Here is a 287,077-nt window from a genome sequence, read left to right as displayed (position 1 = left end):
AACTTATCTCTGGGGAAAAAAAATTAAGGAAGAGTTATTCAAGAAAGGAAGGAAAACAATCAAGCTATTCTATACTTCGTGAAAGTGAGGGTGAGCTGAGCCCTTCCAGGGGCTGACGCTGCGGACCCTTCCTTTACTTTGAAATGCTTCCTGACTTTCTCCTTCAACTGGTTTAACCAAATAAGAGAACCCTGTTAGGTTGCAGGCCTACCCCTAAATCAAGAGACGATTTGAACTCCTGAAGGTGAAGGAGCCCCTAAATCCCAGCTCCCCCATGCCGGCCAAGTGACCCAATACATGCATATATAGTCTCAGAAATAAGAATAGCTCATTTCAGAAGCTGGGGTAGGGTGAGGGGTTGGACAGAGGGTGAGCCAAAGGCTAGTCGGGGTGGAAGGTGAGAGGTAGGGGGAGACCCCAGAAAGAGCTGCTGAAGAATGCTGAAGATTTGTGCAGAGACTCTTGTGGGCTTGAGGAGGTCAGACAACAGGCTGCTCTGTTTGTCTTGTAGTGGGGGGCAGAAAGGCAAATAGAAGGAAAGAATCCAGAGCTGATCTGCCCCACCCTCTGAGTTCCATATTGAGCCTTTGTAATCCAATAGTAAGATTCTCCCTGAGGCAACAGACTCTACCTCTCCCCACTTTCACAGCTATAGGGATTTCATAGTTTAAACTCTGTGCATGGAGGGAAAATAACAGGAAGGACATGCGTGGTGAGCTCTGTGACCTTAGGTCTCTTGTCAGTCTCAGTGTCTCTGTGCTGTTTCCTTGCACTTGAACTGGGTGTCCTGGCTGCTTCCAACCTCAGAGCCAGCTCTTGCCTCAGCTCACAAGCTTCTCCTCCCCGCACCCCCTGACTGCACTTTCTCTTTTTGATCCCTGTGCTTACAACAGCCCAGGCAAGTCAGGAGTACCAAGGGGCCTGCCCAGGCCCTTCTTCTGGATCTGGAGCAGGAGGGAGGAAGAGGCAGCAGCCCAGCACGTGTGAGGGATGAAGCCACAGGAGGACGCCAGGAGCGCCCCCCGACTTGCTCTGGGAGGGCCTCTGACGGGTCTGAAGGGCTGCTCAGGAAAACATGCACCTGAGCCAGTGGCCCTGGGGCTGTCAGCCTGCCTGGGAGCTGGGAGCCACTGTAGTTTGGTTTTTGTGTGGGAGTTGCCTTTTATTTTTACCTGTGTATTTATTCACCTGATTATATAATAACTCTAAGAGGACAGGTCTAGTCTTCACCACTGATACGGTTTGGCTGTGTCCCCACCCAAATCTCATCTTGAATTGTAGCTTCCATAATCCCCACATGTTGTGAGAGGGAACTGGTGGGAGGTAATTGAATCATGGGAATGGTTACCCCCATGCTGCTGTTCTTGTGCTAGTGAGTTCTCGTGAGATCTGATGGTTTTTAAGGGTTTTTCCCTGCCTTTTGCTTGGCACTTCTTGCTGCTGCCATGTGAAGAAGGACATGTTTGCTTCCCTTTCTGCCATGATTGTAAGTTTCCGGAGGCCTCCCGAGCCCTGCTGAACTGTGAGTCAATTAAACCTCTTTTCTTTATAAATTACCCAGTCTTGGGTATGTCTTTATTAGCAGCATGAAAATGGACTAATACAACCACTATCAGCAAGAAGTGTCATAATGGCACTGCCAGGGGGAGGTGCCCAGTGAGGCTTTCTTCAAATAAAAAGAGAATATAAGCTTCAAGAGGGTGGGGTGCGGGGGGAGTGTTGCTGTTTTATTTATTGCTGTAACCTCTAGTCTGGGGGTGGGGATCCACTGTGCTATGTTAGAAGCATGATAAGGGGAAGAGAATCACAGTCTTTACTGTTCCTATAGGTGTAAAAACCACTTAAAGTTGTTTTGTCAGGAGTATTGGAGACCTATGTGCTTGTCACATAGTAGGTACTAAGTAAATATATATTTTTTATTGAATTAAGTAAGCCTTTACCCTGATCTAGGCTAGAAGTCTTTTTTTTTTTTGAGACGGAGTCTTGCTCTGTCGCCCAGGCTGGAGTGCAGTGGCCGGATCTCAGCTCACTGCAAGCTCCGCCTCCTGGGTTCACGCTATTCTCCTGCCTCAGCCTCCCGAGTAGCTGGGACTACAGGCGCCTGCCACCTCGCCCGGCTAACACGGTGAAACCCCATCTCTACTAAAAAATACAAAAAAATACAAAAAAACTAGAAGCCTTTTTAAAAGGTTATGATCTGGAGCGAGTCATGGCAAAATTTTTGCAGAGCCCGAATTCCAGATCACTCTATCCATTTAACATTTACTGAGTGCTGACTATGTGCTGGGCACAGTAATAGATGTTTGGGATACAAAAATGAATCAGATATGAACCTGTCTTCAAGAGGGCCACAGGAGATTTTTAAACTAAGGAAAGTGGTGAAAAAAAGCATTGTAGGAGTTGGGCAGAATCAGAGAGGTTGTTCAGAGAAGTGGATAAAAGCATGGGTCCTGGCCTCAGGCAGATGGAGTTTTAAATATTTATCTAAGCCTAAATTTTCTTATCTGTAATGAGGGATAATCATCATTTCTGTTTGTTGTAAAGGTTGTTGTGAGAATTAAATAAGCTAATGCATGAGGCTCATTTTGCACAAGGCATGGCTTACACTAAACACAGTAAACACAAAGGGTACTGGTATGGTTTGGCTCTGTTTCTCCACCAAAATCTCATCTCGAATTGTAATCTCCACGTGTTGAGGGAAGGACCTGTAATCCCCACGTGTCAAGGGAGGATGGTGATTGGATCTTGGGGGTGGTTCCCCCATGCTGTTTTTGTGATAGTGAGTTCTCACAAGTTCTGATGGTTTTATAAGCGTTTGGAAGTTCCTCCTTCACTCTTCTCTGTCCTACCACCTTGTGAAGAAGGTGACTGCTTCCCCTTCCACCATGATTGTAAGTTTCCTGAGGCCTCCCCAGCCATGTGGAACTGTGAGTCAATTAAACCTCTCCTTTATAAATTACCCAGTCTTGGCTGGGCGAGGTGGCTCACACCTATAATCCCAGCACTTTGGGAGGCCAAGGTGGGTTGATCACTTGAGGTCAGGAACAACATGGTGAAACCCTGTCTCTCCTAAAAATACAAAAATTAGCCAGGTGTGGTGGCTGATGCCTGTAATCCCAGCTAATTGGGAGGCCGAGGCAGGAGAATTGCTTGAACCCCGGAGGTGGAGGTTGCAGTGAGCCAAGATTGCACCATTGCAGTACAGCCTGGGCAACAAGAGCAAAACTCCATCTCAAGAAACAAACAAAAATTAGCCAGTCTTGGGCAGTTCTTTATAGCAGTGTGAGAACAGATTAATACAGGCCCCATAGAAAGAGCAGTGTGTTTCACGTGGGGAGGCAGTGGTCACAAAAGACTCCTCAGTAGAGGGACTCAAGCAGTCTTCAAGGATGAGTGGATGTTAGCCAAGTAGGCAGAGAGGAGGGTGTGTTAATTGGGACAATGTTGAGGAGAAAGATACATAGTTCTTCTAGGTCCAGCAGATGAAGGAGCCCCAGGAGGCCATTGGAGGAGTGCTCAGTGCAGAAGCTGCCATGACTACCCCCTACCTGACACCCAGCCTTTGGCAGTTTCCGCTCCTCTCCATGGGATCTCTGTAGTGTCACCTATGCATTTAGAGCACCCTGAGCCACCACACTGACCCCTAGGATGTGCTTTAGCTACATCCCCAAGCACACAGAAGATATGCACACAGCAATGGAGGGTGACCATTTGTGAGTTGTTAGTCTTCAGGAGGGTGGGGCCAAACACCACCTGAAACTGCCTTGGTGCCAGGCTTTGTTCTAAGCATTTTACCTATATTAACTCCTTTAACCCTCACAATGAGCCAATGAGGTAGGTACTATTATTTGTCCCATTTTATAATTGGGAAAACAAAGGCACAGAGAGGTTAAGCAATTTGCTTGAGGTCACACAGCTAGGAAATGGTGGAGGGAGGCTTAAAGACAAGGCAGTCTAGTCCAGAGATGGGGCTTCTAGCCACCATGCTACACTAACAGCATGATAAGGGGTAGAGAATCACAGTCTTTACTGTTCCTATGGGTTGCCTTTTGAGGAGAGTTGGAGACCTTTGCACACCAACTGAAAATCTAAAAACTATCTGCACACTCTTCCCAGAAAATACAAGGTTGCAAATGTAATTCTAGTGGGTTGTGGGGCCCTGATGCCTATCTGTGGATCCTGCAGGCCTGTGAACTTGAGGTTAATGGGTGTGAGATTTCCAGTGTGGCCTGGAGGTGGAGGTGGGGGAGGGAAGTGGGTTTGCTGGAGAGTGCCAAGCAGGGGGCAGACTGGTTCTGAGGCCAGGGCCAGGCCCAGCTGAGCGCAGATGATGTGCTGGCCAGGCTGGCTGTGACTGCGTGCTGCCCAGCTCACTGCTTAGTTCTTTGGAGATGAAAGTGCTCGCCTCAGACTCTGAATCATCCCTTGCTATTTCTTTACATATTTTTGCAAGAAAGAAGTCTTTATTTGGAATGATTCACCAACATCTTATAAATCAAGAGATACACAAAACAGACTTCAAGGAGCTATAGAAACCTACAGAGACACGGAAGCCATAAAAACAAACTGTTTCCAAGGGCCCTGTGCTGTGGCAAGGCATGTCTCACATGCAGAGAAAATAAAATTAAAATCAACCTTTTAAGAGATAGATTAGAAATCTAGCTAATATAATGCACAGCTATTTTCTTTTTTAATAAAGGGAATCAAGGTAATACATACACTGGATTAAAAAGTAAGAAATTTGACTGGATGCAGTGGCTCAGGTCTGTAATCGCAGCACTTTGGGAGGCTGAGGTGGGTGGATCACCCAACGTTAGGAGTTTGAGACCAGCCTGACCAACATGGAGAAGCCCTGTCTCTACTAAAAATACCAAAAATTAGCTGGGTGTGGTGGTGGGTGCCTGTAATCCCAACTACTTGGGAGGCTGAGGCAGGAGAATCGCTTGAACCCAGGAGGTGGAGGTTGCAGTGAGTTGAGATCGTGCCATTGCACTCCAGCCTGGGCAACAAGAGTGAAACTCCGTCTCAAAAAAAAAAAAAAAAAAAAGAAAGAAAGAAAAAGGTAAGAAATTTGGAAAGTCCAGCAATAAAATCCAACAGCTGCATCTCTCCCCAGCTGAAGTCCCAAACTCTAAAGGTAACTACTTTTACTTGTTCTGCTTTTACTGCTTCTGGGAGCTACCTCTTTACATCTAAATAATATGCTTACCTTCTGTTGTTCTGCTCTGATAGACTAGAATTTAGATGTGTCACCACCCTGTGACCCCTCCATTTCTTTGGAGCTAAATTCCCATTTTTTGCTCTATTGCACTGGTTAAGAATGTAACTTTGAAATGCAGTTGGCCCTCTGTACCTGGGTGTCCTGAATCCTTGGGCTCAATCAACCACAGATCAAAAACATTGAGAAAAAAAATGACATCTGTACTAAACATGTACAGACTTCTTGTCATTATCCCCTAAACAACAGAGTATAACAACTATTTACATAACATTTACATTGTATTAGGTATTATAAGTAACCTAGAGATGATTTATATGGGAGGATTTGTGATTTATAGTGGAGGATTGCATGGGTTATATGCAAATACTACACCATTTATATCAGGGACTTGAGTATCTGCAGATTTTGGTGTCTGTGGAGGGTCCTGGAACCAATCCCCCAGGGATACCGAAGAACAATTGTATATATACTTAAGTCTCTATCTCTCGTTCATTCCACTTTTGCGAATCTGTCTTGTTTCCCCACTGTACAGATGAGAAAAGGAGGTTTGGAAAGATCATCCCTTGCCCAAGGCCACACAGTTGGTAAATGGTAGAGCTGGATACAAGCCCAGGTCAGCCCCTACCATCCCCAGACTACAAGTACTGTGGTCCCTGAGACATTTTTGCCTGATACCTATCCCGGAAGGGGTCAGCTGCTATTTTTACACCTGTTACTATGCAGAAAGAGCAGTCTCCCCCAGGACTCAGTTCTGCTGTGGATATCACATTAGCAGGTGGAAGAGGGGGGTTTACAGAAGGGATTGCAGAGGACAGTGGTTCAGTCCTGGAAGTCTTGGGCCCATTTGAATTCCGTCATTCTCTTGTTGCCGGAAGCAGGATTAAGAGTTACTTCAGGTTATTTTAAAGCAATAGAGGTTGTCAGGTGGCAGCCTGCTCAGAGGTTCCCTGTTCAGCACTGTCACTTGATAGTAGCAAAAGACAACAAAGGTGTGGAAGTGAGTAGCTCTTTGTCTAGTGTCCTGCCCCAAGTCTGGGAAGACAGTAGAGGTCTCACTGGTGTCACTCTTAGTGGGAGTCTCCCTCCTCTGTGGAACGGTAGAGGACTGTTCTTATCACTCTTTGATCATTAAGATCCCAGATCAGACCTGGCTTCAGCTGATAACAATTGTTTCTCAAGCTTTTTCAGTTGATCTACTAGTATATCTGAATACAGAGCCCAACCTGTAATCCCAGCACTTTGGGAGGCTGAGGTGGATGGATCACTTGAGCCCAGGAGTTTGAGACCAGCCTGAGAAATGTGGCAAAACCCTGACTCCACTAAAAATACAAAAATTAGCTGGGCATGGTGGTGTGCACCTGTAGTCTCAGCTACTCAGGAGGCTGCGGCAGGAGGATCACCTGAATGTGGGAGGCCAAGGTTGTAGTGAGCTGTGATCCTGTCATTGCACTCCAGCCTGGGCGACAGAGTAAGAACTCATCTCAAAAAAGAATACAGAACTCAAGGCCCAAGGCAGCATCTATGCAGTGATGGGCTGGTACTTTTTTTTTTTTTTTTGAGACAGAGTCTCGCTCTTGTTGCCCAGGCTACAGTGCAATGGTGCAATCTCAGCTCACCACAACCTCTGCCTCTTGGATTCAAGTGATTCTACGGCCTTAGCCTCCCGTGTAGCTGGGATTACAGGCATGTGCCACCATGCCCGACTAATTTTGTATTTTTAGTAGAGGTGAGGTTTCTCCATGTTGGTCAGGCTGATGTCGAACTCCTGACCTCAGGTGATCCGCCCACCTTGGCCTCCCAAAGTGTTGGGATTACAGGTATGATCCACCGTGTGCAGCCTATGCTGATAAATTTTTAACAACTGGCTCTCCCTGAGGTGGGGGCTGATATGTAGCATTTACCAATTTTCATGGTGTAAATACTTCCACTATAGTTGATTTTGAGCTACCTACCTGAATTTACTGAACATGAAATTGGGAAGAAACACACAGTAACAATTCATTACAAAGTATTTCCATCATATAAATGTAATAGATATAATAACCCAGGAAGCATAATAGTAAAAGTATAGTAAAATAATTAGAAAGTGATGATTTTTGAGTATTCAATACTTTTAAAAATTTTTGGTCATATTTATAATTTGATCTTTAATAATGGCCGTGTTTTTTTTTTTTTTTGAGACGGAGTCTCGCTCTGTCACCCAGGCTGGAGTGCAGTGGCCAGATCTCAGCTCACTGCAAGCTCCGCCTCCCGGGTTCACGCCATTCTCCTGCCTCAGCCTCCGGAGTAGCTGGGACTACAGGTGCCCGCCACCTCGCCCGGCTAGTTTTTTTTGTATTTTTTAGTAGAGACGGGGTTTCACCATGTTAGCCAGGATGGTCTCGATCTCCTGACCTCGTGATCCGCCCGTCTCGGCCTCCCAAAGTGCTAGGATTACAGGCTTGAGCCACCGCGCCCGGCCAATGGCCGTGTTTAACAACTGGCTCACAAAATTCCTGAAAATTTAACAGCCAGCTGTTGAGAGCTGGTACAAACTGATGTCAGCATGCCACTGCTCTTGTGGACAGCTTAGGAATTTGCCACTGGAACTATGGCAACAAGTCAGGAAGCTGGTATCAATGAGAAGAGAGTGGCCAGCCTAGAAATCGTAAAATGCCCAGGAGAATGGGCTATGGTCACACTGAGAGAGCAGGCCAGGATAGGCTATATCTCTGAGAGATTTGAATACAGCTGGAATTGTATTCAGTGCACTTAGATGTGCAAAAAAGGACAGGCTTCTTTGTGATCGTTCTTATCTTCTTCTAAGGCTTCTATTTCCTCTGGTGGGGGCAGGGGAATGCCCCTGTCACTTGTCTATGAAAAGTAACTCAGGAGAACTAATTTTCTTTCCATTTGGAACAGTCTCTTCCAGATGATCTCGGCCCCTCTTGAATAATGGTCTAGTCTTTCCAATCTCTCCCCACCCCCTTGCTTGTTTAACAAAGCTGGTGTGTTAGTTTGCTAACGCTGCCGTAATAAAGTGCCATAGATGGAATGGTTTACACGATAGGAATTTATTGTCTCTCACTTCTGCAGGCTGGAAATCTGAGTTTAAGGTGTTGGCAGGGTTGGTTCCTTCTGAGGGAAGGATCTGTCTCAGGCCTTTGTCCTTGGCTTGTAGCTGGCTGTCTTCCTCCTGTGTCTGTTCACATGGTGTCTTTCCTGTGTGCATCTGTCGCTGACTTCCCCTTTTTATAAGGACACAAATCATGTTGGATCAGGGGCTCACCCTACTTCAGTATGACCTCATCTTAACAAATTATATCTGCAATCACTCTGTTTCCACATAAGGTCACCTTCTGAGGCACTAGGGTTAGGATTTCAACATAGGAATGGGACTTGGCACAGTTCAGCCTGTAGCAGATGGTATGTGGCTGCAGAAGCATCAGGATGGGAAGGCATGTGCTCATGTCCTCATGGGGTGGAGGCCCGGAGGCCGTCCACCATATCCCTTCCCTGTCTTCACAGTAGAGTGGCTGGGCTGGGCTGGGCCCCCACCATCCTGTGCCTGCCACATGCTTGCTCAAGTGAAGCTGGTCCCTCCTGGCCCTTTTAGCCCCTACATCTGTGCTTCCTCTGGTCATTTGGTTTTCACATTTTGTGGCCTCTCATTCTCCCCCAACCTTCTGGAATCCACTGGTTCTAAGGACTCAATGCCTTAGGGCTTTGGGCCCCCCAGCTGCCTCTACATTCACCTTGCAGGGCTCAGGGCTCTGTGAGGCCGTCCGGCAGCCCACCTTCAGCCCGGAGGGCCCATGTTGGACCCAGACCTTCCCTAAGACACTTGAGGTAAGAAAAAACAGCCCCACTGTTCTGGAGTTTCCTAAACTTATCCAATGGGAGTCTTCTAAACCTACGCAAGTGGGGAGTGGGACCTGCTCCCCCTCCCTGCCCCCACACACACTATTTGCCTTCTACCTTCTCTCTCCCCCAGCTTCCCACACTGGAAATACAGTCTATTTTCCCCAGATGAGTGAGTGCTTAAGTTATCTCTACCTAAGGCTCGTAGTAAAAGTCAACATAGAACTCTAAGCTATACTTTTGATAAAGTGAATTTTTTAGAATTTAGAAAAAAATTCTCTACTCAAAACCAAGTCTTGCTTTCAACAGTAGCGGCCTCAATTTTTTGATCATGCGTTCCTAACAACAACAAAAATTTGAGCACACACAAATATATTTGATATATTTGTGTATGCCATATATATTAATACATACACGGTTATATATGCATATATGGAAACAAGTATATCTGTATATGGTGGATATACACTTAATACTGTATTAATATATTACATACTTTATAACACATACATCCCGCAATAGACATTTTAAAAGATAAGGTAAAAAATGAAAATAACAATTCTAATATTTGCTTTCTGTCCCCATTGTGTTGTCTTGGGCATACCCCACTTTAGAAACAATTTTTCACTATTATTGCCTTGAAAGGGATTTAAAAAATGAATTTGGCAACCAACACTTAGCAGTGACCCGGTTGTTCCCAACAGTATCTCTCTTTCCCTGAAGCATGGAAACCTTTTGATTAAATGGGTAGAGAGCCACAGAGCATCATGATTTAAGTGGCAAGAAAAATATACCAGTTCAGTATATTCAAGAATATAAATTCCATTCCATGGAAACCAAATGCAATGGGTTGGCCCTGATTGCTGAGGCCTGAGAGCAAAACAGGCTTTCTTAGGAAGGAGAGGGGGAAGGAGGAGCCACCAGGAGGTGCACAGGGAACAGGGCAAAGAGTACTGAGTTCTGTGTATTGGGAATAAAAAAGGACATGCAGTCGGAATCAGGGCTTCACTGTGTTTCCCATGGGCTGAGCGAATTCCCCTTTTGAATAGTGTATGGCATTGCTAGTCCATGTGGAAGTCCCCATTTCTGAACACCAGTCCTGATTGTAGGTACTGTCATAGGACATCCTTGTAAGTATAGCATTTCCCACCTGGGAGCATTGAAGAACCCAGGAAGCCAGAGGAAAGAACTATAATTCTGTCCTTGCATTTCAATAAAGACGTTGGACAAAGACTGGGGGATTTCCAGCAACTAGTCACTCACCCTAGATTTGTTAGATTGGTTATGTTGCAGGGTGGTCAAGCAGAAAGAGCAGAAAGTTCTTGAATCTTGGCTACTGCTTGTAAGTTGACTGACTTTGGGCAAGTTGACTGTGCTAAGCCTTGGTTTTCTGTCCATAAAATGGCCCAATATTAAATAATATAATCTATACATAGTGTCTATCATGCCACGTGGCACACAGTAGACATTTAGCAATCCCCATTAAAGTTAGCCAACAGGCAAAGGACAGATTTAAAAGTTTCCCCTCAAATTTCCCAGCATCTCCTACCTGCCTGATGCCTGCCCCTCCAACCAAATCTTGGAGGGGTTAAAGTGGTCTGTTAAAAACAACAACAACAACAACAACAACAAAACCAAAAACAAACAAACAAACTTTTTAGGAATGTTTGATTTTTTAAATTACCTTTAAAATTAATATAATTTTCACATAAAAATGACTATCATTAGGAAAATTACCAATGAGTTTCTTTTTTGTGTTTTGTTTTGAGACGGAGTCTCACTCTGTCACCCAGGCTGGAGTGCAATGGCACAATCTCGGCTCACTGCAACCTCCACCTCCCAGGTTCAAGTGATTCTCTACTTCAGCCTCCAGAGTAGCTGGGATTACAGGCACCCACCACTATGCCCGGCTAATTTTTGTATTTTTGGTAGAGACGGGGGTTTCACCATGTTGACCAGGCTGGTCTCAAACTCCTGACCTCAAGCGATCTAACCTGCTCCGGCCTCCCAAAGTTCTGGGATTACAGACCTGAGCCACCGCGTCCAGCACCAATGGGTTTCTTACCATGTTTATCTTGAATCATCTCCCCTCCACTTCCATAGTATTTGTATCTGGGTTTGATGCGAACTCCCCAATCATGATACATTCACGTTTTTTGTAGGAAGTTCTTGAAAATCTGACCATTCTCAAAATCAAAAGGCGTGTATGAGGCCAGGTGTAGTGGCTCAGGCCTGTAATCCCAGCACTTCGGGAGGCCAGGGTGGGAGATGGCTTGAGTCCAGGAGCCTGAGCAACATAGACAGACCCTGTCTCCACAAAAAAACAGAAGCAAAAAAAAAAAAAAAAAAAAAAAAAAAAAAAAAAAAAAAAAAAAATTTTAACTTAAAAAGATGTGTGTCACCCATCTCCAAACCTGGGACTTCAGGCTGTGCGGCAGATGGTAGAAGTACTTATGTGAAGGTTGTGGGTGGGAGGAGACACTTCTCACTGTTGCTTGTAGCTGAACCTGCAGTAGTTGCCTCTGGAGGTGCAGGCACAAACCTGGCAAAGCCTCTACCGGGCCTGAAATGTCAGCAAACAGCCGCCACCTGTAGTTACTCGTGTGGGTACCAGCACTGTCCTCAGATGGCCTCTCTCACCGTTTCCCTGGAGGCGTGCTGGTTTCGGGGGGAATCACAGCTGAGAATGGCTGAGCTGAGCGGCTGGAGTTGGCTCACCAGATTTGCACAGAGCTGGCCTTCCACGAAATGGGGCAGCAAACTGGCAGGTGGGTGACGGGGGTGGCGGGACAGGCGGTTGAAGCTGGGGATGGGAAATAATCCTCCCGGAGGTGTTTCTAGAAGGACAGATCTGTGGTAAGCATCACAGTGAGGGGCTTGGGCAGCCAAGGGCAGCTGGTGATGCGCAGGGAAGGAGGCACCTGCTCCTATTTCTTCTAAAGCCTACTCTGTTTATTTTTACTAAATTGTTTTAAAAATAAAATGTATAAAAAGACGAAGTTTTAAAAATTACAACACAGGCAGGGTCTTTCTGCCCCCACAAGTTTGTCTTCACGTCTCTAGGGCGCTCTGTTGGAGGACCTCGTGGGCTCTGGCGGAGTGGGAAACACTGCCACCTGCTGGGCCTTTTGAGAATGTCAGTGAGCTCCGCCCGCCAAACCCAGTTCCACATCTTCCCCCTCAGCTGCAGGTTCCGAGATCTGTGGCAGCCTTTGCCACTGGCCCCAGGGAGGAGCTACTCAGCTGACCAGAATATGGAGATAATCAGCTAGACCTTGTTTTTTTTTTTTTTTTTTTTTTTTTTTACCTTGAAGAGAACTGTATTAAGTGAAAATTTCAATACTTGACTCCTGAAATAATTTGTTTTGCCCTACAATTTTATTGCCTCCATAGAAATGAATACAGCCAAATAGCACTAGATCAGATGAGCAGAACTGTCCTTTAATAGCTTCAGCCTTATCAGCTATGGGACATGGGGCAACCTTCAACTTAGTAGTTATATCTACCACACAGGATTATTTTAAGGATTCAAAAATCTTGGCACATAGTAAATGCTCAATAAATATTAATAGTAGCTCTTATTCTTTTTTATTTTTTGACAGGGTCTCATTCTGTTGCCCAGGCTGGAGTGCAGTGGCACAATTATAGCTCACTGGAGCCTTGAATTCCCAGGCTCAATTAATCCTCCCACTTTAGCCTCTTGAGTAACTGGGACTAAATCGTGCCTCGCTAATTTTTGTATTTTTTGTAAAGACGGGATGTCGCCATGTTGCCCAGACTGGTCTCAAACTCCTGGGCTCAAGCTATCATCTGCCTTGCCCTCCCAAAGTGCTGGGATTACAGACATGAGCCGTGGCACCTGGCTTTATTATTCTTAATTTGCTTCTAAAATACTATATAATCTAAGAAGATGGTAATATTAATCCATTATTAACCTAATGTTTGGTCAGAGTGTATTTTAGATAAGCCTCTTTGTTCTCTTCGGCTGGGGTTTGGTCCTAAGTGAGGCATAGATCATGGGAATATTCTATGATGATGGAAATGGGCTATGCCAGCCCTACCCACTCTGTTATACTAGGGTCACCCTGCTCTACCATTCTCATTTTCTCGAAAAACAAAAACAGAAACCAAAAAAGCACACACACATTGCAACATACACCAAGAATTCTGAACAGAATGTGCTGACCAGAAAAACTACAGCTGACACGCGGAGGAGAGGAGATAAAGGCTGTGAGGATTTCTTTTTTCTTGGACCTCTGAAGGCCAATGTATCTGCAGCAGGTCTACTTCTGGCCTTAGAATTTTAATGTAAGCCACTGATTAAAGTTCAGATGTGATTCACCATCACATTAAAACAAAACAAAACAAAACAAAACAAAACCCTAATATATTGAAACAAGTGAGACGAGGGTAGACAATGAGAAATTACTTAACGGGCACAATATACATTATTCTGGTGATGAATACATTGAGGCCCAGACTTCACCACTAACAAGATGCCCATGTAAGAAAATTGCATTTGTCACAGCCATAAAAAAGAACGAAGTCATTTCCTTTGCAGCAACATGGCTGCAGCTGGAGGCCATTATCCTAATGCATAGGAATTAATGCAGGAAGAGAAGAGCAAATACTGCATGTTCTCACTTACAAATCAGAGCTAAACATTTTGTTCTCATGGACATAGAGATGGCAAAAATAGACACTGGGGGCCAGGTGCGGTGGTTCATGCCTGTAATCCCAGCTACTTGGGAGGCTGAGGCGGGAGAATAGCTTGAACCCAGGAGACGAAGGTTGCAGTGAGCCAAGATCATGCCATTGCACTCCAGCCTGGGCGACAGAGCAAGATTCCGTCTCAAAACAACCAAAAAACAACCCCCACGCAATCAAAAAAAAAATAGACACTGCAAACTGCTAGTGTGGGGAGGGAGGGAGGGAGAAGGGCAAGGGTTGAGAAACTAACTATTGGGTACTACGCTTACTGCCTGGGTGACAGGATTGATCATATCCCGAACCTGAGCATCATGCAATGTGCCTGGGGAACAAACCTGCACATGTACCCCCTGCAACTACAATAAAACTTGAAATTATTTTTTAAAAGACAAAAGAAAATTGTGTTTGTGCCCCTTAAATTTATGCAAATAAAAAAGAAACATATTGAAACAAAGCAAAACAAAAATTCCAGAGGCCATCTAAGGGCAAAGGGTTGTGTGCTGGGGAGTGCAGGAGGTGGGGGAATGGAGGAGAAGATGTTACAGGAAAGGGGTCCCCATCTAGACTCCAAGAGAGGGTTCTTGGATCTCATGCAAGAAAGAATTCAGGGCAAGCCCATAGTGCAAAGCAAAAACAAATTTATTAAGAAAGTAAAGGAATAAAAAGATGACTACTCCATAGACAGAGCAGCCCTGAGGGCTGCTGGTTGCCCATTTTTATGGTTATTTCTTGATGATATGCTAAACAAGGGGTGGATTATTCATGCCTCCCCTTTTTAGACCATATAGGGTAACTTCCTGACGTTGCCATGGTATTTGTAAACTGTCATGGCACTAATGAGAGTGTAGCAGTGAGGATGACCAGAGGTCATTCTCATGGCCATCTTGGTTTTGGTGGGTTTTGGTCAGCTTTTTTACTGCAACCTGTTTTGTCAGCAAAGTCTTTATGACCTGTATTTTGTGCCGCCCTTTTACCTTATCCTGTCACTTAGAATGTCTTAACCGTCTGGGAATGCAGCCCAGTAGGTTTCAGCCTCATTTTACCCGGCTCCTGTTCAGAGTTGCTCTGGTTCACGTGACTCTGACAGGACCACAATAGGAAACTCACTTAGCTAAACATCTGCCAAGACAGTGAGAGAGAAAAGAGGAAGGGAGGGAGGAGGAAGGTAAGAGAAAGTGAGAAGGTTCTGTAGAGCCAGGAAACCACCCCCTGAGCAGCTCCCTCTCTCTGCAAGGCTTGCAGTGGGGGCCCTGAAGCATAACCAGATGCTTCCTCTGTGAGGAGACTCGGGGCCTAGGACTGCTCCTTGGCGTGCAAACTCTTGCAGGATTGTACCTGAGCCTCAGCCCTTGATAGTTTTCATCAGATACCCTCCTGGCCTGATGTGAGACCAGGCAGCACTCCATTCACACACAAGTTTCCCCTTTGTTCCAGGGGTGCAATCTACACAAAACGCGCAGTGAAAATGTGCATGTGTTTTTAGGGGGAGACATTGTGTTGGCATATCCCAACTTGGGAATCCATTCCCAACTTGGGAAGCACTGCAGGTGTGTACTTATATAAATTATGTCCTGTGAAAAATAGAAAACAAGAGCACATCTGATCACTGTAAAAGGAGTTAATTCGGGCCAGGCACAGTGGCTTATGCCTGTAATCCCAGCACTTTGGGAGGCTGAGGCGGGCGGCTTACAGCTCATGGGGTCAGAAGTTTGAGACCAGCCTGGCCAACACAGTGAACCCCCGTCTCTACTAAAAACACAAAAATTAGCTGGGCATGGTGGCGTGTGCCTGTAGTTCCAACTACTAGGGTGGCTGAGGCAGGAGAATCACCTGAACCCAGGAGGTGGAGGTTGCAGTGAGCTGAGTGCTTGAGCAACAGAGACTGCGTCTCAAGGAAAAAGAAAACAAAAAAAAAGCAATTAATTCTTTATTTTTGTTTTTTTTAAACAGGGTCTCACTGCAATCTCTGCCTCCTGGGTTCAAGTGATTCTCCTGCCTCAGCCTCCTGAGCAGCTTGGACTACAGGCACCAGCCACCATGCCTGGCTAATTTTTGTATTTTTTGCTAGAGTCAGGTTTTCACTATGTTGGCCAGGCTGAGATCATCTCAAACTCCTGACCTCAAGTGATTCGTCCACCTTGTCCTACCAAAGTGCTGGGATTACAGGCGTGAGCCACCGCACCTAGCCGTAAAAGCAGTTAATTCTATCTTGTAGTCTAACGAATGGGCATTGTTGACAGATGAAAGACCACTCTCAAATTCAACCAATCATAACTCAGCAATGCCCAATACCTGCCATTGGGGTTTAGTGACTGAACCATGCGCTTAGCTGCTTTGTTATAAGCAAATTAGATGAACTGAAAGAGTTGAATCATTTGTGCTTGGTAACAGCAATTAAACAAAACAAGAGATTGCAGTAAGAGAAAAAAATTGAATCAGGTCATTCACAAGGTAAAGAAGCTAGCTTTGGCAGGTTATAGCTTGTTTATGTGTGACTTCAGCCTTAGGTAATTGTAATATAATCAAGGAGTGGAGTAGGATAGGGAGTATAGCCTGCAAGTTCTTTAGGAAGTGTGTGACCTGCATTTTATTTCAATGTTAATCTAAAATCATAGAAACGTGAGCATAATTTGGTTCATTTTTATGTCCACTCTGAATTTATGACAGAATTCTACCATGTGACTTCAAAGTGATGCTTTGCATATATGTTTATGATCACCTTAGGGCCATATGATTATCCAAAGTGACAAAGTTTAAATTTTCCAAAATAGACTTTTTGTTTTTATTTTTTTTGAGACGGAGTCTTGCTCTGTCGCCTAGGCTGGAGTGCAGTGGTGCAATCTCGTCTCACCACAACCTCTGCCTCCCAGGTTCAAGTGATTCTCCTGCCTTACCCTCCCGAGTAGCTGGGATTACAGGCGTGCACCACGATGCCCGGCTAATTTTTCTATTTTTAGTAGAGATGGGGTTTCGCTATGTTGGCCAGACTAGTCTCGAACTCCTGACCTCATGATCTGCCTGCCTCGGCCTTCCAAAGTGCTGGGATTACAGGCGTGAGCCACCGTGCCTGGCCTTTTTTTTTCTTTTCTTTTTTTGCTACAGGCTCTCACTCTCTTACCCAGATTGGAGTGCAGTGGTGCAGTCTTGGCTCACTGTAGCCTCAAACTCCTAGGCTCAGGGGATTCTCCTTCCTTGGCCTCCCAAATAACTGAGACTACAGGTACACACCACCACACCTGGCTAATTTTTTATTTTTAATATGTAGAGTTGGGGTCTCTCTGTGTTGCCCAGGCTGTTCTCAAACTCCCACCTTGACCTCCCAAATTGCTGGGATTATAGGCGTGAGTCACCATGCCTGGGTGACTTCAGTTTTTAGAGCAGTTTTACATTCACAGTAAAATTGAGCAGAAGGTACATAGTGCACATATGCCTCCTCCCACGATGTGCACAGCCTCCACCACCACCCACATCCCACACCTGAGTGGTACTTCTGTTATAATCAATGAACCTATCTTACACATCACTACCACCCAAAGTCCATTGTTTGCATTTGGATTCACTCTTGCTGTTATACATTCTACAGGTTTTAGCAAATGTATAATGATGTGTGTCCACCATTATAGTATCATATGGAGTAGTTTCACTGCCCTAAAAATCCTCTGTGCTCTGCCTATTCATCCTTCTCCATCCCTTAGCCCCTCGCAACCACTGATCTTTTTATTGTCTCCATAGTTTTGCCTTTTTCAGAATGTCATATATTGGAGTCATACAGTATATAGCATTCTCTGATGGGCTTCTTTTGCTTAGTAATATGCACTTGAGTTTCCTCCATGTCTTCATGGCTTGACAGTTCATTTCTTCTTAGTGCTGAATCATATTCCATCATACGGATGTACCACAGTTTATAAGAGTTTAACTTTTAATGCAGTCTTTTTCAAATTAAAGTATTCTAAAGGTCTTCTCAAGTTATAAATTCGCTGAACACTTGGTTTAAGACCTGGAGAGCTTTTGTAATCCCAGCACTTTGGGAGCCGAGGCGGATGGATCACGAGGTCAGGAGATCAAGACTATCCTGGCTAACATGGTGAAACCCTGTCTCTACTAAAAGTACAAAACAAATTAGCTGAGTATGGTGGTGGACGCCTGTAGTCCCAGCTACTCGGAAGGCTGAGGCAGGAGATAGGCAGGTGTGAACCCGGGAGGTGGAGTGTGCAGTGAGCCGAGATCACGCCACTGCACTCCAGCCTGGGCGATTGAGCTAGACTCCGTTTCAAAAAGAAAAAAAAAAAAAAGACCTGGAGAGCTTTATAAAGCTTTGTGACTCCTTAAAGCATAATGATGTCAGAGGGTAAACCCATGGATGTTAAAATATCAACATAGAATGTAGAAGAATCTTCTATGTTCTCTGAAATTCCTTTCCTTTTCTTCCCAGGTACTCAGATAGACTCACTGTCCCAGCCTTCCTTGCATTTAGATGTAGTTAGTTCATTCTGGCTAATGAACTGTGAGTGGGAGTGGTCAAAATGGTTAAGAACTGAATATGTCAAGATCTCTAGATAGAAGGTCAGTATAGAAAAATGAATTGTATGTCTTTGGAAAGTGAAATTACAAAAATAGGTCCCTGTCAACATCAAAAAACACACCTAGGAATAAACAACAAAAGATGTGTAAGACTTCTAGACCAAAAACTATAAAAAAGGAGGCATATACTACTATGTCCATGGATTGAAAGGATATTATAAAGCTGTTAACTTCCCAAAATTTATTTATAGATTCAATTCAATTCCAATAAAAATCCCTGCAGACTTATATGTGTACATGTAAAAACTGATAAGCAAATTTTGAAATGCAAAGTGCTGAGTGTAGCAAAGACAATCTTGAGGAAGAAAAAAGATAGAAGATATAAAGTACTGATTTTTAAGCTACCATAACTAAAAGTACATGATAGCAGAGAGAGCATAAACAAATAGACCAATATAATAAAATAGAGTCCCCAAATGGACCCACACATAAATAGTCACCTAATTTGCAACGAAGTTCCCATTGCAATGAAGTGGGAGGAAGAATGGTGTTATTCAACCAGGAAGAAATGAACCTTGATCTCTACATCCTATCAAACACAAAAATAAATTACAGATAAATCATAGACCTACATGTGAAAGGCAAAATAATAAAGCTTCTAAAAGATAACATAGAATATCTTCATGACCTTGAGGTAGGCAGAGATTTCTTGAATGGTTCACAAAAGAATAGTAACCATAAAAGAAAAGATTGATATTTCATAATTTTGTTAACATTCAAAACTTCTGTTTATCAAGAATACCATGTAGAGAGTGAAAAGGAAAGCTACAGAGTGTGAGAGTATATCTGCAATGCATATACTTAACAAAGAATTCATATCCAGAATATATAAATAACTTCTTCAAACCAATAAGAAAAGAACAGACTTCCCAATAGAAAAGTAGGCCAAAGACTTGGACAGGAAATTCCCAAAAGAGAATATCAAAATGGCTAATGAACCTATTAAAAGAGTCCTCAGCCGGGCGCGGTGGCTCAAGCCTGTAATCCCAGCACTTTGGGAGGCCGAGACGGGCGGATCACGAGGTCAGGAGATCGAGACCATCCTGGCTAACACGGTGAAACCCCGTCTCTACTAAAAATACAAAAAACTAGCCGGGCGTGGTGGCGGGCGCCTGTAGTCCCAGCTACTCGGGAGGCTGAGGCAGGAGAATGGCGGGAACCCGGGAGATGGAGCTTGCAGTGAGCCGAGATTGCGCCACTGCACTCCAGCCTGGGCAACAGAGCGAGACTCCGTCTCAAAAAAAAAAAAAAAAAAAAAAAAAAAAAAAAAAAAAAAAAAAGTCCTCAATAACATTAGTCATTAGGAAAATTCAAATTAAAACCACAAGGAGACCTCACTGCAGCCACACCAGCATAGCTAAATGAAAAAGAGACAATACCAAGTGTCAGCAAGGAGGTGGAGCAACTACAAGTCTCATGCAATGCTGGTAAGCATGTCGATTTGTCTAATCACTTTGGAAAACTATTTGCCAACATATACCAAACCTTTGCATATGTATGCCCTATGACCCAGGAATTCTACTTCTAGGTACATGCCCAAAAGAAATGTACACATATGCGCACCAAAAGACACGTTCATAATAGCTTTATTGATAATAGCTTAAAATGGAAAACAACCTAATCCCCATTAGTAGTAGAATGAATGAATAAATCATGGTATGTTCATGCAATGGAATATTATACAGCAATGAAAGAGAATGAACTGTTGCTTCACATCACAGTATGGATGAATCTCCCAGACAAAGTGTTTTACGAAAGAAATAGGTGTACCTTCCTCATGCTGTCTTTCCTCATCCGCCAAATAAATGGCAAAGACTCCAAGGACCTAGAAGAGGATGGAGCCACAAAGTAGAGAGAACTTGGGGGACCCTAAATGATTATGTGGGAAGCTTACCTGGCCAGGAACAGTCACTTTGTATTGTGACATGAGTGAAAATAACTTTTATTGTGTTAATCCACTGAGAATTGGGATCACCTGTTACAGAAGCCAACATTCATTCTCCTAGGTGGTAAATAGGGCAAAACACAATTATGTGATAACAGGTGGTACCATCAGAATGTGCTGGAGAAGCTCATGAGAAGAGAGCCTACCAGGAGCTGGCATGGTCAGGAAAGGTCTCTTACCTTCAACAAGATAGAACTCAGATGGAGTATTGAGCTTAGATAAGTGACTAGAGAAAGCAAGATCCTGCTGTCAGAGGCATGTGAACGACAACAACTCCATCTTGAATAGGGGCTGGGTAAAATAAGGCTGAAACCTACTAGGCTACCTTCCCAGATGGTTAAGCAGTCTAAGTCACAGGATGAAATAGGAGGTTGGCACAAGACACAGGTCATAAAGACCTTGCTGATAATACAGGTTGCAGTCAAGAAGCCGGCTAAGTCCCACCAGAACCAAGATGGCCACGATAGTGACCTCTGGTCGTCCTCACTGCCACACTCCCACCAGCGCCACGATGGTTTACAAATGACATGGCAATGCCAGGAAGTTACCCTATATGGTCTAAAAAGGGAGGCATGAATAATCCACCCCTTGTTTAGCATATCGTCAAGAAATAACCATAAAAAGTGGGCAACCAGCAGCCCTCGGGGCTGCTCTGTCTATGGAGTAGCCATTCTTTTGTTCCCTTACTTTCCTAGTAAACTTGCTTCACTTTACTCTATGGACTTGCCCTGAATTCTTTCTTGTGTGAGATTCAAGAACCCTCCCTTGGGGTCTGGATTGGGTCCCCTTTCCTGTACCACTGCCAGGCGGGGGCAGAGGCACATGCTAAGGAGGACAGGTAGAGAGCACTCAGTTCCTGCACAGGGAAGACAGGGTAGGGCCAGCTTTGGCAGGGGCCCCTGTCATGCCCTGAAGGATCTTGGAAAAGAAGGGTCAAAGGCTGTTCTTTCCCTAGTAGAGCTGCCACCCACGATTTGAAATGACATATGTGCTCCGCCTACACATTCAGGGCAGTTTCATGGGAGACGTGCATAATTCCTTTAACCTGACAACATGCCCTAGTGTCTCCTCTTTATTTTATAATGATCTACGTTTAAAAGAATTTATGGAGTCTGACGAATAGCTTCACATTTTTTCCTTTGAACTCCCAGATGTTGACCATATTCCAAATTCCAGCTGAAGTTCCCAGCCCTTCACCAGAGCCGTCTGGTAATTTTCTAATACTCCCCAGGACATTCCTGTTCCCTGTGGAGAAAGAAGAAAACAACAGTGCTTCCCTGAGGGCGGTGTGCTTCAGCCCCCAGGACTGGAATCTCCATTTTAGGAAAAGTGTTTACAAGGGTATAAAACTCGGAGAGGAAACGGCCTGGGAGTCTCCTGGGAAACCATCTGCGACCCCATCCTAAGGATTTGCTGCAGAATTCTGTGGCATTCCTCAGCAGTGGGGCTGTCTAGGACGTTCACTCTGGTTTTAAAAATACACATTGAAGTGAAAGTGTGTGTGCCAGTGGGCGTCTGAAACAGCCCTGAGAAAATGACAGGCAAAGGTAAAAGAAGTGGGGGAGATAAAGAAAGAAGGAGAGAGGTGAAAGGCCTTTTTCTGCAAAAAGATCTCTTCTATGCACTTGAATATTTTTTAATGTATGGAAATATTCCAAGATACAAAAATAGAGAAGATAGTGAAATGAACCGCCATGTATTAAGTCATCTGGCTTCAACACATATCAACATTTTGTACATTTTTTTTTCACCTGTCTGCCCCCTCCTTTTTTTGCAGTAGAGCTGGGATTGGTAAATGACAATCTCAGGGGCCAAATCCAGCCTGCCTCCTGTTCTTGTAAATAAAGTTTTATTGCAACACGGCCATGCCATTCATTTATGTATTGTCTATAGCTACTTTAACATCACAATAGCAAGGCTGAGCAGTCATGACAGAGACCATATGGCCCTCAAAAGCTAAAATATTTGCTATCTGGTCCTTTACCAGTTTGCTGTCCCCTATGCTAGAGTCATTGCTGGGACTATAGGTGTGCACCACCACACATGGCTAATTTTTATTGTTATTATTTGTAGAGTTGGAGTCTTGCTATATTGCTCAGGCTTGTCTTCAATTCCTGGGCTCAAGTGATCCTCCCACCTCAGCCTCCCAAAGTGTCATGATTATAGGTGTGAGCCACTAGGCTTAGAGTCCTAAAGCAAATACTAGACATCATATTATTTCACCTGGCTTCAAGTTTCCATCTCTAGCAGATAACAATTTTATAACTACCATATCAATAATGAAATGACGGCCGGGCGTGGTGGCTCACGCCTGTAATCCCAGCACTTTGGGAGGCCAAGGCGGGCAGATCACAAGGTCAGACGATCGAGGCCATCCTGGCTAACACAGTGAAACCCCGTCTCTACTAAAAAAAATACAAAAAATTAGCCGGGCGCGGTGGCGGGCGCCTGTAGTCCCAGCTACTCGGGAGGCTGAGGCAGGAGAATGCCGTGAACCCGGGAGGCAGAGCTTGCAGTGAGCCGAGATCGTACACTGCACTCCAGCCTGGGCAACAGAGCCAGACTCTGTCTCAAAAAATAAAATAAAATAAAATAAAATAATAATAATAATAATGAAATGACCATGCCTAACAAAATTAGTGATTCTATCATCTCATCTCATTTATAATCTGTGTTGCAAATTACCCTAATATCTTGTGGTTTTTTTTTTTTTTTTAATACAGACAGGGTCTCACTATGTTGCCCAGGTTAGTCTTGGACTCCTAGGCTGAAGTGGTCCTCTCGTCTCGGTCTCTCAAAGTGCTGGGATTACAGGCATGAGCCACCACGCCTAGCGCCCCCCAATATCTTTAAAAATATCTTTTTACAGTTGGTTTTTTTACGCCCTGATCTAAATGAAGTTTTTGCATTGCATTTGGTTGATATAGCTCTTAAGTATTTCTTAATCCATTGTCATTTCTCCCTTACCCTCTTGCCTTCTTTTAATCACATTTATGTATTAAAGAAACCAGGTCTTTTGTCCTCTGCAATCCCCACATGCTGGATATGGCTGGTTGAATCCTCACTGCATGATTTATCTTGACCGCAGTGCATCTTTAAGTGTCTGGGCCACATGAGGTGACGTGGGAAAGGCCCCATTGCCCTTTCCAAGGGAGATGTGTGGAAAGATGTAGAATGAGAAGTCAGTTGAATCAGACTGAGCACTGCTCCTCCAGGATGTGGAGGACAGTATCAATTATAGCAACTTCTAAGGCTCTTGTAATATAAACTGGCCCAGAAAAAATAGAATGTTCTTTAATCTAACAAATGTCAGAGCTAATGGTGCATAAGGAGTGAGAATAAAATCATATTAATATGAGGAACATCAATAGAATGATACAGGTGAGAAACATACCGTCTAGAACACTACACCATTTATATGAATTAAAAGTACAAACAAAAAACCTCTACTTACTTGACAAGGACCTGCAGCAAACCCCGGAGTGGGTGCCTTTGGAAGGAGGCAGGGATGGGAGACGGGATTGATGAGGAAGGGAAAAGACCAAGCAAGAGAAGAGGAGGTAGGCCAGGCACGGTGGCTCACGCCTGTAATCCCAGCACTTTGGGAGGCCGAGGAGGGCAGATTGCCTGAGGTCAGGAGTTTGAGACCAGCCTGGCCAACATGGTAAAACCCTGGCTCTACTAAAAATACAAAAGATTAGGCGGGCATGGTAGTGCATGCCTGTAATCCCAGCACTTTGGGAGGCTGAGGTGGGAGCATCACCTGAGGTCAGGAGTTCAACACTAGCCTGGCCAACATGGCAAAACCCCATCTCTACTAAACAAAATACAAAAATTAGCTGGGCATGTTGGTGGGCACCTGTAATCTCAGTTACTCAGGAGGCTAAGGCAGGTGAATCGTTTGAACCCAGGAGGTGGAGGTTGCAGTGAGCCAAGATCCTGCCACTGCACTCCAGCCTGGGTGACAGAGTGAGACTCTGTCTCAAAACAAAAAAATAGGCTGGGTGCAGTGGCTCACGCCTGTAATCCCAGCACTTTGGGAGGCTGAGGTGGACGGATCACGAGGTCAGGAGATCAAGACCACCCTGGCCAACACGGTGAAACCCCGTCTCTACTAAAAATGCAAAAAATTAGCTGGGTGTGGTGGCGGGCGCCTGTAGTCCCAGCTACTTGGGAGGCTGAGGCAGGAGAATGGCGTGAACCCAGGAGGCGGAGCTTGCAGTGAGCTGAGATCGCACCACTGCACTCCAGCCTGGGCGACTGAGCGAGACTCCGTCTCAAAAAAAAAAAAAAAAAAAAAAATAGAAGAGGAGGTAGCGATGACCCTTGATGGAGATTCCCTTGAATTGGAGAGAATGATTAACTCAACTCTGCACCAAACAAAGAAGCCAACAGGCATTGAGACTGGTCAGTGCTTATCTTGGAATGATTCGTCACCTTTTTGGGAAAAGTGAACACATCTTCGCTCCTCCGGCTGGTGAGAAGACTGAACTGTATTGTGATCCCCGGCCATACAGTCTGATCTGCACTGCAGCACTGCGATGGCTCAGCACAGGGGCCACCACTGGTAGAAGAAAGAATCCCCCAAGAGACCTCCTGCTGTAGCCAAGGAGGAGCTAAGGAACCCTGGACCAGGGATATGGAAAAGTCAGTTGCCTGGAAAGAGGAAACTTTGGAGTACAAAAAGAGAAGTTAAAAGAGAAAGAGAGAAAGCAGCCTATAGCCCCACCACCTTATTTTGAAGGCTCAGGTCTGCAGTTCTTAGGGTTGAGTTGTGTGACTCTCATGATGTGACTCTATCTGGGGATAGGGTCTTTTTGTTTTGTTTTGTTTTGTTTTGTTTGTTTTTGGAGATAGGGTTAAACAAGTTAAAATGAGATCATTAGTGAATTCTAATCGACTATGACTGGTGTCCTTTTAAGAAGGGGAAATTGGCCGGGTGTGGTGACTGACACCTGTAATCCCCAGCACTTTGGGAGGCCGAGGCAGGTGGATCACTTGAGGTCAGGAGTTCGAGACCAGCCTGGCCAATATTGTGAAACACGTTCTTTACTAAAAATACAAAAATTAGCTGGACGTGGTGGTGGGCACCTGTAATCCCAGCTACTCAAGATGCTGAGGGAGAATCACTTGAACCTGGGAGGCAGAGGTTGCAGTGAGCCCAGATTGTGCCATTGCACTCCAGCCTGGGTGACAAGAGTGAAACTTCATATCAAAAAAAAGGGGGGGAGGCGGGGGGCAATTTGCACACAGAAACATGTCCACAGGAGAATACCACGTGCAGATTGGAGTGATGTTGCCACACACTAAGGAACTAGAGCCAAGGAAGAGAGGCCTGGAACAGATCCCTCCTGAGCACCTTCCGAGCGTGGCCCCGCTGGGACCTTGAGTGTGGACTTCCTGTCTCTAGAACTGTGAGACAGTAAATGTCTGTTGTCCTAAGCCACCCAGTTTTGTGGTACTTTGTTATTGCAGCCCTGGGCAGCTCATGCAGCAACTCTCTCCCCTTATATTGCTTTTGAGGCTATGACAGCATTGTGTAGTTGGAACTCCTGCTCCTCCCACGGCACCTGGCTCTTCGAAGAACCACCTGGCCATCCACAAAGGATGGCTGACATCTCCTCAGCTTCCTGGGGAAGATGGCAAGGCAGGTTCACACAGAGAACCCCATCAGGCATCCTAAAAGGACACTCGTGAAATGTCACAGCCCATGAGGATGGGTTAGTGTCTAGACCCTATGTCATCAGGGGTGATGGGAGCACAGGACTGATAGTTTGCAGCCAGCAGAGAAGATGCCCCTGGTCAGGAAAGAGCAACTCTCTGCTCACCTCAAAGGGACAAGGGATGAGGTGGGAAGGGGGAGGCTGCCATACCTGCTTTAAGTGAAACGATAACACCTGGGCTCCAGAGCACCCCGTCCTAAAATGACCACAGCTGATTGAGAAAGCTGAGGACTGGGCTGGAGGTTATGCATCTTCGCATGCTTTTTTAGTTCATTCTGTGGGAGCAACTTTTGGAGAACAGGAGCAGATCTGGGGGGAATTGGGGGAAGGTAACTCTGCGGGGAATGTTCAGGGGAATTTAGAAGAAAGATAACGCAGGTGCAGAAGTCAGTGCAGCCTGCCCCTTGAACTCGTCTCAGGAAGGGGTGCACTGGAGGAGTTGAAGAAGGTGCTGCGCTTGAGCCTGAGTCTGGGTACAGCAAGCTCCGCAGAGGCAGCAACCGCGTCCCTTGAATGGCTGGGACTGCTGGAGCCACTGCTGCCTAAGCAGGTCAGAAATGGGGGTGCAGCAGAAAGCTGTGTGTTTTATTGGGGTGTGTGTGTGTGTGTGTGTGTGTTTGTTTTGAGACAGGATCTTGCTCTGTTGCCCAGGCTGGAGTGCAGTGTCATGATCATAGCTCCACTGCAGCCTTGAACTCCTAGGCTCAGGTGATCCTCCTGCCTCAGCCTCCTGAGTCACTGGGACTGCAGTTGCACCACCACACCTGGCTAATTTTTTTTTTTTTATTTTTGTAGAGATGGGGTCTCATTAAGTTGCCCAATCTGGTCTCCAACTCCTGACCTCAAGCAATCCTCCCACCTTGGCCTCCTGAAGTGTTGGAATTACGGGCACGAGCCACTGCTCCTGGCCTGAAAGCTGTTGTTTTTATCCACCAGCCTCTCCCCCTCCCTTGCTAGCTACCCACCTTTGAGGGTTAGTACAGGCCTCCTTCCCTTGGGGAAGGTGATCCTGATGAGGCTGCCAATCACAGTCCCCTCTCTTCTCCCTCACTTCAGCCCAAGAGGCAGGCATGAGACCCAAGCCCAGCCAATCAGAGCTCTTTATTGGGAATTATGTCTTCTAAAGCAAGAAGTCCTCTCCCTCCTTAGGATGGCCAAACTGACATGATGTGAGCCTAGAGCTGCCTGTAACCATGTTGAACCTGGCCCAGTCACAAATTCTGGGTCGCTAAAGGCTAGTGAGAATCCTGATGACAACATATAAATCCTTTGATTCTATCCCTGCCCAACCTGTGGACACACGTCTGAGACCTCAGGAGAGAGATGGTTATGAGTAAAAAGTGAGATCTCAGTAAAATCTCTATAGACCTCCAGGGCAAGGGCAGTGCATTGGAGAGGAGAGAAGCATCTTGCTACCACTTCATCAGAGAGCAACTCCAGCTTTGGTCCAGCTTTGGTCCAGTGAGTTCTGCAAGGGCCGTGGCCCATAGGAGATTTTGGTGCTTGGCCAGGGGCACTAGTTCCAGTGGCAACACCATCTCCTAGCAGGAGATGGTGGTATCTTGAAAACCATAGGAAGTACTGGGTGAGAGAGCAAAACAGCACTCTGTGAGAACAGTCTTGTTCACACACACACACACACACACACACACGTGAGACTGGTCCCTCTTTTCATGATTCACAAACATACTTCTTATTTTTCTGTGGGGGTGGGGTGTGTGGGATGGTTGATTAACAGAAGATTGCAGGTATAGGTCTGGCTTCAGCAGGTAAGGCAAGAGCCAGTGAAATCTGAGTTTGGGGGTTTTGTATGAGACAGGGTCTCTCTCTGTCACCCAGGCTGGAGTGCAGTGGTGCAATCACTGCTCACCGCAGTCTTGACCTCCTGGGCTCAAGCCATCCTCCTGCCTCAGCCTCCTGAGTAGCTGGGATTACAGGTGTGTGCTACCACACCCAGTTCAGTTTTAATTTTTTTGTAGATATAGGGTTTTGCTCTGTTGCCTGGGCTGATCTTGAACTCCTGTGTTCAAGCAGTCTTCCTGCCTTAGCCTCCCGAAGTGCTGAGATTAAGGGCATGAGACATCGTGCCCAGCCACAGAATCTGAGTATTATTCTTGCTGTGTCCCCTTTTGTTCCCATAGGCTGAGGTGGCCTGGGAAACTCAGGTTATATTTGGGTAACCTCAATAAATTTGGCCAACTAATGGCCAGTGTTTTGCTTATCTACTGCTGTGTAACAAATTACTCCAAAACATGGAGATTTAAATAACAGTGAATATTTTTTATCTCTCACAGGTTGGGGATTTGGGAATGGCTTAGTTGAGTGGTTCTGACTCAGGGGTCTCATGAAGCCATAGCACAATGTTGATCAGGGCTGTAGGATCCACTTCTAAGTAGGCTCATTCACATTGCTGGCAAATTATGCTTGCTGTTGGCTGGAGAGTGAGGGTGGGAGCTCAGTTCTCCCCACAGGGACTTCTCCATGGGACTGCTTGAGTATCCTCACAACATGGCGGCTGACTTAGTAGAAAGCAAGTGATCCAATCGAGCAAGGTGGAAGCCACAATGCGGGTTACAGCATTGAAAGTTCAACTCTTTCTTTTCTGCAATATCCTATGATTACATAATTCATCCCAACTCAGTTGGGAGGGGAAGACACAAAAGCATGAACACCAGGAGGCAAGGCTCACTGAGGGCTTTCTCAGAAGCCGGCTGCTACAGCCAGTCTCAGCATGGCATCATATTCAAAAGAAGCACCAGTTTGACATCCAAAAGCACTGAAAAGTCATGGGAAGAAGGAAAGACATTGTAGAATGCCCAGTGGAAGTTCAAAAGTTCCTCTTCACTCTTCAGTTTTCCCACAATTTTCTCATCACAGCAATTCCTGAGGGTAGTTGGTTTAGGAAAGGATGAAATATGTCAGAAAAATCTACGTATATAAATAAAACCAAGAAGCTGTGTTCACATTAAGATCCAAATGGAAATCCAGCTGAAGTAGGAGCCATTGGATCTGCCCCACCAACCTGTTGTGAGAATGAGCTAGGTAAATATTTGGCGGATGCAAGGTCCATCACAGGTTAATAGCTCTGGTCATTACCAAGCCTGGTTATGCTGGAATTGCATGTAGTCTCAACTGGACACTCATGTTTAAGCACAATTTAAAAAATCACCAAGGGAAACCAGGAAGCAACACTTTCTATTTGGGAAGTCAACTAATGGAAAGTTTTCTAAAATAAGTAACAGCTTCAGCAATGGGATTTGTGACATCCCTCCCGTGTCACAGTTAATGTCTACCTTGTTTAGTACCAAATAGTACTTTTAGCCTTCAGAACTTTGAAACTGCATAACTACTGGAACAGTTTAAAAAGAATGAGAACATAATGATTTCATACAGCTTATACGTTTCCCAAATAAGTAAAGTTCGCACAACTGAAGCAAAGGAAAGCTGACTTACAGGAATGAGAGGCAGTGTGGTAACCCAGAGAAACTAGGCTGTCGCGGGATACATGGGTGTGAATTTCAGCTCTGCTACTTTCACGCTGTGTGTGTCTCCGCAGGACACTTGACCTCTTTGAGGCTTACTTTTCTCATCTGGAAATCAAGAGAGTTGCCCTAGATAATTCTAAGGACCGGCCCAGCCAGAGGTCTGTGAGTGCATGAGAAACGTGCTGTGGGTAAGGTTATGGTGTCAGCTTCCACGTGGTCCGTGTATACAGTGAAGCCCACGTGCCCTGCTCCATTTGGAGAGGCAGCTTGACCAACGTGTAGAATTGGAATCATCTGCATAGGAAGCTGCCTTTTGAAAGTGCTAGCGGCGTGCCCCAAGCGCTTGTTTTCTGGTGGAGCTGATCTGCCCTGCCCAAGCACTAACTGGGAAGCTCTTACCCTTATTTTCCCTTTGCCCCAATTCCTTTAACTCTTTATTTCTTTTTATGGTGTGTATTTTTTCTAAGCACCTCAAAAAGATTTCGTAAGATACGAAATAAAGTGAGCGTATAAAATCCTCCAAAGTGAGTTGTTTTTGTAGACTAATCACAGAACTACTGTGTGACCCGGCAATCCCACTTCTGGGTATATACCCAAGAGAACTGAAAGCAGGGACCTGAACAGATATTTGTGCACAATATTCATAGCAGCATTATTCACAGTAGCCAAAAGGCAGAAACAACCACCCAAATGTCCCTCAACAGATGAATGGATAAACAAAACGTGCTATATTCATACAATGAAATAGTATTCAGCCATAAAAAGAAATGAAATGTTGATATATGCTAAAACATGGATAGACCTTGAAAACATTATTATTGAAATAATAAAACAATGAAAACATTATTATTAGTGAAATAATCCGGACAAAGAAAAACAAATATTATATGATTCTCCTTATATCAGGTACCCAGAATAGGCCAATTCACCGAGGTAGAAAATAAGACAGAAGACCGGGTGCTGTGGCTTACACCTGTAATCCCAGCACTTTGGGAGGCCAAGGTGGGTGGATAACTTGAGATCAGGAGTTCCAGACAAGACTGGCCAATATGGTGAAACCCGATCTCTACAAAAAAATACAAAAAATTAGCTGTTCATGGTGGCGCGTGCCTGTAATCCCAGCTACTTGGGAGGCTGAGGCTGGAGAATCGCTTGAACCTGGGAGGTGGAGGTTGCAGTGAGCTGAGATTGTGCCATTGCACTCCAGCATGAGCAACAAGAGTGAAACCCCATTTCAAAAAAAAAAAAAAAAAAAAAAAAGTCAAGAAAAGAAAAAAGGAAAAGAAAAGAAGATAGAAAGTGGGTTGTGATGGCTCATCCCTGAATGATTACCTTGGGAGACCGAGGCAGGCAGATGGTTTGAGCCCAGGAGTTTGAGACCAGCCTGGGCAACATGGCGAAACCCTGTCTCTACAAAAATACAAAAAATCTGCCAGATGTGGTGGCGTCTGTTTGTAGAAGAAAAAAAAAAAAAAATGGAATAGAGGTTACCATGGGCTGGAGGGAGGGGCAAAAGAGAAATTATTTAATGGGTACAGAATTTTTGTGAAAATAATGAAAAAGGTAGGCCGGGCGTGGTGGCTCAAGCCTGTAATCCCAGCACGTTGGGAGGCCGAGACGGGCGGATCACAAGGTCAGGAGATCGAGACCACCCTGGCTAATACGGTGAAACCCCGTCTCTACTAAAGAATACAAAAAACTAGCCAGGCAACGAGGTGGGCGCCTGTAGTCCCAGCTACTCGGGAGGCTGAGGCAGGAGAATGGCATAAACCAGGGAGGCGGAGCTTGCAGTGAGCTGAGATCCGGCCACCGCACTCCAGCCTGGGCGACAGAGCCAGACTCCGTCTAAAAAAAAAAAAAAAAAAAAAAAAGAAAATAATGAAAAAGGTTTTGGTATACATAGTGGTGATGGTTATACAACCTTGTGAATGTATTTAATGCCATTGAATTGTGAATGTTAAAATGATAAATATTATGTATGTTACCACAATAAAACATTCAAGTAAGTTGCTTGTTTTCTGTGCTTCTGTGGAAAGCTTTTCTGTGTGTGTGTAATTTGGCTCTCTGTGATGTGAAAGAGAAAGGTGAGAAAATGAGCAGGGAAGTAGTTGCTTAATAATGAAATCTGACTGGAAATCATGAAGGGCAGATTGCACGTGTTTGCATGTGTGTGTCAGCAGTTGGGTGAGTTTGGAAAGACTCAAGGAGGCTTTGGATTTATGAAAGAGGCAGAGAGTGCCAGAAAGGCAAGAGGGAACCAAATACCAAATGCAGGGAGTAACTTTTCCCCTAACAGATTTTCTATCTCCAGGCTCCTGAAATTAATCAGAAACTCAGTTTGCTCCTGAGAGGCTGTGGCTCTATTTTTTTTTTTTTTTTTTTTTCTTGAGACAGAGTCTCACTCTGTCACCCAGGCTGGAACACAGAGGCTCCGTCTTGGCTCCTCCACTCGCGCCCCCCACACCCTACCCCGTACCCCCACCCCCCACACCCACTCCCGCACTCCCCTGTGCTCCCCTGTTCAAGCACCTCTCCTGTCTCAGCCTCCCGAGTAGCTGTGACTACAGGTGCCCGCCACCACAGCTGGCTAATTTTTCGATTTTTAGTAGAGACAGGATTTCACCATATTGGCCAGGCTGGTCTCGAACTCCTTATCTCAAGCGATCTGCCCACCTCAGCCTCCCAAAGTGCTGGGATTACAGGCGTGAGCCACCATGCCCAGCCCCGTGACTCTATTTCAATCCATGTCTTAATTCAAATCAGAAAAATAATTATTCTAATAATACATTTTAATTTAAAAATATTCACACAGTACAGAAGAGTGAAAGTTCGCCTGTAATCCTTCCCCCAGAGAAGTCCGGTGAATATTCTTCCAGGGCTTTCTGTTCTTATTGGTCAGGATAGTTTCCAAATGGGTACATTTCTTCCAGAATTAGATGACCTCCTCTCTCTTCTTACTGCTACCATTGTAACCTCTGTGACCTAGTCTCCCCATCTGTTTTACATAGGTCACACTCACTATTACCTTTGAATAGAATAATTCCTTAAATGTGCATGGTGCTTGATAGCTCAGAGAATACTCTGGTGGGCTGCCCCACCAGAACGTAGGCCTCGTGGGGGCAGGGATTCTTTTCTGTTTTGTCCTCTGCTGTATCCCCAGCATGAGGAACAGTGGTGCCACGCAGTAGACATACAATCTGTGTTAGCTGACTATATGGCTAGGTGTTGTCTCATGGAGTCCTTAGAGCCATTCTGCAAGGGATTTCTCTCCTTTTCTTTTAAATTTTTTGTAGAGACAGGGTCTGCTGCGTTGCCCAGCCTGATCTCAAATTCCAAGCCTCAAATGACTCTCCCACCTCAGCCTCCCAAAGCGCTGAGATTACAGGCATGAGCCACCATATCCTCCTTTTTCTTTTTCTTTTTTTTTCTTTTTTTTTTTGCAGACAAGGAAACTGAATCTCAGCAAGACTGATTAATTTACCCAGTTATCTAGAATTAAGATAGGCTATTTGGCTCCAAGTCCAGTGGAAAAGAAGTATATTGTACATAAACTTTTTCTCCTAATTAAAAAAAAATTTTTTTTAAACAGGATCTCACTCCATCACCCAGGCTGGAGTGGAGTGGCATGATCATGGCTGCATCACTGCAACCTCAATCTCCTGGGCTCAAGCAATCCTCCAGCCTCAGCCTCCTGAGTAGCTGGGACTATAGATGCACACCAGCACACCCAGATAATTTTTCAATTTTTGTAGAAACAGGGTCTCATTGTGTTACCCACACTGGTCAAATGACCCTCCCACCTCAGACTCTCAACATGCTGGGATTACAGGAATGAGCCTCTGCGCCCAGCTCACACTTCTTTTATAAACCCCTGTGAAGTAAATGAAGCAGAAACTTTGAGGTCTTTGGATGCTGCTAGTTTCTCCCATTATTCTCTCGTCCTCCAGCCCATTTTTCCTGCCTTCCCTGTTTTCCTCCTCCCTTTCATGTCAGCTGCCTTTTGTTCTTACCCTGCATCCACCTCCTTACTCTCCCACTTATTTGAGAATGCCCTGTGAGGTCCTACCCTCTTCTCCAGGTGGCTTGTTGAAGAATTCCTTCTAAGCACTCAGGTTCTCTCCCTGGGAGAAGTTCTGTCCTACTACGCTTCCAGTGACATTGTTACTCCTCTGTGGACCGGGCTTTGGCCACTGCTAGGTGGCCCATGGCTCATGGTGTATTATTAGAGGGTTTGTTGCACAGAATTCCCAGTTGTTGTTTTTTTCCCAATATATGATTCCAAGTCCTTTGTGAAAAGCCCCTCTGTGTCTACCAGCAAGAGACAAATCAATGTCGTGAGCTCCCTACTATGATGCACTGAAAAGAGCACAGCATCACTGCTGCGGTGTTCCTGCCAAAAATATATACATCGTGAGGAAGCAATCAGATGAATGCAAAGTGAGGGACATCCTGCGCTCTTCAAATGTCAAGGTCATGCAAGATAAGAAAAGTCTGAGGAACTGTTCTAGATTGAGGGAGACGAATGAGATGTGATAACTAAATCCAACCTGTGATCCTAGTCTGGATGCTAGACCCATAAAGTGGGGTCTGTGGATTCAATGGTATTATTGTATCAGCGTCAATTTCCTAATTGTTATGGTTGTGCTGTGGTTATAAGTAGGAACATGTGACACTCAAATATTAGATATATAAAAGTCCTGTGGGGCATGGGACAATTCTTGTGAAACTTTTCTGCCTATTGCAGGAGGACTTCTGGCCATTCTGGTCTCTCCCCACTAAAGCCAATAATGCCCTCTCCATCACCAAGACAACTAAAAGAAGCCCCTACAACCGGGCACGGTGGCTCAAGCCTGTAATCCCAGCACTTTGGGAGCCTGAGGCAGGCGGATCACGAGGTCAAGAGATCAAGACCATCCCGACCAACATGGTAAAACCCCATCTCTACTAAAAATACAAAAATTAGCTGGGTGTGGTGGTGCACGCCTGTAGTCCCAGCTACTCAGGAGGCTGAGGCAGGAGAATCACTTGAACCCGGGAGGTGGAGGTTGCAGTGAGCCGAGATCGCACCACTGTATTCCAGCCTGACGACAGAAGAAGACTCCATCTCAAGAAAAGAAAAGAAAAGAAAGAAAAAGAAAAAAGAAAGAAAGAAAAAGCTTCTACAAATTTCTAAAACACCTCCCAGAGGGCAGTAGTCTGTCTGGCGAGAACCACTGCTGTAATGGAGGAGAACAGCAAAATTCCAAAGATTCCTGTGGAGAAAACAGAAGGTCTGACGAATTTCTACGAATTAATTCATAGAAATGAATTAACCAATGACAAAATGATGTGTGCAAGGCAAAAAGCCCATGCTACCTGTAACAGGTAGGGTCGTTGTGTGTGGAGGAGAAAGGGGTTCTATCACCCCAGAGACCTCAGCTGAGGCCCTAGTTCCTCCAGGAATCCAGCACCTGTCAAGGTCAGTCAAAGGAGAGCCCTTTTTAACATGTCTGTAGTCATCCGCATCACGGGGCTGTCAGCTGCTAGGGTGTTTCCCACACCAAAGGTGACGCATAGAAGAAGGAACTTGAGTGCCCTATGATGTTCTCATTTTAATTATTGCACCCCAATAATTGGGCCTCTCCTTAGCGATGAAAGATAAATCTCAGGCTTTACTGGGGCTATTCAATAAAAACTAGAAACTTCAAGGTGCTCTCTCTCTCTCTTTTTTTTTTTTCTTTTTGTTTTTTTGAGACAGAGTCTCGCTCGGTCTTGCCCAGGCTGGAGTGCAGTGGCGCGATCTCAGCTCACTGCAGCTTCTGCCTCACAGGTTCAAGCAATTCTCCTGACTCAGCCTCCTGAGTTGCTGGGATTACAGGCACACATTGCCATGCCTGGCTAATTTTCTGTATTTGTAGTAGAGACAGGGTTTCGCCATGTTGGCCAAGATGGTCTTGATCTTCTGACGTCGTGATCCACCCACCTTGGCCTCCCAAAGTGCTGGAGTTGCAGGTGTGAGCCACCGTGCCCGGCTGCTCTCTCTCTCTCTCTCTTTTTTTTTTTTTTTTTTTAAAACAAAGCCTTATTCAGGAACCTGAATTTCAGACCCAATATATCTTTTATTATTATTATTATATTATTATTATTATTATTATTATTATTATTTTTGAGACAAAGTCTTGCCCTGTCACCCAGGCTGGAGTGCAGTGGTGCAATCTCAGCTCACTGCAACCTCTGCCTCCCAGGTTCAAGCAATTCTCCTGTCTCAGCCTTCTGAGTAGCTGGGATTACAGGCACATGCCACCATGCCTGGCTAATTTTTGTATTTTTAGTACAGATGGGGTTTCACCATATTTGTCAGGCTGCCTCAAACTCCTGACCTTAGGTGATCAACCCACCTCGGCCTTCCAAAGTGCTGGGATTACAACCGTGACCCACTGGGCCCAGCCTCGACCCACTATATCTTTTAAAGTCCTGCCCCTGGGCCTTTGCACCTGTCACCTGCCCTGTCTAGAATACCATCTCCACTGCTGGAAGCCTGTCTAAAGCCTGCCCATCCTCAGCCCCTCTTCCATCACAAAGCCTGGAGCACCCAGCCCAGCCCAAGGAGAATTCTCTTCTCCCCAACATAACTCTGTCCCTTATGCTGGGATACAGACCCTTGAGTGCTGCAGGTCTCACAGGCTACCTTTGTGCAAGATTCTTCTCCCTAGATGTTTTCTTCAGGGCAGGGATGGATGGGGCTGGATGCCTTTGTGTTTCTATGTACCTCCCGACAGTACCTAGCCCAGTTCTTTGATCAAAGTAGAAATACTTTAGATTAATTCAACAGGAATGAAACTTTACAAAATCTGCCATTTGAAATATGGCAGTTGTAACCTCCTGAGGTCAAACTGAACTTTCCCATCATTGGGAATTAATGACTAACATTTTCAGAGCTTCCCTCCTTCCCATGAGAGGCGGAACAATTAATTGCCACTTTAAACAATAGCACATTCTTTTTTTTTTTTTTTTTTTTTTTTTACACAGTAAACGCTGGGAGCTGCGAGGGAGGGAAGGCTATAAAGGTCTGAGTCAGGAAGACAAGAGAGCAGGTGCTGGAAGGCAGTCAATTCTCCCTGGCCTTAAAGAGGCGTGGCCCGGAATCCCTCTCAAGAAGGTGGAAGCCAGCCTGAGAGATTCTTCAATTATGGTCATGTGTCGCTTAACGATGGGAATACATTCTGAGAAAGGCGATTTTGTCCTTGTGTGAATATCATAGAGTGCACTTGCACAAACCTAGATGGCATAGCCTACTACACTCCTAGGCTGTATGGTGTAGCCTAGTGCTCCTAGGCTCCAAACCTGCATAGCATGTTACTGTACTAAATACTGTAGGCCAGTGTGACACATTGGTATTTGTATATCTAAAAAAAATCTAAACTGGCCTGGGCGCCATGGCTCACACCTGTAATCCCAGCACTTTGGTAGGCTGAGGCGGGCAGATCACCTGAGGTCAGGAGTTCAAGACCAGCCTGGCCAACACGGTGAAACCCCATCTCTACTAAAAATACAAAAATTAGCTGGGCGTAAGGGGCGCACCTGTAATTCCAGCTTCTAGGGAGGCTGAGGCAGGGGAATTGCTTGAACCTAGGAGGCAGAGGTTGCAGTGAGCTGAGATCATGTCACTGCACTCCAGCCTGGGCAACAGAGTGAGACTCCGTCTCAAAAAAAAAACAAAAAACAAAAAAAAACTAAACCTAGAAAAGGTACAAGAAAATACAGCATGAAAGATAAAAAATGGTACACCTATATAGGGCACTTACCATAAATGGAGCTTGCAGGACTGGAGTTGCTCTGGGTGAGTCAGTGGGTACATGGTGAGTGAATGTGAAGGCCCAGAACATTCCACTACTGTAGACTTTTAAACACTGTACACTTAGGCTATACTAAATTTATATTAAAAATTTATTTCTTCAATAATAAATTAACCTTAGCATTCTGTGACTTTTTTACTTTATAAACTTTTTAATTTTTAAAAACTTTTGACTCTTGTAAGAACAGCTTAAAATATGAACATATTGTACAGCTACTTTTTTCTTTATATCTTAATTATAAAAATAGCTTTTTTCTATTTTTATAATTTTATAAATTTTTTTTTACTTTAAAAATTTTTTGTTAAAAACAAAGACACACGCACACACATGAGCCTAGGCCTGCCTGGGGTCACCATCTTCCACCTCCACATGTTGTACCACTGGAAGGTCTTTAGGGGCAATAATATGCATGGAGCTGTCATCTCCCGTGATAACAGTGCCTTATTCTGGAATATCTCCTGAAAAACCCGCCTGAGGCTATTTCAAAGTTAACTTTTTTTTTTTTTTTTGGAGGCAGTGTTCGGAATATCTCCTGAAAAACCCGCCTGAGGCTATTTCAAAGTTAACTTTTTTTTTTTTTTTTGGAGACAGTGTCTCATTCTGTCGCCCAGGCTGGAGTGCAGTGGTGTGATCTCGGCTCACTGCAAACTCTGCCTCCCAGGTTCAAGCAATTCTCCTGCCTCAGCCAAGTAGCTGGGACTACAGGCGCCCGCCACCATGCCCGGCTAATTTTTGTATTTTTTTAGTAGAGATGGGGGTTTCACTATGTTGGCCAGGCTGGTCTTGAACTCCTGGTCTTGAACTCCTGATCTCATGATCTGCCCTCCTCGGCCTCCTAAAGTGCTGGGATTATAAGCATGAGCCACTGTGCCTGGCTAAATTTTTTTTTTTTTTAAGTAGGAGGTTTTCATTTTGTGATAATGGATATGCTTTGATATGCTCTAAAATAATGATAAAAAGTATGGAATAATAAATACATTAACCAGTACCATAGGGGTTCATCATTATCCAGTAGCACGTACTGTACATAATTGCATGTACTATACTTTCATATGACTGGCAATGCAATACGTTCATTTACACGAGCATTACCACAAACATGTGAGCAACGTGTTGCACTAAGATGTTGTCATGTCACTAGGCAACAGAAATTCTTTGACTCCATCATAATACTGTTGTGTATGCAGTCCGTTACCAAAATGTTGCTATTTGACCCGTGACTGTACTTAAAGAGAGTCATCCAAAATTATTACTGTACTCAAACTTTATGACCTACTCACATTTCCATGCCTAAATTGTCAATAAATTATTTCAAAGACCACCAGAGCCCCTGTATGTAGTTTCTCTGCCCATAAATGGTAAAAACTTTCAGAAATACACTAAATTACAAGTACTTCATTTTAGTTTATCAGAGTGTGTGTTTTTAATACCGCGGGGCCTGGATTCCATGTTTTCAGAGTATCTTTGCTCTTGTTCTGTGACCTTGTCCATACCCTCAGCAGACCCAGCAATTCCATAAGACCCAGCAATTCCACTCCTGGGTATATATCCAGGAGAACTGAAAGCACGTGTTCACTCAAAAACATGCACATGAATATTCATCTCAGCATTGCTCATAATAGCCCCCAAATGGAAACAACCCAAAGTGTCCATCAACTCATGAATGGATAAATCAAATGTTGTATATCCATACAATGGAATATTATTTGACAATAAAAAGGAATGAAGTACTGACACATACTACAACGTGGATGAACCTTGAAGACATTAAGTGAGATAAGCCAGACACTATAGGTCACTTATCGACCAGGTGCGGTGGCTCATGCCTGTAATCCCAGCACTTTGAGAGGCCGAAGCAGGTGGACCACCTGAGGTCAGGAGTTCGAGACCAGCCTGGCCAACATGGTGAAACCTCATCTCTACTAAAAATACAAAAATTAGTCAGGTATGGTGGCAGGTGCCTGTAATCCCAGCTACTCAGGAGGCTGACGCAGGAAAATCACTTGAACCCGGGAGGCAGAGATTGCAGTGAGCCGAGATTGTGCCAGTGCACTGCAGCCTGGGCGACACAGCCAGACTCCATCTCAAAAAAATAAAATAAAATAAAATAATAAAATAAAATAAAAATCACTTATCACATGATTCCATTTACATGAAATACTCAGAATAGGCAAACCCATAAAGACAGAACGTAGATTGATGTTTTACCAGAGACTAAGGGGAGGAGGTAATAGGGAGTAACTATAGTAGGTATGGAGTTTCATTTTGTGATAATGGATATGCTTTGATATTGGAGAGTGGGGATGTTTGCACAAGACAGTGAATATATTAAAACACATAGGCCAGGTGCAGTGGTTCATGCCTATAATCCCAGAACTTTGGGAGACCAAGACAGGATGGTCGCTTGAGCCCAGGTGTTGGAGACTAGCCTAAGTAACAAAAAGTACCAGTCTGTACAAAAAATTTAAAAAAAAAAATTAGCCAGGGGTGGTGGCATGCACCTATAGTCCCAGCTACTCAGGAGGCTGAAGTGGGAGAATCACCTGAGCCTGGGAATTTGAGGCTACAGTGAGCCGTGATCGCATCACTACGCTACAGCCTGGAAGACAGACTGAACCCTGTCTAAACACACACACACACACACACACGCACACACACGGAGAAAACATTAAATTTTAAACTTTAAAATGGTGACTTTTATGATATGTATATTATACCTCAATTTTTAAAACACTGCCTTAAAAATATATTTATCGAGTGAGTGATTCATCCCTGAAAAAGATATAAACTCAGGGAGCTCTGGATCAACTCTATAATTCTTCCTGGATGTTCCTGCTGGTTACAGTTCATGAAAAAAGATTGCATCTAAAGGTTGCAATGTTGGCACCCCGTGTGAGAAAAGGGTGTAGCTGTGATTTATCTGTGACTGGGTGTTGGTTGCCAGCACTCTGGCTGGATTGTGTCCATCATCTATTTTTATTAACTTCAAGAGAGGAAGTTGGCCGGGCGCGGTGGCTCAAGCCTGTAATCCCAGCACTTTGGGAGGCCGAGACGGGCGGATCACGAGGTCAGGAGATCGAGACCATCCTGGCTAACACGGTGAAACCCCGTCTCTACTAAAAATACAAAAAAAAACTAGCCGGGCGAAGTGGCGGGCGCCTGTAGTCCCAGCTACTCGGGAGGCTGAGGCAGGAGAATGGCGTAAACCCGGGAGGCGGAGCTTGCAGTGAGCTGAGATCCGGCCACTGCACTCCAGCCCCGGCGACAGAGTGAGACTCTGCCTCAAAAAAAAAAAAAAAAAAGAGAGGAAGTCTGTGTTAGTTCATTTGTGTTGGTATAAAGGAATACCTGGGACTGGGTTATTTATAAAGAAAAGAGGTAGCCGGGCACTGTGGCTCACACCTGTAATCCCAGCACTTTGGGAGGCCAAGGCAGGCAGATCACAAGATCAGGAGTTCGAGACCAGCCTGGTCAATATGGTGAAACCTGTTTCTACTAAAAAATACAAAAATTAGCTGGGCATGGTGGCAGGTGCCTGTAGTCCCAGCTACTCGGGAGGCTGAGGCAGAAGAATTGCTTGAACTGGGGAGGTGGAAGTTACAGAGAGCCGAAATTGCACCACTGCACTCCAGCCTGGCGACACAGCGAGACTCTGTCTCAAAATAAAAAGAAAAGAGGTTTCCTTTGGCTCATGGTTTTGCAGTCTGCACAGGAAGCATGATGCTGACATCTGCTTCTAGGGAGGGCCTCAAAAAGCTTACAGTCATGGATGAAAGGCAAAGGGGGAGCAGGCCTGTCACATGGTGAGAGGGGAAGCAAGGTGCCAGGGAGGTGCCACATTCTCTTAAACAATCACATATTCTACAAACTCATAGAGTGAGGACTCATTACCATGGGGAGGGCACCAAGCCATTCATAAGGGATCTGCCCCTGTGACCCAAACACCTCCCACTAGGCCCCATCTTCATCACTGGGATCACATTTCAATATAAAATTTGGAGGAGCCAAATATCCAAACCATATCCAAGCCAGAGAGGGAAATTGTGAACCTTTCCTGACAGGCTAACAGAAAAGTTCTGTATTTCAAGGCTAAGTACATCATCTTAATTATATGGTGATGGGGCAGATGGTGAATGCTTGGGTTAGAATTTTGATTTATTTTATCATAGGCTTTGGAAGTTTACATAAGAGGTGAAATAAAACTTGTTGGTGTTCTCTGGGACATGGTGTAGAACAGTCAAGAATCCCTCCCGCCAGAAAAGTGCTGTCTGTGGTTCACACCCTGCTGAGATGGGTGTAGAGCTGGGGCCAGACACTCCTCTTGTGGATATACTCAGGGGCCCTGTCAGTTCGGTTGGACCAGCAGCATTTTCAGGGTTTGTCCTTGCAATGTGTCTCTTTCATGGGTGAATGAGAAGGTGAGGACTGATATTTACCTCTTACGGAGAAGTAAAGAGATTCTGATAAAAACCTGTTTGGACTAGGGAGCAACAACTCTCCTGATTCTTCACTCCCATCCACAGGTCTGCACCAGGGCCTCTCAGAGGACAAGACTGACTCACAGTTACTTCCACTTTTTTGAGGTTTCTAGTATATTAAAATATGAAGAAATGCCAACCACCCCCCCAAAAGATGGTGAGAGTTGTGGGTTTTGTTGTTGTTGCTTGTTTGTTTGTTTGAGACAGTCTCACTCTGTCACCCAGGCTGGAGTGCAGTGGCGTGATCATGGTTCACTGAAGCCTCAACCTCCTGGGCTCAAGCAATCCTCCCACCTCAGCCTCCCAAGTAGCTGGAACCACAAGTGCATGCCACTGTGGTGTATTTTAAATGTTTACATTTGATAAATTAATACTTTCATCACAGAAAAAGATAGTAAAGGTAATGTGTTTTTTGCATGATAATTCCAGGGTGCATTTTAAATATTTTACAGTGCTCTACAGGCAGTGAGGGAACACGAGTTTAGAGTCTATCCTAAACATTGCTTCTTGCAGTCCTGTCATCTGGAGTTAATGTCAAAAGCCAGAATGTGGGGCCCTTTGTCAATTGTGAGACGAGAGCCCATGCCCCTCTATACCTTACTCTCACCCCTAAATAGGCCCACAGGCTCCCCTACACCTAACAGCTGCTGCTATTCTCTTGGGTTGGAGTGAGATGGTGAAGAATCAAAAGCTGTGTTTTAGTGCTGAAGCCAGTTCTTACTACAGCTTTTCTCTGCAGTTAATAAACAATTTGCTCTGAATATCTTAGCAGTCTTTCTGAACAATCCAATATGTTTGTTTGCTGCTGCCCAGCAATGTCTGCATGTTTTTATGGATTTTATTTTGTTTTTAAATTTTCTTCAAAAGCAGTAGCTTATTAAAAGAGCAAAGGCAGCGATTATTGACTCTCCAAATGCAGTCAATCCGAGTGTCAAGCAGGTCCTTGTTTCAGCCCTCATGGATCTTGCTTGTTGACCTTGCTCCTGCAAGGAGTGTCTATGAGCCTGCCTTGGCCCTGGTCCTAGGCCCCTCTCTTTTCCTGTAACCTCAAACCCAGAGGGCCATGACCCTTGGATGATGTGGTAGTGGCACCATGAGCCCAGGACCCACTAAAGGACTCATTTTGAGAAATTTGGCAAAATAAGTTTGGCTGTATTAGGACATCTGTAAACAAGAGTGAGGGGACATGTGGCATCCTGGATGACTGCCGAGGTCAAACTGGAGTTCTCTGGAGTGATTTGGGTGCTAAATCCTTGGGTGGGGTCCCGACTGTGAACTGTGTCTTTATTTTCCGATTGTAACAGTCTCTGAAGGTAAAACTAGCATCAGCAGTATTAATCGTAATAACAGTAGGAAATATTTCAGAATACCTATTATGTACCAAGTATTAGTCTAGTCTCATTTAATCTTCACCGTGACTCAGTGAGATACAAACTATTCTATTATACATACATATTTTTAGAGATGAGGTCTCACTATGTTGCCCAAGCTAGAATGCAGTGGCAATTCACAGGCATGATTGTAGTGCACTACAGCCTCGAACTCCTAGGCTCGAGTCATCTTCCTCCCTCAGCCTCTTGCCAAGTCGCGGAGAACCCAGGTGCATGCCACCACACCCAGCTTTGGGTACTCTTCTTATGTCCATTCCACAGATGAACAGACCAAGTTTAACATGGATAACTTGCCTCAAATCACGCAGCTATTGAGTAACAGAGCTAGGATTTAAAGCCTGGTTCATCTGACTCCAGAGTTCAGGAAGTCTTGTTTGGAGGTTTCTCGAAATAAGAAGACTTACTTGGGTTTCTGGAGAACTTTATTTTTCCAAATCAACTTTATTTTCCCCAGACCCTTTTTGTGAACAGAGTTTACCTTATACTCCATGCATCAGTGAAAAGAAGACTCCTACAGTGTGGCGTGAATGCCAGTGACGGGAACACCCAAAGCTCTGGACCTCAGGATCAGGGAGACCACAGCCTGCTCCCGGGATTGTCATGAGCCATTTGGCAGGCAGTGGATCTGCACAGTCAAGGAGACCAGACTCCTAAGCAGGTCACCTAAGGTTTCCCTGTAGCCTCTCCACAGGGCCTGGGGACTTCAGAATCTTGGCACAGGAGGAAGCGTGATGAGTATTCACCCTCTGATGTTGCAGACAAGGAAACTGAGGTTCAAGGAGATTAAGTAAAGTGCACCCTGTCTGCAGGTCCAACATGGGTCTCCTGGCTCTCACACCATTTAGAAATGAGCCATTTTCTCAATAACAAAGGCAAGGCCCTGAGAGATAGTGTAATTGAACAAGCTTCTTTGGAACAGGGATGTGGACTGGACTCCCTTAGGGTCCACCAAATGCCTTAGTAACAGTGGCTTGTGGATGGAAGGTGTTATTCAAGCCCTAGCTGGATGAATAAATCATATGCACCTGTTTCTCAAAGTTGCCCTAGTGAAAGAATCATTTGGGGCACGTGTTAAAGATGAAAGTTCTAGTCTGAATACTAGACTAGAATAAGTCTATTCAGGACCCTGATATAACAGTGTGTGTGTGTGTGTGTGTGTGTGTGTGTGTGTGTGTGTGTGTGTGTGTGTTTGCAAGCTGTATATATATATACACACACACTATATATAATCTCTATATATATCTATACAGTATATATCCAGGCAGGACCCTGATACACTGTTCTCACTCTTGATCCAGATAATCCCTAACCCATTATCACCTCCCTTTCATGAACTGAAAGTAGTTTCTTTTTAGGTTTAGCTCTATTGCAGGGTTAGATCTGTTGGGATTCTGAGCACTCATTTTAACCATGACCTTCCTTGCCTCCTCTAGGGGGCAGAAATGAGCCACTTGTTCATTCTTTGGGGCTGAGCTTTGAGACTTTCTCAGACTTTCATAAGAAAACAAATACCGGAGGAGATCAGAAAGAAAGTAGATCTTATACATGCTTTTCTTACTAGGTTGAAATGCAATTGCAAACTAGACTCCTCTAAGAGACAAAATACTGTTAGGCACTCTCGCATTGAATTCAAGCTGACCCAAGTTCAAATCCAGAATCAAACAAGGGTTTGAAGAATGGCTCCCATCTGTATGATCCTAGCAGGCTATTTAAATTAATGAAGCCTTAGTTTCCTGTTCTATAAAATTCTAATACAGTCAGCTTTCCATATCCACAGTTTCTGCATCTGTGGATTCAATCAACCACAGATAGAAAATATTGAAAAAACCCAACAATAAAAACAACAATACAACAAAAACAATACAGATAAAAACAATATAGTATAACAACGGCATTTACATTGTATTAATATTTGACATTATAAGTTATCTAGAGATGATTTAAGTATAGGGAAGATTGGCCAGGCACAGTGTCTCATATCTGTAATAATAGTACTTTGGGAGGCCAAGGCAGGAGCATCACTTGAGGCCCCAGGAGTTTGAGACCAGCCTCATAAACATTAGCGAGACCCTGTCTCTATGAAAACTTAAAAAAAAATTAGCCTGGTGCTGTGGTGCACCTGTAGTCTCAGCTACTCAGGAGGCTGAGGCAGGAGGATTGCTTTAGCACAGGAGTTTGAGGCTGCAGTGAGCTATGATCATGACACTGCTCTCCAGCCTGAGTGAAGCAGTAAGACTCTGTTACAAACAAACAAACAAACAAACAAACAAGTATATGGAAGGATGTGCCTAGGTTATATGCAAATACTACACCATTTTATTTCAGAAATTCAAGTATCCGTGGATTTTGGTATCCAAGGGGGTCCTGGAGCCAATCCAGAAAGATACTGAGTGATGACTGTAAATAATACCATCTTAACAGGATGGTTATGAATCTTATATTGCAACTGTTAAAAGAAAAAGTCAGCTGTTATCATTGCCTCAACTATTACTGCTGCTCCCTATAAAGGCATGTGATTATTAACTGTTAGGAAGGTAGACTCCACTTTTTAAAATAGTTGGCTAAAGCTCTCTAAAGAGACATTCAGTCCACGCTTTTCTGGGTTCTGTACTAGGATGACATTTCACATCCTGGGGGCCGACAATGTGATTAACACAGAGGCTACATTAGACAGAAGGAAGTGTGTTGTTTCCTTAATAAAATCGAACTCATATTTCCTGAGATTGGCTCTGGCTGGCAGGAGACTCTCCACATGGGAAAAGTGGTTCGATCTCTTGGTTGTGTTTTGCCCTGCAAGACTCACCTTTCCCTAGAGATTTCTCCCTTGTCTCACTGGTACCACCAAGGGGTAAGGAAAGCCACACGTCACTCCACCTCACCCTTGGGGGGACTTCCCCTTCACTACCGACATCAGGGAATTTGGCTTTGATTTGATTGAGGGTGGCAGTGAGTTTCTTTACCCAGAGACTTGGGGATTATCTTCTTTTTAGCTTCACCTGGAATAGCTTGCGATGTTGGGATCCTTGTTTCCTAAACTGAGATAATAAGAGTGATGAGGGCCGGGCGCGGTGGCTCAAGCCTGTAATCCCAGCACTTTGGGAGGCCGAGGCGGGCGGATCACGAGGTCAGGAGATCGAGACCATCCTGGCTAACACGGTGAAACCCCGTCTCTACTAAAAAAATACAAAAAACTAGCTAGGCGAGGTGGCGGGCGCCTGTAGTCCCAGCTACTCGGGAGGCTGAGGCAGGAGAATGGCGTAAACCCGGGAGGCGGAGTTTGCAGTGAGCTGAGATCTGGCCACTGCACTCCAGCCTGGGTGACAGAGTGAGACTCCTTCTCAGAAAAAAAAAAAAAAAAAAAAGAGTGATGAGGATAGCAGTGGTTTCCATTTGTTGAGCCCGTCTTCTGCTCATCGGCTTGCTCTCATTCCATCTGTACTACATCCCAGTGAATTTGTCCCCATGATGACTGTCATTGTAAAGGTGGGGAAACGGAAGCACGAGGAGGTTAGGTCACTTGCTCAAGGCCTCAGGGGTAGTCAGTGAAAGAATTTAGGACTAGAACCCAGCAGTCTGAACTCACTTGGCTCTGAATGGAGGTGGATAACCACAGACACCGCCTTCCCACCCCTCGAGACACAGGGAGAGCTTCAGTTCCCTGGGCGTGACCCTTTGCTAAGCCTCATGGTGGGTGAAGAAGGTGTGCACAGCTCCTTGAGGGCAGTCAGCTTGCAAATGTCTGGCATAGGTGAGAAGAGAGACACATTTAAGGTCCTCCCACATCAGACAGAGCCCTGCCCCTAAGCACAGGTGCCACTCCCTCTTGTCTTACCTTTTCACCTCCTTATTTCTTTACCACTGTGAGGGCAACACTCCACAGGGCATGTGAAGACACAAACACAGCCCCCTCCCTGGGGCCTCAGAATTTGTCACCATCACTGGGAGTTGAGGAAATTGCAGCGTTGAGGTTTCTTGCTTCTTCCTCACTGAGAGAGAAAAACCCCAACTGTCAACAAACCTCAAACCCATCGATCAAATGATGCCTGCGGGCGGGAGCTAGGCAGCAGGGTGTATCTGTGGCGAATGAGATCACGAGAGGGCCTGGGCACAGAGAACAAGGTGGCAGAAGATAGAGGATGAGAAGAGAGGAGGAAGATTGTGCAGAAGGGGAGGAGTGCTCGGAAGGGAGGGAGGCCCTTGTGTATGGATTCCCTGGGGAAGCAGGCTGCCAGGGGAGAGGGCCAACAGGCGAGGAGGAGAGGAGGGGGCTATAAGTGGGAAGGGATCTGAAGAAAGAGTTTCTGTGTCCTAAGGAGGGGAGGGTGGAAAAGAGAGAAATAACCCAAAGAAAGCAAGCATTGCAGAGAACCAATGAGATTAGAATGTCAACAATCCAGACCCAAGACCCCGGGGACTGTTGTCACACAAAGGTCTGGTGGTGGGGTTGGGGCAGCTGGGAAGGTTGCTGCTGGTTCCAGTTTTGTCCATTTAAAGCAATTCGCAGAGAAGGCTGAGTGGAGGAGAAGGAAGCTGAGGTAGTCAAGGAAATATGTTTAAAAGTTTAGCACAAGCTGCGGGGCACGGTGGCTCACACCTGTAATCCCAGCACTTTGGGAGGCCGAGATGGGCAGATCACGAGGTCAGGAGATCGAGACCATCCTGGCTAACACAGTGAAACCCTGTCCCCACTAAAAATACAAAAAATTAGCCGGGTGTGGTGGCAGGCACCTGTAGTCCTAGCTACTCAGGAGGCTGAGGCAGGAGAATGGTATGAACCCGGGAGGCGGAGCTTGCAGTGAGCTGAGATTGCACCACTGCACTCCAGCCTGGGCGACAGAGTGAGACTCTGTCTCCAAAAAAAAAAAAAAAAAAAAAAAAAAGTTTAGCACAAGCTGGGTGCGGTGGCTCACACCTGCAATCCTAGCATTTTGAGAGGCTGATGTGGGTGGATTTCTTGAGCCTAGGAGTTCAAGACCAGCCTGGGCAACATGACAAAACTCTGCCTCTATAAAAATACAGAATGTTAACTGGGTGTGGTGGTGCACGCCTGTGGTCCCAGCTACTTGGGAGGCTGAGGTGGGAGGATCACATGAACCTGGGAAGTCAAGGTTGCAGTGAGCTGAAATTGTGCCACTGCACTCCAGCCTGGGCAACAGGAGTGAGACCTTGTCTCAAAAAAAAGCTACATTTTACATGATTTTATTCCTATAAAATTCTGGAAAAGGCCAAATTACTGAGATGGACATCAGATCGGTGAGGGGGTAAGGGGAGCATGATTAACTACACAAGGGTATGAAGAACCTTTTCAGGGTGATGGAACTGTTCTTATCTTAACTGAGGTTATAGTTACACAACTGTACACATTTGCCAAAACTCATTTCAGACAGAGTTTCGCTCTTGTTGCCCAAGCTGGCGTGCAATGTTGCCATCTCAACTCACCGCAACCTCCGCCTCTCAGGTTTAAGCGATTCTCCTGCCTCAGCCCCCTGAGTGGCTGGAATTACAGGCATGTGCCACCACGCCCAGCTAATTTTGTGTTTTTAGTAGAGACAGGGTTTCTCCATGTTGGTCAGGCTAGTCTTGAACTCCTGATCTCAGGTGATCCACCCACCTCGGCCTCCCAAAATGCTGGGATTACAGGCATGAGTCACCATGCCCAGCTTGAAAGTTACATTTTAAGGGTGAATTTTACTGTATGTAAATTATATTTCACAAACCTGACTTAAACATAAAGATTCTGCCAGGCGTGGTGGCTCATAACTGTAATCCTAGTACCCAGGAGGCGGAGCTTACAGTGAGCTGAGATCCGGCCACTGCACTCCAGCCTGGGTGACAGAGGGGGCTCCGTCGCAAAGGCTGAAGTGGGTAGATCACAAGGTCAAGAGATCGAGACCATCCTGGCCAACATGGTGAAACCCTGTCTCTACTAAAAATACAAAAATTAGCTGGGCGTGGTGGCACGCACCTGTAATCCCAGCTACTCGGGAGGCTGAGGCAGGAGAATCGCTTGAACCTGGGAGGTGGAGGTTGCAGTGAGCCAAGATTACGCCACTGCACTCCAACCTGGTGACAGAGCAAGACTCCATCTCAAGCACAATAAAAATAAAAGAAATAAAATTCGACAGGTGTCAGAATTACATACTATAACTCAGCTATGTAAAAAAAGAGAAGAAGTGCCCCCTTATTCTCTAGAACTGAGATAAACTTCACAATTCTCATTCCCATTAATATTAGGTGGGAGAACTTATACTTGACAATTAAGGAAAACCAGGCTCTTCCACTGTAAATTAGTTTTATTAAGTTAGTTCAGCCTTGCTTGGATAAAATTTCAGCCAAATCCCTTCCTGGACTGTCACCTCCTCTCTGGGTGTGTCCCCTTCCTGCCTCTCCTGCTCCCAGCCCCACCCTGTGGATAACTCTGGGTGCGGGGGCCTGTGCTGCTCTCTTTACATCTGCTGACGTCCATAGTCAGGGTCTGGCTAGGGGGACCTGGTGGTTAACCTGGCTTGTGGGTCCTGTGCCAGCTCTGCTGGTCCTGTAGATACAAACCGGAGCCCCTCCCATGTCCCCAGTGCTTTCCATTTACCTCCTGGCTTCAGCCTGAGGCAGGTCCACAGGCTCTCAGCTCGCAATCGCCTGTGCATTCCCTAGGGCCTCCTAGGGACTTCTGGGTTTCTCCTGGCCGCACTCAAGCCAAGGGGAATTGAGGTGGGGCAGTGTGAAAGGGGTGGAACACCTAAGTTCCCTCTTTCAGATTCAACACACCATGAAGTTGTCTCTACTTTGCTGGAGCCACTCCAGGTAGACATAAGGACATGCTGGAAGCGGACTGACTGCTCCAGGGCTCCAATCAAAAAGTGGGCACGGGGCCAGGCATGGTGGCTCAAGCCTGTAATCCCAGCACTTTGGGAGGCCAAGACAGGCGGATCACGAGGTCAGGAGATCGAGACCATCCTGGCTAACACGGTGAAACCCCGTCTCTACTAAAAAATACAAAAACAAAAACTAGCCGGGCTAGGTGGCGGGCGCCTGTAGTCCCAGCTACTCTGGAGGCTGAGGCAGGAGAATGGTATAAACCCGGGAGGCGGAGCTTACAGTGAGCTGAGATCCGGCCACTGCACTCCAGCCTGGGTGACAGAGGGGGCTCCGTCTCAAAAAAAAAAAAAAAAAAAAAAAAGTGGGCATGGCTGGGTGCAGTGGCTCATGTCTGTAATCCCAGCACTTTGGGAGGCTGAGGTGGGTGGATCACTTGAGGCCAGGAGTTTGAGACCATCCTGGCCAACATGGTGAAACCCTGTCTCTACTAAAAATATAAAAAGTAGCTGGGGCGTGATGGCACACACTTGTAATCCCAGCTACTCAGGAGGCTGAGGCAGAATTGCTTGAACCTGGGAGGCAGAGGGTGCAGTGAGCCAAGATCATACCACTGCAGTTCAGCCGGGGTGACAGAGTGAGACTCTATCTCAAAAAAAAAAAAAAAAAAAAAAGTGGGGCACACGTTTTGTTTGTTTGTTTGTTGTTGTTATTGTTGTTGTTTGTTTGTTTGTTTTTTGGGAGGGACAGGGTCTCACTCTATTACCCAGTCTGGAGTGCAATGGCACAATCATGGCTCACCGCAGCCTCAACTTCCTGGGCTCAAGCAATCCTCCAGGCTCAGCCTCCCAAGTAGCTGAGACTTCAGGTATGAGCCACTACACCCAGCTAATTTTTTATTTCTAGTAGAGATGAGGTCTCACTATGTTGCCCAGACTAGTCTTGAACTCCTAGGCTTAAGTAATCCTCCTACCTTGGCCTCCCAAAGTGCTGGGATTACAGGCCTGAGCCACCACATCTAGTAACATGTCATTTTTGTCTCTGACATGCTCTTGACCTCTGTGGAGTTTTCCTACTGTTATACCTGCCACCAACAAGGTTTGACAAGGGTGAGAGAGCACTGGCAGCTGATCTCCATTCCCATCACCCCCTTCAAGCTCCAGAGGGTTCACACTTCCTCTTTCGTTTTTCAGAGACTTCCCTTCCATCATATTTTCCTTCTTCCCTGCCCTGTGGATTTTTCTAGATGGTGTCTACCTTTCTCCTTCCCTAGGACCACAAGCCCTGTGGTGCAATGAGAACATATGGCTTACTGATAATGAAAATGGTTTTGAAAGTGGTTCAAAACAATATCTCCATTACTGTAAGGTTTTCAGTATAAGATAGTCATATTTTTGTTTTGTCTTTTTTTTTCCTTGAGACAGGGTCTCGCTCTGTCGCCCAGGCTGGAATGCAATGGTGCAATCATGGCTCACTTAGCCTCAACCGCCTGGGCTCAGATAATCCTCCCACCTCAGCCTCCTGAGTAGCTGGGACTACAGGCATGTGCCACCATGCCAGGCTAATTTTTCTATTTTTTTGTAGAGATGGGGTTTCACCATGTTGCCCAGGCTGGTGTCCAACCCCTGGGCTCAAACAATCCTCCCACCTTGGACTCGTGAAGTGCTGGGATTACAGGTGTGATCCACCACACCTAGCCAAGGTAATCGTTTCTAAATGCCCTTTAAAATAATACAAGTTTTCTGAACTAGAGGAATTTCATCCATTCAGACATACAACACACATTTGATTATCTTTTCCTCCAAGCCTGTTCTTCCTTCTGGTTTCTAATCCACCCAGGCACCACTGTCAGAAATTGGGACCCCTTGTTTTATTTGACTTCTGCCCCCACTCTGTCACTGTACATTCTTTCTCTTTAAATGAGAACAATTTTTATATCTGCCTTCTCTCCCATGCCCGGTGCTGCTGCCTTAGTGGAGGCCCTCAGTCTTTCTGGCTTTTGGAATGATTTTCTGATTGACCCCAGAAGTTGCCACTGCTCATCCTTCTTGCCACTGGTGTGGTTTCCAAACCTGTCAGACTGCCGATCCTCTGCTTAAAATCCTCTGTAGGTCCCTGTGCTGGTGTTATGTGGCCCCTGCCTATCTCTGAAGACTCAACTCCTTCTCCTTTACATGCAGCCTCTGCCCCAGCCACACCACATGACTTGCAGGGGCCTTGTGTGCTGTGCTGGTCCACAGCTCTGTGCCTTTGTGCATGCTGTTCCTCCTGCGCCAATGTCCCTCATCATCTTCTTATCATTTGACATTCAGCACAAAGATCTCCTTCTCCCTGGGGCCTTTCTGATCTCTCCCAGCAAGAATGCTGTGCTTTGGGTCAGCATGGTCCCAGCTTGCCTCCATTAGGATGCTTGTCACGCGGAATTGTGTCACAGTGCTAGGCTGTGAGCTCCTTGGAGCCAGCAATAGGCACTAGTAACCTCAGTTTCCCCAGCATTTAGCACAATGCCTGACTCAAGCCAGCCCAGTGAATGAATAATGACAAGCACTAGCCCTGGAACTAGTCAAGATCTTGAAGGTCACTGGGTTCCAATTTTCCAGAGAGTCTCAGAGAAGTTAAGTGACTCACTCAACCTCACACAGCTAATTGGTGACAAAACTAGACCTGGGCTGGGCACAGTGGCTCACGCCTGTAACCCCAGCACTTTGGGAGGTCAAGGTGGGTAGATCACCAGAGTTCGGGAGTTTGAGACCAGCCTGGCCAACATGGTGAAACCCCATCTCTACTAAAAATACAAGAATTAGCCAGGCGTGGTGGCGGGTGCCTGTAGTCCCAGCTACTTGGGAGGCTGAGGCAGGAAAATCGCTTGAACCCTGGAAGTGGAGGTCGTAGTGGGCTGAGATTGCACCAGTGCTCTCCAGCCTGGGCAACAGAATGAGACTCTGTTTCAAAACAAACAGGCCAGGCACGGTGGCTCATGCCTGTAATCCCAGCACTTTGGGAGGCTGAGGTGGGTGGACCACCTGAGGTTGTAAGTTCGCGATCAGCTTGACCAACATGGAGAAACCCCGTCTCTACTAAAAATACAAAATTAGCCAGGCATGGTGGCGCATGCCTGTAATCCCAGCTACTCGGGAGACTGAGGCAGGAGAATCACTTGAACCCGGGAGGCGGAGTTCGTGGTGAGCCAAGATGGCGCCATTGCATGATCTGGAGCCTGGGCAACAAGAGCAAAACTCCGTCTCAAAAAAAACCAAAACAAACAAACATACACACACACACACACACACACACACACACACACACACACAAACTAGACCTGGTGCTTTGACTCGAAGTGCAGAGCTCTTTCTACCACTCTGACCTCTAGACACAAGAGAGGGATGAGGTAGGGAGGGGGAGTGGTGGGGACCCAGGCTGTGGGCAGGGGACGATGAGAAGAGACCAGAGGCAGAAACGTAACTCGGAGCTGATTGAACTTATTCTCAAGCTGGAAAATGGGTCAACTCCACAAAGGATTCTTTTTGTCAAATCCTGTTCCTCTCACCTGAGCCATTGGGATGATGTGCTCTATGTCAACAGGAGCAGCTGACACCTGAAGTTACAGTAACAATGGCGTGGAATCCATTTCAATAAAAGCCTCGCTTCTTTTCACTGCCGATTTGTTTGAGGCCCAGACAATTCATCTAGCCTGATTACACGAGCATTCTCACAGAGAATTCATTGCTTTGTTTCCTTTTCTTTTCTTTTCTCTTTTCTTTTCTTCTCTTTCTCTCTCTCTCTCTCTCTTTTTTTTTTTTTTTTTTTTGGATAGAGTCCCACTCTGTCACCCAGACTGGAGTGCAGTGATGCGATCTAGGCTGATCACAACCTCCACCTCCCAGGTTCAAGCAATTCTCCCGCCTCAGCCTCCTGAGCAGCCAGGACTACAGGCACATGCCACCATGCCTAGCTAATTTTTGTATTTTTAGTAGAGATGGGGTTTCGCTATGTTGGCCAGGCTGGTCTTGAACTCCTGACCTCAGGGGATCTACCCACCTTGGCCTCTAAAAGTGTTGGGATTACAGGCGTGAGCCGCCACACCCAGCCGCTTTGTTTCTTTAAAAACAAAATTTGTATGTTGTGACTTTAAAAGTAGCTGTGCTAAATAAATCCTCATCTGATTCCCTCCTGGAGACTCAGTGTGGGGTGGCTGAAAGAGCACTGGGGTCACGTGGACCCAGGGCTGAATCTTGGCTCTGCAACTGGCTAAGGGCACTTACGACTAGGGAGAGCAAGTCATTTAACTGCGCCGGGCCTGAGCTTTGCTTCTATAAGAATGGAGGTTGTGATACTCTTTCCGGCGGTGGTTCTGGGAATGAAGATGGGCCCTAGAGAAGCAGCCAGCAGAGCGGGGAAAGCCTGGTTCTGGAGCCAGAGCACCTGGGCACCTGGATTTGAATTCTTGTTTCACTCCTTGCCAGATATGTGACCTCAGACAGGTTACAAACCCTCTCTGTGTGGTAGCTTCCTTCACTTGTGTGTGTGGTACTTGGACAATGCCTGGCACATAGTCAACATCACCTTAGTGTAAGCTGGAGAAAACACGGAACATGGTGCCAGGCACTAAACACACACGAGTTCCTTTCTTCTTCCCCTCCCAGAGGAGCCCAATGCTGTGCCTCCCTCTGGTGGATACACAGGATCTTAGCCTAGGCTCTTCAGCCTAACCCTGTAGCAATTTATGATACATCTGAAGAAACCAAGTCCTCCCTTTTCTCTTTACAGCCAATGACAAGTAAACTCTTGCTTGTCACTGGAGTCACCACGTTTTCACCCTCTCTGGCTCCTTAAATGGAGCCATAGCCCTAGCAGGCCTGTGCTTATACCTCTAGCCCTCATGCTTATATCCCAGGAATCATGAGTGAAAGCCTAGCCCAGGCACAGGGCAGTGTGATCTCCTGCCCAGCTTGACTCACAGGGCTTTGTTCAGCTCTGTGGCCTGGGCCCTGGCTCCCGAAGCCTCCCTGGGGCCTGTTTGGACCTGTTCTTTCTCAGGTTCATTAGTCCCAGCTCACTAGCTAGACTCAACTCTGCATGCCAGCCCCGGTCACTTTCCCCATTCTGACACACCCCGTGCTCTCAGAGGCCCCAGCCCCCAGCCCCCAGCCCTGGAATTGGTAGAGGGAGGCAGCCTGAGACAGGGGCCAGACTCTGAATCTAGAAAAGGAGCCAGAGTCTTGTGATGCTGAAAACCAAGACAGCAAAGATCTGTGGGTCCTGCTTCTGTTTCTTGTAGAAACCCCTCTGGCTATAGCAGTTCCAGGCCCAGAATTTGGATCCCAGAAATAAATGAGACATTAGAACTCGTCTGGGCTGGCTCTTCCCTTATCTGAAGCAAAAGGCCACATTGTAGCATCCCAGGCAGGGTGTCCTCCAGGCCCTGAGTGAAGCGCCCTGCAATACAGAACTCACTGCCTTTCCAGCCCGCCCACACCATGGCTTTACCCGTGTCTAGAAATTCGGCTTCTGGAACGCTAACCCAGTGCTCCTAGCTGAGGCAGGAGGATTACTTGAGCCCAGGAGTTTGAGATCAGCATGGGCAACCCAGTGAAATCCTGTCTCTCTCTTGTTTTTTTTTGAGACAGGGTCTCACTCTGTCACCTGGCCTAGGGTGCAGTGGCCCAATCACTGCTCACTGCAGCCTCCCCTTCCTGGGCTCAAGTGGTCCTACTGCCTCAGTGCTTTTGAGCAGCTGGGACCACAGGCATGCACCACTATGTCCAGCTAATTTTTGTATTATTTAGTAGAGATGGGGTTTCATCATGTTGCCCAGGCTGATCTTGAAGTCCTGGGCTCAAGTGATCTGCCTGCCTTGGCCTCCCAACATGCTGGAATTACAGGTGTGAGCCTCCGTGCCTGGCCAGGAACTGGATTTTTTTATTTAAAAATTTGTAATTGAGTAACATGTAAATTTAAATTGCCACATGCGTAAAGTACTATCTTGAGTAGAAAAAAAGCCAGCACAGTGGCTCATGCCCGTAATCCCAGCACTTTGTGAGAGTGAGGCAGGAGGATCACTTCAGCTCAGGAGTTTGAGACAAGCCAGGGCAGCATAGTGAGACCCTGCATCCACCAAAAAATAGGAGAAATTAGTCGGGCATGGTGGCATGCGCCTGTAGTCCCAGCTATTCAGGAGGCTGAGGTGGGAGGATCGCTTAAGCTGGGGAAGTCGAGGCTGCAGTGGGCCGTGATCTCGCCTGGACTCCAGCCTGGATGACAGAGTGAGACTCTCAAAATAAATAAATAAATAAAAATAAATAATAAATTACTAAACGTGGCTAGTGGCTGCCATATTAGACACCACAGGTCTGGAAGGCAGGCGAGGCTCAAATGGACACGCCCTGTTGGCTCTGCTGACTTCATCCCAAGAGGAAGAGGGCGGCTCGGGGAGGATCAGAGTGGGGCTCCCAGGGCCTAAGGAAGATACTAGAGAGGGAAATGAGCTGGTCTCAGAAGGACATCGCCATATAAGGCTTTGTTCCTGGCGGGAGGAGCCCTCCAGATGTCTGAGGAGAGAGAAGCTGAGGGCCAGGGGCAGGGGGAGAGGGAATGATTTAAGGGCACCCCCAAACAAGTCCTTCTGAGATTTTTTTTTTGATACGGCATCTCGCTCTGTTGCCCAGGCTGGAGTGCAATGGCGCGACCTCCTGAGATTTTTACAGGGACCCGTTTCACATAAGAGGTCTGCTTTGGTAGTTCAGGCCTGCAAGGACTGTGGGTCTTGGCAGAGAGAGGAGGCCCTGTTATTTTTTCTTCTGAGGCCATGTGAACGGGGCAGGCCGTGTGCATAGTTTCCATGGCATAATCTGACTATAAAGCCCTGTGTGTCTGTGGGGGAGGGACAAGGAGGGGCCCTCAGCCCAGCCTCAGTCAGAGCTGGGCATGGGCCCAGGAGGCACATTCCCTCCCAATTCCTGCAAGGTCCCAAGCCGTGGGCAGGGCAGGGCTAGTGGGAGCTCTGGAAGCTCATTTGGTTGCTGACTGGGGTGAGGGTGTTGGCTCTTCTAGATGCCTGGACATGCGATAAAGGAAAGGTAATCTCCCAAGAACTGGGCCAGGCTGAGGCTCAGGCAGAGCACAGGATGTGAATTCACTGGGAGGCACAGCAAAGGCAGGTGAACGAAGGCCTTCTTGTCTGTATCTGGCTACTGCCTCCTACCTGCAAAACAGAAGCTACCGCCAGGCTGGCTGGCGCCCAGCCCTGAGGAAGAAACTGAATAGGATCATTCACCTAGAGTGATTGCCAGCGGGTTCACCAAACCCCTTTCTTTCTCTGCTGGAGAAAGGATGCCTCTCAAGAAAGGAGGCCACTCTGCTAGCCTCCCCAAAGCTGCGGCTTCTTGGACAAAAGTCAGGGATGAAGAGCATGGGCTAGTATTTATTAGGCAACTACTAGGTACCAGGCTCTGTGCTAAACATTTTGCTTTTCTAATTTATTTGGAACAATATAGATTGATAATCACTATGACAGCTAATATTTTCTTGAATGCCTACCAGGGATCAGACATCAATTCCTTCAATCCTCCCAAACCTCCGTATCTATGGGTTGAGAGAAACAAAGCAGAATTGCAGAATTCTGCTGTAAATCACCCAGCCAGTGAATGCCCCAGTGGGGATTTGAACTACACACCCTCTCCTCATAACCACTGATTTTCCTGACAAATCCTGGCTGTAGATTCTGTGACGCTCTATTCCAGGGTCTTTGAAAAGGTTCCACCGCTCCGAATTACCCAGTTTGTCTCAAAGCCCCCACCTCGGCCTGCTTCCTGTTTCTGCCCTGGCTCCTTGGGGCCTCTAAGGCTGGAGTCTCAAAGGGGCTGTGTCCCTGGAGGGTGGCTGTCCCTTCGATTGCTCTGGGTTTGTTGTGACGTACTGTTCGGCAGCCCCGGGCCGCAGAGGTTGCCCAAGACAATCATGCTTTTCTGAGAGGCAGGCTGTGCTGAGAGTCTCAGGCCGCAGCCGCACACACAATGCCCTCTGTCTCCGCTGGGGCAGAAAGGCGCATTATTGCAGGTCGGGTGACTCTGGCTCCACTGGCCGTGATGTTTGTGGTCTGCACATCTCCCATGAGGCACCTCCCCACGATGGCGGGCATGGCTAGGGGCTGGGCAGGGAGGGGGCATAGGGGCACTCAGGGCCTGGGTGTCCCTTCCCCTGGAGGTTCCTGCCTCACTTCCCCTATCAGACCTGTCCCTCACCCTCCATCCCCACCTTCCGCTGGGTCCCAGGTCTCCCTCTTGTGAGACTTTTGAATGCTAGAATTTATTTATTTATTTACTTGTGACAGGGTCTCACTCTATCGCCCAGGTTGGAGGGCAGTGGCATGATCTCAGCTCACTGCAACCACTGTCTCCTGGGTTCAAGCGATTCTTGTGTCTCAGCCTCCCCAGTAGCTGGGACTACAGGCATGTGCCACCACACTCAGCTAATTTTTGTATTTTTAGTAGAGACGGGTTTCACCATGTTGGCCAGGCTAGTCTCAAACTCCTGACCTCAAGTGATCCGCCTGCGTCGGCCTCCCAAAGTGCTTGGATTACAGGCATGAGCCACCGCGCCCAGCCTAGAATTTAAATTCCTCTGGGAAAGCACACAGCACCATGCCTGGCACAGTGTGCCCTCCACAACATGGCTTTCTCTTCTGTTTTCCTCTTCCGGTTTCTCATGTTTGGACTTTGTGCAGGTTGGAGATAACTGTGTCATCAGGAATTTTGACAGAGCCCCTGAAAACAGCTGTGTTCTTAATAACAATAACAACCACAGTTTACTAAGCCCTTAGCATGTGGCTGGCAGTGGGCCAAACCCATGGAATCCTCACAACAGGCCTGGGAGGGCGATGCTCTTCCCAGTCCCACTTTAAGAAACAGAGGCTCGGCTGGGCACGGTGGCTCAAGCCTGTAATCCCAGCACTTTGGGAGGCCGAGGCGGGCAGATCACGAGGTCAGGAGATCGAGACCATCCTGGCTAACACGGTGAAACCCCGTTTCTACTAAAAAATACAAAAAACTAGCTGGGCGAGGTGGCGGGTGCCTGTAGTCCCAGCTACTCCGGAGGCTGAGGCAGGAGAATGGCGTAAACCCGGGAGGCGGAGCTTGCAGTGAGCTGAGATCTGGCCATTGCACTCCAGCCTGGGCGGCAGAGCGAGACTCCGTCTCAAAAGAAAAAAAAAAAAAAAAAAAAGAAACAGAGGCTCCTGGAACTTAAGTGACTTACCCAGGGTGGCGACACTGGGTGGTGGAGCCGGATTCAGACTCAGTTCCACGTTCTTGACTGGCGTACTATCATGCCTGCGTTACTTTCTCAGGGATGTCCTAACAAGCCACCAACACTGGATGGCTTAGAACATTTACTGTCCCATAGTACGGGAGGCTTGAAGTCTGAGATCAAGGTGTTGGCAGGGTTAGTTCCTTCCGAGGGCTGTGAGGGAGAATCTGATCCAGGCTGCGGGGTGCACATTCACACATGTTTTATTTCACATAGCCACACACATACATGTTTATACACAGTCATACACATGTGCTCACACAACCACACATCCATGCTCTGCCCCAGTTTTGGGCACTTGGTGCCCATCTTTGCTGCTCCGTGGCTTGCAGATGCATCACCCCATATCTGCCCTTATCTTCATAAGGTGTCCTCCCCTTGTTTGTGTCTGTAAGTCTAAATGTCCCCCTAAAATTAGGACATCAATCGTACTGGATCAGGGCCCAACCTAACAACCCAATTTTAACTTGATCATTGGCAAAGACTGTGTTTTCAAATAAAGTCACACTCACAGGTACTGGGAGTTAGGACTTCAGTATCTTTTGGGGGGATATAATTCAACCCACAACAGGGCCCTTCCCTGCTTTGTACCTTTGTGGCTTGGGCTTTCTTAGGAGCATTAAGAGGAAGTGGTGCGGCTGGGCGCAGTGGCTAACGCTTGTAATCCCAGCACTTTGGGAGGCTGAGGAGGGTAGATCATGAGGTCAGGAGTTCGAGACCAGCCTGGCCAACACGGTGAAACCCCGTCTCCACTAAAAATACAAAAATTAGCTGGGGGTGGTGGCAGGCACCTGTAATCCCAGCTACTCAGGAGGTGGAGGCAGGAGAATTGCTTGAACCCGGGAGGCAGAGGTTGCAGTGAGCTGAGATGGAGCCACTGCACTCCAGCCTGGGCGAAAGAGCAAGACTCTATCTCAGAGAGAGAAAAAAAAGAAGGGCCGGGCGCGGTGGCTCAAGCCTGTAATCCCAGCACTTTGGGAGGCTGAGATGGGCAGATCACGAGGTCAGGAGATCGAGACCATCCTGGCTAATACGGTGAAACCCTGTCTCTACTTAAAAATACAAAAAACTAGCCAGGCGACGAGGCGGGCGCCTGTAGTCCCAGCTACTCGGGAGGCTGAGGCAGGAGAATGGCGTAAACCCGAGAGGCGGAGCTTGTAGTGAGCTGAGATCCGGCCACTGCACTCCAGCCTGGGTGGCAGAGCAAGACTCCGTCTCAAAAAAAAAAAAAAAAAAAAAAAAAAGAAGAAGTGGTGCTACCCTCAGCTCCAAGGGCAAGATAGACCCCTTTCCAGGACCCCTTACACTTGTTCACACAGTACACACACACACACACACACTCACATGCACTCACACACAGAGGTTCAGCAGCCTGGCAAGGACATCAATGCTCAGGACAGACACCGAACTGCCACATTAACGTCTGCATTCCACGGAGACAGTGGAACATCTGGCCATCGTGAGGCATGGAGGGTGCCAGGTGCTGCAGCAGGATGAAGAGGAAACTGCCAGCAGTGTAGACACTCACCTTCCCAGCACAGCAGTTTGCACAAGACCACACCAAACCCACCGTTAAAATATTCCCCATGTCCCCTCCAATCCCCATACCTTCCCTGGATGCCTGTCCACTCCACCATCCCTTCCCTAGGCCTGGGCCCTCCCAGCTTTCTGAGGTGGGAGAGGCTGGGGGCTGTGTCTCTGTAGCTCTAGCGTTTGCTCAGGAATGGAGCATGCAGCGAAGAGGGAAGCAGCTTGCCAGTGAGATGCAGACACGTCCAACTCCACCTCCAGCTGCACCGAGTCGGCTTCCATGGTTAATGACTGCTCCTGCTGGAGCTCACCGGACCAGCCCCTACTCTCTGATGTGGATGGGGCCAGGAAAAGCCTCCTCTGGGGGTAGCAGTGCCATTCCTGGGCTCTGGCCCTGGTGGGTACTGGCCCTGAGGACTTCAGACCCAGGCATGGTGGTGCTCTTCCAGCGACCAGCACCTTAGGCCTTCTCTCCAAGCTCCTGGCCTAGCTGCACCCCAGCCTCCTCTCCTCCCCTTGCTCCTGCTCCCATGGCTTTTTGTCTCCTCAGGGAGACACCTCTATGATTGGTTTCTTCCAGGCCAGGCCTCCCAGGCCTCAGGGGCACATGTGCACATGCTTTATTTCACATGGTCTCACACATACATGTTCACACACATTCATACACATGTGCCTTACACAACCACACATACATGTTCATACACACCCACACACACTTTTCACAGTCATACACACAGTGTTGACACACTCACACGTGTGCTTTACATAGTCACACTCATTCACACACATGCTCTATAGTCTGACACATGCATATTCACACACATGTGCGTTACACAGTCACACACAGTCACATGTTCACACACCTCACACAGGCCTGCATTATCACACATGTGCACACATGCACTTAGGTACTTACCTTATTTCTCTAAGTCTGCTTTCTTAGTTGGAACATGAGGATAATTTATTTTCCCATAGCCATTTCACAGAGTTGCTAAACTGAAAAAGAGATTTGAACGATATCGACTGGCATAAATGAGGCATTTGTTATTATTTATTTCAAAGTTCAATTTTATTTACATTTAAAAATACGGCTGAGTGTGGTGGCTCACGCCTGCAATCCCAGCAGTTTGGGTGGCTGAGGTGGGTGGATCACCTGAGGTCAGGAGTTTGAGACCAGCCTGGCCAACATGGTGAAAGCCCATCTCTACTAAAAATACAATCAGCTAGGCATGATGGTGCGCACCTGTATCGCAGCTACACGGGGGCTGAGACAGGAAAATCGCTTGAACTCGGGAGGCAGAGGTTGCAGTGAGCCGAGATCAGACCATTGCACTCCAGCTTGGGTGACAGAGTAAGACTCCATCTCAAAAACATAAAAAATCAATCAGTCAATCAATCACACAGTCACATGATTCAAAATTCAAAAGGTAGGGTCAGGCGTGGTGGCATGTGCCTGTAGTCCCAGCTACTCAGGAGGCTGAGGTGGGAGGATTACTTGAGCCCAGGAGTTTGAGGCTACAGTGAGCTATGACAGCAACACTGCACTCCAGCCTGGGTGGCAGAGCAAGACACCGTCTCAAAAAAAAAAAAAAAAAAGGTAGAAAAGTGAAGTTTCCCTACTACGTGTCTCCAAACCATGTGGTTTTCTTCCCCACAATTAGTGTTACCAACTTCTTCTATTTCTATCAGGAGAGAATTTTACATGTATAAATAACTACATATGTATGTACTCTTCTTCCTTTTTTTGTTTTTTCACAAATGTGCACAACATACTGTGTGTGCCTTACTTTTCTCACTTAACAGTACATCTTGGCTGGGCATGGTGGCTCATGCCTGTAATCCCAGCACTTTGGGATGCTGAGGCAGGCGGATCACTTGAGGCAAGGAGTTCGAGACCAGCCTGGTCAACATGGTGAAACCCCGTCTCTACTAAAAAATACAAAAATTAACTTGGCATGGTGGTACGTGCCTGTAATCCCAGCTACTCAGGTGGCTGAGGCATGAGAATCGCTTTAACCCAGAAAGTGGAAGTTGCAGTGGGCTGAGATCATGCCACTGCACTCCAGCCTGGGCAACAGAGCAAGACTCCATCTCAAAACACACACACACACACACACACACACACACACACACACACACACACAAAACAGTACATCTTGGAGAATGTTCTGTATCAACATATAAAGGGCTTCTGCATTGTTTTATAGCCACAGTGAATTCCATTATATGGAATTACCATCATTTATTTAACCCAGTTCTCAATAAATGGGACATTTAGGTTGTTTCCAACATTTTACTATTTCAAAGAAAGCTGGAGTGAAAACTCCTGGATAGACATCCTTTCTCACAGATGTGAGTGTATCTACTAATACTGTAAATATATAAAATGGACACCAAAAGCTGCTTTTCTTGGTGTCTGAGTCTCTCTTCCTCCTTAATAGGCACTCACTTGTACAACCCCGGACTGCAAGAAGTCTGGTGGGCGTTACTAGGTTGATGCCAAAGTAACTGTGGTTTTTGGCCTTAAAAAAAAAAAAAAAGGGCCGGGCGCGGTGGCTCAAGCCTGTAATCCCAGCACTTTGGGAGGCCGAGACGGGCGGATCACGAGGTCAGGAGATCGAGACCATCCTGGCTAATACGGTGAAACCCCGTCTCTACTAAAAAATACAAAAAACCAGCCGGGCGACGAGGCGGGCGCCTGTAGTCCCAGCTACTCGGGAGGCTGAGACAGGAGAATGGCGTCAACCCGGGAGGCGGAGCTTGCAGTGAGCTGAGAGCCGGCCACTGCACTCCAGCCTGGGCGGCAGAGCAAGACTCCGTCTCAAAAAAAAAAAAAAAAAAAAAAAGGACAAAAACCACAATTACTTTTGCACGAAACTAATAATACACTGGAGGGCCCTGGCTTGTCCTAGTTCCCTAAACCAACCCAAAGGCCCTTGCTTTGGCTGAAGAGACAATCCTTTCCTTTGATTCTCAGCACTTCAGCTGGATTTAGTCTATATGTGTTGAGCTAACGCTGCTTGCATGTGGAAGGACAGAGGTGAGTAAGTTACAGACCTGCCGAGGAGAAGGACATTTGCAAACCAAAAAGCATATCAATTCTGCATGTGCCTAGTGCTTCATTCAGTCACCTGCAGTCTTCCAGGCACTGTGCTAGGCATGAAGATGTAGTGGAGACAAGACAGGGCAGGTTCTGCCCTCATGGAGCCTGAAGTCGTATATATGGTAGAGACAGGCACAGAGCAGACAATCAACAAATGATACGAGCTATGATGAAAAAGCAGGAGAAAAAAGAACATTTCTCAGCTTAGGTCAACCCCAGTATTTGGAGGCAGAAGATGGCACCCCTCGGCCCTCTTTTCCGAAGCTCCTTCAGGTTTTCCCTAGAGCCTATGGCTCTTTCCCTAGGGTCTTTTGCCCTGGTTTTCTTTTGACCTCCTGACATCCTTTTCTCGATTGCTCTGGGCAGGTGGAAGCCTGCAGGGCTGTGTTGGGGAGGCGGCTGCTGCCAGCCCGGCACTTCTGGAGCTGCAGCGGCATCTCAGCCTTTAGCAGTGCTGCCAACATCAGCCTCCACACACCTTAGTCAGCAGTGAGAATGGGAGCTGGAAGCGAGGAAAGCTTCAGCTGCTACCCACTGCCCTTCCCAGTGGGGGCTGGCTGGCGACTGGGAAGTCAGGGAAGAGCTGCCTTCCCCTTCTGGCCATGCAGCAGCTCCACCTACTTGGCGTCCCGTGCTTATAGGAGCTGGCTCACCCTTCCTGACATACAGGAAGGCAGCAATCTGATAAAATGGGTTGCACCAAGTTGTCAGCCGCTTAATGTGTGGCCCTCCCAGGAAGATTTGTGGAGGGCTTTGCTTAACTGCAAAGGAGTGAATTACTGATTACAGAGGCAAGTCAGGCAGGTGGGAAGACTATTTGGGTGGATCACAGGAGACCTTCCCATATTGGCTACGATTGACTTCATTTAGGATGATAGTCTCCATAATCTGTGCCCTGATATTATTGTTGTTTTAACTGTGAAAAATTTGTAGAAATTAAACATTTGCATAAGTGTGGGAGATTCTGAGCCCTCGTATTCATCAAACACCTTTATAACCAGGTATTCCCCACAGTGATCAAAGGTCATCTCCCTTATGACAGTGGACCCATAGAGAGGGAAGTGCGGTGCTGTCACACTGAGTGAACAATATTGACAAAGTCATAATCATGTAAACATAGTGTATAGGTTTTCAACCTCTAGAATCAATCTATGGTAAAATAAGAAAGATTGAATTAAATGTTATCAACCACAATGATATAAATATAGAAGTAAAACTAACAGAAGTTGGCGATAGGAGGGGACATCTTGGTAGAAAGACAGGTAAGAGTTCAAGTTAACTTACTTTATAAGAGGAGACTGTTGAAATTTGACCCAACTGGAAATCAAGTGAGCTTTAAGTACATTGTTAAATGTTACAAAGATAACCAATAGAATAACTGAAAATTGTAAATTATTAAAAACAAGAGGATTAAAAAGAAAGGTAGAGGTTGGGTGACTGATCTAAAACCTCATTTTAGGCTAGGCACAGTGGCTCATGCCTGTAATCCCAACACTTTGGAGGCTGAGGTGGGTGGATTGCTTTAAGGCCAGGAGTTTGAGAACAGCCTGGGCAATATAGTGAGACCTTGTCTCTACAAAAAAAAATTTTTTTAAATTAACTGAGTGTGGTGGTGTATACCTGTAGTCTCAGCTAAACTTGAGAGGCCAAGGTGGGAGGATCACTTGAGCCCCAGGAGGTAGAGGTTACAATGAGCAGAAATAGCACCACTGTACTCTAGCCTGGGTGATGGAGTGAGAACCTATCTAACAAAAAATTACATTAAAAAAAGAACACCCTCATTTTTCTTAGGCAGGAGTTGTAGATATCTGAAGTTTACAGATAAAACTTTAGTCACAAATTACTTGGTGTTAGGGTAATGACCATCTAAAAGTAGAAAAATGTAAAACTCTCTGGAGAGAAGGCCCAGAGTAGGGCAGATAATTATGGCTTTTTTCTATTCTTATAATATCATGTTTAAATTATGGGCAGGTTTTATACTCACAAAACTTGCAGGCCGGGCGTGGTGGCTTACGCCTGTAATCCCAGCACTTTGGGAGGTTGAGGCCGGCGGATCACGAGGTCAGGAGTTTGAGACCAGCCTGGCCAACATGGTGTAACCCCGTCTCCACTAAAAATACCAAAAATTAGCTTGACATAGTGGCGGGTGCCTGTAATCCCAGCTACTCGGGAGGCTCAGGCAGGAGAATTGCTTGAACCCGGGAGAAGGAGGATGCAGTGAGCCAAGATTGCGCCACTGCACTCCAGCCTGGGCGACAGAGCAAGGCTCCGTCTCAAAAAAAAAAAAAAAAAAAAAGAAAAAGAAAAAAGCAACAAAGCAAAACAAACAAACAAACAAAACCAACTTGCAAGAAGTACTTTTCCAATTTTCCACGTTTTTCACAATGGGCATGTATGATAAGAGAATATATGAAAAGCTTGATGAATTTTTTTTTTTTTTTGAGACAGGGTCTCACTCTGTCATCCAGGCTGGAGTGCGGTGGTGCCATCAAGGCTCACTGCAGCCTCTGCCTCCCTGGCTCAAGCCATTCTCCCTCCTCAGCCTCCCGAGTAGCTGGGATTATGGGTGCGCACCACTACATCCAGCCCATTTTTGTATTCTTTGTACAGACAGGGTTTCACTGTGTTGCCCAGGTTGGATTTTTTGTTTAAAAAAACTTAAATTGTGATAAAACATAAAACTTACCATCTTATCAGTTTTTAAGTCTCTAGTTCAGTAGTGTTAACCATATGCACATTGTTATGTAATAGATTTCTGGAATTTTTTCATCTGGTAAAACTGAAACTCTGTATCCACTGAAGACTAACTCCCTGTTTCCCCTTCCTCTCAGCCTCTGTAAACCACCATTCTACTTTCTGTATCTATGAGTTTGACTACTTTAGATAGCTTATGTAGATGGAATACTGCAGTATTGTCTTTTGTGACTGGTTTATTTCGTGTAGCATATTGTCCTCAAGTTTCATCCATGTTGTAGCATTGACAGGATTTTTCTTCCTGAATAATGTTTCAGAAATATTTTTCTCAAATAATATTGCTGAATAATATTTCATTGTATACACATATTTTTTCTTTTAATTTTTTTTTTTTTTTTTTTTTTTTTTTTTGAGACGGAGTCTCGCTTTGTCGCCCGGGCTGGAGTGCAGTGGCCGGATCTCAGCTCACTGCAAGCTCCGCCTCCCGGGTTTACGCCATTCTCCTGCCTCAGCCTCCCGAGTAGCTGGGACTACAGGCGCCCGCCACCTCGCCCGGCTAGTTTTTTGTATTTTTTGGTAGAGACGGGGTTTCACCGTGTTAGCCAGGATGGTCTCGAACTCCTGACCTCGTGATCCGCCCGTCTCGGCCTCCCAAAGTGCTGGGATTACAGGCTTGAGCCACCGCGCCCGGCCTCTTTTAATTTTTAAATTAAAAAAATTTTTTTTCGAGACACAGTCTTGCTCTGTTGCCCAGGCTGGAGTGCAGTGGCGTGATCTTGGCTCACTGCAACCTCCACATCCCAGGTTCAAGTGATTCTCCTCCCTCAGCCTCCTTAGTAGCTGGGACTACAGGTGTGCACCACCACGCCCAACTAATTTTTGTATTTTTAGTAGAGACAGGGTTTTACCGTGTTGGCAGGCTGATCTCAAATTCCTGACCTCATGATCCACCCACCTCAGCCTCCCAAAGCGCTGGGATTACAGGTGTGAGTCACTGCACCTGGCCCATATTTTCTTTATCCATCAGACCATCCATGGACATTTGAGTTTTTCCCCATTATTGGCTATTGTGAATAATGCTGCAATGAATATGGGTGTGAAAGCTTAATTTATTTTTTAAAAAAGGACACCTCCAAATAGATGTGGAAGCTATGGTCAGAGAAAGCCCAGAACTTGTGTAAGTCTCTTCTGGGCCAGTGCAAGCCCGGGCATGAGTTCAGCTCCTGCCTTCACCCTCCTCACAGCTGGGAGGTGGTCAAGGTCCTACCTCTTGGGATGGTTGACCCTGTAAGCTGGAGGAAGAGTGAGACAGGGAGGGTGCACAGAAAGGAGTCAAGTTGGTTTCAGCCTGGCACATGGTCCTCTTTGTCATCCATCAGCCTCTGCAATATTTCCCACAGTTGGGTTCTCCCAGCCCTGTCCACACCAGCACAGTGCCCTGGTCTGGCTTCTGGTGGCTGTAAGCAGCTGGGGTCTGAGTTTAATGGAAGTAACCATCTTATTTTCTTATAAATTCACTGTGTTTTTAGTCTTTTTAGGACTAGTTTAGGACTCTCTTGGGTTAGCAGAACCCATTCATCTAGTCTCTGGCTGTCCTGATAGAGCAGGTCCCTTTCTAGGCTGGAGGCTGTGGGTGGAGCCCAGCGTCACTCCTACTATCTAGCTTGGATGCTTTCCCAGTGTGTTAGGTGACAGCTTGTTCCTGGACAGGAAATTATTTAAGTTCAGCTTTTCCTCTGATGATCTGGGAGGCACTCAGTTACCACACATGTAACTGAAATCCTGGAGGGACTTTTGATGGACAAGGACGTGTGACCTCAGGTCCTCAGGCACAGCGTGAGATACTTTCCATAGAGGAGGAAGAGTATGGATGTGGGGTCTCCAAAATCACGGGGGGAGATTTCCTGTGGGGTTATTGGAAGGTGTGGAAGGTATTTCCTTCCTCACTGGACCATGGTTTTGGGGCCACCTGGTAGCCTCCGATGACCTTTTTGAAGTCCTTTTCCGAAGCAGTGACTCTCAGAGCTGGATAACACTTGCCAGAGTTCAGGCAGCTGGTGTCCGTGTCTAGGAAGAAGGTTGACACTAGGGTCTCCCCTGTTTCCCATTCTACACCATCTGCTTTTCCTGGCTTGATCACCGATTGGGATGTTCTGTTCTAATTAATCCTATTTTTTTCCCTTCCAAGCCCTGGAGGTAGGTAAAGAAAGGATGTTCACTGAGGCTTAGTGTCTAACACATAGTCACTAGCTGTATTTGGCTATTGAATTTTTAAACCAGTTTCAATTAAATAGAATAAAAAATTCAGTTCCTCAGTTGCACTAGCCATGTTTCAAGTACTCAATAGCCTAATGTGGCAATGGACATTGCAGATGTAGAACATTTCACCATCGTGGAAAGTTCTGTAGGACATTGCTGCCCTGAACCTCTGCTCCCTTTTCTCCTCTATGATTCTGACCTGGAGAATTGGAAGCTGCTACTCCATTAGGCTGTGGGCCCCAGAACTCACTGGCTATTGAGAATTCAAAAGCAGAGAATGAGAAGAGTGGAAATGCCTTCAATATCCACTTAATATTCAGTCCAGTGCAGTGTTAGGCTCTGAAGTCTTCTGAGTGTGACATCTGCAGTCTGAAAGCTGCCCCCCAAGCCCTTTGAGTTCTGGCTTGCAGCAGGGATTCTGCTCTGCTTACCTGCTCATCACCAAATCCATCTAAGGCATTTTCTGGGCTGTGAGCATGTGCCAGTCTAACCTGGCCTTCTGATCTCAGTTCCTTTCCTAAAACACCACATGACCTTGGATGTTTATGCTGGTGCTACCCCTGCTGCAGGGCCTTGTGGTAGGCAGCTGCTGTCTGTACACAGGCTTTTCTGGCAATTCTTTTTACTCTGTGAAAAGATCCTGGCCACTGGGGTTGGGAGGAAGCAGGGACCTGTGTCTTTCTGGGGAGTCTGTAACAGGGATGAGGTTTTCCAGAACAAGATATCACAGCCTTGCTTTCTTCTCCAGACCAGCCAGAGGTTGTCCTTCTAGTCTTTTGGGTCCACCCCCATGGTACCATTTATTCCCCATGTGACAGCCAACTTCAGGCCTTCCCAGGGAATCTATTTTATCTGCTTTCTCCAGGATATCGAGAAGGAGCTAAGAAGAGAGGCCAGAGAGAAACTTCCTTTCTTCCTGCTGGGTTGCTAAGCTCAGAGACTGAGTGTAGGGTGGCCAGAAGCCATCCTCCTTACCTTACCAGGAGAGCCAGCCTGTGAAGTAGATCTCAGTGGAGTAGAAAAGGGGAGAGAAAAGGGAGCCCTGAAATATTATCAGGGCTCCTAGCACAAACTGTGTTGTAATACTTTGCAAATGAATAGACCTCCATGCCTGAACTTTGCAGTTATGAGACAATCAATGCCCTGTCTGCTTAAGTTAGTTTGAGTTGACTCTCTGTCATTTGCCATGAAAGTATTAGGGTCACCAGGCCACAAATTTGTGGGGAGGATGCCTCTGTCTGAAGGCCAAGTTCAGGTTGTGGCCAGACTGAAATTACAAGTGACCCGGAGGCCAATCTTGTTCACAGGTTTGCCTTCCCGAATCTCTTCTGCTCTGGATATTTCCTTCTCTTCAGCTCCTCAAATCCTCCCCATCAGTCAAGACCCTGGTTAGACTCCTCCCCTCCAAAGCCTTCTCTGACCACTTCAGCCTGCAGTGAACTCTCTACCTTTTGCCTTCTATTACAAATTATGATTATCAAAGAATTGTGAACAGTCTTATAGGATGTCTGCTTTCATTGTGTAGCATGGCACTTTAATAATTTTACTGTTTACAGTTTGCTACCTTCTCCCACCAGCTCAATGTCAGAGACAGGGTCTGATGCTTTTGTGTTCCTGGCAGGAGCCAGCATAATGTCTGGCATATAACAGACCTCATTGAATGTTTGGGGATTAAAAAATTTGTGGAAACATGATTTTAAGGTAGAAAACAGCTGGGATCTCATCATGTGAGAGCTATTGCAATGTGTATACAGCTCTTTTTAGTTGAGAGATAAGCACTTAAGCGCCCAGGATGACAGTAGGTTGCATTCCTCTATTAAGGCTATCTGGTCTCTTACCAGACAACTCTTTCATATCAGGGAGTGAGGCTGGAAGAAGGGGAAGAGTGGGAAGACGGGCAGGGTAGGAGTGGCTCTGAATCAGCTCCTCTTTGGAGCTCCAGAACTGGCTCAGGAGCCATGCTGGACAAACTGGAATCCTCATTCCACTGTCACTCTTCATTCTGGATCATTTCCACCAGATGTGGGTCTGAATGGCATTCTGCTATTTCCCATACATCCTGCTCCAACATTAAGAAGTCCAGGATTTTCCAGCATTGAAGCCATTAAAAATAATTTAAAGAATTTTTGAGTGACAAGAAGATCCTTGAGATAAGCCTATATCCTTGTTCTTTGAAAACAATACTATTTGAATATATGAATTCTGGGTCATTGTTAAAAAGGGAGAGAATCTCTCTCCTCCTTTCAGGTGTGATAATAGTCACACCTGAAAATGTGGCACAGTTAGGCCCTCAACTGTTCTCTAATTGTTTTCTGGCTCTTCTCTTTTTGATTTGGTTATAAATTTCCCTCCTGGGGAAATGCCATGTCTTATACTAAGTGTACATCTTCCAGCAACCAGGATGCTCAATAAGTGACTATTGGATGAATGCATATTTACCTAGACAAACAAACGACAAAACCCCCTAACATTTATTAAGCACTTACTATATCCAAGGCACACACTAAGTACCTTACTGCTATTATTTCATTCTTAGAGATGTATATGTGTGAAAATCACAAAGGGAAAAAATAATTATATAAGGGTGACTTCTAGGGCTTCTTTCAGCTATAAGATGCCCTGACTTGATGTGGCATTAAGGAAACTAGGCTATTGAGGTGGGGCTTGGGAACCTAATACTTAGAAGCAGAAATATAAATAATATTATTAGCAACCTCTTTCTGTGAGCTAGGAACTATGCCAAGTATCTTAAAAATATTTTCTCATTTATTCCCAAACAACAACACTATATGATAGGCACTACTGCTAACCTCATTTTTAGAAGAGGAGAGTGGGGCACGAGGAGATTAAGTGGCTAGTCTGAGAAGCAGTGCTAGCATCCAGGGGTATGGTGTCTTAACCACCATGCTCCCAAAGAGACACCAAAGCCCTCCATACCTGAGAAGGTGCCTTTCCATTGGGCCACAGGGGTGCAGGGGATGGGGAGGAGGGAGCGTTGCCATAGAAACAGCAGGATCCTCTATCAGGAGGGTTGGCACACAGGGCAGCTGGGGCTGAGGAACGCTCTGGAGATAATTCCAGGGCATCCAGCCTCTTTAGGTCTGCAGGAGTCTGTGAGCCCAGTAGGAAGCCAACTTCCCACCCCACTCAGCAGCACTTGGTAAACCTCAGCTTGGCTCTCCAGAAGGGTAGGACAGGATGTTCTTTGAGTTCTAGCAGCAGGACTATTAGGCAGCAGAGTTATGATTAGGGTGTAAAAATCTGTGGTTGCCAAGCACAAACCGTGCTTCACCTTTTATAGCCAGCTAGCTTGAGATGTCAAAAGTATTTAGAGACTTTTGTTTTTTTTCTCTACTCATCAACTTTATGACCCTAAACACATTCTTCCTTCTCTTTCTGTCACACATTTACCAGTCCCTGAACCAAGTTTGTAACTCGCTTGTGAGTCTAGAAGGCTTTCTGAAGTGCTTTAAGGTATTTCAAACCAGATTGGTTGAGCAGAGTAGAGTGGCGGCATTTCTTTCTTTCCTCTTTTTTTTTTTTTTTTTTTTTTTTTTTGAGACAGCGTCTTGCTCTGTTGTCCAGGCTGGAATGCAGTGGCGTGATCTCAGCTCACTGCAAGCTCCGCCTCCTGGGTTCAAGCAATTCTCTGCCTTAGCCTCTTGAGTAGCTGGGATTCCAGGCACCCGCCACCACACCCGGCTAATTTTTGTATTTTTAGTAGAGACAGGGTTTCACCTTCTTGGCCAGGCTGGTCTCGAACTCCTGACTTTGTGATCCCCTCAGCCTCCAAAGTGCTGGGATTACAGGCGTGAGCCATCACACCAGGTAGGGCTATTTCTTTATTGGGTTTATTTTGCTTCAGTTACTCCCAGCTTCTCTGCTCTGGCCTAGTGGCTGGCTCCTTGGGAGCTGGGGTGGGGTATTTTGGTGGTAGAATGGTGGCTAAGAGCATAGGTTTAGGCTGCAGAGGGTCCTGGGTCATGTCTTGACTCTACCATTAAAGACCACATGATTTGGGACCTGTGACTTGACCTCTTTGCGTCTCAATGTTCTCATCTGTAAAATGAGAGAGAATGAGCATCTGCCTCAAAGGATTGATTTGAAGATGGGGTGAGAATACTTATGAAGCCCTTAGCTCCGTTCCTGTCACCATATTCTATTCCCTAATTTTCTTAGCAGACCTAAGAAAGCCACAGGCCTGGGATAAGGGTATCTGAAGGAGAGGTTATGAAGCCAGGCTTTTCTCCCTAGATAAACTTGGAGGTCAAGGATAAAGAAACCTTGTTGTAGCAGAAAGATCCAGATTGAGGTTTCTTAAGATGGTAGAATCCAAGACTTGCAGGATTAGAAGAGATCCTGGAAATCCTGTAAGACTGAGAAGATGGCAGCTTTGTTGCAGGAAGGTGGAAAAGATAGTGGACCAGGATGACCTCCACAAAGAACCACTCAATTTGAGGCGTTGATGGGAGTGCCTGGAGGCCAAGAATAGAATGGGGCCACGTGGGGTCTTTGAGCTCAGTCACTGCTCAAGTGAAAGCACAAAGTTACCTTATCCTCCCCTGGACCAATTCCTCATTTTTCCAGGAGGAATTGCTGGTGACTTGGGAAACCCAATGGAATGGGTCCCAGTTGCCCTAATCTACTTATAACCAACCCATGTTTCCTGTATGGCCTGGCACAGAAACCAAAAGAAGGTTGTGCAGATCTGGGGATCACAGCTGTCCTGTCCTCCTTGAACAAGCTAGTGAAGTCTAAGAGGAAAACATCAACAACCAAAATCACAGTCAGGAAGAAGTGCCTCCACCTGCAAGTAACTGGGCAATTACCTGCTAATTAAGTTCTCAGTTTGTTTTCTAAGGCTTAAAGTGTAGTACTTGGTAGATGTGCCCTGCCCTGCTTGTCACCAAGGTGTTGAAGATGAAGCATTTCGCATGAATCAAGATGGAACTCTTCCATCTGATTAAATATAATAGCCTGATTTATTTCAACATCATGAGGTCTTAAAAGCAATGCCCTTTTATAGTTGGAGCACTGGGAGGGATTGCAGGGTTTTTGAGTCCTCTGTATCGGGGGTTGGGGGAAGAGAACGCACCAAGAGGGGAATAGACACGCAGAATACACAACAGTGTTTGTCAAAGTATGGACTGTGGATTTATCTCTTTTGCATCTGAATCGCCTGCCCATTATGAATGCAGATTGCTGGGTCCACATCAGTCCCAAGTAAGAAATTTTCCACATGATTCTTCAGAACATGCAGGTCTGAAAATCTCAGGTAGGGGTGGAAAGTCTTTTGGGGATATTAACATTGATCTATGAAGTCCACAGACCAATCAAAACACCATTTCAGCCAATAGTGTCTACACCTACCCCAGGAAATCTTTTGCTTTAGCATTAAACAGATGAATGATGGTTCAATGTTTATACCTCATCTCCCTATAGGTGGAGATGCAAATACAAAAGCAGCCTAACAGCCCGAAGGCAGTGAAGAAACAGCACGCCTGTGTAGAAATCAACCCCCAGATCATCAAAGGCAGGCGTCTGCGTGCCAGCTCCCTAGTCTCAGGTGTTGTAAATGCTGACTACTGCCAGTTTATCTACTGATAACGAAGGTGAACATAAGCAATCTCCAGAAATCATTCACATGGGGCTCCCAGGTTCTTGAAAAACCACAAGAGATTGACAAATGCTTCTATTATAGACACAAATGCAAACAAACAGCTCATTTCCTCAAGAGCTCCCCACTGCAGTGGCTGTAAACAATATAGGGAAGGAGGGGAGAAGCCTTTGTTCCCCTTCCCCCACAGCTTCTTCCCCTTTCTGATGCAGATTTTTCTGACATTAGGAAGTCCAGACTAGGGGAAAGAAGCTATTAATAAAAGAACTTCAGGATGGGGATCCTTTTCCCCCAGAGGCCAGGGCTCTTTCAAAGTTTGTTACAAACCCTCCTGTTTTTCTAGTTTCAGAGAGTCTGGGGCCCTAAAGCTTTGAATCCCCGAGTCTTCTGAGACATTGCGTTACAGTGCTTCTCAAACTTCATTCAGTGTGCTCTGGTGAAACACAGAGCTGGGTCCTGCCCACCAAAGATCCAAAGATTCCAGCAGATTCTAACAGATTGTGATTATAGGCAGCCACCCCTCACTCAGGAACAGGGGGTAGTAGCTCACATTACAAAAAAAAACAAAAACGAAAACAAAAAAATGCGGCCAGGAGCGGTGGTTCATGCCTGTAATCCCAGCACCTTGGGAGGCTGACGTGGGAGGATCACCTGAGGTCAGGAGTTCAAGACCAGCCTGGCCAATATGGTGAAACCCCATCTCTAGAAAAAAATACAAAAATTAGCCAGGCATGATGGCGTTGCCTGTAATCCCAGCTACTCGGGAGGCTGAGGCAGAAGAATTGCTTGAACCCGGGAGGCAGAGGTTGCAGTGAGCCAAGATCGTGCCACTGCACTCCAGCCTGGGCGACAAGAGTGAAACTCCGTCTCAAAAAAAAAAAAAAAAAAAAAAGTACTTTATTGAGATATATTTCACATACCATACAATCCTCCCATTTAAAGTTTTTTTTTTTTTTTTTTTTCTTGGAGATGAGGGAGTCTTGCTCTGTCGCCCAGGCTGGAATGCAATGGCGTGATCTTGGCTCACTGCAACCTCCACCTCCCTGGTTCAAGCAATTCTCCTGCCTCAGCCTCCTGAGTAGCTGGGATTACAGGCGCGTGCCACCACGTCCAGCTAAATTTTGTATTTTCAGTAGAGACGGGGTTTCACTATGTTAGTCATTTAAAGTTTTTTAGTATATTCAGAGTAGTGCAACCATCAGAATATTTTACAAGATTTGTATCACTCCTAAAAAGAACCCTGAACCTGCAAGCAGTCACTCCCTATTTCTTCCAACTTTCCTCAATCCCCACTCCAGCCCCAGGAAACCAGGAATCTATACTTTCTCCCCATATGGATTTGCCTATTCTGGATAGTTCATATAAATGAAAGTATACAATAGTTGGTCCTTTGTGACCAGCTTCTTTCACTTACTATAATGTTTTCAGGGTATATCCATGCATCAATACTTCATTCCTTTTTATGGCTGAATAATATTCCACTGTACAGATACACCACATTTTGTTTATTCATTCATCAGTTGATGAACATTTAGGTTGTTTTTCTTTTTTTTTTTTTGAAACAGAGTCTTGCCTTGTCATCCAGGCTAGAGTGCAGTGGCATGATCATAGCTCACTGCAGCCTTGACCTGGGCTCAAGCTATCCTGCTGCCTCAGCCTCCCAAGTAGCTGGGACTGCAGGAAGGCACCACAACACCCAACTAATTAAAAAAAAATTTTTTTTTCTTGTAGAGGTGGGGTGGGGTAATGCTATGTTGACTAGGCTGGTCTCCAACTCCTGGGCTCCAGTGATCATCCCATCTTGGCTTCCCAAAGTGATGGGATTACAGGTGTGAGCCACTACTCCTGGCCTGGTTGTTTCTACTTTTTGGTTTTTATGTATTATCCATGAATTAATATTGCCATGAACAGTGTGTACAACTTCTTATATGAACAGGTGTTTTCATTTCTCCTAGGTATATAGCTAGGAGTGAAATTGTGGAGTCAAACAGTAAATCCATGTTTAACTTTTTGAATTGTGCCACTGCACTCCAGTCGGAGTGACACAGTGAGGTCCTGTCTCAAACAAAAACAAAAAACTTTGAGAAACAGCCAGACTGTTTTCCAAAGCAGCTGCACCACTTTACATTTCTGCCAGCAGTGCAAGCGGGTTTCAATTTCTCCACATCCTGGCCAACATTTATTATTACCTGCCTTTGATTATCGGCATCCCAGTGGGTGTGAAATGGTATTTCACTATGTTTTTAATTTGCATTTTCCTTGGGCATCTTTTCTCATGCTTATTGGCCATTTGTATGGTTTCTTCGGAGAAATGTATATTCAGATCCTTTGTCCGTTTTTAAACTGGGTTATTTGCCTTTATTAAATTATAGGAGTTCTTTGTGTATTTCAGTAAGTTTCTTATCAGATATATGAATTGCAAAAATTTTCCCCCATTCTTTGGGTTGTCTTTTCACTTTCTTAATGTCCTTTGATGCATAAAAGTTTTAAATTTTTGGTGAGTCCAATTTATTTTTTTCCTTTGTTGCATGTGGCTCACATTTTTGAGAAATGCTGCTAAAATGCAAGTTCGAACTCTGGAAGCTTTGAGATCTCAGCTTGGTGGGGCTTTTCAGGTCACCTTTGAGGGGGATTTTCTCCATGTTTGAGGTTTCATTCCTCCATCCCAGCCAGGCATGGCTCCTCTGAGCCAGGAGCACAGAGCCCCAGGGAACCTTTACTGGGCTTATGTTCCCTCCCTCTCCTGAGGTCTGCCACAATAGAGCAGCTGAAATGACAGTCTGGAAATGTCCTTTATTATGAAAACTCAATGGCTTTTGTCTCTGGGATTTGAAATTTTCATGCAAGTATTGGCAGCCAAGAATTAGGAAGGAGGAGGGGAAGAGATGAGGGAGTAAACCCTGCCACTGATTTCCACAGTGAGTGATCTCCATTTTCTGTTGTCTTGGTTTTCTCACCCATACAGTGGGAGAATACCTCCATCTCCTCATCTCGGCTGGGGTACTGTGAAAGTGAATTCACCTGTATTTGTTAGAACATCCTGAGATCTTGGATTAAAGGCATTGCTGAGGGAGAAGGTACTATTATAATAATAAATGATTTAATAGCAGGGTGAGGCCATTGCAACAAGAAGTGGTAGGAAGGAAGAGGCTCTGAGCTGTGGAGGGGCTGCAGCCTGGAGTCCCTGGCCCTGGACACAGGGTTTTATTCTCCGAGGTGAGACTGTGCAATTTCTCACAAACTCTTTAGGTTGTTTCAGCTGAATTCAGCATTGTTTTACTGAGTGCTTCCTATATGACTTCCACCACAGGGAGATTACAATCTTTTTAGGAAGTAGGTGGTATAAATTAAAACAATTATTCATAGAAACAATATAAGATATTATAATCAAGTGAATTGGGTTATCAAAGTGGTCAGAAAGAAACTGGAAGCAGTGGTGGTTAAGAGAATTCCCTGTTATGACTTCCAGGTCTACCACTCACTAGCTGTGTGACTTTGCCTCAGTTTCCTTTTGTTACTGCAGTTGTTTTTGTAAAGCACTTAGAAGAACGGCTAATACATAGTAAGCACACTCATGGTGGACCCATCTAGGCACTTGCCCAACACTGCTTTTGCTGGTTATGTAATCTTTGCCAAGCTGCTCCTTGCCCCTAAGCCTCAGTGTTCTGTCTGTAAGATGGGGATTAGGACACCTCCTACCTCGCAAGGTGACTGTGAAGATCCAGGGACACAGTTTGTTAAGAGTGTAGCACAGGCCCTCAGCATGGTAAGCATTCACTAAAGGACAGTTATGACTGCCACTAATACTGTAACGTGTCCTGGCTAAGGAATGAAGGGTCGCTCACAAGTGGCTTAGTTAAGTCAGGGAGCTTCTTTGGAAGCTGGAATTTGAAGCGGACCGGAAAGCATTCGTAAGATTCAGGTAATCAGATAAGAAAGCAGAAACAAAAAAAGGTGAAAGCCTGAGGTTGGAAGGGGTGAGCACAAGTCCTGGAAGGCCAGAAGGGAGACTTGTCACTTTTCCCCTGGCCGGCGGGGGCTAGTCGGGCTCCAGCGTAAGTTGATCTATTTCCGAGCCCCTCTTCTGCAATCTCTGCTCTCACCTTCGCGGTCCACGAGTCTGGAGCTCTGCAAGCCTCCAACACACCCTCCCTCCCTAAGGAATGTGGGTCCGGCTTTCTGGGCCTGCCAGATCGAGCGCCTACCGCTTCCTCCGCAGTCAAGAGCCAGGACGCTGCCTTTACCCCACCCTCCGCCAGTATCCAGTTTCAAAGTCACCTGAAAGCCATTTCCTTCCGCGCCTGTCCCGCCTCTCCCCTCCCAGTAGATCACCTGGACCGTGCATTTGCCCAGAGCAGCATTTTGGGGCGGGCGCTTGTTTTGTTTTAAATGATACCTCTAGAAATCTTTTGCTGTACATCCCGATAACAAATATACCCCGTGGTTCTGATATCAGCGTCCCATTCCTCCTCCCAAGGAACTAGTGATAGCGTCTAAACAGTGGGCGTTGTTACTTTTCCGGGGCCCCACTCTGGGCTTCCCTCCTCCGGGCTTGTTGGGAACAGCATCGTTTCTTCAGGATCTTTATTGATGAATTATTATGGGTTTTTGGATTTATGCTGTTGCTCAAAATCCAACATGCCTGTATTGAATGTCTCTGTCCCACATCCTCACCCCTTGCCCCCCAGTTTCCAGGGTGTGTACCTTTCCATGCACACACGGTCATATACAGAGACATAAAGACAAACGGTTCTCTTTGTTTTATAAAAACGGGGTCCTCTATCACCCAGGCTTCTGTGTTTTATTTTTCCTATTTAACAGTTCCTTGTGGAGCTGCCTTCAAGTTATCTCCTTTATCTCTTTCCCGTCAGCTTCTCAGAGGTTTGGATTTACCACTGTAAAGCGTCACAGGGATCGAGTTATGGTGAGGAATTCAAGACATGCCTTTCTGACTTGGAAAAGCGGAGATGGCCAGCTCTGGTAGGATCAGGACCCCCAGATTCGATCCCAGCTGGTGACTCACTTGGGAAAGCCCCCAGCCCCCTTCGCAGGGCCCGGTGTTCCCTGTCCGTACAAGGGGTACGTTCTGGCCTGGACATGCGCTCTCGGGAGGCAGTGATAGCAGGTCTGTGACACCAGGGTGACACCAGGGTGACCCCACCACATGCGTCTTGGTATCCTAGAGCATCTAGGCTGGCCGGGAGGGGTAGGCGGCCGGCGGGACCGACCATCCCGTGGTGTGCGCTCATTACCCTGCGGGCGTTAATCGTTAACCGCGCCCAGGCCCCGCCGCCGCCTCAGTCTTAACCCGGCTCTGGCTCGCCGCGCCGCGAAGGTTCCCCCAGCCCCCGCAGAGCCGCCAATGGCTGGACCGCAGCCGCGGGCCGGAGTCTCCACCCACAGGAAAAATTCCTGGCCCGCCCCTCCCTCGCTCCCTCGCTCCCTCCTGCCCTCCCGCTGCAGCTCCGGCTCCGCTCCCCGACTTCCTGCCGGGCGCTGGGAAGCCGCGCGCTGCCTGGGGTCCCCGGGGGACGCGCTAGCAACTGGCCGCGTCCTGGCCGGCTGAGGAGCTGGCGGTGGGCGGGAGCTGCCGGCGGCCTCGGCCCCTTCCGAGAGCGACTTTCAAACTCGCGCCCGAGTCGCTGCAGCACCTGGGCAGCCCCGCACGCGGTGCGTGTCCCGAGCCCGCGGGGCGGCGACCGCTCGGTGAGTGTACCCTGATTCTCCTCTCTCCCCTCTGTCTGCCTGCCTTCGGCGGAGCGGCGGTGCCCGCAGTCACGCTGGGGCCCCAGTCCCTTCGCGGCCCCCGTGTCAGCCCTCTGCAGGGTGAGGACCGGGGCCACAGAGGACCCGGGCCACCCTGCCGCAGAGTGCGCGAGCGCAGGAGGGTCGTGTGGGGAGACTTTTTCTGTCCTTTTTTCCCTCCACTCCGGAAACAAAAGGGGCAAAATGCGCCGGGCGGCCCCAGAGAGGCTCAGTTTGAAATCCAGGAAGCCCGCGAGGCCGCGCGCGCCCGATGGCTGGTGTTTGACTGGAGCTGTGGGCCGGGCGGGCGGACCCTTCTGCACTACGACCCGGGCCTCGGCTCCTGCCAGCCCGGGAGGAGCCTGCAGCCTGTTCCGGGTTGATGCCGCACGGTGCTCGCTGTTGGGAATCTCCGCTACCTGTCTGGGAGGGAGGAGAGTGGGGGCCAGAAGCGGGGAGCGGTAAACCCAGAGGCCACCGGCTGCCTCGACCTCGTCCACTCCTGAAGTCGTTTTGGTTCTTCGCACCCCCACACCCAGCCCTTTGGTTGGGAAAGCCAGGATAAGGCGTGCAAGCTTAAATTTTTAAGGGTTATTTAAATAGCTACTGACTCTTTGGGGCGCCTTTGGAACACAAAAGGAAGAACAGCGGGGGAAATGGAATGGTTGGAGGCTGGAGAGGTGTGGCTTTTGGGGAGGGTGGTGGTGGCGGTCGCGAAAGAGTTTGATCCTTGAGGTCACTCGCTAATCAGTTGGCAGATGTAGGTGCCTGCCCCTTGCTCTGGGGCACCCAGCAGGAGACCCACACTGCATTTACCTTACAGGAAATCCTGGACTGGGGGTTCCCAGAGTCTCCCCAGCCGTGCCTCTGCACGCAGCCCAGTCACATGGCCCTTGCTCAAGAAATAATAAGCAGGGAGGGTAATGACAGTCCCGGGCTGGGGAGGGGCTCCCAACTGAGTACATCGGCAGCCTAGCCTTAAGCAATGTGGCTCTCCAGGCCCCCTTTGTTGGACAGGGATGGGATCCTGAGAGATTAAGCCCCAACTGTTCCCCAGGAGGAAACCTAGGGAGTGAGAACCAAAAGTGTACGTTTATCTCTGTGTTATTCATCTCTCCCCTGTGGTTCCAGGCTGATCCCCTGGATGCAATGACCTCCCCTCCCCTTTGTCCCCCACTCCTTCCCCACTCCCCTGCTCTCCCCCACTCCCTTCCTGGAAGATGGGGCAACCCATTGGCTCCCTGGGTAATCAGCCCTGGGGATGGGGCAGGGAGTTGGGGTAAGAGGTACCCCCAGGCCAAGTCCTAGCTGCTGAGGGAGTGATTTGTTGAAGAGCTGCTTTGGCGTCTTTTCTACTGCCTTCTATTAGAAGCGGCATGGCAGGGAAAGTGGAAAGAGCGCTGGCCTGGTAGTGGAAGATTGATAGAGTTGACTGGGAGTCACTTGGGCTGGAAGGCCCCTTGGATTAGCCTACTCCATTTACTGGTGAAGGCAGCAGAGCCCAGAGGGGTGAGGTGATTTCAGCCTGGGACCCTATTGGACAAGTAGAAACCAGAGCTCAGTTGTCCTCATCATCTGATCTGTGTTTTTTCCAACATGATCTGGCTAATTCACTTGTCTTTTCTGACTCAGTTTCCACATGAATAAAGTGGGATTACTTGCCTGCTCTTCCTCATAGGAGCTGTGGGGAGGATCAAAGGAAGCCTCTATTGTGGAAAGTGCTCCATAAACTCCTGTTAAAACTAAAGGGCTCACAGTGGCTGGGAAGGGAGTCTCCTAGGGGTTTTACAATTTGCTGGCTATGTCCCACGTGTGTGTCACAAGGAGCTGTTAGATACCAGGAGCCATTAGTGGATGTTTAAAACACCCTGGTCTTAATATCTCAGCTCCAGAGTAAACATTTGCCTTACCAAATCTGCAGCTATCCCAGGGTCACTGTTTACGCCGGAAGAGGCCAAAGGCCACGGCCAGCGGGATGACCAGGGCCGGAGGGGGAAGGCGCCTGTGTTGCAGAGGTATGCCTTGCCCCTTCTCTTCTCCCAGCTCCCAGAACCTTGTGAAGGCTCCAGCTGTAAGCCGGGGGTGCTGGCACAAGCACAGGCCGCCCTGGCGTTGGAGGGTTAAAAGTGAAGCCCTCTGGCTATTCTCTGTTGTGTTGGGGGTTGCAGGGACTCTGGAGGCTGTTGCTTTTGCAGCTGCACTGAGGGCTGTCTTCAGCTCCTCATCTGTGCCCCCTCCCCCATCTCAGGCCGCCCCTCTGGCCCAGGCCACTGCTCTGTCCCGCCTCTCTGGCCAGCTGCAAGTCCACAGGCCTTTGTTCTGTGGCTGTAAACCCGCCCTACTCCACCCTCCCTCCCCAGCAGAAGCCCTCCAGCTGGGGCCCTGGCAGCTGGAAATCACAACTGCCAGGGGGAAGGGGCTACTGGAGCCCCCAGTGGACCTGGCAGACCCTCATTTCCTCTTGTTAAGCTCATCTGGGCCCCCCAGCTCACCTCTGGCCAGATTCCCACACCATCTGTTCTCATCTCTCCTCTCTTCCTCTGAATGAACGGATCACCTTTTTTCCCCAATACTCATGACCCTTACTTCTATTTTAAAATACTCCATTCATTTAACAGTTAAGGAGTTAGCACCTGCTATGTATGAATGCTAGATGCAGAAGACACAGCAGTGAAGAAAATATGCAATAATTATTGACCTCATGGAGCTGACTTTAGCAAAAGTGACAATAAACAAGATTGAAATAGCAAGTGTGTTAGTGATAAACAGAAATAAAAAATATTATAGGGAAGGTAGGTGTGAATTGTCATGGAAGGGATGAGGTGACAGTTTAGATAGGGTGGCCAAGGAGGCTTCCAGGAGGAAGGTACTTTTGAGGTGATGCCTGAAGGAGGTATTTTCCTTAATCTCTGCCTTCTCTTCCTTGAAGGCCAGTTCATCCCACTGTGGCATCGAGGAACAGGGTTTGGAGTTGGACACACCTTGGTTTCAAATCCCTGACTTGACAGCTCACCAGCCCTGTGGCCTTTGATGTGGTGCTCAATTCCTTTGAGCTGTGTTTCTCACCTAACATGGAATTAGTCATCATGCTTACCACATGCGGCATCGTGGCAATGTACAGTGAGGTAGCATATGTTGACTGCTTAGTAAAGACTATAGAGAGAGGTTCAATAAATTATTTCTCCAACCAGATTCTTCAGGGGTAGCATGAGATGTTTAATGTCATTGCTAAGGATTGTAGGTGCAAAGCTTTTCATTTTAGGTATTGGGCAGGAGTGGGGAATTAGAGGGAGGGTAAAATAGAAAACCTTGGCAAAAACTTTCTAGTTAGGGAGCCTTTCCTGCCCTACCCTAGATTGTAGATGGCTGAGGACGTGGGACACCCAGGTATGTGTTATGCCCGCCCCCACCACTGCATCCTACAGATAGGATGACAGGGATAGCCCTGATCAACCCCCTCTTCCTCGGAATTCCCCCTGCTTCCAGCCAGACTCAATGAATCACACCTTCTCCCTGACCTCCCTATTCTGCCTCACTGCTGGGAAGGCTGTCCACCCCTCCCCCAGCCTCCAATAGGTAAATTATGCCTGGCAGTTGGATGCAGAGGGGGGCGGGGACAAGGGGTAGGGAAAGTGAGGGAGGGGGCAGATGGCAAGTAGAGCTGTCCTAGGAAAGCCCAGAAAGGTGGCAGGAGGATTCTGGTGGAGGCTCTGAGACGGCTTGGAAGACTTTCAATAAGGGTTTGCCATGGACCAGAATTTAAAGTAATAGAGTGACAGACACAGTGAGAGCTCAGGGTTGGCTGCCTAGCTCCCAGCCGCTTCTACACAACTGATCTGCTGAGTCTCCGCCCCCCTCTGCTGGAACCACGGGCCTACAAAGGGAGGGGTGTAATCTAAAGTACCGCTGTCAAAGTTTGTGGTGAGTGGCTTCCTGGGACCCTGCCCTAGTTCAGGAAGTGAGGGATGGGCAGTGGAGGGTGAGGCCTAGGGAAGTGGTCATGGCCAGTTCCACCCCCTGCCCCACCCCCAAGTGTGTTGCTGCACACTCGGCAGCCAGGCAGGCCCTGTGATGAAGGAACTTCCTGGGCCTGCCAATTGGTGCCTGGAGATGGGTAAAAGCTAGATGATCTGATATCAGAGGAAGTTGCAAAGAGGACCCTGAACAGCCCCAAGCATGTTAGTGTTGGGTGACCTGAAGTCAGGAGAAAGAAAACTGGACAACGTGGACTAAACTGATCAGCAGGTGGCCCATCTAGAGCCACTGGTAGCCCCTCTGTCAGCTGCCTGGGGATAAAGGTTGGCCATGCTAACTGGGTTGCTATCTGGGGGACAGAAACGGTGCTGGACTCATTTTTGTGCCCCGATAGCGTTGAGAATGGTACAAAGTGTGATCAACAGGGAGTGATGGGCTTGGGCTGGGGTCCCACCCTGATATTCTGGGCTTGTGGTCTCATCTGCTGCAGCTTTTGTTCCATGGGATTAGGGAGAAGAAAGTAGTGGTAGGGTCCAGTCCAGCCCTGGGTGGGCTGTTGCCATCTGGGAATGCAAGCGCTAGGGAGAATAAGACTTTATACCGTTCTCGCGTCTGGCCTTTGGGGAGGGAGCCCTATCCAAAGCTCAAGGAATGGATTTTTAAGGACTTGCACTGTCTTTCATGCTGAGCAGACTTGGGCTGAACACAACCTGAATAGGGTTCTTGTGGGCACAGCGGTAGCTGTGCATGCAGCCTTTTGTGAAACACAGTTTGAGGGTCCTAGAAGCTGATCTGATTAGTGCCAGAATCTGGGCTGGGACTGGAAGAGAAAGATGCAGGAGGAATGAGGTCTATTTTACCTTGGGAACAGGGTCCCAAGAGGAGAGATGGGTTCCACAGATGCCGGAAGCTCTTAAAAACTCAAATCCTTTACTTCCCAGGCTGTGAGACCCTGTGTGTGTGTGTGTGTGTGTGTGTGTGTGTGTGTGTGTAGTATTTATTGGAAAGGAACCAGTCTTCTCATGCAGCTTCTATTCCTCCAGTTCATTGCTACATCCCCAGTGCCTGTTGTACAGTAGGATTCCAATAAGTGTTTGTCTAATAAGTAAGTAAAACCCTACTGTGTGACAAGACCTTAGGAATTAAGGAAATGCTCACACTCTTTATGAATGTTCTGTTCCTGACAAAGAATGTCCATAAGATTCTAAGAAGTTAACCTGTAGTCAGCTGTTCTGACAGTGGGGCAGGAAACCCTGTATTCCTGCAGCATGTAAGAAGGAGACCTACAGTCATTGGGACCTGTCTTCAAAAGCTTGCTACACATTTTGCTTCCATGCAAGGTGGCCCCAAAGTGGACAGCTGGGTGTACTTATAGCGTTGGATATAGTTCTTCCCATAATATGTTCCACAGTATCCAATAACAACTCTCCTACCCTAAACTTTTATTTGCAACTCAGCCACCCAGCGCCCTTGCTTATTTGCATGTAGCCAAGAAGTCAAGGACTCAAGTTCCTACATTTTTATTCATACCAGCCTTCTCAGACCCTGTTTAACTTACACATTTAAGCTGTGTCATGCTATGTTCAAGCTTGGAAGAAGCAGCAAATGAAGCAGGATAAAGGCCAGGCGCGGTGGCTCATGCCTGTAATCTCAGCACTTTGAGAGGCCAAGGCCGGTGGATTACCTGAGTTTGGGAGTTTGAGACCAGCCTGGCCAGCATGGTGAAACCCCGTCTCTATTAAAAATACAAAAATTAGATGGGTGTGGTGGTGGGCACCCGTAATCCCAGCTACTCAGGAGGCTTGAACCCAGGATGTGGAGGTTGCAGTGAGCCGAGATTGCGCCATTGCACTTCAGCCTGGGCGGCAAGAGTGGAACTCCGTCTCAAAAAAAAAAAAAAAAAAAAAAAAAACGAAAGAGGATAAAGAAACCAGCATTGAGGGTGAAAAAAATGACTACAGTGCAAAGTTGGCAGTGAGAGCAGACTGAGATAAAAACTCCAGGAAAAGCAAGTGCTAGCAGAAGTGCCAGAGATCTTTTTTTTTTTTTGGAGGGAGAGGGTGTGGAGGGAATGATTTGGCACTCCTTGGGTCTCTGGGGATCATCAGTTTGATAATTTATGCTTTGCTGGTAATTGTGACCCAGAGTCATCAAGAAAAGGTTAAATTGTATTCCCTTGACTCTGTTTAGGAAGGCAGGGAAGTGTATAACATATTTTCAAAAGATTCTCAGTCAGGTTGGCAAAAATTTTAAGTGTTGTTACTTAGGTAATAATATCACTGATCCTTTCAACAAGGCCAAGTAGGTGGTTTACCCCCTTCCCCTACCCCCAAATGAGGAAACCGAGTCCCCACGAGTTGGGTAACTTGCTCAGGATCGCTCAGCTAATACTTGGCAGGGATGGGGTTTGAACTTTTGGAGCACGCTCTTAGCCCTAGCCCACACTGTTTTTTTTTTTTTTTTTTTTTGAGACGGAGTCTCGCTCTGTCGCCCAGGCTGGAGTGCAGTGGCCGGATCTCAGCTCACTGCAAGCTCCGCCTCCCGGGTTTACGCCATTCTCCTGCCTCAGCCTCCCAAGTAGCTGGGACTACAGGCACCCGCCAACTCGCCCGGCTAGTTTTTTGTATTTTTTAGTAGAGACGGGGTTTCGCCGTGTTAGCCAGGATGGTCTCGATCTCCTGACCTCGCGATCCACCCGTCTCGGCCTCCCAAAGTGCTGGGATTACAGGCTTGAGCCACCGCGCCCGGCCAGCCCACACTGTTTTGAAACTCTGCGCGCTCTTGCAAATGCTGCTTTTTGGATGCCCTCTCTCCACAGGGGTTCCAGCTGGCCAAGGTTTGCCTGTGTTACAGTAGAGCCTGAATGGGTCCAATCTTAATTCAGCTCCACCAAGTAGATTGCCAGTTATCCCAAAGGGTGTTTGCCTCAGTTAAAACAAGAGGGCTTTTAATGCATTTACATTGTAAGCACCTACCTGGGTGTCACACAGCACTTTCTGAAGCCAGAAAATGACAGGGAGGAGTTGCAATTTCAAGCATCCCAGGGCTCTTTCCATCTGGAGATTTGTTCCTTTGTTTGGGTCTGGATACTGGCAAACGATGCTGTGCTGTGCAGCCTTGGTGCCTGTTGTTCCAGCTGGTCTCCAGGGTGGCTGGGGCCCATGCCAGCATAGGAGCCCCTACCCCAACCCCATGTTCTCACCATCTAGATCTGGCAAGTATTGATTTTCTTTTTCTTTTTGTCGAGACAGGGTCTCATTGTCTCACCCAGGCTGGAGTACGGTGGCACGATCATGCGTCACTGCAGCCTAGACTTCCCATGCTCAAGCAATCCTCCCACCTCAGCCTCCTGAGTAGCTGGGAACATAGGCGCTGCCATCACACTCAGCTAATTTTTTTTTTTTTTTTTTTAATTTTGGTAGAGACAGGAGCTCACTATGTGGCCCAGCCTGGTCTTGAACTCCTGGGCTGAAGAGATCCTCCCGCCTAAACCTCCCAAAGTGGGATTCCAGGCATGAGCCACCACACCCGACCTTCTTCTAAAATTAACTTCTGCTTCCCACACGTACTTTTTAAATTCATCTGGAATGTATTTTTGTGTGTGTGACACTGGTTCATATACAACCCCGTGAGGAGCTTAACAAACATACTGCTCTCTGAGTCTCACCCCAGATTGGACCAATAAAATAAAACTATCTTGGGGGTAGAGGCCCAGGCATGGTTGTGAAATGCCCCAGGTGACTTTTCTGTATAGCCATGGTTGAAAACCACTCAACCTTGTAAGATGGAGCTGATTTTATTTTTTCCAGAGGAATAGCCAGTTTTTCCGGCACTGGTTATTTCATAGTCTGTACTATTTCCTACTGACTGGTTTCTTTTTATGATATTTATTATTTATTTATATATTTGTTTTTTAATTTATAGCTTTGTCGAGATGTATTTCACGTATTTTAAAATTTGCCCACGTAAGGTGTATAGTTCATTGGTTTTTAGTATATTCAGTGTTGTACAATTATCACCACTATCTAAGTTTAAAACATTTTTAGAAGTCCAGTGCGCTGTCCATTGTGCCACAGAGCCATACTAAGTTTATTTTTTTAATTTTTTTTTGAGACAGAGTCTCGCCCTGTCACCCAGCCTGGAGTGCAGTGGCGGGATCTCAGCTCACTGCAAGCTCCGCCTCTCGGGTTTACGCCATTCTCCTGCCGCAGCCTCCCTAGTATCCTGGACTACAGGCGCCCGCCACCTCGCCTGGCTAGTTTTTTTTTTTGTATTTTTTAATAGAGACAGGGTTTCACCGTGTTAGCCAGGATGGTCTCGATCTCCTGACCTCGTGATCCGCTCGTCTCGGCCTCCCAAAGTGCTGGGATTACAGGCTTGAGCCACCGCTCCCGGCCCATATTAAGTTTAAAACATTTTTATCACCCCCAAAAGAAACCCTGTGCCCGTTAGCAGTAATTTCCCATATTCCCCTTCCCCCAGTCCTAGGCAACCACTAATATGCTTTCTGGCTCCAAACTTGTCTACTCTGGACATTTCATATAAATGGAATCATACAATATGTAATCTTTTGTGACTTTTTTCGTTTAGCCTGATGTTTTCAAGGTTCACCCATTTGTAGCATGCATCAGTACTTCATTCTTTTTTCCTGCTGAATAATATTCCTTTGCATGGGTGTCATACATTTTGTTTATCTGTTCATCAGCTGATGTTCTGTTGAGTTGTTTCCACTCTTTGGCTATTATGAATACTGCTGATATGAACATTGATGTACAAGTTTTGTGTGGACATATGTTTTTGGTTCTCTAAGGTGTATATGTAGCATTAGAATTGCTGGGTGATAAGGTAACTCTATGTTTAACTTTTTTGAGGAACTGTTAAGTTGTTTTCCAAATAGGCTTAACTATTTTACATTCCCACCAGCAATGTACAACAGTTCTGATTTCTCCAGATCCTTACCGACACTTGTTATTGTCCATCATTTTGATTTCAGCCATCCTAGTGGGTATGAAGTAGTATTAATTATGGTTCCAGGGGCATTTCCCAAAGTCAGTGATGTTGAATACCTTTGCATGTGTTTATTGGGCATGTGTATAGTGCCTTTGGAGAAATATCTTCAGATCCCTTGCCCATTTTTAAATTGAATTCTCTTTTTATTATTGAGTTGTAAGGGTTCTTTATATATTCTGGATATAAGTTCATTGTCAAGTATACAATTTACAGATATTTTCTCACATTCTGTGATTTGTCTTTTCATTTTCTTGGTAGTATGCCTGTGAAACACAAAAGTTTAAAATTTTGATGATGAAGTACGATTTATTTTTTCTTTTGTTGCTAGTGCTTTTGGTGTTGTACCTAAGAAACCATTGCTCACTTAGGTTCATAAAGATTTACTCCTATCTTTTCTTCTAAGCGTTTCATAGTTTTAGCTCTTACATTTAGGTCTATGACCCATTTTGACTTTTTTGTATATGGTTTGAAATAGGTGTCCAGATTCATTCTTTTGCATGTGAGGATCCAGTTGTCCTGGCACCTTTTGTTGAAAAGACTATTCTTTCCCTATTGAATTGTCTTGGCACCCTTGTTGATCAATTGCCAATAAATGTGTTGTTTTGTTTCTGTAATCTCAATTCTCTTTCATTGATATATGTAACTGCCCTTATGCCAGTACCATATGATCTTGATAACTATAGCTTTGTAGTAAGTTTTGAAATCAGGATGTATGAGTCCCCCAACTTGGTTCTTTTTCAAGGTTGTTTTGGGTATTCTGGGTCCCTTGCTTTTCCATATGAATTTTGGGATCAGCTTGTCAATATCTGCAAAAAAAAAAAAAAAAAAAAAAAAAAAAAAAAAAAATCAACTCTATTTTGATAGAGATTGTGTTGCATCTTTAGATTGATTTGTTGAGTATTGCCATCTTAACAATGTTAAATATTCCATTCCATGAACGAGGAATGTCTTTTAGGTCTTCTTTAATTTCTTTCAACAGTGTTTTGTGGTTTTCAGCATGCAAGTCTTATACTTCTTTCGTTAAATATATTCCTAAGTATTTTATTCTTTTTGCTGCTATTATAAATGGGAGTCTTTTCTTTCTTTCTTTTTTTTGTAATTATCATCTCTTTTTTTTGTATTTATCATCTCTCTCGACTTTGGAGAGATGAACAGGCAGAAGACCCAGCATGGAAGCTTGGAGCGCAAACTTGGGATTCCAAAATGGGGTAGAGGCAATATATATTAGGATCTTGGCAGCAGCCAAAATGGACTATTCTGTGGCCAACGAAGTCATTTGCAGACACCTTGAGGTTGGGGTACAGGATGAGCTGGAATGAGGGGACTTGTTGACCCGTGTACACCAGGCTGATCGGGTGAGCAGCACGGGGCAATCTGGGTAGTGTGTCTGCATTTCTCGGGCTGACTCTGGTGGTAACCCCACCCTCTGGTACTGGCGGTTGTGGAGTTTCTTGTTTTTGATGAATATGCTTGCATTTGGCTTTCTTGAGTTTTGCTCTGTGATTCTTGAACCAGACCTGCAGTACTGTTGGGTATATGTCTATTTTCGAGGCCATTTCTTTCTGAAGGCTGGGGTTTGGGTATGGGTTCTCATTGAACAAGATGTTCAGATCTTCCAGTTGCTTCTTAGTGAACATGGTTCGTTTTCTGTGTGAATGCATCTGGTCCTTGCCTTTACAAAGATCCTCTGAGCCTGGCATGTTTCAATCCAGATGTGTGCCTGGGTTCAGGTCCAGGGATCGGGAGTCTTTTCTTAATTCCATTTTATGATTGTGCATTGCTAGTGTACAGGAATAAAATAGACTTTTGTGTGTTGATCTTGTATTCTGGTACATTGCTGAACACTTTTATTGGTTCTAATAGTTTTATAGTAGATTACTTAGGATTTTCCATATACAAGTTCATGTTATCTATGAATAGAGATTGTTTTATTTCTTCTTTTTCAACCCAGATCTCTTCTGTTTATTTATCTTGTCTAATTGCCCTGGCTAGAACTCCAATATCAAATATGGTGGCAAGACTGGATATCCTTGTCTTCTTACTAACCTCAGTGAAAAAGCATTGTCTTTCTCCATTAAGTATGATGTACCTGTGGGTTTTTCATGGATGCTCTATGTAAGATTGGGGATATTCGCTTCTCTTCCTAGATTGTTGAGTGTTTTTATCATAGAATAGTGTGGGGTTTTGTCAAAATTTTTTTCTGGGTGTATTGACGTGATCAGGTGATTTTTACACTTTATCCTGTTATCAACTTGAATTATTTTAATTAATTTTTAGATGTTAACCTAATCTTGCATCTCTGGGATAAATCCCACTTGGTCATAATGTATATTCCTTTTTATGGTTGCTAGATTCAATTTGTTAGTATTTTGTTGAGGATTTTTGTGTCTATAAGGAATGTGGGATTGTAGGTTTCTTTTTTCTGATACCTTGTCTGGTCTTGATAGCAGGATAATGTCTTCATAGAATGAGTTGGGAAATATTTCCTGCTGTTTTTTTGTGGGGTGAGAGTCTGTGAAGAACTGATGTGAATTATTCTTTGAATGTTTAGTAGACTTCACCAGGGAAGCCATCTAGTCCTGAGCTTTTCTTTATTGGAAGTTTTAAAGTTACAAATTTAATCTCTTGTTTAGACTTTTTATTTTTAAATCTGTCAGTGGTTTGTGCCCTTCTAGAAATTTGTCTGTTTCACCAAAGTTATCCAGTTCATTGGCATATAGTTCATGACATTTCTTTATCATCCTTTAAGATATTTTTGTCTTTGGTGTTCTGCATTTATACTATATACAAGTTATCCAATTCATTGGCTTATAGTTCATGACATTTCCTTATCATCCTTTAAGATATTTTTTGTCTTTGGTGTTCTGCATTTATACTATAAACAATATGTCTGAATGTGGGCTTATTTGAAGTTTAACTTGGTGTGTGCCTTCAATCTGAGGACTAAAGTCTATCCTTAGTTCTAGAAAGTTCATATACATTATCTCTTTGAAATTTGCACCTTCCCCCATTTCCTTTTTTTTTTCCTCTGTGGACCTCTAAGTCTATTAATGTTTATATTTCCTACCTTATTTCTTTGAATTAAATTCAGGATGATTTCTTTAGTTTATCTTTCACTTAACTAATTCTCTCTTTAGCTGTGTTTAATTTTCTATTTAACTATTGGGTTTTAAATTTCAATATTGAATATTTTATTTTCATGTATTGCTTTTTCTAATTGGCCTGTTCCTTACCCCCTTGTACTATCATCTTCTTTTATTAAGGTTTTTATCTCTTTTATATTTCCAGTCATTTAAACTATTCATCTCTAAACATCTTTTGTAGACCTATTCTTTAATTTCTAGTTCTTTGAGTGCCAGTTTGTTCCATTTTCTGACTTCCTTATGATGGTTTGTTTCCTTGTGTGGTTTGAAATTTCAGATGGGATACTTCAAGGTTTTGGAAGTGTGCACTTATTGGTGATGATGAGGTCTAGGGCATAGGAGACGTGTGAGTGGATGGCTATGGTGGGGTAGAGGAAAAGACTGTTGGAAGGCTCGTCCCCCAATGCCTCACATGTCTGGCTGCTTCTTGCAATACAGGTCTCTGCTCTAGAGTCACCTCTGTAATGCCTTCCCAGGCCTCCCTAGCTAGTGGAAATTCCCATCTCTCAATCACACTCTGTTTTCCCTCCTCTATTTTTTTCATAGCACTTAAACACTTTCCAAAAATGTGTTAGTTATTTGTCTACTTTTTTGTGGCCGTCTTCCTCACTGGAATGTAAGCTCCATGAGAATGAGGATTTGTCTTATTCACTGCTGTGTCCCTAGCATGTGGCACATGGTTTATACTGTCAATAAATGTGAGTGAATTTGAGTAGTCTTCTTTTCACACAGGAAGTCATCCCAACCGTGATTCTGAAGCTTTCTTCTGGGCTGGGTATGACCAGGCAGCAGAGAGGAGGTGAACAGCTTGGCCTTCCCTTCCCACACTTAATACCTGTGCTCCCATTGGGGATGCCTTTTTCTCCCAGCACAAAAGCCCCCCAAATACCATCCATCTTGTGTGCTTCCGCCTTCTTCTGGCATGTTTTTACACAGTGGCCAAAATGAGAAGTAGGGATTTGAGTGCCAGAGGACCCGGGGGAAAAAAGAGCACAAAACGCTGGAAGACCTGGTTCTTACCTTTAGGAGGTTGTTACTGAGTTGAGGCAACAGAACACTCAGAGAAAACAGCTTGGAATACTTGCTACTCACTGAGACCCCGTGCAGGTTGGTACCCCCACTGCAAGAGTGTGTGGGTAGAGAAGGAAGGCCTGTGTCTTGGGGTTGTCTACTGCTGGTTACATACCGTTTCTGGAGACATCTACAGGTGAGTTATGAATTCCCAGGCGAGTTCATTTTGGCTCCTTTCTGAGGTTGCCCCATACTCTAGGAACTTGTGAGCAAAAAGTGTTACTTATAAGCAAAAAGTGCGTGAGGGCATTCCTAGGAATGGTGAGAGATGGCCTTCTTTGCTCATCTCTTGGACCCTGTGGGAGGTTGTGGAGAGAATGGTGAAAGGCACAGGGACTGGATTCCAGCAAACCCTGGCTCCCACACTTCCCTGACTGTATGGCCCTGGGTACCGGAGTGTTATGAGGAGATTATGTAGAGAATGTGTTTTGCCTTATGTCTGGTATACTCGAATAAATGCTAGCTGGGGTTATTTCAGCCAGGTATTTGGACAGCCACTTGTGCCTCAGTTTCGTGACCTGTAAAATAGTGATGGCCACCTGTCCATCCTCTCTGCCCCTACTATTGTGAGGGCAGAAGGGTTAATTATCTTTCAGCCTCGAGGGCCTGGAGTGGGGGAGGTGCTGCATAAACAGAGCATTGTTGTGCCGCTGAATGATCTGGCTTTGTTCTGGAGTCTTCAGTATGTGACTTCCTGCAGTTAGTATCCCCTGTGCTTAATTGCTGGAGGTTTGTGCAGGTCCTCACCCCTGTGGCCCTCACCTCCCAGGGCTGTGGCCTGGGTCTTTACCCAGTGGCGACCTGCAGAATTGTGTCGGGAAGTTGTATTTCCTGGGCTAGGGCCCCCCAGCAATCAGGAATGAGAGAAATGCAGAAAGTATGACCCACACGCGGAACTGGTTCTGAATAGAACGTTTATTGACGAAGTTTTGCAGGAGGCGGCGGGCGCTTTAATTCCCGAGGCTGTTGGTGGCAGCTCACTGCTCACTCCAAGCCTGTTAACTGCTGGGCTGCCAGTGCTGGGGACAATGCGGCTGCCCGGCCCCTTGCCACCCTCGTGGTGCCCGGATGGGAGCCCTCCTGAGGAAAGCGGTAGGTACCCGGCTGGGACCACGCCAGGGGATGGGAATGGGGTGGGATGGGGACTCTTTCAACTCCAGGCCTCTAAGCCTTGCCTGACTTCCCCCAGGAAACCCAGCCAATCACAGGCTTTGGGGTAAAAGGCAGGTTTTTCCCTTTGGGTTAGACACTGAGGACCATAAAGGGAGCAGGTGTAGGTGAACTGCTTTTCTTAGTGAACTGTCATGTGGCTGGGTGACAGCAAGACAGTCCTTTTGGTTCTGCTGGGGGCTTCAGGGGGACTTCTCGTCTTGAACATTTGGAGTTGGGTGGTTAGAGAAGGTCATGTAGGACCCTACACACACACACACACACACACACAGACACACACGCGCACACACACACACACACAAGCAGAGTTAATCTCCCACTTCTTCCTGATGTTTCCTTTTCCCAGAATCCACAGAGGGTGGTTGTTTTGGATCAAACCAAGCGGCAGCTGGTAGAGCAGTTGAAAGGAGGTTATTCCCCTGCCCTGTCTCCTCCCCAGTAGGCAGCAGACCCCGATCCCGACCGTGGTACCCACCATGTCATAGCTCTGAGCAGCAGGTGCATGGATATCGGGGCAGATCGACCCCAAATCAAGGCCTCACTTTTCCACGAGTAGAGGCTGCTTCCTGGGCCGTGTCTCTACACGTGTGCACCCCAGAATTGGGATTGGGTAATGCTGCCCCACCGGTCTGAATTCTGGTCCATGTATCCTCCCAGCTGAGGCAGGAAGGTGCCCCTCCTCTACCCAGAAACTGGTTGGATGAGTTTCTTAGGCCTCTCTGGTGAGGTCCTTTAGAAGGGGAAGCGGGAAACACAGGGGAATGGGGGAAGGAGTTATGGGTGGAGAGGAGCCCCCTGGGCTCTGTAGGATAGGGGAAGTGTGTGAGGCCCTGCTGGCTGAAGGGCTGGCCGCCTTTGGGAATTTGCATATGTGTTTGTGTGTGTGTGTGTGTGTGTGTGTGTGAGTCCATAAAGTCTGCTTTGGAAAATCCACTTTCCTAACTTCTCTGGGTCAGGCACCAAGCCCAAGGTCAGAGCCCAGGGCAAAGAAAGGGGGTGTGTTGGAGCTCTTCTCTTGCTGTATCACCTTCAAAGAAGAGGCAAGGCCTGAGGGAGGGGGAAGGCCAGGTTGTCTACAGAACTTTCTGGGTCTGGAGGCTCATGCTTGGAATTGGGAGGGGAGTTGTGTTTTAGGGAATTGCCCTGGCAGCCTTGCCTCCAAGCCACCATTCTGATGTGCTTGGGAGGGGAAAGTGAGAATTGGGGGAAGGAAAAAACCCTTGGGTAGTAAGATGCACACAAGCTCCTCCCCAAGCCCAGTTGAGAGCTGCTAGCCTGAAATCCCACTGAGAGATTTCTTCCATTTAAGAACTGACATCTCAGTTTTCCGGAGTAGGTGTTCTCTTCCTGCTCCTACAGCAGTTAATTTAAATGTAGCTTCATCTCTTCACGTATATATTGGGTCTCATTTCTTCCCCCTTTACAAGGGTTGGAACGGGTCTCATTCTTCTTTCTAGCCAATGTTTCCCCAATCTCTTGCTCCTCCTTGAAGCTGTCTCTGAACAGCCAGCACCTTCCTGGCTTCTGCATTCTTCTCGAACACTCCTTGGCTCTGGGACACCTGCAGCCACAGCCCATATCATGGTTTGGACCTTTTTAGGGCACATTCTTACACCTCGTCTCATGGAGCCCCATTTCCACGTGTCTTGGTAGTTGTTCTTCCAGACCTGGCTTGGATCTGTCCTTTCCCACAAAGCCACGTGGATTCCTTCCATCTGTCCTTGGCCTGCCTTACAGCCTAGCCTCTTGTTGCCAGATGCCTGGGGTATGGGGGTGGTCTGGGTCCTCTCAGGACTCAGCTGCTCTCTTGGCAGCAAATGCACTCAGATCTCTTCACCTGGCAAAAGCCTACTCATCATTTATGACTCCGCTAAGATGTCACCTCCTCCTAGAAAGCTTCCTGGTCCCCCAAGTAGCACTAGCTACTCCTTCTTCTGTTAGCACAGTTATTTATTCATGCTTTTGTACTAGGACTCAAGGCATTGTTTTGTGAATACTCTGTTTATGTGGCCATTTTTCCTTCTGAAGTTCAAGTTCTTCAAAGACAGGGACAATGTATTTTTCATGTCATATCTCCAGGGCCTGGCATTCATGTTCAGGAGTGTTGAATAAGTTCCCAAACTGGAGACAGTCTTGAACTCCCATACTGCTCACAACTGGATTCTCTCCCTCCTTTTCCTACAGATGCCTTGTCTTGTTTTGCCTTGTCTTGTTTTGCCTTATAGCATATAAGCTCTGAAAAGTGGGGTCTGTGTGTGACTTGTCCTAACTGCAGGGCTGCCATGATGTCTTTGTGCACAGTAGGTGCTTGGTAAACAGCTTAGGTCGGAACATTACTAGGGTTATCTTCAAATCAGAGAGAGATTGAGTCACAAAGAGCCTGCTGACTTGCTCCTGATCATGCAGTGGCTAGGCAGAGCTAGGGTAGTTTGGAGGAATGCTGTCTGTAGTCCCCAGGCTCTTTCATACACATTCTTCTGCTTTTCCGTTTTTTGATATTCCTCGTGACTTAGGAATGGGTCTGCACTGGAGCCCTTCCCAGTACCTTGCTGTTTTGTCTTACGCCCTGGCCCTCCCAGATGTCTACCCTGCAGATGGGTTTAAAACCCAGGCACCAGTGTCAAGGATGGTTTTTGTTAATCACTTATTTGTGCTTTTGCTCTCTGAAGTTGCCTTAACTTCTGTTCTTGCTCAGGCGTGCGGTGCCCCCTGGCCCTGTTCCTCTCCAGCTCCCGGTAGTACATGCCGTCTCTCTGTGTGGATCCCTGAGGAATGCACCCTGTCTGCTATAGTGAGCGGCGGGATTTGGACTCACTTAATACTTCGTCTCTTGGCTTGACCTCCTGTTGGGTATGGGTTTCAGGCTACTTTTCCTTTCCAGCTGAACTGCTGTGTGTCTGCCCTTAGAAGATCATGGTCTGTATTGATGTTGAGATCATAGAAGATGGATGAACACATGGGTTGTCGGGGAAGGTTAGGTCATGCTGGTTCACCAAGTTTAACTTGTATCATTATTATTAATTTGAGATGTGGGTCAAACATTGTAGGTACAAGGCAGAAAAATCTCATTGTCTTGATGCTTGCAGAACAAATAAGTGATTTATCCGTTATCATCATCACCACCACCACCACCGTTCTCAGTGGGCTTACTGTGTGTCAGATGTATGGGTTACTTACTTATATCATCTCAACCCTGGAGACAACCCAGTCAGGTTGGCATTATTACTATGCCTATTTTCCTGATGAGGAACTTGAAGCTTGGTGAGGTGAAGTGACTTGCCCAAGGGCACATACATCCAGGAAAAGTGGAGGGCCTGGAGTTCAGACGGGGTCTGCCTGACTCCAGAGCCAGTGGATGAGTTTACTGCATTTGACCTCTGTGGGCACCACTGCATCTGTGCATATTCTCTTTTCTGCCGAGAAAGCAGAGGGACCCAATGGGGCCCCTCCACACCCACTTGGTTCCCAGTGAGATTCTCCAGTGCCTTTGAACCTGAGGCAGTAGTAAAATGCAGCTTCCTCCTACCCGCCCACCCGACTGCAGCCTAGAGGCCTCGAAACAAGCAGCCCCTGAAATGGGGATGAGGCTGGAAAGATGGCGAATTTGCAGGGCTGGGTTCTTGAACTTTGCTGGTAAGTAGCAGCGGTTCTGTGAGCCTTTTTGACCTCAAGATGAGAGAGGTGGGGCCTCTGGGAACTTTGGATCTGTCTGTGATTTCCAGGGGGGTAATTTCTAGTAACACCTTTTAGGGCTTTCTTTGGCTGTTCCATTTTTGGGGCACATTGCATAGTGACAAGTTGTGCTGGCACCCAAGTGACCTCTACCCTGGCTGTGAACAAGAGCAATTTATAATAAACAATAATTTCCCCATTTGGCTTTAGCAGATGTTTACATGAAACTTCCTGGGACATTTGCAGAGAGACCAGATCATCATAGCCCCTTTTCTAAACTTGGCCACTTTCCCCTTCCTCTCAGTCTCCTGTGGCTGGTCACCTAGTATGTAGTCCAGCGGGGCAGCTGTGCCATGCTCTAGCTCCCTGTCTGGGGCCAAGTAGGATGGGACTACCAGGGTGAATGAGCAGTCACCAATCCTGGCGCTTCTTGGTTGATCGGAAACTTGCTGGCAGTGACTAATGTGGAGACTCATTAGACTAGGAGGAACTGGCTTTGGTCTTGACCTCACCCACTGTTTACCTTTCTCTTGACTGTGTGAGTGGTGAGCTCATCCACGCACCATCTCACAGTCCTTCCAGCAGGCATTTATTGAACACCTGATGTGCCTTGCTCTCTGGGGCCGAAGGGAAGGTATGGGAAAGAAGGCCCAGCCCACTGGGTTTTACTGTATCGGCCAGAAGAGATGCATGTACATATCAAGCCCCAAGACCAATGCTTTAAGTGACACTCAGGGTGTTTCGAGTTTAGAGGAGTACATTACTTCCCTGTTGCCACTGTAACAAATTCTGCAATCTTAGTGGCTTAAATCAACACACATTTGTTGTCTTAAAGTTCTAGAGATGAGAAGTCAGACTGGGTTTGCATGGCCAGGTTCCTTCTGCAGGATCCAGGGCAGAATTTGTTTCCTTGCCCTTCCTAGCTTCCCAGGCTGCCTGTATCCTTGGCTTGTGGCCCCTTCCTCCACCTTCAAAGCCAGCAGTGTAGCATCTTCCAGTCTCCTTCTCTCTGGCCCTCTGCTTTTATTGTCAAACTTCTGTCTGACCCTGACTCCTGCCGAATTCCCCTTATGAGGACCCTTATGTTCACATCAGACCCACCCGGCCAATCCAGGATAATCTCCCATCTTAAGACCCTTGATTTGATCACATCTGCCTTCTATGTCCCTTTTGCCATATAAGGTGACATTCATAGGTTGAGGGTCAGGCTGTAGATATCCTTGGGTGGGGGCGTGATTCAGCTTACAGTAGTGTGTCTCTTGGGAAATGGGAAATGGTTGAGGAGGCCTTTCTGAAGGAGGTGATTGCTAAATGTGTATAGGCAGAGGGTCTGGGGACACATTCCAGGTTTGAGAGACAATATGGGCACATGTTGGGGAGGTGGGGATGGGGGGGTATGGATGAACAGCCCTCCCTCTGAGCAAGGTGCCTGGCTTTCCTTTCCTTCCAAGGCCAGGCCGAGGGAATTTTCTGGACTTCAGTTGCAGGCCTAGACTTTCTCCTGGAGTCCATGTGGGAGGGCTCCCCTGGCACCACACAGTCCTTTTCCTTCCTGGCAGCTGTGGTCCTGCTGCAGGGACCCAGCCAGACTGCATGGGCCCTGCTGCTCTTAGGTGGTGGGAAAATGCATTCCCGAGGGAAAATGAATTTGAGCCAGCTGGGCTGGGTTTGGGTGGCCCAGAAACCTTGGTCACACTGTTGGCACAGCCTCTGCAGGCAGTCACGTTGCTCACATGCACACAAAGTCACTCCCCGGGGAGCCTTCTCTCGAGCTTTATTAGGGTGCTCAGGGCTCCTGAATCTCCAGGAGGGAAGGGAGGGGTCAGAGTGAGGAAACTGCTGGGAAAAGGGGCAAGAGTCCCCTAGGAGGGGGTCCTCTTCTCCCCCAGGAGAGCCCCTAGGGTGCGGGGAGCAATGGGAACAGACAGGCAAGAGCTGGGCCTCTGGGGACAGTTTGGGAGCAGGGTGGCCCAGAGTGGTGCCAAGTTGCGGGTAAGAGCACAGCTGAGGGATTTCACCATCTTAGTTGAGATCTTAATTGAGAGAGATCTCTCTCTGAAAGTTCACATTGCTTCCACACTGTTTTTTCTGGAAAAGTTCTAGCTTTTCTCTATTGCTTCCTTCTGGCACCCTTTTTGAAAAGATTCCAAAAGTGCCGTCGTGGGGATTGTTTTGGGGAAGGACAAAAGCTGCTGGGCCACCCTGGCTTTGAGAGCCCTTGGAATGTTTAGCAGATGATGTAGTTGAGGGATGAAGGCCACACAGGAGGGCTGCGCCATCGCTGTCCCTCAGCGAGGACTTTCTTTCTTTGTTTTTGAGATGGAGTTTCACTCTTGTTGCCTAGGCTGGAGTGCAGTGGTGCGATCTCCCTGCAACCTCCCGAGTTGCTCCCTGCAACCTCCCGGGTTTGAGCAATTCTCTGGCCTCAGCCTCCTGAGTAGCTGGGATTATCGGTGCATGCCACCACACCCAGCTAAGTTTTGTATTTTTAGTAGAGATGGGATTTCCTCATATTGGTCAGGCTGCTCTCGAACTCCTGACCAAAGGTGATCCGCCCACCTCGGCCTCCCAAAGCGCTGGGATTACAGGCGTGAGCCATTGCGCCTGGCCATGAGGACTTTCCCTGTGTGCAGGTGTCGTGTGGATTCCTCCCGACTGGGGCCTTTGGAGCAGCTGCCCCTGGGGACCCCCCTCGCTCCTTTTCTGCCTGGCTCCAAAGCAGCTGTGGTGCGGTGTGGCTTCTGATTCTTGAGCGTGGGGTGAAGGACGGTGGACGAAACGATGACATCAGCCTCTCTGAACCAGAATGTTTTCTGTGGAGTCTCTCGTGTGCCCACCAGAGGGTTCACCCCCAAGTGTCCTCTTCTCCTCTCCTACCTTGTCCTCAGCTCACTGACCTGGGAGGGAGAGCCAGTGGGAGTGGGCTGACTCCTGGGCATTCCCCAGGACTAGAGACACAGAGTTCCAGAAGGCTGTGACCCTGTGGGATGGGGGAGGAGCAGGGTCCCATTGCCTCAGTGACAGGAGGCCTGAGGACAGAACACTGAGGCTGTTGCGGGTTATGAGGGTGTGCCTTTTTTCTCCTTGTTCGGTCAGAATGGGGCATGGTGCTGAGGCGTAGTGGGGAGGGGAAGGATGTGGCTTCAGTCTACTGTGCTGGGAATCCAGGGGCCTGCTGCAGCCTGCCTGCCTCTGCACCTGCAATATTCAGGGACGCTCCTTCAGAGGACAGGTGTGGGTGGAGGAAGGGTGTGGTTTAGGCTTAAATTTAAAGAAAAAAAAGAAACCTCTCTCTCTCCCCCTCGATCCTTAAAGGTGTATGTCTGAGCTGCTTCTTAGGCCCATCAAAAAGAAAGCTTGGCTGGGTATGGTGGCTCATACCTGTTAATCCCAGCACTTTAGGAGGCTGAGGCAGGAGGATCGCTTGAGGTCAAAGCTGCAATGAGCTGTGATTGCACCACTGCACTCCAGCCTGGGTGACAGAGGGAGACCCTGTTTCAAAAAAAGAGAAAAGTCTTTGAGGACCTGATCAAAGAAGGCTTCATAAGTATAGGACTTGAGAGAGTTTTCAGTTTTCACTTTTTTCTTTTTTTTTGAGATGGAGTCTTGTGCTGTCACCCAGGCTGGAGTAGAATGGTATGATCTCAGCTCACTGAAACATCTGCCTTCCAGGTTTAAGTGATTCTTCTGCCTTAGCCCCACCAAGTAGCTGGGATTACAGGTGCCTGCCACTATGCCTGGCTAAGTTTTGTATTTTTGGTAGAGACGGGATTTCACCATGTTGGCCTGGCCAGTCTCAAACTCCTGACCAAAGGTGATCCGCCCACCTCGGCCTCCCAAAGTGCTGGAATTATAGGCGTGAGCCACCATGCCCGGCTGAGAAAGCGAGTTTTCTAGAAGACTGATTCACTGATTGATGACTGACTGGATTGATTAATGTTGCAGGATGGAAGAGGTCATGGCTGGGGCATACTTAGGATAACTGGATGTGGTATATGGTAGGATGGGGTAGGTGTGGGTACCTGGTTTGAGGGTTTGGCTGCTGTCTGCCTCATCACCTTCTTCTCTGGCCTCCTACTTCCCTAGCAGACAGGGTCTTCCAGGATGTGTTTGAAGACCTGAGTTCTCATCCTGTCTTGGGGGAATCTTATTGTATGGAGTGATGCTCTTCAGGTAGGAAGGAAAGGCTGGCTCCCACCCAGGGAGGCACTTTAGCTGTCTCTGTGGGAGTCTGAGCTACACACACATAATGGTTCCAATCCAGTCTCTTAGGGCCAGAATGCACTCCAGCTAAATGCGATGCACTCAGAATGCACTCCAATTGAATGCGATGCCTCTTATCCGTCACCATCAAACGGTGCCTCCTGACAGTCTGCACTGGTGTCCTGCTTTGTACTCAGTGCCTCATTTGTTCTTCAGCCCTCCCTTTCTTGGGCTCTTGGTTCCTTTCCAGCAAGTCCTCCTGCCCAGGAGAGAGAGCCTGGTGATCGTGGGTTTCCTGATCACTACAGGGCTTCTCTCATCATCCAAGAAATTTATAGTCCAATCCTGGTGACCTTATGCTTTCTTCCTTTTCCTTTTTGCTTACCCATGACCTGCGATCCTTTGACTGGGGATCTGTATTTTACCATGTTGTTCCAGCCAGAGAGTGAATGGCCAAAGGTCACATAGTAGCAGGTCCAAAAACTGCCCTAAGGAATTTTGACTAAGTCCTTCCGAGTGTCGTGTCATAAGCCCCAATCCTTCAGGTCTTCATATGTCCCCTGCAGCTTATGCTGAAGCAAAGCCATGGCAGCCAGGGCTGTGACCAGTCCTTTGCTTGTGGCCCTGGCTGGTGTGTAGTCCGTTAGGGAGGCAGTGGGCAGGAGAGCATAAACTCTGGAGCTTCAGTGCCTGAGTTCAAGTCCAGGCTCTACCACTTACTACTTCTGTGGCCTCAGTGCCTGCATGTATAAAATGAGGGTAGTCATAGAACCCTCCGGAGTTGTTGCAAGGGGTTAGTCACTTTAATATGTACATAGCGCTTAGAGCATTTTAGCAGTTGGCTGTTATGCTTTGTTTTAGCCTTAGGAGGATTTGGGCCACAGGTACTATTTTCAGAATATGAGCTTAGTTTGCAGACAGGTAGCCTATGATCAATCAGAGAGAAAACTTCTCCAAGTAGAAAAGCCCTATTAGTTTCTGGGTTTGAAGTGTGCTTATGTTGCTATCCTCTTGTAGTGGAGTCCCCAAAGAGGGACCCTCAGAAGGTCCCTTTTGGAGACAGATCTCCCTAACTGTGTGTGTGTTGGGGTAGGGGTGGGACTGTGAGTAATCTTTTGCTTAAGGCTGTGAACCGGCTGGCTGTGAAATCCATTTGGGAGTGGGGCTGTTTCCATTTAGCTTCCCCAGAGAAGCTGACTGACCCCAGATGTGACCTGGGGCCGTAAATCCCTGCCCCTTTGTTCCCTGCGGGGATGGTGGTGGGTGGGTGGGTGGGGTGCCTGACTGCAGTGCGCTTTGAAGGACATCAGCGTGCCACAGGGCTGGGGGTTAAGGGCTGGGGCGGAGCTTGGGTTTTTGTCTGTCAGTGCTGGAATGATGTGGTGTTGCCCTGCCTGCTGGTTCTGTAAAAGGCATAGCTGAGGAATTGTAAAGGCCCTTTTGAGGAGGGAGGAAAAAGCAGCAGCCCTACAATTCCCAGGGGGCTCTCCTCTGAGCCGCTCAAAGAGCTTTACCAAAATGATCCTGCTAATTAGCTCTCCTGGCATTGCATTGCACCGTGGAGGGGAGCACTGGGCTGCCACTGAGTCCCCATCTGCAAGTCGAGAGGCTCATACAGAGCACCTTGGAGGTGACCCCCTCCAGTGAGACACAGTGACAAAGTGCTGTGCTCCAGAGCATCCCGGCCAGGTTAGCGGCGGGTGGTAAGTAGGTCTTGAGGTGCTTGATCTGTACCTCAGTAAAAGCATCAATTTATTCACCATTGTTGTTTATTTGTTAAATTGGCCCTTAAGATCCCTGCTCTTTAGTAACTAATGGTGTATGGCAGAGGGTCTCAAACTAGTCACACTTTATCAGGCGAGTGCTACAATAGGAGAAACCTGGGAGGTAGTAAGAGAACACAGAAAGAGTTCCCTAGATTTGGGGGATATTGGAAGGTTCCTGGAGGGGGCAGTTTCTAATCGGAGACCTAAAGATTGGATGTAAATTACATAGGTTGGGGGATGGTACCGTGTGGAGTGGATGGAGAAGAGAGAACGCTGAAGCAGAGAGAACATTTGCAAAAGCCTGAGATCCAGGGGTGTTGGTTTACAGGTTGAGGCAGAGGCACAGAAAACCACGGGCCAGTGCCAAGGGTTCCCAGAGTAACGGCAGCTTCTAGATTCTTCTCCTTGTAGCTCAAGCCTCTGCCCTTTGGTCATGTCTGTGGTCTAGTCGCTTCTGAGCCCTAGAGCCAGGGGTAGAAGACCCGGGTCAGTAGGGGTGAGAGGGATGCCCAGGAACTTACTGTTTTCCTGTGAAATAGCAATGAAATGTGTACTCTGGAAAGTGGCATTGGTGAGCTCTATGGCGTGGGCATGGGTGTTGCATGGGTGTCCCTGTCCTTCTCGAAGGCTACATCCTGAAGTCTGGCCACTCCACCCTTCCTTCCCCCGGCTGCTCCAGGTGGGCCTGCCTCTGAGCCACACCATCTGCTTAGGGAATAAAGTCCACCTGAGGCTGTGTTTGCCTCACCTGGGTGCAGTTTACTGCTTTCTCTGTTGCCCCCACCCAGCTGTGCCAAGGGCAGCTTACAGAGACTCACTGATGGCTCAGCCCTGGGGAATTTCCTGGGGCCTGGATGAGTCAGAGGCAGCCTGTACTAGGTGCTGGGGTGGGGCTGCAGAGTGGGGGGATAATGCTGGCTCAGCCAGTGAGTATCCAGAAAGTTTCAGGTTCGTGGTGAAGCCACCAGTGCCCCTGAGGTTTTGCAATCCTAGGGAGAATATTATCCCTGGTATGTGTCTTAACACTGTAAGAAGCAGATCTTTGCCCATTCCTGTACAGTGACCCCAGCACAGGCTACATACAGGTGGGCAGTTGGGAAGTTCCTCTTGACAATTGCCATTATCATTACTATATTGATGGCGTGTGGAGCACGTACCCTGTGCCAGGCATCATGCTCAGAGCTTTACGAACAGCAGGTGGCGTCATCTGGGAGGACAAGCCATGGGGTAGGCTGTATCTATCCTCATTTTACAGGTGAGGAGCTGAGGCTCTGAGGGACTAAGTACTGTGCCCCAGCAGTGGAGCTGGGCTATGAATTCCTCAGAGGGTACCTGGACCACTGTGCTGGCAGGTGGACTTGGGCACCCTCATCAATGCTCATAGAGTCTGAGAGCAGGGCCCTTCTTGGGATTCAGTTTTGTTTTGTTAATTGTGTTAAATGTAAACACACATAACATAAAATTGACCATCTTCACTATTTTAAGTGTACAGTTCATTCATATCATTGTGCAACTATCATCACCATCTATCCACAGAACCTTTTCATCTTCTAAAACTGAACTCTGGACCCACTAAACAATACCTTCCCACTCCGCTTGCCGTCACCCCGGCAGCTATCCCTCTGTTCTGTTTCTGTGGGCATTCAGAGGTTGACCCTTCATCTGTCTGTCTTGCTGCAGAATCTCCCTGGGGTGCCCTCCCCAGGCAGCAATGCCAGGATGCCCGTGTCCACCTCCCTCCACCAGGACGGCAGCCAGGAGCGGCCTGTGAGCCTGACCTCTACCACCTCCTCGTCGGGCTCCTCCTGTGACAGTCGCAGTGCCATGGAGGAGTCCAGTGGCTCCGAGGCTCCCGCTGAGAATGGGGCAGGCTCCCCAAGAGACCGGCATCTCCCCAATAGCAACAACAACTCCAGCAGCTGGTTGAACGTGAAGAGGCCCCTCTCCCCATTCAACAGCCGGGCGGCGGCAGGGCCTGCGCATCACAAGCTCAGCTACCTGGGCCGAGTGGTGCGGGAGATCGTGGAGACGGAGCGCATGTATGTGCAGGACCTGCGCAGCATCGTGGAGGTGCGTGCCGGGGGCCCTGTGGCACAGCGTTCTAGCGGAAGCCTGTTTCACCCTGGGAGAGAAGCTCTCCAAAGACCTGCTTCCCATAAAGTAGTTGGAGGACTGGGGTCTCCCACCCTCGCTGACTGCATGGTGAAAGCTGTTGACCCCTCAGGCTTCCTTAGGACCTTGGGCCGGATCAGTAGCTTGGGCTGGCAGGAGTGAGCATCATTGACAGGGAGGATGGGTCCCCAGCCTGCCTGGGAAGATGGCTCTAGAGAGCCTGTGCCACAGAGACCAAATGCAGTGAAGACATGGGCTCTGGGCCTGGCCCCACGCATCCCCTGCCCTGTTGTTGCCTGGCTGTGTGGAGCCTCAGGTTCTTCCTCTGTAAGAGGAAGCCACACCTACCTTGCAGGGCTACTGTGGGTGAAGGACATGGAAGGGCAGCTGTGTGGCTGCCACTGAGGAAGCCCTCTGCTCCGCTGGCTCGGGGTGTGGATTAGTTTCCTAGGGCTGCCTTAACAAATGACCACACACTGAGTGGCTTAAAACAGCAAATGTATTCTCACTCAGTTCAGGAGGCCAGAAGTCCAAAATCAAGGCATTGGCTGGGTCAGCTCCCTCCAGAGCCTCTGAGTGAGTAGTTCTGTGCCTGTCATCCAGCTTCCTGGGTCCTGGCAGTCTTTGACATCATTGGCCTGGGGATGCCGCTCAGTACCTTCCCATCACCACCTTCTTTGTGTCTCTCTGTGTCCTCCCTCTCCTCTTATAAGGACAGCAGCCACTGGATTTCGGGCCTACCCTAAATCCTATCTGAAGTCATCTTGAGATCCTTAACTAATGGCATCCAGAGAGACCTTATTTCCAAATAAAGTCACATTCGGGGTTCCAAGTGGACGTGAATTTTGGGCTGGACACTGTCTCACAGTAGGCAGTGTCTCTGAAGTGGTGTCCCAGGAAGGCCTAAACGAGGTGTGGCTAGGGAAGGTCGTGGGCAGGGTTGTGCTGGGGGCCAGGTTCTGACCACCTCCCTCCACGCAGGACTACCTCTTGAAGATCATCGACACGCCCGGGCTGCTGAAGCCAGAACAGGTCAGCGCCCTCTTTGGGAACATAGAAAACATCTACGCACTGAACAGGTATGTGAATGGGCCTGACACCATGTTCTGCCTGCAAGGCCCACCTCGGGGCCTAGGGAGGAACCCTGGATGTCCCTGGACTCATGGGCCTGTGACATGTGGGCCTGGGGCCTGATCTCTGAGGACAGGGAAGGGTGGTCCATCTCTGTGCCCTGGGCTGATGTGCTTTCTCTCAAGGGCAGACAGGGAGGTAATTTGAGGGTATGTGCGTGTTGGGTCCAGCCTGGGCCGGCACCCCTCACGGGGCTGCTGGGCCCTTCCTTGCACACTGATTCTTTTCCCTGTGGGTGGCTTCTCCGTCCTTCTCATCTTCATTTTCCACTTGCATATCTCTTAATTTCTTATCCTCCTTCCCACTGAGTCCAAGGGCTCCCTGGAGATGATCTGACCTATTAGTGGATTGCACAACCCAGGCAAGACAGATGTGAGAGGCCAAACAAGGCCTGGCCAGGGGCTATGTCAGGGCAAAGGGCGTGGGTCTGCTGCCTGGGACCACAGACTCCCCAGGGAAAGTGCGCTGCTCTGGAGGGTCAGAGCTTGAGGGAACAGCGGTGCTAGGACAGGAAGAATCGTATCCCAGGCCCCTTAAGATGGGCAGTAAGCTGGAGAAGTCTGGGAGGGCAGGGTACAGGGAAGCCTTAGACCAATGGTGAGGGGTTGGGAAAAGAGCAGGAGCACAGAGGGAGGAGGCAGGGAGCAGTGTTTCTAGGGGTGCCAGGACTCACCTGTCTCTCCCCATGTCCCACATCCTGGGCCCCCTGGCTCCTTTGCTAGTTCCCATTCTCTCTCCTTCGCCCTTTAATCCTCTGCTTTTGTGTGTTTGACTCCTTCTGCCTGCAGAGGAGCTGTGTCCCCTCCTGAGGTGGGTACGAGGGTCCCCTCTTCCTCTCCCGCTTGCTGAGCCTGTAGGTCTCCCTGACTTCCTGCTTTGTGGCTGCTTTGTGCTGGATACTTTCTGTGGTTGCTGCCTGGGGCAGGGCTCCCTCTGAGGCTAGAAGCCCCAGCTCTTTAGCGTAACAATAGGGCTGGCTGTCAGTCAGGGTTCGGGAGGTTGGGGAGGGGGCAGTGAAGGGCATTGTCCTCTGACTGCAGAGGGTACAGTGGCTGCTTTCCCCTCACCCAGCCAGCTCCTCAGAGACCTGGACAGCTGCAATAGTGACCCCGTGGCTGTGGCCAGCTGTTTTGTGGAAAGGGTAAGAAGGGCTGGGCCCTTGCCCCTGTCCTACCTTGCTGAGAGCTCAGAGAGACAAGAACTCTGCCAGCATAAGAGGAAATCTGAGTCCCGGGGATCCCTTTCCAGGGAAAGTGCTGGGTGCTCTGTCTTGAATGAGAAGGGTGTTCTGGGGGGAGCCAGGGCTGCTGGGTAGATGGGATGTCCTTGACAAATAGGTATAAAGATGGCTCTGTAGGCACTTGGGAACAGAGGACAGAGTATGCTCTGGGGGCCAGGGGCCTATCTGGTACCACCATCTTTACAGTCAAATGGGAATCTCCCTGAAATCACTATTTTTGATCTCTTCTTAGAGCCAAGAGTTTGATATCTACACCCAGTATTGCAACAATTACCCCAAGTGAGTAATTGGGGTGAGAGGGAAGGCAGAGCCATCTGGTGAGTCCAGAGTCCCCCACCTCCTCATCCAGGCCTTCCCCAGGTGGTGACTGGCCCTTCTCCCACTCTCAGCTCCGTGGCCGCCCTAACGGAATGCATGAGGGACAAGCAGCAGGCCAAGTTCTTTCGGGACCGGCAGGAGCTGCTGCAGCACTCACTGCCCTTGGGCTCCTACCTGCTGAAGCCGGTCCAGCGCATCCTCAAGTACCACCTGCTGCTGCAGGTAGCCCCTTGGTCCTCTCAGGCACCTGGGGCCTGGGGAGGGCAGGGCCTTCGAGTCATGGGTACCTAAGCCTCTATCTTCTGTGCAGGAAATTGCCAAGCATTTTGATGAAGAAGAGGATGGCTTTGAGGTGGTGGAGGATGCCATTGACACCATGACCTGTGTGGCCTGGTACATCAACGACATGAAAAGGAGGCATGAGCATGCAGTCCGGCTCCAGGTGCTCGGGGGCTGAGAGGCTGGGGGAGGGGCAGGGCTGGGTGGGCCATGCTTCGGCTGGGAAGAAGGACTGTGGCCACCCTGCTGGGATGAGCTGGGTGGTGGCATTGGGGGAGCCTTTGTGGCAGGGTTTGCAGAGCCTCCTAAGGCCCCAGTGGCCTGACTGTAGGGGTTGGGGCCCCTCTGCTGCAGGAGATTCAGTCACTCCTCATCAACTGGAAGGGGCCCGACCTGACCACCTACGGGGAGCTTGTCCTGGAGGGCACGTTCCGCGTGCATCGCGTGCGCAATGAAAGGACCTTTTTCCTCTTTGACAAAACACTGCTTATCACCAAGAAGCGGGGCGATCACTTTGTCTACAAGGGCAACATCCCGGTAACCAGGCCCTGCCCCATCTCCGCCATCTTCTCTCCTTCCCAAAGGATCTGGGCTCCCCTCCTTGTCTGCTTCTTGGGGCTCCAGCACCACCCTTCTGAGATCACCCTCCCTGCTTCCCCAGGCTGTCAACCTTGTGCTTTACTGTCCTTTCCCTCTGCCCCTAGTGCTCCTCCCTGATGCTGATCGAAAGCACCAGAGACTCCCTGTGCTTCACTGTCACCCACTACAAGCACAGCAAGCAGCAGTACAGCATCCAGGTGAGGGGCCGGTGGGGCTCAGGGGCTAGGGAACAAGATGCCCAGGGGACACCTGCGTGGGACTCCTGGCTCCTCTGCCCACCTAGCTGCCCCAGGACCCAGTGTCTCCACCTGTAAGGCAGGGATCGTTGCAGGCACTTCTTAGGGTCAAAGTGAGGAGCCAGGTTAACCTCACAGAGGCCACAGCATGGTCCCACTTTTTCTCTCTGGGCGGAAGCACTGTCCATGCTGGACAGCTTCAGGCCTGTAATGATAACCCCTGGGTGCCTTTCCCTTGGATCCTCCCAGGCCAAGACAGTGGAGGAGAAACGGAACTGGACTCACCACATCAAGAGGCTCATCCTAGAGAACCACCATGCCACCATTCCCCAGAAGGTGAGTTCCCCCAGCTCTGGACTGGGGGCAGGGAGAATGTGCTCCTCTGAGCCAGCTCTACAAGGTCCATTGGGGACTCACCTTCTGGATTTGGGCTCCACTGGACAGTGGATGTCAGTACAGCAGATACCCCAGGCCTTGGTGCCACACTGTGGGGTGTTCTCGTACAGCAACAGGGGAGGCTGGCACATGGTAAGGTAATAACCAGGTGCGTTTCCTTCCCCGTCAGGCCAAGGAAGCCATCTTGGAAATGGATTCCTATTGTAAGTGTGCTCTTTTCTGCCTGTTTTGTCCCTACCCATGGACATTGCTAGGTCAGGCTGTATCCTGGGGAAGCTTTACCTGATAATTTTATTCTAGGAGCAGGGAGGACGGGGGCCTCCTGTTAAGGGCTGGGGGGCGAACTATATGATTAAGCATGCTCTCCTGCTGAGCGGTGGGACTCTCAGTGCCTGAAGCTCCCAGCTGGAAGATGGAGGGAGCTGTGGAGGCTCCTGGCCCTGGAGCTGGGTGGGTATAGAGGTCTGGCTGGGTATGGACAGGGTCTAGGGTAGGCCAAGGCCAACTGGAAACCAAAAGCTTGACCGTCTCTCTCCTGGATGCAGATCCCAATCGGTACCGCTACAGCCCAGAGCGGCTGAAGAAGGCTTGGTCCTCCCAGGATGAGGTGTCTACCCACGTGCGCCAGGGGCGCCGGCAATCTGGTGAGAGAAGGACGGTGGAGGCAGGAAGCCTCTCCCTCACACCCTTTCCCAGGCTGGGGACCGTCTGCGGCAGTGTCCAGGGCTGTGTCTCTCACCTCTGCGGAAACCCTGGGAAAGGCTTGAGCGGGGCTGGACACACACCTGGAGCTCATCCTTCCCCTGTGCTGGTGCTACCCATACCACGTGCCTCTGGGCCCTCGTTGCCTACCAGTTCTGGGCAGCCCAGCTTTTTCTTACTTTCTTCTTTCTTTTTTTTTGTTAGAGATGGACTCTTGCTCTGTCACCCAGGCTGGAGTGCAGTGGCTCCATCTCAGCTCACTGCAACCTCTGCCTCCTGGGTTCAAGCGATTCTCCTGCCTCAGCTTCCCAAGTAGCTGGGACTACAAGAGTGTACCACCATACCCAGCTAATTTTTGTATTTTTTAGTAGAGATGGGGTTTCACTATATGTTGACCAGGCTAGTTTCGAACTCTTGGCCTCAGGTGATCCACCCTTCTCGGCCTCCCAAAGTACTGGGATTATAGGTGTGAGCCACTGCACCTGTCCAGCCTAGCTTTTTTAAGGCCCTAGGAATACTTGCTCACTTGGGTCTTGGCACCCCTTTTTAGCCCCCTGGCTCCTTTGCGTCTTGGGAATACCAACACCAAGTCATTCAGGAGTAACACTCGGACATTGCAGATGGCCCCAGCCCAGTCCTGGAACAACCCGAGCAGAAGCAGGACCTGGGGAAAACGAGTTCAGTGGCACCAAACCCAGACAGGAAATATTTACTTTGAGTCTCGGGAAAAAGTTCCATTTTCCTCTCCTGAGTTTTCTTCCATTCCTGGACTTCTAGGGTGTTCTTGGATTATTGGAATGAATCGTCTATTTGAAAAGAGAAAAACCTTGCTTTTATTCTTAACTCTGTGATGATGAGTGTGTGTATTTTCTACATTGGTTTTTTTGTTGCTATTTAGTGCGAGGCCCAAGGACAGCTCTGGCTTAAGCCAGGTGTCTGCCAAACGTATACTTAAGGTGGGAGCTGGGGTGAGAATTGTCTAAGACCCCGGGAGAGAAGGATTCTAAAGGGACTGAGAGCAGTGTCCTGGCTTGGGTCCACAAGGGTGTTGGGTTTTCACTGGTGATGACCTGTGGGTTCCCTGAATGTGTGTGTGGATTGACATGTGGGCGTTAGCCTTCTAGAAGGTGGAGCAGTGGCTTATAGAAGGCTTTTGTGGTTTTATGTTGTTGGTATTGCTCTGGGTGGATCTTGAGCCCTAGGCCACCTTGCTATGGTTGCAGAAGTTTTATAGATTTTATAGTTAAAAGCTCCAAATGGAGGTGTTGCTTTCTTCTCTCTAGCCCTCTTTATTTCCTTTCCTTTTCTTCTCCTGTAATTCTCTTCTTGTCCTCCTCAATTTAGTGTACCTTAAAATTTGAAGCTTCTAGCACATTGATGTGTTCAGCAAGTGATAATGTTGGTGGTAGTGATAGTAGCTGCATCCTAATGTTAGCACCAAAACTTTAGCTATGGATGTACAACTCTTTGAATATACTTAAAGCCATTGAATTGTACACTCTAGGTGAATTGTATGTGAATTATATTTCAATAAAGCTGTTACAAGAAAACCCCCAAACTTTAGCTGTCCAAGGCACTCAGGAAATGAGCCATTTTAAAGAGCTGAAGCTTCCACGTGGCTGAGATTTTTAGCCTGTAAATACTAAGAATCGGATTTTTTCAAAAAATATTTTTTAAATGTTTTAACTGTTATGAAATTGCCTCCCTCCCTCCCTCCCTCCCCTCCTTCTTGCTCTGTTGCCCAGGCTGGAGTGCAGTGGCACCATCTCTACTCACTGCAACCTCTGCCTCCTGGGTTCAAGTGATTCTCCTAAGTAGCTGGGATTACAGGCATGCGCCACCATGCCCAGCTAATTATTTTTTTGTATTTTTAGTAGAAACAGGGTTTCATCATGTTGGTTAGGCTGGTCTCGAACTCCTGACCTCAGGTGATCCACCCACCTCGGCCTCCCAGAGTGCTGAGATTACAGGTGTGAGCCACCTCACCCGACCAAAATAGACATCTTTCTAAAGCATGCTTTGTACTCTTGAACCTTTTAAAACAGAAGGTGCTGCCTGCCGTTGAACCTTTCCTTTTCTGGAGTTAATGCTACAGCATCACTTAGGGTGTGTGAACTACCAGTTGCTTGAGGGGCCCCAGAGGCTGTGGGTTGCCATAGAGACAGCCTGCGATTGGCGTGTCGTGCCCCTCTTCACGGTTCTTCTGTAACACTGAAGTGTCTGTTTTCATTGGTCTAAGCATGTTTGTCTGTAGTAGCCCTTCTTCCCCTCCTGTCTGTTAGAAAGCGATCGATCAGGCCAGGCATTGTGGCTCACTCCTGTAATCCTAGCACCTTGGGAGGCCGAGGTGGGAGGATCACTTGAGGCCAGGAGTTCAAGACCAACCTAGACAACATAGTGAGGCCTCGTCTCTACAAAATTAAAAAATTAGCTAGGCATGGTCGTATTCACCTATGGTCCTAGCTACTCTGGAGGCTGAGGTGGGAGGATCACTTGAGCCTGGAAGGCAGAGGTTGCAATGAATGGATATCATGCCCCTGTACCCATCCTGGGTGACAGACGAGACCTTGTTGCAAAAAAAAAAAAAAAGAAAAAAAAAGAAAAAGAAATCAATCTATTGAACTTGTGGGAACTGTAGACCACAAAAAGATCAGGAAAGTCACTGGGGAGGGACTTGGGTCACATCCAGACACTTTACTGCCTGGGCTCAGCCATCCACTCTGACTTCCTTGAGGTCTCTTCTGCTTCTTCTTCCCACTCAGTGAGCTGAGATGAGCCGACAAGTATATTCTGTGGATAATTAAGGTTTATTGTTTAAATTATATGTCACTTATTAAATATTCTTGATAAGTTTTAAAATGAAAGAATAGAACATTTTCTACTTTTCACTTTAAAAGCAATTAGGCATTTACTTACATTGATACAGATAGTGTATGTACATTGTGTGTGTCAACAGAAAAGAGGTTCTTCAATAGGCCTGCCTGCTGAGGAACAGCAAGATACCTTGGTAGACTTTCCTTCTGACTTCAAGTGTGTAGCAAATCGTGGCAATCCCTAGGCCTTCCACTTAACGCCACCTAGGCAAGGATTTGGATAGGCGAAGGCCGAGGCTCTGTAGAACTGGACCTTGAGACAAGGTCCTCTTATTCCCGCCCTCCAGTCTCAGGTGTGTCCCCAAAAAGGCTGGGGTACAAGGTGATGACACCATTGGCCTAATGGATGTGTTTTGTATCCTGTCCCCAGAGCCTGGTCACTCTCCGTACAGCTGGGCAACTCTCCCCAGCGGGCAGCGAGGCTTCATGATGCCAGGCCTTAACGGCCGTAGAAAGTCGGGTGTGACCTCTGCTTTCCAGCTGGGGTGCTGTGAGGGGCTTGGCAGTGGGTGTAGCTGATGCGCTGATATGCTTATTGCCAGGGAGGCAAGGGGCTTGAGGTGGAGCCAGGGGCCTCCAGAGATGTTGCTAGTTGGTCTGAAGGGGGCAGCATGTAACTCAGTCCCCTCCCTATGGCTTCTGCACGAGGGCCCTGGGCCAGGTGTGCTAATGCATTGCATTATGGGTGGTACTGCTCCAGCAGGGCTGGCAGCCACAGCGGGGGTCCTGGAGATGGATGGGTCCGCCTCCCTGTCCGTAGGTGCAAGGGGCTTGGCGACACTGTGGAAGGCAGCCTCCCTGGGGCCTATGACTGCGGAGGGGGGGGGCAAGCCAGAGTGGACTTTGAGCTGGTGATGGGCTGGTGGCATTGTGAGCTTGGGACCCAGCCAGGCCAGTTTCCTGGCCCGTGCTGACTCTGCCCATGCTTTCCTCCTCAGAGCCAACCAAACACCTGCTCAGGCAACTCAACGAGAAAGGTGAGTGTGTGAGGTGGCCAGCTATTCCCAGTGAGGCGGGGAGGAGGGGAAGCAGCCGACAACCTAGGGGTTGACCTGAGGGTGGGGGATTGTAGAAGGGTCTCTGCCTCTGTTCCCCCCTGGAAGAGGGCCTCGCGCCTGGCTGGCTGAGGAGAGGGGCTGGAGCTCTCCCCCATGCAAAGGCCTCACGCCCTTTTCTCTGGAAACAATGAGAACCGAGCAACAGGCACAGACCTGCGCTGCTCTGTGGCCCCTGGGCACCTGCTCTGTCAGTCATTCTTTTGAAAGCACAGGAGACTAGGTGAGGGTTCTGGGAGTAGGAGCCCCCAGTGAGGGCTTCCCCAGGGGGCTGTCCAGAGGTCTTTCTCCTGCTTACTGATCTCTTCCCCTCCCCTGCCCCTCGCCGGTGTGTTGGGAACCCGGTGGTGATGTCCGCAGCCCGAGCAGCAGGAATGAAGGTAAAGGCCAGTGGGAGGAGGGGACTGGCTGACAGAGGAGGGTGGGACTGCCCAGGTCAGCCCCTGGCCCCTTCAGCCCTCATTGTCTTCATTCACTCAGCAAATGCCTACTAAGCACCCACTGTGTACCAGGCTGTGTGGCATAGGGCCACAGAGATGAATAAGACATGGGCCTTGCCCTGGGGGCCCTTTTGCACCCTCTTCCTAGAATAGCACCCCGCTGGGAGCCTGCCCAGCATGGACCTGCTCAGATTTCCCTCTCTAGGGTAGACAAGTAGGCAGGCCTCTTTGGGTTCTGAATTTTTGACCAGGTCACAGCCTTTCCACCATGAGAACACCCGCCCCTCCCTGGACCCCAGTGGAGACCTGAGTTGGGCATCTAGGTGTGGCTTTCTGTGCGAAGCCTCCCCACCCACAGCTGCCTGCAGGAGGACAGGAGGTTGCCCAAGAGGCTGGTCACGAGGGGGTCTTGTGCTCTGAACAGCATGCAGGCAGCGCTGGCACCCTCCTGGACTTTGGGCAGCCCTCTCGTACTCGGGGCCTGCAGCCAGAGGCTGAAGGGGCTGCCCAGGAGGAGGAAGAGGAAGAGGAGGAGGTGGTGGAGGAGGAGGAGGAGGAGGAGGAAGAGCAGGCCTTTCAGGTCTCTCTGGAGGACCTGACAGGGCATGAAGGCAACGAGAAAGGGGCTGGGCCGAAGCCCCCAGGCTCAGAGGAGGAGGAGGAGGAGCAGGAGGAGAGCCTGGCGGTGGCGGAGCAGGTAGCTGACTTTGCCAGCTCCCTGCTGGCCGCCCTCCACTGCTGGCACTATCGGGCCAACGCTTTACTTTTCTCCCGGGGCGCTATGGTGAGGTGTCTCTTCGATCTCCCCTCCTCCTTGCATGCTCCCTGGGATGTGCATGCCCACCCAAGGGCCCCCTCTGCTGCCCTCCCCACCCCTCCCTGCCCTAGTTTTACTCCTCCCCTCAGCACTTAACACCCTCGCTCGCTGTCACACCCTGGTGAGCCCCTGGCATGCTCTGTTCCAGTACTGGGCACTTATCATTATAACGCCCAACAAGCATGACAAGTGGGGTGGGGCGGTGGGGGCAGGGAGAAGCTAGCACACAGTGAGGCTGGAAAGGTCAAGTCTACTTTGTCTGGAGGGAAAGGTGGGCTGAGGTTTTCTGAAGCTGCATGCCTGACAAGGCTTTCTGCAGCCCTAGGCCTGGCATTCAGGTTGGCTCTGGAATGGCTCAGGCCCAAGACTGGCTCTCAGCTCAGCCCAGCCCCTTGGGGCGTGGGAGGCGCTGCCTGTGTTGAGATGTAGAAGGGATCAGCTTCCAGTTGTCTTGGAGTTGATGACTGACCTCTACCTCTGCAGGGAAAGGGGCGCAGGGAGTCTGAAGGCTCCAGGAGCAGCAGAAGGCCCAGTGGTCGGTCTCCAGCCAGTGCTGAGAAGCGCATGAGCTTCGAGTCCGTTTCTTCCCTGCCAGAGGTGAGCGACCAGCAGGTAGGATGGGGATAGCAGGAAGAACTTGGAGTCCAGATTTCCAAGTCTGCAAATAGGGCTTTCAGGCATAGGCTCTCCCACTGGGCCCATGGGAACAGAGATTCTCCACCTCCCTGGACTGTCAGCCCTGCATGAAGTCTGTTTGGCCTAGAGTATATGGTTTGGTAAGCAGACCACCCCTCTCTATGAATTAGAAAAAGACTCCCCTTTGGGCAGATGCAGTCCCATGTCAAGGGCACACAGCTAGTGGAAATGAACCAGGTATTAGGCTCCCTTGGTTAGGCCACCTTGTATGGATTATAAGACCCTGTCCCTGCCAGCATGCCAGACATTGAAATCACACCTGTGGTCACCTGGGCAAAGGGTAGGGAACTGATATCTGTTGGACACGTCCTTTGTAACTGATGTGCTATTTCTTCCTTCTCTTCCCCACAACAGCTCTAGAAGGAAAAGGGCTCTGAGTGGTTGATGGCGTGCCTACCACTGAGCAGCTCCTGAGGGGCGGGGCTGAGATCAGACCTGGGGCTGGGACTCAGAGGCCCACTCTCCTCCTGCTGCTGCCCTATACTGTCTGTGGGTTGTGGGAAGCAGCGTCCTTTCCTTTCCCAAAGTTATAAGGGAAAGATCGTGAGCTACGGCCTGGACCCCATGTTGGACCCCACAGCCAGGACTAAGAAGCCTGGATGATACTGGATAGGAATGTAGCATGATGTCTTAGCTTGAGCTGCTATAACAAGATCCCTTACTGCTGCCTGGGTGGCTTAGTTATTGCTCAGTTTTGGAGGCTGGAAATTCTAAGGTCAAGATGCCAGCAGACTCTGGTGAGGGCTCGCCCTCTGCTTCGTAGATGGTGGCTTCTTGCTGTGTCCTCACATGGCAAAGGGTCAAGGAAGCTCTCTTGAGCCTCTTTTGTAAGGGATCTGACCCCATTCATGAGGATGGAGTTCACGTGACCTAATTTCCCAAAGGCCCCACCTCTCATTCCCATCACACTGGGTGTTAGCCTCCACCTGGCAATTTTAGGGATACGCAGACATTCAGACCAGAGCAAATGGGTGTGTCCAGTAATAATACAATGAGAACCATGCATTAAAACATTTAAAAGAAGCAGATGAAATTAATTTTAGTAGTATATTTTATTTAACCCAAAGTGTGCAGAGTATTATTCTAACATGTAATCAACATAAAAAGTTACCGATATGTTTTATCCCTTTTTTCTATACAGAGTCTTTGCAATCTGATGTGTATTTTACCCCAAGAGCAGGTTTCCACTGGGCCTGACCCCATTTCGCGTGCTCGGAAAGCCACAGTGACTGTGGCTCCCATGTTGAACAGTGCAGGTCTAGATCCTGGGTGCTCTGCAGATTCCGGACTAGAACAGAAGGAATTAGGTCCGAGCTTAGAATTTAGTGTTTGCTCTTATCTCTCTAACTGCTCTGGAAAGCTGCGTACATCAGCAGTTCTGTGGTTCAAATTACCGTCAAGGTGGTCAAGAGGGAATTCTCACGTTTGCTTTCTTCCTTGCCCATTTCCTGGGCGTAGGCAGTTGTGCTAGGCCCACAGGTGCTGGGAGGAGCCACATTCCTGGTTCTCACCCTCTTGACGAGATTCCAGCATGTGGCTGTGTTGCTCTCTAGACCCTGATCTACATGGGAGGCCCCGTCCCCTGAGGAAAATGAAATGGCCTCTCATGTTGCACGGGTCTGGGTTTGAACCCTAGAACCTCCAAGTGAGGAGCCTCTAGGGCTTTGGTGAGCTGCCTCACCATCAGCCATGCTGGTTCCATGATGCTGTGAGAACCAGCCCCTGGGAACCCGGGGCCATGCCCTACCCACTGTTGTGTATTCCCACCTCGTCCCTGTAGTTCCCAGGCTGGCTGCCATCAAGGTGTTGCCATCCGGCACCATCTGCATTCTTAGTGTTTTCCTTGGTTTTGAGGACATGGGCCCAGCACCCCCACTGTAGGGTGACTAAAGGACACAGTCATGTTCCTCTAAGGACCCATTGCCCTCCTCCTAAGTTGTGCTCATTCTGATTGCCTTGGGTCCTAAACTGCAGGTCCCTGTCATTGGGCCTTGAGCAGGCCATGCTGTTCCCTTGTTCCCCAGGTCCCATGAAGGAGGCTTTTTACTCATGTGAGCCTTTTCTGCTATGTTTCAGGTTGAGCCGGACCCTGAGGCTGGGAGTGAGCAACAGGTATTTGCTGCTGTGGAAGGGCCCAGTGCCGAGGAGATGCCCTCAGACACAGAATCTCCAGAAGTCCTGGAGACACCACTTGATGCCCACCAGGGGCTTCTGGGGATGGACCCCCCGGGTGACATGGTGGGCTTCGTGGCGGCTGAGAGCACTGAGGACCTTAAGGCCCTGAGCAGTGAGGAGGAAGAAGAAATGGGGGGTGCCGCCCAGGAGCCTGAAAGCCTTCTGCCACCCTCCGTGCTGGACCAGGCCAGTGTCATTGCGGAGCGGTTTGTCAGCAGCTTCTCTCGGCGGAGCAGCGTGGCACAGGAGGACGGCAAGTCCAGTGGCTTTGGGAGCCCACGGCTGGTCAGCCGGAGCAGCAGCGTGCTCAGCCTGGAGGGCAGTGAGAAGGGCCTGGCGCGGCGTGGCAGTGCCACAGACTCCCTCAGCTGTCAGCTCTCCCCAGAAGTGGACATCAGTGTGGGGGGGCCCACAGAGGACAGCCCTTCTGTCAATGGGATGGAGTCCCCAAGCCCAGGCTGCCCAGTGGAGCCCGACTGGTCTTCCTGCAAGAAGAAGGAATCAGCGCTCTCCACCCGAGACCGGCTGTTGCTAGACAAGATTAAGAGCTATTATGAAAATGCAGAACACCACGATGCGGGCTTCAGCGTCCGTCGCCGGGAGAGCCTCTCCTACATCCCCAAAGGACTGGTAAGAAACTCCGTCTCCAGGTTCAACAGCCTTCCTCGGCCAGACCCAGAGCCAGTACCCCCAGTGGGGCGCAAGAGACAGGTGGGCTCCCGGCCGACTTCGTGGGCCCTGTTTGAGCTCCCAGGACCAAGCCAGGCAGGCAAAGGGGACCCACCTCCCATCTCAGATGCTGAGTTCCGCCCATCATCAGAAATTGTGAAGATCTGGGAGGGAATGGAGTCTTCTGGGGGGAGCCCTGGGAAGGGGCCCGGCCAGGGCCAGGCCAATGGCTTTGACTTGCATGAGCCACTCTTTATCCTGGAGGAGCATGAGCTGGGAGCCATCACGGAGGAGTCAGCCACTGCCTCCCCAGAAAGTTCCTCTCCCACTGAGGGGCGCAGCCCAGCCCACCTGGCCCGGGAGCTGAAAGAGCTGGTGAAGGAGCTGAGCAGCAGTACCCAGGGGGAGCTGGTGGTCCCACTGCACCCCCGCATCGTGCAGCTCTCCCACGTAATGGACAGCCACGTGAGTGAGCGCGTCAAGAACAAGGTCTACCAGCTGGCCCGCCAGTACAGCCTCCGAATCAAGAGCAACAAGCCAGTGATGGCCAGGCCACCACTGCAGTGGGAAAAGGCGGCCCCTGAGAGGAACGGGAAGAGCCCTGCTGTGCCCTGTCTACAGGAAGAGGCTGGAGAGCCATTAGGTGGCAAAGGTATGACAGGAGCGGCAAGTGGGCCCTTCCCCAAGTCTAGGGACTGAAGAGCCAATAAGGAGCCACTTGGCTCCTTGGGGAAAGTGACCTCTAAGGAGGCTCTACCAAAGGGAGAAGCTAGACCCTGGGCACCAAGGGCACAGGGTGAGCCCTGGCAGCCAGTCCAGTGCTCTGAGGCCAAACTTGCTCTCCTGGTTAAGCCCTTTTGATGCCCTCGGCTGCAGCCCTTCCCATCCAGCAGAGACTCCTGGAGGAAGCATGGCCCCAGGCCCCTCCTTCAGCAGGATGAGAGCAGAAGCTCTCCCCTCTTCCTTTGACATCTGACCCCTTTCCACTGCCTTGTCTTCATTCTTCCCATGGCCCTTCATGAAAGGGGCTGTGGATGGTAAATGAGATTTCTCCCATCACACCCAAAACCCCAACAACCAGCCTTTCCTGGAAAGTGAGTTGGAGCCTGCTCAGAGACCCCCTTGCAGCTCTGCCCTCCTGCACCATGCTTCAGGCAGCTTGCTCTCTCCTCACAGGTAAGAGGAAGCCAGTGCTGTCTCTCTTCGACTGTGAGCAGCTGATGGCCCAGGAGCACAGCCCTCCCAAGCCCTCCTCGGCTAGGGAGACATCGCCACAGCGTTTCTCCTTCAACCCGTCTGCTGTCAGCCAGAGGACCACCTCGCCTGGGGGCCGGCTCTCTGCCTGGAGCCCCCGCAGCCCCACGGAGACCTTCAGCTGGCCTGACGTCCGAGAGCTCTGCTCCAAATACGCCTCCCGCGATGAGGCACGCCGAGCAGGGGGTGGCGGGCCCCGTGGCCCACCCGTCAACAGGAGCCACTCGGTGCCGGAAAACATGGTGGAGCCGCCTCTGTCGGGCAGGGTGGGCCGCTGCCGCAGCCTGAGCACCAAGAGGGGCCGGGGAGGCGGAGAGGCTGCCCGATCCCCTGGGCCTCTGCCCCAGAGCAAGCAGGACGGAGGCGAGACCCTGTATGTCACTGCAGACCTCACCCTCGAGGACAACCGGCGGGTGATTGTCATGGAGAAGGGACCCCTTCCCGGCCCCACCGTGGGGCTAGAGGAGATCAGTGGTCAGGGACCAAGCTCGCTGGTGGCCCTGCTGGGGCAGGGCCAGGACTTCCAGCAGTCTGCAGAGTGTCGGCTGAAGGAAGAGGGTCCCAGGGACCCGGCAGACCCGAGCCAGCAGGGTAGAGTGAGAAACCTCAGAGAGAAGTTCCAGGCCTTGAACTCTGTTGGTTGATGCTGACTCCTGGGGGAGGGAGGAGTCATGTTGGAGGTTGGGGAAGAATCTGGGCATCCTTCCCCTCAAGCCTGGGCTCGTGGAGCCCCTGCCCAGGGCCCTCTGGCGGGCGGAAAGTCCGTCCCCTCTGCCCTTCGGGAAGGATGCCCCTGTGTGCAGGGATCTCCTGCCTGTGCCATCCACTGGGGCTCGAGACAACTTCCCACTCACCTGTGAGGCCGGTGTGGCTGCTTCCCTTGTAAATAGTTCTTTTCTGGTAAGAAGCCAAATATTGAAGCTCACCTCTTCCCAGAGAGCAAGCTCTGCTCAGGCCTCCAGCGTTGGCTGGCCACGGCCACAGCCAGACCGAGGAGCCCACCCCCAGCGAGACTCAGGCAGTGGCCTGGAGAGGCTTTACTCTGTAACTGTGGCTTTTCTTAGGGTCCAGGCAGGAATGAAGCCGATAATTTATTGCTTTCCATTCCATGGTATGATGTGCGCGTGCGTGAGTGTGTGGCCTCTGTTTATTCCCCTCCTGTCAAGAATGAAGTGGATGCAGTTCAGGTACTTTTGAGGGTTGTTGCGCTGACCCTGTGGTTGTTGCTGATGTACACACATTTCATTATTTGCCAATGGTGCAATAACCACTGCTGACCAACCCACTATGTGTGAACTCCTTCCTGGGCCTGGCTGGGGTAGGGAAGGTTATTCGTGGGCCAGGGATGTCTTAGGGAGATGGAGACATGGAGGTGGTTCCTTCCACACTCGTTGGTCACCTGAGCTCATGAAACATAAGGCACCTGGGTACTGGTAGGGGAGGTGGGGCAGGAGGATGTGAGATTGGGAGCTTGCTGTCTGCTGCCTAGACTCCCATGGGCTTCTCTGTCAAGCAGCAGCCTGCTGTCCTGTCTAGGGTAAGGGGTCCCGCATGCCAGCCTTTTGCTCTTTTCCGCAAGGGCCAGAGCTAGACTTAAAAAAGGGAAGTGGTTGGCCGGGTGCGGTGGCTCAAACTTGTAATCCCAGCACTTTGGGAGGCCGAGACAAGCGGATCAAGAAGTCAGGAGATCGAGACCATCCTGGCTAACCCGGTGAAACCCCGTCTCTACTAAAAAATACAAAAAAAAAAAACTAGCTGGGCGAGGTGGCGGGTGCCTGTAGTCCCAGCTACTCGGGAGGCTGAGGCAGGAGAATGGCGTAAACCCGGGAGGCGGAGCTTGCACTGAGCTGAGATCGTGCCACTGCACTCCAGCCTGGGTGACAGAGTGAGACTCCATCTCAAAAAAAAAAAAAAAAAAAGGGGAGGTGGTGAGGTAGACCGTTTTTCTCATAAGCAGAAGTTCCCAGTATCTGGTGCCTTTTGCGCTTCTCTCCAGTTCCCAGGAAACGTCCTAGAAGGCAAGGATTCTTTTTTTTTTTTTTTTTTTTTTTTTTTAAAGAGATGGAGTCTCATTCTGTCACCCAGGCTGGAGTGCAATGGTGTGATCTTGGCTCACTGCAACCTCCGCCTCCCAGGTTCAAGCAATTCTTCTGTCTCAGCCTCTCAAGTCGCTGGGACTATAGGCACGAGCCACCACACCCAGCTAATTTTTTGTATTTTCAGTAGAGGCGGGGTTTTGCCATGTTGACCAGGCTGGTCTCAAACTTCAGACCTCAGGTGATCCACCCACCTCGGCCTCCCAAAGTGCTGGGATTACAGGGGTGAGCCCCTACATCTGGCTGAAGGCAAGGATTCTAAACTTGGAGACTAGAAATGTCCTAAAGGTGTCTGCAACATTGGATGAGGAGTACTAGTGCATTTTTCTGGGATGATTCCTCCCTTTTTATCACATTCTCAGAAGTGTCTTTGATTCAGAAGAGTTAGGAATGCCTCCCTATTTCAGCTGGGTTTTCTGCCCTTTCTCCACAGAGGTCTGGCCTCATTTTGCTCAATTTTTTTTTCTGACTGGGGCCTGGGAGGTGGAGGCTGCAGGGCCTGGATGGTAGAGCTGCCTGACAAGTGTTCAGTGGGGCTGCTGGGCCAGGGCCCTGTGGGCCTTCTGACCCAACCTGAAGATGGGTCTGCTGAGTCTAACAAGGTCAAGGGAAGATCAGAGGGACCTAGATTCTTTTTTCCCCCCCTTGAAATGGAGTCTTACTCTGTCGCCCAGGCTGGAGTGCAGTGATGCAATTTCGGCTCACTGCAACCTCCGCCTCCCTGACCCTCACACTGTCCAGTGCCCTTGTGGTTACTCAGCATCATATCTTGAGACTGGCCTGGCAGGAGCCAGTGACTGTGGAATGACCACAGAAGATTCAGGGCAGCTGCCGGACCACGGGCTACCTCTGCCCTTCGCTGTTTCTGCTCAAGAGAGGTTGTCACTAGCCTCTGATCTTCCCTTAAAGAACCCAACTGGGGCTCTTCAGAGGGTGGGGCCCAGGAAGTTGTAGTTAACCTCTTCTCCAGGCAGTTCTTACACAGTCATCTAGGTATGCCTGGGAACCTTGCACCAGGTCGGTGGTTCTCACTGGCTGCCCACTGGAATCATCTGGGGAGCCTTTTGGAAACAGTGCTTACATTCCATCTCCGTAGACCAACAGAAACTGCCCTCTGGAGGTGAATCCCAGGCTTAGAGATTCTGATGATTCTGCGGTCCAGGAGTGCTGAGATCTGTGGGGAGGGGGCCTGGACTGATCATTGCTCGGAAATGATTTTGCCCTACAGCAGGCCTTCACGTTGATCAAATGCATGAATGAGCAAGCTTTTCTCGGAGTTTGCGGTGAAGCCCGGGACCTGGGTGCTTGCAGTCGTCCCCATAAGGCTCCCAGGGACAAGCTGGAGAGTCTGGCTGTCCCTCTGTCTCCATGGTGCCAGCCCTCTTAGACCCAGTTCAAAGGGAGAGGAGGCTAGTCAAATAAACTGAGAGAAATATGGAGGATTATTGATTTATTAGAAAAACTAGTAAATGGGTTTCCTCTGGTTGGTGGAAGCACGGTTGAGCAGGTGGAGGACAGGACCCAGCTGGCCCCAGGGCCAGCCCCAGATTGCATGGTCTGTGCCCAACAGGGTTGCATTCCTCTGCAGCCACCGCCGCCTCGTTTCCTCCCTGAGCTTGTTTGTCCAAGCCACCAAGCCATGTGGTCCCACTGGCTTCGTCCTCCTCCGGATTCCTGCCCCCCTCCCATGAAGGAAGGAAGAGGATTCAGGGTCAGCCTAGGGGACCCTGGTTGCCTCCGATAGGCAGGAAGGAGGAGGGATGTGGAGAAGAGGCTGAGCCTTCCACGGGCCTCCTGTTAGGGATGCTAATGGAGGCCAGGTTGGGGAGGAAAGCCCAAGGACCCTCCACACCTCCCTTAGCCAGTCAGTTGAGGCTGGGACAAAGGGGAAGGAGAGAGGGAAGGAGGACCACCTGACCGTGCCCGGAAGGAGCTTCCTCTAAACTGCCCTGGGGAGGAAGCCTGGTATGCTGGTGTGGACTGGAGCTGTGTCAACCTAGTTTAGGAATACTGTCAAAGAAAAGACTGTAAAGTAGAATAAGGAGAGGGGAAAAAAAGGCCTTGCCAGGGTACTGGGAGAGCTTAGCCCTGGTGTGGCATAGGGTCTCCCAAAGCTGGATGCCTGCGGTTTCAGTCCAGTTGGTCGAATGTCTTGGGGCCTGGGTGACAGGAGGGATGTGTGGGGAGCTGGCAACAGAATGGTCACATGCAGCTGGCTGCCCTGGACCAGCCCAGGGGACCTGGGGTGGTGAGATGCTAGCTCTTCCACTGGAGTCCTTCTTTTCTTGGGTCTGTGGAGTTGCTTGCTGGAAATGACTCACTTCAGGTGCTGATTTGGCACACGTGGAAAGGGGAGGGTGGGCCCTTGTCCCTTGGCTCCCTAAAGACTGGCCCAGGGAAACAGTTGAGGGAGATGCTTGCCACCATCTGCCCTTTAGCAAGGAACCTGCTTTCTGCCTCAGAGGAGGACATGCCCACAAGTGCACCAAAGGCCTACTTTATTGCTAGGTGAGTGCAGTCATCTCACTGCCTTGCTTTCCCCAGATACAGAAAGAGGCTGGTGAGTGGTACACACTAGGTTCCCTGTATAGGGTCATATGTACCGAAGCCAAATGAAGACCTTGCCCACCAGGGCGGGAACCTGGGGATATCGGGCTCCATTGGATGACGTCTTCCTTCCTGTGGCTCCTGCCTGCTGCAGTTGGTGTCAGGGTGGAACTGATTTCTGCTGGCACTGGTCAGCACTCAGGGTTCCTCAGGGGGCCTCATTCTGGATGCCTGCCCCTGTGGCTTCTACCTGAACCTCACCTACTTCATCTCCATGGAACTAAGGTCCTTCACACAGGGAAAGTGATAGAAACTGCCTGCAGGCCCTGGGGACTTTTATGGTTTCCCTGGGGGAGAATGCCTGCTGCCACCCCTACCGCATCTGCTTGACTCCTCTCTTGGACCTAACCCTAGTTAGATACTGGGCCAGAACTATGTTGCTTTCAGAGTAGAGTGGTGGGGAAATCCTTGTGGAATGAGTTTCCTCTCCCTCCAGAAGTATGACCTGGGCAGCAAGGGGAAGGCCATTCCTGAAGACATAGGTTGCAGAACTTCTGGCGCTCAGGGCTGGAAGGTGGCAGATATTTGACCTCTGTACTCATGTGACACCCTCCCCCCGCCCCAGCCCAAGACCTGGGGCCAGGACCTTCTGGAGAAGCTGATCAAGGGGTACCACACCTTCATGGCTCTGGCCCCGACATTTGTCCCAGCTGTGCAGGGGGAGCTGTCACGTGTGGTGATGCCAAGGCATGGCTGCATCTGCCACCCTGAGACGATAGGTGATCAACTTTGCTGTCTGCCCAGCCGTACCCTCCGAAGTCCCAGCTGCAGACAGGATGCAATTGGACATCTGGCTTTGGGATGCTTCACTGCAGCTGCGGGGGTATCCATTTTGTATCTGGGGGGCCCACACTGTCCCCTAGGGGGCCTACGTCTGTCGGATATTGCTGGTTTGGCTGTCACTGGGAGTGGGGGGAGGGTCCTAGCATTGAGAGGGAGAGCCTTAGGCAGTGTTGTGACCTACCTGTCACTCCTTCAGATCACAGCCCTGTGCCCTAGCCACAGTTTTCAATGAGAAATGGTCTGACCTTGCTGCCCCTCCTGGGACTGCCTGTGGTGGCACAAGGGTGCTGGAGGCACTCAGCCAGGCCCTGCCAACCGTGGAGGGTGCCCTTTGATCTAGGGGGAGAAGCAGAGAGGAGGGATGTGGTGGCCCCTGAGGTGAGAGTCCCAGTTCTGCGGAAGCCCAGCGGGGAGGAGGCTGGCAGCACCCAAGGCCCTGCACCCAGTCTGGTCCCCTCAGCCCCCCACAGCCCCTGATCCAGAGCTAGGGCTTTGTGGGCCACCTGAAGGCTCCTTCCTCATGCCCCTAGGTGGCTGGCCATGCATTTCCAGTGCCCTCTTCCTTTCCCCTTTCCCTGGCTGCCACCAGGTGGGAGGTGACCCCAAGCAAGACTTGCTTTAGGAACAGGCAGCGTTTGAGGAACCCCATCAGCCTTCTCCAGCTCTTTCTTTCTTTCTTTTTTTTTTTTTTGGTTGGGGGTAAGGGGCCTGCGCACCCTCCGCTCATGAGGAGGGTGGGAGAAGAGGGCGTGTGCCTCAGAGAACCGTTTCCTGCCCCCAGGCCTGGAGGCCCCGAGGGCGCCAGAGGAGCTGGGAGCCCCTGTCCCTGGAGCAGAGCCGGCGCGGGCGAGGGCATGGAGGGGGCGTCGGCCCAGGACGCGCGGGCGAAGGCAGCTTTTGCAGTGCAGCGTGGGGCCCGGGGGCCCGGCCCGCGACTCGACTCGACTCGATTCGACAGGCGGGCGGCGGCGAGAGGAGGCCAAGGCCCGGGGCTCCCGGTCTCTGCGACTCCACCGCGCCCGCCAGCCCCACCCGCGGGGGCCTCCGGCCGCTACTTCTTTTTGGGGAAGAAGCTGAATCTCTTCTCCTTGTCCTTCTTGCCAAGGCTGGCGTCGGGGCCGGAGAGGGAGGGCAGGGGCAGGCTCTGCGCCTTGACGCGGATGCTCTGGGACTCGTTGATGGCGGTGCTCACGCCCTGCAGCCAGGACAGCATCTCCTCCTGCGGGGCAGAGGGTCACGGTGGAGTCTGGAGGCCCACAGCCCCCCACCTCCCGGGCCAGGCAACAATGGCGGGCTCTTGGGACTGCCCCTTCTGAGGGGCCCTCCAGGGCAAGCGGCCTGGGGTCCTCCACCTACCCCTTTGTTAGCCAGGTCTGGGCTAGACTGCCCGCGCTTACCTCGTCCTTGCCATGGAAGAGCCACTCGCTGCCATTACTCAGCCTAGGAGGACAAAGGGTTTCCTGTCATGGAGACACCTTTGGAGGGGGCGCTGGGCAGAGGGCTGGCCCAGCCTCTGCCACAATACCCTGAGCCGAACATCCAGAACCCTCTCAGGCAGCCCAGCACTTTCTGAGAGGTCACAGTCTGGACCATCAGCCTCTTTGATTTGAAAAACCCCTGAGGAGTAGCTCAGGCATGGAGCTGGTCCCATACAGAGGGCCTCTGCCCTGCCACTAATGCCCAATCAAGCCATCAACCTGAACTTTCAAAGGCCAGGGAGGCCTCACCTCAGTTTAAAGACATGCTTCTTCTTTTTGTAGTTGGCAGCAATCTCACAGATGGCATGTCTCAGGGCCAGGGGTTCCTCCCCATGGTAGGGCATCCCCAGGGCCAGGTTCTTGGCATCCTTGTAGAAGGTTAACTCACTGTTTCTGAGCACACAGTACAGGTTGTTCCAGGACCTGCAAAGATGCAGACAGGCAGGTCACCCGCATCCTGATACGGCATCTCTGGTGTCAATTCCTATAGCTTCACCATTAAAAAAAAATTACACCATGTTTGTTCTGATACATAGTAACATGTTTTATTGTTAAAAAATCATCTGCATGTAATTTCATTACAAAAAAAATAGCTATTATTAACATTTTATGTGTTCCTTCTAGTCTTCACATTTTCACTTTTTTTTTTTTTTTACTATTCACAGATAGCTAAAACTGGGTTATGTATATATTCAATTTTATATTCTGTTTCTAAGCATAACACTAAATCATGAGTATTTCTCCATATCCTCAAATATTTCTTTTTTTGCTGGGCACAATGGCTCACACTTGTAATCCCAGCACTTTGGGAGGCCGAGACGGGCGGATCGCCTGAGGTCAGGAGTTCGAGATCAGCCTGGCAAACATTGTAAAACCCCATCTCTACTAAAAATACAAAAATTAGCCGGGCTTGGTGGTGCATGCCTGCAGGCCCAGCTACTCAGGAGACTGAGACAGGAGAATCGCTTGAACCCGGGAGGTGGAGGTTGCAGTGAGCCGAAATCCCGACACTGCACTTCAGCCTGGGTGACAGAGATGAGACTCCATCTCAAAAAAATATATATATATAAAAATTTTATATATAATACATAAATCTATATTAAATATATATTATATAATATATGATATATAATGTTATAAATGTTATATATGTATATATGTGTGTATATATACGTATATGTATATATGTGTGTATACACGTATATGTATATATGTGTGTATATATACGTATATGTATGTACATACACATGTATAACATTTATATATACATGTTATATATGTAATATGTATATGTATAATAAATGTAATATATAAATGTTATACATAATATATAAATATATAATATATAACATATATTTATATATTATATATATATTTTTAGGCTGAGCCTCTGTCACTCAGGCTGGAATGCAGTAGCCCGATCTCAGCTCACTGCAACCTACACCTCCCGGGTTCAAGTGATTTTCTTGCCTCAGTCTCCCGAGTAGCTGGGACTACAGGTGCAAGCCAAGGCTAATTTTTATATTTTTAGTACAGATGGGGTTTCACCACATTGGCCAGGCTGGTTTTGAACTCCTGACCTCAGGTGATCCACCTGCCTCGGCCTCCCAAAGTGCTGGGATTACAGTCCTGAGCCACCACGCCTGGCCCATATCCTCAAATATTTCTTAAAATAATTTTGAATAGCTATGTGGAAGCCTATCACAATCCCTTTATTGATGAACCTTATAATACTGGAAAATTTGCCCAAAATTTAAATAGCAATGTGATGAACATTCTTACACATAAATCTGTGCCTGTAATTCTGATCTTACCTTGAAGTACACTTACAGAAGTAGAACTATTATGTTTTAAGACCAACAGTAAAATATTAACTTTTTGAAGTATTTCTACATCCATTAGCATATTTGAGTCTCACTACAGAACTGTGAAGGAATGAACAGGGTTTTGTGTCAGTGATTGTTTTTTGTTTTGATGAGGTGTGCCAAGCATACTAAACTTTTTAAAGGAGCAAATTTTACAAATAGGGCTCATGTCAGCCAGGCGTGGTGGCTCATGCCTATAATCCCAGCACTTTGGAAGGCTGAGGTGGGCGGATCACGAGGTCATGAGTTCGAGACCAGCCTGACCAACATGGTAAAACCCCGTCTCTACTAAAAATACAAAAAAACCCTCAAAACAAAACAAAACAAAAATACAAATTAGCCAGGTGTGGTGGCACACGCCTGTAATCCCCGCTACTCATGGAGGCTGAAGCAGAAGAATTGCTTGAACCCGGGAGGCAGGGGTTGCAGTGAGCCAATATTGAGCCACTTCACTCGAGCCAGGGTGACAGAGTGAGACTGTCTAAAAAAAAACAAAAAACGAACAAACCAAAAACAAATACGGCTCATGTCAACTGGCATGTTTGGTGAGAGCATCAAATTCATAACTGAAGAGGTGGGCTGGCCCAAGCGTCTTCATTCACACATGGGAAGCATGTTGCTGCATTTCTACAGTAACAGACTCTGTTTCCTCCTCCTCTTCATCCTCCTCTGTCCCCCTCTTCTCCTCTCCCTCTTTTCCCCCCTTACTTTTGAGGGCAGGAAGGTGGGGAAACTAGTAGAGCACATAGGGAGGAAGTTCTGGAAGGTCAGAGAGAGAAACTGACCATGCAAAGCTGGCTGAAAAGCCATTTTATGAAGCCCCATTTCCCACTCTGCGCTCAGGGATCTTTCCTCTAGCAGAAAGGCAGTTACTAAGAAGGAGCTGGGTCTTTGGAGAAAGAGCTTGCCTTGAACAAATGACTTAACCTTTCTGAGACTCTGTTTTCCCCATGGAAAAGAGAAATATCAATGTCACAGGATTGTTGTGAAGATGTTATCAGTCCTAACATAATGCCTAGCATATAGTAGGTGCTCAGTAAATGTTAGTTTCCCCTTTCCGGGTAGACTGTCCATTTAAGCAATAAATAAACCTTTTCAGGGCAACTGGGCCCCCAAATGGTTCCTTTTTGGAATTTGATATCCCTTTCGTGAGTCCCCCAGACACACCCTGCATGCTCATGCTGCCAGCTGTCCCTGGGAATACGGCTGGCTTCAACCTCCTGGTGCTGCCCTATTTTCCTGGGACCCTGGACGGCTGCTAGAAAGAGGAGGCCCTCAGGGTCCCCAGACAGAGACAGCCCTAGATAGACCAAACCCAAGGGCATGACTGTTTCAGGGTCAGGAAAGGACTTAACCTTTGAGTCAGTTCCTTGGGGTCATGGAGTCACCAAATGACAGCACTGGAAGGGACCTCTGGGAGGCAATAGGCCATGCCCTACCCCCATCACTCCCATTTTATAGCTAAGGACACTGAGGCCTAGACTGGTAAAAAGTGGGGCTCAAACAAGGAAGTTGTTAGTGCCAAGACCTACCTAACCTTTAGAGCTACCTATCCCTAGCCTTGGGATAATAGGATAATAATAGCTAGTGTTCACCAAGTGTGTTCACCTACTGTGTGCCAGGAACAGTATCTGTAGTGAAAGGACATACTGTTCTCATCATCCTCTCCTTCCAAATGGGGAAACCAATTTAAAGAGGTTGAGTAACTTGCATGAATACATAAGATTTGAACTCAGGACCAGAACTGAAGATGGGCTTTCCCATCATGCCAGGTAGCCCTTGGGGCTGGCCCAGAGCGGGTGCCCAGGAGCTCTCACAGGCCGAGGGAGAGGCTCTGCTGGCAGAGAGATCCCTGGGAGCTGTCCAACCTCCCCTCAGCCAGCAGCCTCTCCCACACTCACCTGTTGGAAGCCTTCTTGTTGGGCCCCTCCAGGTCATGCTTGCGGCCCAGGTAGCCTTCCATCTGCACGCTGTGCCCATGGTCCCGCGGGGCTAGCAGCGTTGCAGGCTCATCACCCTCGCTCAGAGGCGTATCTAGGACCTTAAAGAGGGGCTCCGTGGCGGGCCTCTCGTCCCCAGCAGATTTCTGCCCATCCTCGTGCTGCCCCGGCGGTGGTGGCTGCTGCAGGTTCTGAGGCCATGTTGCCTCTTCTTCCCCCTGCTCAGGGCATAGGGAGGAGCACACCTTTCTGGGGGCTCTGGCCTAGAGATGGCTGTTCTCAGCAAAACTGGGAGGTCAGCAGCCACCCTCCCCGCACCCCCAAGCCTACTTCCTTTCTACTCCCACCTCCTGGCTCACCCTGGTTCTCCCACAACCTGCTATGGGTGCCCACTTGCTTCTCTACTCTGCCTGTGCTTCTGGCTCTATTTCCACCCCATTCTTCCTTCAGAGAGCTGCACGGTGGCCCCCTCTCTCCAATGTAACAAAGCAATGGAAGGTTCTCAGAGTGAGTCAAAGAGGCCTGATTATTTCATTAAAGGGGTGTGAGGGAGGGCAGGTTCCAATGCTGCTGGCAAAGCTCTGGCCCCTCCCCTTGCTGCAGCCAGACACTCTCATGAGGAAAATTCTGCTGCTAAGACAAGTTCGACAACCACTTATAGTAGAATGTTGAATGGGAACTCTTCTGGTACCTTCAAATTGTGCCTAAAGCCCTAAAACTAAGGGTACCAGGTCCTCAGTCTGCCCCCGCCACCTTACAAAGGGAGAACCCAGACCCTCCCTGGCCAACAGGTCTAACAGGTCCTCTCTCCATCATTGGGTGAGAACTTTTTGGACAGGGCCGTGGTTCCTAACCCTGGCTGCCTTCCGCAATCACCTCAGGTGCTTTTAAAAGAAACACTCTCAAGCTCCATCTCAAGATGCTGAGTTAACTGGCCTAGGGGGTCGCCCATTGGTATTTCTTACTGAGCAGTTCATGGGACCTAATGCGCAGCAGCTGAGAATTCCCCTCGTAAGGAGGCACTGCCTTGGGGAACTTCTGTGGTCTTTATCTCCCTGCACCTCCCTGTGGAGGCTTGGGGATGCCTGGACCCTGCCCAAGTCAAGGGCGGGGCCTCCAATGATGCCACTCACTGTATGACGTACAGGTGCCCACGAGAAGGGAAGCTGACCTGCCATTCCCTGGCTGAGTGTCTCCTTATGCTAGACCCTGCTGATCTGCCCTTTTGCCTGTTGGGGCAGCAGGGAGCGGCCTCCCATTGCCAGGCGGGACAAGAATGGGTGGATCTCCTCCATGCCAAGTGAGCACCAAGGAAGGCAGCCTCGTTGGAGCCATCTGGCCAGGACTCAGTCCCAAAGGCCTGACTGCTAAACACCTTTCAGAAAGAGGTAGGAAGGCCCCCAAGTAGCTGGATGCCTGAAGCACCAAGGACATCTTTAGCCAGGAGGTAAGAAAAGGAAGTCCTTTTCCTGCTCCCTCCTCCCTGCCCCAACAACTGAAGACAGAGGTCCAGAAGAGTGCAGGGGAGGAGAGGGAAGGAGCCAGGAGAGAGTAGACCATGTTCTCCCTGGTCTGGGTCCTTTAGACCATGGGGCAAACCCGAAACAGAGGATGGAGGATGGGAGGATGTGGGCCCCATGTTGGACATCAGATTGAAGCTTTAAACTGAAACAACTGGGTAGGCTTTTTATCCACTGAAAGTGACCAGGGTCTGCCTGAGGTGGCCTTAGGAATGGGAAGGGGGACTCAGTGGAGACACTGGAAGGCAGTGGTTGCAAGAAAGGTAAAACTGGTCATGTTTGTATCTCATCAAGTTAGGACCGTTCAGTAAACAGGTTACATGTTAGGGTTCCAGTGAGATTTCATTTAAAGAAAGGGGTATGTGGCTGGGAAAGTTTGGAAACCACTGACCTAGTCTAACGCTTTCGATCTATAATGAGAAAACCAATGCTCAGAGAGGTCAAGTGACTTGCCCAAGGTTATACTGTCAGAGTAGGCAGATAGATATGAGTAGGAGGGGGAGCCCCTGAGAAAGGGAGGTCTGGAAAGTCTAACACCCCAGAGACCACCCAAAACATTCACGCTAGATATGAGCAGAGAGGAGGGGAAATATCTATGCAGGAAGGAGTGCCCCAAGACACTCCTTAAGATGCCCAGTCATCACTCACTCTGCAGTTAACCTGTGGGAATGTAGCCAGCTGCACGCTAAGGAGGGAAAGAAGGCAAAGGAGAAATTCCTATGAGATATGCAGGTGCAATAAATACCAATATACACCCTTCCTGGAGTGGCAGTAATTAGCAACATCACCATTCGGTAGGATTCATATCCGACACCCGCCCCTGCAGGTTCATCAGCAGACAGTAAGGGAGAGTCCCACAAACCTGGGGCAGGAACTAGGTGGGGCGAAAAGATGGAGACATAAGACAGAGGCAGGGAATTAGACAAAGGCAGAGACTTGAGACAGAGGCAGGAACTTAAAGAGAGTGTGGAGGAACTTAAAAACCGCAAGGCAGAACTCTCGAGTTGCTGGGTCATCTTTGAGCAGCCTGCTCTGCCTCATCTTTCAGAGTGTACTGTCTCTGCTGCTACCTCACTCTTGCTCTGAATACTGCTGCTTCCCAAGCAGACTTGCTGGTTCCTCTCTTGGAGTCTACTTCAATAAACTCCCAGGCCGGGCACGGTGGCTCATGCCTGTAATCCCAGAACTTTGGGAGGCTGAGGCAGGTGGATCACAAGGTCAGGAGATGGAGACCATCCTGGCTAACACAGTGAAACCCCATCTCTACCAAAAATACAATAAATTAGCTGGGTGTTGTGGCATGCGCCTGTAGTCCCAGCTACTTGGGAGGCTGAGGCAGGAGAATCGCTTGAACCTGGGAGGCAGAGGTTGCAGTGAGCCAAGTCCAGCTCACTGGAGTCCAGCCTGGGAGACAGAGTGAGACTCGGTCACAAAATAAATAAATAAATAAATAAATAAATAAATAAATAAATAAATAAATAAAATCGCTGCTCTTTATTTTCCTTCATAAACCTTTTGCTTACATTACTACTTGGTCTCTTGGCCAAATTCTTCCAAGTAAGACCAAGCATTGAGGACTCCGCATTTCCTGGTAACAACAAGGCTAACAGGTATAGGAGGCGGTTTGGAACATGCACTCCCAAAATGGACAGACCTGAGCTTTTATCTAATCTTTATGGTGTTCATCTTTTCCCACTTTAGTGGCCCCCGAGGGTTGTGGTCAGGCCACTCTTGACTCTATGCATCTGGCAGCCTTTGGACCCTAGACTGCCTGCAACGAGCCAGCATTGGCCATAAGGATCTGGAGGCCCGAAAGCACTGCCTGGATCACCGTAGCAGGGAGGAAGAGCAGGAGAGGCAGGGATGGGACTGGAAGCCTGGATTGGGGTCCTTCTGTGGATCCTGCACTCTGACTTGGGTATACATCTAGGGAGGGCCTGCTTTTCCTCCAAGAGGGGTGGGAGTAGGTTTCAGAGGAGGAGACATGGGCTGCACTGTTGCTCCTGCTACTATCAGTGCTCTCCCTGCCCTTGGGTCTCAGAGAAGCAGCCATGGCAGATATAGGGACGGAGGCTTGCCAGACCCTCTCAGCCATGTTTGCCCCTCTCACCCAGCCTCTGCTCTCCTGGGACTGGTTTTGCTAGAGACCTCTGTGTCCACATTTTCTTCCTATACTTCCATTCCATTTTCCTTCCTTTAGAAAACTGTCCTCTGAATAGAGATGGACTTTGCCAGGGCTGACTCCCAACTTAATCCCACCTTTCTTCTGTTTCCTCTTAATGGGTGCCTAGCCCACATTCCTTGGCAGGGACATTCAGAGGCCATGCCAGTGCAATCAAAAATTATATGGCCGGGGCACAGGTTGGCTTTGGAAAATGGGGTTTCCAATGTATGCAAAGATTTCTTTGGCGTTCCTGACTGCTCCTGTAGAGACAATTTAAAATGCATCCTGTCCTCTTTACCCTGAAGGCCAACGCCAAGAATGAGGGTGAGAGATGAAGGAACTGGGCTTTGGCAGGGCTTCCCTTCCTCTCTGGGAGAGGGGAGCAGACACAGGTGAGAAAGGTGGGGTGTAATGAAGGTGGGTACAGAAGACGGGGGAGAGGCTTTGGGGACAATCCTTTCATCCCTTTCTCAGCTCCCAGGAGTCTGGCCAACTCCCTGGAGGGGTACAAGGAGGAGGAACCAAGAGGGGCTGGGGTGAGGAAAGGAGGAGGACAGGGATTTCTAGAAGGCCCTGTGAGCAGAGACACCAGTGAGCTCTCAGATGGAGCTGGCCCCTTCCCTCAGCCCTCTTCCTGCTCTCCCATCCGGGACCACCAGCAGAGGGCCTCATAAGAAGCCCACCCCTTCCCAGGTGTTGGGTCAGACAGGTCTGGAGTGAGAGTCCCTTGAATTCCATTTGGGGGAAGGGAGAGAACCTTCCTGACTCAGTTAGTGGGAGTGAGCCCGTGACCTACTTCACAGGTGGTTTGCAGCCTTTAAAAGTGAGGTCATGTCTGTAAATGTTGGCTCTCTTGTGATCCTTCACCCCTGCCTATCCACACCTGCCTCCCTGGGGCTTTGCTGAGCAATTATTGTGGCCAATGTCCTGTGGGGCTAGTGTAAGGATCTCAAAAACCCTCTTGTTCCTGTAGTAGTGGATGCTTAGGACTGAGAAATGGGGAAAGGGAATCTCAGCCATTGGCAGGCAAGGCCTCAGCCCCTCCTTTCTCGGCCATTTTCGGTTGGAACATTCTGAGGCTTGAGACAGGAAGGGGGAAACCATGTGAACAGGTAAGCAGTGCAGAAGTGGCCTGAGGCCCTGCCTCAATGCTTGGAGTGGGGCACTGAGGTGCAGGGGCCCCAGAAGCCAAAAGCAGAGGTCCCCAGGTCCGGCCGAAGACAACAGCGTGCTGCTGAGTGGAAGGCTCTGGTAATTCACAAGTGGATTTTACAAAGACCTCACAACTTTGTCAAGAAAAGACTTTGAGGAAGATTGTATGTAGATATATATCCAAGAGGTCAAATCCTTTTCTGAAGCAGGACCATATTTTAAAAAGTTACTCTTGGGGTTCCCATCTGCCCAGGGAAAGTGCTCAAGCAACAGAGAGCAGGCTGGAGGGAGGGCCAGATGCTGCTGGCAGGCTCCTTTCTTGGGGGAGGGGAGGTGTGGGAGCCTGACACAGCCCTGCAAGCATGTGAGTGTGTATGTAAAGATCTTTTGCAATTCATAAGAGATAAGGAATTTCTCTGGGGCCTTTTATTTCTAGCCATGCCTCTGGGAAGGGTATGTAGGTAGAATCAACAATGGGGGCCTTATCAGGGAAGCCGGTGGGGGAGGCTGGGGATGGGGTAGATGAAGCTCATGTGAGAAAAGAGATTCTCAGAATTCTAAAGCTGGAAAGAGGCCTTGGGGTCATGGGATTCAGCCCTTCCTATCTCAGATAGGAAAACTGGGTTCCGGAAAAGCTCAGTGATGGCTGAGATTAGAGCACACAGCAAGTTTTAGTAGCAGAGCTGGGGCAAGAATTCATGGCCCTGCTTCCCTATCCACACAATGCCTCTCAAATTGGAAAGGGTACCACAGGTGGTGCAGGAAGGCAGGGAGCCAAGTAGCTGGGCAGGGACCCACCCATGACCCCCTGGCTGCGAACCTGCAGTGGGAGGCCTGTGGTCCTGTTGGCTCAGCCCTGCATCTTTCTAGGCCACATCCATCAAGGACCTCCCAGCCGATCAGCTGAACCATCCACCCATGCCAACTGCGGGCCCTGGGTCAGGCTAGCAGCGTGCTTTGGCAGGAGGACCCACCTCCCCTGAGCCTCAGGGCTAATAAGAGGGGATGAGGTGAGGGTTCTCCGGCTGTCCCCCTGTAAGTAGGCCATGGTCTTAGGTGGGGACTGCTTTGACTGACAGGAGGCGGGATCTAGGGACAGAAAGCACCAGGAGAGGCAACGCTGGCTACTCATGTGGCTGAGGTGTGACTGAGGGACCGGCAGGTTCTACCCAAAGGCGCCACGTATGGAGGAGCTGATCTGAGATTCCCTTCCAACTCTGTGCTGTAAGGCAGGGGCTGCTGCTGGAGTCCTTAGGTCATCAGGAAGATGCAGATTCCACCTGCACCACTGAGGGCTGTCACCCACCAGAGCAGGGGACACTCTGAAGGAGGAGAGTCTGCTGCTTGGAAGAAATTCTGGGTGTCCAGCTGGGGGCAGCAAGGGAGTCTAGACCATAAGTGGAGGTGAAGGAGACTTGGGGAGCAGGCTGAATAAGGGAAGGCACTACCTTTAGTCCTCTGGTTTGGGGAATAGGTAGGGGGAAGTGTCTCAGCTGTGTGTACTGGCTGTGGGATCGTGATGTCAGAGGAGGGCAGGGGACAGGCAGCATTGGTTGCTGGTTGACAGGGATCAGTGGAAAAGAGGGTACAGCCCTTTTGGGGCCTCACAGGATTGTAGTCAAACCAACAGGGAGAGGCCGCAGGCTCCCAATGGGTGGGGGATGACCATCTCCGGGTCTTTGCAGTCTTGCAAAGTCAAGCAGAAGTCTGTGTAAGCTTGACTTTTTAGGGTCCTGCCTTGCTAGGAAACTGGCTTGGGTGGGGGAGGTAGGGGGTTGGGGTCTCCACAGAGGATGTGCAAAACAGGCCAGAGACATGGGCAGATGGGTAAACGTCTTCTCTGGGCCAAAGGAGGTGAAGGTGTATGTCCAAGCTCAGCCAGCAGGTGGCGCAGGGGACTGCACACAGACGACAAACTCCTCAGGCTCCCAGGAGAAACACAACCTGGCTGGGGACCACAGGGTCTTTCAGAGGTTCTGAAGATGCTCAGCGAACCCGGATGCATTTACAAGCAAAGAACACAGGCGACAATGTCTCTCTAAAGGTAACGCCAATGAGAACTAGAGCCTGAGGATGCACCCCAGAAACAGACTGACTGCAGCAATGGGATGCATCGTGCCATGACTGAATTCGTATTAGAATTCACGTGCTTTTAAGAGATGAAGGACTGAGGTGGGGGATGGAGAAAAATGAAGGGACTTAAATGATCACCTACTAGGTGCCAGCTGCTCTACCTACATCGTCTCTTCCAATCCTCCCAGCCTCTCTACAAGGCAGGTAGTTGTTATCCCCTGTGTTACAGATGAGGGAAACTGGGGGTCATAGAGAATGAGTGACCTGTCCATAGTCATACATTAGTGAAGAATGTTGAAGATGCAGGTCTGTCTGGCACCAAACTCTGTGTTCTTACTAAATCCTGCTGCAAGAGGGGAGACCTGTATCCTCACTCCAGAGGAAAGCACCTGTGCGATGGGGTTTGCAGTCTAAATGAGATGACCTTGGCTTACGCAAAACACATGGCTGATTGACAGAGGCAGCATAATCATGCCAGAGCTGGAAGAGGGGCTTGGGGCCAAACAAGACCTCCTGCTAGATGCCTTAAGCAACCAAAGAGTGCTGGTGATTGTGGGGTGCAGGGAGCAGGCAGCTAAGAAGTGGCTCTGGCAGCCAAGAAGTGTTGCCCTCGCCCACTGTCTGATGTCTCAGCTCTTGTCCTCTGGGTGAGAAGGGCTGTCACTGGGTGGGTTGGAAAGGCTGTTCAGAAGACAGTTGTTTGCAAGAGAAGAAAAAGAAATGGTTTGTTGAGCTGAGGGCAGCCAAAGAGATGAAGAGATGGCAACTTACGGTGGGCAGAGACAGATGCCTTAAAGGAGAAAGCAGAGGCTGTTGCTGAACAGGGGGAAAGAACCAGGGCGGGAAGCTGAGGCTGGGATGCATGGTGAGGAGTCCCCTGGATTGCAGGCCAAGGGATGGGGAGGGGGTCTTATGAGAAGTTGCGTAGGAAAGCAGTCCAGTGCAACACCGCACCCCAGAGTCCAGCTGTCTGAGGTGGCAACTGGGGGGCCTGGCCAAGATGACAGGAAGGGATGTAGCGCAGAAGGGCACCCGGTAAAGCAAATGGAGGGGAAGCGGAATGGCAGTGTGCAGGGGAGGAGAAACCTGGTCCACTGTCACCAGGGTGTGAGAAGAGAATGAATGAGGCTTCCTCAGGAGCTGTCTTCACCATGCTCACCACCTGTGTGACCTCTTCAGGTCCCTGCCCTGGAGGAGCTGATGGCTGCTTAGTCGCTCAGTGGTCCTGAGCCAGCCACTCAGCATTGAAAGACTAGAGAGAGCTAGAAGACACTGACTCCCCCATCGATATCTGCCACCCAGTGGTCATGTCATCCGCTTCAAACCCATTTCTGAGATGCCTCCAATGTTAACTGAGTCTCATCCTGAGGCCATCAGTATCTAGGATGTTCTGAAACACAGCCTGAAAGAAAGAATTTAGGAAGAGTCTTTAGAGCAGAGGAGCCAGGAATATTAAATCTGACGACAGCAAAGAGAAAGGGACATGCCCAGCAGCGGGCAGGTGTCCAGAAAGAGCCTACAGCAGGTTCCTCCAGGGAGACAGGCGCAGTGCCAGAGCGTAGGCAGACACACCCCTGCCACACTGACTCAGGCGTACTGGGTAGACAGGAACACGCCCAGGTTTTGGGGAAAACTGACATTATTTCCAGCTGGGTCTGCCCATTACCAACAAACATAAGATTTGCATTCGCTGCAAAATGTCTGAAAGAGTAGCAGGAGGAGAAGGAAAGACTGGGAGAGCTTGTTCAGGCGAGAAGAAACACAGCTGCTGTTTCCACACCCACATCTCTTCCATCCAAGGACGTCAGAGCTCCACCGCTGGCCGCTGATTAAAGCTCCTGGCTGCCGGCCAGGGAGGCTGCTGCTGGGGGAGGTGCCCAGGTTGCCAAAGGGCAGCAGCAGCTGGAGCTAGCCAGCCAGACACCGGCCAAGAGGTGGTCCTGGCTGCAAGTCCAGTACCTGCTCAGCCCCTCATGTTCGTAAGTGCTGGTTACTTCCCTGAAGCCACATGAACCTTTAAATCTATGGGAATGGAGAAGCAAGGGACCTAGGCTGAACATGGACCTCAGCTTCCATGTTCAGCCCTAGTGAGATGCTCAGGCCCTTTCTCCAGGGTCGCTGGCTGCACAGGCGGTGCTGGAAGGCCTTGTGCAAGAAGGGCATCTGTGAGCTGCCCTTGGGGAAGACAGCTTTCCCTGACTTCCTGATGAGAAGGCTGATCATGAGGGGCACCCAGCATCTGCTTTCTGGAGTGGCCTGGCATCCCGGGGTCCCTCTGCGCTACAGCCTGGATCTAGCCTTGGGGCTTGGAGGCAGGCAGGGTATGTTTATCCCACACAGTGAGCCCTAGCAAAGGTGATTAGGAGCACCAATCCCTTTCAGGGACGTCACACATGGCGTCACCGCAGCCCTGCTGAGGGAGTTCTCAGAGCAGTTCCCGCTTCACTTCCCAAAACCAGAATCAGGCTCAAGGGACAGGAAGATGCGCAGGGCTGTGCACTGGGGACCTTTAGCCTGGGGGGACTTGCAGCATCTTCAGTACCATTTCTTCTCCATGCAATCCACCTCCTTCTCTCCCAGGAGAAAGCAGCCTCTCACCACACGTTACACTGGGGCTTCTGAGGCACCCTGAGCCCGGGAGGTGGGGGATGCTCAGCAGGACCCCCAAGTCCTTCCCAGGGCCACAGCCCCAGGTGAACAGGAGGTGCTCAGTCTTGAGCAGGTCTGCCTATTCACTGCCAAGGGTTTCCTGGCAGACCTAGGCCTCCTTCAGGGCACTATCCTGGTGGTGCAGCCCCACCTCTACTCCCCCACAGGGACAAAGGCAAACACCCTAGCCCTTTACTTCTTCTTTCCCATCTCCCGTCTTACACCAGTGGGTACCTGAGACCAGCTGGGTACCATAGAACTAAGCACCAGGCAAGAGGAAAGTGGTGAAAACTACTTCTCCCAGCCCCTCCCTATAATTTGCTAAATTGCTGACATACAGGAATGTTCCAGACTTTCGGTAATTCTCCAGAGAAGGCTTTATAAGAGCATGGAGACTCAGGGGATTAGGTGGTTTATCTAAAATCATGCAGGAAGTTTCCAACAGAATTGAGGACTAGAACCCAGATGTCCTGACTTCCCCTCCAGCAGTTTTGTCTTTTGTGAGTGAGGTCTCGTTTTTTCTGCCTGGCCTCCTATGCACTTACCTTTATGAACGTATTGGCCTTTACCAGAACATGCTCTAATGTGAAAAGGCAAGAGGTGAGGGAAGGTGGTGGGACCGTGCAGTGATGTGCTTGAGAAAGAGGCTGATGTGTGGGATGGCAGCTCCAGTCACCATGTGCACACACACGCAGGGAAGGGGAGGACTGGGGAGGGGTGCCGACCTGTGGTGTGCAGCTGTCCAGACAGGAGCAGGGGTGCCTGGTCCACTCCCATCAGTTCCCCCCAGCAGGAAGCCGACATGCACAGTGAGGGGTTGTACATGAAGCAACACCGCATGGATCTATTCTATAGGGCACTGACACCAGACCACACACAGAGGACCAGCAGGAGAGCCACCGTCCCCCAGGCCTATCCCAGAGGGGAGGCGCAGCCATTGGTCATCCCTCCCTGGGAGAGGCCTGCGGTTCTGTGAAGGGGTAGTCCTGGGCAGGCTGGAGGGACCGGCCGCTGGGCTTTCGAGGACTCTTCCAGAGCCAGGTTGGGCTTTCCCAACAGGCTGTGTCCTCCTCTTTCTCGCATCGAATGTGGATGGGGTATTAGGAGGGCCTAATACCTCTGAGGTTCATGGATCCCCATGAAAACTTAACAAAGGGCTCAGAAGATAGCAGCAGCAGGAACTCTGTGCATGAGGCCTTGGGTCTGGTGTTGAGTCACCATCTGGTTTCTTTCTGGCACCGGGCACAGTCCAGTCTTCCCATCTGCTGGAGTGGCTGGCTCTCCGGAAGGGGTCTCAAATGTGGGCTCACTCCTTCCCCCAAAGAGATCATCAGGTCCAAACAGGTTTTATTCCCCCCAACTCGGTGACATTCAGGTGTTGGCTGGAGGCGGCTCTGATGCACAAGTAATTACATTTGCACGGACACACATGACACAGACAATGGATGGAGTCGCTGTGGTGCTCACAGAGGAGCCCGCACACCGGGACACTGCCACATGCAGACACACAGGGACGCACGGCAGAAGCAGGCGGGGGCAGGGCGCAGGGACGGCCCCAGCCCGTGTCCGCAGTCTATGCTGGGCCCCCAAAGTTTGCTCTCCTTCCGGCAGGGGCTGTTGCTGGGAAAAAGGGGCTGGGACGCAGTCCACCACAGACAGGGAAGCGAGACCCCACATGTGACGCCGGGAGCTTCAGAGGGAACTTCTGGGAGAGACCCTTCAGCAGGAGCCCAGCAGTGCCCTCTGCTGGGCATGGTGGGCTGGTGCAGCTATGAAAGGGAGGCCTCTGGCCAGGCTGGAGGCCACAGAGGAATGTGGGGGGAGGGGGAACGGGGGGAGGGGGAGTTGGGGAGGGCATCTCCCTCAGATGGTGAGAAGGGTTGAAAAAGGGAGGACTCACTGTTCGTACATGTTTCTGGGGGTGACTGGTGTACCAGAAACTTCCATCTGGAATGCCTGTCTTCCTAACCTCACCCCCAGGTTCAGGCAGGCTCACTGGGCACCTGGAGAGGTAGGCTGCAGGAAGGATCTGTGGCTCCCTTGACCCCCAGTGCAGCCTGCCACAGCGGGGACATGCAGGGGGAAGCCATGCAAGCCGTGTGCTGAATTCTTGCTTTCTTCCCGGTCAGCTGCTCCCCAGAGCAGTTCCCTAAGCCTGGGTGACAGCCTCCCAACCTCCCTGCACAGACCCCATGGGGTCCTAAGGGGCCTGCTCCAGGTAAGGTTCTGAGGTACATGCCCTAGGCCTCTGGTAGCTGCTGTCTTGGGCTCTCCCTGTCCCTTGAGCCAGGCCTTTGGCTCATCCTCCTTTCCTATAAGTTGGGGGGATGACCCCTGTTACTCAAAGCCCTGGGATTCTCCTCAATTTTGCAGACTTCCTTCAAGTCTGTTCTTGTCCCAGAACCAGCTCCATATCCAGACTCACTGACCCACAGGCCTCAGGCGAGGTCGGTGGAAAGAGGAGAGGGCTCTGCATAGGGGGAAGGAATAGCCTACAAGGATGGGCACCCCCACTTCACCACCGAAGATGTCCGCAGTGGGGCAGGTGGGATGGGACAGTCGAGTGGTGTGTCTGTGTGTGAGTGCGGGTGTGCGTATGGGGGGGTGTGATGTGTGTGCGCGTGTGTGTGTGGGGGGGTTGTGGTGTGTGCATGTGGGGGTGTGTGGGGGGTGTGATGTGTGTACGAGTGTGTGGATGTGTATGGGTGTGGTGTGTATGAGTGTGTGTGTGTGTGTGTGTGGGGGTGTGGTATAGTGTGCATGTGGGTGGGTGTGGTGTGTGCATATGTGTATGTGCGTGTAGGTGTGAGTGGATGTGTGGGGGTGTGGTATGAGCATGTGCGTGTGTGGGTGGGAGTGTGGATGTGTGTGTGGGGTGTGGTGTGTGTGTATGAGTGTGTATGTTTGTGTATGAGTGTGTGTGGGGGTGTGGTGTGTGTGTATGAGTGTGTGGGGGGTGTGGTGTGTGTATGAGTGTGTATGGGGGTGTGGTGTGTATGTGTACGTGTGTGGGGTGTGAGTGTAGATGTGTGTGTGGGGTGTGGGTGTGAGTGTGGATGTGTGTGTGTGGGAGTGCGATGTACATATGTGTGCCTGTGTGTGGGGGTGTGGTGTGTGTGTATGAGTGTGTATGTGTGTGGGGGTGTGAGTGTAGATGTGTATGGGGTGTGGTGTGTGTATGAGTGTATATGTGTGTGGGTGTGAGTGTGGATGTGTGTGGGGGTGTGGTTGTGTATGAGTATGTACGTGTGTGTGGGTGTGAGTGTGGATGTGTGTGGGGGTGTGGTGTGTATGAGTGTATACGTGTGTGGGTGTGAATGTGGATATGTGTGTGGGGTGTGGGGTGTGTGTATGAGCGTGTACGTGTGTGTGAGGGTGTGTGTTGCGTGTGCATGTGGGTGGGTATGGTGTGTGCATATATGCATGAGTATGTGGGTGTGTGGTTGTGCGTGAGGTGTGTATGGGGGTGTGGTGAGTGTGCGTGTGTATTTGTGTGCGAATGCATGTGTGTGTGCGTGTGCATGTGTGTAGGTGTGGGTGCAGGGGTGAGTACTGCCTAGAGGAAGGAGTTGGAAAGTGGAAAGGACGGTACAGAAATGCACTAATCATCTCTGGCTAGTGTTTCCCCTCATGTAAATGGTGATATATTTATACAATAAAATTTATTAGATAAAACCAAACTAATAACGTCATGTCACTGGCTGGCCTGTTTCCTCTGTGCTGAGGGGAGGAGTGGAGGAGGCCAGTACTCTCATGCAGAACACCTGAATGAGGAGGTAGCCTGCTCTGCTGGGAGGTGGCTGCAGGGATGTGGGCAGGATGGAGGGCGGGGCTGCGCCAGCTCATCTCGCCTTCACCTGGGCTGAGCCTAGTAGGGGTGAGAGGGCTCTGGCTGCAGTGACTCCCAGGAACTAGACAAACGAGACCAGAGACTGACCGGGGACGTTCTCTCAGTGGCCGCATGGTGAGAAACCGGAGCCTCCCCTGCTGTCTCGCCTTCCTCCTCTTGAGGCCTAAGGAAGACACAGTCTCTCTTTAAAAACAAGCACCCCTCTGAGGCCAGTGCCTCCTGCAAGGCCTGACTTTTCACCCACGCCCACAGGAAGCAAGCTCCAAATAGCTCCCCATCCAGTCAGCCCGCAGTCTGGACAGTGCTGGGCAAGGAGCCGCCCAGAGACTTCTTTGGAGAAGCCAAGGCAGATTCTTCAGAAGGGAGCCAGGTTCCAGGCAGCACAGGCTGTGGGGCCCCGTGTTCAGGTGGCTCCAAGGCAGGGCCTCACCTGGCTCCACTGCTCCCAGCCCCCTCCTCCTGCACCAGGCCTTCAGCCCGCCCGTGACTGGGGAAGCAAAAGCTCCTCTGCCCTCATGCTCAGGCACTCTGGGCCTTCCTGAAAAGGGTGCCCACTGTGAGACGTCAAATGCAACTGGTCCCAGTGTCAGGTTTCTGATGAAAGTCACCCCCTACTCCCACTTGGCAGAACACTCAGCTCCCTGGACACATGGCCACCACTCACCCAGTCTCCTCTGTGGGTCTCTCTGCAATCTGGCGTTCTTTCAGCTCAAGCTAGAGGAGGAGAAGGCCCAGGGGTCAGAGCAGCCACAGAGGCGAGTTGTGTTCTCAGAAGACCTCCCTCTGGACGTGGCCCTGCACCCCCACACGCCCTGGCATTCATTCCTTCTATAGTCAGCCCCTTCTGTCCTTTGCATTCGGAGGTCAGTACTTCCTGCCACTTGTCTTTCCTTCCCATTGTCCCTGCTGGCCAAGCCTGTCACACCATTCTAAGTACCTAACAACTGGCCTGGAGTTCTTGACATGAGGGCATAGCTGCCACCCTCCTGAGCCTCCCAGCACTGTTCCCTGCTCACCGTGGTAGGCTTCTCCAGGGCGGCAAAGCGCTCTGCCCAGCTGGCCGTGGACTTCTCAAAAGCCTCGTGCCTCTTGATGAGCTTCTCCACACTGTCCACTGTGTGTCCAAAGTCCCCGCTGGCCAGGTAGGGCTCCTGGGCGATCAGCCACGCCTCAGCCACAGAGGCATCCCTCGAGAACTGGCACACCTCCAGCACTGCCAGGGAAAACAGGACACAGACCCCCCCACAAGGCCCAGGGCCTGTTAGCACCCAACTGTTCACTCCTGATTAGGGCCAGTGGTCAGGCTGGTGGCCTGAATAGGTGTCCCTAAACCACATGGATACCCTTGCTGCCTGCAGCCACCCCATTCCACACTGGGCCCCTAACCTAGCTTCACAATGGTTATACGTTTTTAGAGAGAGGGCTTCAATCTGTCACCCAGGTTGGAGTGCAGTGATGTGATTATGGCTCATGGCAGCCTCAGCCTCCTGGGTTCAAGTGATCCTCCCATCTCAGCCTCCCAGGTGGCTGGGACTATAGGTGTGCACCATCACACCCAACTAATTTTTGTTGTTGTTGTAGATAGGGTCTCCCTATGTTGCCCAGGCTAGTCTCAAACTCCTGAGCTCAAGCAATCCTCCTGCCTTGGCCTCCCAAAGTGCTGGGATTATAGACATCACCCACCATGCTTGGCCCAATAGTTATATTTTTTAAACTGTACTTTTCACTAATTACAACTCTATTTTGAAAACAAAATGTATTTTAGATGTCTCTGAGAAGGAGTCTTCTGCCTTGAACATTCTTCCCAGCCCTTGGCTGTCTCACATGATGCTGGATGAGTGGCCAGAGGACCAGTTGGTCCTTCTTGGCTCACAACTCCTCCTTGAGTGGTGGCTTTTCCCCACCTCTCATCAGCACTCAGCTGAAGGAGGAAGAGCCCCTTCTACGCTTGATATTCCTCAGGAGGAATGTCTGGGATTCATGAGAGCCTTACCCCAACCCCTCCCCCAGACCCCAACCCCTCCCCCAACTCTCAACCCCTCCCCCAGACCCCAACCCCTCCCCCAACCCTCAACCCCTCCCTTAGGCCCACAACCCCTCTCCCAGGCCATAGCTCTGCAGGCATACCAGCCTGGGCATGAGGCTGGGGGCAAGTGGGGCAGAGGATGGGCAGGGAGTGGGTGCACGCTGCTTGGTTAGAGGCTTCCAGCAGTGTGTCCACTCCAGCCTTCTGCCTGGACGGCTGAGCCCCCTGGCCCCAGAGCTTTGCTGAAGAGCAGTGCTGTGGGGGGCTTCTCTCTAGACAGTAGTGAAAATCCACCCATGGTGGCACCTCCCTATTCCCCTACTCCAGCGGGGGTACTCCTGCCCCCGGGCCCTGCCTCTGGGGCTCTACTCACACATGCGGAGCCGCTCCCCGCGGGCCTCCCACTTCTCATTCATCTCTTTCCTCCTGGACATCACCTGCTGCAGTTTCTCACGGATCTACGGGGAGCAAAGGGAGAAAAGCTCAGGCTTGGCAAACCCTTCCCCATCTGAGGCAGTGTACAGATGGGTCCTGCAAAGAATGCCAGGTTTGGTCCTACAGTCCTGGCTTCAAGTCTTGGCCCAGCTACTTGCCAGCTGTGCGGCCTGGGGCACGTTACTTAACCTCTCTGAGGCCCATGCGCCTCTCCTATTAAAGGAGGTCACCAACTCCAAAGTGTGTGCACCTGTGGGTGTTAGGTAGGTTATGAGCCTGCTCTCCTTTACTGAGTGGCCAGCTCCTTAAGGCAGGGAGTGTACTTGCTGGGGCTGCAATCCCCTGGGCCTGTGTGTAGCCCTGATCTCTATGAGTGAGAGCAAGACAAGCTCCTCAGAAAAGCTGTAGCTCTCAGCTCCCTCCCAGGAGGCTGCCTGGCTCGCCTCCATCCCTGCAGTCCCCTCACCTCCTCTGAGGCCTGGTGCTGCCGCTGCAGCAGGGACTCGCCAAGCTCCAGGCAGGCACTGAAGTTCTTGCTCCGCGTTTCAATCTCTGCATTGATGCCCTGGTGATACTTCATGAGCAATTCCACAGAGGAGACATCCCTGCGGGACAGGAGGACAAGGGAAGAAGGGAACTCTGGGTTATTCTGGCCTGCCTCTGTGTCCCAACAAGAGGGGCCCACCTCCCCGTGCCCGTGGGAGTCAGACCCTGCTCCCTCCTCTCTCTCTGGCCAGCCAGGGGGTCCTCTGCCAGCCCAGCCCCAGCAGGAACACAGATGCCCTAGTATCTCCCATTTCTCAGTGGTCAGAGCATGGGCAGTGGGTACAGAAATCCCCAAAGAAGCCTGGGAATATTACTGGGCAATAAAAAGGAATAGGGAACTGACTGATGCTACAACATGGATGCATCTTGAAAACATTATACGAAGGGAAAGAAGTCAGTCACAAAAGACCACATATTGTGTGATTCCATTTATATGAAATGTCCAGCATAGGCAAATCTAGAGAGATAGAAAGTCATGTAGTGGTTTCCAGGGACTGGGAAGAGAGGGGAATGGGGAGTGACTGCTAATAGGGACGGAGTAATGAAAATCTTCTAACCTTAGATTGTGGGGATAGTTGTGTAACAGCGAATATATTAAAAACCATTGAATGATACACCCTAAATGGAAGAAGTGTGGTACGGGAGTTATATCTCTATAAGAATGTTAAAAGTAAGACCATCAGGACAGACACCGTAGGGGCAGAAGGATGGAGATGGATCAGCAATAACTGATGAAGTTGCACAGACTGGGGCGAGTGGTCTGATCTCTGCAGGGGCTCTCACTGCCCACATGCCTGACTCCTCCTCTCATGGACAATGAGCTTCTTCCTGAGTTTCGGGTGAAGGGCCCCCTCACATCCCAGGGCTAGGAGAAGAATGCGCAGTCTTAGACCTGCCCAGCTTTGGACATGTGAGTTGCTTATTTTCACTGACAGCCATGGTCACTGTGCCCATTGGAGAACCTGAATGACAGATGTCTCTTTCTCTACACCCAGGACTCTCCTGACTCTGAAACGATTGATCCTCCCAGTGGAAGCTGAGCCAGGCCATTTCTGCCTGGATCCAGCCTCAGGCCTCAAGTGTCCCCCAGGGATTTTCACAGACCAATAGTCCAGGACTGTCCCTCCAGGGACGAGCCCCAGTGCAGCACCCTGGTTGGCCGGGATCCTCTAGCCTGGAGAGGAGCTGCCTCTGCCTCAAGGATGCTCCCCTCACCTGGGCCTCTCCTGGGTCTCGATCTGCCGGATGATGCTCTCCATCCAGGAGAGGAGGTCACGGGCCATGCTGAAGAAGCGGAATTTATCTGCCGTGTCCACTAGCTGGGTCCGGCGCCCGGCACAGGCATCGAGCAGCGCCTGCCACATGGCAGACACCTCCTGCTCCTTGTTCTGGATGGCCTCTGCCTTCTCTCCAGCATATGCTGTCTGCAGACGGGTGGCCACGTCCTGGAACTGCTGCACCTGTGGTCAGGCAAAACCAGACATTGTTCCCTGGACATTGCTCCCTAGGTGCTGTGGTCCTAGGACTGGAAGGGCAGCTACATTCTCCTGGCCTGCCAACTCAGGGCACTGCTGGAAGGTAGGATCTTCAGCCTCCACCCAGGGGGTGCTATAGGAGAAGGCTCCTTGCTTTGACACTTCTGCCTACCCAAGATACCTCTTGAACTTTGTGAAGGTTTGGGAGTGAGAGGAACTCCATGCCCTTTGATCTCCTCAACAGTACACTAATGAGAGGAACTACGTACCAGGCACTGTTGTAAACACTTTCGATTGATGAACTCTCTTCCAACTAACCCATGAAGGAGGTACTATTGCTATTGCTATTTTTGAGATGGGGAAAACGAGGCACAGGGAAGCTAAGTAACTGGTCCAGGGTCCCTCACACTAGTAAAGGGCTACAGTTGGGATTTGCACCGTGCTCCTGAGTCCCCATTCTTAACCACTCTGTGTGCTGCTTCTCCAAGGAAGGGGTTGCACCAGATCCCCTGATTGAGGTTGGCCCCGGAGACAGTGAAACCTCACTCCTAAGACCTCAGTAGGGCTACACCTATCTCAGGGGCCCTGGCATCCCCAAATGCAACAGCCACACCCCAGGCCCTCCACTCCAGCTGGAGGACACATCCCTAAGAGGTCCGCTTTTGGATGAACCAGGGGCCCAGCCTACCCTGGTGTTCTGTCCCCAACCCCCGCTGGGCTGACCTGGGATTGCACAGCCAGCTTACCTCTCCCTGCTGCACTGGAAGCTGGGGGAGCCCTCAGTAACAGGGGCCACCTTGCATTTGCCCTTTCTATCACACCAAGCTCTGGGGGACCCTAGGGATCTGCAGAGGGCAGAAATGACAGGGGCTTTGCCAGGGAAGGCAGGGGTCTGAACAGTAGAACTTGGGGGCTCTGCAGCTCCCATGTGGAAAGGTTGAAGTGCCTGGTGGCTAAGTGTGTGGGGTCTATAGCTAGACTGCCAGGGTCTGAGCCCTGGCTCTACTGTGTACCCACATGTTCCTGGGAAACTTATGGGCCCTCTACCCCTCCCTTTTCTCATCTACAAAGTGCAGGGAATATTAGCAGCTGCCTCAGAGGACGGCCCTGAGGGTCCAATGGCTACATACATTGCTCAGAAAAGCCCCTGGTGCTAGAAAAGTGCTGTGCATGTGTTCACTAATAATACTGTACAACTGGAGAAACTGCACTGTATAGTATTATATGCATCGGCCTTTTGTGAGGATTCAGTTTAAAGAACGACTTCTGAAGCTAAGGAACATCTGAAGTTACTGCTCCCTGCCCTGAGCTCCTGGCTGTCTAAGGAGGCGAAACCTCCTGGCATCCATCCTAGTGGTTTCCCCGCTGACAGCCAGGTGGGGACTGACACCTGGGTCTCCTGGAAGTTGGTAGCAGGTGGGTGGCTGAAGGTACCTGGACACCCAGCAGGTGGAGCTCCCGCTCAAAGGCTGTGTGCACCCGGTGGAAGGACTCGGCCGTGCTGGCGTCCAGCCCCACGTCCTCCGGCAGCTCGCGGTGCTTCTCGTCGATGAGGCCCAGGATCTCGGCACCCGTGTAGAAGTAGCGGTGCAGGTCGTAGGAGGCGGCCAGCAGCTGCATACGCGTGTCGATGAGCTCCAGCAGGTCTGCCCACATCTCGTTCAGCCCGTCCTTCCACTCGGCAATGGTGGCCGCCTCGCTGTGGCCCGCGTCGATGAGTCGCTCGATGAAGGCATTCACGTTGTCCACCCGCTCCTGCCCAATCGCCCCGGTCTCCCGGGCAAAGTCCCGGAACTTGTCCCGCAGAAGCTGGGTGTGGGGCAGACAGAAATGTGGTTATGGGGTGCAGAGGGGTTATAGGTGTCACCAGCTTAGGGGAAGACATTCCCAGGCAGTGACTGCAGCACCAGGAGCCACACTCTCACACCTTCCCCAGGGCAGGCCCCATCCGCAGGTCCCACCTCACACTGGGGAAGTCGCATCCTGCACAGCACTCTGTGTGTCTCGGGTGAGGGCTGGCTGCGTCTACTGCATTAGAGAAAGATAAAGACAGCAGGAGCTGTGGCTACTCACAGTCACGTGGTCAAAGTCTTGCCCCATTTCCGGAGAAGAGGCCACCAGCTCCTTTTCTGAAATCCACTGCTCCAGGTCGTCAGTCTCCCGCTTGAGCTGGAACAGGTGGTACATGTTCTCCAGCTTGCGCTTGCGCTCTTCCGCCACGTCCTTCAGCCCTGCATAGTGCTTGTCCACTTGCCCCTGAAGCCTGATGATCTGCTCCCTGGAATTCAAAACCAAGAAGGCCCTCAGAGACAGCAGCCACAAACCCAGAGCAGTGGCTCGGGGGAGCCAACATATGCCGACCACAGCCCCCTGGCAGGGATAGGTAGGGAGTGAAGCTCTGGAGAAATGACAGGGGCTTTGCCGGGGAAGAGCTGGGGAGAGAAGGGGCACACCCTAGCCTCAGTGGATGACACACTGTGTCCTGGAGTTCTGTCCTGGAGGGGTGCTTCCTGCGGTGCCCCTCACTCTGGCAAGCTTACAGGGACAAGTGCAAATGGGGAGTGCCTCCATTGTTCTTCCAGAGAGGCTGGGGGAGCAGCGCTGCCTGAGCAGGGCTCCTGCAGCAACAACTCTGCTCAGCCCTCCAGGGAGGGACAGGACACACTAGGGGCACAGACAGTGTGGGTCCCGGGGAAAATCTGGGTTGGCTGCTGAGGACCCACAGTGGTGGGCACCCTAATGGCAGCTGAGGACAGGGCTGTGGCTGGGGGCAGTGTGTGGTCTGTGGCCCAGTGGGCTCCCATGTATGCAGGATCCACAAAACCTCGCAGCCCAGGTGGGCACAGGTTTCCATCTGCACTCCTACATCGTGGTTCTGTCTGGACTGTGAAGTCCTGCAGACCTTCTGGACCATAAAAAGAAAAGCTAAAGTAGTCTTCAGTGTCCCTTAGCATATTGTAACCCTTTGGAAAATTGGTGCTATCAGGTCACCAAGAGGGTAGTTTTGCTAACCCCTTCTCTTTTCATTTTGCAAACCAGGGCCTTGTTGACCCAGCTGGAAGTGACTCACACAAAACCAAGGCATAAAATGAAATGGGATCCATCACCAGTCCTGTGGCAATTTTCTCCAGCCCTATTAGGGAAAACTGTTTCCATTTTCCTCTTAAATCTGAAGGGACATTGGCTGGTGGGCCCCTGGCTTGATCCCCATCTCCTGACCGAGTCACCCCAGGGGGCACACACACCCCTCAGGGTGGCCTGCAGACAGCAGGCCCTGGGCCCGGCTGGCCAGCTGCTTGATGTTCCGGCCGTAGTCCTCCACCGCACGCTGCTGCCTCAGATGCCGTTTCAGCATCACGATGGCGCCCTCTTCATCCTAGAACGCAGTAGACAGTCAGCGCCAGAGCTCAGCCTGGCCACGATCCCTCCCTTGGCAAGTTGTGCCCCTGCTCCTGGAGGTGCCTTAGGGAGGAGGGGAGCAGGCTTGTGGGACACCCGCAGGAGAGCCGCACATGTTCCCTTCCTGCCTTTCTGATTTCCCAGCAATGCCCGTGCCCTACCTCCCTCTCCAGACTCCCCCGATTTGTATCTGACATATACCCTTCCTTTTGTGCCCTAACCCCTGTCCCCATGAAAACATCATATATCATTCCAGCTTTGAGAGACCCCCACCTGTCACCTCTCACCCCATCTCTTTCATAGCAGTTCACCAGTACAGAATCCATGGCAAAGAAAAGTAGAGAACCCTTGGGTTAGAGCAAACCTAAGTGGGCAAACAGGAGGCACCTGGCTGCAGCGTGTGCCCTGCAGAGGTGTGTCCAAGCAGGCACCAAGGGAGGGCAGGGAGTCTGTGGGTTCCCCCTGGCCTCACTCCTCACACAGTTGGACTCACAAGGCTCCCCACCGACAGCCAACCTCAGCTCTTCCTCTCTGTCTCAGCACCCCGGCTGGTATCCCCTGCCTGAACAGACCTTGGGGATCTCATCAGAGATGACGTAGAGCTCCTGCTCGCCAATCCAGGCCTCAGCCTCGTCCGCATCCAGGTAGTACTGCTGTGCCTCGTTGGCGTCCCTCAGTCGCTGCAGCCTCCCGGCCGCTGCCTCCTGCAGCCTATCCCAGGAGCTCTTCAGGTGTCTCAGGCGCTCCTCGAGGTCCTGGCAGTCGATCTCCGCTGCCTCCACCAGCTGCTGCCCTCTCTGAAGCACATCCTCAACCCGCGGCGTATGGCCCAGAATCTCATTCTGCAGTGTCTGTGGCCAGAAGGAAGAGCTCAGGGCAGGGCCTTCCCACCATGGCTGGGAGGCTGCTTCTGCAGTGGCAGCATAGCTCTGACACCCTTGGTCCCTCTCACCCCCTGTTGCTAGAGCAGAGCAGGTGATGGCGATAAGAACTACCAAGGACCTCTTGCAGGCTGCTAAGCACCTCACGTGCACCATTCTTGCACCCTCAGGTGGCCTGCTGAGATAAGCATGTGGAAACTGGCATGCAGTAGTGAAGTCACTCAGTGGCAGAGCCGGATTTGAACACAGCTCCACCTGACCCGGAAGCCTGTGCTCTTGACTGTCCCCTATCTTCCTATGCTTCAGCAGAGCTTGATTCCTTAGGTGTATGTGTTGGAAGGAAAAGAAAAATGGCCCTTTTGATACCTTGTTCTAACAGCTTTTGGAGGATTTATGCGGGATCATTTATGCAGGATCTGCACAACCTGGCAGCTCAGGTGGGCACAGTTTTCGCCTTCCATCTAAAAGAACAGGTGACAGCAGCCCCTTGTTTACAGTCTCAGCTTTTGTTTCGTTTTTCCCTACTTCTATTTCTCAAATCTTTTGTGAGCTTTGCATTAGTCCCCGTTTGAGCCTTCAGTCACGAACATGGCCTCTTCCTCCCACCCTGGTGGCTGGGTCACCTTTTTATTCAGGACGCCCTGACATGGGCTACTTGCTTTCTGGGTCCTAGAGGCCGGGCTAGCTGCTGCTGGTGTGTGGGCTCCTGAGCTCCATATACCTCGCTACCTGTTTCTTCCCTCTCTATAATTTTCCTGTGACCTTTAAAACTGGAAGGCAGGGGCGAGAGCAGCCCACGTGAGCAGTACAGTGATAGCCAGCATTTGAAATATATACAAAATAACCACATCTACAAGTCACATAACTTGCTGAAATGCATTTGTATACTTTATGCTCAGAATCTCAATTTTTACAATTTCCTGTAGTCTCTGCAATTGCATTCAAACAACCCACGTTTTCAGCTCCATTTGCTTGTTACTCTGAGATCTTAAGACCTTTGCGTGGTGGTCTAAAAATTAATTTCTTTCTTTTTTTTTTAAGATAGGGTCTCACTCCACTCACCCAGGCTGGAGTGCAGTGGCACAATCACAGCTCACTGGGCCTCAACTTCCCAGGCTCAGATGATTCTCCCACCTCAGCCTCCCAAGTAGCTTGGGTTACAGGTATGTACCACCACATCTGGCTAATTTTTTGTATTTTTTGTAGAGATGGGGTTTTGCCATGTTGCCCAGGCTGGTCTCAAACTCCTGGGCTCAGGTGATCCACCCACCTCGGCCTCCCAAAGTGCTGGGATTACAGATGAGCCACTGCACCCAGCCTAAAAACGTATTTCTTTCTTTTTAAGCAATTACTTTCTAGTATCTGTGCAGGGTACTTACGTTTAAAGTCTTCTTCCCTATCTTCATTCATTCAACTACTATGTATTAAGTTCTTTTCTATGTACCAGACCCTGGTCTAGGTAATAGGGACAATATAGAAACAAGAAAAGTGAAAATCCCTGCACTCTAAAGCTTACAACCTGGTAGAGGAAATAGAAGGTAAACATGCAAATAAATGAATAAACAAAGCCTGGGCCTTCCTCCCTGGGGGCTATGAGGAAAAGACAACAGTGGGATGAAGAACGTCTGCTGCGATGTGGCAGGAGCCACTTTAGCTAAGGGAGTCAGGAGGGCCCCTCTGAGGAGACGACACTTGACCATGACATGAATGATGGGAGGGAGGCAGTCACACAGAGAGCTGGAGGTAAGTGTTCCTGGCAAGAGGACTGAACAAGTGCAAAGGTTCTGGGGTGGTCTTGAGCTGGGACTGTCTGAGGCTACAGAGAGGGCAAGAAGAGCTGGAATACTGTGAAGGAGGGCAAAGTGAGAAGAGCTGAGATTCAGAGGAAGGCAGGGGCCATATCAGGCATGGCTGGTTCTTAATCCTGATTGCCCACTGAATGACCCAGGGAAATAGATGCAGCTAGGAGCCTACCCCCAGAGATCCTAATTGATCTGAGGTGGGACCTGGGCATTCACCTGTCTAAAAGTTGCCTAGGTGATTTGAGTGTACAGCCCGGTGTGAGAACTCTTCATGTAGTACCTTGTGGAATGTGTTCTAATTGCAATGAATAGTCCCGAGAGCAGTGGTCCCCAAAGTGGAGTCCTGAACCAGCAGCATCAGCATCACCCAGGATCTTGTTGGAAATGCAAATTATCAGGCTCTACCCGCAGAGCTTGATGCAGTGAATCTGGGGGTGGCACCCGGTTAAGTTGTGTAAACTCACCCAGAGGGCTTGTTAAAGGAGTTGCATATTGGAGTTTGAGAACCATTGCAATAGAGGGTTTTAAGTGGAAAAATGATAAAACTGGACTTATGGTTTAGCCAGGTGAGCCTAAAATAGTCTTCACTAGGGCAGTCACGCTTTCCCAAGAGGCTGCCTTTCCCTTCTTGGTTAGGGGAACCCCATCCATATTTGTCTTGTCCTTTTCCTGAAATAGCAACTGCCAGCCAGGGGAGTTAAAAACCTTTGAACAATAACACTTATAGAGGCTGCACAGAATCAAAAATCCTGTGTCGGAAAGACTAGAGTTGGCTCATTTTACAATTAAGGAAACTGAGGTCCCAAGGATACCGTGTCCTACCAGCCTTCCACCTTTAGCTGAAGGTTGTGGCATTAACTGAGGATGGATTTCTATCATCTTCTAGCCCAGGTCCCTGCATGTGGCTGCTGGAGTCTCTGTGACCAGATTGTATCAACCAGAAGCAAAGGGCCTAAGGCAGCTTTGAAGAAACCTCTCTGAATATAATCCAGGCCTCTGCACTGCTGCTGGGCTCAAACGGTCCTGTGAGCAGATGTCAGTTGCTGCCAACGTGGGGAAAGGGAGTGCTGTCTGCTATGACCTTCCTTCCTCAAGGAGTTGCAGTACTAACAGGGCACTATGGGACATGTCGCTTTTCTCTGGGATCTAAGTTCCTGGGCTCTCCTTGCTGACCCAGAGAGCATGCAGAGGGAGGGTCTCTCTGTTCAAGAAGGGTCTGTGGCCATCTCTCTGGCCGCTGCGACCCCACACAGCCAGCTTCCTTGCATGATTCAGGCTCCCGCTGCAGCCCTGATCCAAGAGGGAGTGCTTGGCATCTGCTCACGTCCAGGATTCTGACCAGGGCCACAGGAGTTCCCAGTCAGGGCTAAGTGAGTGCCAAAAAGCAGAGGAATGTTTGCTCCAAGGGCCCAGAGTCCAAAGTTAGTGGCTTCCTAATGGAATTTGAGCCCCACAAGTATCCTCACATGTCCAGAGAAATGGGGCCTACTTACCCCAAGGACACCGCACATGCCAAGCTCAGCCCTGGAAGAGGGGCAAGGCAGTGTTGTGGGAGAGAGACCAGGAGTTACTGCCTTCCTCACAGGCAGACCACTGGGTACACTGAATACACTGAATACACAGCTACTGAAGCACATCAACCTCCAGGCCAGGGCCCCCAAGATCCTGCATTCACCTGTGCCTGATGGAGGCTGAATGGCCCTGAATCCCCAAGCACCAGGATTCCTCCCTCCTCTGTGATCCTCCCAGAATTTGCTCTATAATCACAAAAACCTGCTCTTTCTGCTCTAAGACTACTAATACGGTTTGGAGACCCCAAAGCTGCCAACAGGAACACTAACCTGCCGTTGCTAGCCTTCTGCAGGCCAGGGCTGGGCCTACCCTGTGGGGCCAGGTGGGGGTGAGGAGGGGCGGGTATGACTGGTGAGGTGAGGCAGGACTCACCTGGTTCTTCTTCATGAACAGTTGCACAGTTTGCAGATTAGTGCCATAGTCGGCTGACTGGGCCAGAGGCAGCCTCTCCTCCACCCAGAGCTGCAGAGACCAGAAGGCAGGGGAGAGCTGATGACAATCATGGCCACCCTTTCCCGAGTGCTCACCATAGGCGGGGCAGAGCTTTGCTGGCAGTGTCTCCCCAGTTCCTCCCAACACCCCATCAGGGTTTTGTCCCCCTTTAATAGATGGAAATATTCAGGGATTTTGAACTGAGGTTCCAAATAACTTACTCCTAGTCAGACAGTGGGACAGTAACGTAGCTGGATCTCGAACCCAAGTCTGTCTGACCCCAAAGTCCATGTTCTTCACTGAGCAATACTAGCAAGTGAACAGTGAGTTCCCAACAAAAGCACTGACTTGAGCTTTCTATTTAATGTAATCCTCACAACACCCCTATGAGATGAGGGGTGAGGTGACCAATCATCTGCTGCCAAGAATTGCTCTGGGTGGCAGCCAGCTACTCTGATGGCAGCTGGTGGCTCCGCCTCAGGGGGTGGGGAGAAGCTGCGGCCCACGCACCGTCTCATCCTCTACGTCCCGGTTGATCTGCAGCTTGGCTCTGGATGATTCCAGCTGCTTCTTCCTCCTCCCCATGGGTTCCAGGAGGTCCAGGAACCGCTTCTCGATGCTCAAGTCTACGTCTCCTGCCTCCTCTCCTGTTGAAGGCACCTGGGCAAACAGCTCCCCCAGCTCCTCTTTCCGCACATTCACTTGGTCCTCCACTCGCTGAGACACAAGGGGACGGTGTCAGCACCAGCCTTGGCGCCTGGACAGCCCCTCCATCTTCTTCATTCATCTGCATCCCACCCCTCCTTTAAGGCCCAATTTGAGCTCAACTTCCTCCAAGGAGTCTCCTTGGATGCTCCAACTCATGTTTCCCTCCTCTGAGTGCCTGTTCTGTTTCTCATGCAACCTTTTGGGTCTCTGTCCTACCCACTGCAAAAGGGGTTGGAGATGGATTAGAAACCAGGCGACATTTTTGCATGATAAAAGCAAGTCCAGTTAAGAGAAAGAGTAGGAGTGCTTACTTTAAGGTTTCAGATTGTGCTCAAAGAAATCAGAGAAGACACAAACAAATGGAAAAACATCTCATGCTCATGGATAGAAATAATTAATAAAGTTAAAATGGCTATACTGCTCAAAGCAATTTACAGATTCAATGCTGTTCCTATCAAAGCACTAATGACATTCTTCAACGAACTAGAAAAATTACCATTATTATTATTATTTTTGAGATGGAGTTTTGCTCTTGTTGCCCAGGCTGGAGTGCAATGGTGCGATCTCGGCTCACTGCAATCTCTGCTTGCTGCGTTCAAGTGATTCTCCTGCCTCAGCCTCCCGAGTAGCTGGGATCATAGGGGTGCACCACCACACCCAGCTAGTTTTGTATTTTTAGTAGAGACAGGCTTTCTCCATGTTGGTCCAGGCTGGTCTCAAACTCCCGACCTCAGGTGATCCACCTGCCTTGGCCTCCCAAAGTGCTGGGATTACAGGCATGAGCCACCATGCCCAGCCTAGAAAAATTATTTAAAAATTTATATGAAACCAAAAAAGAGCCTGAATGGCCAAGGCAATCCTAAGCAAAAAGGATAAAGCTGGAGGAATCACATTACCGGAATTCAAATTATACTACAAGCCTACAGTGACAAAAACAGCATGGTATTGGTACAAAAACAGGCATATTGACCAATGGAACAGAATAGAGAGTCCAGAAATAAGGCCACACACCTACCACCATCTGATCTTTGACAAAGCTGACAAAAACAAACAATGAGGAAAAGACTCCCTATGTAATAAATGGTGCTGGGAGAACTGGCTAGCCATATGCAGAAAATTGAAGCTGGACCCCTCCCTTACACAATATACAAAAATAAACTCAGATGGATTAAAGACTTAAATGTAAAACTCAAAACTATAAAAAGCTTGGAAGACAACCTGGGCAATATCATCCTAGACATAGGAATGGGCAAAGATTTCATGATAAAGACACTAAAAGCAATCGCAACAAAAGCAAAAATTGACAAATGAGATCTAATTAAACTTAAGAGCTTCTGCACAGCAAAAGAAACTATCAACAGAGTAAACAGCCTACAAAATGAGAGAAAATATTTGCAAACTATGGACCTGATAAGGCTCTAACATCCTGCATCTATAAGAAACTTAAATTTACAAGAGGAAAACAAACAATCCCATTAAAAAGTGGGCAAAGGACATGAACAGACACTTTTCAAAAGAAGACACACATGCAGGCAAAAACATATGAAAAAAAGCTCAATATCATTGATTATTAGAGAAATGCAAATCATAACCACAGTGAGATACCATCTCACACCAGTCAGAATGGCTATTCTTAAAAAACCAAAAAATAACAGATGCTGGCGAGGTTGCAGAGAAAAGGAAACCCTTATACACTGTTGGTGGGAGTGTGAATTAGTTCAACCACTGTGGAAAGCAGTATGGCAATTCCTCAAGAGCTAAAAGCAGAACTACTATTTGACCCAGCAATCCCATTACTGGGTATATACCCAGAGGAATGTAAAGCATTCTACCATAAATACACATGTACACTTATGTTCACTGTAGCACTGTTCACAATAACAAAGACATAGACTCAACCTAAATGCCCATCAATGACAGACTGGATAAAGAAAATATGATACATATACACCATGGAATACTTTGCAGCCATAAAAGAAGAATGAGATCATATCTTTTGTGCGAACATGGATAGAGCTGGGGCCATTATCCTTAGCAAACTGATGCAGGAACAGAAAACCAAATACCACATGTTCTCACTTATAAGTGGGAGCTAAGTGAGAAGAACTTATGAACACAAGGAAATAACAGTAGGCGTTCCAGCTTCTGGGACACCGGGGCTATAAACTGGGGCTTCTCATCCATCAGCTGCTTTCTTTCCTAGGGGCAAGAAGGAGGAGAGCTCACGTTCTGGGCTGACTGGGCGTTGGATCAGCCCTGCTCCTAATGGTTGCAAGAGGCTACTCAAGAGGAGATCAGCAAGGCGAAGAATCTTCATAGAATGTGGGTGAGGCGCAACCGAAACAGACACTAGGGTGTACTTGATGGGGGAGGGTAGGAGAAGGGAGGGGAGCAGAAAAGATAACTACTGGATGTTGAGCTCAAAACCTGGGTGATGGAATAATATGTGCAATAAACCCCCATGACATGTGTAACAAACCTTCACATGTACCCCCAAACCTAAAATTAAAAATAAAGGTGTCAGATTGGCTTCCACGACCCCTTCTATCCTAACACTCTAAGTCTACAACCCACTCACGTGCCTTCAGCTTAGCCAACATCCTATTGACACTGGTCAGGTCCTTGCCCGGGTCGTCTGACCGCAGCTGGTCCTCCATGGCACTGATCCACTTGTTGAGGTCAGCATGGGTCTGCAAGCGCAGGTCGGAGCTCCTGGCAGCTGAGAGGTGCTGGGTCTTCTCCTTTGTGGTGGCCTGCAGCTCATCCCAGAGCCGGTGCAGGGCTTCCAGCTTCTGGGACACCAGGGCTGTAAACTGGGGCTTCTCATCCATCAGCTGCTTTCCTTCCTAGGGGCAAGAAGGAGGAGAGCTCACATTCTGGGCTGACTGGGCCTTGGGTGAGCCCTGCTCCTAATGGTTGCAAGAGACTACCCAAGAGGAGATCAGCAAGGTGAAGAATCTTCATAGAATGTGGATGAGGCGCAACTGAAATTGACTCTGAATCCCCAGCATTAGCAGGGGTGTCCAACCTTTTGGCTTCCCTGGGACACATCGGAAGAAGAAGAATTGTCTTGGGACACACATAAAATACATTAACACAATAGCTGATGAGTGAAAAAAAAAAGTTTGTGCATAATTTTCATGATATGCACCACCACAGATAAGGAAAAAGTCCTCATATTCAAAGGGTTAGACTGCTGGTAGGGGAAGCCAGGCAGGGAGAGCAGCGCTGGGGGCAATGATTCAGGGAGACTGCAGCACGGGAGCTGCAGACAAGGGTCAGCTGCTGCAAGAAAAAGGATTCCAGACCCATCCAAGTACAGCCAATGCAGAAACTGCCCCGTGAGTTCCCGAGGTTGTGCACTAACCTTCACTGACCTCCTTTGGTTACTGAGGTTGTCTTGTCTGGTTTTCATCTGCATAGATGTATCATTTTTGGATGGGCACAGTGTGATGTAAATTGGACTTAGGAATCTATATCAGTAATAATAGTTAATTTTTTTTGGAGACAGAGTCTCTCTCTGTTGCCCAGGCTGGAGTGTAGTGGCGTAATCTTGGCTCACTGCAACCTCCTCCCGCCAGTTTAAGCCCTTTTGTGTCTCAGCCTCCTGAGTAGCTGGGATTACAGGCATATGCAACCACGCCCAGCTAATTTTTGTATTTTTAGTAGAGATGGGATTTCGCCATGTTGGCTAGGCTGTTCTTGAGGTCCTGACCTCAAGTGATCTGCCCACCTCGGCCTCCCAAAGTGCTGGGATTACAGCCGTGAGCCACTGTGCCTGGCCTAAAAGTTACTATTTATTGAGTGTCTCATAATTGCCAAGTACTATGCTAAATGTTTCATTTGTCTTTAAGTATTTAGTGCTCACAGCTGCACTGGGAAGGTCCTATTATTACTCTCATTTCATAGAGGAAGAAACTGAGGCACAGGGAGGTTAAGAAATCAGTCTGATGCTAGGGTTGCTTTTTCATGGACAGCCATGGTAGAGAGGAGCAAAGGTAGTGATTTCCACATCTAATTCCAGCCACATTTGGACTTGTCCACTGGGCAAACTCTCTACAGAGGGGTCCCTTAGTTCACCATCTGCAAGAAGTGGAAACGACCACTCCCCAGTGCTTCTGTCCATCCAAATGATGAGGATTAATGGCTCCCCTGGACCATTCTGATCATCTTGCCTATTCCTCCAGCCCTGTGCAGAACAGTGCTGGAGCCCTGGTGAGGGCAATGGAAAGCAAACATTAACAACTGCTGTCCTGGCACTGGACACTGAAGCTCTAACTAGATGTCCTCAGTGTCCTGGGCTGTTCCTAGATTCAGGTGACCCAGAAGAGGTACTGATTCTGACCAGGTGTACTAAGATTGACTATATCAGGACCTCTGAAGGTTTAACTACTATTTAGAAAAGTTGTTTGCTGCCACATTCTATACTGTCAGCAAGCTTTAGGACAGTGTCCACACCTTGGGTGAAGCCCCATCCAGGCAAGCCTATCTGAGCAGAGTGCCCTCTGCCACCCACTCACTTTACTTACCGCATCAATGTTCTCTAGCCACCCTTCATGGGAAGCCAGCTCTGCCACAAACGCCTGGTGCTTCAGCCATTTATTGTGAAGGTTTCGTGCTTCATCGTAGGAGACATCCTGAGATGTCAGCAGCTTGTCGTTGATCCATAGAGTGAGCTGTGTGCACAAAGAGTGGGCTGACTGTCCCTGAGTATATTTCTTTGGCAGGGCAGAACCTGCTGCCCATCCCTGGCTGCAGAAGGAGAAGCCCATGGGGAGGAAGTACAAGCACAGAAGAGAACTCATCTGCAGTTCTGGATCCCTCTGGACCAGCACAGGCAACTTTACCCATGACAGGCTGGGGCTAAAATGTGGGCACAGGTGCATCTTCCCCACTGGAGTGTGTGTGGTGTGAGACCAGGGATACTTTACTCTTCTCTCTATATTTCAAGGACCTAAGACAGGGCCTAGCATATTCTAGGAACCCAAAGAGTATTTACTGGATGGATGGATAAATCCATCCTTTGGCAGTTTGGTGAGAGATCTTTGATAAACACAGGAAAAAAATGTTATTTGAGGAAGAAGCCAACGACAGAGGTTGATGAAAACAAAGTTATCTGGGCTGACGGAAAAGGAGTATGACAAGAAAGAAGTCAAGGAAAACCCCATTCCACGTAGAAAGTACTGTCAATGGAGGGACCTGGGAAGGCGGATTAAAGACCTTCCTTGTACAGCTGGCCCCAGGTTGAGCAAGGACCTTCCTACCCAGCAGTTTTCCAACTGGCAGGTTTGTTTAAAATGTTCTTTCTCTGTCTCACCCCTTAAAGTTCTGATTCATTTGGCCTGAGTGAGACCCAGGGGTCTGCTTTAACTAGGACCAGGACTGGCTCCATAATTTGCAGGGCCCAGTACAAAATGGAGTTGTTCAAAAGCATGAAGAATTTCAAGATGGCAAGAGTAGAGCATTAAACTGAGCCCAGGACCCTTCTAAGCTAAGCATAGGGTGTGACACAGGTCACACATCCTTGAAGCTGGCCCAGACTGGGTCTTAGGTGATTCTAAAATAGATTGTCCCTAGACTACTCTTAAGAAACTCTGGCCTAGACTTGACAAGTTAAGGATGACTTTTCAGATTTGAAAAAAACAAAAAAAACAAAAAGTGCAACTGAAGATTCTAGAGGATGACCCAATTAAGTACCTAGAGGTCCCCGCTCATGGAATCCCACAGCTCTTGGGCTAGAAAGGATCCCTATGGACTTCCCACCTTGAGGGCACTCTGCTTCTAGAAAGGAATCTCCAGGAAAGTGGCTGCTCCTTGCTGGAGCCTCACCTCCTGGCAGTTCTGGAGGAAGTTCTGTAGCTCCAGGTTGTCTCTCAGTAGGACAGAGGCCTCCTCGGCCTTCTCATTGTTCTTCCTGTGCCTGGAAAGGAAGCCAAAGGCATAGTCACAATAGTGCCGAGCTTGGGGTCCTCTTGTGGCACCACTATCCCTCTGTGGCTCTGGGGGCCTCGTGGCCCTGGGCCCCGGGAGTACCTGTCCTCAATCAGCTGCACCTTCTCCTTGATCTTGTCTGAGTACAGGTTTCCCTCAGCTACCAGCTTGTTTCCAGAGTCCACAGGACTCAAGACCTTATCCCGGTTGTTCTCCATAGACCCCAGGAAATCCTCAAACTTCCGGATCCCAGCCTCTGCAGCTTCCAGGGAGTCTGGGGGCTCCAAGTGAGCCAGAGTGTATTCCTGTTGGAGCAAGTTTCCAGACAAGGCATGAAGACACATGGAGGAGGTGATGAGCACACCTACCAAGTGGGAGCACCACGTGCAGCCACATAGGCCACGGTCTGAATGAGCCCCCTGAATGAGCAGGGAGGAGGTGCTACTCCCTAGGTCTTGCCCCCACTCCTACCCCAGGGGCACCAATAAACAGTGTGCCTAAAGACACACGGAAGACTAACCACCCAGGGCAAAATGCGCTTCTCTAGCCTCTGATAGACCCAAGAACAAGGCATAGGGCTGGAAAAGGCACCTAATGAGAAACAAAGATTTCCCCCATGAGTGAATACAGAGTACAAGACAGAGTAATGTGGTCCCTGAGCCTTATAGCACATTTGTGGGCTCACCACAAGAGCTACTGCCCTGAGAGACCCGCCTGTCCCAGCTCTGAATGCCTCTCTACCTGGTTGCTGAGGATGGCTTCGGCCTGCTTGGCATCTTTCTGGAACTCCTGGAAGCCAAGGCACTGAGCAAGAGTGTGGCTGCGGCTCTCCCACATCCTGCCCAGGGCATCCCAGCCGGTATCCAGGCCTTCCAGCCGCTGGCCCAGAAGCAGATACTCTGGGTCCGTCTGGCCTTGGATCACTTTCTCCCCAGACTCCTTAACACGCTGGTAGCTGTCTTGGTGCCCATCAATTTCATCCTTGATACCTGCATGCTGCTGCAGGAGCTGCTCAGCCTCTGGGAGGGATTCAGGCATGTCCTCGGAGGCCACAGCCTTCTGGGTGATGGAGAGCCAGGCCTGGAAGTCATCCAGATCCTGCAGGAAGGCCTGGAGCTGGCTGACTTCCCCCAGCAAGTCCTCCTGGCCCCGCAGGGCTTGCTGCAAGCCCTGCCACAGCTCCTCCAAGTGTTTTTGCCGCTGACCAATGTCCTCCTTCTGCTCAGGGTGCGAGTCCATCAGCTGCTGGGACTCACGCTCCAGGGCATCCACACGGGCCTGGATGGCAGCCACGTCACGCTCCAGCCCTGATAACTTCCGCTGGATGGCGATGACACCTGCCAGGTCCCGCCCCAGGTCTTTTGTGGACTCCACTACCTTTGTCTTGTCCGTGATCCACTTGCTGGTCTCCTCACAATCCACGCAGTAGTTGTGCACTCGGAGGGCTGAGTCCACAGCCTCCCGCCGCTTTGACACCAGGGTCTGGAATGCCTGCCACCTGCCGGATGGGGACACAGCCCGGAGGAGAGAGACACCTTCTCACTTAACTCTTCCCATAGGAGACCCTGACCCCTTCCCACATTTCTCGCAAATCTCCCCACACAGACTTTGTATGATAAAAAGAAAAACAAAATCTACCTAACAAAGCTGTGGGTGAGCAAAATTCACTTATCCAATTTTAACTCAAGACATATATCACTGTCAATCAGACCTTTTGATCAGGAGGGGGCAATTAGTGATGTGATTCCAACCATAAGTAAAGGAACATGAAAGCAAAGGCTATGCATGTAGTTGGATTTCAGGCAAATATACAATTTCCCCAGAGTTTATGAAATATCAAAATAATTAAAAGGCTCACATTAACTTCAAGAATGCTTCAGGACATAGGGTCCCCAGCTGCCCTAGAGGAACCATGTAAATGCCCAAGGCCACACGCAAAGTCTCCTAGGGCCTGAAAAAGATCACCTTGGATCTAAGAGAAAAGACACCCTGGTGAAAAGAAGAGGAATAAGAGGAGAGGGAAGAAGAGAATGAGGAGGAATAAGCTGTGATGATAATTTAAAAGACTAACATAATCTTACCCTTCGAGCACAGTGTTGCTATGAAACACGGAAATGTGCTAAGGTCTGGTGGATGCCTGGGGGCCTGGGGTCAGTCTGCAGTACACAATAAACCTCTTTCAGAGAGCTGCCCATCAGCCAGGCCAGACCACTAGGGACACTACCCTTGGGCCTAGGTTCACTCATTCTGCATCACTGTAATACGCAGGCTGAATGCTCATTCTCTAATTGAACCCATCTTTCTTGAACACCCACAGGGGTATAAGGCATTTTGTTGGCCTTATATACAGACATAATTAGGCCTTGCCCTGTGGGGTGTATGATTTAGAGAAATATTCAGACAAGCTCGCAAATAACATAGCATAAAGTTTCATGTACACAGCACCTACCAGGCAGAGAGGAGGACTAAGGGAGCTGGAAGGAGCAACGGGGTGACTGTCGCTCATGTGACCTCCACACAACCCATCACTGGACACAAAGCCCCAGTCAGTAAACACACCCCCAGTGCCTCCACTGGAGTGACCAATTAAAGGATGGGACCAAGTCTCTCATTTGTCTTTGTCCCCTGCCTCAGGGGATAGAAGCCAAGGGACTAGCAGATGGACTAGGCAGAGGGCACTGTTGTGCATTCCCAAGGTGTGACAACAGCAGCCAGTGTGATTTGAAAGGTCTGCAGAGAGATGTAAGAGACAGGCTGGGAGAGACCAGGGATACGAGGGAGGAGAGACAGCCTGCAGATTTCTCGCTCCTATCCTAGACAATGAAGACCCCGTGCTCTGGGAATTCTGTGCCTGTCTGGCACACAGATGGTGCTCCGAGGCTGGGAAATCAAGGGGTTTTGTCCAAGTTTGTTTGAAACCCCTGGAATCGACAGGGAAGTGTTCCTGGGAGAGGGTCTGGCTGTGTCCCCAGGCAAGAGGCCCCATAGTGATTTTCCAGGCCTTTCCTGGAGTGGCCCCGCTGTAGCCATTGGGTGGAGGCCACACAAAGATGCACTGGAGTTGGGGTCTGGTGTGCTTCCGAAACCTACACTTGCTCCTGTCACTGCACTGTCTTTGAGATGCAGGAAGTTGATAGAGCCACTCTAGTTAGCACCGGTCAGGCGACATCAAGAGTTCAGGTTTGGTCCTGGGCCAGGTTTTTCTTCAACTGGAATATGCAGATGGTGAAAGATGATCACACATTCATCAAGTGTTTGAATGACTCACACAGAAGCTTGGCAGAAAAATTTTAGTTTTTTCCCAGTTCACTCATGTACTAAGCATTTATCAAGCAACTCTCAGTTGCCTTGTGGCAGACACTGATCTAGGTACTAGGGATATGGAAAGAACTATGCAGGCTGGGTGCACTGGCTCACACCTGTTAATCACAGCAATTTAGGAGGTTGAGGTTGGAGGATCACTTAAGCCCAGGAGTTCAGGACCAGCCTAGGCAATATAGTGAGACCTCATCTCTACAAAAAAACAAAAAATTAGCTGGGTATAGTAGTGTGCATCTATAGCACTAGTTACTCAGGAGACTGAGGTGGGAGAATCACTTGAGTCTGGGAGGCTGAGGCTGCAGTGAGCCAAAATTGCACCACTGCACTCCAGCCTGGGCAATGGAGTAAGATTCTGTCTCTATAAAAAATTAATTAATTAATAAAGAACAATGCAAAGTCCTTGCTTTCATTCAAGTAGTTAGAGACATAAACAAGTCTATAATCCATCAAGTGGTGATAAGTGCAAAGAAAAAATAAAAGAAGGTAACAATATAGAGGCAAAAGGGGTCAACGAGAGGAAGGATGTGCTGCTTTCAATGGGGTGGTCAGTGGGGGTCACACCAATAAGCTGACATTTGAGCTGAGACCTGAATAAAAAGAGTAAGCCAAGGGCAAAGCTAGGAAAGTAATATTCCAAACAGGAGGAACCTCAAAAATGTGTTTGGTGTGCAAAGCCCTTGGGCAATATAAATAGACACAGGTCTTCATTTGCTTACATAGTCTAGTAGGAAAGTCCTTGGGGACAAAAATAATTAGAATATAAGATAGGATGTGAAGCTCAAAACCAGTACAAAGGAGGAAAAGATGGCTTTTCATCTGGAAAACTGGAAAGCAAGTGACTTGGACTGGCCCAGGCAGAGACAGGATTTGGAATAATGTAGAGGTAGGGAGAATGCACCCTGAGGAAAAGAACCGCAGAGTCACAAGACGACTCTTGGGGGTGGAGGTGTAGAATGGGCATTGTTCTGAAAAATAATTGAAGAGCTATACACAGAAGAGGAACCAGGGTAAGTCTGATATCTCTCAAGGGCAGAGCCAGAATCAATATGCACACATTTCAAAGAGGCAGATTTCCACTCAATGGAAGAGCAAACTTTTTAACCAAAAAGAGTTGCCCAAAAATGAGACAGGCTGCAGGGTGAGGGAGTGAGTTCCCCATCACTGGCTAGACTGGGTGACTTCTCAGGTCCCTTTCAACTCTCAAATTTAATTTAATTTCATGCCTCGGGTTTTTTTCTTACTTAAGGATGGCAGGTACCAGGATATTTATCACTTGAGGATGGGGCCTGTTTTAGGGGTCTGTAAAGATCAACATTCTCAGACTATAGTTCATTGTTGAGCTGATGAGTTCTTCCTCTCAGGAAGTTTCTCTGGTTTAGACCTGCTCTAGTTTCCTCAATTATGCAGCAACTGCAATAATCTCTACCACCTCCTGCCCACCAACACACACAAACTCATTACCTACAAGGCAAAAGAAGAGGGAAGAGGTATTCTCTTCCTTTGTAAAACATCAGATTGACAAAGGAATCTCCTGAACCACACTCTCCAGCTTGGGCTGCTAAGACAATCATCCCATTCTAGCAGCTCTAAAGAATTCTGGTCATCGCTGCCTCCCCTTAACCCCCCAGTGAAGTCTCCACTGTGCTGATCCCTTTCTTTACAATGGAGTCTTCTCCAGGCCCACCTCCCAGATTGCCTCAGGCAGAGCAAGGCTCTACTGTGGGGCACAAGTGTGGGGAAGGGGCCAGGGTAGTGGGGAGGTGGTGAATGCGTGGCATTGCATGTGCAGGGCCCAGGGTAAAGACAGGGAATGCAGGCGTTTGCTGTGTCCTCAAAGATCCTCTAGGAACTCGTGGGCAATTTCACCCCACACTGAAAGCACCCCTTCTCTAAAGGCTCCTCGGGGCTTGTTTTTTGTTCTGGCCACAAAGCTTGCTTAAGGCTCCCTGCTAATTCTCCTCTTCATTCAAGCCAGCCTCATTGTCAATACTGCATTTGGCACAGGCTGGAGCATTATTTTATGGACAGTACTTAAGAGCTCTCAGAAAGCAATTTTCTTTGCCCAAGAATGTCCTGGGAAATACAGCATGAGAAGCATATGGCCTGATTCTGAGTTTGGGCACACTTGGGATGTGCCCTCCATCACACATACACACACCTGCCCTCCCCGGGCACAGCATTCGAGCCTCCCAGGACTCGTTTCTCTCCCTCCCTGGGTTGTTCACCACCTCGATCATTCCTCCTTGCTGCTACAACTCCAGTACTATTGGGAAGGAACCATGGCTGAGACAGACAGGAATGTTGGTGGGGGTGCGGTGGATCATGCTTATAACCCCAGCACTTTGGGAGGCCAAGGTGGGCAGATTGCTTGAGGCCAGGAATGAGAGCAGCCTGGCCAACGTGGTGAAACCCCGTCTCTACTAAAAATACAAAAACTAGCCAGGCATGGTATTGCGCGTCTGTAATCCCAGCTACTTGGGAGGCTGAGGCACACGAATAGGTTGAACCCAGGAGGTGGAAGCTGCAGTGAGCTGAGATCACACCACTGCACTCCAGCCTGGGTAAAAGAGCGAGGCTCTGTCTCAAAAACAAACAAACAAACAAACAAAAACAAAAAACCAGGAATGTTGAGGGTACAGAAGTGTTGGTGCATAGTGGGTGGCCTAATTTTGGGCCTGGCCCCCAGAAGTGTGTCAGATGTCGAGAGACAATGCCCCCCGCCCCATGCCCTACCCACACCCCACCTGGTGTTTAGATGGTCCTGGTACTGCTTCACCTCCCCGCTGCGTGGGTGGCCACTCTCTACCAAGCTGTTGGCAGCGAGGTTCACGCCATCAATCTGAGTCATCAAAGTCTTCATCTCCTGGTCCAGGATGTCGAACCTGATAGGGGCAGAGGGAAATGAGGATGGGTGAGGCAGCAGCAGACACTTCCTTGCCAGTGGCACCCCCAGTCTCCAGAACATGTAGCTCTTGCTGTCTCCTTCCACTGCCTAAACCATTTGTTCAGGTGAGGCAGAAGGAAGAAGACAGATATGCTGGCCCTCCTTTCTGGTTCATGGGTTTGATTTTGTGAGTTAGCATTGCCTGGAACAGGCCTTGAGAGAGTCAGTTACTTCCTACACAGGCTTCTGGCTCAACAGAGACATATGAAGGGGAGGGAGGGCTGAAGAGAGGTTACTGTGTATTTGTGTGGAGGGTGTCAATTGTCACAAGGGCCACCTTCCAGGCCTCCACTTTTCTGGCTGTTGCTTTTGGACTCTGAGTCCAATGCCTTGACATCTTGATCTGAAAGATACCCTTTCCAGTCAGGTGCTCCATTCCTGGGTAAGATAAGGAAAAGCTGCTGGGGTGGTGGTTGGGGGGAATTTGTTGTTCCGAAGGCTGATCCTTCAAGGGTAAGAGCCCAGGATTCTCCAGCATCAGTGCAGCACCACCTTGGCACTGCTCCAGAGAGTGGCCTCTCCTCCTCCTGACTCCCTGAGTTCTGTGCTTCGGCTGCTGAGATGCCTCACAGACTGGGGCATGCCTCACCATCTGGGGTACTGATGAAATCAGAACACCAGGGGTGAAAGTGGCCTTGCAGACAGGGGGTTTGCAAACTCTCTCTGTGGCCCTTCAGAGTCCCCTGGCTTAAGGACTGCCACAAAAAGCTAGAGCTGGCAGAGTCCTGGCCTCTCAGCCTCCTTCTCCAGAGTAGCTCCATTTTTCCTCTGTGTGACCTAGGGGTTCCATACACAATTCATCTGAGCAAAGATTGCTATCATTGAAAAGTAATTGAATAACTGGACTAGAGAAATTCCCTTTGTTTGAGGAACGCAAGGCCCCAGTGGGTGAAGTACTCCAGACCACAGAGCCAGAATAGAACTTGTGACTCCCGATGCCAGGACTTTGCAACAGAGGGCATCCCAGGGCCTCTCAAAGAGACCTTTGCTGATCCAGAGACTATTACCAAACTAGGTGGGAGATGGTGCCCAGACCTGGGTACAGGGAGGTGAGGAAAAGATGAGTTAACTCTGACCTGTGCTGCACCACCTCCAGGTCCTCCAGGGTGTCTGGCATTTCCATCTCGGCCAGCCACTTCTCCTTCTCGCCCATCCACAGCTCACAGGCATCTGTCTCCCCAAACACTGTGTACAGGTCCAGGGCTTCCTGCAGCCTCTGTTGACGCAGGTCTGCCTGGGCCACCACCTGTTGGTAGAGCTCCCGCAGGGCCTGCAGCCGATGGGTCACATCTGGGGAATCCCGAAACTCTTCGGGGAATCCCTGGGCCTGCTGCTGCAGGTGCTCCATCACCCCGCGGCTCTCCTCCAGCTCCTCCAGGAAGTCCTTGTGCTTTTTCCCCAGGGCCCGCGTGGCCCCTTCATCCTGCCCTACATCTTCACCAGAGAGCAGCCGGTGGGCATCTTGCAGCCAAGCCTTCAGGTCATCCGCATCGCCCTGGAACTGGAAAAAGTTCTCAGCATCCTGGAGGTTCTTCTTGCGGAAGGCAGCCAGCTCCTTCAGCTGGTTCCACTGAGCTGATACCTCCTTGATGCGGGCTTCGATCTGCGGGTGCCCAAACTGCTTGCGCGCAACCATGCCATGAGCCTCCTGGAAGATCTGCTCCAAGTGGGCATCCAGCCCACGCAGCTCGTCCTCAAAAGCCTTGTGCTTGCGCTGTAGGATGAGCACACTAGTCAGGTCTTTGCCACAGTCCAGGGAAGAATAGATCTGCTCCTTCTCCTTGATCCAGCTCTCGGCCTCATCCATCTCCCAGAAGAACTTCCAGAGTCGTTTAGACTGCTCCAGTTGGGCCTTCCGCCCAGCTGCCATGTTGCTTAGCTCCTCAAAGCACTGCTCCAGGTGGCTGACGCGGTCCTGGATGACCTGGGGGTCACAAGGCTGGTACCCTGGAAGAAATAGGGGGAAGAAGGACAAAGTGGGGGATGGGCTTCATTTATGGGCACGCTTCAGATAAGCTGCCCCAGGTTGGAACTACACAAACCTGAAGCTGCCATGTCACTGGGGCTTTGGGGTTGGGTGCAGGGGGATCCCAGTTGCTCAGAGGGTGGACAGATTCTTTATAATTATTTCCCACTGAACTTCAGGGTTAAGGAAGATAAAAAGTGGGGTTAGTTCTTAATAGAAATGTACAACATAAAATTATTTTTTAAATTAATTTAAAAAATTTTCAAGGTCATTCTTGAAAGAGGCAATGAGGTCTCTTATTTAAAACAAGAATCTGGAAACCTAAATTGTCTCAGCCATGACTTGAACTAGCAAGGAGAATGAAGGACAGATGATGGCTCCTTGGTGATTATAGGTTATTGAAGCAGTTGTCGGCTCTCTAGAGAGTCTGACTGTCCCTCAAGCTTCTTTCTCGGACCATTACTTGACGAAAGAAACAGAACTTTAAAGTTGGTTCCAGGAGATTTATCCAAGTTGGGGTGTTAGGCCAGAGGATGAGGCTCTGGCATCGGAAGCCTTAACAGGGGAGACAGACTTGGTCTCACCTTTCCCCTCAGTGAACTTCAGGGTGGCTGCAGTGATGGCCTTCACTTTGTCCCCTTGGATGGCAATGTCAGCTTCCATCAACTTGTGCTTCTGTAGCAGGTCTTCAACCTCCAACAAGTGCTTCCCAAACTCGGCAGACAAGAGGTGAACCTGGCAAAGAGAACAGCAGAAGGGAAATGAGGAGAAACGAAGAGACCTACACATTAGGAGAAGAGACCCCCTGCAAAGGGCATGTCCCTAGTGTCTGAGCAAGGGTGAGCCTAATGCAGCCAGAAAAGGGCTGCTGTTGATGATGGAAGAAGCTCCAGAGGGGGAGTGCCTACTGGGGATGCCCATCAGCATCATCCATGGAACATCTTACAGATGCTCAAGGCCCACACTCATCTACTGCATCGGTCTCAGGGTTGGGTCCTGGCCATGTGTATTTTCACAAAGCTCCAGGGGCAGTCTGATGTGTGTTCTCAGCTGAGACTCACTATGGCAGAGAGAGAGGAGAGGTTGCCCTTACGCTGGGAGGTCTGGATTCTAACCAGAGTCAAATTGTAATGACTAAGAGCCTGATTCTCCAGATTCCTGATTAATGTATGTCTCTTCAAGGCCCTGCAGGTTGGCACCGGTGCTGCCACAAACCCAAGATTTCTCGATCACCAGGGTACCATGGACCTGGGCTGGTATCACCTGCTGGAGCAGAGTGGACCAAGAGGCACAGAGACAAGTGCAGCTAGACACTCTGCTGCCTCAGTTTCTCTATTTTGACTCAGATATATGACTGGCTGGGACGTGTCCAAGGAAGCCTATGCTAACTGCAGGGCCCCTGAGACCCAATGTGAGTGCTGCAGGGCATGGTAGGAGGTGGCCCCCAGGGCCCACCTTGATCTCGTCCATCCAGTCAATGCTGTGCAGCATGTCCTGGAAGAGCTTCTGCAGTGCCAGGGTGGTCTCAAGCCTCTGGCGCCGGGACTGCAGCAGCTCCTGCAGGTAGCTCCACAGGCGCAGGATATTGTCCTTGCGGGCCGTGATGCGCTTCTGGTCATGGTAGTTCTCCTTCTCCAGCTCCTGAGCCAGGTCCTCCAGGGCTCTCACCCGCTCCTCATAGGCAGCCGTGTCAGTCTCGATGGCCTCGTGCTTCTTCTTGGCAGCCTCCACAGCTGCCAGGTCATACCCGAAGTTATCCTGCCCCATGGGAGAAAAACAGGCAGCTCAGTCAGACACCCTGGGGCTCATCCCCAAATGCAGGGAAAGGGCGGGTCCCTTCAGAACCAGTGTTAGATGGGAAAGCACATTCCCAAGAACTCCGCCTTCCTTTCGCAGCTGTCTTATCAGACCCAAATTCCAAAAAGTCATGTCTTACAAGAGCCTCTAAGAGAAGTTCATGTTTTTTTTTTTTTTAGATGGAGTTTCACTCTTGTTTGCCCAGGATGGAGTGCAATGGCACGATCACAGCTCACCGCAACCTCCACCTCCCAGGTTCAAGCGATTCTCCCGCCCCAGCCTCCTTAGTAGCTGGGATTACAGGCATGTACCACCACGCCCGGCCAATTTTGTATTTTTAGTAGAGACAGGGTTTCTCCATGTTGGTCAGGCTGGTCTCGAACTCCTGACCTCAGGTGATCTGCCCGCCTCCGCCTCCCAATGTGCTGGGATTACAGGCGTGAGCCACCGCGCCCGGCGAGAAGTTCGTGATTTCACTCCCTGTGCTACCCATGTGGGAGATGCAGCCTGTGTGTTACTAATGGAGCCCCTTGGTGGCCTGCTGGCACTCCCCACCCTGCCTTGAGTGGACCTGTTGGATTTGGGGCAGGAAGGGGCTGCTTCTCACTCAGAAACCATGCACCAGCAAACAGATGGTTTATTCACACGCTCTCTGGGGTGCGCATACTCTCTCCAGTGCTCTCAGAATACTCGTTGCCCCTTTTTGGAAAGAATCTAATTTGATTCCAAGTTTTAAGTGAGAGAGAACAGATGCTCTGATGAAGAATCAGCCCTGGGGTCCATTCTTTGCTAGAATTATGTCACAGCACCAGAGGCCAGAGTCCAAAAGGCATGCCCGACACAGACAAGGTGCAGTCTGTGATTTTACCATATCCCCCGAGAACCACGATTTAACATCAACTCAAACCCCAGCTGTAGTTGACGCTACAAGCCCACAAAAGACAACTTCAGCAGCCAGTTCTAGACTCCAAGGCTCTTTCCTAAAAATGAGATTTAATAAATCCTGGAGAGTTCCTCCCCAGATGCAAATCTTGATCCACCGGATCATGGGGGAGCTGGGATGCAAGCCACAAGGAGAGGCTGTGAGAAGCCAGCTTGGACTCCAGCCCAGCCAAGAGCTGGGGGCTCTGAAGAATGTCCCCTCTCCTGTCACCCAAAGCATGTCCCTCATTACCTGGGCCACGAGGCGCTGGTTTTCATTGAGCCAGGTCTCTCTCATTGCAGCCTTCCGGTCAAAGCGCCGGGCCAGTTGCTCTAGCTTCTCCTGCCGAATGAGCTCATTTCTCAGGGCCAGCTCCCGCTGATACTCAGCTTCCTCCAGGCTTTCCCAGGCCTGCACAAAGGGTGGAATGAGAATTCTTGGGGTATAGGAGAAACGCCTCAGTTTGGGGGCTCCACCTCTTTCACCCAACACTGGGTGATTTCTGGAATCGAGGTACAACCTGATGCTCTTGGGTGACATGGTAACAGATTAAAGATCACTAAAAGCCTTTTGGCTTTCATGTCTGGACCCATGAAAGATTCAGAGGGCACTGCTCATGAGTCTCACTTCCCTCTTCCCCTAAACCTTTCTCAGACTCTTGGCCCAAAATAATGTTTCTCACTTCTCTGAATGCTCAGTAAGTTCTTTTTTTTTTTGAGACGGAGTCTCACTCTGTTGCCCAGGCTGGAGTGCAGTGGCACAGTCTCGACTCTCCACAAGCTCTGCCTCCTGGGTTCACACCATTCTCCTGCCTCAGCCTCCTGAGTAGCTGGGACTACAGGTGCCCGCCACCATGCCTGGCTAATTTTTTTGTATTTTTAGTAGAGACGGGGTTTCACCATGTTAGCCAGGATGGTCTCGAGCTCCTGACCTCGTGATCCGCCTGCTTCAGCTTCCAAAAGTGCTGGGATTACAGGCTTAAGCCACCGTGCCCAGCTATGCTCAGTAAGTTCTTATTGACTAATGGCTACCTCCGTTCAATATGAAGTGCCAGGTGGTGGTAAGCCTCCAAGCCTCTGAAATGTCGTAGGCATTTTCCTTTGGTTATAAGTAGTTAATATTCCATCTTCAAAGACAAACTCAAGGTTCTTGAGTTTGTTCTATCAAGGATAGGCTGTAAAACTGACTCCAAAAGAAAATGGACTAGGAGGCTGGGTGTGGCGGCTCACATGTGTAATCTCAGCACTTTGGGAGGCCAAGATAGGAGGATTGTTTGAGCTCAGTTCAAAACCAGCCTAGGCAACATCGCCAGATTCTGTCTCTATAAAAAGTACAAAATTTAGCCAGGTGTGGTGGTGCACGCCTGTAGTCCCACCTACTGAGGCTGAGGTGGGAGCTTCACTTGAGCCCGGGAGGGTGAGGCTGCAGTGAGCTGTGATTGTGCCACTGCACTGCCACCTGGGTGGAAGAGTGAGACCCTGTCTCCAAAAAAAAAGGACTCAGGGACTCAGGGCATCTGAACAGGGGGATTAAAGGAAGGTGGGGGAGTAGAGTCTGACCCCTCAGAACCAGGTTCAGATAACTCCCCCAAATAGTCAACATGTGGATTAATAACACCAAATAAAGTGGCGTGGTTTAATCTGGTCCAACGACCATTCACTGTGTCCTTATCAGGAATTCAATCAATCCACCATCAATGCATAATGGAAAATGCTGTGGTACCCTGTTGATGTCAGACACTAGTTTCCCATCGTGGGGTGTGTACACTTTCTGATTGTTGGCTCTCATCCGGGACTGGATGGTAAAAAGTAGAACTTCCAGATTCCCCTTCTCTTGAAACCTGTCAAGAAAACAGAGATAGGAAGACTGGCATCTCATATCTCATGGCCAAATTTTTTTTGCTGAAGTCAATACGGAACTGTGGCATCTTGAAACTTAGATAGCAAAGCATATTTCCCTTAAAAACACAGAAAAACTAAAGAGAATCTATAGGTCTGCTTACCTGTTAAAACATCTATCCTTCTCACCAACTAAGATCTAATAGGGGTTTGGGTCTTTACAATATAAACCAAAGAAAACACAATGGCCACCATAGCATTTATCATTTGCTTCTACATGGGAAGCTGAGGTAGTCTGGTAATTCCTGTAAATATCAAGTTTTACTGATCAATTAAAAAAAAAAAACAAAAACCCTTCTCTGTTCTGCAAGTGATGAGGGCTTCTTATTAGCTCTCTGGTCAGTTTCTTATTGAGTGAGTCAATCAAACCCCAGAAGCAGCATTTTCCGTGGGAGAGCATACTACACTGAAAACAGCTTTCACCCAGGTCCTAATGAGCCAGATCTCCTGGCAAGTCCTACAGGCCAGATGCTTCCCAGAAGGCAGGAAAGGCTGGGCTCTGAGACGATTATAGGTGTAGAAGACAAGAATTGGTAGCAGGATTACTGTCTAGCATGTGGGGTACAGGCTGCAGGTATCAGGTACTTCCACATTTCTGCATGGACCCAAGTGTCCCCCCATTTCTGCATCCTTGACCTGGCAGTCAAGGATCAGCTATATGCAATGTCCCCACCCTGAGCCCAGTCTAATGGATCTCAGTGCTCACAGGCACTTAAGAGAACTATGGCCATGAAGCACTGTCTACACAGCCAAGAGATAACACCCCTGTGTGCAGTGACTGGTAGACTCATAGGGGATGCTAACTGTATTGGATTTAGGGCTTCAGAAATGGGTTGGTGTCAGACCAGAAACCAGATACTTGTTAATAGTATATCCTAGAGTCAGCATTTCACCTTTCCCCATTTCAGAGTCATGAATGGAGAGTGTGGGGGGTGGGGGGAATAGCAGAGCAGAAGGTACCACCAGTGAGCTAGAAGCCTGTTTCAGATGAGCTGGACAAGCTAATGGCAGATAAGCCGGAACGCCCTGTGTGTATGTGTGCATGTTTGTGTGTGTGTGCATGTGCACATGCGTGGTTGTATATATGTATGTGCGTTTGCACATGTGGTTGTGTGTGCATATGTACATGCATGGGTGCATAGTTGTGTGTGCACGCACAAATGCATGTATAGTTATGTGTATGTGTATGAGTGCACGGTTGTGTGTGTATGGTTGTGTGTGCATACATGTTCATGGGTGCACAGTTGTGTGTATGGATGGTTGTGTGTACGCAGGTATGCATGTGTGTGCACGGTTGTTTGAAGCACCTGTGTGTAAGCATATGCACACAGGCTCTGCACGCACTAGGGTAGGGCAGAGGTCCTGAGAAGCAGGCTAAGTGCTCTGTTGCTGAGCAGTGACAGATGGGAGAGGAAAAGAAGAATGAACTTGATGATTCATAAGACCCTGTACAGAGAGCTCAGGGGCTGAGAGCACAGAGGTCATCTCATCAGAAAACAGGCCCACAGCTCAGTGGCAGACCAGAGAGGAGCTTTTCAGCCTGGATTATTCAAAGAGACTCAGAAGCCTATGATTTCCTTCCCGCTCCTCCTCAGGGATCTGGGAGGAACCACTGTCTTTGGTTCTGAGTCGAGGTTTCTCATCAATGCTGGTTTCCTCTAAGCTGGTGGCTTGGGAGGAGAGTGGTGAAGAGGGGCACGAGGCAGGGGACACATGTGCAGCTCTCTAATCTTGAGCGTGTGCCTGGTAGATGCACTTCATAAGGCCCAGAACCTGGCTCTATCTTTTGGTGGTCAGTTTCCCAGCCACTGAGGACCACCCTCCCATGTTCCAAGGCCCTTACTTGGGCGGCTTCTCCACAGTGCGGTAGGTGCTGAAGGCCTGCAGCTGCTGCTGGACGCCCGTCAGTGAGTTGGCAAACTTGCGGCTGTTCAGAACAGTGATGGTCTGCTCGATCCAGGTGAGCAGGTCCGAGGCTAGCCCGCTGTACTTTTCAATCATCTTCTCAGTCTCAATGGCATGGTCAATAACCTAAGGAATCACCTTCTTACTTATTCTCATCAGAAGGGCAAAGCCACCATTGAGGATACCAATGAGGACCACAATCAAGGTGCCCTGAAATGGGGCTCCCACCTCCTAAGCCCCGGAGTGCTCTAGGCTGGGTTTGTTCCCTGGGCCCAAGACTGTTGGTAGAGCGGCAGGAGTGGACGGGAAGTGGGCGAAGCCCTCATCTTGCCAATCGGCAGTGAGCTGGCCTGTGAGGGATTGGGAGCAGCTCCCCTCCCCAGTGCTAGAGAAGATTGGTAAGCTTGCTGTGCCAGGATGTCAGCCACTTAGGGGCCAGAGTTTTGTTTATTTTTAAATGTTCATGAGGAGTCAAGGGCTGCCAGCCATTGTCTTTACTAAACACGAGGCACAGAGATGAATGAGAAATGGTACCTATCCTTCAGGAGCTAAGAATCTATCTAGCAGAGGAAAGGAATCTAGCATGAGGGTCTCTCCCAATGGGTGTGTTTCTGGTATACTGTGGGTGCCTAAGAGGTCGGCAATCACAATAAACAAACCACATAAAAGCCTGGAGGGTTCCTGTGGGGATGTTCATGAGACATGCGTCTCAGGTGGACCAGGTGGACGCCAGGCACAGAGCAGCCGCCTGTGGTACCTTTCAGGACAGACCATCAACCTGCTTTGGAATTCAGCTCAGGAGCCAGTGCTGCCAAGGGCAGCTTTAGAGGAAGTTAGGGGGTAGGGGAGCTGCACTCTTCATCCTTTCTTAGATTGGAAAGGGGGCCACTCTGTCTGGATCTGGCAAACAGGGGAAGCGTGACACTTTGGTTCCAAAACAGCTTGTACCTTGCCGACACGCTTGCCCTCCACTGCCAGCACCTTCATCTTGGAGAAGTAGTGGTAAAACGCCACCACATAGGTGATGATGGATTTCTCATCAGGGTTTTCCGTAAAGACATCTGTTAGGGAAAAGGGTGTACTCTCAGGACCAAACTGGAAGCCAGGAAAGTCAGGCTCAGAGGATTTATCCCCCATTCCTCCAGCATGAAGTTCAGCTACAGGCACAAAGTGACAACCAACAGAGCAAGAATGGAAGAATGTGATGAAATCCATTTTAGAACCACAAATTACAAAAGAAGAAAAGAAGAAAGATCCAAAGTCCATCTCCAAACAGACCAGGCAGGCATGGGAACCAGCATGGAGCAGAGAAGCAGGCCCAGAGCAGAGCCTGGCCCGGCCACTGCCCCTCACTGTGCCCACAGCTTGCCCAGCACCTGGGCCGGCCTACAGAAGTCCTGCGGCTGAGCTCCTCTAGCACAGTGAGTGCATCCCTCATTGCTGCAGCAAAGGCTGGCAGGGGTGGGTGTGGCTCACCTTCGGGGTCGAGGAGCGGGATGATGCCCAGCTGGCGCTCAGCCACATCAAATGCGTGCTCCAGGTTGTGCCGGGCATTGGAGTCCTTCAGCTTATCGAAGTCGATCAGGTCAGGCCTGGGGACAAAGCTGGACTGTGAAAAGGGAGTGGCCACAGCATCCCCACTAGCAGGGCAGCCCTAGCATGAAGCAGACACTGTGCAGAGGCAGGGGGTTTGTCGGGAAGAGGAGTGAAAGGAGGAGACGGGAGCAGGAGAGGGGGCAGGTGTGAGCCTCGGCACATGAGGGAAGTGGGTGGCAGACATGCTGGGATTTAAGGAAAGTGGGGGTGCTATGGGGTGCTGAAGGGGAGAGGAGAAGGAACAGCGGAGGTCACATTTCTGTGACTCCATGTTAAATGCAATGTGTCCAGATATTCCCAGGGAGGCTGTCTCAGTCAGTCCCCATGGCTGTCCCTTCCCTCTTACCGGTGCTTGTGTATCAGGGCATTAAAGGCCAAGCCATCCTTCCAGCTGGAGGTAAAGTTGGTGACATTGACATGAGGGTAGCTGCATCCAAGAGAAACAGTAAGAGCTAAGAATTAGATTTTCTGTAGTCCCAAACAAGTGTACAAACTGAGGGCCAATATACCAGGAAAGAAATGGAACTGTCCTTTCTTGAGCCAGGTCACCAAGAGGGGGCAGCAGCTAAGCCACACACAGAGGCTCCCCCATCAGATGTGAACACCACACAGACCCCCCAGTCTGCCTGCAGGTAACTTTGGAAAAGAATCCTGTATTCTAGGCCTCAAAGAATCAGGTCAGGACAGACTTTGCATCAATTACAGGCAGGCAGCTGTAGTTCTGGGTGATGAGGTCTAGTGTCCCTCTGGGGATGGCAGTGCTTGTGGGGAGCAAGGGGCTGGTGGGGGACGTGCTGACAGCTGGTTCCCAAGGCATACCCTGCCGTCTTCATCTGACACCACAACAGCAGCGCATCCTTGGCTGAGCGTGTTTCACGACCTTCATGACTTGGGACAACAATATCCTGAATCTGAGGGTAGGAGAACAAGAGGGATTTGACGAGAATTCGCATCTGGATCTGTGCCTTCCTGCTGTCCCTGGGAGGCTCCCTCCCTTGTCCCTCTGCTGTAGCTGCCAGCCCCGCAGCAACACCACACCCTGAGGCCCTGGGCCCCAGCGGCCTGTTTCCCTGCCTCAGTCAGCCAAAATGGCACAGGGACAAGACAGCTGTAATTGGATAACTCTAATAGAATTTGGAGAATCAGTGACGAGATGCCCCGATTCCTTCTCTGGACATGCAATGCCCCTTGAGGCTGTGGAACAACATGAATGCTGGTGAGTACTGTACTTTCATTAGCAGCTCCTCTTGCCTTTCCATTCTCCCCAACTCTGCTGCTATTGTTGTTCAATTTTACACATCCATGGAGAGTGAGATCGGACATCCAGGACCACTTGGTTGAGGTCTTTAGTCTGCGAGTTGTATGCTGTCTTCTTTCTCCTGCCCTCACCTCTTGGGCAAGGTTCTTTCTGTCCCCCTGTTTTCCTCCCCTTCCCCTTTCTAAATTTCCTTACAAATTATCTGGACTTTGAATTTCAGGGTGAGAAGAGAAAAGTTTCTAACTGGAAAATATACACACGGATCCTCTATACAATTTTTGCAATTTCTGAATCTAATTATTTCAAAAACCAAGAAGTTACATATGTAGGGGAAGGAGGCTAAAAAGCTAATCTTCCAGCCAGATATCAACCCAGCTACCAATTAACTTCTATCTTCTCCCTGAAAAGACTATACTACTGAGTGAGCAGCTCCGCCTGAGCTTCAGTGATTTGGGGTGATACAAGCACTGTCCCACATGGAAGATTTACAGACTCCCAGAATGTGCACTAACATCCCCACTCTGTTCACCATTTTAGAAGATTCCCAGGCCCTGTGCAGCCTTGAGGGCTCCCTCGACTTCCTCTGCCCCCCAGGAACCTACCTGGAAGCGGAGGATGATGGTCCAGATGAGGCCCAGGACCAGGCGGTGGTTGCCGTCTACAACGTCGTGGGAGCCCATGTTCTCCAGGTGCACACGCTGCTCCTTGAGGAACTGGAGAGCCTTGTCCACGTTCTCCAGGCAGTGGATGCGCATCTTCCCCTTGGTGGGCTTTGGCTGGGAGACAGCAGTGGCCCCCGTGGGCATGGAGGAACTGCAGTCATCCCAGAGGCCGCAGCCTAGACCAGCTCTTGTCATAAGCACCCACCGTCCACCCTCTTGGCCAAACTCCAAGTCCTATGGTCATTCATTGACACTATTCAGTGCTTTCCTTTCAGCAAAGCTCAGAGATTCCCTCCAACAAGCACCCAGAGATGGGTAACCAGGCTGCATCAGTGCCCTTCTAGGGCTGAACAAAGCCCTCTGAGTGGGCGAAAAATGGCATTTGCATAAGATAACATAACATATGGTTAACTGATCACTTACTATGTGCCAGGCACAGCTCTAAGAACTGCTTACTGCCAGTCAGTGTTAAGAGTGACTTTTAGCTTGGTGATTGATAATGGGTTCATCCCTGCCAATCAACCTTCTCCTCTCCCCTGATGATAACTGCCTCATCTGATGGGTTCCCCATGGTAACTCTCTCTAGTGGAATTTCTTTTTTTTTTTTTTTTTTTTTTTTTTTTTGAGACGGAGTCTCGCTCTGTCGCCCAGGCTGGAGTGCAGTGGCCGGATCTCAGCTCACTGCAAGCTCCGCCTCCCGGGTTTACGCCATTCTCCTGCCTCAGCCTCCCGAGCAGCTGGACTACAGGCGCCCGCCACCTCGCCCGGCTAGTTTTCTGTATTTTTTTTAGTAGAGACGGGGTTTCACCGTGTTAGCCAGGATGGTCTCGATCTCCTGAGCTCGTGATCCGCCCGTCTCGGCCTCCCAAAGTGCTGGGATTACAGGCTTGAGCCACCGCGCCCGGCCATCTAGTGGAATTTCAATGCAGGGTGAGAGACAGAACTTCAGCATGGAGTTGAAAAGGCAACATTTCATTCAAGCCTTTTCATTCAGACTCTGAGGATCTCAGAATAACTTCATCAGGTACAGGTATCATTGCCCTCATTTTACACATGGGGGAAATGGAGGAAAAGAGGGTCCTGCCTGATAGGCCCAAGGACACAAAGCTTACACTGTGCTGAGCAAAACATAAACCTTCATCTACTTCTCCTTTGGGGTTAACAGTATTGCTGGCGGGTTACAACTGAGACAGCCTCTAATAAATTTCCACTTGCAAGGGTGGTAAAACACACAGCAAAATGGCTTCCACACTTTCCTCTTGGTTCCAAGAGAGACACATCTTAGCCCAATGGGGAGACTGAGGGCCAGGCCATCACAGGCCAGCTACAGATGCCCAGAGCCCAGTGTGAAAGTCAGGAGCTCTGCATGGCTTCTGGGAGAAGCATGAAGGGGTGGGAGTGGTCAGAGGAGGCAAGAAGTTCTGAGGAGAATTCAGAGAACCCAGTCAGCCATGTGGATGCTTCCCATTCTAAGTATTAGAGCCTCCCAAAGGAGCAGAGAGAAAACTGGGAAGGCCATGAGAACTTGAGATGCCCTCAAACCATGGCTTTGCTGAAGAGGGGCCGATGGCAGCAGCCCCGAGGCCCACGGAAGGGACTTTACCAGCATCTCTCCAGAGAGCACCTCCAGCAGCTTGATGAGCATGCGCCCATCCCGCAGGTCCTTGTAGAGATCGGTGATGCGGCAGGACACTCGAGCCAGGTGCGAGTTCACCCATTTCGTGAAGGTCTTTTTCTGAACAACTTCCCGCTCATCTAGGTGGAGAGAAGAACCTTGGTGAGGTGCCTGAGGTTGGCAGGGTCCATGTGACATGGGACCAAGGGGTTTTACCTTAAGCCCAGGGTACCCCCATGCTTGCCAGAGGAGGTCGATGTATTCATTCCACTCCCTTCCTGGGAGCATTTGTCACCAAGATGTAGCAATACCAGCCTACATGCCACCAGAACAGAGGCAATAAGGAGATCACTCCCACTGCCATTATATTCTATGCACAGTGTCAGGACACTCCTAATTCAGCATCTGTTTCCCTGTATCAGTCAGACTACTCTGTACTGTTGTGCCATTGAATTCAGATTTCAATGCCAGGATTACCCATCCACCCATCAAACATTCCCTCTGCCTAGAATGCTCTCTCTGAGCCCCTCCACTCCGCCCCACCTCCTTCACTTAACACTAATTCATCCTTTAAGAGCTGGTGTAAATGGCACTTGGGTTGGGTCTCTCCCTCCTGTGCCCTGCTCCCTGCATTTACATTTCCTCCTCTCTCCTGGATGCTCCCTGAGCCCAGGGAAATCTGTCTTGGTCACCTGTCTGTCTCCAGTGTCTGGAACCTGGCACACCATCAGTACTCCATAGCTGTATTGTGGCTGTCTGTATAAACATTGATTCTGTTCCTATTATGTGGCAGCACTGTGCTAGGCCTGAGGACACACAGAGGTAAAACTAATTTTCTGCCCTCAAGGAGTTCCTGGTAGGGGGAGGAAAATGATGAGCAAGGGAACAGGATATGTAGAATGTGTGATTCATGTGGGGGTAAGGATAGTGAAGGTTTGGGCTGAGGGCTGTCCGTGGCATTATGCTGTCTTTCTCACCCCTGGGAAGGTGACATGACATCCCCACCCTAAATCAGCATCAGCCCAAGCCAAGCCCCAGGCCCATGCTGTACCAGATCAGGTGGGGTACTTCTTAATGCCTCTGTACAAATAATGCTGGTGGTCTGTCCAAGTTAGGCATGAGCATTACCTGGGGAAGCTCGGACAAGATGCTGGAGAGAGGACAGAAGACTGGGATGGCACAAAATAAAGGGAAAAGGATAGGGAAGGAGAGAGGGAGAAAAAAAAGAAAAGTAGCAGAAAAGAAGAAAAACAAGTAAGATAGAATTGAAGGTGAGAAGAGAGGAGGGAGCCCTCTCTGGATTTATGAACAGTTTGGTGGCCATTGGCTTCTGGGCACTTAGGTTTGAAGATTCAGGGCAGGAGGTGACTTGACAGTGAGGCTGGGCCTGGAGGTTGTGGAGGATCCCTGGGGAGGGTACATGGCTGGGTGGGGGAGATCACAGCCAGGACACACCTGGAGTGGCCTAGCCAGGAGCGGTGTCCGCGTGGTAGAAGCAGGCTGTGAGCTCGACTGAGCCTCAACCGTGAAAGGGCTGGCTTTTTAAATTATTAAATATCTGATTCAACAATAACAAAAAGAGGAGCTCAGCCAGTTCTGCCTCAAGGGTAGAATCCTGGCAGTTCCTGAGGCTTGCTGCATCAGATGCCTTCCTGTTTCATGGCTATTTTGGTATTAGGAACTCAGACCCTTGATTCTTCTGTGTACTCATAGAGCAAATGTTTACCATATAACCGTCAGGTGCCAGGCCCTGGGTGGCAGTGGGGAACTCAAGGACAAGACTGACGGTCCCTATCCTTTAGGCAGACAGACTCTATTATAAATATGACGAGGGCTTGAGTCATACATGAAGAATTCTACAGCAGCCATCCAAATAAGACTTCCAAGAAGAGGAAAAGTACTACTACTGACTGTGTGAATCCTAAATACATGTAGAATTTAAATGGCACTCATTTATTCTGGGCCTCTGTGCAAAGTTTGAGCGAGAAAACTCCCCTTACCCTTTTGTCAGCAGAAAATTAAACCACTTTCCTGATTTTAAATGCTGCTTCAGCAAAATGTAACTAAACGGGGTTTGATGCCATACTGGACGGAAAGCAATTACATTTATTCTGGGGCATTTATAGATTCAACAGAGCCAGCCACAGTCCCACAGTTCTTTCCCTAGAAACCAGATCTATTCTTTAAGTAGCTAGCCCTTCAGGTCAGGTGCGGAGCCTCTGACTAAGAGGGGTGAAAATTTTAGCCCCTTTAGAGGTAGGTGTCCCCCAAAGTGAAAGTATTTCTTCCTCCTTTTCCTGTTGTTAAGAATGCAAACAATTCATTACATGGGTGCTGAGACCTATTTATCTGTGCTTGGCAAAGGGTAAGGGAGTGCTTCTAGCTGGGAACATGGATTAATTCTAGGCCACTGGGCTGGTACATTTATTGGTGCAGAAGTATCAGAAAGCCCCCTTGGATCTCCCCAGTTTTCACCACATGAATGATGCCCCCTAGACCCTCAAACATGGGAGCCACAGGTTTTGAGCACAGGCAGGTGGCCTCCTAGCTGCCAGTTTATTTGAAGGCTGGAGCGAAATCACCCAGAATCCCCAGAGCCCCAAAACGCTTTGCAATGTTGAGACACGGAAATATTTCGAGAGGCTAATGATGATCAGAAGGGGAGAAAAGGCCCCTGGGTGGGAGGCATTTCCATGAGCTGGCTGTCTCCAGCCGCCTGGCATTGGCGTGCTCAGCACATTCACTCCTGCACAGCCCAGACGCTCATCCCGTGCCTTCCAAGTGCAGGAGAGGCAGGTGGCCTGGAGCCAGCTAGGCTGGGAACCCCGGTAGTGTGGACAGGAAGAGAGGTGGCTGTGCACTGGGCCTGCTGTCCCCAGGGGACCCAGACCATCCTATTGGGACCCACCATGGGAAGGAGGCCTCAGCACAGCACTGCCAGGAGCCAGGCCTTATTTCCAGAGCCCTACCCTGCCAGTGCAGGAAAGGGGGTGAGTCCACCAGCATGGACTGGTTCACAGCCTCTGCTGCCATCAAACCTGGCATCTCATTCCTTTCTGTTCCTCTTTTCTTTTCTTTCCTTTTCTTTTCGACGGAGTCTCGCTCTGTTGCCAGGTTGGAGTACAGCAGCGCTATCTCGGCTCACTGCAATCTCCGCCTTCTGGGTTCAAGCGATTCTCTTACCTCAGCCTCCTGAGTAGCTGGAACTATACGCATGCACCACCACGCCTGGCTATTTTTTGTATTTTTCACCATGTTGGCCAGGATGGTCTTGATCTCTTGACCTCGTGATCCTCCTGTCTCGGCCTCTCAAAGCGCTGGGATTACAGGCATGAGCCACTGTGCACAGCCCTCTCTGTTCCTCTTTCTTTCCCTTTCCTTCCCAGGCTGTGGCCATCCTCATTCCCTGCTATGTGTTAGGCCTTTGCCTAGAAAACTCATCTTCCTCCCTGATCAGCTCTGACCCAGAATTATTGTCTGAGTATGGGGACTGGGTGACCTAAAACCCTTCAAAGGTTTAGTTTGAGGTCAAATACACCCATGACACTAAAACCCTCAAATATATTTATCCAGTAATAAGTGAGTTCGTACATGGAACGGGCTGGCACAGAGAAAGCTTGCCGTCATGTGAATTTTCATTGTTATCGTCACTACTACTGTTGCTATTACTAGTGGGCCCTGTCCTAGGTGCTGCAGGGGCGTTGGGCAGCTCACTCTCCCCAAAGCCTTAAGATACAGTTGAGGAAACAATACTCAAACCCACCAATTAACTTCTGCAAGCACATAGGAAATAAGTGGCAGTTCACTTTAATAACACAAAAGCCATCACAGGGTAATACTGAATTCCATATCAGATACATGACACATATGGTCAATGCTCAAGGGTTCTAAGAAGAAATAAGTCATTTCCTATTGGAGTGGTCGAGGGGGGACCTGGTGAAGAAAGCCACTTTGGATTGTCAGAAGGGGAGGGGAGCCAGGGAGACAGAATGAGTCCAAACAGACAGGTATAAAAAACCAAAGCTAGGCCGGGCGCGGTGGCTCATGCTTATAATCCCAGCATTTTGGGAGACTGAGGCAGGTGGATCACCTGAGGTCAGGAGTTTGAGACCAGCCTGGCCAACATGATGAAACCTCATCTCTACTAAAAATACAAAAAATTAGCCAGGCCTGGTGGCAAGCACCTGTAATCTCAGCTACTCAGGAGGCTGAGGCAGGAGAATCGTTTGAACCCAGGAGGCAGAGGTTGCAGTGAGTCAAGATCCTGCCATTGCACTCCAGCCTGGGCAACAAGAGTGAAACTTCGTCTCAAAAAAAAAAAAAAAAAAAAAAAAAAAAAAAAAAAAAAAAAAAAGGCCAAAGCTTATTCAGGGGCTAGGGCTAGGGAATAGCTAGCTACAGGTTAGAGAAAAGCAGGTTTTTGGTTTATTTATTTATTTATTTTGAGACAGAGTCTCAGTGCGATCTCGGCTCACTGCAACCTCTGTCTCCTGAGTTCAAGTGATTCTCTTGCCTCAGCCTCCCAAATAGCTGGGACTACAGGCGTGCACCACCACACCTGGCTAATTTTTTATATTTTTAGTGGAGACGGGGTTTCACCATATTGGCCAGGCTGGTCTCAAACTCCTGACCTTGTGATCCGCTCACCTCAGCTTCCCAAAGTGCTGGGATTACAGGGGAAAGCAGGTTTTAAACAGGATGTGGAAAGCTTTAAACGAGAGGCTAAGAAGTTTAGATTTAATCCTAGAGGCTGGCCAGGCGCAGTGGCTCACGCCTGTAATCCCAACACTTTGGGAGGCTGAGGCAGGTGGATCACGAGGTCAGGAGATCGAGACCATCCTGGCTAACATGGTGAAACCCCGTCTCTACTAAAACTACAAAAAATTAGCTGGGCGTGGTGGCCGGCGCCTGTAGTCCCAGCTACTCAGGAGGCTGAGGCAGGAGAATAGCATGAACCCAGGAAACGGAGCTTGCAGTGAGTGGAGATCACACCACTGCACTCCAGCCTGGGTGACAGAGCAAGACTCTGCCTCAAAAAAAAAAAAAAAAAAAAAAAAATGTAATCCTAGAGGCAAAGGAGGCACTGAAGGTGTGGCAGGGTCATTTCCTGAAATATGAATTTGTAAGGCCCGCAATGTTAATACAGATACAAAATGTTTCAGATTACATCTCAAAGGAAATATGCAAAATCCATACAAAGAAAACCTTAAAAGGCTCCTGAGGCATGCACAAGAAAATCTGGACAAATGGAAATGCACGCTGAGGTCTTGAATAAAAAACTCAACATCATCAAGATATCAATTTACCCTAAATTAATATATATTTAATAGTGTTTTAAATATATTTAAATTATACAATTTGAATTTGTGGGATAAAAAGACAAATGATTAAAAACTTCACTGAGGCCGGGCGCGGTGGCTCAAGCCTGTAATCCCAGCACTTTGGGAGGCCGAGACGGGCGGATCACGAGGTCAGGAGTTCGAGACCATCCTGGCTAACACGGTGAAACCCCGTCTCTACTAAAAATTACAAAAAGCTAGCCGGGCGAGGTGGCTGGCGCCTGTAGTCCCAGCTACTCGGGAGGCTGAGGCAGGAGAATGGCGTGAACCCGGGAGGCGGAGCTTGCAGTGAGCTGAGATCCGGCCACTGCACTCCAGTCCGGGTGACAGAGCGAGACTCCGTCTCAAAAAAAAAAAAAAAAAAAAAAAAAAAAAAAAATTCACTGAAAAAACATTCAACCAAAAATAGGAATATTCCAAAAAATAAGACTACTAAAGGGCTACCAACCTTTCCAGATGTTTTGTCTATCAAAGAATAGTGTAAACTTATAGTAAAACTGTGTTGTACTAGCATATGAAAAGATGGATATATCAATGGGACAGAAATAGTCCCAGTACATAGTGGCATTTAATGGCTGATAGAGGTGGCATTTCTAATAGGAAGGGGAAAGATGAATTACTCAATAAGAGTATTGGCAAAACTGGATGGACAGGCAGGAAAAGTTCGTTACATTCATACCTCATACTCCAGGATAATTTTCATGTGGGTCAAAAATTGAAATGTAAAACACAAAACTATAAAAATACCAAAATAAGGCTAAGCATGATGGCTCATGCCTGTAATTCCAGCACTTTCAGGAGGCTAAAGCAGGTGGATCACTTTGGGTCAGGAGTTTGAGACCAGCCTGGCCAATATGACGTATCCCCGTCTCTATTAAAAATACAAAAATTAGCCAGGCATGGTGGCGCGCGCCTGTAATCCCAGCTACTCAAGAGACTGAGGCATGAGAATTACTGGAACTCGGGAGCTGAAGATTGCAGTGAGCCGAGATTCTGCCATTGTGCTCCAGCCTGGGTGATAGAATGAGACCCTGTCTCAAAACAACAATAACAACAACAAGAAAAGATCAATCATGGTAAATGCTTTCTACAATGTTAGTGTAGGGAAGGGCTTTCAAAATATGACACAAAATCCAAAAGCCATAAAATAAAAATTTGAAAGTTCAATTACATTAAAATAATGTTTGTGTTGGACCAGGCATTGTGACTCACACCTATAATCTCAGAGCTTTGAGAGGTCAAGGTAGGAGGATCACTTGAGGCCAGGAGTTTGAGAGCAGCCTGGGCAATCTAACAAGATTGCATTTCTACAAAAAAATTTAAAAATTAGAGGGGTGTGGTGGCATGCACCTGTAATCCTAGCTATTCAGGAGGCTGAGGCAGGAGGATCACTTGAGCTCAGTTTGAGGCTGTTGTAAGCTATGATCATGCCACTGCACTCCAGTCTGGGTGAAAGATTGAGACTCGCCTCAAAAAAAAAAAGTTTGTAATGGATAAAACACCATAAGCAAAGTCAAACAAATGAGGAAAAAAATTTCTAAAGGGCTAATGTACTTAATATACAAAAGGGCTAATGTACTTAATATACAAAAAGCACTCACATATTAACTAGGAAAAAGACCAATAATGTGAACAAAGAGTTAACAGAAAAAATTATAAGCGTCTCTTAAATGTATAAAAAAAAGTATAAAAAATATACAAGTCACTCATAATAGAGGTCCAAATTAAAAGCCCACGTGCATGCACACACACATGCAAATACACAATCTAATAATGGTCCTTAATTTGTTTGAATAAACTAATCACAAAGACATTTTTCAGACAACTTGGAAAATCTGAATATCAAGTATGTATTAGGTTATATTTTTAGGGAATTATTGTTAATTTTATTAGGTGTAATAATGGTATCGTGGTTAGGTGGAAAATGTTCTTGTTTTTCAGAGATACACACTAGAGTAATTAGGGGGAGAATATCATGATGATCTTTAATTTACTTTAACAATGCTTCAACCCCCAAAATAGATCAGCAAATATAACAAAATATCAACAATTGTTAAATTTAGGTGATAATGTAATGATCCTATTATATTTTTGTCTCTGCTTTTTTATCAGTTTGTAATTTTGCACAATAAAGGCCAAGAAGTAAAATGAAAGTACACGAACACACTGTTTCACCTATCAGCTGGGCAAAGATCAAGAAGTCTGATAAAATACTTGTGTTGGCAAGGACGTGGTGAAAAAACATTCATGTGTTGCTGAAGAGGGTATAATTGGCTCAACCTCTATGAAAGGCAATTTGGCAAGACCCCTCAGAATTACAAATGTACATGCTTTTGGACCCAGTAATTCCACTTCTAGGAATTTATCCTACAGATCTATTCATACACTGGTAAAAAAAAAAAAAAAAAAAAAAAAAAAAAAAAAAAAAAAATCTAAATATAAGTTGGAAATTCATTGCATTTTTAAATTTTAAAATCTTTTGATAAATTTTTTTAATTAAAAAAATAAGCCAGGCGTAGTGGCTCACGCTTGTAATCCCAGCACTTTGGAAGGCTGAGGTGGGCAGATCACGAAATCAGGAGTTTCAGACCAGCCTGACCAACATGGTGAAACTCCCTCTCTACTAAAAATACAAAAATTAGCCAGGTGTGGTAGCACGTGCCTGTAATCCCAGCTACTCAGGAGGCTGAGGCAGGAAAATCACTTGAACCTGTGAGGCGGAGGTTGCGGTGAGCCGAGATCCCGAGATCGTGCCACTGCGCTCCAGCTTGGGCGACAGAGTGAGACTCTGTCTCAAAAAAAAAAAAAAAAAAAAAAAAAAGAATGTGGAGGCTGCTTATATACTAATATAAAACAATCATCAAGATACATTGGGTGAGAAACATAGAACAGTATACAGTAAAAAAACAAAAAACAAAACTACAGCTGGGGAAAAACAATATAGACCATGTGCTTATATATGCATAAAATATTCCTGGAAAGATACACAAGAAATGATTAACAGAGGTTGTGGGAAAAGAACTGGATGTCTGGGGGACTGAGATGGGAGTAAAACTTGTTATTTGCCCTTTTATAGCTTTTGGGTTTTACTTACTGGGTGTATATATTACTTCTTCAAAACAGAAATAGGTATATTTTCCTTTTCCTTTTTTTTTCTTTGAGACAAAGTCTCGCTGTGTCACCCAGGCTGGAGTGCAATGGCACCATGTCAGCTCACTGCAACCTCCACCTCCTGGGTTTAAGTGATTCTCCTGTCTCAGCCTCCCGAGTAGCTGGGATTACAGGCGTGTGCCAACATGCCCAGCTAATTTTTGTATTTTTAGTAGAGACAGCGTTTCACCATGTTGGCCAGGCTGGTCTCAAACTCCTGACCTCAGGTGATCTGCCCGCCTTGGCCTCTCAAGGTGCTGCGATTACAGGCATGAGCCACCGCGCCCAGCCTAAAGAAAATACTCACATGTTTTTCTTTTGTTCCTTTTTCCAAGATAGCCTCATTCCTTTTGTGTGCTTTCCTGCCTTAGCGATTTTTCACCAGGCCAAAATCATAAGCATCCTTAACCACCCGAGCCCATAAGAGAAGTGAAAAGCAGAGAGCAAGGCGGTTGGCAGAAGCACTGGCCCCTGGATGCAAGAGGGAAGTGAGGTCTGTAAGGAGAAGCACTGGCCCCTGGATGCAAGAGGGAAGTGAGGTCTGTAAGAAGCAAGGAACGCTCTGCCTCCCCGACCCCCACACAGCTACTGCCTGAGGTTCTGCCCTCTGAATACTCCCCACGGGGGTTTAAAGCATAAATGTCTCCCCACAGGGTCACGGCTCAGTCTGTTTCTTGTGTTACTCCTTCGCCAGGCTTCCCGTGGGTCCTCCCTCCTCCCTTCTTGGTTAGCAGCACACCAGCCGCCAGCCCCACCCACTCCAGGACCTGCTTCACCCCCTGACGTCACGGGCATCTGGGAACTTCACCATCAAAAGTCCCTAGTGGGGTTGTTTTAAAAATAGGAGCCGTCCTTAAACCACACGGTAAAGTTGAAGTATCTTATCTTTGGAAGCTTCATCTCCCATTTCTGGGTCCATCTATTTATTGCTTCAGTGGCTTTCCATTACATTCCTTGAGGGTTTTGTGCCTATCCCTCCTTTTTCTGTTAAAAAAAATTTGCTTTCTTTTTTTTTTTTTTTGAAACGGAGTCTTGCTGTGTCGCACAGGCTGGAGTGCAGTGGCCGGATCTCAGCTCACTGCAAGCTCCACCTCCCAGGTTTACGCCATTCTCCTGCCTCAGCCTCCCGAGTAGCTGGGACTACAGGCGCCCGCCACCTCGCCCTGCTAGTTTTGTGTATTTTTTTTAGTAGAGACAGAGTTTCACCGTGTTAGCCAGGATGGTCTCGATCTCCTGACCTCGTGATCTACCCATCTCAGCCTCCCAAAGTGCTGGGATTACAGGCTTGAGCCACCGCGCCCGGCCAAAATTTGCTTTCAAGAATAGAAAATAGCAACCTAAATAATCAAAAACAAGGGATAATTTAATATTTTGGTATATTAATGAGGGTACTATTAAGGTTGTTAAAGAAATTTCAATGACAGGAAAGGATATTATAATGTATTTTGGAGGAAAATTAAGATTTTCAAACCTATGTCCTAATGCTGGGTAACTTTTTTTTTCTTTTCTGTGTTTTCTAAAATATTTGTAATGGGCATACATTGCTTTTATAATATGAAACAACAGATGCCATAAAGAAAAATAGGATATAAAGTTCATAAACCCTGAGGACTAATAGATGAAAAGTCAAAAAAGTTTCTATCTCGAGGAAGTCTGCATTTTCAGTCACTCACAGCCTTAAGCTACAGGTAAAACTAGGAGGTCAGAAAGACAGGTAGGAGCAAAGGCACCAAGGGAGGCCCATGGACCACGAGTCTTCTGAAAACAGTCATTTCATGCTGAGCCCTTTGCAGGTTCACAACTTGTGATTTCTCTCCTTCTCATGCCAAGAAGCCAAGAGCTTAGGGAACCAGAGTGAGCCATGCTTTGTTTCGCCGTTGTTGTTTTTGTTTGTTGGTTTGTTTTTCGAGATGGAGTCTCCCTCTGTCACCCAGGCCGGAGGGCAGGGGCGCTATCTTGGTTCACTGCAACCTCCGTCTCCTGGGTTCAAGTGATTCTCCTGCCTCAGCCTCCCCAAGTAGCTGGGACTACAGGCACGCACCACCACACCCAGCTACATTTTTTTTTTTTTTTTTTTTTGTATTTTTAGTATAGACCAGGTTTCACCATGTTGGCCAGGCTGTTCTCAAACTCTTGACCTCAGGTGATCCGCCTGCCTTGGCCTCCCAAAGTGCCTGGATTATAGGCATGAGCCACCGTGCCCAGCCAAGTGAGCCATACTTTAACAGCCATGAACTTGTGGCGAACCTCAATGACACAGATGCCAATCCACAATAAAGCCTAGCATGGGGCAGACTCTCAGGGACACATCATAAATGATGATGACACAAATTCTACTGTTTCTGTTTAACCAGTTTGGAGAGGAATTTTCCTTTCAACCAACTTTCATCACACTGGTTTTGTGAACAGCTATTTCCCTAACCCTTAATGATTTGCGACATAGCTAGGGGTGATTCTAAGATGGAAGTTTAGGATGCTTACTACGTATCTTAAGATGCAAATGCAAGAATAAAGCCCATAAGACTGATTTTAAAGTGGTCAGAAGCCGGGTGCAGTAGTGCACGCCTATAGTCCCAGCTACTTGGGAGGCTGAGCTTGGGGTATAGTAATTCAAAGGGCGACAATATAGCCATTAAAATAATTTGCATGTTTGCTGACATGAAAAGATACTCATAGCATATTGCTACATGAAAGAGGGTCTAAGATTATAATATTATAGATAACAATATATACACAGACCTATACGGTCATACATCTGTAGAAATTAAAATGTCTATATGAGACATTAACAAAATCTCTGCTTTTCTTTATCTGTTTTTCTCATATTTTCTATATTAAATATATATTATTGTTAATAAAAATGTTAAAAAGATACCAAAGTAAATATCTTATTGCTTTTTTATTTGTTTATTTATGTTTTTGAGGTGGAGTCTCCCTCTGTTGCTCTGGCTGGAGTGCAGTGGCGCAATCTCAGCTCACTGGAACCTCCGCCTCCTGGGTTCAAGCAAATCTTGTGCCTCAGCCTCCCGAGTAGCTGGGGTCACAGGCATGTGCCACCACACCCAGCTAATTTTTTGTATTTTTAGTAGAGAAAGGGTTTCACCATGTTGGCCAGGCTGGTCTGGTGCTCCTGGCCTCCCTGCTGGGCCTCTCAAAATGCTGGGATTACAGGCATGAGCCACTGTGTCCAGCTCCTATTGCATTTTTACATAAAATATGATCTTTATATATTATTGCAAAAGAAAACAAGTTATCGTAGACCAGTTTAAATCAAAAAGTTTTTTTATTTTTGAAGAAGGCTAGTTTTCATCTGGAGTTTGAAGATGATAATGGTTTTAGAATGGCAGGGAAGAAAAAGGAGGTCATATTCAAAGCCCCTCAGGTGGCAACGGGCAAGTGCCTATGTGTGTGTGTGCATGTGTGTACATGTATGCAGGTTTTGGGAGTGGGGGTGAGAAGCAGTGAATTTATCCAGAGCAAGGCAGCTGCAGGACAGTCTAGGGAATGTGAACATTATAGTCCAGGTACATAACAGCCCAGAGGTTCCTAAGTAAAGCAGCACCTCCCAAAAGTGTGCTGGAGGACAAAGACTCTAACTGTCCTGTGTAAATGAGACTGGACAGGGGAGAGGCAGGAGGCAGGAGGCTCAAAAGGCTGGTGTTGGAAGGAAAAATGGGAAGGGGCATCTCTGGGGCGGGGGGCGCAAAGGAGCACAAAAGGTAAGAATGAAGAACATTCAATAGGGTCCGAGGGCTGCAGCCCAAGCAGCGCTGTGATGACTTTAAAGCCCTGGGATCCTAGTCCTGTCCTGACCACTTCCTGGCATTGCGACCTTCCTCATCTCTAGGGAGATGACAACAGCTATACCCTGCCCACTTCACAGAGTGGGTGAAGGGTCATGGAGATGACCTGAACAAAAGCAGCTAGAACATGAAGCAGCTGCACAAATATCAGGCATGGTTGTCTTGCATGCAGGTAGTGGCTGCAGAGAGAGATTACACTCTCTGAGAACACGGGGCTGCAAAAGTCAAGACAGTCCAGGACTTGGCCTCAGCCTAGTTGATGCCTTTAGTGAACAGAGAGTTTCTGGAGAAGCACCGATTTGCTGAAAAGGATCAGTTCCCTTCCCCAAGCCAGGAACCAAAGCTACATGGTTCAGGGTAAAGAGGCACATTGTCAACACCACTCCATAGGTGGCTTCTCCTCAAACTGTCAGAGCTAGAAGGGCATTGGGCATCATCTAGTTCAAGCCCCTGGTGTTATAGGTGAGGATAAAGAGGCCCCGAGGAGCAGAAGAGTGACTTGATCAAGGTCCCCTAATGATAGAGGCAGGAGGACAGAAGAGTGATATTGCCAGGTAGACCATTTTCTCCTCACCTATGGGTAACAAGCTAACTCAAACAGCATCTTCTTTTTACCGGACTTCTGCACAGCCTCCCCACAACCTGTTCTCCCTACAGAGGGTGATCCTTAGTAGTCAGAGAGAGCCCTAAAAACCCAAATCTAACCATGTCATTTTCCTGCTGAAAGTACTTTGATGGGCTGGCAGCAACTCCTACCCTCCACCCTCTACTGAAGACTCAGCTCCTGTCCTGCAGCCCACAGCTAATGCTCCCTCTCTTGGACGCTTCAACCTCGCCACTGTTTTGCAAAGAATTCCCTCCTTAAACTCCACAGCCACCCCTTTTGAGTTTTCCTCTGCTTCCTGCCCAGGACCTTGGCAATGTTGGTGGCCTATGAAGCCTGTGAGGTGGCCCCTGCCTGCCCTCCTATCAACACCACCGACCCTGTGCTCTGACTCAAACACGCTTATCCCCTGAACTGAGCTGCAGTTTATGTTACAAACTTTACAGTTCCCAGCAAATCTTCATAGCATTTGTCATAATTTGCAGTGCACATGTGTCTATGCATATAGACACGTGTGGGATTATTTGATCTACCTCTGTCTCACTAGACTGTAAAATGAGACTCTCTGGTTGATCTACTTTCCCGAGTCTGAAGGCCAAAGGGTTTGGAGGTAAAATGCTCACAGAGACTCAGCTGCTACTAGCCTCCTTGTCAGTCTCTCTCAGTGACATGTTATAAAGGGAAAATGGAAAATTGCTACAGATGCTCTGAAAACAACACCCTTGGCACCTCCTCCTCAGCCAAGCAGCATGTGGGGGACACATGGGGCAGGGAGAATGGGTGCTGGCTGCTCCTGAGAGCCATAAACACAGTCAAGGCCTGGGGTCAGAGCTTGCCCTTGGGAACAAATCCCACAGAAATGTCCCAAAGATGGAGGAGGCTATTAACATGCTTCACTCAGACTGCACTGCCCAGGGAGAGAACACAGTCTTATTATTAACCTCAGCGTATTAATATTTGATAAAGCATCTTTACAATGATAGATAGCAGTCACCCATAGAAGGGAAGCAGCCTTGGTTCTGTAAAGAGTTCTGAGAGAGGAAGTATAGCTTTTATCAAGAGTGGTAAGGGGACAATGGAAGGTTTTATGTCCTGGGCAGGGGAAACCTGCCCTGGGCCACACAGTGCAGGTGGCAAGCTAACATCTCTTGCAGGTTTATCTGCACAGGTAACTGGCAGGTTTATCTACACTGTGTCCTGCCTGGGGGCAGGGGGACAATCTCACCATGGCTGACCTCCCAGAGAAAGCTGCGGATCCAATTTTTTCCCTCTGACATTAAAATGGTTGCCGACAATGATAGCTATTTCTGTGGATAGTATATTTTCCCAATATGTAGTCTCTAAATAAAACTCCATTTTATGTTTTGAAATCTGAGAAGAAGAAAACATTACAAACCTCCCATTAATGACACCACCATCTTTGTTGGTTACAGGTACCTGGAGACAGACATGGGGGAACCATGGACAACTGGCGCCTTGCTCTCCAGCAGCTGCACCTGAATCTGTCAACTTAACAGAGAAGCTACTGATACCTATCCAGGGCGGTGAGGCCCTGCTCCCTGAGAAATCACTCGCCCTCTGGACACAAAGCCCTCCTAGGCAACTGGGGCACCTGAGATCAGCATCCTCCTGTACACAAGGGGAAAGGGGTCTGAGAGAGAGGTCAAACATGTCCGGAGGACACTCTCAGGCCCTTTCAGCAGCAGAGTCAGGAAAAGGCCTCTACCACCCTCCCTGGGGAGTTCTTGGCAGCCAAGGAGGTGGGCGGGGAGCAGGAGCATCTGAGGAATGTCTGCAGCCACAGAACTTAACCTTGGGGCCTGCACGCAGTGGGTCCAGAAGACAGTTAAGGTTCAAAGTGGCAGCAACTATGTGCTTCAGAGTGCAGACACACAGGCTGTAGTGCATCTGCTGTCCCGCAGCAGTCTCGGAATTGTCCTCAACCAACCTCACCCCTCAACCTCATCTCTCTTCCAGGAAGAAGGCTACAAAGAGACAATGCAGGAAGGAAGGTCATCTCTAGCTTGCCGCATCACTTGGATTTGAATGTAAAGGCAAAACCTGAATGGGCAACATAGATCTCTATATACCTGGTTTTAAAATGAAAGGCCTTGTGTAGTCTATCCTTTGGTGATTGCTCCATGGGCCAAAGAACAGGAGGAAGACTGAGAAAGAACATGAAGGCTGCGTCTCCCACAGGCTCTTTGCAGGAGGCTCTGGACTGCTCCCTGCACTGCAAGATGCCTCCAAGATGCCTCTCTGAGCCGAGAAGCTGTAAATCACGCAGCAGGCGGCACACAGGATGCCGGAAGCCAAGCTGTGTGCATGGGTAAGGCAGGGGAGTGGAAGGAGGGAGGGGAGGAAAGAGAGAAAAGGGGAGTGAGGCTCATGCACAGGTCTTCTCTTTTTGGGGCATCTTTCCACGGGGTTCCTCCACTCCCTGCTCTCCCAGCTGGGCCATATCTACCCTGAGGCAGTGTCCTCACTAGAGTCACTGGAGTCTGTACCCAGGTGCCAGGGAGGGGAGGAGTGTGCAGGCAGGCAGACGCCTCCTCTGGGGTGAGGAGAGGGAGACAGAGGGCGGGCATTCTGACTGGTAAGTTCCCTGCAGCCTGCAGTGCTTCATTCTTCATCCAGACAGCCACGAATGCTCATCTGGTAGCTCCCAGTATGAAAAGGGGAAGGAGAAGAAATGGGGCTGTGTGACAATTAGGGGGACTCTAGGAGATGGGGGGAGCCTTTCTATTGAAACATGAAGGCTGGAACCTTTTGGAAGGATAGGAACTTGGGCTTTTCAGTTGCTGCTCTTCCTGTAATCCCTCAAAACAGGCCTAGAAAGTAGGAAGGTGCCAGAGGCAGTCATTGAAAGAGAGAAGCATGGTCTCCAGCCCAGGAAGAAGCCTCAGGGCTATCTGCTACTTAACCTCATGACAGGCGGCCAGTTTAGAGACTGACATTAAAAAGCTAAAATCTGCTCAGGGAGCTACAGGGCAAATATTCCTGCTGGGATCCCAGCCCTCCCCTTGGCATTGCCAAGGTCAAATCCACCCCCTTACAGGAGCCTTTTGCAACATTTTCCTACCCATCTTCCTTTTCACTTTAGTTAGGCCGACTCCCAGTTTCATACAGAAAGTCATTCATTGTGGAGAGAGGTCAGGTTTTTACGTACTAGGACAGATTAGCCAGATGGCTTGTTTCTTTAGGTCCAGGAAGGAAGACCTGGGAGTGGTATGAAAGGCAGAATAGGGAGTATTTCCTTTGGAGTTGAGAGGAATTTTACTTAAGAGGCAGAAAAGAGCACATCCAGTCACCCAAATTCAGGTCTTCCAACCATAGGTCATTAAATGGAGATGGGCCTAGAGAAACTGTCTCCTCTGGAAAAGCATTTGACGAGACCATCATCCTTCGGTTTCTTGGGCCTTCCATGTCACCCAGTCAGATGGCAGAGACACAGCCAGGGTCATGGACTGGATAGTCTTATGGAGAGAGAGACCTGCACGGCATGGGGCTTCATCTCATGGGCATCAGGTCTGGGGGAAGGGGAAAGAGCCCAGGGCTCCAAGCACAAACATTAGCCTGATTTCCTTGGTCCCTGGCTTTTTCTTCCAACTCAGACTTCTGAGGCAAAGGAGGGTGGGGGTTAAGAAGGAAGAAACAGGTCCCAGAACAGACCAAGGTACAACAGGCAAGGAAAAAGACCAAGCTCATGATCTTGAATGTCTGAAGTTGGGAAAAGAGAAAGGACAGAAAACACCTATGGGGAATTTTCTTAGTACTAACATTATCTAACATTCACCTAGCATTTTATTATTAATAAAAACTTTCATAAACTTTATCTTATTTGCTCTTCACAACAACCTTGAGAAAATACTATCATCCCTATTTTATAAAAATGGAAAAGGAGTCAGTGATCCTCCACTGCAGTGGCATTAAAGGCGGAATCAAGACTTGAATCTGGATCTTGTGACATGTTCCTCCTCACCCCAGGACCTTCCATTTCTGAAGAGGATGCCAGGCCAATTTCCCCTACTTTACCACATATACCTATGAAGCAGGTCACTGCTATCTTCTAAGCAACTCAGGGCTGAATTCCCTCCTTGCCTTAATATTCCTGTAAGTGGGAGAGTGGCTGAGAGCTCCCTAATGTTTCTTCTTTTTTTTTTTGAGACGGAGTCTCACTCTGTCGCCCAGGCTGGAGTGCAGTGGCGCGATCTCCACTCACTGCAAGCTCCGCCTCCCGGGTTCACGCCATTCTCCTGCCTCAGCCTCCTGTGTAGCTGGGACTACAGATGCCCACCACCACGCCTGGCTAATTTTTGTATTTTTAGTAGAGACAGGGTTTCACCGTGTTAGTCAGGATGGTCTCGATCTCCTGACCTCGTGATCCACCCGTCTTGGCCTCCCAAAGTGCTGGGATTACAGGCGTGAGCCACCGCGCCCGGCCCCTAATGTTTTTTTTGAAAGACTGACCCCTGCCTAGGCTGTTAAGGTGGCCCCAGTGACAGTACTAAAGGGAAAAAAAGTCAAGACTTTGAGACTAGGAAGGCTGACATGCTCCCTTTCTCCATTTTGCCTACCCAGCAGAATGAGCATATCTGCCACTCTATTTAGACCTTTCCAAAGCTTTAGCTCAAGCCCAGATCACCTAGAGTGGACTCTCAGGAGAAGGAAGCCAGTGACCACTTAGGTTGTTCATTTTTTGAAAATCTTGAAAGGACCTCAAACTTGCATGTTTACTTGTTGGCCAGATGTTCTGAATCGTTAAGGCCCAGGCATACAATTCTACACTCTGTGGCGTTTCCTCTCCCTGGGGGACATTCAGATTCTCTGGTAAGTCAGATGCATGCTCCTGGTGAGGCGTAGGCTCAACTAGGCACAGCCAATGTCAGCAAAGGCTCTTTCCTGATCAATCTAGGACTGACCACTAAGCACAGAGTCTCGCTCTGTCACCAGGCTGGAGTGCAGTGGCATGACCTTGGCTCACTGCAACCTCCGCTTCTCAGGTTCAAGCGATTCTTGTGCCTCAGCTTCTTGAGTAGCTGGAATTACAGGCATGCACCACCACGCCCAGTTATTTATTTATTCATTTTTTGTAATTTAGTAGAGACGGAGTTTCGCCATGTCGGCCAGGCTGGTCTTGAGCTTCTGGTCTCAAGCCATACACTTACCTCAGCATCCCAAAGTACTGGGATTATAGGCATGAGCTACCATGCCCGGCTTTGTGCTTGGCTCTTTAACGTATCTCTACCAACTTCCCAAGCAGCTCATCAGACCTGGCAACAGCACACACAGGCCAACTGGAGAAACCTGGGGCCCTTCTGCCTGCCAGAATCACACACACCCTTCAGTTCCCAGCTCAAAGGCTGCGTCCTCCATGAACTGTTCCCTGATTCTCCCTGCATCTCTTCCTTGGCTCTCTCATTGCTGTTTAATTTATGTGCTCTTCCTACAGTTCTTCTCTAACTCCTCTCATGCTAATTAATTGTGAACATAGTTCATTTTTCCCTAATAGATTGTGAACTCCTGAGAGACAGACACTATATTGAATTCATCTGTGGCTCCCCTCTCCCCTTTCACGTTTGGCCAGGGGTTTAGCTTTAAACATAGTAGGAGTACAACAAGTAACTATTAAAATAGAATTTACCTTGGTTTCTTAAAAAAGATAAAAGGATCTCTGCACAAAGTCTGGTCCCCACTTTTACCTTGCTTTGGCAAATTTTATGGAATATGGTACCCTCTCCCTCCACCTGGATCACCAGGGTCATTGCAGCTAGATCCAGCCGGCACAGAGATATAAGAAGGTAAAACCAGACTGACAAAGCCAATGGTTCCAAGTTTGGTTGGCTTCAATTAACGCATACAAAACCAATGGAACACTGCTATGGTCTGTCCCCAAGGGAAACCAAGGGAGAATTTTGTGGGGTCAAGGAGGGTGAGAAGGAAATGAAGGAAGAAGAAAGAGAGTTTCCTGTAAAGAGCAAGGACACCAGTGGTGAAGAGTGAGACCCAGGTGGATTCCTTGTCATGATAAGGGAAATGAGACACCACAGCATTCCTTTCCCAGGATGAGAAGCCCAGACACTCCAAGGTGTGAGGTCATTATGGTCCCAGAGGGTCCAGGGCCCTGCTCAGGCTTGAAGATCAGCCGGGGACTGTGGTATCTGGGAGCTGAGTGCAGGGAGGGAGGGTGGAAGAGGATTACTACAACCTTCAATTTGGGCCATAAGGTATGGGGGCAGTGGGAGAATCACTCCAGACAGTGTTTATGGGGAAGGTTGTGGTCTTCTTCGGAGGTGGAAGACAGGAATAGTCAATGAGAGGGAGATAGGTTCAATGTGGGCTGCTGACTGGTGGATCAGGGGAAGGAACCCAGACCCCACACATACACACACAACCCCATGCAACTCCACCTTTCTTACTGGCCGAGGGCTTAGGGTCGGAATATAGTTATCCTGGGTCAAGTTCAGAGAGGCAATACTCACAGGAGTTGGGGGAAAAAAAATCCCAAGAATCAGATATCAGCCAACAGGGGGAGGAGAAGTCATTTCTATTAGAGATTTAAGATATTCTCCACCCCCATCTTCTCTCTCTCTCTCTGTCACACACACACACACACACACACACGAGAGAGAGAGAGAGAGAGAGAGAGAGAGAGAGAGAGAGAGAGGGAGGGTGGGGCTGGAGAATATCTTAAATCTCTAATAGAAATGGCTTCTCCTCCCCCTACCGGCTGAGGTCTGATTCTTGGGATTCACACACACACACACAAACACACACACACACTCACACATACACACACATACAGAGAGAGACAGAGAAAGAGAGAGAGAGAAAGATCTATTATGAACCTGCTAAGCAAAAATCTAATTCCAGTTTAAGGATGAAAGGTTTCATCAAGAAAATCCTTCCTGAAGCAGTGGCGAGGATGTTATCTGCTCTCGATTTCCTATCCAATCACTCCTTTTGGGACCACAGAGAGGATGACAATTCCTCTCTCCAGGCCTAGGCAGGAAATCGGGGTTAACCAGAGGCCCTGTGTACCTGCGCCTGGCTGTCCAGCCCTCAGACACTGCTTTGCCCAGACTCTTGTACTTCTCACTTTGGCCACAGGTCACTCAGGACAGAGGCAGAGGGCAGGTCCCACCTGGTCCCAGCTTCAGCACCTCCTTGCTTCTCAGAGGCCCTTGCGGGCAAAGGCTGCAAGAGCCTGTGCTCCCTCCCAAGGGGACCCCCACCTCCCTGAGCCCGGCAAACATGTCTCCATCACTGCCATGCCAGGGCTCACCCAACACACATGGAGGATCCACACTAGGTGGGGAGGGCTGTGAACCTTGTGATTGCGAGAATGCCCTCCAACCCCTGTGGCCCCAAACAGTACCTGCCAAGGCCTTGATCCGGGACCTCTCAAAGAGCCTGGCTGAGCTGTTGTCATTGTCCAGCTCGTCGTCTGGGGCGTCCCAGCGGGCATTGATCCGGCTGTAAGGTGGCTGGTTACCCACATTTTCAAACTCTGCGGCCGATGTCATGTCAGCAGGCTCTTAGCAGCTCGGCCTGCCTCAGTCTTCATGGAAGGATCCCTGGGGGACAGCAACACAGTCAGAGGGTTAGCTCTCTACCCGCTCGGACTTTTTCTCAGGGGAAACTTATTCGGAGCATCCAATGTGAGTAGATCCTGGCGGGAGCAGCACGCCGTGTCATCTGCCTGGGCATGCTTCCTACCCGGGTCTCTGGGTCGTTTGTTATAAAATATTGCAGCAGCAGCAGCAGCAGCAGCAGCAGCAACAGTACCGGCGGCGGTGGCGGGGATGGAGAGCTGCATGTAGCAAGGGTCAGGACGGCCAGCAGGTGGAGATGTCAGTCGCAGCCGGCTGCTTCCTCCAGACCGGCCGCCCCGCCGTGGGGAGCACCCCGGGAGAGGGGAAGCTCTCCTGGGAGCCAGAGGCTGCGGGGCACGAGCTGAGGAAAGCAACCTTCACCCTGCGGACTGGGCCAGGACCTAACCTGGTGGGGGAGATGGGGACAGGCCAGGAGAAGGGAGAAGCTGGAAGTAGGCTGAGTCTGACCCAAATGGGAACCATGGGGAGAGATGGATGAGAGAGTTAAGCCACCACTGATGCCACCAGCCCAGGGCAGCTGCACTGGGGGGACTTCGCTCCTCCTGGAGGCTTTTCGAGAGCCCTCTGAGTTCCTTCCCAGCAGCTGGTATTCAGAAAGCTGACCTTGCATTTTAGGGCTTCTTTGGAGCATGACCAGGTGCTCAGATGAGGTCTCCTGTTGAATCCCAGGACAGACTGAGCAACCCAGAGGAGCCTGCTGTCCCATCAAGCGCATGGCAGTCAGGGCATCCCACGGACAATGGAATCATGCACTGCGAGTCCATGCGATGAACCAGCACATCAGGAGCACTGGGTCTTCCCTCACCCGTCATCAATCATTCCTACTCACTCATCCATTCATTCACAATTAATTCAAATAGGTACCAAGCTCCAACAAGGTGGCAGGCACTGTACTAGGCAGGGGCAAGCAAGACAGGAAAGGTCATGTCCCCATAGAGCTTGGACTCTGGTGGCAGAGACACACAATTAAGCAAGCAACTACAAGAAGGTGTGATGTATGTCATGGCTGGCTTAGGTGGGGACTCGGCGGGGACTGGTGCCAGGGAGGGGAAGTTGAAGCTTATTCCTAAAGGAAGCTTGGAGGTACCCATGAAGTGACAGATGGGAAAGGACAAGAGTCCAAGCAAAGGGAATAAAGAGCAGGTGTAAAGTCCTGAACGTAAGAAAGAACACAGCAAGCTTTGGGAACCGTAAGAAGTCATGGGAAGGCAGGGGTGGGATCAGGGAGAAAAGTGAGGAGAGGGCCAGGGGGGCCAGGCTCGGTCTTCAATGCCCTGGGCCCTAGGAAAATACTAGCTTTCTTCATCTGTACCTGCCATTCACTTCTCTTTCTGGGAATCTTAAGGGACTCCAAGATCAAGTCTGTAAGAGAGCAGGGGACCCAGACCCTTCACATCCAAGAGAGCAAAGCGGGAGGTGGGGAGGCTGTGAGGCAGACCCGTGTTGGGGGTTGACAGCCAGTGAGCTGTAAGGGAGACCACTCCCTGTGTGGCTGTGTGCACCCACAGCACACACACTGGCTCACATCCAACACACTGACACCAGCACACACATGCGCACCCACCAGGCACACGCTTTCGGAGGCACTGAAGCACATTAACTAGCTCAAGCATGAGATGGCAGCAGGGCTACAGCCTTATTTTTCACATACAGACTCACTTTAGACTGCATTTTCCCCAACCTGATGAATCCATCCCACCACATCCTTTTGAGGTAAGACAGGAGCCAGGATTACCCACCCTAACTGCCTTGGGAGAAAAACCAAGGTCTGCTGCAGGAGGAGGCCTCCCCAGGGTCATCTGGGGAATGACTGTGGCTGGGACCAAAGGCCAAACTGGAGTGCAGTTTATCCCCCTCGACCAAACAGGTTTCAGGAGGGCAGGTGGGGAAAGGACACAGTGCATGGGGACAGAGGGCATTTCCCAGCCAGGACTCAAGAGAAGGGAAGGTGCAAGGTGGGAAAACCAGTCATCCCCCTAAACACAGGATACCCCATGATGCCAGGCCTGTGCCCAAGGCCATCCTTGTCCCTTTGAACAGCCTGTCCTCTTCTGCAGATAGACTTGCTGCTTCCAGGACTGAGATTTCGCACCCAACTGGCTGGGCAAAGAGAGCTGGGAAAGACAGCCCCCGCCCCTGGCCCCATGCCTTTCCCTACTTCCCTTAAGAAACTACCACTGACTTGGTCTCTGAGCCAGAGAGGGACTGACACGCTGACCACCTCCTGCAGGGCCAGAAGCCTGTCCAGCAGCCCCTGAGAAGGGCTGAGCTGCCAGACGCAAGAGGTGAGGTGAGATCAGACCCTGAGTGCAGGAAGTAACCAGACTCTGGCTCTCCTATTCGTCCTAGGCTATTTTTAAGAGTGGCCGAGAGAGGCCCGGGCCGTGGGGCTGGAGAGTGAGATTACCTTTGCTGTGGCTCCATAAATAAGTCTGCCCCAGAAAGATGAACCTGAGCAGGCCGATCAGCAGTCCCAGCGTTCAAGACAAGATTGATGGCCCTGGGTGCAGAAAAGCGGCGGCTTGACAACAATTCATCCTGCTTAAAAATGCCATCCCTCCTGCGGCCACGGCTCAGAGAAGGCAGCAGCCGGGCAGCAGCTCTGCCAGGAATGGGAAGAGATGTATATGTGTGTCTAAATACACAGCTGGAGTTTTTTGTTTTTGTTTTTGTTTTGGAAAGAGTCAGGTCCCTGAAAACAAACACCAAGGAAAGATGGTTCAGAAACGAAAGTGAGGCCCCTTTCCTTGTGCCCCTCTTCGCCTGCCATGCCCACCCGAGGCCCTGCCCAGATGGCATTCCATCAGAGTCAAGGGGGTCATGGGATGGGCCAGTACACGCAGGTAGGGAAGCTCTAGGAGAATCAGGTGTGAGAAGCGGGAAGGAAATAAATAAGAGAACAGCAAAGCTACAGATAGTTAACAAAAAGCAAACATGAAGATATGCCTGTCCAACACCAGATTTAACCCGTTCTCAGTGTCACCATGTCTCTTTCCGTACTGTTACAACAGCCCTTCAAAGGCCTGGCTATAAAGAGATGACCATGACTGAAAAAAACAGCATATGTTGGGGCTCATGGTGGGGACACTTAATCAAATGCGGAGTCATGGAAATGACATTTAAATTGCTACCTGGGAGGAACTTGGAGATGAGATGATCTGGTCTCATTTTCAAGGATATAAGTCATCTGCGCATCTAGAGTGGCCTTCCATGAGTCACGGAGGACCACAAATACATGGCTAAAATTAGACCTTAAATTGCAATTCAGGCCCATCAGTAAACCCAGGAAAAAAGGCATAAGTACTTCCTTGTTCATTCATTCCCCGACTCACTCACAAGTCCCCCAAAATTCCTTCTCTGAACCCACCTGCCCCTTGTCAAAGTATAGGTGGGTCTTCTCTGGTCTCTGTGACTGTGCCCAGAGAGGTCCACCTGCCCCATCCATCCATCCACCTGCCAGTCTAGCAGCTCTAAATGCACAGTCCAGAGTCATCCTTACCTGCCTTCTGCCACCCTTTGACCCCAGGCTATATTTTGAGTAGGATGGGACCCGAGAAGACTTGCCCACAGCTCAGCATTGAAAAGTTCATGGGATCACACAGAGGACTCAGCTCACAGAAGGAACATATACTTATTAATGCATTTCACAGTATCACTGATGCAACCCACAGCTCCAACCTTCTTCACATCCATCTCTGAGGTTGGATGCTAGGCTTGGAGCCTCAACCTTACATGCTATGTCCAGTTACTCCCTGGGTTGGTTAAGAACTGAGGAAGTGGTGGTAGCAGCTCCTCTCCCAGCCTGCAGGGTGCTGATGGAGCCCAAGCTAGAACCCATATCAGCCCTCGCTGAAGCCCCAAGCAGAAGAGGCAGCTCTTCTCTTTTCTCCATCCTCTAGTCCCATAACAAAGTAAACAGCATCCTCTCCTCTTCCCTGGGTCATACAAAAGTGAGAAGCAACAAAGCACAAAGATCTACCTCCGAAGTGGGAAACCAGGGGAATACAGGGCAATGCAGGGCTGAGGAGCAGGCTGTTGCAATAGCAAGGACACTGTCTTGCTTAAACAGTATTGCTCCTTCCACTCTGTTGTTATTTTCTCTCTAGCTGTAAGGTTTGACCCCCTCACCTGTTTTCTAGTTTGTCCTGCCCCCTTATGCTACCTCAAACCTGCTTTTAACATAATTTGGTATTATGGCAACCCAGTCAGGAGATTAAATCCTGAAACTTCTCTGGTAATTCTTCTGTCAATCCATCACCAAAAAAGGAACATCCTTCCTCTCCCTCTGATCATAATTGCATTGCATATTCACAGGCACCTTAAAGAATAGTTAAATACACAAAAACACACGTGCACACACTCACTAGAATGAGAAGCAATAAAACGTGCAGTGCAGAGTACTTACTCTAAATCTATCTGCAGCCCTTACCTCCTCCCTACTCTCAGGCTCTAGTCTGGCACCTCCATCTGCCTACCAGACATCTCCACCTAGAAATTACAGCTCAGTCTCAATATGGCTAAGACTGAGCATGGGGCTACCAGGACAGCAGAACCAGGGAGTTTCAGTATCATGGGGTAATGGTGTGGCCCAGATAAGCATGCCACCTATGGGTGACCTTTCCAGTCAATGGACACCACCAGCAGTTCCTGGACAAGCCGCTTCCCCTCCCCAGAGCACATTCTGCTTTTTCACACTGCAGTTCCCATTCCAACGAAGCCTGGCTATTAGTGCATCACTGATGGACTGTGGTTTGGGGTGCTTAAAGTCCCAAGATTACTACCCATGGTTGCTACTCAGGGATCTCCATGCATCTGCAATATCCTGGTCATTCTGGTCCACTGCTGTTTGGTGAGGCCTTTACCAGACACTTCTACTCCAGTTTCTGTCACCCGGCAGGGGCTTTACATGCTGCAACTTGTCCACCCTCATCATGGAAAAATCTCCTACCAAGAACTGGCTCCAGTTATGCTACAGCTGCTGGAATAGGGGTGGGGGTGGATGGGATCATAACTCCAGTCGTTCTTACAGGATTTGGTTGGGGAACAGGTGCTGCTCAGCTCTGATGTAGGGAGTGGCCCATCAGCCTTCTAACGTAACAGTATCTATCGGCACTTCACATCCTGCAGAGAGGCAAATTTCCACTGGGAACCATTAAAGGAGAGGGGAGAGATGATACTCTTACATACATATTAGGTTGGTACAAAAGTAATTGTGGGTTTTGCCATTACTTTCAATGGTAAAAACTACAATTACTTTTGCACCAACCTAATAGTTTTCAAACATTATCCTCTATGGGGGTTCTTGGGCTCAATATCTATACTTACAGAAACTTGTGACCCAGTCCTACCTCCTCTTATCTCTCCCAACTCACTTCTTTCAAGACAGCCACTGCCCTCCTCTCCCAGAATAAGTAACATTTTATGGCAGTTGAGTTGAAAAGTTGGATGCCCAATTTCTCTTCTGCCATGAGGACTTTTGCAGAATATCTATAGTAATTTCTCTCTTCTCTGATGAAAACTGCAGGAGGTAGTGGGGTCTCAACATTGGAAATAGTCAAGAATAGATTGGAATAATTTATTTGGTATCATCATTGAAATGATATTTATAATGTAATAACTGATTCAGAAAAGATTTTAAAAACCCATCAGATAATAGGTTGATGGGTGAATTTTCCAATGAAGGGATCAAGTTTTCAACACCCAAACTCACTGATGAATCTTAGTATCACCAAGAACAGGACAATCAGACACGTGTTCCTCCTGACATGCCGCAACATGAAGGACATCATGACCTACGATGTTCTTGCCAAAAAAGTTGAACCTGAATTTATTAATAATTAAGCTTTAGAGCTAACTTCCCATTTATAAGAATTATAGGAAATCAAGATAAATAACCACATGAGGAAGCAAAGAAACAAACCCAGAATGTAAGGCATTCTGCAGACAACTGACTCGGCTTCTTCAACAAGTCAGAGGCATTAAAACAGACAAAAAAGAGGCAGGGAGTGAGGACTGCTGTAGATCAAGAGACTCAGGAGATGTAATAATCAAATATAATGCACCTTGTTTGGATCTTGAATTAAAAAAAAAACACATTTGCGAGGCAATCAGGGATATCTGAATTACAGACTCAATATTGATTGGTACCTAGGAATTAGTCAATTGTGTTAGATGTGATAATGGCATTATGGTTATGTAAGAAAATGAGGTTTTTTTTGCAATGCTCAAAAATGTAGTAGGGGACATGACATGATGTCTGGGATTTGTTTAAATGTGCTTCAGCAAAATAAGAAGCAGATGAAACAAGTGGGAAACCACTTGTTGGTTATTGGCTTGGAGTGATCTACTTATGGGGGTTCATGATTCTATTCTCTCTACTTTTTATGCTTGAAATTTTGTATAATAAAAACTTTGATAAAATTGGCAGTGAATAATAAATTAAATTTGTAAAATACAGTCATATGCCCTAGGCACAACTGGAACCTAGAATAAAAGTCAACCCTTTCCCATGGTCCTAAGGTCCTTCCCATCTTCTCCAAGCTCATCTCCCCACACCTCCTACAGGTAACCTGCCAGCCTTCTTTCAGTTCTTCAAACTTGAAATGTCCTCCCCAGCTCAGGGCTCTTGTGCATGCTGTGCCCACTGCCCCAGACACTTTCTGGAGCATCTCTGCATGTCTGGCTCCTTCTCATTCCTCAGGTCTCTTCTCAGACATGGCTTTCTTGTGGAAGTCCTCCCTGGTCACCCTCTCTAAGGTAGCTCCCCGCTCTGTTAGCCTCAGTCTTTTTGACAATCTGCTTAACTCTATAGAACTTATTATAATTGTAATTATTCATGTATCTGTCTGTTTTCTCTTTTTTTTTTCTTTTCCTCTCAGTGCCTATACTATAGGCTCCTTATATGCAGCAGCCATGTCTGTCATGTCTGTCTTTTTCATTATTGTACTCCAGTGCCTAGTACTGGGACTGGGACTTAGTAGGTGCTCAGTAAATATTATCCTCATCCTACAGACCTGATCTCAAACTCTGGAGTCTTTTTATTTATTTATTTATTTTTATTTTATTTTTTGAGACGGAGTTTCACTCTTGTTGCTCAGGCTGGAGCACAGTGGCACCATCTTGGCTCACTGCAACCTCTGCCTTCCAGAGCCTTTTTAAAGCCTTCTATCCCATCATATTCCCTGACCCACATACTCAGTTATCCCATGTACATGTACTGAGTGTTTATTCAATATTTATTAATCACCAAGGCTAGTCATTAAGCCTCTGACAGGGTCTTTCATTCGTCATTTCTTTATGTTTTAAAGTTCTACTTCGCTCAGGCCCTCATCTCTTCCCACTTGGTCCATCTCTGTCTGTACTCAGTCCCTTCACAGTCCCTCCTGCATGGCCCCTCATGCTGACACACCCCTACTCTGTAAGCTTTCAGCAGTGCAGTCCAATCCAAAGTCCTGCACCATTTGGTGCTGAGCTCACACTCTCCTTTATGTGAACTCTGCTTTAGTCAGGAGGGCTCACATGGCCCCTGTCCCCACCATGGTGTCATGTGCCTTGACAACTTTATTTATGCCACATCCCATACCCTGATATTTAGCTACCTCTCCCATCCCCTTAAAATTTAAAACAAAAACAATTTTCAAACATTTAGAAACACACGTATATCATGTTCTCAGAATCTGAGTGAGGTTGCCTTTTCTCTCCTATCCAACCCCACGGATCCCCGGCTGCCTCTTTTCCCCCTCAAATGGAGGGGGCAGGCAAGATGGGCTCAGGGAAAGCTGGTGGTGACACATGCACCGACTCCCCCTCCTCAGTCTCACTTCCTCCCCACCAACCTCACTGCCACTTCCTCCCACCAACCTCACTGCCACTGCCAAGGGAGGTCAGATTTTTGCATTCCTTCCTGCTGCCCATTCCTCAAATCCTGGGAGAAACATGAATCTCTAGCTTTTTCTCTCTTCCGCCTTCATTTTCATATGCACAGGTCTTTCCCATCTTTAGCAAAAGTCCTTCTTGCCATCTTCTCTCTCCTTTCTTTCAGAGCCAAAATTCTTGACAAAGTTGCCAAGGACATGAATGGGTAATTCATAGAAGTGAAAACCTAAAAAGCTAAAACCCTAAGAAGAGATACTCAAGCCCATGAGTAACCTGAGAAATGCAGATTAAACAAGGAGATCCCACAGGCAAACATTAGCAAGCTGGGTCATGCTGAACGTAGATGCTGATGTGGAAAGGGGCTGCCTTGTGCACTGCTGGCGGGAGTGTGGACTGGCCCAGCCATTCTGGCGGGCTGTCTGCCAGGACTCAGGCAGGCTAAGTGTGACTCTACTCGCACAGGCCTAGAAGGGGACATATGCGAGAATGTTTACTGAGGCATTGATTGTGGTGGCTGGCAGGTGGAAATAACCTGCGCGTCCACCACTGGGGCAGGGCCAGGTAAAATGCAGTGAATGAACACGTGGAGTGCACATGGCAATGCTGGGGGATCATAGAAACAGTGCTGAACAAAACACATAGGAAACAGAATGAGATCTGTAACATCATTGGCATAATTTAAAAATATGTGCATATAAGCCAATACCCATACAAGGACATATGCAAATTAAAGGAAAACTCTTAAACATATAAAAATGGTTGTCTTTATGTGGAGTGAAGAGAATAGAAAAGGAAAATGGAAATAAAAGGAAATCAATCAATCAACCAACCACAGAGAAGGGCCTTGCCTGGAAAATGATGATGAACTGAGAAGTATGATGACCTCAGCCCTCCACTCCAGAGGTAAAAATAGATACAGTGTACTTATCTATATTCATGGTAGCTTCTAGCTTCTTCATCCCATCCTCAAGTCACTCCTCAACTCACTGAAATCTAGCTTTCATGAAGCTATTCTTGCCAAAATAGCTGATACCTCCCTTCCTTGTTACTTAAAGCGGGAGATACTTTTCAGGTCTTATCTTACTTAGCAGCATTAGGCTCTGTCAGCGATTCCAAAATTTTCTGAAATCATTTCCTTTGTCTTCCAGGACACACTCCTTGTTCCCTTCTTAACTTTCTGGCCCTTCCTCCTTGGCCTTCTCTGTAGGCTATCTCTTCCTTGGCCTGTCTCTTAAATAGTGATGGTCCCCCAAGTTATCTCCTGGGCCCCTCCACTTCTTCCTCTGTCTACATACTGTTCCTAGGCTATTTCCTTCACTCCCATGACTTGAATTACCATCTTATGCTAATGACTTTCAAATATTCTGAATTCATCGTGTCCACCCGCCTTCAGAACATCCACCTAGAAAGCCCACAAGCCCCTCATGTTCACCCTAACCCCCAGTGGAATCTATGCTCATCCTTTTCCCATTTTTCCTGCCATGCTTCCTGTCTGTCAACATCCCAGTGGCCCACACCAAAACCTCAGATCGTGCTCCATGCCCTTCTTCCCTCTCATCACACCAGCCCCTTTTCTATCTCTCCAATCTCTGTTCTTCTCCATCTCCACTGCTCCCCACACTTCTGGCCACTGCCTTCTCAAGTCTAGTGGTTTCTGTTGGTCTTTGTATCTATATTTGTTCTTTGGCCTACCACACTAGCCCATTTTCTACACTGAAGCCAGAGAGGTCATCCTAGAATACAAAGATAACATCACTTACATACTTTAACAGCTTTTCTCTATCTCAGAAGGGAGTTTAAAACCCATAATAAATCAGAGACAAAGCTCTTTGTGATCTAGTCCCTCCCTGATTACTATTTCCATCCAATCCTTCCCCCCAACTTCTCCAATCCTACATCCAGCCATAGGAACTCCATTTAGGTCCCTGGCTCTCTCTGGACATGTTCTTTGCACATGCTATTCCCTAAGCCCGAAAAATCCTCGCTCCTTTACAGAATAATTTCTTCTCTATCAGAACTCAGCCCAGCCTCATTTCCTTCAAGAAACCTCCCATCTCTGCTGGGCGCGGTGGCTCACGCCCATAATCCCAGCACTTTGGGAGTCCGAGGCGGGTGGATCACCTGAGGTCAGGAGTTCGAGACCAGCCTGGCCAACATGGTGAAACACAGGCTTTACTAAAAATACAAAAATTAGTTGGGCATGGTGGTGCACACCTGTAGTCCCAGCTACTCGGGAAGGCAGAGGTGGGAGAATCACTTGAACCCAGGAGGCAGAGGTTGCAGTGAGCCAAAATTGGGCCACTGCACTCCAGTCTGGGTGACAGAGCAAGAGTCTATCTCAAAAAAAAAAGAAAAAAAAGGAAACCTCCCACCTCTACCACCATCCCCTGCAGCAGGCAGAGGTCGGGTGTTTCTTTAGTGTTCCCATCACACTCGTGCTCATCTTCATCAATGCACTTGCCACACTGTAGCAGCATAGTCTAGTTCTCTGTCTCTCCCAGACTGACTGTAAGCTACCTGAGGTCAGGGACCATCCATATTCATTCTTCTTATTCCTATTCATTCTTCTTATCCCAACAGCCCAACGTAATGCCAGGTACATGAAATGAGCTAAAGATCGTTTGTTGAATAAATGGATGAGAATTGAGAAATGCAGAGTGCTGCTTTTTAAGAAGATAAAAGCAGTTCCCACAGAGGACACACCATGTGGAGGCCAATTTGGAGGTCAAGGTGTCGAGAAGGTTGGAAGCACAGCATGTTGCAGTAGCACTGTGGATTCATCATCAATGCCCTGACATTGTCCCTGTCACTCCTCCTGCCTCAACCACACATTGCTTTTTTGTTTCTTTTTTGAAATGGAGTCTCGCTCTGTCACCCAGGTTGGAGTTCAGTGGCGTGATCTCAGCTCACTGCAACCTCCGCCTCCTGGGTTCAAGCAAGTCTCTTGTCTCTGCCTCCCAAGTAGCTGGGACAGGTGCCCGCCACCATGCCTGGCTAATTTTTGTATTTTTAGTAGAGACGGGGTTTCACTATATTGGTCAGGCTGGTCTCAAACTCCTGACCTCAGATGATCCACCTGCCTTGGCCTCCCAAAGTGCTGGGATTACAGTTGTGAGCCACCATGCCTGGCTCAACCACACATTGTTAACCACCTCTTCCTCTCCTGCTAGACTGTGTGGCAAAAGGGATGGGCAGTGGCAACAGGGCCCAAATTCCTACCAACTCTACAAATCTTTTTTTTTTTTTTTTTTTTTTTTTTTTTTGAGACAAGGTTTCAATCCCGTTGCCCAGGCTGGAGTGCAGTGGCACGATCTCCACTCACTGCAATCCCTGCCTCCCAGGCTCAAGCAGTTCTCCCACCTCAGCCTCCCAAGCATCTGGGACTACAGGTACGTCCCACTATACTCGGCTAATTTTTGTATTTTTTGTAGAGGCGGTGTTTCACCTTGTTGGCCAGGCTGGTCTGGAATTCCTGATTCAAGCAATCCACCCACCTTGGCCTCCCAACGTGCTGGGATGACAGGCATGAGCCACTGTGTCCCGCCCGAATCTCTACAAATCTTGAAATCCCTTAGGACAGCTTTGACTCAACCCACACCTCAATTTCCTCACCCAAAAAATTGATAAAAGCAGCAGCTTCACATGCAGAACTTTTCTAGACAGGGAAGCCCTACCTTACTTAGTTGAGAAGTCTTTTATAGTTTCTTTCTCGTGTCACAGAAATGTCAGTCTTAGAATGGTTTCCAAACAAAAAGAGCTATTTTAAAAGTCTAACCTGTAAATAATATATAAGTTATGGGTGCCAATTTACTTATTCATTCATGTTAGAGCTTTCAAAAGAATTAAGTGAAAATTCATCTTTTAAAAGTTCCTGGGGCCCACAAGGACTCCTGAGGGAACAGGTGCTGGCTAGAGCTTTTCTCACCCCGGCCGGCATACCTAGCCTGACTCAGTGGGGCTGTCCCCTGGGAACATTTGGGAAGGTGCCTGCAAGAGGCAGCTTTGGTACTGAGCAAAATTAAGTCCAGCTTCTTCAGGCACTCCAGAGTCCATTCTTTTTTTCTGAGACAGAGTCTCACTCTGTCACCTAGGCTGGAGTGCAGTGGTGCAATCTCTGCTCACTGAAACCTCCGCCTCCTGGGTTCAAATGATTCTTCTGCCTCAGCTTCCTGAGTAGCTGGGATTACAGGCACTCGCCACCTTGCCCGTCTAGTTTTTGTATTTTTACTAGAGACAGGGTTTCACTATGTTGGCCAGGCTGGTCTCGAACTCCTGACCTCAGATGATCTGCCTGCCTCGGCCTCCCAAAGTGCTGGGATTATAGGCACCAGCCACCTCACCCAGCCCAGAGTCAGTTCCTGGTGTGCACAATCTCCCAGGTCTGCAGGGAGAGCAGCATTCCACCACTAGAGTCGATTCAGCCCTGTGGTGGGCTCTGCTGACAGGCAGCCACCAGCTACCAGCTCCTGCTGTCACTCTGCTGCTCAGGAGAGATACTTGGCTCTTTATAGGATTGTGTTGCAGAGCTCAGAGCTAGAAAGGGAATCTGAAACATACTAAGGCCTTTATGTATATTGTTCCATTGCATACCCATCCACACTCACAAACTGTTAGATATTATTATTGTTATTACTGCCATTATTATTCCCATTCTCTCTAAACAGAAGACCTAAGTTGAAATTCTGTCCTACTTAGCAATGATGTGTTCTTCTACAGCTCAGTTAATGACTCTGTACCTCAGTTTCCCTACCTGTAAAAGGAGACTGGTGGGGTCTACCATTATCCATACTCTGCTTTCTGCACGCACAGCTTGGAGGCACCTTCCAGTTGTCCTTGTGGTTAGGAGAGGCTGTGAGGTTGAATGAGCAGAAATGACGTGCACCACTTCAAGGTCTTAGCTATAAAATCTTCCCCATCATTCTTACTCTTTGCTCTAAATTCCTAGGACCTAAAGGATGGGGCCATAAGGTGGAAGGAACTGAATTTCCTGGATGACTTTCGGGAGCAAAGCCTCCCCTTCGATTTACACTGATATATTAACCTATGATTTGAGCAAAAGATAAAATTTCATTTTGGAGTCTTTATTGGAGCAGTTAGGGTGCCCTAATTAATACACTCACCACCTACCACATAAAGCTGCTGCACAGATTAAATGAAGTTATATGAAAATAATGTATAAACTGTATAGTAACAGATTGCCTCAGGGTATTATTTACAAATAACATACAGTGTCTCTCAGTATTGAGTTTGTGGGTCTGCTCAATATGCTGTCATGGCAAAATGAAAAAAAGGGTATGGTCGGTGGGGTTTATTGTCATTTCCCCATTGGCCCTTCTGTGACCCTCTTTCTCCTTCGTCCCTGCCTCAAACATCCCTGCCCTCCTAATCTCCAAGTTGAATGACTCAAGCAGTGCTCCTTCAGACCTACCAGTTATCCTACTTCGAAACAAAATTGACTTTGACAACCTAATTTCCTTTCGTTGTAAACTTGAAGGGAAGGATGCCATTTTCACCCTGGAGGTCTTAAAAGTGCCTTGCACATGGTAGGTACTCAATTAGCACATGTTAATTGGATGGAACAGATGTAACTATCCACCTTCCTAAGGAGCCAGAGTATTCCTCTCAAGGAACACAACTGAATAAAGGCCTATGGAAATATAATATATTACTCAAAGGAGGGACATCTTTGCAAGAGGAAATTTAGGAGCCAAATCAGGCCAATGGGTGAGAAATGGCTGGTCAGACAGGCTTTTCAGCACCTTCAAATCATGCAAGAAAGGCAGCTGTCTATTGCAGCTACAGAGAAAATGAGCTCTTCTAAGAGAATCCCTGAAAGATGCAGACTTCTCAATGTATAACTTGTGCTAGGAGGCAGACCCTTGGCAGGGGGAAGAAGCTGTCCAAGGTTAAAGAATGTCCTGGGGAGGGTGTCAGAATGAAGTTCAGATTTCCTGTCTCATGGAGGCTCAGACCTCTTATTCTTACTGCTGGCCTCTTCATAACCAAGAGATTTGATAAATTTTCCAACCCTATTCTAGCATCTTGTATTTAATTATGGAACCAAGACAAGCACTCACAAGTAGGTTGACACTTTTATATACTCATGAATTCAAATATTTACTCAACAACAGCAACCTACAGACTATTACATCCTTACCTATAAATATAAGAGAAAATGGGCAAGATCTAAAACCATTAAAGAAAGAAACCAAAGATCTAAATAAATGGGGAAATATACCATGCCTAGGGATTGGAAGAATCAATGTTGCTAAGATGTCAATTCTCTCTAAACTGATCTATAAACTCAAAGCAATGCCAGTCAAAATCCTAGGAGAACTTTTTTTGATAAATCAACAAGCTGATTTTTTTTTTTAATTTTTACTTTTTTGAGACAGAGTTTTGCTCTTGTTGCCTGGGCTGGAATGCAGTGGTGCGATCTCGGCTCACTGCAACCTCTGCCTTCCAGGTTCAAGTGATTCCCCTCCCTCAGCCTCCCGAGTAGCGGGATTACAGGTGCCTGTCACCACGCCTGGCTAATTTTTGTATTTTTAGTAGAGATGGGGTTTCACCATGTTGGCCAGGCAGGTCTTGAACTCCTGACCTCTGGTGATCCACCCACCTTGGCCTCCCAAACTGCTGGGATTACAGGCATGAGCCCCCGCGTCCAGTCAACAAGCTGATTTTTAAAATTTCTATGGAAAGGCTAAGAAAATAGAATAGACAAAGCCATGTTGAAAGAAGAACCAAACTGGAGGACTTACATTACCTGATTTCAAGACTTACCACAAAGCTACAGTCATCAAGATAGAATAGTATGGCAAGAGGATAGACATATATATCAATGGAATAGAGTCCAGAGATAGATTGCCATATATAGCCAATTGATTTCCAACAGAGGTACAAAAACAACTTGATGGAGAAAGCATAGTCTTTTTAACAAATTCCACTGGAACAACTGGATACCCATATGCAAAAAAAGTGAACCTTGACCCATACCTCATACCATGTACAGAAATTAATTCAAATTGGATTATTGATCTAAATATAAAACCTACGACCATAAAATTTCCATAAAAAAACAGAAGAAAATCTTTGTGACATTGGGTTAAGCAAAATATTTTAAACACTAAAAGTATAATCCATAAAAGATCAGGTATCATAAAAGAAAGATTTGATCAATTTGACCACCAAAATTAAAAATGTATGAAAATACAAGCCATAGACTAGGAGGAATGTTTGCAAAACATGTATCTGATAAAGTAGTTGTATTCAGAATATATAAAAAACTCAAAACTCATCAATAAAAAAAATCTCAATTTAAAATGAGCAAAAGATTTGTACAGATGCTTTACCAAAAAAAAGAAATATAATAGCAAATAAGCACATGAAAGTGTGCTCAAATTCATTTGTCATTAGGAAAATGTAAATTAAAACCACAGATAGGCACCACTCTATATCTATTAGAGTGGCTTAAAAAAAAAAAGTTCTACAGTTTCTTATAAAGTTAAACATACCATATTTACCATATGACTTAGCAATTCCATTCCCAGGTATTTACCTGAGAGAAATGAAAACATGTTCACACAAAAGCCTCTATGCAAATATTTAGGGCTGGATGCGGTGACTCACGTCTGTAATCTCAACACTTTGGAGGCCAAGGTGGGTGGATCACCTGAGGTCAGGAGTTTGAGACCAGCCTGACCAAAATGGTGGAACCCCATCTCTACTAAAAATACAAAGATTAGCCTGGGGTGGTGGTGTGTGCCTGTAATTCCAGCTACCCGGGAGGCTGAGGCAGTAGAACTGCTTGAACCTGGGAGGTGGAGGTTGCAGTGAGCCAAAATCACACCACTGCACTCCAGCCTGGGCGACATGAGTGAAACTGTTTCAAAAAAGAAAAAGAAAAAAAAGCCTCTATGCAAATATTTATAGTGGCTTTATTTGTACTGACTAAGACTTGGAAACAACCTAAATGTTCATCAGATTGGTGAATAGATAAACCAATTGTGGTACACTTACAAAACAGACTACTATTCAGTGGTAAAAGGGCAAGAATTGTTATATACACAACATGGATGTATCACACATGCATTCTGCTAAGCAAAAGAAGCTGGACTGAACAGGCTGCTCACTGTCTGATTAAATGTATATGCTGTCCTAGAAAAGGCAAAACTATAGGGACAAGAAACAAATCAGTGGTTGCCAGGGGTTAGGATTGTAGTGTTGGGGAAATAGGTTGACAGAAAGGAGCATGAGGGAATTTTGGAGGTTGATTTTGATGGTGGTGATACAACTATATATATTTGTCAAAACCTATAGAAATTTGTGAATTTTACTGTACGTAAATTATGCTTTGATATACATAAAAGCAACATATTAAAACTAAAAATATAAATAAACATAAATGAAAAGATTAAAAGCAAATAATTATGGAGCACTTACTACCTGGCAGTCCCATTGCCATAAACTGCTCTGATGAGAAAAATGTCAAATAATTATTGTAATTTATTTTTAAATAATGCAAGAGTTTTCTTGAGCAAGATTCTATAGTGGAAGTTTATGAATTCTTCCCTAAGGTTGCCTAACACATGGTATAAATAATGATACAACAAGATAGAGCTATGTAAGTGTCAAGAGAGAGGCATAAATAAGTGCCATAGAATTTCAGAGTCAGAGAGAATACTTTAAGCTACAGAAATTAAAGAAGGCTTCATGGAAGACACGGCATCTGAGCTGGGTGCTGATAAAAGGGAATGATGATGATCTTTATTGTCTATGTAAACGATGTCTATCAGAAAGTTATCTCCTGTAATTTCTCTCTGATCTGCTTATGACCCTGTGAGACAGGTGGGAAAGGTACTATTAATTTCAGTTTCAGTTAAACAAACTAAGACTTAGAGATCAAGTTCCTTTCTTGGCAGAACCAACGCTTGAACTCATGTCTTCTGAGAGTTTGTTATGTGCTCTGCTCCATGATGTTCCCATTTAGAAGAAAAGCTCTGCCTTTTCAGAAGATGGGGAAAGACTGCTAATGGCCCATTTTCACCTTAAGATCCCTCCAAGTGAATTGTTTACTTCTCACCTTTCTCCTGGCCATTGAGAATACCCCATGATGCTAACATCATTATTTGAGCCTTTCCTGCTTATGAAAGCAAAAGCCAAGAGAGTAAAGACTTTTTGTGACATTTGTTTAGATTCATGCTTTAAAGGTCTCAAAGCATCTTTTATAAATACTAAAAAAGCAAAAGTCTTGAAAGTTACAAGGACTGCCACAAAGGCATGGTCAAATACGTAATTCTGAAATCATGTAAGATGCAACCTCAGAATTTGTGGAGTGAATTATTAAAGCTGCACTCATTATTGCAGTGGACCAGTTCCCCAAAAGAACTATGAGGCTATTCTAAGAAGCTTCTTGTTACCTGAAGGAGAGAACCTATTCACACACCTCACCTGGCTGAGCTGTGACCCACAGAGCCCTTTCTTCACCATCCCTTCACATTTGACACACACTTACTGAGCTCCTTACTTCTGGAGTCTGTTGATGTGATCGACATTGGGCTACACAGAAGAGAGATCAGCGATAGAGCAGAGTCCTCTAGGGAGGAGACCACAGGACAGAGAGGTGGATAGGGCCTGTACAACTTGCTGCTATTGCCATACAAGACAGTACCATTATAAACATCAATTTAATTAACCAAATATTTCCCAAAGGGATGCTATATATGTATTCCTTATCCTCAAGGAGCTTACAGTCAGGAAGGTAATTTAAACATTTCTTATTGGCACAGCTGGAAAAACTGCTTTTCTCTGTGCTTCAGTTTCCTCACCCAGTTAATAGGAAGTAAATTTCTCCAGCTATGAAGCTATTGTCATTGTATATTTACTGAGAGTTTACCTTGTGCCTGGCATTGGATTTTGTAAACCCCATTACATTGACTCCTCAGAACAACCCTGAGTGCAAGCCACTCTCCTTATCTCTATTTTATAAGTCAGGAAACTGAGGCTTAGAGGGTTCAGTGACTTGCCCCAGTACATCAGCCTGTAAATGACAGAGCCAGGATTCAAACACAGGCAGTCTGGGTCAGAGCCCCTGCCCTTACCTCCTGTGATCACTGCCCTGTCAACCGAGCCGGACCCAAGCCCTCTGCAGGAAGGAATGTGGAGATCAAAGGAGTGGGGAGGTTATAAACAGTTTTTAAATCATTTGAGACGAATTCTTCCACTTCCAGCTCAACACCAGGCAACAAGAGCATCAAGAAAGGCAACAGGAAAGAAAGACGATCTGCGCTGGAGGCCCAGGAGGCTCTTCAGGGTCACAGCTAATCCACACCCTGAGATTTCAAAACACAGAATGCACTGGGTCTCTAGCCTGCGTCAGATCCACATTTCTTGTGAGGATTGCCAAGCACTTTTTCCCCGAAATCGACACAGACGTAGAGAAGATAGGAAAGCATTGTGAGTAACATTCCCGGGACAGACCAGTGGCAGAGTCAGAGGGAAATGTCTATGTCCAATCTCCCAGCTGCCCTCTGACATTCCACATTTTTGGGGGGGGGGTCTTTCTTTAACACAGCACACATTTACCTATTTGCAGAAGAAGGGAAACCCCAGCGTATGGAACTAGAAGAGAGTTTCTTGCAGAAGGTGTCCCAAGGTGTTGCAGTTTGATAACACTCTCCTCATATCTGTTAAAGAGTACGGCAAATGTTATCTGGAAGCACCCGGGACAAGAGCACCCCCAGTTCTGAGCACTGTCACTGGGCTACTCAGAAGTTCCACTGAACAGCATGTCAGTGCCTTACCAATAGTCACACTGAGCTGCTTGCAAAGTAACTGCCACCACATTCCTCTCTTAAAGTGGCCTGATTCCAAACAACTTGCCTAGAGCAAGGGGCAGAAGAGCTGCCAAGTGCCTGCCGTTCCCAGGAAGGCGCGTGTGCGGGGCCATGGTGGTGGACACATAAGCCAGCATAGGTCATTTGAAAGGTGCAGGGAAGTGAGTGGTCATTGCTAAAATAGTCTGCAAGCAACTCTAAAACGCTTGCCACACCTCGTTTCCTAGTACATGGTAGCAGTACTCCTTCATTCAGCAAGGGCTGGAGCCAGTTTCCAGAAAGAGACAGAGGGTAGCAGGCAGGGGATTTCATGGCAGAAATAGTAGACTAAGGTGACTTTGATCTGGGGACGTGAACCAGGCAGTACGGCATAGTGGTTAGGTATATCTGGAGTTAGAATGCCTGGGGGTGTCTCCAGACTTGGCCACTTAGTAGCTGGGAGGCCCTAGGCCATTTAGTTAAAGTCTGTAAGCCTCTATTTCTTCATCTATAAGATGAAGTTAATAATAGTCATCAGCTCACAGCACTGCTGTTTGGATCAAATGAGATAATGTATTTAAAGTCCTTAATAGAGTGTCAGGCAATGAGTATACAGGCTCTGAATCTGTGTGGTCTACAAACATTGCTCTAAGGCTGCTGCTATTTCCACAGCCCAGAAGAACAAATTGTTAGCCCTGTTTGTGCCTCAGTTTCTCCAATTATAAAACGGCAACTACACCCCCCTCTACTTGTGGCACTTAAAAATGGGGACATAGGCCGGGCGCGGTAGCTCAAGCCTGTAATCTCAGCACTTTGGGAGGCCGAGACGGGCGGATCACGAGGTCAGGAGATCGAGACCATCCTGGCTAACACTGTGAAACCCCGTCTCTACTAAAAAATACAAAAAACTAGCCAGGCAAGGTGGCGGGCGCCTGTAGTCCCAGCTACTCGGGAGGCTGAGGCAGGAGAATGATGGGAACCCGGGAGGCGGAGTTTGCAGTGAGCTGAGATTCGGCCACCACACTCCAGCCTGGGCGACAGAGAGAGACTCTGTCTCAAAAAAAAAAAAAAAAAAAAAAAAAAAAAAAAAAAATGGGGACATATAGGCTGGATGCAGTGGCTTATGTCTGTAATCCCAACACTTTGGGAGGCCAAAGCAGGAGGATCACTTGAACCCAGGAGTTTGAGAACAGCATGGGCAACATAGAGAGACCCTGTCTCTATAAAAAATAAAAAATTAGCCAGGCATGGTAGCAGACACCTATAGTCCCAGCTATTTGAGAGGCTGGGGTGGGAGGATCACTTGAGCCTGGGGTTGAGGCTGCAGTGAGCTGTGATCACACCACTGTAGTCCAGCCTGGGTGACAGAACGAGACCCTGTCTCAAAAAAAAAAAGGGGTAGGGGAGACATGTACAAGTAGAAAATTTTTAACATCAGACATAGGCTATCTAGTGTTTACATGGGTAATGGCCATCTTGCCCTTTTTGGGCATCTGTGTAGATTCTGTAAATACTGGATGACAGGTTTCTGATGAAAACAAACAGCCTGTATTTTGTGCTTCTGAAGGCTTTTACAGGTCCAGGAGAAGACATGAAGAAGCAATCACATCTCTCCTGTGATTCCTGAGACATGTCTACAGAAGGGATGCTCAGGGCAGGATGCAGAGCGGTCACACAGTTACTACTCAAGGTCTGTCACGTTGTTGCCCCCTCCTTTCCCTCCAAAAAAATAGGAAAAGATGTTTTTATATTTCATTGGGGGAAAAAAAAAAACAAACCCAAACCAATGTTTGAATGTTTGCCACCGTTCTTCACAACAAGCAAAGCAGTAAATTCCTTACTCTCTCATTTCCACTTGGTCACAGCCCTATTGCAGCTCCCTTGTTTCCATCACAACCCTTAGTCTCTGGTGCTAGGAAAAAAGGCATGAGTGTGACATTTTGTCAAGAGTTAGGACAGGCTTTAGGCTTCCTCCAGCAGCTGCCTTCTTTGGATAAAGGCCATCAGCTGTCAAGCCAAACTGAGGAGCAGGACTGGGAGAGAAGAGTGGGTGTGCACAGACAGAATGCTGCCTGCTCACCTTGGCAACACCCCTCGCCAGGCTTGGAGCACAGCAATAGTCACCACCTGCTCTGAGCATTAGCCCATGTGCCTTGCCCTGAACCATTCTGTGCTCAATGCAGAATTTACCCATTCTCCTGACCGGACTCTCTAAGCACCATCACCACCACCAGCCTCCCATCCCAGCGCAGAGCTGTGCATTAGCCTATGTTCAGATAGGACCATAGTTAATTTGGGATATTTCCTTTCAGCCACCCTAATGTGTTTTATTAAATTGTTTTTAATTATAAAAGTGACATATGCCAGATCTTTAGCAAATCCCAACAAAAAAGGTTGCAGTTGAGATCCAACAAGAGTGGACCTACCCGTCCTCAAAATGGTACATCCAGTCTGGGTGGAGAATCTTCATGAAGAATGTGATGGCCATGATCTCCAAGAGTGCTTAGCAGGAGTCATGAGAAAAAAAATAAAAGAGAGAGCTAGAAAGCCCAGCCTGTCTTTATTATTATAGTTACCCTTAACTGCCAGCAAATGCATGTCCTCAGTTGTGAATTATTCACCTATGTGTGAAGAGACCAGGTCCCAACACACAATAGGAATTTACATCTCCAACAACAGACATTTGTAGAATACCATCACCCCTAACAACAATGAAACAACCATGATTAGTGAGTACTTAGCACCATGCTAAGTGCCTGACATACAGACCGCCTTTCATCATCGGTGCTCTCCTGTGAGTGATTTTCACTTCTTCATTTTATAAATGAAGAAACTGAAGCTCACAGAAGTTAAGCTGCTTGCCCAAAGTCACACAACTATGAGAAGCCTGATGCTGGTCTGACAGCAGAACTTGAGGATGAATTGTCTCTAATGATAAATTTCAGCTTTGTTAATAACAGTCCAGCAATTCACGTTAACATTTAGCAGGGCTTTAATTGAAAAGTAACATGAAGAAGAGGCTATGACGTCCCATGAACATCTACTCTCTGTAAGTCAGATTTACTATTCTCCCCAACTCCCTATCCCATTTCTACTAAAAATAGCCCAGCACTTCCAAAATACATCCAAATCACATTCCAGAGATTCTACCTGATCTCAGTGTCTGGAAAGATGTCTGCCTCCCATTCCCTTTGTGACCGCAGCATGCAACTTTGGAGATGGAGAAGAAGATGATCTTCCTAAAACCTCTGAGCATTTCACGTCATTAACCTGACCAGAAATAAGACTCAGAATCCCAAGTCTTTGAGCTCTTGCTCTCACTGCATACAATACTCCCCTGTTAAAGAGAGAGATGGACATGGAAAACAAGCAAAGCACTGAGAAATGAAAGATCCAAAGTAATCCATAACCAAACCAGGCTAGACTGGCTATACAGAATCAGCTCCTCCTATCCTCACTATCTGGGCATGGCAGAACTAGCCTGCTCCCTGTCATTATCTCTTTTGTGCCCTACACAGTTTGCTACACCCATTACATGTGGACATCCTTATCAGAAAATAGCCACTTAGCAAGTTTTTTCCTTTGAACAGAAGTAGCCGCTTAGCCCGCCAAAAGATTGGTAGTTCTATGTGTGCCCATTGGTACAAACATCATAAACACAGATGTAAAGTTCATGAATACAGAACAGGTACTGGCTGTGTGGCACAAGTGGCTGTGTGTCTTTGGAAACTAAGTACCTATTTACAAGTTATAGTCTTAGCCCTTTGACGAAAATACCTGCCACTCTCCTCAGCCTCATCAGTTACAAAAAGAGAACCAAATTGGAGTATGAGTGATGAATTCATCCAACAAATGTCTTCTGAGCACTGCGTTGAACTCTCAAACTTAAAGTTTTACCAAACTACAGGACTCTAGAGATGAAAAGCAAAATGTTGTGACACCAGAATCAGGAGACAGCAGGATCACCCAACTTACAAAGCTGCCAAGCTGTACCAGCCTTTGACAATAAGAAATTATCATGTTTTAGGGATCAGAAGTTTCCCTGTATGTTTCCCCAACTTTGTGAAATGAGTTCTGCCATGGGCTCGTCTATTCTCTTCATTGTTGAGCCAAATTATTTTCAACTCCTTTAAAATTTTATCATTTTAATTTTTAAGCTGTGTGTGTGTTATTTATTAAATACATTTCATGGTCAGGCATTTCAGGCCAAAATTGATTTTCCAGAAAAAACCCACTCTACATTTTATGCATGAAGTAGGTAGACTATGGAGTTCAGATGAAATTTGTAATGACTTAATGGTCCTTAGAAGATTGAAAACCACCAGTCTGAAGCACTGTTGCAACCGCAGCCTAATGCACTCAGTGAAACACTAGATGCTACATTCCTGTATCACCACTGTGATCAGGATGAAAGCAGAGAACTGCTACTCCTGACTTGTGGTAAGTAACTTGATTATAATGCAACAGGATGACTGGAATTCCCTTCTCCCTACACAGAGAAGCCCGATCTCAACAACAGAACAAAGACTACACGGTAATTAAAAACCCTGCCCCAGAAGTAGAGTGGACTCATTTACCTTAAACCCTCTGAAATGGTCGGAAAACGTCAGGAGGGGTAGGAGGAGCAGGGGGGATTGTAAATACCCCAAAGCTGGGTTATACATTATATAGGCTGCATGTACAAGGCTAACAGGACCTCATACTTTGCAGAATGTGCTCAGCTAAAGGGACCAAGACAGCACACAGCTGCAGAAAGCCTGCACAGATACAGAGAGACAACACCTAGGTGCCTGAAAGGGCAGCAGAATGCATAGGTTGTCAGTATTTGTACCTGGATGACAGCACGAGGCAGATAAATGTATGCACCTGTGTTGTGGCAGCTGATTAATTCAATTACTATTTATTGAGCACCTGCAGGACTAATGGCAGCATACTGTGGGCAAAGAAAGACAGTGGCTCCCACCTTCAAGGAACTCATGATTTCATTACAGTAAGACAATGAGTTACTGTCACTGGGAGATGATATAACTGAGTACATTCAGGTACTGTCTGGACCATATACATTCATGGCTTGTTTAAATTGGGTCTAAATATATGTCAGAAAGGGCCTTTGTCCCACTGATCCTTCACCTTTTTGGATGCTAACAGTAGAAGAAATCAACTGAACTATCAGATTCCAATCTGCTCTACAGTTTAGCTGTTAAGGTGAGAGAGAACATCAGGAGCTCCTTCCGGAGCTCCTTTCATGGCCTTAGAGCAGAGGAGCGGTTCATGTGGGAAGGGAAGGTACTAGTACACCAGCAACATGGCATCAAGCTTGAGAGTGGTCCACAGCCAGCCCACTAAGCTATCAGGAGCCAGTCACCCAACCATAGTGCCTCCATCCTCATGTTTCTCAACAGTCATAAAAGCCCCTTGTCTATGTGTAGCTCCACCTCGGGATGTGATTTCCTTAACTGAGGACTTCTTCACCGACTTAGAAGCCTCAAGCCCAGTCAGTTCTTGGTCCAGGACCTAATCCTCAAAGCCTCAAAAAATTAAAACAGAATTTCACTAGGAAACAGTGACCCCAAAGGCCAGCGAAGAGAGCCCAGCTTGGCTGTGGTCTTCTTTCCTAAAACGCATCAAAGGCCAAAATCCTGGCCATGTGAAAACACATGCTTCATCCACATGAAAAAGAATGGGCAGAACAAATCAGACAGCCCTCTTCCAAGTGTCATATCATGTCTCAGGCTAAGAGGACCCTGATGTGGGCTTCTAGGGGAGAATTTTCCAACCTGTGTCCAGTGGGAATTGGAGGAGGGGGTAGATGAGTAGGGAAAAGCCTATTTATCTATCCTTCAGGTACCTTCCCAGGTTGGTGCTAGCTCCTTTCAAGCCACATTGGCTTTGTATCAGAAAGTCAATTCAGAAGAAGAAATCCAGGGCCTGGGAGCAACCACCACACTCCTAAGCCAGAACAGCAAGCAGGACTCCAGAAAGTCTGAGAGGAGGGCACTGACTACCATGAGACACCAGCCAGCTGGTGGGAAATGCTGACCTGTTATATTCCCTTCCTTTTCCAGCCAGATTCTAAATAAACCACTTGAAACTCATTGCAGAGTTCATGCCTAACACAGCATGCCACCCTTTGCTGTCATGTCAGCCAGCACAGACCAGCTCTCGGGAAGCATGCCTTATTTCCTCGATGTTCCATGCGCCCCCCACCACAAATCCCCTCTGGAGTGAGACAAAGGGAGGCACTCCACACCTCCGCTTCCTCCACCATCCGTGGCTGGGTGATCGCAGGCATCCTTCACGTGTGAATTCCTTCATCCCTCTCATCTGTATCCTCATATTTATACTGATCAATCATACAAAGCTGCTTTTCGATGTCTCTTGAGAATAGGGGAGTCCATGGCCCTCTTTGATTATCTCTTTTAGCGACTCACCATCTTCACATTTAGAAGTTTTATGTTTTGCTTTCATTCCTTCCCTGCCATTTAAATCTACTTTTTAGGAAACAACACCACAAGATGGTTCTCCCATTTTACCTTCCACAAAGGTAGAAATCTGGTTAGAGGCATACACTTAGAGAGGACACTCCCACTCTTTTTGCTTTCTAGTGTCATGATCCAAATCTCTTTTGCTCTTTATTGTGGAGATCATTTTTTAAAATCACATTAATTTTCTTTGTTCTCATTAACACCCACTCCAAATTATCCTCATTTGTCTCTAATAGGCGCTCCCAAATGAGACTCGGACCTGTGTAGAGAGCTGACCAGATGTTCTGAGAGGATGACCTCATCGTTTCTCTCTTGCTGATGGTACCATTTTCAATATTGCTATTACATCACTTAGTCATTTTCAGCTCATGTTTGAAACAAGTAGTTGGTACTGGGCACAATAAACCTTCTTTGATATTCAATTTTCATCAATATTGTTGATAAGTTAATTATTGTGCATATTACATTGCTGAATTACAAAACTGCAAGATAGCTCCACAAGTTAACTAATTTATCACTCATTCACCCACTAACACACAGAGAGCCTAATAGCTTTTACCTTATTTACTACTTTCCAATTTATGCTCCATCAAGGTAGCTTTTGGTTTAATTATAGCTTGTAGGGGGAATTCCAACATTTTCAAAAATACATTTTGAAACTAGAAAAATGGAAAGATAAATAAAGGCTAGTTGTTTAATAGCCACATAATACTCTTGACTTATTTAATCATGTTTATATTAATAAAAATCAATTGACTTTTAATGAACACCTACTATGTGCATGTCCTATGTATGCTAAGCATTGAGGAGGATACATCCCCTACACTCACAGAGCTTCCAGTCTAAGTTCAGAGAAATCATATGGATCATAATCCCTTACTTGCAACAATTCTTTCCAAAAGCTCTGAAAGAAGGTTTTTTAAATAATTAATTTGGCAGTAAAATATGCCCTGGATAGGTAGTAGGTTAAGTTACAGCCTTTATTTATCCTCCTTTGTGTAAATACTCATAAGTTTTGCTGCAAAAATAATAACATGTTTGATTATGGGGTGCTGGCCCAAACCCTGTATAATGTTTCCAAATCTAAAACATTCTGAATTTGAAAACACATATCCTCAACTGGCTTCAAACAAGGAACTATGGACCTGAAAATGACATGAAAAGGGAAACGGCACAAGCCAGTTTCCCCACCGCCTGAGTGGGGGACTAGGCGAGAGGTGGTTTAGCCTGTTACTCTATTAGTTCTCAACACTATGTCTAAAAAACTACTTTATAGGTAGCAAGTGTGTCACAGCAATGTTTAAATTAACCTAGTCCCTTCAAAAAAAGATAGGGACAATGGCAACAATAAAATTGGATATTCTGGCCCCGTTTTATTAAACCTTGGACACTTCATCCTAACTCAACTCAGACAAAACAATATTTGCTCATCTCCTCTTTTAGAGCAGAATTTTACATTTTCACCTCCTGAATAGAATCTTCCTCATTTCACCAACTCCAAGGTCAGGGATTCCCATCTCATTCACTGAGATGAGGGCCATTCCTAGTATGAAGTCACCCTCAGAGTAAAGTAAGGACATTTTTTGTTTTAATCCACCAAAAGTCACCTTTGTTGTCACTGTAATCAGGAGACTGTAGGAGGGGCTATGTGGCTACTAACACTCTACTCACCTTAACTATAGCAAGGAGTACCTGAGTGCTCTCATCTGCAGACTCCTGGTCTAGAGTATTAACCCATCTTATGCTGCACGGGCTGTACTCTTCAAAGACAAAGTTCAACATATCCTGGGGCCTTTGGATCACTCATTCCACCTGTGGCAGAGCCTGAAGCTGCAGGATTATTACTTTAGACCAGGAGGGGTCAAAGGAGAGCCCCCAATATGTTTTTCATGGCTACAATCCACATTTTTAAGGACTGTAAAACAAACTAAAATATGTGACAGAGTCTATCATACGCAGCCACAAAGGTGAAAATAGACACTGCCCAGCCCTTTATAGAAAGAGCTTTCTGACTCTTGCTTTTTACCTGTGAAGAGGATAAGAAGAAGGACTGACTGTTCAAATGCCTACTGAGCATCAGATGCCTTACTCAGTGCATCACCACTGGGACACAGGACAGGGGATGTCAGGTGGGTGAATGAGTGGCCTCCAAAGGAGTGGTAGGATAAGGGCCTCCCCAGAGCCTGTCCACATACACCTGTGGATGGCTTCTTTAGAATCCCACCATGGGACTTTCCAGAAGGATTTCAGAACCACTGTAGTTGATTCAACCTCAGACTTGATTTTTCAAAAAGCCCACGTTTTCTGATAGTTCCTTTCCTCCCATTACATCCATACAGACATATTGGCCAACATCCTCAAGTTTCCAGCCCCTCACCCAGGTCCCCCTCACAAACCCTGGCTTCTTTCAGAGCCCAGACTTGTGCTGTCATCGTGGCCTGAGCTAAGGCACGAGTCCCCTACCTCCCTGTCCCCCAAGCAACGAAGAGTTCAATTCTTGGGAGAAGTGAAATAAGTAGAATGCCAATACTTCTGTTTTCTTCCCCTGATTTGGGTTACTTGTCATTGTGAAAATGGTGCAGTAAGTGATGTGATTTATGGTGACTCCAGCCTTCCTTTCTTCATGATCTCCATTCTCAATGATTCCACAATTCTTCCTGCTCTCTCTTCCCCTTCCTTTTCATTCTGTAAAACTCTGTTCTTCTGAAGCACCAGTGACAGCCAGAGTTTGATGTGCTCCCATTCTAATTCAACACGGTGACAACTTGAAGGACCAGCTCATTGCATGTGGTCTTTGAGACATTAGAGAAATAAAAGGACTAAGCTGGCCCCAATCCAGGTCTTCTTTCTGTCTACCTACATGTCACATTCTTTATGAACCTGACACAACTTCCCAGGTAACAGCCCAGATTATACAGAAATGTACAGAGAGACCCACTGCTTGCCCTGTTAGCCACTTTTAAATTCTTTTTACTTTCCAAGGACAGAGAACACTACAGACCCAGTGAGCAACACAAAGAAAAAAAAAAAACAGATGCATAGTTTTAAAATGTTCAAGTATGTTATTTCTGCTAGTGGAAATGCAGTCCATGGATTAAGAGGCAGGGCTATGAGCAGACTTCCTGGGTTCAAATTCCAGCTCTATCACTTACTGGTTGTGTAATCTTGGACAAAATAGCCTCTCTGTGCCTTGGTTTCTTCACCTATAAAACAAGGATACTAACATTATCTACTTTATGGAGTTGTTGTGAAATTAAAGACTTCATATACGGAAAATACCCAGAACAATGCCTAGCACCTAGAAAGAGTTAGTAGCAGTAGCAGTAGCAGCAGCAGTAGTAGTATGAATTTGTCCCTCAATCCCATTATTTGGGCTCATTCACTCTTTCCCTTAAAAGGCATGCTGTGTGCCAGGCCCTTTGCTAGGCATGAGGGTTACAAAGATGATATAAACCTGCTGGATAAAGAAAATGTGGTACATATACACCATGGAATACTATGTAGCCATAAAAAGGAATGAGATCCTGTCCTTTGTAGCGACATAGATGGAGCTGGAAGCCATTATCCTCAGCAAACTAACGCAGGAATAGAAAACCAAACACTGCGTGTTAGCACTTGTAAGTGGTGCACACTTTTACACGTTTACCTAGGTAACAAACCTACACATCCTGCATATGTACCTTGGAACTTAAAATCAAAATATAAAAAAGCCTCCAGCAGCTTGCAGTTGAGTATTTGAAAAGTTGTAAAAACAGGCTAGGCGAGAACAAGGAAAGGGAAGTACCCGGGGTTTTGTGGGAGCAGAGTAGACACATAGAAGGCCTTCTGCAAGGGTGGAGGATGAGTGGGGATCAGAGCTGAGGCTTTAGGAGGAACAGGAGTTATCCAGGCACACTTGGGGGCGATGGAGAAGTGGAGGCAGGCACGACAGGCAAGTAAGAGGAAGGCATATGCGGAGGCATGGAAGGATGGAAGAAACAGCCTGGAGATCCCAGGAAATGGCTACCAGCTCAGAGAGGGATGAGAGATAAGGCTGGGGGCCAGACAAAGGGAACCTAAGCAGTGGGGAGTCAGTGAAGGGTGCTAAATGGAACAGTGTGGCTAAGCTTGCCTTCTAGAAAGATCCCTTTGGCAGGTGTATGGAGGGATGGATTCAAAGGGAAAGGGACAAAATTACAGGCAGGGAAATGATTAGGATATCGCTGCAGTAATTGAGACAAGTGATGGTGTGGGCAAGACTCAGGACATTGGTAGACAAGATGGTGAGGAACAATCAGGTTACAAACCTATGTAGGATACTGGTAGGTGAGTGGAAATAGCAAGTGAGAGAAAGGGAAGAGCCAAGAATGATTTCTTAAGTGGATGATGGTCCCATCAACCAAGGTAGTGATTACCAGACAAGGAGGCAGTTTAGGGGGGATAAAGGATGAGTTCAATGGGTCAGAATTTCATAGCAAGCCCTTACCCTGTGCTAGCCATAATGTTGGGTGTTGGGAATGCAATAGTGAAGCAAAATAGACAGGCTTTCTGCTCTCGTGGTGCTTTCGGTCCAGCAAGGAAGACAAATAGCCAGTGAATTATTACAAATAATTATAATTTACACATTGCCAAGTGCTGCCGAGGAGATGTATAGGTACTAGGCAAGCATTAACAGGGAGGTTTCCACTAGCCTAGGGGATGTGGGGAGGCTTCCCTGAGGAAGTAGCCTTTAAATGGATACCTATGGGACAAATAAGAGACAGGCAAAGAATGGGGAAAGAGCACGTGCAATGCCAGCAGTAGGAGTCCTGGACATCCCATGGGATGTCTGGGTGGAAATGTTTAACCTGAGGCTGGGTACCCAAGTACTGAACCTGTGGAAATGAGTGGCCAGAGACCAGAGAAATTTACAGTCATTAGCAGTAAATAGGTGGTAGTAGGAACACCAAAAGTGGCCAAGATTGTCCACAAAGAGGGTTTAGGCTGTTCAGAATGGAAGCTGAGGGTGAACCCTGGAGAACCCCTTCCTCAGGATATGCCCAGAAAGCCATCAAAGAACAAAGCAAGTTAGGCGATAACCATATCAGGAAGCCTTGGGGAAGGAAATTTCCAGAAGCAAGGAGCAAACAACACTGTCCCATATCCCAGAGAGCCTTAGTGATTCACAGCTGGTGACCACAGGGAGAACAGTTTCAGTAGAGCATGGGGACAAGAACCCATGGCAGCAGAGAGTGGAATAAATCAGAGTGCAACAATGAGTGTAGCCCATTCCTTCAAAATGTTTGATGGGAGAGGGTATGGGTCTTTGAGGGTGAGCAGACAGGCATGCAGGGCCGAGGGACAGCTGTAGTCAATGGGAAAGACCTGAACTTGTCTATAGGCAAGAGTGAAATAGCAAGAGAGAGGGAAGGATTGAACATTCAGATGTTCTGTGACAAGCCCTGAAGTATTTGGGAACATTTCTTGTGTCTACTGGCCTAGGATCTCACACATATCAGGAGCTTAGTAAAATTTAACACTTATCTCTGGTATGACTCAAGAGTAATTTATTAAAAGTTTTTAAAAAATACTTATCACTTTCCAGCTGTGGTGGCTCATGCCTGTAATCCCAGTACTTTGGGAGGCCAAGGCGGGTGGATCACCTGAGGTCAGGAGTTCAAGAACAACCTGACCAACATGGCGAAACCCCATCTCTATTAAAAATACAAAAATTAGCTGGGTGTAGTGGCGGGCGACTGTAATCCCAGCTACTTAGGAGGCAGAGGCAGAAGAATCACTTGAACCCGGGAGCCAGAGATTGCAGTGAGCCAAGATTGCACCACTGCACTCCAGTCTGGGTGACAGAGCGAGACTCTGCCTAAAAACAACAACAACGACAGAAAAAAAAAAAAACAAAAATAAAAACAACTTATTACTGGACAAAAACAGTCAATAGTTTTCCAGACACTTTTTTTTTGAGACGAAGTCTCACTCTCATGCCCAGGCTGGAGTGCAGTGGCGGGATCTCAGCTCACTGCAACCTCTGTCTCCCAGGTTTACGCCATTCTCCTGCCTCAGCCTCCTGAGTAGCTGGGACTACAGGTGCCCACCACCATGCCCAGCTAATTTTTTGTATTTTTAGTAGAGACGGGATTTCACTGTGTTAGCCATGATGGTCTCGATCTCCTGACCTCGTGATCCGCCCGCCTTGGCCTCCCAAAGTGCTGGGATTACAGGCGTGAGCCACTGCGCCCAGCCAGCTTTCCAGACTCTTGATTGGAGATAGCTCTCTCTTTACTAGATGGTCCAACTCTGGACTCCCTATATTAGTTCTGCCTCAGCTAGTCGTGTAGGATTTCCATTTGCTGGGCCAAGCCGGGCCCAGAAAACTACATGGGTGAGGGGAAAGCTCCTCGGATTACACCCCATCCCATCCTCCAGGATACTGGCAGGCCAAGGCCTCCAAGGCCTTGCTCTTCATTGAAGGGAAAACTGAAAAACTTGCTATATTATTTCCTGGTGAACAAAGTAGTAGTGCTACCTCACCCCAGAAACTTTCCTACAAATGAGTTCTCTGTGCACAGACAGGCTGGCTGGGAAGGGCTGCTGATGTCCCTCTGATGGGCCAGGCTCCATGATCACCCCTTTCAGGAAGTGGCGCCTCAATGAGATCATCCTTGGGGCCCTTGCCCTTAATTTATGGCAACTCGCCAGAAAGCAAGTGCCTTTCACAACCACTCTGTGGTCAAATGACAGCAGAGACACCTGGAACCACTTGGCTCTCTGGAAGAGAAGAGTGCCCAATGCGCCAGTTACCAGGCAAAGGGCCTCCCAACCAGTGAGGAGTGATAGACAAAACAATAAAGCAGCAAAGCTAAGAAAAGCAAAAACAGAAGGAAAGGGAAGGAAAGACAGTCAACAAGGTGTCCATATGAAGACAAAATGTCTAGCAAGAACTATTCCTCTCACCACAGGGTGGACCAGCCTAGAGATCCTCACCCATTCCCAGAGGAGAATGCACTCTAAACACTATTCTTTATGAAATAGGAAAACGATACTCTAAGAAGTTATTCTTTATGGCTTGGGGAAATGAGAAAAGAGAAATTGTATTAGACAAAATATTTACATCACAAGACACCAAATATTCATCATCCCTTGTGTTCTAACACAGCATAATTTATTATTATTATTATTATTATTATTAATCTTTTCATAAGACAGGGTCTTGCTACGTTGACCAGGCTGGTCTCGAACTCCTAGGCTCAAGCAAACCTCCCACCTTGGCCTCCTGAAAAACACAACATAATTGTCTAAGAGAAATGTGGATCTTCTTTGTAAGTGGCTTCTGGATTTGGATTTTCCACTCAATTCCTCTTGTTGCTATTGGAACCACAAAATTCATGAAAAATAAATATATAGCAGAGAAAGAAACTGGAGGGCTGGGGCCAGAGTGCCTGAGAACACCAGCAGGGGAGGCGCTCCAGGCACGAGGTCTGCCCCTTCTCCACCAGATTGCCTTAGAGGAGCCTCTCTCAAGCCTCCACCCCTTCCTGTAGGGCTGGAGCAGGAGGCTGGCATCACGGCACCAGGCACCCTGGTAGGACACCTGCTCAGTGCCACTGAGAAGATCGCAGGGCTGGGCTGCAGGGCAGAGCTGCGGAAGCACTGGCTGAAGCCCAGGCTCCGGGCCGAGGAGTGAGGCCTGGCAGATGGCAAGGACACACACAGCCCAGCTGGCCCCAAGCCTCCTTGCCTGGTTCAGGGGAGGGAAGAAATGGGAGGAAAAGAGGTTAAGAAAAAATGGAGGTTTCAGAAAAGAAAGCAATGGGCTAATGCTGCGTCCTGTAGCTCCTGCTGGCTTAAGCAGACAAAGCACAGTAAGTCCCAGAAGGCTGTCTCTCCAGGAATCTCGCTTCAGTTTTACAAGGCAGCTCACTTCCTGAGAAAGGAGCTTCCCAACATTCATGCTAAAGGCCGAGGGTCCTTCCCAAACCTCCCTCACCAGGACTCTTCATAGCTGCCACCTGAGAGGGAGGATCCGGCTGTAGGGAGAGGGGAGCCCACCACCAAGTTCCTTTTCTTCCATGAGACTATCCACATTCTCAGCACAGCTGACCTGCCCCTGAGCCATCAGCATCATGCCCCTAAGATGCTTAGCCAAGTTCATCAAGGAAGCAAGAGTTTAAAGGTTTGGAAGGGAAAATTCAGTCCTCCTAGTAACTTTGGGATGCTCTGGGCAAGTCATTTCTCTTCCTTACCAAGCCCTCTTCCATTTGAAAAGGAAGAGATGATACTACCCAACTTGCCCCCAAATGGATGAGTCAGGGCAAACTTTGCAGATCAGATGCCTTTGCGTTCATTAACGCCTCCCAGGCAGAACGTACCTTCCCTAGGGCAATGAAAGGTTCCCAAGGTTTACAGAGCTCAGAAACCCTCAAGGGAGAAGGGTGGAGTCCTCAAGAATTTGTTTCCCGGTTGGTCTCAGAGGAGGGCAACTAAGCCCCAAGTGTGGGAGAGCTGCTGTTACAGCCACAAGGAAGGATGACTCCAGAGAAAAAACAAGTGGCAGCTGCTGCCGACATGCTTGAGACCTTGGACAAGTTCACTGCCTCTGTGGGAAGGGAATAAAGTTCTTAATTTTCCTCTGAGACTCAAAGAAAATTTGGGTCAATGCTTTAATTTCCTTATCATTTGTTCATGTGGTCCTGAGAAACCCTTTGAGGGATTAGCACCAGAAACCAGTAAAGAAAGACTGGACTCCAAGTAACCCCAGAATGTTGCGTATGAAACCCCAAAATGCAGCATGCGACCGCAATACACAAATTTGATAGTGAGGGTACCAGAGAACCATTGCCATAGTAATCTATAGCAAACCCTCAAATGAACTGCTCAAGTCTTGGCTTAGAAAGCCTTTGGTGCATATTTGTGGCAATAATGAAACCACAAAGAGCATCGTCCAACACAACTGCTGGATCTAGGAGAGAAAAAACAATCCCGGGCCGGACCCAGTGGCTCATGCTTATAATCCCAACACTTTGGGAGGCCGAGGTGGGAATATCACTTGAGCCCAAGAGTTTGAGACCAGCCTGGGCAATATGGTGAGACCCCATCTTTACAAAAAATTTAAAAATTACCCACGCGTGGCGGTATGCATCTATAGTCCCAGTTACTTGGCTGAAGTGGGAGGATCACTTGAGCCCATGAAGTTGAGGCTGCAGTGCTGCAGTGAGCCATAATCATGCCACTGCACTCCAGCCTGGACAACAGAGCAAGACACTGTCTCAAAAAAAAAAAAAATCCTGCTTCTGGAAATCATTTGGAGGGAATAGGAACAGCTATTCTCTGAAAAATATAAATTATTTCTAGCATAATGGACTTCAAGAAAATATCTAAGTTCTTGTTCTAAATTGTTGTTTTATTAATTACTCTATTTACTATTGCTAGAAATATGGGAACTGCTGGCAAAGATATTTATGTTCAAAATAGTACATCATTATGGGATCCATTTCTAATAGGACCTTGGATACATCAGTTCTTTGATCCCTCATAGCACATAATGAGATCTACTAAAAATCAACAAATGTGCAAAAGAGAAAGTGAGCTATAAGGACAACAGTAGCTAGCATTTTTTGTTCACCTGTCATGTGCCAGGCATCTGACACATATTTTCATCCACAGCTTAGCACAAGGTGCAATACCTGTCTGCAAGGTGGGTATTATTTATTCTTCCCTATTTTACTGAGGAGGAAAATGAAGATCAGAAAGATTAAATTACCTGCTGTGGCCACACAGACAGTGAGTGTTAGAACCTGGATTTGAAGCCAGGTCAGACCGTAGCCAAAGCATGTACTCTCTGCCACACCACACGGCAGGAGTTTCTACTACAAATGAAGTCACCTCGTGAGGAACGGAAATTTACTACTCATGGTACAGTAAACAGAGGGTGCAGGTAAGAGCTAGGTAACATGGAGTAAAGAGGCTACTGCTGCAGCCGTGTTAAGCTTGATTCTTATTTAAGTCCTTTAAAGGGTATGGCAAGTACTTGTGAAAGCAGTAGATTTAATACATTTTGCAGAGGTGATAGGAGAAGGCAGCAGATACTAAGAAAGGCACCATCTAGAGAAACTGGAAATTCGAGCTGGTGTGAAATGAGATCACAGTCAGGAGCAGTAGGAGGCCCTGCTGTGGGGAAGGGAAGCTAGCAGAGCCTAGACACCCACAGGTGACTGGAATAAGAGAGAAGAGAGACAGCGGAAGCTGCAACTGGACACCAAGTGAGTAAGAGAAAGCAGGGAGGGAAAGAAGGAAGGAAGGAAAAGAAGACAGGAAAGGAGGGAAGAAGGGGGAAACATCAAACAAATGACAGTGGCATTTGGTCTAAGTATGCATCCCAATAAAAGGCTGGTGCCTGGAACCTGCCTGGGAGAAGGGGCAGGTGATGTCCTGAGCTACAGGAAAGGTCTGTCTGCCTGTTAGGGGAGAATGTCAGGAGAGCATCAGGGGAGTCTTGGGGCTCAGCCTTCCATTTCCCCAGTAAAGATGGCCTCATTTTACCAGCCCCGCTAGCTTAAACAGACTATCCACCTCTAGCAGTTTAGAAATAGCTCCGTATTACTGGTTAGAGCAAAAGCCAAATAAAAAAACAGAAACAACCTAATCAGGCATCATTTTAAAATTGGTTAAATAGGCCAGGTGCAATGACTCACACCTGTAATCCCAGCACTTTGGGAGGCTGAGGTGGGTGGAGCACTTAAGGTCAGGAGTTCAAGACCAGCCCGGTCAACATAGCGAAACCCTGTCTCTACACAAAAAAATTAGCCAGACTTGGTGGCACGTGGCTATAGTCCCAGCTACTCTGGAGGCTGAGGCATGAGAATCGCTTGAATCACCGGGAGGCGGAGGTTGTAGTGAGCCCAGATTGCACCACTACACTCCAGCCTGGGCGACAGAGCAAGACTCCGTCTCAGAAGAAAAAATAAATAAATAAAATAAAATTGGTTAAATAAAGTATGGTTCTTCCATATCATGAAATATAGTGGAACAATTTTGAATGAGTTAAATCTATAGGTATGCATATGCGGAAAGATGATCTTTATATACTGCTAAGTTAAACAAGGTAAGCTATTAAACAGTATGTAAACTATAAAACATTTTCTGTAAAAATAAATAGCAATTGACCAGCCGTGGTGGCTCATGCCTGTAATCCCAGCAATTTAGGAGGCTGAGGCAGGCAGATTACTTGAGCTCAGGAGTTTGAGACCAGTCTAGACAACATAAGAAACCCCGTCTCTACAAAAAATATAAAAATTACCCAGGTATCGTAGTGCATACCTGTAGTCCTAGTTATTTGGGAGGCTGAGGTGGGTGGATCACTTGAGCTCAGGCGACAGAGGGAAACTCTCTCTCTCTATATATATATGTATATATAATATTTTATTAGTATATGTATAAAAGAATATGGAGGAATATGCATCAAATTATGGTCAATGATTATCTAAGGGCTAAGAAAAGTGGATGATGAAGAACTTTCGTTTTCTATGGTCTGTATTTCTGTAATATTTTACATTAGTAAAACTTTGCATCACATTTGTGATCAGAAAAAAAAAATTAAGTCTTTCTGAAAAGACTGTGAATAAAAAGTTAAATCTCCCACCTCATCTCAATAAGAAAAGGTAAAATTGCCTAAAACTTGAAGTCAGATGCTTCCAACTGAATAAAATACTTTTCCCCCCTAGAATCTAAGAGAATTGCAGCAAATATGGCCTGATCCTTGAGCTTCTGACCTTCCCAAAAATAGTTTGGGATGGCAGGAGCTGGACTTCTTAGTAAAGAGTCGTCCTGTTCACTGGGCAAAAAGGAAATCCCCCAGTGACATGAACCAAGCAAAGAAAGTGTATTCACACCCAGAGAACTTTCAGGAAACAAAATCCTCTTATCGCCATCAACTGGGAGTCTCATCTTTCACCCACTCATTGAATGAGCCCCTTTGTTTCCCCTAAAGGATTGTCATATATTCTTTCCCTGCTTCTACAGAACATTCTGGTGCCCCAGAATGGGGCACTGAGAGGCACAGGAGGAGTCCCAGTAAAAACTCAGTTGTCTACATTTCCAAGAGAAACAAGACCTGAGAGGGCAGGGCTCTGAGAAAAGGGGAGGAGCACCCAGGTAGGCACACAAGCGTGGAAGCCAGGACTGTGCTTTTTTTTTGTAACTATGCTTCAAAACTTACATGTGTGTGACTTATATTCTCATTCATATGTCATATATCCCACAGTAGGACACTAGAAAAGAAAAAAGGATTGAGCCTGCCTCAGGATGTTGTAGGACAGGTGCAATAAGTCCATCAGTCTGTCAACAAACACGTCCTCTGTGCCAGGCCCTGCTCTATCCACAAATAACAAGCATTGAACAAAAAGTCCCTGCCCTGAAGAAATAGGAATGCTTTTACGATGTTGGTGGGAATGTAAATTAGTTCAACCATTGTGGAAGACAGTGTGGTGATTCCTCAAGGATCTAGAACCAGAAATACCATTTGGCCCAGCAATCCCATTACTGGGTATGTACCCATAGGAATATAAATCATTCTTCTATAAAGACACATGCACATGTATGTTTATTTCAGCACTATTTACAATAGCAAAGACATGGAACCAACCCAAATGCCCATGAAAATGTGGTACATATACACCATGGAATACTATGCAGCTATAAAAAGGAATGAGAGCATGTCCTTTGCAGGCACATGAATGAAGCTGGAAGCCATCATCCTCAGCAAACTAACACAGGAACAAAAAACCAAACACTGCATGTCCTCACTCATAAGTAGCAGTTGAACAATGAGAACACATGGACACAGAGAGGGGAACAACACACACCAGGACCTGTTGGAGGGTTGGGGGTGAGGGGAGGGAACTTAGAGGACAGGTCAATAGGTGCAGCAAACCACTATGGCACACATATACCTATGTAATAAACCTGCACGTTCTGCACATGTATCCTGTTTTTTTTTTCTTTTTTCTTTTTTTGAAGAAATAAAGGAGAAAAAAAAAGTGTCCCTGCCCTTGAGAGCATACAGTCAAGCCTCATATAAGTGAGGAATGCCACAGGGCCACCTATCATGGTTCTTTATATGTGACAGGACTTGCCAAGTGTTCTCAAATGATACCATGCATCTATGGCAGGGCACATGCGTGGCTGCACTGACCGGCTCCCCCATCCACTTGATGCTTTCCAGCCTCCCAGAGACTTCCAGCATCTATCAACTCTGTCTCCATCCCTAGCTGCCTCAGTATCCCCACTTTCTTTCCAAGGGATCCCCACCCTCTTGGTCTAAAAATCACATTATTCAATGCACAAAATTTCCCTTGACCTCTCTCTCAAACCATCCTCTTTCTATCAACTTCTCAGAAAAACAATCTGCATTCACTGCCTTCTCCTCCTCGCCACGGCTTCCCTCTGTAGTTTCTGATCATCGAGTTTCATCCCTCCACGAAAATTGCTTTCTGGAGGGTCACTTGAGCCTCTTCCAAGGCTAACAGCCTTCGTACACTCCTTTCCGATGTGATCCCTCTTCGGTGTTAGAAACAATCAACCATCATTTTCTCAAAGCTGGATTTCCAAGGCCTTGGATTCTCCTGGCTCTTCATCCTCAGTGTGCTGTGATATCGCAATCACATTTACTAGATTCTCTTCCTCCACCCACCCCTTCAATGTAGGCATTACCCAAAGTTAAGGCCTCTCTTTTCTCTCATGTGATCCTCTCCCCTTTCTGTGCTGAGAGCTGTCAAATCGACACCCTCAGCCCAGCCCCTCCTGGACTCAACTTGCTACAGCAGCTCCACAGAACACGCTGCAGCTGCTTCCCACTTAACACAGTTAACATTGAATTCTTTCTTTGTACCTCCTCCCTACTTCCAGGGTGCCTCTTTCTTTTAAGACTTTAATCTCAGTAAATTAGCAACAGCAACCTCCCAGATACCTGAGCTAGAAAACTCCAGCCACACTCAGTGGCTCTCTCTCTCTCCCCTTAAGTGCCAGTGGGCACCACACACCTACAAGATTTTTAAGAACCTGCAAAAATGCTTTAAGACTTGAAAAAAAAAAAAAAAACTATCTTATAAGTACAAAAGTAAGACCATATAATCAAAATTAAGAATAATTCTAAAATCCTTTCAAATATTTCCGAGAATAAAAATATTTTATTAGCCTGGGTAACATAGTGAGACCCCATCTCTGTAAAAACATTTAAAAATTAGTGGGGTGGGCCGGGCGCGGTGCCTCACGCCTATAATCCCAGCACTTCGGGAGGCCGAGATGGGCAGATAACCTGAGGTCAGGAGTTCAAGACTAGCCTGGCCAACATGGTGAAACCCTGTCTGTACTAAAAATATGAAAAATTAGCCGGTCGTGGTGGTGGGCGCCTGTACTGGAGAGGCTGAGGCAGAAGAATCGCCTGAACCCAGGAGGAGGAGGTTGCAGTGAGCCAAGATCATGCCATTTCACTCCAGCCTGGGCAACAAGAGCGAAACTTCACCTCAAAAAAAAAAAAAAAAAAAAAAAAAAAAAAAAAAAAAAAAATTAGTGGGGCATGCTAGCGTGCCTGTACTTGGGAGTCTGAGGCAGGAGGATACCTTGACTCTAGAAGTTCGAGGCTGCAGTGAGCTGTGATCACTGACTGCACTCCAGCCTGGGCAACAGAGTGAGACTCTGTTACAAAACAAACAAACAAACAAAAAACTAAAACAAATCAACAACAACAAAAAAAAAAACCCCACACCCCATGATATTTAATATGGAATATTGGCAAATTTTAGTATCTTTGATCCTTTATGTGGTAGGGCCTGAAAATACTGACACTAGATCCTACCTCACATAGAAAGTACAGACACTGACTTCTCAGAAGTTCTTGAATTCACCACCTCCCTTCCCTTCCTACTGCCCTGGTTTAGACACTCTGGAGTCGTTTGTTATATTTCTGCAGGGTGTCCTAAAACATAGCTGGTTGTATGTCACTACCCTGTTAGAAAGTTTTGATGGTGCCCTAAGATCTGGGTCCCCAGTCAAACCAATCTTGGCTTCCTGTAGACCAGGGGGTGTCCAATCTTTTGGCTTTCCTAGGCTGGACTGGAATAATTTTCTTGGGCTACACATAAAATACACTAACACTAATGATAGCTGATGAGCTAAAAAAAATTTTCAAAAGATTCTCATAATTTTTTTTAAAGTTTATGAATTTATGTTGGGCCACATTCAAAGTTGTCCTGGGCCGCATGCAGCCCACAGGCCGTGGGTTAAACGAGCTTGTGTAGACCCTGGATCATTCTGCAGCCAGCCCCACAATGGCACCTACCTGGCTCCACTTTGTGTCATGCTACAAACCTCTCAAGAGCAGAGAACTGTGCCTTAACCAATGACCTCTGTGTTTTCCACACAGCCTAGCATATAACAGACAATAACATGTCCCGAGGAGTGGCCACTTCTTGTCTCCACCTCCCTGCATCATTTCTGTCTCTGCTCCACTGCTACTTAGTCCTCCATGTCATTGCTATGCACATAGTAGATTCTAGGTCTCAACTAGCCAAACTTGAAAGCCATTAAAAAATGCTTGGTTTCAATTCACCATAACCATTCTCCCTCGTGTCCTAGATTTCAGACAGTGAGAATAGCATTGCCTTTTGGGTCAAGTGGATCTGGGTACAAATCTGAAGTCAGGCACTTAATTGATTGTGTGAACCACAGCAAACTTAGCTTGACTAGCCTCAGCCTCCTCATCAGTGAAATGGCAATTACAATATCACACTGAATGGACTATTGTGAGAATTAAACGAGTGAAGGTATTCAAAGCCCTAGCATGGCAGCTGGCATATAACTGGGGCCCATAAGTACATAGCATCAGCAAATAGAAGTAGAGTCTCAGATTTCTCAATTATCTGGGCCATGTGACCTTGTCAGAAGTCATTCCCCTTACCAGAGGCTCATGTAAAACAGAGATTCTTATTTTGGCATCATGAATTCAGGACTCAAATTCCACGGTGCTGCTTATAATTCTGAAACTCATCATGAAGAAATAGAAGGAGCATAAGATACTACACAGCTGATAAGAATGAAAGAGGTCAGGCCAGGCATGGTGGCTCATGCCTGTAATCCCAACACTTTGGGAGGCCAAGGCAGGAGGACCACTTGAGCCCAGGAGTTCAAGACCAGCCTGGGCAACATAGTGAGACTTCATCTCTTAAAAAAAAAAAAAAAAGGTCAGGTATGGTGGTGCATGCCTGTAGTCCTAGCTACATAAGAGGCTGAGGCAGAAAAATCACTTGAGCCCAGGAGTTCAGGGATGCAGTGAGCTATGATTGCATCATTGTGCTTCAGCCTGGGCAACAGAGCAAGACCCCATCTCAAAAACAGAAAAATGAAAGAGGTCAACCTCTATGTCCTAATATGGAAAGATGTCCAAGGAGTTTCATCATTAAGTCAAAAGGACAAGTTACAATGTTATATGAAAAAATAAAAGACCACAATATACACATATATATACCTACACAAACACATATCTATATCTATGTGTGTATATCTATATGTGCCTGGAAAATCTCTAGGGGATAGACAAGAAATTCTTAATAGTTGTTACCTGTGCCTCTTCTGCAGTAATGAGTCTAGGAGTGCTATTTATACTCTTTGGTACTGTTTGAATTATTTTTACCCTGGGTAAAAATAACATGTTCATGTTATAATTTCTAAAAACTGGTTTTTAAAAAGTTGTAGAAGATGAAGAAGGAGAGGGAAGGAGAGATACAGGCAGGGAAAAAGGTCTAGGCCACAGATCAGGAGACCTGGGTTTCACTCAAGAGTCCTGCACGAACTATGCAAGCTCATGCCAATCACTCCCCTCCGAATCTCCTTTATTGGTAAAATAAGGGAGCTGAACAAGATGCTCTTCAGGGACAATTTCAATTAGATAATGTCTGCAAGATGCTTGGAGTAGATTTTATCCATAGAACATCTCTCTTTGATGAGTCTTGATGCTTTAAGCATCGGGTCTTAGAAAAAGGACAATGTATACACGATTTCATTTTGACCCCCTTCACATTTCAGTGAGAAAGCATTCCCACCGTCTTACAGACAGAGAAACCAAGTATAGACTGTAATGATCACTTGCCAACCAAATACACTGCTCACCAGACTCTGCTGTTCACAAAGAATTATGACTGCCAGGAGTTTTATAGCTCCCAATTCATTCTGTGCCTCTTCTGCAGAGGAGGCACACAGCTTATGCAAAACAAGCAGAAGGCACTCTACGCTGGTAGAAGCAGGGTGAGATGTAAAGTGACTTCCTCTGGGTCAGAGCATAAACAAAGCTCACTCCCAGCATATTTAGAAGTATTGAACCCTTGGGATCAACTCCGCATCCCTCCCCCACCTGGACTCAAAGCTTCACCTTGAAGACGCGTTTCACTGCAGTCATTTTCTGAGCGTTTTCTGGGTCAGATGCAGTGAGAGCAGCTAAACCGAGGCTGCCAATGGAGTTACTACATTGAGGACGCCGTACTGAGTACCAGCTCTACCATACACCCACTGGACTCACCAGCGACCATGGTAAGAAAGGCCTGGCTAGCCTGGATCCATGGAGTACTCTTTCAGTCTCCTGGGCAAAGTGATTCCACACAGCTTTGAAACACAAATGACCCAGTTTGCCCTCACAGGTATAGGTCTCTGCCTTGCAGAGGATACTGGCTTCCTCTCCCAGAGCAGTTGCTTTGATTCTACCATCTTACTTCACTCCCTGTACCTGCAAACACCTTCATTCCTCCCATCACTTCACACAGTGAAGAACCCTCCTGCGTCAACTTTAGGTTGAACATTTGCGCATCAAGATTTCCCAATAGTTCCAGAAAGCGGTTACAGAATGCACACACTCACATTGCAGAGAAAGGCAGAGCCTGCTCTACGGACTCTACAAGCAGCAGGCTGGATTTTAAATGAGAAAAACAGAGACCACGGCATGGCTAAAACACCACAAAGTAAAACATCTATGAAATGAATAAGACTGTTCACTCAAAGAGTATGCAGTGAGGCCACTAACCAATAGTCAGCCTACTGGTGACCTTCACTATGGCACCTAGTAATCCTCGAGATGGGGTGATGATCTCTGGCATTCATGACATTCCGGAGCTTCTAGAAGCTGCTAGTTGTTTATCCCACCCTCACTGTCAGCTCTCCATCGAGTTTGCTGACTGTTGTCTGCTTATCGCTGGCCTCAGGACACCCGTCAGAGCTCAATGGGTTCTTCAGTTGTCTTGGCTGAGTCCCTTCCTCTGCCTCACTGCCCTCAGGTCCCCCTCACAAGGCCTAACTTTGTCTCCTGCCCTTCTTTATCCCAGGCACATCTTGCCAAGGCCTTTGAGGGCCTTCCGCTTATCAGCTCATCTCAGACCCCACCACATACTTAGAGGCCTCGTAGCTCCACTCACCGCCTCTGGAAGTTAAATACCAGCTCCTATCAGTCACTGGGTGCAGGACGAGGCAGGAGAAGAGAGCAGCTGGATTGCAGTGGGAGTGCATCCATGACAGAGAGTTTTGTTGAAAGAAACAAAACATACTCAGAGGCCTGAGCAAGCAGAATTCGGGTGAGTCCAGCCATTGGTGAGGTTCACTTTTTGTCCGGGTAAGGCAGAAACGAGGGCAGAACAAACCAACCAATAAATACTGTAATATATTACAAGGTAGTTCCTACTTTGACATGCCTTAAGGACAAACAAGTAAACAGATTAACTGTACCCAGAAAAATAAAACCTCTATACAGGAATTTTCAGTCCTTTTTTTTTTTTCTGAAGTGTTTTTCTTAACTCTTTATTGTTATGAAACAAATCTTGTGTCCATGGATCAGAAATGCACAGTCAAAGAGCCTTTCATAGCTGCATTCTGAGGGTCAGCTTCAAACATTCACTGAAAAATGAGGTGGGAGTGACTGTATTCTGGATGAATAACTAAATTTTTCTAGCAATAGACATATCTGATGATGTAAGTTAAAATGAGCCATTATTTGTTCCTCTGATAAATGGGAAACAGTGGAGAATATAGAGGTAGAAGACAGCCTCCACTCAGGTCTAAAGCAATCCTCTTCCCTCCTCACCTCCAACCCATCCATAGTGTCTTCCATTAGCCCCTCTTCATAATCTTTTATAGGTCATTAATTTCTGGATTATTTACAATGCCTAATATTCTTGAAACCTCCCCCTATCACCCAATTCAACTTGTTTCTTGAGCACTGAACATAAGCCAGATCCTGAGTTGGGCACGAGTGTCCCCAAGGACATCAGACACCATCTCTTCCTCAAGGAACTCATAATCTAGAGGTGAGTCAGGCCTGTGCATGACCAGCCAGGCTACAGTGTGGACAGCAAAAGTGGAAGGAATGTGTGTCTTCTGGGGTCACAGAAGAGGGAAAGAAGTTTCAGGAGAGCTTCAAAAAGGGGTTACAGCTGATGGGGGTCTTAAGGCATATATGTGTAAGAGTTCATGGCTGTGCTGGGTGTGGAGGCTTACATCTGTAATCCCAGCACTTTGGGAGACCGAGACAGGCACATCACTTGAGGTCAGGCATTCGAGACCAGCCTGGCCAACATGGCGAAACCCCGTCTCTACTAAAAATACAAAAATTACCCAGGCATGGTGATGGGTGCCTGTAATCCCAGCTATTCGGGAGGCTGAGGCAGGAGAATCACTTGAAGCTGGAAGGTGGAGGCTGTAGTGAGCCATGATCATGCCACTGTACTTCATCCCTCCAGCCTGGGCAACAGGGTGACTCTGTCTCAAAAAAAAAAAAAAAAAAAAAAAAGAGTTCATGGCTAAGGAAAGAGAGGAAAGACTCTAGGCATAGAAAAAGTGGCAGCAGGCCGGGCGCGGTGGCTCACGCCTATAATCCCAGCACTTTTGGGAGGCCAAGATGGGTGGATCACGAGGTCAGGAGATTGAGACCATCCTGGCTAACATGGTGAAACCCCGTCTCTACCAAAAATACAAAAAATTAGCCGGGTGTGGTGGTGGGCACCTGTAGTCCCAGCTACTCAGGAGGCTGAGGCAGGAGAATGGCGTGAACCCGGGAGGCGGAGCTTGCAGTGAGCCAAGATCGTGCCACTGCACTCCAGCCTGGGCAACACAGCGAGACTCCATCTCAAAAAAAAAAAAAGAAAGAAAGAAAAAGAAAAAGTGGCAGCAAAGTCATGGAGGCAGGAAAATGAGCCCGAAGTTGAGCAAGTCACAAGCACCCAAGGCAAGGTAATGGAGAAGGAATGAAGCTAGGAAGGGAGGTCAGAACAGATTGCGGAGGCCCCTGCCTGCCCCTTTACACTTTATTTTGGGGCAATGGGGAACCATTGAGGGTTTTAAAGCAGTAGAATGACTCAGTCAGACTTAGGTTTTTAAAAATAATTCTGAGGTCAGGGTGTGGGATGGGTTAGAAAGGTAGAGACTGAAGGCCTAAAGCCCAATTATTTAAACATAAGATAAGAATAGTGACAGTGGAAATTAAAAGAAAGGAACTAATTTGAAAGTTTTAGAGGAAAAATGAGCAGACAAGTAGATGTGGAAGTACGGGGGGAGAAAGAGAGACCAAAAATGGTACTGAGATTCTTACTTGGGGGGATGGTGACAACATGAACCTAGCTATATATATATATTTAAAAAAAGGCAGAAAAGCAGATTTGGGGTGAAGAAGGGAGGCGAGAAGTCCCAGGATGACATGGTGAGCTTGAGACATCTCTATAGAAGCAAATGAAGACAGCAGCAGACTGCTGTGAAGCTGATCTGGGATTGAGGAGGAGGTCAGACTAGAGATAAGGATTCAGACCTATCAGCAATCCCAACAATTGAAAGCTGGCAGAGAGGAAGGAACAATAACAACAAATGTAGCAGCAGTGGTAAAGAAGCTGGGAGGGAAAAAGGAGGGCCCAGGTCACAGAAGCCCAGAGAGGGCAGAGGTTCAATGGAAGAGTGGTCAAATGTTGTGGAGAAGTTGGAAATCTCGGGTCTGGAAGGAGGCTATCACATTTGGCAATAATTCAGACCTTTTCTAAAGCAGTTTTGGTACAGCTGCCTTATGAGAGTGGGTATATCGTGCAGTACTAATTAGCATCTCCATCCTCAGATGTCAAATAACTACATTGGAAGTAGGATTCAGAACATTAATTATTTATTAAAAGCTAATAAAGGGATTCAAGTCTATTAGGCTAAATCATTGCAAATATAAAGCAACATATAAAGGTATGCAATGAATTACCTCTCTAATTTCAAACCATTAAAGATGCAGGATTTAAAAAAAAAAAAAAAAGAAACGCTGAGAATTAAGTCATGTAGTGTTGGCCTCCACCCCAATTTGAGCAGGCACAGTGGTTCAAAGCAAGCACTCTAGAATAAACACACTGGGTTCAAGTCCAGCTGTTACCTTACTCGGTGGGTATTCATGGGTAAGTTAACTTTCCAAGTCTGATTGTAAATAATAAATACACATGAAAACTCTCAGCATAGTGCTTACCACATAACTTTCTCAATAAAGGTTGACTTGTTGTTATAATAAACTTATTAGCATAACAATGTCTTGTATCCAAGTTAAAATTAGACGAACTTAGATACATGTAATTTCAAACATTCATTCTTTAATTTTTTATGAGCTCCACACTCTAACCAATTGAGCTAACTGGCCACATGATTCTTTAATTTTTAAAAAAATTTTTAATTAATATATGTATTTTGAGATGGGGTCTCACTTTGTAGTCCAGACTGGAGTTCAGTGGCATGATCGTAGCTCACTGCAGCCTTGAACTCCTGGGCTCAAGCAATCCTCCGGCCTCAGCCTCCTAAGCAGCTGGGACTACAGGTGTGAGCCACTGTGCTTGGTCAGATTTTGAAAATTTCTTTCTTTTTTTTTTTTGAGACAGGGTCTCACTCTGTCACCCAGGCTGGAGTGCAGTGGTACAATCACGGCTCACTGAAGTCTCAACTTCCCGGGCTCAGGTGATTCTCCCACCTTAGCCTCCTGAGTAGCTGGAACTACAGGCACGTACCAAGACGCCCAGCTTTTTTAAAAAAAAATTTTTTGTAGAGACAGGTCTTGCTATGTTGCCCAGGCTGGTCTCAAACTCCTGGGCTCAAGCAATCTGCCCACCTCAGCCTCCTAAAGTGCTGGGATTATAGGCGTGAGCTGCCATGTCCAGCCTAATTTTTTAATCAACAAATATTTTTAATCCACTCCCCTCTGCGTATAAAGCATGGCTCTAGGTGCTGAATTTTGTTTTGTTTTGCCTTGTTTTGTTTTTAAGCGTGAGACTCAGTTCCCCGTTGCACGAAGCTTGAACTAACAGTGTAGAAGGCAAGTTGACAATTACAAAACAAGATGATCCACCTGTAAGAAAGGAATGAGAAAGGTACGGTAAAAATACAAAAGAGGAAGCAATCAGCGCTACCCCAGGACCTGGTAAGGAAGAGGGGCTGTCAGGCAAGGTTACGAAGAGAAGGCAACATGTAAGTTTTGCAGAGGAATCCACAAAGAAAATTTTAAAGATAATAATAAATGTTAAGGTACCATCACAATCACACACACAAAAAGCCCTGAAAAAGAAGAAAAAAAAAAAATAAGTCAAAGAGGAAGTTCTTTGCCCAAGGGCAAACAGCAAGAGAAAAGGAGCTGGAAGCAACCCAGACTCTTGTCATCCAGCTCAAGGAGATTTTTTAGCTGAAATAAAACATTGCATAATATTTACACCCTTCCCCACCTGAGCTTGGGCTACATGCTCCACAAAGCAAATTAAACATCTCCTGCCTGTCCTCTAAAAGTCTACAATCTAAAAATAGGCAAACTGATAAATGAATAAATTCAAGAACTTTGATGACGAACTATCACCCAAAGACAGTGTTCTGAAATAAACACTTCTCAAGTTCAGTTTGGCCCCCAAAATGAGGATGTTAATAAATTTTTGCCCTTCCCTTTGGAGATGTTAAATACCAAGGGGAAATATTAAAATTGCATGGACGGGTTCCTTAAAAGATTATAAATAAAATTACTATGTGATCCAGCAATTTCACATCTAGGTATATGTCCAAAAGAAGTGAAAGCAAGGTCTTGAGGAGATATCTGCCCACCCATGTTCACAGCAGCATTATTCACAATAGGCAAGAGTAGAAGCAATCCAAGCGTCCATAGACAGATGGAGGGAGAGGGAATGGAGAGTTAGTGTTTAACGGACACAGTGCTTGCGTTTTGGAAGATGAAAAAAGTCCATCTTTTTCATGATGATAGGGTGGGATGATGGTGATGGCTGCACAGCAATGTGAATGTGCTTATGCCACTGAACTGTACGTACACTTAAAAATGGTTAAAATGGTAAATTTTATGTTGCATATATTTGAACAAATAATACACAGATACAAGGAAAGTTTATAATAATAAAAGAATTTGTGATTATGTTCAAATAGGGTATGTGTATCTAGCCCTAATTTAGCAAGTTTGAAGAAAGGAGAGATTACTGTGGAATGGAGTGTTCCAGGAAGAAGACACAGCTTTGAACCCAGGTTCTGATGGAAAACACTCCAAATCTGGGAGAAATGTTCAGGACTCAGTAAGCAGAAGCAGCGAAACTTAGTTTAAGTAGAGAGTTTGTGATGGAAAGTAGTAAAAGAGTAGAAAAAAAGAGACTGGTGCCAGATTACAATGGCTCTTAAAAGCCAAGTTTCTGAGTTTGGATTTCTACCGGGACCCAGAGAAGAACCACTGGTGGCTTTTGAGAAGGGGTGTTATATGATAAACACAGTGGTTCAGTATGGGATGGTTTGGAGAGCGAGACCCTTAGTTGATAGAAAGTGGACTCCAGGTTGCTTAACCTGAGGGCTACTAAATCTGAAACCTAATGCAGTGTGAGAACAGACTACCACTCAAATACGTGGTGCTGCTAGCTTAACGCTATGACTTAAAATGTATCAGGCCAAATGCTTGAACGTAAAAAGAATTCTTCTCAAAGCATACACAGAAACTGCTGACAATGGTACCTTCTTAGAAATAGGGCTAAAGTTAGGGGAAGACTTTTACTCTTCATTGTATACCCTTGTATAATATGGATATATGTTTTAACCATGTACATGAATTTATTTTATAATTTAAAAAGTTTTTAAAATATGACAACAAGGAAGCATCAAAAAATATTTGGGCTTTAACCAGCCAATTCAAAACATTTCTAAAAATAAAGTGAAATATATGTCAATCTTGCTTCTCCCATATCTTAATCTCCATCACATAGCATAAACGTTGTGGGACTGATCTAAAAGTACCAGTACAAAGTACACAGCACATCTAAGACTTCACTTCAAACAGATGTCATGAATTATCCAAAAATAAAAACATCTCCTTTTTGGTGTATTTAAATGAAAAGTCTGCCAGAGACTATTCCAAGTCAACACCTCGACAAAAACAGAATTTAAAAAAAATAGCCCATGGTTCATTTGATAAAATACATCACGATCTCAGTCAACGGCCGTTTTGTGCGTCCAGTTGTTCAGGCCAAAAACAATGGAATCATCTTACTCTTTTTCTCTCATCCTCTATATCCAAATCCCATAATCGCTATACTCAGAACCCAACTGCATCTCACCAGCACTATCATCCTGATCTGTCCTCTCAGTCCTGAAACACCACAGTAGCTTTCATGGGACTCCTTTCCTCCACTCTTGTGCCTCACAGTCAATCCTCCTTAGGGCAGCCAGAAAGATCCACTTGAGACACAAATCTGAACAAGTCACTCCCCTGCCCCCAACTTCCAGTGGCTTTCTATGACACTTGGGCTAAAACCCAAAGATCACAAAGCCTGTACCATCAAGACCCAGTTTTCTCTCCAGCACTGTGGTCAGCTCTCCCCATGACGCCCTGCACTCAGGCCACACTGGCCTCCTTGCCATTGCTTGGACACAGCAGTGGTCCCACGCTGGGGGCTTCTCACTTGATATGGTTTGGCTGTGTCCCCACCCAAATCCCATCTTGAATTGCAGCTCCCATAATTCCTACATGTCATGGGAGGGACGCTGTGGGAGGTAATTGAATCATGGGGGTGGGTTTTTCATGTGCTGTTCTCGTGATAGTGAGTAAGTCTCATGAGATCCGATAGTTTTATAGAGGGCAGTTCCCCTGCACATGCTGTGTTGCCTGCCACCACGTATGACATGCCTTTACTCCTCCTTTGTCTTCTGCCATGATTGTGAGGCATCCTTAGCCATGCTGAACTGTGATTCAATTAAACCTCTTTCCTTTATAAATTACCCAGTCTCTGGTATGTCTTTATTAGCAGTGTGAGAACAGACTACCACTCAACCTGAATCTCTTCTCCCAAACATCCCATGCCCCTCTCCCCACTTCATTTGAGTCTCAGCCCAGATGAAGCCCCATCAGATACCACCCTACCTGAAATAGTAGAACCACCCTTCTTTCCCTTCACATTGCTTTATTTTTCTTTTTAGCGCCTGAAATTACAATATATATTTTTGTCTGCTGCTTGTCATTTAGTTCCTCTGTCCCCTAACTACAATGTGCACTCTATGACATCAGACATTTTTGCCACATTCACTGTTACATCCCCTGGGCCTACAGCATGTCTGGCAAATTAAACAAGAGCTCAGTAAATATTTGTTGAAGACTGACATAGGTACAAATCAAGGCCCTCAAGATCACTGGACAAAAAGAGGCTGTTGAAGTCCAAAATGAAGCATAAGCACAATAATGTCCAGTGAATTTGGGGTAAAGGAATGAAAAAGCCAAAACATCAATTAACAGGCAGATGAACCCTTCATTTATCTATGGCATGCTACTGAGAATCTATTAATTTATGCTTTGGAACATCATCTGTGCATACTCTGTAGGGCCATTCTTGAGGTTCCGTGGCTATGGTAAAGGGTAATACTGTTAACAAGCATCTCCCTCCTTCTCTCCGGAACCAATGAACTTAGGTGGAATATTCTGCTGAAGAAAACAAGCAAACGTGGTCTCAACCAGAAGGCCCAGAATATTCAATTACTCCACTGAGAAGATCTGGAAACAGCCCCAGCCTCAGAACTAGGCAACTGGGTCAAAGTCACATTTTGGAATAAACTACTAGAGGGATCTTGAGTATATAAATGTACATTTCTAATCCTGTTTTGTAACTGGAAACCAGGAATAATCAGATCTTCCCTTCACACGGTCATCATAAGATAAAATAAGATGACGTGTAGACAAAGGCATGCTGAAAACTGAGTGGACTATAGTTATCTGTGATCATCATCCTGTACTGGCTGGGATCTAATTCACTTTCTCTTCACTGCCACTGGTGAGTTTTGTCAACAGAGATTTCATCACACCCCTTCACGACTTAAAAACTTCCAGTGACTCAAACTTCTTCACAGGCTGAACCCCAACCACCTTTCTGGTCACACTTCCGCCATGTGGAACTATGCTTCATCCCCTAATCTAATCATGCTTTATTGTCTGTGCTAGACAACTGCCTAAACCCCCACTCGCAGGCCCCCTCATCCTCCCTTCTTCCATTAGGGAAATCCTAGGCACTTTCAAAGGTCTTCTGGGATTCCCCAACCTGAATGAAATGTTTCCTTCTGTGCGCCCTCTCTCTCAGGCATCCTGTTGAATCATTGCTTGGTTGCAAGGCCATTTTCGCACCAGATCAGTGATTCTCCATCTGATCTCTTTGTGTGTCTTCAGCACATAATAGCATAATAGTGTAAGACACGTGGTAGACACCCAATGTCTGCTCTTTTTGAATACATCTCAATTCTTTATCAGGCCTTTCTACCTCTAACTCTCTATGGCTTATGACTTGAAGTCAGTATTATGAAAGGCCTTTTCTTGCTTTTCTACCCTTGCAGAAATATGCCAGAAGGTGAAATTAATTGCCATTCCTAGGGTTCTTCTAGAAACAGGCTGGGACTCGAAAGAGGGACAGAATAAGGTTACAGACTTCTTTCTGGTCCACATAATTCATGCCTTTAAAGTATGCTTTGTTTTATTTGAATTGCTATAAATTCTCAAATGAGACACGCCCATATTTAAGTCTGGTACAAATGGAAATTATTTTCAATGTATTCATTTTCAGAATTATTCAAGTTTCTTCTCCTTTTCACAATGGTGGAAACTCCTAAGTTGACTATAATTCGAAGCAATTATTGTTCTTTAGCTGTCAAGGTGCCCTGTTATTCTCTTCATAAATATCCTGGATGATCTGAGCCCAGTTCAATGCAAAGCCTATTTTTTTCTAGCCCTGTGCCTTTTCACTTGCTAAATTTATACCATCCAAATGAAAGAAAGGAAGCCCACTTTTGCCCCCACTGCTCACATGGTATATGTCTGAGTTGTAATTGCCCTTGTAATTCTACCCTCAGCCAGGTCTGCACAGGTATGGTGTGGAAATAAAACATTATGCCAAAGCCTGAGAAGGACTTGCTGAGGTAGGAAGAAGAGGGCTTTGTAATATTTCCTGTAACCAGGAAAAAGAAAGAGAAAAATGAAAAGTGGTTTGGGAATTTGATAAGCTAGGCAGACAATTCATTAAGGAAGCATTTTCTGTCTGTGACCACCTCTAAGACTACGGGAGCTATAAAGGCTAGGGATCCCTGGTGGCTTGATATTCAGCTGAGGCTGGCTGAAAATGGAAGAATTTGGATCACTTGGCTGTGAATTAAGAAATACACGCAGCAACAGAGGGAAACACGCTATGGCATTTTCTAAATATTTACCAAGGGGAGTTGGCAATCCGTGAGCGGAGCCAGATCTGACAGCGAATTTTCCTGACTGCCTCCTACGCTCTTCCTCAATCACTATCTCCATCTCCAAAACAGGTGACCTTCACCTAATGGGGTGAAGAAGGAAGCATCTCTGTGATAAACCCAGCAAATGCCACATGATGATTCTGGCACTCAGACCACTGCATCTACTCTTCCTCCTCAGATTTCTTATCTAAAACAGAGGAATAACCTATGATCTGTGTGTTAAAACCAACTGAGTCAATACAAGCTACTTCAAAGATGAAATTCTTCTTTCCACAGTCATTTTTGGCTTGTGATATCCATATGGTTTCAGAAACCAGTATCCATGAACTTCCCTGCCAGTCCTCATTATATAATCAAATTTCTCATCAGCCCACATAGCACAGTTATTTTCACTCTTGATCCTCCCAAGTTCATTGATAAATGTTAATCTGTAGATCTGAGGTTATTTTTTAAAATTCCATAATTTTAAAATTCCATAACAAAGAAATGTATTTTAAATCACTTTTTAATTAATTCATGAATTAGAGATGGCGCCTCATTCTGTTGTCCAGGCTGGAGTACAGTGGCACAATCATAGTTCAATCTCTCTAACTCCTGGGCTCAAGCAATCCTCCTCCCTTAGCCTCCCAAGTAGCTGGGATTATAGGCATAAGCCACTATACCTGGCTTTTTTATAACACTTTTTGTTTGTTTGTTTGTTTGAGACAGAGTCTCGCTTTATTGTCCAGGCTGGAGTGCAGTGGCACAATCTTGGCTCACTGCAAACTTTACTGCCCAGGTTCAAGTGATTCTCTGTCTCAGCCTCCTGAGTAGCTGGTGTTACAGGTGCCCACCACCACACCTGGCTAATGTTTGTATTTTTAGTAGAGATGGGGTTGGCCAGGCTGGTCTTGAACTCCTGAGACCAGCCTGACCAACATAGTGAAACCCCATCTCTACTTTAAATCTCCCATTGGTTGTGTTTCCTACCTTTTCAGGTCTTGAGCAGAGAGTAAAATTTTGTGTTTGATTTTGAAATTAAAGTGCTGCTCTTCAAGAGCAATTTGGTGATTGGGTTTAGGTTAAAACACATATCTGACAGTCTCAATAGTTCTCTAAAGTCCTTCCCCATGCCCCCCAAAAATGGACATAATTACTTAAGATTTCTTGTCTCTAGATTATAATGTGCGTAACTATTGTTTTAAAATGTATACATGTGTACACCTTACAAGCAATGGGGGAGATTATAGAACAGTTTAGAGTTTAATGCTTGAGACTGCCTTCTCTCCTGCTTATCCTCAATACCTTTTCTTTAAGATTTCACTAAAATGAAAGTACTGGATATTAAAACACATCCTCTCATAATCTCCTCCAAAGGAAATAAAATCTCAGAAGTTTGATTAGGCAGAACTTCAGGAAATAAACCATATTGGCCTTGAGAGTGAGACAGGAAAGAAGTGAGCTTGAGTAATAAGAAGTATGGGTGCCATAGCTACACATCAATGATCAGGTACATGCAGTTAGTACATGCCTTTAAGCAAGTAAGTACGCACATGGAAGACTGGGTTCAGTGACCTCCAAAATCCCTTCCCTCTCCAATAGTGTTTGCCTCATGAATTTTTTATAGTCATCCTCTGTCCTATCACACTGTCCCTATGTATCATCAAGCCCTCCTGGCCACTTCCAGGACTGAAAGGAAAATCTGTTCTTTAAAAAAAAAAAAAAAATCCATGCTTTGACTCCTGCCAAAATTATAGTTCTGTCCTTGAAACAATGACCTGAAAATAATGGGCAAGGCTAAAAACCTCTGAGCAAATAAATGCCCAATATTGTCTTCAGACAATATTTTTTAAGCTCCTGTGATATAAGCAGAACTATTACCTGAGGTCCTAGGAATGAAGATTGTGAAGCTAGAAGACAATGCTACAGTCAAATCTTCCCAACTCGTACTCTATATTCCCTGCTGAGTATCTAACCTTAAAAAGAAGGTAGAATCAAACAAACTGAGTTTGAATCTTGGACCCATCTCTCATTAGCTGGGTAATATGAGGCAGGTTATTTAATCTTCCTGAACCTGTTTCCTTACTTGTAAAATGCTGATATGAGCTACCTTATAGAGTTATCATGACAATTAAGTTAGATAATATAAAGAAAATGCTGAGAATTCATTTGTTGGTTTCCTCATTCATTCAACAAAGATTAACTGAGGGTTCACTACCAGCCAGGTACTGGGTACAACAACATAAAAGACAGAATAAATAAAAGCTATTATTATTTTTATTTACCAAAAACAGTTTATTTCCAGAGCTGTGACAGACCTGTCAGACTTTGACTCTAGTTCATAACTTTCATTCACACCTAGCTTGCCTAAAATACTCATTTTTATTTTGCCAAATGTGATCCCAGGTAGAAGTCTTGCTCCTGTTATACCTTCTCCCCAAAAACTAGTCATCTAGCAGGTGTTCTGCTATAGGACACCTTCAGAACACTTGGAAAAAGCATTGATCAGAGCCAAAGGTGGTATCCCAACTCTCTTCTGGGCAAGCCACTCAGGAGAACTTGATATGCCTGTGCTACAAGGCCCATCCTGGATGCCTGGGAGTCCTTGGGTGCTTACAATTCCACTAGTGGACTCTGAGTCTTCCCAGAACTCAAGATTAATAGGACTGGCTCATCCCCAATCATTGCCACTGGGGCACTGATAAAGCTAAGAACAACAGCTAAGGGGTCTAAAACCACATTTTCATGAGGGTTTATGTCTTTCAATGGTGCTTTACTCTAGAGTTTTTGATAAAATTCTGTATAAATGACCCACCTCTGGAGTTGGTGGGTTTCAAGGCTGGTGGGCTCTTCTTCAATGTAAGTTTAACATTCCCTTTCCTGGCTAGCCTGCTAGCCTCCAGGCAAGCACAGGCCTAGCTGTGTTAGGTGCTGGACATTCGGCATACATTAACAATCATTTTGCACTTAGGAAAAAAAAGTGTTTTCAATTGCATTTTTGAACCTGGGACTCAGAGCAAAAGAATAGAAGTTGGATCCCGAAATAAGAAATGACCTGTCTTGGGTTATAGTGGGGGAAGGGGTGGGCGAAGAGGGAATTCTAGAATAAAATTCAGAGCCATCTGTGAAGCTAAGGATAGGACAGTGGACAGTTGAGCTGTGCCTAAAAATCTTTGATTTGCAAACTCCTCTCATTAGGGAGCCGCCTGAATCTCTTTCCTTAGAAACTAAAACACGGATCGTGACTACCTCCAGGCAGGGGTTTTGCATGACTGCCTCCTACCTGGAGGTGACAACCTAGTCTCTCCCCACAGAAATTTTCAGTACAAAAAGACTGTCACTATATCCCCCCACCCCACCCCCCAATCTGATGCATCTAACATTTAGATGTACAAAAAACAGTGACTTCTTTTCGTTTTCCTTACTCCTGGCGCCTCTAATTGCTCACTGAAAACAGTGGTTTGGATATTAATAGGCTATAACTCAAGGCCCTACCTGAAGCTCGTTGTCAGGGAAACAGTACTCCAGCCCCGCAGCTGCTTCCCTAGCCTGGGAAGTATGGATGAGTTGGTGGGAGTTGGGGATTGTTTTACAGCTTCTATTATTTATCCCACTTTCTGCTATTTCTCAAGACCAAGTAAGAGGAAGAGGGGAAACTGGAGAGGAGGGTGAGGGTAGAGTAGCCTAGAGAAGCTTAGAGAAAGAGAGGAACTCTTTGGGAGAGGAAGGCTGGGGTCCTTGAAGTATGGCTTAGGGCACTAGGATCTTTCCTCCCTCGGTCTACACGGGGTCACTCTCCGCGTGGTTCCCAGCGCCCGGAGGACTGGCCCCCTCTGCTGCCCTGACCTGTCCCTCCTGCCTGGGCGCTGGGCGGCCCAGGGAGAGCGCAGCCAAGTACCCCAGAAGAGGGATATGAGCGGTCCCAGAGCCGAGAAGCCCGACAGAAAAAGGCAGAGAGAGCAGCGCGGCGGTCGAACCGGCTAGAGGCGCGATCCCCTTCGCTCCCAGGCCGGGGTCCTGGAGGAGGCGGACGAGAACACGCACCCCAGTCACCCTCTCCTGCGCCCAGGGGTGACGGCCTCTCCGGGATCCGGCTCTCCAAAGCTAGCACCAAGTGTCTCGGACGCCCGCGCGCGTTCCCGCGTCCCGGGATGATCTTTGCCGCAGCTGCCGGGCCTCCTGGGCCCCGCACCCCTCCCACCCCACGCCCGGCAACTGGGGCTGGACTCCCACCCGGTCCCCTGGGCCCTGCGCGTCATGCGCCCCCTGGGCCCAGCGCTCCTCTGAGCTGGCGCCGCGCGTCCCAGCCTTGCTCACCCGCACCCAGCTCCCTTGGCCGCCGGGCCCTCCTGGGACTCACCTGCCCTGGGACTGAAGCGGCGGCCACCCCGAGCCCAGGGGCGGCGGCGGCGGCGGAGGGGAAGGAGGGCAGCGCGGGGCTCCTGGCACAGCGGCCGCCGGGCTCCTGGTGCTGCCGAGCCGCGGACCCGCCCAGAGATATAAATAACATTATCTGAGGAGGGACATTCCTGCCGGGGGACATCGCTGCTGCCGGGACCAGATAGTCCCGCGGCGGGGGCGGGGAGGCGGGGCCGCAGCCTCCCGCAGCGCCAGGCCCAGCCCCCGCCTTCCCCACCCACTCTCGCACCTGCCAATCAGCCTCCGCGCCTGTGGGCACCTGCCGGGCCTCAGCCCGGCTACTGGAACCCGCCTCTGCCTTCCCGCCAGCCGCTGAGCCTGGGACGCCCCCATCGTCGTTCACTGCCCCTAACCCCGCGCCACCCCGAGCCCCCTGAGGCGAGAAGAGGGTTGGACTTTAGCTGGGGCCTAATTCGTGAGCCCTGAGAGGCGAGCCTGGCGGCGAAAACGAGCCCTCCAGCCTTTCCCGCCCTGCATCCCCACTGCACACAGTTCGGTTTTTTAAACATATAAAAAGACACTCAGGCCATAGGGTGGGCGCGACGGGTACCCGGGCGGTGATCCCCCGCCGTGGCGGGTTTGGGAGGGACAGATTGTTCCCAGGGGCTGGTGCATTAGAAAGCGCGCTCCCGGGCGGGCTTCTCCTGGCTGGCAGTGAGAGCAGACGCTGGGAGGGCAGGGGGCGGGCACTGGGCCCGAGGCCCCCACCCCCAGCCCGAGCTCGGTGTCGCTGTTTCTGCCCGAAAACCTAGTGTAGTCAGGATGAACCAGGCAAAGCTGGCGGCACGCAGCCTGCAGTCCCAAGGCGCTCCCACATTGCAGAGACTGTAATCAACAGGCAGGCTGCCACACCTGCCCACTGGCACCTCCTGGCCGGCCCGGGTCTCCAGGCGAGGGGGGGTGCCTCACTGCAAGCCTGGATGAGGCGCGGTGCAGCAGGCCAGAGGAAATTCTAGGACCGATGGTGCCAAAAAGGCATCTCCGAGTTGCCCCCGGAGAGAGACTCAACAGAACACCGGCAGCTTGCAAGGCAGTCAATTTTCTTGACTTTCTAACGATACAAGGTCATTGTTCAGTAAGGTTTACGTGTGCGCCTTGCGGTAGCTTTCATCTCTTTACTCCACCTGTGGTGCCTGGAATGGTTTCTCACCAGCTATCAACGCAGGTAATCTCAGGTATTATGGAAATAGCCGTGAAGATTAAAAGTGCATAGATGCAGAAAGAAGTTTTAACTTTACTGATGCTGCCTGGTGTTCTTAACAGGCAGCATCAGTTATTTGCTTGGGAGGATAATTGTGCTGTTTTCCAGAATTCACCCAGGAAAGGGGTGTTTAATTGCCAGATGTTCGAGTTTAGTTTATATATTGAACATATGCAAAGATACTTCACTTCCTGCTGCAGTCCCACTTCTTGAGGGTGGGCATTTAGACACTGAGATATACTGAGTGGGACAAACGCCCCAGGTATTACAAAGTCACAGAATTCTTCACTCCACCCTCCTCTTGGCTGGACCCTTATTACAGCTCAATTTTCCAAGAGACACTAGTAATATGGGAAAGAGGATACAAAAACATTGATGATCACCAATAGATTAGCAGTGATCCCCTCCTCTGCTTTGTTGACAACATTTTAGAGTGCATTTGTCTATTACTGAGTTAAAGACAGAAAGTTCTTTTTGGTGAAAAAAAAAATTTTAAGTCAAATTCTGGCAAAGAAAGCTCAAGAAAAACAGGCCAACTTCAAAAGCTGAGACTATTATATATCTCAAGCAGAAATCCTTGATCTATTTTTGATAGAAAAAAATGGAGGGAAATTATGTATTTATGGTTTTTTAAAACCTTGTATGAATACACTTATTAGATAAATTCATGGTTCTCTAGAATGGTGGTTCTGCAGCTACGTAATTATACTATGCAAAACAGATAACTCCTTAGCTATAGGTTTGTGGCACTGAACTAAATAGTTGCATACATATTTTTCTTTGTAACCTTAAAATTTATAATTTTCAACCATAAGAAAAAATTAATATGATAAAAGCTCCAAATCAGCAGACAGTTTACCCCAACATTTTACGAACCAACTCAGCTGCTTTAGTTATCTCCACTTTAGTTGAAAGCTAAATAATTCAATACAACCTCATTTGCTACAGAGCGTGTTATCCTGACAGCATCTCCAAATGCTCTACAACTAATAGAGTTACAGTGAAATGATAAATCAGAACTGAGGGATAGAGGAAATTTAGGTTTGCAGTGAGGAAAAGGGCATTGTCAAATAAGAGGGAAAGGGGAACAGATCTCTGTGACCAGGAATAAGAAATTGGGAGAGTAAAAGAAGGGAGAAAGGTTGGGCATGGTGGCTCACGCCTGTAATCCCAGCACTTTGGGAGGCTGAGGCAGGTGGACCACTTGAGGTCAGGAGTTCAAGAACAGCCTGGTCAACATGGCGAAACCCCATCTCTACTAAGAATACAAAAATTAGCTGGGTGTAGTGCGCACCTGTAATCCCAGCTGCTTGGGAGGCTGAGGCAGAAGAATTGCTTGAACCTGGGAGGCATAGGCTGCAGTGAGCCAAGATCATGCCACTGCACTCCCACCTGGCTGACAGAGCAAGACTGTCTCAAAAAAAAGAAGGGAGAAGGAAACACGTACATAGGTTCATTATCAAGGTCATTGTTGTGCGCAATAGGGATCAAGTTTGAAGGGACTTCCTCAGAAGAGTATAGAATAGCTCTTGGAATTGTCTATGTGAAGGATAGGATATTGGCCCTCATCCTGGTTGGACAAGGGACTGCCCCCACTGTTCTCCCACCCATGTTGAAAGCCTACACTTCCGAGCTACCCAGCAAGCTCCACACAGGCAATCTGCAGATTTGGAAGAGTTCTGGGGCCAGAAGTGAAGGTGTGCATTTGAGAATAGATGTTGACAGCCAGAGAGTGGGGGGTAAGCCTTCATAGAACTGTCTACTCAGCTCTAGCTGAAACCAACAGGTGAGGCCAAGAAGATACCAGCTGAGACTTATGTTAGAGTCATCTAATATAAGAGGGAAATTTCACTTTCCATTTCTATAGTCTTTGAGTTTTTCACAATAAGCTTGTATTGTTTGATAATAAGTAGAGATGATAAATAAATTAAAAAGTAAAGATTGGATGGAGATGGTGAATTGAATACACACAGTTAGCTTCTCTTCTACCCCAAATTTCATTAAAAGATATGTCTGAAACAGGCATCTAAAAGCACAGGAAAATAAGGAAAAGGGGGATCAGTGTTCCAACAATGTTCAAGAAATCCAGAGATACAGAAAAGATGCAAGATCTGATTCACAGAGAAACAAAATCAGAGGAAACCAGAACAGATTCAGGAGGAGCAATAGTTTAGGGAAGTTGCAAGCAAGAGTTAAAGGTTACAAGAGGAGGAAAGGCCCTGAGACAGAATAATTCACTTAGGAGCCTCCTCTGTCCTGCTCACATTATATATCAGGTGTTTGCCTGCGGGATAAAAAAAAAGTTAGTGGTGATCCTGGGACCCGAGGGGCAGGGCTCAGGGATCTAGTGACCCCAAGAAATGATGGAAACCATTCACTCTCTTGGCATAGCATGTCCCAAGAAATGATGGAAACCATTCAGTCTCTTGGCATAGCATGTCCTGATCCTTCTTCACAGCCCCTGAAGACAGGCTATGATAAGCAGAAAGAGGAGAAAAGCCCATTCCCACATTAAGGGATGATGGAACAACCACCAAATGTCTTATGGGGAGAGAGGAACCAATACCATGAAAGAGAAGCCCCAAACCCAACTAATAAAAGGAAATAATATCAGAGGAAACTAAATTAATAAAAGGAACAAGATAAATGTTAAATGAATTTAATTTTAATCAGTAAGTCTTGAAAGGACATTGCATCCATAACAAATAATCAGTGAGAAACCCTAGAAATTTAAAAAGTCATTTCTGATATTGAAAATCCATTAGTTGAGAAGCAGAACAGACCTACTTGAAGGGCAAATTAGTGGAAACAGAAGCCAAAGAAATTTTCCCCAAACACCAGGCAAAAGACAAAGGAGATGGAAAATATGTGAAAATGGTTGAAAGTCATGTAAGCAAAATCCCCCAAGGTTCAATATTTGCTTAATAGAAGTTACAAAAGGAAAGGAAAGAGAGTAGAAGAAGGCAATAATGGGAAAGTAGAATAGAAATTCTCAGAGTTGAAGAAAAACATAAGTTTTCAGATTATAAAAACCAACTCAGTTGCCAGCCAGATGATTTTTAAATATAGTTCACAGTTTTATGAACAGTTTTAAAGTTTATGATTTTATTTATAAAACCCAAGACATTGAATAAAAATAAGTCATAAACCAAAAACTATAATAAGCTAGACCAACTTGCTTGGCCTTGAATTAAATTGATCCTAAAAATATTTTGAGCTGAGTGCAATGGCTCATGCCTGTAATCCCAGCACTTTGGGAGGCTGAGGTGGGAGGATCACCTGAGCCTAGGAGTTCAAAGCTGCAGTGAGCTATGATCACACCACTGTACTCCAGCCTGGGTGACAGGGCAAGACCCTACCTAAAACAAAAATAAAAACAACAACAAAAAACTGAATCACATAACCAAAGTTATTTGTGTGAAATAAATGAGCCACTTGAATTTAGAAATTAATATATATGTAGAAAAGCTACTGAAAAATGTAAATACCAAACCAAACAAACCTGAAGTTCCACTCAGTACAAACTCAAATCCCCGCCAACAACAATGGAGGAATCAAGAACTCATGATAATGTTCAGAAATCATCAGAATAGTGCCCATAGCTCAAAAATCATTACTTCCCTTCTTCTTTACCCTTTTGCAAAGAGATGCATTTCATAAAATTAAGGTGAAATTTCCATTTTATTTTTGGAAACATCTAGAGGCATCACATTGTCCACAACTTTCAAAGACAAAGAAGCAGCAGGACCAATTGGAAAAGCCTGCCATTTACAGTATGGAGGAACCAAGGATTAGGGACCAAACTTGCCCTTCAGATGCCTCAAACAGAATGGTTACGGAAGGAACCTGAAAGCCTGCAGCAAGTTTGCAAATACCAGACGAACCATCCTCTGAAGGGGCAGATGACACCAGTTTCAAATTTCCCTCCACCAATAACAGGAAAAAGCAAAACAAGATCTACATTATGTCATCTGCTAGTCCATGGAGGCATTAACCAGGTTTGGAAATTAATGAGCATCTTTTCTTTTCTTTTTCTTTTCTTTCTTTTTTTTTTTTTTTGAGATGGAGTCTCGCTCTGTCGCCCAGGCTGGAATGCAGTGGCTTACTGCAACCTCCACCTCCCGGGTTCAAGTGATTCTCCTACCTCAGCCTCCTGAGTAGCTGCGATTACAGGCATGTGCCACTATGCCCAGCTAATTTTTGTATTTTTAGTAGAGACGGGGTTTCACCATGTTGGTCAGGCTAGTCTCAAACTCCTGACCTCGTGATCCACCTGCCTTGGCCTCCCAAAGTGCTGGGATTACACGTGCGAGCCACCATGCCTGGCTGCATCTTTTCTTATATTGCAGTTCCTGATCTTTCCTTGCCACACAGGATTAGGTTTTCTGTCACCTCACATGAGCTTAAGTAGACATAATGGCAGACTTACACTGGGGTATCTGATGAACTGGGGCCTGTAGGTGCTAATGTCCTATAGCAGTTGCCTTGTTCCAAAGGCTGTATTAATTTGCTAGGGTTCCCATGACAAAGTACCATATCCTGGGTGGCTCAAACACAGATAATAATTTTCTTACAGTACTAGAGTCTAGAAGTCCAAGATCAAGGTTTCAGCAGGGTTGATTTCTTCTGAAGCCTCTCTCCTTGGCTTGTAGAGGGCTGTCTTTTCCCTCTGTCTTCACATAGTCTCCACTCTCTGTGCATCTATGTCCTAATCTCCTTTTTTTTTTTTTTTTTTTTTAAATAAGGACATGAGTTATATTTGGTTAGGGTCCATCCATATGACCTCAGTTTTACTTTCACTACCTCTGTAAAGCCTTATCTCCAAATACAGTCACTTTCTGAGGCATTGAGATCTAAGACTTCAACATGTGAATTTAGGGGGATACAATTAAGTCCATAACACAGCCTCATCTTTTCTCACAATGAATTGTTTCTGGAACCTCTTACCTGTTGATCTGTTCTCCAGTTTCCCTCTCCTTCAATTCTGCTTCCACATAGTAGCCAAAGTACATTTTCTGAAAAGGAAAGTTGGTCCTGTCACTCTGCTTCTTTAAATCAGCCAGTGGCTGCCCATTTTTTTCAGGATATAGTTGTAAGATTCCCAGCACTTAGCATAGTATCCGACACAAAAGATATACTCAATAAAGGCCTAATGAGCAAATGAGTAAATAAATGAATGAACACATTATGGAAATTAAAGGAGATTGCAATCTTGGAGATCAACCAAAGAAGTAGGTAATTCAAAAAGTCATTTCTATTTGGCTTAAAAATGTATATTTGTGATTTTTTTCAGGAGACTGACTTTCCTATCTATGTTTGAATAAGGTTATTTAAATGAATTCACATTCCCTGAAACATAGCTGGCAATATTTGTGCCTGAATTTCACCAGGTCCTCAGCTTCCCTAATGCATCCATACCTAACTTATTGTCTGTGGGTGAGAAATGGAGTCAATCGAGTAGGTTTTATGTTCACAGCTACCACTGAGCTCATCTATGGAGGCAGGGGTCTGCCATCTTCCAACGTCTTTATAACAAGGGATAGCAAACACAATAATGATGATTCGGTTAGCTTTTGTCTCTGTCTGCTCCACCCTCTTAGTGTCATTTTCCGTCCTCATCCTCGGGCAATGGCCCTGCTCCAACTCCCATACTCCAATATGCCAAAGCCTTGAGTACGCAGGATTAAGAACATAGGAAGATGAATCCAAACGCATTATAAAGAGTGAGTTAATGTTGTTTTGATATTAACACTCTACCTTGAGTACTCCACGGAGTGGGTAGTCTGCAAGTAGATAGCTGAGAGTAACTAACCCTGAAAACTTCATTCTCTTCCTTTATTAATATTTATCAAGGCAGGAACTCAAATCAAAGGTAGAAAATATAATTTAAAAAAATCAAATTTGTTAATATGGAATGACAGCTGGAGTTCTAACAGTTTAACCAATAAAACAAATTTGGTTTATATGATAATTACTGCCAGCATAAATGGTCTTGTTAATTGCTTTTATTTGTTAGTGAGCAGTTTCCAAATTTACAAATATTTGTTCTTAATATTAACCAAGACCTTTGGGAAATTTTCAATAAAGTTTGGAAAGATATTGCAATAAAAGACTCCATTACTTCTGCAAATTCATCTCATTTTCTTTTCTATGGAGTATTTCTACAACTGCTCAATTTCTCTGTTTGGATATTTCTTCAGTGCTTTAAGGTTGGTCTACAAGAAACTATGATTCAATTCAAACATGATATGTTTTATAGAATTCATACAGAATATAAGTGGGTCTTCTCAGAAATATCATTTTCCTCATTTTCTTTTTTGTATGAAAAATTCTATTTTTAAAAGTGTATCATTTTCTTTCTTCCAAATGCCTTATATCATTTTTATTCAATTTCATGAAGTAAACTGCTATCATTATCCTTACTGCTATATAAAGAAATTAAGAAAGAGTTTAAGTAGTTTTACAAAGATCACATAGAAATCCAAATGTCTTGCTTATTAAAGCATCATTTATTCAAGGAGCAGTATCTCGTGATTTTTAAATTAACAAATCCCATGATATTTAAAGTAGATGATTCATACTATAACCTAATATTTTAAGTCATTAATTAAGTCAAGAATTTAGCCCCGCATTATGCTAAGCATGTACAGAGTAACAACTCTGTGCTGCTTGTTCTATTCCACCTCCATCTTAGTAATCAAAATGCACTTATGGCCGGGCGAGGTGGCTCAAGCCTGTAATCCCAGCACTCTGGGAGGCCGAGACGGGCGGATCACAAGGTCAGGAGATCGAGACCATCCTGGCTAACACGGTGAAACCCCGTCTCTACTAAAAAAAATATTAAAAACTAGCCGGGCGAGGTGGCGGGCGCTTGTAGTCCCAGCTACTCGGGAGGCTGAGGCAGGAGAATGGCGTAAACCCGGGAGGCGGAGCTTGCAGTGAGCTGAGATCCGGCCACTGCACTCCAGCCTGGGCGACAGAGCGTGACTCCGTCTCAAAAAAGAAAAAAAAAAAATGCACTTATGCACCCAGCTCTTGACCTTCCATAGCAGAAACTGAACCAAAGGAAAGCTGTAGACTCTTCTTTTGGGAGGAGTTCCAAACTGTGAGTGGGAATTTGTTTTCCATTACTGACCCCAACTGCTGCTAACTCTATTTCTCCACCCTCACCCTTCTCCTCTACTAAATACTGCCAGGTATAATAAACAAGTAGACACCAGCCCCATATATTTCAAATACTCAGCATATCCCTATCCTGCCTTCATTCCAAAGACAGTACAGGAATCTGCTAACTTATTTCATAACTAAAAACAAATCTTTTTGTTTGTTTGTTTTTTAAACAGAGTTTTGCTCTTGTCACCCAGGCTGGAGTGCAATGGTGAGATCTTGGCTCACTGCAACCTCCGCCTCCCAGATTCAAGTGATTCTCCTGCCTCAGCCTCCCAAGTAGCTGGGATTACAGGCGTATGCCACCATGCTCGGCTAATTTTTTTTTTTTTGTATTTTTAGTAGAGACGGGGTTTCACCATGTTGGCCAGGCTGGTCTCGAACTCCTGGCCTTAGGTAATCCACACGCCTAGGCCTCCCAAAGTGCTGGGATTACAGGTGTGAGCCACTGCGCCCAGCCTTAAAAACAAATCTTAAAACGCAATGACCCTGGGAGGAGTTGGCTTTTAAGGTAGGATATTTTGGCTATTAGCATAAGAAAAAAAAAAAAAAGTCGGTTCCACTTAGTGACATTTTAAGAGCCAAGTAATTTTTTTTTTTTTTTAAGATAGTAGCAGGGTAAACCAGAAAGATCAGTAGATGTAAAGGCAAAAGACCTGGATTCTACTTCCTCTTAACCTCTCTATACCTCAGTTTCTCTTCTGCGAAATGATGGCATTGAACTAGCTGGTCTCTAAGGATTCTTTTAGCTTTAGCTTTCTATATTTTACACTTATGCTAAGAACATAGTAGATGTTCATTATAATAATGAAAAATTGGAAATCACTTCAATGTTCATCAAAATGGGATTGGTTAAACCAATTATGGTGTGAATGCACACACACACAATACACACATATAAATTCTATGGAGCCATTTAAGTGATGTGGTTTTATACTTACTGATAGGGAAAGATGTCATGACATACTGTTGATTTTTTTTAAGTAGGCTGTAAATAATTTCTATTTGATTAAGAAATGAGACATTTCATATCAGGAAAGATACTCCAAAAAAATCTAAGTGATTTCTAGACGGTGGGATTCAGAGTAATTCTTACTTCCTTCTCTATTTTTCTAAGAGGTTTGGGTCTTTGATAAGCATAGAATATTTCATAATAAAGAATAAAGTTGTTTTCAATGTGGGGGAAAATATAGTAAAATATAAATGGCAGATATGAGATCCTTATCTGTGAACAAGCCTTGATAGAGAGGATGGTGAGGGCAAGAACAAAACAGCAGTGCACTAAAGGAAAACAAGGTCTGAATATTCTCATCAATAACTCAGATAATGAAATAACTGTGCCACAAAGATTTTTTAAAAAAAACAATAAACTATTCTTTTTATACAAAACTGGCTCAGCTGATCTGTTTTGCTCATTCAGGGATCCCATCATTAGTGTGGAAGATGTAGTTGCCTGACCCATGCTTAGTCCCTTACCAGTCCATCCCATGAGCAATGGGAAGACCTGTCAAGCCATCACACTGGCCACTGGACGCAACCTGAGGCTGTGGAAAGAAACAATCCTTACTTTGTTTTGTGCTGCTATAACAGAATACCATGGATTGGGTAATTTACAATAAACAGAATTTATTTGGCTCATGCTTCTGGAGGCTGGGAAGTCCAAGATTATGGCAGCAGAATGTACGAAGGCCTTCCTGCTGCATCATCTCATGGTGGAAAGGTGGAAGAGCAAGAGAGCAAACAAGCGTGAGGACAAAAGGGGCTGATCTTATCAAACCCACTCTCCTGATAATGAATGCCCTCCTAAGATAATAAGATGAATGCATTTATGGGGGCAGAGCCCTCATGACCTAATAACTCCCTCAAAATCCCATCTGTCTGGATGGATTGTTTGAGCTCAGGAATTCGAAACCAGCCTTGGGAACATGGCAAAACCCAGGCTCTACAAAAAATTTTAAAAGTAGCTGGGCATGGTGGTACATGCCTGTAGTCCCAGCTACTCAGGAGGCTAGGGTGGAAGGATCACCTGAGCCCGGGAGGCCGAGGCTGCAGTGAGCCAAGATCACACCACTGCACTCCTGGTTGGGCAACAGAATAAGACTCTGTCTCGAAAAAAAAAAAAAAAAAAAAAACCCACCTGTCAACACTATTGCATTGGGGATTAAATCTCCAAGACATGAACTTTGGGGAACACATTCAAACCATAGCAAACCCTAACCAGTTTATGACAGGATTGATCTTATAACTTTGTTTTCTTTACTACTGTGCTTTAATTATTTGAGTTTCCTAAGGTTGCCTAATTAACCTTGATAACTATATTACTCAAATAAACATGAAAAAATGCAGAACAAATTATAATAAAGGTTAAATATCAAATAGGAATTCATACAAGATAAGTCAGCAAAAGAAGAAGAAAAAGGTTTTTTTTCTTTTCTTTTCTTTTCTTGAGAGACAGAGTCTTGTTATGTTACCCAGGCTGGTTCCAAACTCTTGAGCTCAAGGAATCCTCCCATCTCTTCCTCCCAAGCAGCTAGGACTACAGGTGTGAGACACTGCACATGGCTGAGAATAAACTTCTTACATGCAAAATGGTGGCCAAGGTGCAGTGACTCACACCTGTAATCCCAGCACTTCGAGAAGCCAAGGCGGTAGATCACTTGAGGTCAGGAGTTCAAGACCAGCCTGGCCAACATGGTGAAACCCTGTCTCTACTAAAAATACAAAAATTAGCCATATGTGGTGGTATGTGCCTATAATCCTGGCTGAGGTGGGAGAATCACTTGAACCCAGGATACAGAGGTTGCAGGGAGCCAAGATCGTGCCACTGCACTCCAGTCAGAGGGAAGGAATGAGACTCTATCTCAAAAAAAAAAAAAAAAGAAAAAAGAAAAATGGTGAATAACAGTTTTGAAGTTGAAAATTGGTAGAAAAAAAAATCTTGTGGGAGATCATAAATACAGGTCACCACCATGGTTGTTATCAGTCAAAAAGCGTGTGGCGTAGTTGGAACACCCAACAGAGGAATCTCCGTGTGGGATGGGCAATCTGTGTGTCCAAACGGGGTCTAAACTTCTCTACTTGAGGGATCTTTTTGTTGCTGACTTAAATGATTGTTCGTAGTATATTATTTGCTTTTTGCCATTTGTATCATACCTTTCATACTCAAATTCCTTGACTCAATTTGGAGATCAATGATATAGAGGTTAACTACCTAAGGAGTTAGAGAAGGCATAGAGAAGCTGTGAAAATAGAGAATAGAGAAGCCATGCTCACAAGGAAGAGAATTTCTAAGGTTTAGACCCAGAGCAGTTCAGGAATTCAACTGGTCTCTGCCTACTGGAAGTGCTGGAGGCATGCAAGGACCATGACCAGAAACTCTAAGTGGAGCCACAACAAGTCAAGAACGGCATGTACATAATTTACAGTTTATCTCTCACTAATTCATTATTTATTTTACTTGTTATATTCTGCTTACTGAAAGGATCTTTTAAGGGGTTCTTGTGATTTACATACCAGAACAAAGTCCTGTATCAGTCTTCTCTTCCCAACTAAATTGTATAACGCTTGATACTTTAAAAAGTTTCTCTTCTGTTTCCCAAGATCCCTAGAATGATGCTAAACACTGATCGATAGATAGGACATACGCAAAAATAATGCTGAAGATTTTAATAAGCATAAGTACACAGCACAAGTACATAGTTTCTACTAGTTGTTTTAATGAATAAAGCTGTGTTACAGATTCTAGCTCATCTCCTGGATCCCATATAAGACATGGTGACTATATGTTCCAGTTTGCCCAAAACAGGTTTGCACTTGTTGTCCTGGCATAATCGTTAATAGTGGTCCCTTGCACTCTCAGAAACGTACTGGTTTGGACAATAAATTATACAATGACCTTATTGATCAACTGCCCCCCAGGGGCTTCCCAGTAAATTCCAATGTACAAAAAGTAATTTTGCTTTAACAGTGAAGGAAAGCTTTATGGCAAAAGACAACCACAAAGTTCAAAGTTAAAATTACATTATTAACTACTTGCTATTTCCTATGCAAGATGGTTTATCTCTATATAAATGTAAGTCAACTCTGCCCTCTACTGTCTTATGACAGTATTATGACACTGTTTCAGCTTCACTGATTGAAGCTGATTGTGTTAGTTGTGCTGACTACGTTAGCGTGTGGATTCTCAACTTTGCCTACTGCTATATTAGCTTTTAAAAATCCCCACTGTCTGTGCTGCATCCTACACCAGTAAATCAGAATCTCTTGGGATGAGACACAATCATGAATTTTTTTAAGCTCCCCAGTTGATTTTAATGTGCAACTAAGGTTAAGAACTGTTGCTTAGAACATCAGATTGAATAGTCTGTTGTGGTTCACTTAGTTATTTGATTTCACAGTCCAGATTAGACTATACTCCTAATTATGTCTGGGAAATCCTTGGAGATTGGAAGAAAAAGATGAGTATATCAGAACAAATCTCAGCCAGGCATGGTGGCTCGTCCCTGCAATCCCAGCACTTTGGGAGGCCAAGGCGGGCAGATCACCTAAAGTCAGGAGTTTGAGACCAGCCTGGCCAACAGGGCGAAACCCCATCTCTACTAAAAATACAAAAATTAGCCGGGCGTGGTGGCACATGTCTGTCATCCCAGCTACTCATGAGGCTGAAGCAGGAGAATCACTTGAACCTGGGAGGCGGAGGTTGCAGTGAACTGACATTGCGCCACTACACTCCAGCCTGGGTGACAGAGTGAGACTCCATCTCAAAACAAAACAAAACAAAAACAAACAAACAAAACCACAGCATTTTAAAAAGCCATTCTAGCTGGGTTTGGTGGCTCACGTCTGTAATCCCAGCACTTTGGGAGGCCGAGGCAGGTGGATCATCTCAGGTCAGGAGTTTGAGACCAGCCTAGCCAACATGGTGAAACCCTGTCTCTACTAAAAGTACAAAAAAAAATTCAGCCAGGTGTGGTGGCATGCGCCTGTGGTCCCAGCTACTTGGGATGCTGAGGCAGGAGAATTGCTTGAACCCAGGATGTGGCGGTTACAGTGAGCCAAGATCAAAAGCCACTGCACTCCAGCCTGGGTGACAGAGCTAGAGACTCTGTCTCAAAACAAAAGCCATTCTAAGGGATGGTGTTTTCCTTGTATATAAAAATATTTTTTACTTACAGTGATGATAGGGACAGTACCTACTAAAAAAGCTTAGCCCTAATTCTCTGTTGATGGAATTATCTGCTGATGAAGCTCCAGAATAGCCAAGAAAGTTGGACGAGAAGACAGGGGCAAATGAGGTAGAGAATATTGCATTAAACAGCTGCTTCCTTTTTCTTTAATGTTCAGAGACTTGTTGATGGAGTTTATTATATGGAAAAGCACTGATGTGAAAGCTCAGGGAATCTGCTGGAGTGGAAGTTGCACTAATTAGAACATTAACTAAATTAAATCACTGGGGAAGAGTGAATCCCGAAGGGAATAAGACAGAAAGGAGAAAGATACAGAAAAATCATTAATGGTCCATGAGACAGAAGAAGAAAGAGAGATAGCTTTTGCAGAAAACTGACCAAGAAGCAGGTTTTTAATAGTAAGCCAGAAGTTTACTTCTCATTCCCTTTTTCTAAAGTGTATCAGGAAAAGCTAATGGCTCTAGTACCTGAAATTGGCGCTGTTAGAAGAAATTTTTTTCCTCTTAAAACAAACACTTATCTAAAACCATGGGATTGGCCAGGAGTGTTGGCATGAGAAAGAAGGGTTCATTTAAGCATTTTGATAGTGGGAATCTGGATAAAAACCTCCTGTGAAAACAGCAGAGGCCTCCAAAAGAAGGCGTGAAGAGGAAGATGTATGTGGCAGATGGTGAGGTCTTTGTACATCATGTGTGTGATCTCATTATTTTGTTCTTCAATTAAGCTGAAGGCAAGAATGGTAGCGATGTGGGGACAAGGTAGAGGTTTGGAAGTAGCATCGGGAACTATCCTGAATGATTCTATGACTGGTTCTGTTGTCTATGAAACAACTACTGATACTTTAAAAAATTCCTTTCAAGTAATGAGTTGGGACAAAGTAAAAACATTTCTGTAGATGTAGTGATTCATAAGAATGGTTCTTACTCTTTCTGGGGTAACAAATTCCTTACGTAATGAAACTTATGCACCCCCTCTACAGAGGAAAATAGACATTTATACATAAATACTTAATTTTATATATAGAGCCATCCTGGTTTAAGAACCCTTGATTTATAAAATAATCTTCTGTAAGCAGATTTATCATTAAGATTATTATTATTATAAAAGATTTAGTAAGAGTTTATATTTGCAAACCTTTGAATTGAGCATTCCATAAACTAGATTAAACAGTAAAAAGTGCCTGTCTTCCCGTCTTCTAGCTACCTATAATGCAACACATAATGTTTGTATAGCCATATAAAGGACACACATGTGTTACATCAAAAAAAAAAAAAAAAAAAAAAGCGTGCGTCTTGATAGGAAAGGATAAGAACATCTTGAGTAATGGTAAGCAATGGCAGAGTTATTTAAGGGCAACCCACAACCTCTTTTCAATATAGTCAGGAAATTTTAGAAAAATTATTGAATGCCCCCATGTGCAAGGCAGAGATCGGAGATGAGGACCATACGGTCTTTGTCCTCAGGCTGTATTCACTCTAGTGGGGTGGAGATAGGAGAAACAAAGGATTCTAACATAAGGCAGCATTTGGTAAATGCCATATAAAAATCACAAAGAAAATATCTGGGGAGAGGGTTCAGACACTAAGATCACATTTAATAAGAAATGAAAAATGAAGGCCGGGCATGGTGGCTCATGCCTGTAATCCCAGCACTTTGGGAGCCTGAGGCAGAAGGATTGCTTGAGTCCAGGAGTTTGAGGCAACATATTGAAACCCTGTCTCTACCAAAAAAAAAAATATATATATATATATATATATATACACACACACATATATTAGCCAGGCATGGTGGTGCATGCCTGTAGTCCCAGTTACTCAGGGGGCTGAGGTGGGAGGATCACTTAAGCCTGGAAGGCTGCAGTGAGCCATGCTCATGCTACTGCATTGCAGCCTGAGTGACTGTCTCAACAAAAAGAGACCCTGTCTCAAAAAACAAGCAAAAATGACCCTCACACCTTCTTTTTCCCTCTTTTGTGTGTAAATTACTTGTTGTTTTTTAGTAGGAAAATGTCGTATGGCCACTCAAAATAGAAGGACCAGGTGACCCATTATTTTTTATGCCTGTAGATTAGTTTATATATGTGGAAAGTATAGAAATTAAGACAGAAGAGGTGAACCACAGCCATATTGTGGCTGGTTTTAACAGTCAGGGAGAGGAGCCTGTGCCTAATTCAATTGACAATGGTAATTTGTTGATGGCTTTTAAGCAAGGCACAGATAGGATCAGAACTGTGCTTTAGGAAAATTAAGCTAGCAGCAGTATGTAGGATGGCTGGAGTGAAGAGAGACAGGAGACAGGCTATTACAGTCGTCAAGGGGAGAAGTAATTGGGGCCTGAACAATGGTGGCTGGGAAAGTGGAAAGCATGAGGATGTCAGGCTGGGGAATCCGTAGGCCACTGAAGGTTTTTAAACTGGGGAGTGCACTAGGGGCTTTAGAAAACTCTCAGAAAAACCAAACAGGCCAGGTGCAGTGGCTTATCACGTCTGTAATCCCAGCACTTTGGGAGGCTGAGCCAGGAGGACTGTTTAAGCCCAGGAGTTCGAGGCTGTAGTGAGCTATGATGACACCACTGAACTCCAGCCTGGGTGACACAGTAAGAGACCCTGTCTCTAAAAACAAACAAACAAAAAACAAGCAAGCAAAAATTTTTCTTCAGTGTTTTTTTTTTTTTTTTTTTTTTTTTTTTTTTGAGACGGAGTCTCGCTCTGTCGCCCAGGCTGGAGTGCAGTGGCCAGATCTCAGTTCACTGCAAGCTCCGCCTCCTGGGTACGCCATTCTCCTGCCTCAGCCTCCCGAGTAACTGGGACTACAGGCGCCCGCCACATTGCCCGGCTAGTTTTTTTGTATTTTTTAAGTAGAGACTGGGTTTTACCATGTTAGCTAGGATGGTCTCGATCTCCTGACCTCGTGATCCACCCGTCTCGGCCTCCCAAAGTGCTGGGATTACAGGCTTGAGCCACCGCGCCCGGCCCACTCTTCAGTGTTTTAGAGATATCGTCTTCTAACCTAAATTTCTGCCTGAATAGAAAGGAGCCCCAGCTACATGAAAGAGATTAAGTCCATTTTAATCTTTTGATAAGTAACTATTGAATCCTTTTCCAGATCTTGTCCTATCTGTATTTTCTTCCTCCCTTGCTGTAGTAAACTCTGGCATAAAATTCAGAGGAAAAAGGTACTGTGAGCAATTTGAAAAATCAGAATTTATTCTAAGCAAATAAAGGTCTATTTATAGTCCAACACATAACACAAATTCCTTATCATATATATTTTTAAAAATCCTTCCTTGGCCAAGAGTAGTGGCTCACACTTGTAATCCCAGCACTTTGGAAGGCTGAGGCAGGAGGATCACTTGAACCCAGGAATTTAAGACCAGCCTGAGCAGCATAGCAAGACTCTGTCTCTAAAAAAAATTTTTTTTTAATTAGCTGGGCATGGTGGCACACACCTGTACTCCCAGCTACATGGGAGGCTGAGGTTGGGGGATCGCTGGAGCCCAGGAGGTTGAGACTGCAGTAAGCCTTGATGGTGCCACTGCACTCCAGCCTGGGCGATAGAGCAAGACCCAGTCTCAGGAAAAAGAAGAAAAACTCTTTCTTTTCTTTCTTTCTTTTTTTTTTTTTTTTTTTTTTTGAGACAGTCTCGCTCTGTCACCCAGGCTGGAGTGCAGTGGCAAGATCTTGGCTCACTGCAAGCTCCGCCTCCCGGGTTCATGCCATTCTCCTGCCTCAGCCTCCTGAGTAGCTGGGACTACAGGCGCCCGCCACCATGCCAGGCTAATTTTTTGTATTTTTTTAGTAGAGACGGGATTTCACCATGTTAGCCAGGATGGTCTCGATCTCCTGACCTTGTGATCCGCCCGCCTCGGCCTCCCAAAGTGCTGGGATTATAGGTGTGAGCCACCACGCCCAGCCAAAAATTATTTTTTAATAGTGGCTATTCCTTGAACTTTCATCCCATTTTTCTCTTCTTTTACAGCCAAATTTCTCACAAAATCGGCCTTCACTCATTATCTACCTTGACTTGCCACCTATTCATCCCTCACCCTTAAAACATGGAGCACATCCATCTATATAACCACACTAAAATCATACCCTCTAAAGTCCACAGTGTCATCCTCACCACCAAAAACTATTAATTTTCTCAATTTTCATCTTCTTTGACCTCCTTTCAGCATTTGGCCCTGTAGACCAACCTCTCCAGCTTGAAATGTTCTTTTCCTTTCGCCGTCTTGACATATACCACACTGTCTTTTTATTTCCACCTCTGGGATCTCTTCTGCTATCTTTCCAACCTATATTCCTATCTACTCTACCAATAAAATTGCAACCCAAGTGATAATCTTGGGCTGTCTGCTACTTATGATCTTGAAGGAAAACACTTTTTCATTCAATTATTCAATGCTCCACAGAATTCCTAAATCCACATCTCTGGCCATGATCTCCTGTCTCAGCTTCAACTTAATATTTCCTACTGGATATTTCCAAATGGATGTCTAAAACTCATCGTGTCTGGAGCAGAGTTTACCTTTTCCTTCAAAGTTAAGTCCTCCCTTCTCTCAACTTCCTCACATACATCAATGATACCATCATTTTCTCAGTGACTCAGGTTTGAAATCTTGAGTCATTCTTGACTGTTCCCTCTCCTTGCATAGTTGGCCAGTTACCAAACTCTTATCAATCCTGCCTTTGCAAATTCTCTCAAGTCTCTTTTCCTATCCCTTTCCCACTGCCACGACTGTAGCTCAGACTCATCATTTATCTCCTACGCATTTCCAATAGTTTTGAAACTAGTTCTTCTCCTTTGTCTTCCTTTTCCTTTTAATACATTGAACAGTTTCATTGGGAATATTACTCTTTCAAAAATAGTTTGTTGCATGTATCATTTCCTTACTCAAAACTCTTCGGTTAGATTCCTATGATCTATAGGATGAAAGTTACATATCTTAACCTGGCATTTAATAACCTCCACTATCTGTTTCTTACTTCTTTTCATTCTTTAAAAAAATTCACCCAGGCTGGAGTGCAGTAGCATGATCTCAGCTTACTGCAGCCTCAACCTCTTGGGGTCAAGTGATCCTCCCGCCTCAGCCTCCCAAGTTGCTGGGACTACAGGCATGCGCCACCACAATCAGCTAATACTTATTTCTAGTCTTACCTTACACAAATTCTCTTCTCCAGCTAATTTTCCAGTTGCTCCCAAATATGACATACCCTTAGAGCTGACACTTGCACATTCCAGAGGACTCTGTTCACAGAGAATACAATGTGAACAGTGTCCCCTAGAGTAGTGCGGTGACTGTACTTTATTCCCATGTTCACTTTGGTGCCTTTGTTCCTTTTTTTTGTTGTTGTTGTTGTTGTTGTTTTGTTTTTTGTTTTTTGTTTTTTTTGAGGCGGAGTCTCGCTCTGTCTCCCAGGCTGGGGTGCAGTGGCCAGATCTCGGCTCACTGCAAGCTCCGCCTCCCGGGTTTTACGCCATTCTCCTGCCTCAGCCTCCCGAGTAGCTGGGACTACAGGCGCCCGCCACCTCGCCCGGCTAGCTTTTTTGTATTTTTTAGTAGAGACGGGGTTTCACTGTGTTAGCCAGGATGGTCTCGATCTCCTGACCTCGTGATCCGCCCGTCTCGGCCTCCCAAAGTGCTGGGATTACAGGCTTGAGCCACCGCGCCCGGCCTTTTTTTTTTTTTTTTTTTTTTTTTTTTTTTTTTTTTGAGATGGAGTCTCACTCTGTTGCCCAGACTGAAGAGCAGTGGCAAGATCTCAGCTCACTGTGACCTCCACCTCCCAGGTTCAAGCGATTCTCCTGCCTCAGCCTCCTGAGTAGCTAGCTAATTTTTGTGTTTGTTTTGTTTTTTGTTTTTTGGTAGAGACAGGGTTTCACTATGTTGGCTAGGCTGGCCTCAAACTCTTCACCTCAGGTGATCTGCCCACCTCAGCCTCCCAAAGTGCTGAGATTACAGGCATGAGCCACCAGGCCTGGCTGCTGCCTTTGGTCTTGGTCTTTTCCCCGTAGATTACTTACCCCTCACCTCCACCCTGACTCTTCCTTCAAGGCCCAACTCAAGTTCTACCAGCTCCATGAACTCGCCACCAACTGCCCCAGCCATTGATAATCACCCCCTCCTCTTGATTCCTAGATTAGTAGTCTATACAAATGGTGACCATATAATTTATCATCCAAATTGTAATGTTTGCTAGTTAAAAGGGTCACAATTACTCTGAAACCACAGGTGTAAACTGGGACTGTCCAGGACAAGCTGGGCCTTATGGTCAACCTACTTATATATTACCCATTTGGCACTTGGTATGTGTTATCTGGTAGTTTTTGTTTGTTAAAATATATGTATGTATTTAAATGCATATATCTAATCTCCTCAAGATAGTAAATCATCTGAGTATAAATTATGTATTCTCTCTGTGTGTTCTCCTGGTGCCTGGCCAGCATCTTACATATAATATACACTAAAAATTGTTTGTTCATCATGATGATGCCTTTACTATGTTATTTAGGAATGAAACATGGGTTAGCAGTAAACTTTCAAAATCAGAAAATTCACTACCCAATTTTCCTTCTGGCAAAAAGACAAAAACCTCTATGTCCCCAGAAACAGATAGTGAAATCAGAAAATGTCCTCAAGATTTTGCTGAGGACTGGGTTGAGGCCTCTGGCTCAAAGCTCTGCCCTGTTGCCTTGTTGCTGAATAATGTGATTCGTCTATATCTTGACACATCCTCTTCGCATTGCTTTGTCACACAGCAGAAAGATGACAGCCCCAACCGGAGGACTTACAGAAATCAAATCAAAATAAAATTACATCCAAGAAAATGCTGTGGTGGCTAACTCACCTGACACCAAATATTTGGAAGTCTTGACTTGCTTGACTTATTTTGCTTAATTAACAGCTGGCCCCAGTTCAGCATTATCCCTGCTCAACTGCCAGTAACTAAAGAAAGAGAAGGAAGAAGATCTAAAAACCAAAAAAAAAAAAAAAAAAAAAAAGACAGTGATCATGAGAGCGAATGCTCTGAAAATGAACTAGAACACAAACTGAAAAATGAAAGACATGTGGGTAAGAGATAATTAGGACAGAATCATCTCTCAGGAGTAAATACTTAACAGAATAATGCAACAAAAGAGTAGCAGGTCAGAATCACATGCGGGTATGAGTTGATGTTGAAAAGCCCCAGAAAGGAACACCATTTTGCTTAAACTACTGACAGTTTGGGCCTTCCTAAAATTCCTCCTACCGAATAGGTGACAACTAGCGGCATTCATTGCACATGGATGATATAAGGAAGGATGTTTCCCTTTGACTACTCCTCAGAAATTTGGTTCTCAGACAGATTTCACCTCTAAATATTTGGTCTAGCATTTTTGCTTGTATCTGCAAGAGTCTCTGAGCCCCTCATAACATCAGTAGTCTTAATACACACAATAATCTATCTAGAGATTCTCTAAATATCCTTGAGTTTGATAAAGAGTTTCTTAGAACCTGGGCAATGTGACGAGACCTTGTCTCTACTAAAAACAACAACAACAACAACAACAACAACAACAACAACAAAAATTAGCCAGGCAAAGTGGTGCACGCCTGTAATTCCAGCTACTCAGGAGGCTGAGGCTGGAGAATGGCTTGAACCCAGGAGGCAGAAGTTGCAGTGTGCCGAGATCATGCCACTGCACTCCAGTTTGGGCAACAGTGAGAGAACATCACACACAAACACATACACACACATACAGACACACACACACACACACACAGCTCCTTAGAAAAGATAAAAGATGGCTAGGTGCGGTGGCTCACGCCTGTAATCCTAGCACTTTGGGAGGCCGAGGCAGGTGGATCACCTGAGGTCAGGAGTTCGAGACCAGCCTGGCCAACATGGCGAAACCCCATCTCCACTAAAAATACAAAAATTAGCTGGGCATGGTGGCCCGTGCCTGTAATCCCAGCTATTTGGGAGGCTGAGGCAGGAGAATCGCTTGAACCTGGGAGGCAGAGGTTGCAATGAGCTGAGATCGCGCCACTGCACTCCAGCCTGGGCAAAAGAGTGAAACTCCATCTCAAAAAAGAAAATATAAAAGATGACTCTTAACACTTTCTTCTACTTATGATCTTTTAATACCTGGACCTCTCTGGAATTATTGAATATATTGACCTCTTGTAGTTTCCCAGTTCTTCCTTTGGTTCTTTTTAACTTGAATGAGGTTATCACTTGCCTTGGAAGACTGAAGTCAGGAATAGGCAACTTTAATAGTAGATGTGCCACGAAAGTGTATTTTCTATGTCATTTGTCGTATCATTCCACTTCCTTTTCCCTTTATCTCTCATTCCCTTCTTTCCACTTGTGATCTTCTTTCACCCTTTCCCTCTACTCCCAATCTTTCCTCAAGTATAGAGCCCTTGGTGGCAGGTGGGGTCAAACAGTGTTGATTTAAGCATTGATCTTAGATGTGGAGGAGTATGTTAAGTGACCTCTTTGGGATTCTCAGGGGTTGCAGTTAATTACCACCCCTTGATTACCACCCCTTGATTACTAGCCACTTATTCTTACATCTTTATTAGGGCCATTGGAATCATCTTCATCATCATAGCTAACATTTATGGAATACTTAATACATATGTCAGACCCTGTGTTATGTGGATTCTCTCCTTTAATTCTCACAACTCCATGAGGAAGGTGTGTTCCCATTTTGCAAATGAGGGAAAGGGAACAGAGAAGTTAGTACCTTTCCCACAGTGTTTCATTATGTCTAATAAGTGACAGAGCTGGACTGCGAGTCCACATTTGTAATGTCTCCATACCACCACTTTGGTAGAAAATGTGATCCTGGTATATGGTAGGAAGAAATTGAGCAATTTAAAATCCATTACTCAACCTTCACAAGCGCTGGGCTGAGGCACAACTATGAAGCCAGCATCCCCTGACTAAAGGGTCAAAACTTTATCCTCTTCATAAAAGGATGTGAGATTACTTAGATCTATGAACCTCCCCTATACACCACCCCTTTCAAACTTGTTTCTCAGCATTTCTGCATTTTTGCACATGTTGTTGCTTGTGTCGGGGGAACACCCTGCCCAACATTCCCTAATGTCTAAGCTTAAAGAGGCTGAGGATGGAGCGACACTTCTGGAAAATCATTGCTGAGACTGTGTCCCCTCCTCTCTCTGACCTCTCCCAGGCTGCCCTTTATCTGGGCCCCAGGAGCATCCCGAAGAGCAGTTATTACACTGTATTGTGATCTCTGGTTTTTCTTGCCTTGCCCCCTGATTGTGAAAGGTGGGCATAAGGCACATACCCCAAACATTATATGAGTGAAATTGAATTCCTGAGCTTTAATATCATCATATTACTTCTTCCAGGTATATTTACATTTTGAGCACCATTCTGAATTTTGAAATGAAACGCTCTCTGATGTAGACACCTTGCCCGTAGAAGAGTCACTACCTTCCTTCAGCCCAAGTCGACAAAAACCATTATGTATGTATGTATGTAGGTATGTATGTAGGTATGTATGTATGTATGTATACATTTAGAGGCAAGGTCTCTGTTGTCCAGGCTGGAGTGCAACAGTGCAATCAAAGCTCACTGCAGTCTCGACCTCCAAGGCTCAAGTGATCCTCCCACCTCAGCCTCCCAAGTAGCTGGGATTACAGGCACATGCCCCCACACCCACTGCCCAGCTAATTTTTGTATTTTTTGTAGGGACGGGGTCTTGCCATGTTGCCCAGGCTGGTCCTGAACTTCTGAGCTCAAGCAATCCTCCTGCCTTGGTCTCCCAAAGTGCTGGGATTACAGGCATGAGCCATCACACCCAGCTGGATCCAATTATTTATAAAAGAGATACATAAAGTAGTGTGTAGAACCAATTGAAGGCTGGGTGTGATGGCTAACTTCTGTAATCCCAACACTTTGGGAGGCTGAGGCAGGTGGATCACCTGAGGTCAGGAGTTCAAGACCAGCCTGACCAACATGGTGAAACCCCGTCTCTACTAAATATAAAAAATTAGCTGGGTGTGGTGGCACATGCCTGTAATCCTAGCTACTGGGGAGGCTGAGGCAGGAGAATCGCTTGAACTTGGGAAGCAGAGGCTGCAGTGAGCCGAGATTCCACCATTGCATTCCAGCCTGGGCAACAAGATTGAAACTCCATCTCAAAAAATAAAAAAATAAAAAAAATAAAAATAAAAATAAACAATTGAAGTCAGGAAGCTGTTGCTAAACTTCCAGGAATGAAGTAGCAAACTGCTAAGTTTATAGGTCACTTCCTAGAGAGCAAGGAGGTATTAAATTGGATGATATTAGGGCACGTCCTTCTCCTTGTTGAGTCATCCACGTCTTAGGCAGAATCTTCCCTCTGGTGGGCACAGAATGAAGACATGATTTAACAACTAAATTATTGGTAATTTATTGGGAAAAAAAAGACTATTATTTTCTAACCAAAACTCTCCTAATTTTTGTTTGTTTGTTTTCTTTCTCAAACTGCAAAACCATTGAAAGCAAAGACCTGGAGTGAACAGAGCAAAATCCAAATCAGACAGGTGGAATGGTAGCTGCCTTTGGCTATGGAATTGGGAGTAAGGTGGTGGGAAGGGTGTAACTGTGTGTTCAGCTTCTGTAATCAATCAAAAAATACTTACTGAGCACTTATGTGTCAGGTATAATGCTAAATCCTGGGAAACAAGCATGATTCTCAAGTTTGCAGTCAAGAGCTGACTGTGCATACTATAATAGGGGAATTAATAAACTGTTATTGTAGGTACTTGGAAAGGGATACTAATATCCAGTGTTTATGGAAGAGGTGATGTTTGAGCCACGTCTGAGAACCTGAATATGAATTCAACAAGGAGAGAAAGGGCTATTCTGGGCAGAAGGAGCAGCACACAAAAAGCTAGAAAGAAGACTTTGATGTGGTGAGGGCCATGAGGAACTGGTGAGGCTAGAAACAGGAAATGTGGGATGACAGCAGGAAGGGAGGTAGGGAGCAGCAGGACATGGGGCTACAGAAGTAGAGTGGGCCAACTTTTAAAAAGCTATGGGTGCTGTAGGAAGGAATTTGGTTTTTATCCTGAGGGCAATAGGGAATCATGGAGCTTTTAAAGCAGTGACATAATGAGATTCACGATAACTGTCACATTTTT

The 287,077-nt window shown here is 47.5% G+C and overlaps 3 protein-coding genes across 8 annotated transcripts; 1 reads left to right on the top strand and 2 right to left on the bottom strand.

Moving 5' to 3' along the window:
• Positions 1 to 79,878: 79,878 nt before the first annotated feature.
• On the top strand, positions 79,879 to 122,561 carry PLEKHG3 (pleckstrin homology and RhoGEF domain containing G3). 5 transcript variants are annotated; one of them, XM_030930640.1, is made up of 19 exons: positions 79,879 to 80,234; positions 82,195 to 82,288; positions 105,964 to 106,353; positions 107,377 to 107,474; positions 108,598 to 108,667; positions 108,999 to 109,045; positions 109,156 to 109,306; positions 109,395 to 109,526; positions 109,718 to 109,900; positions 110,068 to 110,160; positions 110,449 to 110,535; positions 110,765 to 110,798; positions 111,141 to 111,239; positions 115,109 to 115,147; positions 115,586 to 115,605; positions 116,090 to 116,449; positions 116,966 to 117,079; positions 119,255 to 120,674; positions 121,199 to 122,561. In XM_030930640.1, the coding sequence occupies exons 3-19, from the start codon at positions 106,003 to 106,005 to the stop codon at positions 121,918 to 121,920; spliced, it is 4,020 nt and encodes a 1,339-aa protein (XP_030786500.1). In that variant the 5' UTR covers positions 79,879 to 80,234; positions 82,195 to 82,288; positions 105,964 to 106,002; the 3' UTR covers positions 121,921 to 122,561. The 5 variants fall into 5 exon arrangements, with proteins under 5 accessions (XP_030786500.1, XP_010382004.1, XP_010382005.1 ...); XM_010383702.2 differs by lacking the exon at positions 82,195 to 82,288; XM_010383703.2 differs by lacking the exon at positions 82,195 to 82,288 and having other exon boundaries at positions 79,880 to 80,234; positions 116,090 to 116,362.
• LOC104678427 (divergent paired-related homeobox-like) lies at positions 90,115 to 90,958 on the bottom strand. Its single transcript, XM_010383701.2, has one exon. The coding sequence runs from the start codon at positions 90,956 to 90,958 to the stop codon at positions 90,383 to 90,385; it is 576 nt and encodes a 191-aa protein (XP_010382003.2). The 3' UTR covers positions 90,115 to 90,382.
• A 2,246-nt stretch (positions 122,562 to 124,807) lies between the features above and the next one.
• On the bottom strand, positions 124,808 to 262,455 carry SPTB (spectrin beta, erythrocytic). Of its 2 annotated transcripts, XM_010383706.2 has the most exons (37): positions 262,320 to 262,455; positions 223,516 to 223,616; positions 204,819 to 205,017; positions 184,533 to 184,684; positions 182,870 to 183,043; positions 181,829 to 181,920; positions 181,356 to 181,436; positions 180,890 to 181,005; positions 180,362 to 180,474; positions 179,352 to 179,539; positions 177,333 to 177,450; positions 175,863 to 176,021; positions 174,347 to 174,649; positions 173,476 to 173,626; positions 172,002 to 172,872; positions 170,726 to 170,863; positions 165,402 to 166,158; positions 164,763 to 164,965; positions 164,559 to 164,649; positions 163,259 to 163,405; positions 161,312 to 161,575; positions 158,532 to 158,738; positions 157,962 to 158,051; positions 153,907 to 154,185; positions 153,181 to 153,311; positions 152,009 to 152,213; positions 151,370 to 151,744; positions 149,676 to 149,920; positions 148,381 to 148,519; positions 147,853 to 147,937; positions 146,470 to 146,666; positions 146,118 to 146,167; positions 145,541 to 145,616; positions 132,007 to 132,263; positions 128,490 to 128,663; positions 128,160 to 128,202; positions 124,808 to 127,981 (listed from the first exon to the last, which is right to left on the bottom strand). In XM_010383706.2, the coding sequence occupies exons 3-37, from the start codon at positions 204,964 to 204,966 to the stop codon at positions 127,814 to 127,816; spliced, it is 6,987 nt and encodes a 2,328-aa protein (XP_010382008.1). In that variant the 5' UTR covers positions 204,967 to 205,017; positions 223,516 to 223,616; positions 262,320 to 262,455; the 3' UTR covers positions 124,808 to 127,813. The 2 variants fall into 2 exon arrangements, with proteins under 2 accessions (XP_010382008.1, XP_010382007.1); XM_010383705.2 differs by lacking the exon at positions 223,516 to 223,616.
• Between the last annotated feature and the right edge of the window lie 24,622 nt (positions 262,456 to 287,077).

Source organism: Rhinopithecus roxellana, chromosome 5, assembly GCF_007565055.1.
Source record: "Rhinopithecus roxellana isolate Shanxi Qingling chromosome 5, ASM756505v1, whole genome shotgun sequence".
Taxonomy (NCBI): Eukaryota; Metazoa; Chordata; class Mammalia; order Primates; family Cercopithecidae; genus Rhinopithecus; species Rhinopithecus roxellana.
Note: the sequence above shows the minus strand (reverse complement) of the source record. Positions and strands in the feature narration are given on the sequence as shown.

Coding starts and splice junctions, on each gene's coding strand:
- LOC104678427 (XM_010383701.2), bottom strand. CDS start 90,958: ATGCCAGGCTCAGAGGATCTTTGTAAAGGCAAGGACCAGATGCATTCA.
- PLEKHG3 (XM_010383702.2), top strand. CDS start 106,003: ATGCCCGTGTCCACCTCCCTCCACCAGGACGGCAGCCAGGAGCGGCCT. Junction 106,354..107,376: donor ACCTGCGCAGCATCGTGGAG/GTGCGTGCCGGG, acceptor CCCTCCACGCAG/GACTACCTCTTGAAGATCAT. Junction 115,148..115,585: donor CAGGCAACTCAACGAGAAAG/GTGAGTGTGTGA, acceptor TGATGTCCGCAG/CCCGAGCAGCAGGAATGAAG.
- SPTB (XM_010383706.2), bottom strand. CDS start 204,966: ATGACATCGGCCGCAGAGTTTGAAAATGTGGGTAACCAGCCACCTTAC. Junction 164,966..165,401: donor AAGCCATCCTCAGCAACCAG/GTAGAGAGGCAT, acceptor TTGCTCCAACAG/GAATACACTCTGGCTCACTT. Junction 148,520..149,675: donor GAGACCCAGGAGAGGCCCAG/GTGAGGGGAGCA, acceptor CCTGTCCCGCAG/GGATGTCTCCTCTGTGGAAT.